The 263,238-nt window shown below is 37.4% G+C and overlaps 1 protein-coding gene and 1 long non-coding RNA gene across 4 annotated transcripts; one reads left to right on the top strand and one right to left on the bottom strand.

Annotated features, from left to right (window-relative positions):
• Positions 1–81,525: 81,525 nt before the first annotated feature.
• On the bottom strand, positions 81,526–219,619 carry TET2 (tet methylcytosine dioxygenase 2). Of its 3 annotated transcripts, XM_036852544.1 has the most exons (11): positions 219,322–219,619; positions 170,470–170,615; positions 118,778–122,235; positions 116,997–117,087; positions 115,498–115,591; positions 114,646–114,854; positions 101,543–101,693; positions 99,153–99,242; positions 90,516–90,653; positions 87,462–87,816; positions 81,526–85,471 (listed from the first exon to the last, which is right to left on the bottom strand). In XM_036852544.1, the coding sequence occupies exons 3-11, from the start codon at positions 122,187–122,189 to the stop codon at positions 84,036–84,038; spliced, it is 5,976 nt and encodes a 1,991-aa protein (XP_036708439.1). In that variant the 5' UTR covers positions 122,190–122,235; positions 170,470–170,615; positions 219,322–219,619; the 3' UTR covers positions 81,526–84,035. The 3 variants fall into 3 exon arrangements, with proteins under 3 accessions (XP_036708439.1, XP_036708440.1, XP_036708441.1); XM_036852545.1 differs by lacking the exon at positions 90,516–90,653; XM_036852546.1 differs by lacking the exons at positions 81,526–85,471; positions 87,462–87,816; positions 90,516–90,653; positions 99,153–99,242; positions 101,543–101,693 and adding an exon at positions 104,004–104,591.
• Positions 218,508–236,919, top strand: LOC118895457. Its single transcript, XR_005019952.1, has 2 exons — positions 218,508–219,055; positions 236,734–236,919. It is a non-coding gene; the product is annotated as an uncharacterized LOC118895457 (long non-coding RNA).
• The last annotated feature ends 26,319 nt before the right edge of the window (positions 236,920–263,238 follow it).

Genomic DNA, 263,238 nt, shown 5'->3' with positions numbered 1-263,238 from the left:
TCTGTTTGAGGTTATCTTCCCCCTAAAAAGAGAAGAAAGAAAGCCAGATGTCTGCCTTCGTAGTGAACTTGTATATAATATTATCACTACTTCCTGTTAGAAAAAAAATGAAAGGCAATAAAAGTTATATGAAGTTTAGTGTTAAATATTAAAAGTGTTCTTCTGCATTTCAAATCAGAAAAATTTACACCTGATGAGAATCACTTGTGATTTCTAAGTTATCAAACTTCCTAGATAAAGTGAGCCCATAATAATTGGTCACCCCCGCAGACCCACCCCTGGCTTCTGTCTTCCTAAGGCACCTTGAGAGAGAAGTGGCTGCTTCTCATGCGACAGCCTCGAGGTGTCGAAACAATGAAGAGATGGCTCTACTCCGACAGAGTGGGGAAGACAGCAGTGGCAGCAGGCGATGGAAGAGCTCTGAGGAACGTGTGAGCGCTTGTCACACACGGGCCAGGGTCTCTGTGGCTGACCTGACATTTACCCTACTTAGATCACCTGTTGGGAACAAACTCCACTTCTCAGATCATTCCCCACCTTAAAAGGAGCCAGGAACCCAGTGCAGCCAGGACAGAGGCAGAAGCTCTTCTTTCCTTCAGTCAAAAAATATTTATTGAGCTCTCTTACGTCAGGCCGAACAATGCAGCTGTCAGTCCTTTCCTGAAGACCAAGACTCTCGAGGTATCCTGGTACCCCAAGAGGGAAGCTGCCGGTGCTTCATCTTCTCTGTTCAGGTTCCCCAATACAGAAAGGGCTCTTTCCCCTTTTTAAAGTACCTGGTTGCAAAGGGTTGAATCACACAGAAAGATTAAGAGGTTTGATTACATCAGTCTAGAATGCATTCCATTACCATGATTTTAATCAGCCAACCCTCTGTTTTTAGACATGCTTCCTCCTTTTTGCTATTTTAAACTTCATTCATTCAACAGTTATTTACTGACTGCCTATGTGTTAAGTGCCAGGTACTAGTCCAAGTTTTTAGGATACATCAGTGCAAAACTGACAAAAATCCCTGCCCTTGTGGACCTTGTATTTTGTGTGGGGAAGACAGATCATAGACATTGTAAGTAATTTCTACAGTATGTAGGAGAGAAAGAGCAGGGAGAGGGGAAATCAGCAATCCCGCTTTTATTCAGGGGTAGGAATGTGAATTGGAGTTTTAAACTGAGTAGGTCAAGACAGGCCTCTTGGGAAGACGACAGCCGGGCAAAAGGTTGAGAGAAGCAGAGTGGGACCTCGTGGGTCTCTGGGGGAAGAGAACTGAGGCAAAGGAAGTACTCAGAACAGAGGCCCTAAGGTAGGAGTATGACCAGTTTGGAGGAACAGCAAGGAGCCTGTGTGGCTGGAGGGGAAAGAGCAAAAGAAGAGTGACAGAGATGAGGTCCCAGAGGCAGAAGGGAGGGCGTAGGCGGCCTTGTCAGCCAACATAAGGCTTGGCCTTATACCTTGATCAAGTGAGGGTATAAGGGAGGGTCCTGAGCAGAGGACTGCAGTGATGAAAATAGATTGTGCTGGGGCTGAGTGTGCGGGGGGACAGAGTAGGGCAAGGATGGAAACGGGAAGATTCCTTATGAGGTTTCTACAGTAATCAGGTAAACTGTCAGAGTTTTTCCTTCTTTGAGATCATTTTCTCGGTATAAATTCCATAAGAGGGCATCACAGAATAAGAACATTTTATGGCCAAATACATTTTCATAAAGGTTATTCCAGTTATATTGCCACCCGTGATATGTGAGACTTTTAGTTTCTTCTTTCCTATCCTTCCTAGGATGGATATTTTGTTGTTGTTATTACTATAATAGTTAATTATATATATATACATAACAGTTAATTGTATTATTAACTGTTTCCCTACATTTTTACTAGTTATAGTATCTTTTATGAATGTTCTGTTTATTTTCGTTGCCTATTTATCTACTGGATCTTGATGTTTTTATCAATTTGTATAATATCCTTATTTTCAGGTGCAAAATTTGGATCCTGAAGGCTGGATCCAAGTTTAAAGAGATTAGCCCACATTCAAAAATCTAAACCTGGGCCCTAAAAATATTTATGCAGAGCTAACCAGGGATGCATGGGGTAGTTCTACTAATTTTCCTGGTTTGAGGCAGGACTATCTATAGGACTGTCCTTGTTATGCTCCCTTATTACTGCTTCCTGTTCTCTGTTAAAAGGAAAAAATGAAAGATAAATTTTTTAAAGTTAACACCTTAAATGAAAAATGGATAAAATAGTACAACCAGTACAGTTTTAAAAGAAATCATGGAAGAATGCCAAACAATGAGTTTATCCAATTAAAGCAGCTAAAACTGGATGGCAGACGTGCATCTGTGGTCCTTGACTAGGAGAATTTAGCAGTTGGCAAGATCAGGGATTACCATCCTAAAGCAAGGGTTCTCGCCATCCGGGGAGTAGAACATGAATACTAGGATTCAGGCCAGAACCTCATGCATCAAGAGCACCGCTATGCACAGGTGGACAAAACCAGCTCAGCCCCCAGTGAAATCTGCAAGTAGACTTTGCTCTTCTTTCCTGTCTAAACCAACAGCAAGGCAGGCAGAGCCCCGTGCTCAGGGCCCTCTGTGTGCCGGAGATGCCTGCAGGCTTGCAGTGAGTGATGCAGGCAGGTGTGGAGCAGAACTCGGGCTGTCGACTCCAAGACTGATGCCCTTTCCGCTGTATCTCATTGCTTCTTGCACTCTTTCTTATCCTCCAAGTTCAGCTCAAATGCTACCTTGCCTGTGAAAACTTTCCCACTCTTCACGTTGAAATCAATCATTTTCTCCTCGGGGAGAGGGTATAGCACTATTGATTTATTCCTCCATTACAGGATTTCGGTCACTATAGCTTATATTAGAATTGTTCATATTGCCTCTACTACTGGATTATAAACTCACTGAGAGCGGAGACTTTGTCATGACAATTTTAGCATTATTGTTTTACACATTAACAATTCATGTTGGTTGTATTAAATTGATACTGCATCCTGTGAGGAAGACAGATATTCTTTCTATTTTACTTATTACATTAACTGAAGTTTAGAGGTTCCTGCAAATCACAGGACTTCTGCATCTGAAGACAGTGTCCTATCACTGCATGGAAAGCATTTTGAGGGTATCTCTGCTCTATTCCAAAGCCATTTAAGATCTTTGAAATATAAGAATCTATTCCTTTTAGGGATATCCAAAAGAGGAGATTTAACATATCTAGCCTACATACCAGTGCTTTTAATTTAACTTACTTTATTTTTAATGTGTATGGACCTGATCACTGTACTCAGAAAGCTCCTCATAAATCTTAAGGAATAAAATTAAGTATTAAATGTCTTTTTTTTTTTGCAAGCTGCGTAATTCTTGCTTCCTAAAATTCTACTTATCATTGATATTTTTCTTGAAAACTCTTCTATTTTACTGGGTTGTTTTTTGTTTGTTTGCTATGGAGCCCTCAAATGAGTAAGTAAACATCTCTCTAGTGTAAAAAAAACAACAACAACAACAAAATGGATACTTCACTTGTTATGAATTCCATATACTTTTTAATGCAGCCTAGAATATTTTGTGCTTTCCAAAAAAATGATTAGTGTTACCCATCTTTATGTTCCCAAGTGAATCTAAAGGATATCCAGAAAGTAAGATTCTCTGGGAAGGATTTTATCTATTATTTGTATTTAAGGCATTTTGAGAGTTCTTACATGAGATTCCTCTAATGCCCCAGGGGATAAAAGTTCAACTTATATAAAAAACAATACCTTAATTGTGAAAATACTAAGGCTGATCATCACATGTTTACTGCTGCTCTTTTATGGGGTATGAGGCAAAAATAAACATGGAATACTTCAAAATAAAAATAGGCTCAGTGCTCAAAGGCCAAAATTCTTGTCCCAGAGTGGCTTCTTCATGGGTTTTTGGTTTAATTATCGATAATAACTTCCATGTTTGAAACTTGACCTTCTGAACTTGAAAGTAGAAGTAACATATTTTGGTTTTCAGATTAGGAACACTACAAGAAGCACCATGATAGAAAACCTGAATAATCTCAAGAGTGGTAGGACAAATAAGATTAATACGCAGTAGAAATGAGAAAAATGTAATCCATGTTGATCTAATGTAAATAGTTCAGTTGATAAACTCATTAAAAAAAAAAAAACCCTAAAACTCCACTTACTCTAAACTACTGTATTTCAGGGAATATTTTCTCACAGAAAAGTTAGCTTTTCCTACTCTTCCCACAATATCAAATGTCACTCCTCTGATTTCTCCTTTTATTTCATCTTGAAGAACAATTTGAAGATTTTAGAAGTTCTTGGTAGGCTTTCAAACCATAATTTGATTTTTACCAGTATCCTCCCTAGCCTCGATCCTTCTGACCCTCAAAAGTCCTATGAACATAATTTACAGTAGTATTCGTATTATCTGTAGAATATAGCTAAGCACTTACGAATAGATTTTCTGTAATTCAGAAATCAACCAAAAGCACAGTAGGTATAGACTGTAGGTTGCTTTTCTGAATCTGAAGGGGGATTTAGAATATAGAACGTTTTGAACTGGAAAGAACCTTGCATGTAAGTTGAGGCAGGGAGGGCCCAGAGAGGTTAATTGCTAAAGCCACGCAGCTACCGAGTAAGGGAGACTGACCTGAAACTAGATCTTCTGAATCCAAGCAGATTTTGTTTTTGCTTTTGTTTTTTGTCATGCTTTCCTGTGTACTTTGTGGTCTTTAGAGTAGAAAGGTAATTTTTGCCCCCTTTCTGTGGTATGCATTGAAAAATAATTGTGTGACTGTGGAAATGAAGATACTGTCAACTGAAAAAAAAAAAAAAAACACAATGTGAGAGTTGTGAGTTAAGTTTTATCTGGAGCAAAATGAGGACTATAGCCCGGGAGACAGCATTTCAGATAGTTCTGGGAAATTGCTCCAAAGAGGCAGGGGGGAAGGTCAGCATTATCTGTGATTTTAGTGAAGGGGAGGGCACAGTCAAGCACACACGTTGACAGAGGCTTGCTGCTAGCCATGAGGAGCAGATGTCACCATTAACGATTTTGGTGCTTTTCTAGATGCGAGGAGATGCAAGAAATTGGGCTCATGAAATCTTCTCCTGAAAATACCTAACTATCTGAAGACCTGTTCTGCCAGTTCTTCCCAGAGCACAGAGGGCCTCATTCCTGATCTCCACCCTGAACTCCTCTCAGGGGGTGTTGAAGGTCAGCGGCTGCAGCGGCTCATGATTTGATCCTTGTAGAGGTAGATGGCAGGTGCCAATTTGTAGTTGGCAATATGCATCATTTTGCAATTCTTTGGCATAAATTTTTCCCCAACTATTAGCTCTTTAAAATATTTATGGTTATAATAGAAAACAGTATTCTTTATATGGAAGTTTCCTTTTTGTAATAGAACTTCTTGGCAGTCTCTCCAACCACAATTTGATTTTTACCACTGCCCAACCTGGTAATATTTCTTGTAAATATAACTATGAATTAAAGATCAAATGTAAGTCCTAGAATACAATGTATGGCTTAACATTTTACTTGTGATTGACTTACAACAACTTTTTTGGGCAAAATTGTGTTTAATTTTTGTGTGTGAGTCTGACAATATACTTTTTGCTCATCTTTGGCGTGTTTCCATTCTGTGGCTCTCAGCATCCCATGCTGGGAACAGGAAGGAGATGAATGCAAATCTGTGGCTGTCTTCCCCTTAATGCTTATGTTAGACAATGAAAATGTGGATCAATCTTAAGTTTTTCATGACGTGTTATTATGTTGAGCAAGTGGGAAGAACACAAACCAACTATGCTATTAAAAATACTGTCTTTGTATTTGCTAGCATCTGTTTGGGTGGATGTTTTTCCCGTGGTGGAAAACAAAAAGTGCAACAAATTAGGTTTGCCACTCCTTAGTGCTTTTTTCCAATGTGCACTGAATGAAAGATTTAAAACACAGACCGAATTCCAGAGAAAACAGGTGGTGTGAGAGCTGGACTTGATGTTGGCCAAATCCTCTGTGGCAGGGATTCACCCTCTCTAAGCAATTGTCCATCCCATGAAAGCTTTTTGAAATTGATTACAAGGAACATATTATGTGAGGAGTGTTGAGAGTTGGCCTCAGGGTTGGACACTTGGGAGGACTGTGACAAAGGATTATGTGCTGATACCTATGTGTACATGAAAAATTATCCATTTTATAATGTAATTTCAAGTTAGATTAGTACTTATTTCTTGGAAAAAGGAGGTACTGTTTATACTCAGATGGCATTTGGCTTTCTACCTTCTTTTCTCCCCTTGGAGGGACGATCTAACTGGCAAACATGATTATACTTGACTGTGTGTGTGCATCCATGAGTATGGTTTAGGCAGTGCCTCTTGGAGAAAAAAGGGAGAAATAATGAGTCTTTGTTGATGGTCTCCACAAACGGAAATTTGGCAATTTCTTTACATAGGACATAAATCTTTGATGATAGGATCAGTGTAAAACTTCTGTTCCCAAGAAAATAGTTCACAAAAACAATTATCTTCCTGTAATTTGTGAAAATAGGAGTACAACAACTTCACATACAAGGAAATAAGGTTATCATCAGGTGATGGGTGCTCCTTTGGCTTTGTACTGTCACAGAGAATATGGTCAGTTTCTTGCTGGCTATTGGCATGGGGTCTCTCCAACATGGCAGCTTGCTTCATCAAGGTGCCCAAGCCAAGAAGGAAATAGAGTCTCCCAGCAAGATGGCAATCACAATCCTCCATGAGCTAATCATGGGAGTGGCATTGCATCATCACGCTGTATTCTGTTGGTTAGAAGTAAGTCACCAGATTTAGCCTACACATGAGGGAAGGGACTAAGCATAAGAGTGGATACCAGGAGGCAAGGATTATTAGGTACCATTTTAAAGTCTGCCTACCATAAGTAGTGGAAATTCAACATTGGACAATAGAAGGTTGTGTGTGAAGGGAGATCAATACTGCCTGTTCCAAGGGAAATGGACTTGCACAAGATTTGTGAGGTTTACCTGAGTCAGATTTCCAGAAAAGTGGTGTTCTAGAAAATTGAGGCACAGTATGGGGAAAACTTTCCCCTAGAAATAGTAACAGAAGTCTTAAGGTGAGGGACATCCAGTCAAGGAGACGGTGACATCCAGAGCTTAGGCCAACAATCAGTAGTTAGTTATGTCCATCAAAAGCATTTTATGCTTTGGAATCTTTGTAGGTGTCTTAGTGAGTCATGAAAAACACAGAAGATACAAAGGAATGCATGATTTAAAGGGAAAATAAAACAAGCTAATACATTTAACTGCTAAAAAACAAAACAAAACAAACTTTGAACAACTACAGAGATTTTAACATACAACTGTCAAGGAACATAACCCTGGAAGCACTGATAGTGTGGGTTTCTCACACGTGACTCCAGATTCCCAGGGGAGTTTCAGAGCCCTGAGCAGCTGAAGGGGAAGGGAAGTGCCAGGGCTGTTTGTGTGGATGTACAAAGTGATTGGAGAGGAATTTGCAGGATATGAGATATCAGGGATATTAAGTAACAAACATGCTTCAGGAGCAATCAGATAGTATGGCCTGCTTGTTAAAAGCTCGGAAATCAAACAGAAACTTGCTTCCTAGGGCCATTACTTGGTTTGCTGTGTGATCTTGGGCAAGTTACTTAATTTTTTTGAGCCTCTGTCTCCTTTTTCTATAAAATGGTTTTATCAATAGCATCTACCTCATGGGTTTGAGAATTAAATGCAATAATGTAGATGCCATTTAGTGGTACACAGTAAATGTCCACTAAATATTAACTATTACTATTATATAAATTGATGACTGCACACAGAGGAGAGAGAAAGAGTTGAGAAAGGATGATACAAGGTTTCGGCTAAGGATGCTGAGAGAATGCTGGTACCATGCACTCACCCAGAGTAAAGGTTGAGGTGAGGGTGTCATATCGTTTGGGTTGGGGTATGATGAGTTTTGGGCTTGTTAAATTTGAGATGGCAGCATGTGACGATATTGAGCAAATCTTTATGTGCTCAGGTAAGAGGTTAAGTCTGGAGGTGACGATTAGAGCTAACATGTTCTTATGACCACTTAGTCATAGTCGATCAACCCTAGGTGAGAACTTGACCCTTTCCCTTGACTGGACCCACAGTCAAAATTGATTTATTCAAGACCCAAGCCTAAGCTGAGCCAATCAAGATCCTTTCTTAGAGATTTGGGACTGAGACCAAGATATTACAGCCCAGTCTTCCTGGTCTCTGCAATGAAAGAGATGTAAATTCAGTCTGCACAAAGGAAAATGAAATAGACAGAAAGAAAAAGAAAACAAAATAGGCAAAAGAAACAAAAAAAGCCACATGTTTTGAGTCCCTAATACCAGGTGTTCCTGAGGCTCGGCTTCATTATTGCCTGGGATCCTTAAATATGTTTTATATTTTTATGCGGGTTCAAGTTAGGTTTCTAATATTTGCTACTCCCAACCAATCCCAAGAAGCCACATGTAGGTGATAATTGCAGGTACTTATAGTGAATGAACTCCCTGAGGAAATGGGAAGAAACCATGAAGGGAACAGTAAAGGTGCAGTGCAAGAAATGAGTGCAAAGCTAACCTAGTATGGTGGTAGCCACGGGAACCAGGGCAGGGATGGGGAGGGGTAGATGGACTGCCTCATCAGTGCTATAGAGTGGTCAAGGAGAATGAGATTGGAGGAATGGTCACTGACCTTAGTTTTTAATTTTAATTAAAATTTAATTTTTTTGAGTTACCACTGGTAACTTTAAAGATGTCTACCATTCTCAACAGATTATCTATAATGAAATCTCTAAGTTCAAACCTTTTTGAAGCTCGGCAAATAGTGTTTCCTCCTTTATAAATCTTCTTAGCACACATGTTGAGTATGCCCGTATTTTATTTAGAATTGTTGGGTAAATGGATTGACTGAATTAAATCTACGTTGGTTATGGTTCAAAATGATCTGATCTTTAATGGTAAGGTTACTGATTAGGGCTGAGTTACTTAGTCTTGAGCTTAGGAATCAGCTCAGAAACAGCTGAGGGTGACATCACTGTGGCCACTATAAAAGGCAGGAGAAGAGGGGTATTTCAGCCTGCTTCAGGATGCAGAGCTTCACGGAAGGGAGCAGTCCCCAGGTGGAAGAAATTATGACCCAGAAGAATGGAGCTGATCAGAGACAGGCTTCTCTGAGAATCAAGAAAGACTCAGCACAGGTGCATTGAGTACACTGGAGCTTTTGGCAACTGAGTAACCGAGTAGCAAATTTTCTACCTTTTTAAACACTGAGACTTGACTTAAAATAAGAGTGAATCCCCTTATAAACGTAAGGCCAAGGGACGATCAACATAAGCACATTGAGAAACATAGGAAACCTCTTTTTTTCCTCCTTTTGTTTTTCGTGCTATTATGTGGTTCCATGTCTGTGTGTTTGACAAGGAAGTTAACTGATTTGTTTTGAAAAGTGTGTGTGTGTGTGTGTGTGTGTGTGTGTGTGAGGATAATTAGTAGGGCTTTGCTTGCCCATATTTACATTTCTACAGGCCTAAATCACTGTGTTTTTTCCACTAGCCGAAAGAGGCACACAAGCCTTCTAGCAACACTGAGTGATGGTCTAGATGAGAAAAATTCAAGGATGTCCACTAATAGTTCCAGAGGTACCTCAAATCTCTCTGAGTCTTAGCTGTGGTCAGAAGGGAGAAAACTCCATCTTAGATTTCTCTGTAACACCTGGGACCTATCTGGACAGAAGATAGGGGCACACAACTTTAAGTGCTCATGGAAATTATAAGTTACCATTGGAACTGCATGTCTCCTACTGACCTGCATTGCCCTCAGGACAAAAGGCCTCATTGCCTTCATCCCCAGCTTCTTTATCTGTTGCTTTGGGACCCTAAATTAAGTATGAAGAAAACTCCCAAAATCTTTTGCCAAGGAAGTGATGGGTGCATATTTACCCCCTACCAGGCAGATGAAAAGCTGATGATATCCTGGAATCGGCTCTCCTGCTTTCAGCTGGGTTTTTGCTTGCATATGGCCAATGCTTGTCAGCACTCATGGTAAGGGGGATGACCGTGAGCTTGTCACCTAAAAGGTAAGTAGTTACCAGATTGAGAATTGTTTAAAGAAGTAACTGAAAAAACTGAAAGTTTTTACCATCTAACACAGGTGATGTGGCCTCTCAAATGATAGTTTTAAAAATTAGCAGTACAGAAAAGTGCTTCCTGACAAGTTAGGTGAAGGGAAACTAAATACAAAGTAGCATCTGTTATGATTAAAACTAGGTAAAAAGTATACATGTGTACAAACAGAACACATTTTTTGTACTTTTTTTTTTTTTTTTTACGTAGACAAACTGAGGAGGGTGATTTATTAGAGTGATGGGCATCTGGATGATTTTTTAAAATTCTTGTTGACGTTATAATATTATGAGTGTAACAAATTTAGAGTAACCAAATTTGATGGATTTGTAGCAAGTGATGGTTTTCTGCTTGAACAACAATAAAAACGTCTTAACCTAAACCATGCACGTAATCACTGAATCAAAGAGTGGCAGAAATCCAGATTCTTGCGAGCCAAGCAGTTATATGGGGTGATAGAGTGGGGAGGCCTCTCATCCCAGGAAGGGAGCCGAGGGAGCTCAGAAAGGGTAATAGGATCACTTAAGTGAGCTTTCTTTCTCCATAAAGGAGGCCTAATAGCTAAACTCTGAAGCTGGGCTGTGCAGAAGTTACACAAGTAACTCTGGGTTCATGGCTAGTTAAGAAGAGAGAAAATATATGTCAATTTCTTCTGGGAAATAGTCCACGAAGCTAAACAATAAGGATGGTCTAGTGGTGACAAACTGTGCATAGAAAATTGACCAGAGGAAAACGAAACCTTTTCTTGAGAGGAGATGGGTCTAACTTACTGGAGATATATGTGTTCTGCAAAAGTAATTAGAATTAGAGTCCTTGAGAGATGGCCGATTCAGCTAGAAAGCAGGAAGTTTCACTTCCCTTGACTTAATGATGTAGATGAAAATATGGGCCCTCTATGCCTGTCTGTCTCCAATGAGCATTTGTTTTTGCATATTAAACTTTAAGAAGACACAGCAATAACTCCTGAAATCACAAAGATTCTAGCTTAGTAGATTCAGACGGCTTTAGCAGTCCACAATGTATGCTGAAATGGTTAGATCTAAATTAATCTAGTGGTGAAAAGCACAAACTTTGGAGTCACATGGACTTAGGCTTGAATTCCACTTTTTACTCTCTGCATCATCCTGGGCAACATCTTGCTTAAACTCTCTGAGTCTCAACAAAATGGGGATAAGAATACTCTCTTAGAGACCACTGTGTTGCATGGAATGAAATCTACTCAAGGTAATTTAAGAAACGAGAAATAATGGTAAGGATCCAGGCTGTCTCATGAACCAAGGACAGGACCGGAAGTGTGGTGGACCTCATAAGCAAGTGAATCCAGGAACTGAAACATAGCCAGGCACCAGTGGGAGTTCTGAGTCAGTCAGTCTCTCTTAAGACCAAACAGTCTTCATCTGCATCATTCTTCATTCTCCCCAAAGACTTGCAAATGGATCCAACATGGCCTCTCCATCAGACATTTATCTGTTCCAATGTTCAACAGAGACCAACCTGGTTTACCTATATCCAACCGCAAATTTCTAACAGTATGAATTAGTTTGGCACAGTCTACCTACCGTCAGGTGTTTGGTCTAGTTCAGTGTGACCTAGTGGATCAGGATCTTGTCATACGAAAACCAACCCCTTCCTGAAATGTGATGATAAGTGTGTAGGAGTAAAGAGAAAATGATAGACATCTCTAGAAATGAAACTTGAGGATCAAGTGAGATAATGTATGTGAAGGATATAGAACAGTGCCTGACAAGTAGCTCAATAAATGGAGTCTGTGAAATAAACACAGCTGATAGGCAAGGGCTGCAAAATCTCCTCCACTTAATCTTTGAAATCATATTTTGCTGCACCTGTCATCAGAGAAGGAAGCTCACAGAATAATTAATTATGTGAGATCTATGAAAAGTTTCTTTCTTGACCAAAGTGGCCACTATGAGAAAGAGCTGCCCAAGCGGCTGGTGTTATTGTGATCAAGTTCTTCCAGCCTGGTGAATGTTCACATCCCACCTCCCATCTCTGTGGTCTCATCTGAGTTTCCCATATATGTTTACTATAAGTATATGGCTACTTAAAGAGCTACCTGGCAGAATGACTAAATTATTTGGATACTTTCCCTGAGTTTATGTAAAAGACATGTAGCCACTGACTAAATATTTTGTTAAATTGTTTTCTCCTCCTGCATTGATTTTGATGAAATTATAGAGCATCTGAGGCAAGACATTGGGCCCAAATGAAAGCTCCTTGCTTTAACACTGAAATGGTATTTACCTTTCACAAGCACCTCTTCTCTGACTCTGAGAAAAGTATCCCCCATGCAGAAAGAAGCATTCAGTCTCCCAAATAGCCAAGCTCAGCTGAAACACAAGCTCCTACCTGAGATGTGCTATTTCATTCCTGCTTAAATCAGGTTGCCTATTTTTAGAATTTAAATATCCCCTTCAATTAAAGAAACATTATGAAATGGGTATGAATGCACTTTTTCTTCTGCACCTGCAGCAGTTGTCTTGTCCAGAGGTGGTGCTATTTATAAAAGAAAAATTATCCCAATAAACTTGAGTTCTGTACTTGATATTGTATATAAGGGAACTTTTTGAAAAATTCAAAAACCCAAACACACTGAATAGTTTCTCTTTGAGATGATTGGAATTTATTATTGTACCAAATTAAAGCAATGCCTTTCCTTGCAGGTTTTAGAAACCAAAAAATATAATTAAATGCAGAAAAAAGTTAACTTCTCTCTGAAAGATATTTTAATGATTTCATACTCGTGGAAGACATTACTTAATACATTTCCTCCTTTTCTCCCTTGCAGCTTTCATACTTTACCTTTCAGGGCTGAATTCTACTTTAGTCTAAGGTCAGTATTTATTTCAGAAACAAGGGTACCAGTGCAGTTGTCAGGAAATGTCTCAAAGAAAACCATGATGCACAAGTTATGAGAAATGCACATCTTGCACGTGTCAGTGAAGTGGCTGTGGCCACCTCTGGTTTTAGGCTGAAGAGTCTGGGGGAGAAGTCCTGTCTTCAACCTGGTTTAGGATCACATCAGGAACCTGTATTTGTCCTGCCTGGATCCAGTCCACTCTGGTGCAGACTTCCTAAAATTGCCCCAGATAGCCTTCATAAGATGGACTTAGAGGTCCCTCCACTGCTGGGGAGTAAAGATAATATGGTTTCATGGTGGATACATCACATCTCACTGACATGTTCAGGATTACACAAACATTGTGTAGGATATCAGAGGGCACCCTGGTTATTAAATGGATAGCATTGGATAGAGATAGAGTGAAGGTACCAGACCTTAATCCTGATGCTGGAGGACACTGCCCTGGGCCTTGCCTAAGTGGCCCACTACCTTATCAACTCAAACTTTTTTCCTGAGCCTGACCTGTGTATCCAGCTGCCTCTTAGACATCTCCAACTGGAAAAAGCACAAAGCCCAGCATGTCCAGAAATTGAACACATGGTTTTTTTCTTCCAAAACTATACATCTTCCATTGGTGAACAGGTTCCAGCCTCCATCCACTTGCCCAAGGTAGAAATCCAGGGGCTACTCTTTGAAATTCCTCTCCACTCACCTCCATATCCAGTTTCACTCAGTCATGTCAATTCTGCCTCCCAGTAAATCTTTGACTTTGTGGTTTGTACCACTCTTGGGTTCCTTTTAAAGTCCATCAATTACAGTATTTTCTTCTCTCAATTGAAGTGATGATTACTTTCCTAAAAGTGGGTCATTAAAAAAAATACAAATGAATTTTTTGTAAGAAAAACAACAGCATCAGAATTATATATTCAAGTCATTAAGATAGAATAGTTATGCTGGAGTAATATGAATAATAAAAACAGTTTATAGAAAAATGAATATATAAAGTGTTTTTTCATAAAAAAGAATGTTAATGACGATGACCAAACAAAATTAACTGATTTAAGCTCAGTCCTCCTCAAAGGCTAATGGTGCTTACGAATCACCTGGTGATCTTGTTGAAATGCAGATTCTGATTCAGTTGGTCTGGGGTAGGGCCTGAGGTTCTGTGTCTTACAAGCTCCAAAATGATGCTGGTGCTGCTGTTGAGAAGCCCATATTTTCAGTAGCAGGACCTTAGCTGTGCCACTCTCAGTTATGTTCATTTGTATCTTAAGGACTTCTTGCCCCAAATCATCTCCGTCTTATGAGGGATGTTTCAAACTTGGCTCTTAAATATTAACAACATCGTTCTGATGCTTTTCCTCTGGTGAAGCAACTCCTCAGAGAGATGACCTGTTCACATTTTTTCATTGTATGTGATAACCTCTATTTCTATACCAGGTGTAAAGGCTTCAATTGGCATGAATCCCAGTGACATTGAATGTCATTTGACAGACACATAAACTCTTAAAAGATTAAAAAATAAGAAACAAGACCAGCATTCCATAAATACCTGTGTTTATAGAGCATGGACCTAAAAACACCTCAAGAGCAACTGAGAAATCACTTCGCATCATCCTTAGCCACTCTCAGCATGAGAAATTGTATTGCCAGCAGAAGTCTCCAAAAATGTTGTAGGGCAATATAAACCATGTCATCTTGAAAATAACACATGAGTATTTCCCCTAAAACAATTTTGAATTTTTTCATCACTTTATTCTGAAAATGTAAGGAGATATTTTAGGAGTTGCAAAATTTGATATTTTCTGGAGACAAAATTTCTATATTTTTTTACACAAATAAGATCATGCTATATATTCAATTCACTTTCTCCACTTAACAATGATCTTGGGCATCCTTATTTACTGGTACACTATATTATTTTTAACATATGCTTTTTGATGCCGGTGTATCAAAGCCCTTATTTTTGTACATTTGTATGTATTCTGAAATTGAATTTAAAAACTGTCTGGCCTGAGGTAGAGGTTCATACCCATTAACTGAAAAAAATTAATTAGTTGCATGACTTTAGATTAAATTGTTTTGCTAAACACTTTCTGAATGCTTCCTCTGTCCCAGATACTGTACCAACTGCTTTACAAGCATTATTTCATTACAGCCTGGGGCAAAATTTAATGTAAGGTGTTGTGAACCTAATATGTAGATGTGAGTCACTGCTTCTATCCCCAAACCCATTCTGCTTTCATCCTCAGCTTTGTGATTTCTTATTTGTCCTAGCAGATGCAATAACAAAAACAAAACTTTATTTCTTATGAAATATGATTCTGTAAGAACTTTATACTTACTAGTTATTGCTAATGAGTAGATAGAGGTGAAGAAAAAGAGAAAAGAGTCTAAGAAAATCATTTGGATAAAGAGTAGAATGTCCTATTTGGCAGTGGTTCAGATTAACTTTATCATTGTAAAAGGATTGCTATGGGCATTCCAGTTTGAGTGCAAAAACTGCTCAACTGGAAGGGAAAGATTCAATAAAAAATTTAAAGTCATTATGGTATTTAGACTGGCACAGGACAAGAATCTTGAAATGGAAATGGAAAGTTATTTGGGAGAAAGCCAGGCACTTCTGTAGACACTGTCATATTCATTCATTGGGAATTTGCAGGGACAATTTCCTTGTGAATGTCAAAGACCTGCTGTAGTGAATCTTTTGAATTGGCCTATTTCTCTCTGTCCCCTTGAGCGCTAACCTAGTTCAAAGCCTTTGTGACTCCTCATCTGGACTATTGCAGTAGACTCCGATCTGGTCTCACTGCCTCCAATCTTGCTGCTCACCCCTGCCCCAGCCCAAATAGTTTTCCACACTGGCAACAGAATCACCTTTGTAAAATGCAGATCTGACTCTGTCATTCCTCTCCAAACCCTTCAGTGATCCTCCATCAAGTACAGGGTAAAGTCTCCGCAGCCTATTTGGTGTACAAGTTCCCCACAGCCTGGCCTTTCTTTTCTCTTCACTCCCTCTACTCTAGTCCTTGACTCTATGCTCCTGAAATACCATGCTACACTTAGGTCCCCAAATATATGTGGCTACTTCATCCTTTGTGGACCATTGCCTACACCACCCCTTTCACCTGGAATCACTAGGCACCATGGAAACAGTAAGCATCATGAGTACAGGGACCATCTGTCTTACTCTCAGAACCTGGCACCGACTTCCAATTTGTATGAAATAAATGCCCCTTTATTTCTTCTATCTCCTCTGTGTTACTACCACAGCCAGCACACATCACAGGCAATGTGTCTTCCCCCACTAGGAGTGAAGGGGTTGAACCTTGTAACTGAAGACAGTTATTCATCTCTGTGGGATAACTATTTAGCACAGGGCCTAACAGGGCTCAGTAATTTTTTTTTTTATTTTTCCAAATTATTTTTTTTATTCTGAATTGAGTCGGTGGTTTGTTATATATGAGATGAACCTGGAGGAAATTTACCCTTAATTAGGATGAACAATTGAGGCAAAATCTCTTCTCAGCTTTTCCCGATCTCATCAAGTGGCTTCTCCATGTTTTCTCATGTTCACGGATGATTTCTGACTTTAAGACATTTTAGTTTGCTTAACTGATGCTTTTTTAGTAATATTTAAGTCTTCTGGGTCTATTTTCCTCATTGTCATCTACTTTGTGAGCCGCTGGGGTAGGAAATATGTCTGAGTGACTTAATCTTACACACACACTGAAAACACACCTTTTGAGTAATGGATTGAGGTGGGAGTCTTTATGAACAGAGCCTCTCGCTGTTTATTTCCACACAAATCCTGTGATGGTAATAAAGTGTATAGGAGGCGGGTGGGAAGAAAGACGCACCGGGAAGGGGCAAAGGAAGCGTGTGTCAGCTATTCCAGTCCTCATCATACTTTCTGTGTGGACAGCACATCACATTTGGCTGGGGCTGAAAAGCAAAATCCTATATTTAATGAGCCAATAAAATGCCTGGAGCACCATTGGGCTTGGGGAGGCTTGACTTTTCACTAAGCTAAAAGCCGGTAATTGAGCCTGTGTGCCAGCTGAGACATGGAGGTTTCTGCTGAAAGAGCTGTGGCTTTCACAATTTTTTTCTTTTTCCCCTCTCATGTGCAGCCAGCTTCTGATGAGGACTCCAATTCTCCCGGGAGTCCTATCACGTATATTATTTTGATTAACCCTTACTCTGAGAGTCTCAATTAACTGACATGCCACATTAACGGCAATGCTCCTGTGTAAATGCCTGAGGGGGGAAGTGATAAACCAGGTCTAATGCCAGGGGATGAGGTTGAGCCTTCTTTGTTGTTTTTTGTTTGTTTTGTTTTTTTTTTAAGCTTGAAATAGAATTGTAACAGTTTCTCCTTCACGAATGCACAAGGGAGAGGAAAAGTGTAGCACCAAAGACCATTTTATATAATTTTAGGCTAATCTTCCCCCTTCAAGTAGTAAATTTAGCTGTGAGATTGCCTTAGTGGGGATATTTTTTAAAACATCAAAGGGACCCCACTGCTTGATCATGTCTTTAAACAATTTTCATAATATATCTGGACCCTCATTCCCGTAGTCCTCACTGTGTGCGTCCTGAGTTAGAGTTGATTCTTCTGGGAGTTATACAGGAAGGCTTTCTTGAGCTTTTGAGGCTGGTGGTAGAGAGATGTTTTGGGCATTTAAGAAACTTAAAACCCAACAAAACAAACAATATTGTCTTAGTCCATTCAGACTGCTATGAAAGTATACCACAGGCTGGTGGCTTATAAAAAACAGAAATTTATTTCTGAGTTCTGGAGTCTTGGGTAGTCGAAGATCAAGATGCCTGCAGGTTCAGTGACTATTGAGAGCTTGATTCCTGGTTCGTAGATGACTGTCTTCTTAATGTCCTCATATTTGGGGTCTCTTTTATCCCATTCATGAGGGCTCCACCCTCTTGACCTAATCACATCCCAAAGGCCCCACCTCCAAAACCCATCACATTGGACATTAGGGATTAATATATGAACTTGAGGGGACAAAAACCTCCAGTCTCTAGCAATTATGATAGATTACTTCCACAAGTCACTAGCCATTATGAAAAGCTAGTTCAACTACATTTGTGGACATAGAAGGCTAGTAATGTGATGACTTTTGAGCTTGATCCAGAACCTGGATCCTATGTTGTGAGATATGATAAAAGAAATCAAATGGGTGTGGGGGGGGGTGTTGGTGGTGGGATGAATTGGGAGATTGGGATTGACATGTATACACTAATATGTATAAAATAGATAACTAATAAGAACCTGCTGTTTAAAAAAATAAAATAAAATTCAAAAATATATATATAACCTGACATTCTACATTCAGTGAGATTCATCTTTTGAAATATCCAATAATATAATGGCTTGACATAGAAGTGGAAAGTGGATACTTAATGTAGTGTAAATGAATATAATTATAACTTAGTCAAACAGCCAATGAAATAACAACAACAACAAAAAAGAAACAAGAAATCAATTATATGACCAAAGTCCCCTGAGATTCTGGTAGATTTTTTTTTTTTTCAAGGTGTATAAAATGAAGTTCAAGGAAACATTCTTTAATGAGTCATCTGTCAAGTTTAATATATAACTGTGATTGCACACCCCCAAATTTTATGGACAGTAGACAAATTTAAGTGAAAATGGGCCATTACAACTTAGGTAAGTGTATTATATTATAGGCTAGAGCAGCTATGTCAATCTTTTGCCATTTCATTTGCAAAGAGGCTTTATGCCACATTCTTCTTTCACTTAAAAACGTCTGTAGAGCATTTAATATAGTTATATAAGATAAAAGGGTTTGTTTAGCATATTTTCGTCAGGAAATAATTCCCCTCTGGCCTACATTTTCAGACTGTATGTACACACTATCTGGCCAATTGGGAAACCAACTTAAAAACTCATTTTCTAGAGCCAGCTTTTGTTTTCTCTCCTTCTCTTGCCCCCGGTACCCCATTTCTCCTGCATAAATTTCACTTGAAAGTTAGAATTGAGATTTCAGGAGAGTTAGAAGAAATGAAAAAATTGCAGATCAAGGAGGCAAATAATGATTAAGAGATGAGTGGAGCCTGCAAAATTTTTGTCAGATCCTCCTAACTATCCAGCATTAAAGGAGTTTCTGGGCTCCTGTATGGAGTTCCACATGTGTTCTAAATTACAAATTATCCTCTGTGATTAAGAACTTTTCCCTTTAAACTAGACTCTTTTTCAGGAAGATACATACAAAAAAACTTTTGTTTAGGGAAACAAAAATTTCATTCGTATCCATTAAAGATTAAATTGATACATATGTATAACTGAATCACTTTGCTGTACACCTAAAACTAACACAACATTGTAAATCAACTATACTTCAATTTAAAAATAAAAACTAAAAGAAGAGGTTAAAAAAATAGTCTTATCACCATTGAATATAGCTGGAATCAGTAATAGTTGATGTAATTAACACAATCATTTATTATAAAAAAATTTATTAATTTCCTCCCAGAGATTCACTTTAAAACTGAGAACAGATTTCATTGGCTTAACTTTAAGTTTTGAAATCAAAACATGTGCTTGCTTTATTTATTTATTTATTTTCATAAATTAAAAAACAATCTTTTTTGGAGTATAATTGCTTTACATTGTTGTGTTAGTTACTGCTGTATAACAAAGTGAATCAGCTATACATATACATATATCCCCATATCTCCTCCCTCTTGCATCTTCCTCCCACCCTCCCTATCTCACCCCTCTAGGTGGTCACAGGCACCAAGCTGATCTCCCCATGTGATGCAGCTGCTTCCCACTAGCTATCTATTTTACATTGGTAGTGTATATATGTCAATGCTTCTCTCTTACTTCGTCCCAGCTTACCCTTCCCCCTCCCCGTGTCCTCAAGTCCATTCTCTATATCTGCATCTTTATTCTTGTCCTGGCCCTAGGTTCTTCAGAACCTTTTTTTTTTTTTTTTAAGATTTTTTTAGATTTTTTTTTTTAGATTCTTTTTTTTTTTTTTAGATGTGTTAGCATACGGTATCTGTTTTTCTCTTTCTGACTTACTTCACTCTGTATGACAGACTCTAGGTCCACCCACCTCACTACAAATAACTCAATTTCGTTTCTTTTTATGGCTGAGTAATATTCCATTGTATATATGTGCCACATCTTCTTTATCCATTCATCTGTCAATGGACACTTAGATTGCTTCCGTGTCCTGGCTATTGTAAATAGTGCTGCAATGAACATTGTGGTACATGACTCTTTTTGAATTATGGTTTTTTCGGGGTATATGCCCAGTAGAGGGATTGCTGGGTCATATGGTAGTTCTATTTTTAGCTTTTTAAGGAAACTCCATACTGTTCTCCATAGTGGCTGTAACAATTTACATTCCCACCAACAGTGCAAGAGTATTCCCTTTTCTCCACACCCTCTCCAGCATTTATTGTTTGTAGATTTTTTGATGATGGCCATTCTGACTGGTGTGAGGTGATATGAAATTAGAACACTCCCTAACACCATACACAAAAATAAACTCAAAATGGATTAAAGACCTAAATGTAAGGCCAGACACTATAAAACTCCTAGAGGAAAATATAAGCAGAACACTATGACATAAATCACAGCAAGATCCTTTTTGACCCACCTCCTAGAGAAATGGAAATAAAAACAAAAATAAACAAATGGGACCTAATGAAACTTCAAAGCTTTTGCACAGCAAAGGAAACCATAAACAAGATGAAAAGACAACCCTCAGGATGGAAGAAAATATTTGCAAACGAAGCAACTGACAAAGGATTAATCTCCAAAATATACAAGCAGCTCATGCAGCTCAATATCAAAAAAACAAACAACCCAATCCAAAAATGGGCAGAAGATCTAAACAGACATTTCTCCAAAGAAGATATACAGATTGCCAACAAACACATGAAAGGATGCTCAACATCACTAATCATTAGAGAAATGCAAATGAAAACCATGTGCTTTAAACCTAACACTTGTCACAATTGTTCTCGAACGTTAAGTGTGTATGAATCAGAATCAGCTGACGGGCTTGCTAAAACACAGATTGCTGGGCCCCATTCTGAGAGTTCCTGATTCAGCAAATCTGGGGTGAGGCCAGAGAATTTGAATTTCTAAAAGTTTCCAGGTATAATAGGCAGAATTCTAAAGCTGTCTCACCAGTAATCCCATGCCCTGGTTACTCAATCAAACACCAATCTAGAAACCCCTGTGAAGGGACTTTGCTGATGGAATTCAGGTTACTAATCAACTGACTATAAGATAGGAGATTATCCTGGAGTATCTGGGTGGGCCCAATGTAATCACATGAGCTCTTAAAAGTAGAAGGAGAGGTCAGATCAGAAAGAGTTGAAGCGTAAGAAACACTCACTCCACCCTTCCTAGCTTTGAAGATGGAGGAAGGAGCCTGCAAGTCAAGGTTGTGGTTGGCCTCTAGAAACTGAGAACAGCCCCAAACAGCTCAAGGAAACAGGGGCTTTGGTCCGACAAGGAACTGAATTCTGACAGCAACCTGAATAAGCTTGAAAGTGGATTCATCCCCAGAGCTTCTAGAAAAAGCGCAGCCTTCGTGACACCTTGATTTTGGCCTTGTGAGACTCTAAGCGGAGAACCACTTGAGCCACGCTGAGTCCAGACATCTGACCTACAAAAACTGTGAGCTAATACATTTGTGTTATTTTAATTATTAAATTTGTGGTAACTAATTACAGTGGCAATAGAAAATTAATACACATGGTAATACTGATGCTGCTGGTCCCAGGAACACGATTTGAGAATCATTGGTTCATCTTTTGTATTAACAATTTAGAGACTTCTGAAAAAGTTAAATCACTTTCCTTGTTTTCCTTATTTCAGAGAACAGATACAAAGCGGAAGGCTGCTATTTTATTATTTAAACTGAAAATAACATTTAAAATGTTTAGGAGAGTGCTTAGCCTTTGCTGAGTGTTCAAAAAAGAATAGCTATAATAATAACTTTTATTAGTGTGTAGCATTTATTAAAATGCTCTATGCCAGGCACTGTGCTAATTATTTACTACAAATTTACTGGATTTATCCTCATATTAACTCTGAGGTAGCATCATTGTTCTCATTTTATAGATGTGCAAACTGAGGCTAAGAGGAAACTTGCCCAGAATCAGGCAGTCAGTAAAAAATGGGGGTGAGATGTGAACGCAGATGGTATGACTCTAGAACCTAAACTCTTAATTGCTATTGAGTTCTTATATGTTATTTCACACCTGCTTATGTCTTCATGTCTTGTTTGCCACTTGAACTAAACATCCTTACATAGTTTTACAAAACAATAAAACTTAAGCTATACGCTTTTGTCTTTATTAAACTTGGCTAACTAACATAATAAAGTATCTATATCATTTATTCAGTTAGTATCTATTAAACACATACTATATACCAGGTACTGGGCTGGGCTTGAGTTTACAAATTTGTGAGTGGTTTCTACCCCTGTTGAACTTACAATATTAAAATCAGCAGTCATTAAAGTACTTAGAGAAACACTATAGCACCATTCTTAGTAAAATCAGAAATAATACAGTGATGCTATCATCAATATTATTTGGCATGATTCATGTAGTGCTAGCAATGCAACTAGCCTTGCCAGGTTGAGCAAATAAAAATATAGGATATCCAGTTACTTGTGAGTTTCAGAAAAACAAAAATATTTTTTTAGGATTGGTATGTCTTAAATATTGCATGGGAAATACTTAAAGAGTTATCTGTTATTTAAATGAACAAAAAATTTTTGATCTTTTATTCTATCTGGTTACATTAAATACAGTTTTGGTGCCAGAACATCACGGACAAGACTGATGTCAAGGGGTTTACTGCCTATGTTTTCTTCTAGAAGTTCTATGGATTTAGGTCTTATGTTGAAGTTTTAACCCATTTTCAGTTGATTTTTGTGTACGGTGTAAGGTAGTAGTCCAGTTTCATTCTTTTGCCTGTGGCTGTCCAGTTTTCCCAACACCATATTTTGAAGAGACTAACATTTCCCCATTGTGTATTCTGGACTCCTTTGTTTGTAAGTTTATTGACCATATATGTGTGAGTTTATTTCTGGGCTTTCTATTCTTTTCCATTGATCTATGTGTCTGTTTTTATGCCAATACCATACTATTTCGATTACTATAGCTTTGTAACATAGATAGATTGAAATCAGGAAGTGTAATGCCTCCAGCTTTATTCTTCTCTCTCAAGATTGCTTTGGCTATTTGTGTCTTTTGTGGTTTCATACAAATTTAAGGATTATTTATTCTATTTCTGTGAAAAATGCCATTGGAATTTTGATAGGGTTTGAGTGAATCTGTATATTGTTTTGAGTTGTATGGACATTTTAATATTCTTCTGGTCTATGAGCATGGAATATCTTTCCATTTATTTGTGTTTTCTTTAATTTCTTTCATCATGTCTTATAGTTTTTGTGTACAGGTCTATCATCTCCTATCTCCATGGTTAAATTTATTCCTAGGTATTTTATTATCTTTGATGCAATTATAAATTTTTTTTTCTTGATTTTGTTTTTGGTAATTTGTTATTGGTGTATAGAAATGCAACAGATTGTGTATGTTGATTTTTGTATCCTGCAACTTTACTGAATTTATATATTATTTCCAACAGTTTTTTGGTGGAGTCTTCAGGGTTTTCTATATATAATATCATGTTATGTGCAAATAATGACAGTTTTATGTCTCCTTTCCAATTTGGATGCCTTTTATGTACTTTTCTTGCCTAATTGCTCTGGCTTGAACTTCCAATACTATGTTAAATAAAAGTGGCTAGTGGGCATCCTTGTCTTATTCCTGATTTTAGAAGAAAAGCTTTCAGTTTTTCACTGTTGAGTATGATGTTAGCTGTGGGTTTGTCATGTATGACCTTTACTGTGTCAAGTTATGTTCCCTCTAAACCCACTTTGTTGAGAGAAGTTTTTGTCATATATGGATGTTGAATTTTATCAAATGCTTTTTCTGGATTTATTGAGATGATCATATAATTTTTTCCCTTCATTTTGTTAATGTGTTGTATCACATTGATTTTGCAGATGCTGAACCATCCTTCCATCCCTGGAATAAATCTCACCTGATCATAGTTATGATCTTTCTAATGTAGTGTTGAGTTAGGTTTGCTAATATTTTGTTGAGGATTTTTGTGTCTATATTCATACAGGATGTTGGCCTGTAATTTTCTTGTGGTGTCCTTGTCTGGTTTTAGTATCAGGTAACACTTGTAAAATGAGTTTTGGAGGGAAGATTTTGAGAAAAATTATCATTACTTCTTTAACTGTTTGGTAGTATTCACTCATGAAGCTGTTTGGTCCTAGAATTTTGTTTCTTTTTTTTTTTTTTTTAAACATCTTTATTGAAGTATAATTGCCTTACAATGGTGTGTTAGCTTCTGCTTTATAACAAAGTGAATCAGTTATACATATACAATATGTTCCCATTTCTCTTCCCTCTTGCATCTCCCTCCCTCCCACCCTCCCCATCCCATCCCTCTAGGTGGTCACAAAGCACCGAGCTGATCTCCCTGTGCTATGCGGCTGCTTCCCACTAGCTATCTATTTTACATTTGGTAGTGTATATATGTCCATGACACTCTCTTACCCTGTCACATCTCACCCCACCCCCTCCCCATATCCTCAAGTCCATTCTCTAGTAGGTCTGTGTCTTTATTCCCGTCTTGCCATTAGGTTCTTCATGGCCTTTTTTTTTTTTTCCCTTAGATTCCGTATATATGTGTTAGCATACTGTATTTGTTTTTCTCTTTCTGACTTACTTCACTCTGTATGACAGACTCTAACTCCATCCACCTCATTACAAATACCTCCATTTCATTTCTTTTTATGGCTGAGTAATATTCCATTGTATATATGTGCCACATCTTCTTTATCCATTCATCTGTCGATGGACATTTAGGTTGCTTCCATGTCCTGGCTATTGTAAATAGAGCTGCAATGAACATTTTGGTACAGGACTCTTTTTGACCTATGGTTTTCTCAGGGTATATGCCCAGTAGTGGGATTGCTGGGTTGTATGGTAGTTCTATTTGTAGTTTTTTAAGGAACCTCCATACTGTTCTCCATAGTGGCTGTATCAATTTACATTCCCACCAACAGTGCAAGAGTGTTCCCTTTCCTCCACACCCTCTCCAGCATTTATTGTTTCTAGATTTTTTGATGATGGCCATTCTGACCGGTGTGAGATGATATCTCATTGTAGTTTTGATTTGCATTTCTCTAATGATTAATGATGTTGAGCATTCTTTCATGTGTCTGTAGGCCATCTGTATATCTTCTTTGGAGAAATGTCTATTTAGGTCTTCTGCCCATTTTTGGATTGGGTTGTTCGTTTTTTTGTTATTGAGCTGCATGAGCTGCTTGTAAATCTTGGAGATTAATCCTTTGTCAGTTGCTTCATTTGCCAATATTTTCTCCCATTCTGATGGTTGTCTTTTGGTCTTGTTTATGGTTTCCTTTGCTGTGCAAAAGCTTTTAAGTTTCATTAGGTCCCATTTGTTTATTTGTGTTCTTATTTCCATTTCTCTGGGAGCTGGGTCAAAAAGAATTTTGCTGTGATGTATGTCATAGAGTGTTCTGCCTATGTTTTCCTCTAAGAGTTTGATAGTGTCTGCCCTTACACTTAGGTCTTTAATCCATTTTGAGTTTATTTTTGTGCATGGTGTCAGGGAGTGTTCTAATTTCATACTTTTACATGTACCTGTCCAATTTTCCCAGCACCACTTATTGAAGAGGCTGTCTTTTCTCCACTGTAGACTTTTGTTTCTTGAGAAGTCTTTTATTACTGATTCAATCTCCTTCATTCTTACTCATTAGTTTTTTCTTGTTGCTCCTCTGATTGGATGAATTCCACTGTCTTTTCTTTGAGTTCACTGATCCTTTGTTTCACTTCATCTAGTGTGTTGCTCAACCCCTCTATTGAATTTTTCAGTATCATTTTTGTATTCGTCAGATCTGTGATTTTGTTCGGTACTATCTTGTGTTTTCTATCTCTTTGTTGAAATTCTCACTTTGTTCATGTATTGCTCTCCTGACCTTAGTGAGTATCTTTATGAACATTATTTTAAGTTTCTTATCAGGTCATTCACTTACCTCTGTTTCACTGAGGTCTTTTTCTGGGGTTTTATCTTGTACTTTTGTTTGGAACATATTCTTCTGTTTCTTCATTTTCCTTGACTCTATGTGTTGGTTTCTATGCATTTGATAAACAGCTACCTCTCCCAGTCTTGAAGTTGTTTCATGTAGGGGATGAAATTTATTGTTCAACCTTGCACTAGCTCTTGGTTGTCTCTCAAATCTTTTGATTGTCGAAGCAGGCTTCTTTGTTCTTAGTGGCTCCCAGTAGTTGAGGGTGTGCCAAGACCTGACAGTGTCCCAGAAGGAGCTCTGTCAGCATCTAGATGCAGGCTGATTGGAAGCTGGACCCTCAGGCCAGACTGAGGCCTGCTGATTGGAGGCCAGACCCTCAGCTTTTAGAGTATGCAAATATACCTCTTTCAGGGGTGACTGGGAGATGGGTGTTTGTCTGCTCCTTCTGCGCTGAGCCCTGGGAGGGAGGCAGGGGGAGATAGCCAGTTAATAACTCTTGTTTTTGTTTGCTACTGTTCTGTTGAAACTGTGAAACCAAGCCCCACTGGCAATCATCCAGGTGATCAGGAGTTCATCCCCTGGGTGGCAGCCATAAAAACCAGGTTGCCAGTCATGTGCACAAGCTTCTTTCCAGTAGATGCTGGCAATCTTAAGTGAGGTAGTGGGAGAGCATGAATATGGTGACTGCCAGCATTGGCAGTCTTTGGAGAGTATTACAGTCACCCCTAGATGTGTGTTAAATTAGAAGCCTGCCCCTAGGGGCTTCTAAAGCTTTTAAGATGAGCAAATAGGCCTGTTTCAGAGAAAGACTTGGCCTATTTCATTCTGCTGCTTCTATGCTGGCCCTAGGGAGATAACTACAGTAGGTTCATGAAAGCCTTTTAAGGTCCGTTTTGCAGATAACTATAGCCTTGTGGACCTTGTGGACTCAGACCCCATTGGCTTTCAAGGGTTGATGTTTTGGGACCCCATCTCTCAGGGTGAAGTCTTAAAAGTCGGGTCACCAAATATGGGGTCCAAACCCTTCACTCCATGGGGAGAAGCTGAGAATTGTGAGTTCCCTCCTGGTTGTGTGTTGCCATGTTGGATGTGAGGTTTACAGATTGTGTCTTAGCCTCTCCTTCCTATTTTGATATGGGTTTTTTCTTGTTCACCCAATGTGTAGGAGTCAGTTAGTTTCTGGATCTCTTTTGGAGGATTTTGTTCTGTGCATAGCTGTAGATTTGGTGTGTCCATTGGAGGAGGTGAGTTCAGGAGCCTCCTAAATCACCCTCTTGAACCAGAACCAGTAATACTACTTAAATTAACACTCAACAATGAAAAGTAAAGATCAAAGTTACCAAGAAAAGTATGGAATAATATGAAGGAAACTGTAAAATGTAAGGGGTATAAACTCTTGAAAAAAATGTATAGCCATGTGTAATATGTTCAGATGTCATTTCTCCTTAAATAGTATATTTAATGCAATTGTAATTAAAATACTAGTGACATGAGGGGTAGGAAGTGAGATGGGGAACTTTGAGAAGTGAATCTAAGGTTTTCTTGACAGCTAAAAGTGTAACAATAGCTTAATTCTGCAAAAAGGAATTAAAAGTTATGAAGGTGTGGCCAAAAATTTTGGTGTAAGAGAGCTGGTTTAGTAAATATTCTCTTAAATAGAATTAAGCCCAGGAATTGTTTGCGTAACTTCCCCTGAATAAGGATGTAAGTTCCAAGTATAAAAGGATTGTGGTATAGCATGGTGAAGCCCCAGCATGGACAGGAGACTGTCACTGGGCTATATGCCCCCTGCCACTGGCATATTGGGGTGTGGGCAAAGGAAGCCACATTAAGATACGAAACATTTGCCTCAGCTTTGTGCAGCTACCTCACTTTCACCAAATTGGGTAAATAAATCAGGAAGTGTGTGTGTATGTGTATGTGTGTATATCATGTACTCTTCCTGTTAACCTGTGGCCCACCTGACTTTCTACAAGGGCACAAGTCAATATTCACTTATTTTGAAGAGGAGAAGTCATGACACCAAGACAAAAACCCATAAGCCAAAAGATTTTTAGATTTGACTTTACAAAAAATAAAACTTACACTTAGATATTTATAAAAGAGTTTCTTTGAACCTAACAGACAAAAAGCCAATATTCTTACAATGCCAAATAACTCTTTCAATTTTATACAAATAACATGACACATATTAGAAAAATAGGTATTAAAAAATAAATAAATAAATAAATAAATAAATAAATAAATGTTAAAGAAAAATAGGTATTTACAAAAAAGCAATAGAAATGGCCAATAAGCCTATAAAAAATTACAAACAGTTTTTAAGATTCTATGTTTTAAAACCTATGAGCCTGATGAGGTTTGAGGTAGATAATTGGCAAGAGGTAATCAACATTATCATAAATTGTGGTGAAAATGTGTCAAGAGTTGGGAAGCATCTGAGATTTTACCTTATGGGCAAAACCAACAGGTTAGGCTGTCACAGTTCATGGATACCTAGGTCAGAGACAAAAGACTTTATTACTCACAGCACTAACAATAGCTAGAATAGCAGCATCTTTGATGCCAGTTCCCTAAGCCTCATTTCCCACAAGGTGACTCTTACCTGGAACTTATTCTAAGGAGATTATTGGAAAAGGGTGCAAACATACATGCACAGACACATACCTGTGTTTTCACTGCAGCATTTTTTTAGAGTATCAAAAAAAATTGGAAACAATATAAATGTGTGATTGTTTAAATGATAGTACAGCCGTAAAAGGGAATATTAGGAAAACCATTAAAATGATCATATAGATCTATATTTATAAATATGAATTTAAATATCCTTAACTTTTATGGGGGATGTTATGGACCCAAAATTCATTGTTAAAGCCCTAACTTCCATTGTGACTGTATTTGTAGACAGAGCCCTCAAGGAGGTCATTAAGGTTTAATGAGATAATTAGGGTGGGCCCTAATCTGATAGAATTGATGTCCTTATAAGAAGAAGAAGAGATACCAGACTGCTCTCTTTGCATGCATAGAGGAAAGGCCATGTGAGGGCATAGCTAGAAGGCAGCTGTCTGCAAGCCAGGAAGAGAGCTCCTACCAGAGCCCAGCCCTGCTCTCCCCTTGATCTTGGGCTTCTACTAGCCTCCATAATGGTGAGAATATAAATTTCTGTTGTTTAAGTCACCCCATCTGTGGTATTTTGTTACAGCAACCTGGTAGGTTTTGGGTGACATTTAACCTTCTCACTTATTCTCTTCTACATTGTTTAACTTTCTACAGTAAACATGTGTCATCTTTTATATTCAAGGAAAAAAATGTTTCTATTTTTGGGAAAAGGAGTGCCTTTCAAAGCTAACCTCAGCATAACTCCATTTTTCTTTAATTTTCTGGCTTGTCATCTTCCAGCCACTTACATGATTGTTCCCTTTCAAGTAATGATTTCACTGATTACTCATCTCAGGATGTACCTGACTTATCTTAGGTGTTGTGATAAGTGGCTCCTGATGAAGAGTGTCTGGAGGCTTAGGAGATAGGGCTAATACCACCTGGGATATGTTAGATAGATGTCATTTTGAATGTGAACTTGAGCAGGTAGAAGACTGTCCCATATAGAAGGGTGAACATCTTTTGCATAATCTCTTTGCTCCTAAAAATAATGCTGTCCTATTTTAGGTGTTTCTTTTATGGTTTCCTCTTATTGACAGTTTTGATTTAGATGTTATTGATATAGTAAATTTTTAGTTTTAGTTTTTTAATTTTTATTTTACATTGGAGTAGAGTTGATTAACAATGTTTTGTTAGTTTCAGGTGTACAGCAAAGTGATTCAGTTATATAAATACATGTGTCTATTCTTTTTCAAATTCTTTTCCCATTTAGGTTATTTGAAAGAGTATTAAGCAGAGTTCCTTGTGCTATATGTCCTTGTTGGTTATCTGTTTTAAATATAGCAGTGTGTACATGTCAATCCCAAACTCCCAATCTATCCTTCACCCCCACCCTTCCCCCCGAGTAACCATAAGTTCGTTTTCTAAGTCTGTTAATCTGTTTCTGTTTTGTAAATAAGTTGGTTTGTATCATTTTTTTTTAAGATTCCACATATAAGTGATATCACATGATATTTGTCTTTGTCTGACTTACTTCACTTAGTATCATAATCTCTAGGTCCATCCATGTTGTTGCAAATGGCATTATTTCATTCTTTTTAATGGCTGAGTAATATTCCATTGTGTGTATGTACTACATCTTCTTTATCCATTCATCTGTTGATGGACATTTAGGTTACTTCCATGTCTTGGCTATTGTAAACAGTGCTGCAATGAAAATTGGGGTGCATGTATGCTTTCAAACCATGTTTTTCTCTGTATATGTGCCCAGGAGTGGGATTGCTGGATCATACAGTAGCTTTATTTTTAGTTTTTAAGAAAGCTCCATACTGTTCTGCCTAGTGGCTGTATCAGTTTATAATCTCATCAACAGTGTAGGACGATTCCCTTTTCTCCACACCCTCTCCAGCATTTATTTTTTGTAGACTTTTCGATTATGGCCATTCTGACTGATGTGAGGTGATACCTCATTGTAGTTTTGACTTGCGTTTCTGTAATAATTAGTGATGTTGAATATCTTTTCATGTGCCTCTTGGCCATCTGTATGTCTTTGGAGAAATGTCTGTTTGAGTCTTCTGCCCATTTTTTGAATGGGTTGTTTGTTTTTTTGATATTGAGCCACATAAGCTGTTTGTAAATTTTGGAGAGTAATCCCTTGTCGGTTGCATCATTTGCAAATATTTTGTCCCATTCTGTGGGTTGTCTTTTCATTTTGTTTATGGTTTCCTTTGCTGTGACAAAGCTTTTAAGTTTAATTAGGTCCTATTTGTTTATTTTTGTTTTTATTTCCGTTACTCTAGGAGACGGATTGAAAAAGATATGGCTACTGTTTATATCAAAGTGTGTCCTGCCTATGTTTTCCTCTAAGAGTTTTACAATGTCCAGTCTTACATTTAGGTCTTTAATTCATTTTGAGTTTACTTTTGTGTATGGTGTTAAAGAATGTTCTAATTTCATTTTTTTGCATGTAGCTATCCAGTTTTCCCAGCACCATTTATTGAAAAGACTATCTTTTCTCCATTGTATAGTCTTGCCTCCTTTGTCATAGGTTAATTGACCATAGGTGTGTGGGTTTATTTCTGGGGTCTCTATCCTGTTCCATTGCTCTATCTGTGTGTTTTTTTGCCAGTACCATACTGTTTTGATGACTGTAGCTTTGTATGGTATAGTCTGAAGTAGGGAGCCTGATTCCTCCAGCTCCATTTTTCTTAAGATTGCTCTGGCTAGTCAGGATGATATGGTAAACTTTAAAAGGCAGAGATAATTTTTTAAATTTTTAGTTTGTATTTTGGGATAGGTATAAAAGCAAATGCAGTCTCACTTATCAAGTTAAGGCAAGTTATTTTTTAGTCATTGTATAGAAGAGGCTTGTTTTCATGAGTTGTATCATTAGGAATTGTGCCTTATTCAAAGAAGTATTTCCATTATAATTGGTGTTGGCTTACTTTTGACACCCTATCTTTTGTATATCATTTTGATATAATAACCCCTTATAATTCATCACATTTATTTTATAGCAGACCAGTGATGCATTTGTGGCCCATTATTGACAAGGAAACAAATGTGTAACCCAGACGTCATCTGGGACTTCTATTTCCTAAAGGTCTAGGTAAATTTTGTTCAAACCCTCAATATCCTAGTTTTTCTGCCCACTGAATTCTCCACAGAATTTCTGTGACTTGCCACATTTATCTTATAATGGTCATTCTTACACATCATCAATCCTAGCATATTCATACCATTATAATCCAGCCTCAACCAGCCAGTTGAAGACCTTTGCCATTTCATTTTATTTTCCATGAAAAAAATCCCATCAGTGATGATTTTGCAGGTTCAGTAACATGATTGAAGATTTGGGATGTTGTATGGAGAGATCACATCACACAGCCTTCAGCCAGTTTGCTTGCCCCACTTGTCAGATCTTGCCACCTTCTAAATGCCTGTGTCGTTAATAAAATGCCCTTCTCATGATTTGCAGACCCCTGGAAAGTATAATCTAGTCCTATTCGTTTGAATCCTTCTTTTACAGGGAACATTCTTTTCAGGTTTTTCTGCCTACCTCTGACACCTGGAATTATGCAGAATAGACATTTTTCCATTCACTGTATTGATGACATGGAAATGTAATGTTACTGACACTCATGCAACAAATCAGTGGCAGAGATGATAAGCTCACTCAACAAACGGGTTTATTAGGTACCCTCCAAGTACCCAATACTGTGCTAAGTACTGGGGATACAGAGACATAGTAATTAGGTAAATGTTTTTAAAAGTCTTTTCCAATTGTGGAGACATGGATGGACCTAGAGAGTGTCATACAGAGTGAAGTAAGTCAGAAAGAGAAAAACAAATATCGTATTTTAATGCATATATGTGGAATTTAGAAAAATGGTACAGATGAACCAATTTGCAAAGCAGAAATAGAGACACAGATGTAGAGAACAAACGTATGGACACTAAGGGGGGCTGGGGGTAGGATGGATTGGGAGATTGGGATTGACATATGTACACTACTATGTATGAAGTAGATGGCTGGTGAGGGCCTACTGTATAGCACAGGGGGAAAAAAAAGAAGATACAATCTATTTGCAGGACATAGATTAACCTTAAAAGTGAATTTCAATATACATTCGGTGCAGACAAATACTGTTTGATTCCACTTATACGAGGTACCTAAAATAGTCAAATTCATAGCGTCAGAAACTACATTGGTAGATGCCAGGGGCCGGTGGGTGGGGAGGGGGAATGGGGAGTTAGTGTTCAATGGGGACAGAGTTTCAGTTTAGGAAGGTGAAAAATTTGGGAGATGGATGACGGTTAGTGTTGCACAACAATGTAAATGCACTTAGTGTCACTCAACTGTACAGTGAAGTATGGTTAAAATAGTATGTTTTATATTATGTGACTTTTACCACAGTGAAAAAAAACATTAAAAAAAGTCTTTTCCATATGAAGAAAAAAACATTATAAAGTTAAAGAACTTGACAACTAGGAAGGCTCTTGGAGGTTAGCTGTTTGAACTCTTCATCATTATACAGATGAAAAACTAAGGAATACAATTGCCCAACTGATTGATGGCAGAGCTGGGAATGGTACCTGTGTCTTCAGTCTCTTTTCTAGTTCTTTTTCCTGGATATCTTGGATATGGAGGATGTTGACTGAGTGAGGGACAGGTGAGACATGTTACAAAAACATGGGGGGTGGGGGGAATGTAAGAAATGTACAGGGAAGGAAAAAATGAAACAAGCAGGGCATCCTGATGAGAAAAAGTACAAGAGGACATACCAAGCCCCAGGACAGCAGTGGGCTCATGCAGATAGGAGTGGTTCACGAGCAGACTGAGGTGTGTAGCAAAGGGAATGACACAGGTGTATATGCATTACTAGGTGGGAAAAGGAGAGAAAAATGTAAAACCAGTGCTTCTTTTTTCTTTTTTTAACTTCTTTATTGGAGTATAATTGCTTTACAATGTTGTGTTAGTTTTTCCTGTATAACAAAGTGAATCAGCTATATGTGTACATATATCCCCATATCCCCTCCCTCTTGCGCCTCCCTCCCACACTCCCTATCCCACCCTTCTAGATGGTCACAAAGCACCGAGCTGATCTCCCTGTGCTATGCAGCTGCTTCCCACTAGCTAGTTTACATTTGGTAGTGTATATATGGCAACGCTACTCTCTCACTTCGTCCCAGCTTACCCTTCCCCCCACCCCCGTGCCCTCAAGTCCATTCTCTACATCTGTGTCCTTATTCCTATCCTGCCCCTAGGTTCATCAGAACCATTTTTCTTTTTTAGATTCTATATATATGTGTTAGCATACAGTATTTGTTTTTCTCTTTCTGACTTACATCACTCTGTATGACAGACACTGGGTCCATCTACCTCACTACAAATAACTCAATTTCGTTTCTTTTTATGGCTGAATAATATTCCATTGTATATATGTGCCACATCTTCTTTATCAATCATCCGTCGATGGACACTTAGATTGCTTCTATATCCTGGCTATTGTAAATAGTGCTGCAATGAACATTTTGGTACATGACTCTTTTTGAATTATGGTTTTCTCTGGCTATATGCCCAGTAGTGGGATTGCTGGGTCGTATGGTAGTTCTATTTTTAGTCTTTTAAGGAACCTCCATACTGTTCTCCATAGTGGCTGTATCAATTTACATTCCCACCAACAGTGTAAGAGGGCTCCCTTTTCTCCACACACTCTCCAGCATTTATTGTTTGTAGATTTTTTGATGATGGCCATTCTGACCAGTGTGAGGTGATACCTCATTGTGGTTTTGATTTGCATTTCTCAAATGATTAGTGATGTTGAGCATCCTTTCATGTGTTTGTTGGCAATCTGTGTATCTTCTTTGGAGAAATGTCTATTTAGGTCTTCTGCCCATTTTTGGATTGGGTTGTTTGTTTTTTTGATACTAAGCTGCATGAGCTGCTTGTATATTTTGGAGATTAATCCTTTGTCAGTTGCTTTGTTTGCAAACACTTTCTCCCATTCTGAGGGTTGTCCTTTTGTCTTGTTTATGGTTTCCTTTGCTGTGCAAAAGCTTTTAAATTTCATTAGGTCCCATTCATTTATTTTTGTTTTTATTTCCATTTCTCTAGGAGATGGGTCAAAAAGGGTCTTGCTGTGATTGATGTCATAGAGTGTTCTGCCTATGTTTTCCTCTAAGAGTTTTATAGTGTCTGGCCTTACATTTATGTCTTTAATCCATTTTGAGTTTATTTTTGTGTATGGTGTTAGGAAGTGTTCTAATTTCATTCTTTTACATGTAGCTGTCCAGTTTACCCAGCACCACTTGTTGAAGAGGCTGTCTTTTCTCCATTGTATGTTCTTGCCTCCTTTATCAAAGATAAGGTGACCATATGTGTGGGGGTTTACCTCTGGGCTTTCTATCCTGTTCCATTGATCTATATTTCTGTTTTTGTGCCAGTACCATACTGTCTTGATTACTGTAGCTTTGTAGTATAGTCTGAAGTCAGGGAGCCTGATTCCTCCAGGTCCGTTTTTCTTTCTCAAGATTGCTTTGGCTATTTGGGGTCTTTTGTGTTTCCATACAAATTATAAAGTTTTGTTCTAGTTCTGTGAAAAATGCTATTGGTAGTTTGATAGGGATTGCATTGAATCCGTAGATTGCTTTGGGTAGTATAGTCATTTCACAATGTTGATTCTTCCAATCCAATAACATGGTATATCTCTCCATCTGTTTGTGTCATCTTTGATTTCTTTCATCAGTGTCTTATAATTTTCTCAGTACTGGCCTTTTACCTCCTTAGGTAGGTTTATTCCTAGGTATTTTATTCTTTTTGTTGCAGTGGTAAATGTGAGTGTTTCCTTAATTTCTCTTTCATATTTTTCGTCATTAGTGTATAGCAGTTCAAGAGATTTCTGTGCATTAATTTTGTATCCTGATACTTTACCAAATTCATTGATTAGCTCTAGTAGTTTTCTTTAGGATTAGTAGCATCTTTAGGATTCTCTATGTATAGTATCATGTCATCTGCTAACAATGACAGTTTTACTTCTTCTTTTCTGATTTGGATTCTTTTTATTTCTTTTCTTCTCTGATTGCCATGGCTAAAACTTCCAAAACTATGTTAAATAATAGTGGTGAGAGTGGGCACCCTTGTTTTGTTCCTGATCTTAGAGGAAATGGTTTCAGTTTTTCACCATTGAGAATGATGTTGGCTGTGGTTTGTCATATATGTCCTTTATTATGTTGAGGTAGCTTCCCTCTATGCCCACTTTCTGGAGAGTTTTTTATCATAAATGGGTGTTGAATTTTGTCAAAAGCTTTTTCTGCATCTATTGAGATGATCATATGGTTTTTATCATTCAATTTGTTAATATGGTATATCACATTGATTGATTTGTGTATATGAAGAATCCTTGCATTCCTGGGATAAACTCCACTTGATCACGCTGTATGACCCTTTAATTATGCTGTTGGATTCTGTTTGCTAGTATTTTGTTGAGGATTTTCACATCTATGTTCATCAGTGATATTGGCCTGTAGTTTTATTTTTTTGTGACATCTTTGTCTGGTTTTGGTATCAGGGTGATGGTGGCCTTGAAGAATGAGTTTAGGAGTGTTCCTCCCTCTGCTATATTTTGGAAGAGTTTGAGAAGGATAGGTATTAGCTCTTCTCTAAGTGTTTGATAGAAGTTGCCTGTGAAGCCATCTGGTCCTGGGCTTTTGTTTGTTGGAAGATTTTTAATCACAGTCTCAATTTCAGTGATTGTGATTGGTCTGTTCATATTTTCTCTTTTCTTCCTGGTTCAGTCTTGGAAGGTTGTACTTTTTTAAGAATTTGTTCATTTCTTCCAGGTTGTCCATTTTATTGGCATATAGTTGCTTGTAGTAGTCTCTCATGATCCTTTGCATTTTCTGCAGTGTCAGTTGTTACTTCTCCTTTTTCATTTCTAATTCTGTTGATTTGAGTCTTCTCCATTTTTCTTGATGAGTCTGGCTAATGGTTTATCAATTTTGTTTATCTTCTCAAAGAACCAGCTTTTAGTTTTATTGATCTTTGCTATTATTTCCTTCATTTCTTTTTCATTTATTTTTAATCTGATTTTTACTATTTCTTTCCTTCCACTAACTTCGGGGGTTTTTTTTTTTTGTTCTTTTTTCTCAAATTGCTTTAGGTGTAAGGTTAGGTTGTTTATTTGTGATTTTTCTTGTTTCTTGAGGTAGTATTGTATTGCTATAAACTTCCCTCTTAGAACTGCTTTTGCTGCATCCCATAGGTTTTGGGTTGTCATGTTTTCATTGTCATTTGTTTCTAGGTATTTTTTGATTTCCTCTTTGATTTCTTCAGCGATTTCTTGGTTGTTTAGTAGCATATTGTTTAGCCTCCATGTGTTTGTATTTTTTACAGTTTTTTTCCCTATAATTGATATCTAGTCTCATAGCATTGTGTTTTGAAAAGATACTTGGTACGATTTCAATTTTCTTAATTTTATCGAGGCTTGATTTGTGACCCAAGATATGATCTATCCTGGAGAATGGTCCATGTGTACTTGAGAAGAAAGTGTATTCTGTTGTTTTTGGATGGAATGTACTGTAAATATCAATTAAGTCCATCTGGTCTAATGTGTCATTTAAAGCTTGTGTTTCCTTATTTATTTTCATTAAAGCCAGTGCTTCTTGAAGGTTGATAATGTTTCATCTTGTTTTTTCAGACTGTCTGTTTGAGCCCCAAATTTCCTCTGATGTAACTTTTCGTAATATGGGTTATGACAGTAGGAGCTGGTAAATTTTTGAGAAATCATGTTATTTTTGTGGGATTCTGAAGGGTTGAGAAAATGAACTGAATAAAGCTTTTTTAAAAATTATTTTTCTCAAAAAAATTAATTACATGGGACTGAGTGAACTGATGAGGATGAGTATAATTTTTGTGACTCTCTGTCTGAATTAAAAAAAAAAAAAAATCCCACAAGGACTCAGAGGCAAAGAATATACAAATCAATTTTCACTGCAAAGTAAAGGAGCTGTTACAGTGGAGGATTACTGGACTGAATGTCAATATTATGACATAGTATGAGTGTGTTTCATGTTTGGTAATTGCAATCAGTGTTGCTTTTGTTGTGGTCATCCATGTACAATGCTTGGTGTCAGTCTATTTATGTCTTGTAAAAATAAAATACAGTGTGTGTGTGTGTGAATAAAAAAAAAAAAAAAGTTCACAAAAAAAAAAAAAAAAAAAGAATGTATTGTACAACCCGGGGGAATATAGCCAATATTTTGTAATAACTGTAAAGGGAATGTAACATTTAAAAATTGTATTAAAAAATCTCTACACAGAAGTCTAAAAAAAAAAAAAATTATTTTTCTCAAAAGCTTTGTTGGAATCACTGGAGTAGACTGAATAGCTCCAAATAGTAAAATTAACTATGACAATGTTGATCAAAGGACCTTAGATACAGACACAAATACGTGATTTGTACGGTCCAAAAGCTACACAACATTAGAATGCTTGGAAGTGATGATGGAGAGATGGTTGGAAATACTACTGAAGACTTTTGTATGTTCTCTAGTGCATTGAAAATGGAAGTACTCATTATGCTAAGGAACGCTTTTCCTTACCTCTCTGTTGTATAGTATTTTCTTTCTCAATCGGTATACAATCTGTCCTTACATGTGAATTGGTGACCTCAGCCAGGTAATGAATATAACCCTATTTTTTTAAGTTTATTGCTTATAAGAGATAAAAACCCATTTAAGCTAGAGTAGAACATGAACATTTAAGAATAGAAAATGATGTAGAGCAAGGTAATACAGAAACTAGAACTGGAAATTCAAGACGTGAGGTTCTTCCTCTGTGAATTAAGTCTGCAAGTTCTTTTTATACCTGCTTCTGAACATCTCTTGCCAAACCTAAATGATTTTTATCAACATATGTCCCAATATGGTGGTCCCAACCCAATTCTACATGATCTTTCTTATTATTCTTATACCCATTATCATTATTGCAGCCCTGTGTCTCACAACTCAAATTCTTGAGAGGGAATCTGGTTTACTGTGCTCAGCTTACATCTTGGGTCCCTTTTTAAATTTTTTTAATTTATTTTTTATCTTTTGGCCACGCTGTGAGGCATGTGCGATCTTAGTTCCCCAACCAGGGATTAAACCCGTGACCCCAGCAGTGGAAACACAGAGTATTAACCACTGGACAACTAGGGAAATCCCTTGGTTCCCTTTTAAAAGGTATCCACTGTTGGTCAACTTAGCTGTGGCTAGAGAGGAAGGGAGGAGTGATGAAAACCCCTTTCTCTAGCAAGGGACTATGGTTTGCTGTTTCTCGGGAAAGTCCATTTGCTTGACTCTGTGTCGTATTATTTTTTTCACACTCATAGTTTTGAAGAGCAAACAAATCACACTTCCCAACTCGTTAAGCATTTCTCAGTAGTCTTTTGGTCTGGGATTAAGATTTTCTTAGTGAGCACTTCAGAAATTTAGAATTAGGATTTAAGATCTCATCAGAGGAGGTGAGAAAAAGTTAAAAGCATGGGAATTGTGGGACTTAGTTTCCTTAAGCTGTAAGTGGCAAGAGCCACAATGCAGTACAATTGTCTTTATGTCCCTGATTCTTTCACATGGCCTAAATTTAAAACAAAATCACGGTAGGTTTTTAAAGAAATATGTTTTTGATATGGTGAGAAACTACCCCTCCAAAATTAAAGCCAGTCTGAGAGAGTAAATAAAGTTGGGCTGCAGTGGAAGGATGTGCCAATTGGGGAGTGGGGGTGAGGTTTTTTTTTCTGGTCTGTAGGTTTTGAGAAGTGGTGAAATCATAGAATTCCACTTGCTCTTTTGTGGCGATCTGAGAGCCTAATGCAAAGCATGAGTCATATCTCCTAGTAATATCTGCAGAATTTGGTGGATTATAAAGGTGCATTTTATTGATTACATTATGAGAAATAGATTCAAAAGTCACCCAGACCTTTAGCTCCAGAGTGCCTTCTGTAAATGCAATGCAGGCTGGCTGTTCATCATTAAGGCTAAAACTGAGTAGCATGGAGTGCCCATTTATAGCCCTGGTGAGAGGATCTTCAGAGAAGTAATTGTGGCCTCCTTCACTACCTTCATGTGGCCTCAGAGTGAGGAGTCTCATCATTCTTTCCCAGGCTGTGACAGCAAGAGCACTAGTGCAGCTCTCTGTAATTTTGACTTCCCTGGTTCTTTAGATTGAATCAACGCTTCCCCCGTTCATTAAATAAAACCATTTCCCACAGATGCTGAGCAGCTGTCCTCATCGGAAGATGCTCTGAGAAAAAGCAGAGGCTAGAAACCCTTCATTTCCTTTGTTCATAATAATCAGACTTGTTCATTGAAAACAAAACTCACCCCTAAGAAGGAGGAGAGCAGGAACCATGGGTTAAGGAGTGAACCAGAGAGGGTACAGGAGTGTAATGGAAGAGATTTTCAGAAGCCCTCCTATGAAGGCAATATTCTTAAGGGCATCTGGTTCCCTTGTGCATGCTACAATTGAAAATGGCTAATAAAGTGCTTTGGATCAAATAGATTTCTTAAAGAGATAGAACATAGGCATTATGGTTGTTAGAATTTAACCTATCTGCCAAAAAGAAAAAAATTATCAGAGCTGTCTGGGCAGTTTCTAATGTGTCTTCACTACTACCTATTGACTTATTTTGATCCGTTAATATTTTTATGGGTAGAAATAGCATGAGAATATAATAAAAGAGAAACATGTTATTCTTTCTATCAGGAAAGGCTTTAGTTTTGCCCTATGTTTCCTCAATCTTCTCCTTTAGTCTGGAAATAAAACACAGCAAGAGGAAAACAATGGGCAATGATGTCAATGTGTGCTTGGGTGGGGAAGATACAACCCGTCTGAATCAAAGATGAGCTGCTCAGAGATCCAATCTCCTGAACTACAGTGAACTGGTAGGTCTGTTACTTTGGGAATTTGATAGGCAAAATATAATAGTATATATGATTCGATTTTCCATTAAAAAATTTCAGCTGTAGCTGATCTAGATTTTAGGTTTTCATGGTCAAAGAAATATCTTCAGTGCCTAAGTCCTGGATGTTTTTATTACACTCAAAAGAAAGAGATTAGGCTTTCCTGGTGATTCTGCAATAATATATGAGAATCATTCCTGTAATGTGATCAACACATCTTTTACATTAAAATAAACCATCATCCAATTTCCTAACAATGGAAATAGAGAACAGCTGATGAAAACAAGGTGGCCTGTGCAAGCAAGCTATGAGGAATTATTTGTTTCTGTTGTCAAAAGCAAACTTTTCTGGACTCTTTTTTTTTTTTAATTGAAATATAGCAAAAATAAAGTTTGGTGGAAAGGTTGCTATCTTAAAAGTAGGAAAATAGCTAAGCTACATTATCTTAGCTGTGATGAGTTTTGGTAGTGACTGATGGGTACAAAACTGTCAGCTTCGTTTCTTCATGAACAAATTGTCAGTCTAAACTGTGGAAGACAAAATTGTCAGCTACGTCTCTGGATGAGCAAAATTATGGGTGGCGTCCCTGGAAGGTGAAAATCCTTGGGAGTAAGAGAAAATTGTCAGATGCGTATTTTCAAGACAGAATTGTTGGCCCTGTCAGTTAAATAACAGGTTACTATTATTTTACTGCTGAACTCTGAAATTTAACATTTTTATCCCCTTTGCCATTCGAATTGACATAGTGAACGCCATCCAAATTGTCATGTGCCTTGGTACTTAGCAAGGACAGATGTGCCACATGTGCTTTGGTGTTATGGCTGGAAAGACAGATACATATGGACCACCAACCAGGTAGTATATGATAAAATGTTGCTTGTGTTAATGGAGAAGGAGTCATTCTGGATTCCTTTAATGGGTGCTTCAATTCAAAATGAAAGGCAGCTATGTCAGAATGAGGTAGGACAAAGGCACAGGGAGTGGGACAGTCATTACTAGAGCACTATACTTAATGACATGGCTGGTGAAAGCCATTTTTTGTGCTAAGTCAATAATTCCCTTCTGAGTCATGTTGTTTGGCTCTGCAGTGTGTGTGTGTGTGTGACAGACAGAGAGACAGACTATATTTCTACACTGACTCTCATTCAACTGGTAAGAGATGATTCTGACAGAGGAAGTTAGCCTTAAGGGTAAAGAGCAAATGGATGAGAAAGTCTTGTGTAAACCTATATAACAAGAGCTTTCCATTCATATTTGAGAAACTAGCCTGATAACACTGCCAAAATGAGGTAGATTAAACTCCATTACTGGAAGGATTTGAATTCCCTTCCCAATTACTGAAATGCTAACACTGGGTGCATTTTATTTTTTGAGACTAGATGGTATGCTTCAACTCTCCAGGAATCTCTGAGATAACCTCAGAAATTAGTCATCAATTTTATTTTCATTCTGTGGGCTTGTGATTGTGGTTATAAAAGGCAGGTCCAACTTTGGGTCTAAATTAAGGAAGTTGAAAATGGATTCAGGATTCCCAAAGTTTTTTCTTTAGCAAAACTAATCCATTTATATGTATTGTGATACACTCTGGCTCACAAATTTTCAATGGCTTTCCAATGCCTACAAGATAAAGTAAATATGCCCTAGACTGGAATCCAACACCTAGGATTAACTTAATTTTTAGTTCTGATCTTGATTCTTCCTATTTGAGTGTCTTGGGATCTAGAACAAGGATATCTTTATGTCTGATGTTATCAAAAGGCACTTACTCCTTTGTACTCTGAGCAGTTATTGACACTCTATATTACCAATTTGGCTCTGATTATATATTGCCTTTTATTGTTATTTATGTATTTCAATAATATTTTAAGGGCAAACTAAGTGTACTATATCTGATATTTGTAATACGATGGTAAATAAGACATGTGCCTTGTTTCTTGGCCATTGTAGTTCAATAAGGGAATCAGAGAAGAAACCAGGTGATTATAACAGGGGGCAGAAAGTGTTATGAGTGGGAAGCACAGGGCACAATGAGAGCAGACAGGAAGAACTCCTTATCCAGACTTAGGGTTCAGAAGGAGAAGTCTTCCCTGTGGAAGTGACATTTAGGCTGACACTTGAAGGAAGGGAAGGGTCAGCCAGGCCCACAGGTGAGAGATCTTAGTTCTTGCAAGGAAACTATGGCAGGGTCCTTTACTGAACAAGTAAACTGAGTTAGTGCTCCCTATACCTCTATGTTTCTCTTTATTCAAAGCAGGTTGGACTCTACTATGTGAGAAGGGGATGTGAGAGGTGGTTGGGGGTACATATCATGAAGGGTGTTGTAAGCCACCCCAAGGTGTTTGAACCTTGTTTTATAAGGAGCCATTAAAGAGAGGGACATAAGGTGAGGAATAAGATCAAATTTGCATTTCAGAAACATCACTGTGGTTTCAGGGGAAAAAGATTGTAAGTTGGATAACCAAATAGTGTGGTTTGCTTGTTGTATTGTCCTGTCCATTTTAGCGTTTGTCTTAGATTTCTCATCTTTTAACACATTAGGAACTTCACTTTATTACTTCTAGCTTCTACCATGGGCTCTTCTTATAGTGTTTGAGATGTATGTCAGTGAACAGAATTCTCACCTTAACATGTGGGTGAGTATGAAAGGCACCTCCCTTTCAAGGACACTATGCAAGACATTCATGATAATAACAGCTCAATAGACAACTACATCTAAGTTCTTCAGATCTCAAGTAGTTGTGGGAGAAGTGTATAAAACTGCTGATGTACCAACCAGTTGTGCCAGCTTGTGAGATGCAGGAAACCATCATGGTCAGTGGAAAACAAGGGACAGTAGAAGTTAAATGTACATGAAATAATGAGCAGAAAATAGAATTTGGGTGGTCTCACTGTAGCACATAGAGAAGTCCCACTACAGTGGTTTTGCCATTTATTGTATGTCATAAATCTATAATTATTTATTTGATTTTATTATTTAATGACCTTTTATTTATCAATAAACTCTTTCAGCAGCCATGAGTTCAAAAAAATCAAAAGCATATGTTCAATGAAAAATTAAATACTGAATATTGTCTCTTGAGAAAGTTGATGTTAATTGATCAACAGAATGATCAAACAAAATGATAGCACTAACCAAATAAAAACTAGAAGACAGAAATCCTTGAAAAATCATCTATTTCAAAACTTAGTATTTATAAGAAAACTGTGTTTAATTACAACAATTTAATGTGTGTGGATACAGAAAGTGCATTTCCTTATCACTCTGAGAATATAATTTTTCATTCGATCAATTGACTGCTCTGTTCATCTTCAATTCCAAGTTTTCTTTTTTTTAATTGAAGTATAGTTGATTTACAATGTTGTGTTTCAAGTGTACAGCAAAGTGATTCAGTTATACATATACATATATATATTCTTCTTTATATTCTTTTCCATTATGGTTTATTACAGGATATTGAATATAGTTCCCTGTGCTATACAGTAGGAACTTGTTTAGCAGATACAAACTACTATATGTAAAATAGATAATCTCAAACACCTAATTCATCCCTCCCTCTCCTTCCCTTCCCTTTTGGTAACCATAAGTTTGTTTTCTATGTCTGTGAGTCTGTTTCTGATTTCCAAGTTTTGTAATACACATACAAATAAAAGTGATAACTATTTGCTCCATTAGCAGAAGAGAATTCCACAATCAGTGGAATGATGACGGTTTTGTATAATATTATCAGATGCCTGAAATAGAAAATCAGTTAATTCTAATAATTGTCCTTAAAAAATATAATTCATGGAATCAAAGCAAACCTTTTGGATATTCATTTGGTTGGCATGATTGTGACTGTTATTTTGCAAGTTTAGTTTAAAAAGAAGTTCAACTTTGCATAATAAATACAAGTTTTGGTGAAACACAGACATGAGGTATAATTATTGTTTTCATACTCAATTAAGAAACTTATGGAGCTGAATTCTACTTGGATTACTTCTAATGCATATATACTTTATAGCTGTAGCTAACTAAACAAGCTGTATTATTCTACTAATTAGATACATTTTTATATATTCAAAGTTACTATAAATTTTTATGATGTTGGATACAGAAAACTTTTTTTTCATGGCAGAACTTACGTTTCTTCTCTTTGTTACTCATTACCAACTGGATTTTAGAAATGCCTGAGTTTTTGAAGGACTCTTTGTAAATCAACCTAATTGATTTACAGTGGTTCTAAACTTTTGGAGACAATTTATTTAACTTTTGATTGTATTTTGTTTAAAATAAATTGGGAATTTTAAATGCAAGTATTTAAAAAATGGAGCAACCAAAATATAAGGTTTCAGCAAATCACAATTATTGGGGGGTGGGTAGAACTTAGAAACAGGAAGACATTTATTTTATCCCTGAAAAAGCAAAAGAAGCATGGACATAATGAGGACTCAACTGGTACATGATATTTCATTCTGAAGTTTCAAAAATTTTTTGCAATATTTCTATTTGTGGGAAGAATCTTTTAATGCAGCTCCTGTTTTAAAATGACTAAATTTATATTCCATATATCAAGATGGAAGGAAATGGAGGTTTATGATTTTCAGCATCTAAATTTGGTAAAACATTCAAAAGGATCATAGAGGCAACTTTTTGTCCAAACTTATTTATTTTTTGCAAAAATATGTATCAAAGAAAGGCACTTTTCAGCGTGGCAAAAATATAGTATCTGTGAAAATATTTAAGCTGAAATATCTACAACTTCCATATGCAAAATTTAACATTGGTCTGGGCTTATCAAGCACTGTAAAGTATTTTCTCAATGAAAATATTAAGGACTACAGGGAATAGTCAATTAAATGTGTAAAAATCAAATTTGTTAACCACGACATGCAACTTTAAAGAAGATTTCAGATAATTTTATAACAAAAATTTTAATAAATTAGAAAAATAACATTCAGTATTAAAATAGATACAGCTAAGAAAGTGTATTCACTTTGTTGTACAACAGAAACTAACACAGTATTGTGAAACAATTACACTCCAATAAAGATCTATTAAAAAAAAAAGAGTAAAAAAAAAGAAAGTGAATACAGCACATAAATATGTATAAGAATAATTATTCTACTAATATGATTTTTAGTTTCAAATAACCCATGTAAAGAATTTTTTTCTCTAATATACATGAATATGTTATTTTTTTAGAATTGTATTTATTTTGGTAAAGAATTAACAAAATTTGCCATTTTAACCATTGTCAATTCAGTGGCATTAATTACATTAACAGTGTTATGTAACCATTGCCACTATCTGTTTCCAAAACTTGTCATCAACCCAAACAGAAACTATGTACCCGCTATTCCCTGTCGCTCCAGCCTCTGGTAACCTCTAATCTACTTTCTGTGTCTATGGATTTTGTCTGTTTATTTTATGCAAGTGGAATCATACAGTACTTGTCCTTTTGTATCCCGCTACTATCACTTAGCATAATGTTTTCAACTTTCATCAGTGTTGTAGCATGTATCAGAACTTCATTCCTTTCATACGTCTGAAGAATATTCCATTTTATGTATATACTATATTTTGTTTATCGTGCATCTGTTGATGGACCCTTGCATTTTTCCCACCTTTTGGCTACTATGAGTAATGGTGCAATGAGCATTGGTGTACAAGTATCTGTTTGAGTTCCTGTTTTCATTTCTTCTAGATATACACCTAAGAGTAACATTGTTAGGCCACATGATCATCCTATGTTTAGTGTTTTGAGGAACTGTCAAGCTGTTTTCCACAGTGGCTGTGCCATTTTACATTCTTAAAAGGAACATAAATACACACAAGGGCTTCAATTTCTCCAAATTCTCACCAGCACTTATTTTCTGTTTCTTAAATTTATTGTTTTTTATTATTATCACCATCCTAGTAGGTATGAAGGAAGACCTCATTGCAGTTTTGAGGAATTTTACTTATAAAGAGTTTTTGAAAAAATCTATTTTATCAGTTCACCAATATAATGACATATATTGAAATCAACTTGCCAACCAAATAAATATTTCAAGATACCATATATCAATTAAATAGGGGAGGGGCAAAACATAAAAGTAGGCAGACTGCAGGGCATTTGTAGTCCAGGCAGTAGGTGATGAGTTACTTAACTGGGATAGTGGCAATATGAAGGAAATGAAGAGATTTAAGAAGTAGATATCAAAAGATATTAAGCAGGTAAGGTGAATGGACTTGAAAGTGAATTTGATTTGAGGGATAGAAAGAGGAAAGAGTTAAGCACGATGCTCAGATTTCTCACTTGGATAACAGGGTGGACGGTGGAGCCATTTTCTAAGATATAAACCCCAGGAGGAGGAAGAGCAGGTGTTGAGGTGAAGGTGGATAAAGATGATAAGCTGGATATGTTGAGTCTGAGATGTCCATGGAGCATCCGAATAGAGATACTTATCCAGCAAGCGGTTGGAGCTACGGGCCTGAAGTTCAGGAGAGAAACCTGGGCTGGTTGGGGAAAGTTTGGAATTACCTTTTTTTCTGTATTCTTATTTCTGTAACAAGATGATAAGATCCTTGAGGACATTTCAAATATTTCCCTGTTTTTCAGTCATACAGCAATTTTTAAAATGTAATTACTTTTTCTTTTTAAAAATTGCTCTATGACTGAAAAAAAGAAATAAGAAGTTTAAGGTATACAGCATAACGATTTGACTTACATGTATCATGAAATGATTACAGTAAATTAGAGAACATCCATGATCTCATACAGATACAAAATAAAAGAAAAAGGAAAAAAATTTCCATGTGATGAGAACTCTAAGGATTTATTCTCTTAACAACTTTCATATACAACATGCAGCAGTATTGATTATATTAATCATGTACATCCTATTCCTAGTACTTATTTGTCTTATAACTGGAAGTTTGTACCTTTTGACCACCTTTATTCAATCCCCCTCCCTCCACACCCTACCTCTGGTAAACACAAATCTGATCTCTCTTCCTGTGAGTTTGTTTGTCGAGTATAACTGACTTACTACACAATGTTAGTTAGTGATTCAGTATTTCCATACATTACACAATGATCACCACAATTAGTCTAGTTATCATCTGTCACCATACAAAGATATTACAATATTATTGACTACATTCCCCACCGTACATTTCATACCAGTGACTCATTTATTTTGCAACTGGAACTTTGTATAATCTCCCTTACCTATTTTTTTCTTCCCTACACCCTCTCCCCTTTGGCAACACTTGTTTGTTCTTTGTATCTATTTCTGTTTTGTTATGTTTTTGCTTGTTTATTTTGTTTTATAGATTCCACATATAAGTGAAATCATACAGTGTTTATCTTTCTCTGTCTGACTTATTTCACTTAGCATAACACTAGCTAGGTCCATCCATGTTGTCACAATGGCAAGATTTCATGTCTTTTATGGCTGAGTAATATTCCATTGTATACATCATTTTTATCCATTCATCCGTTGATGGGCACTTGGTTGCTTCCATATCTTGGCTGCTGTAAATAATGCTGCAATGAACATAGGGATGCATATATCTTTTCCAATTAGTATTTTTATTTTCTTTGGATAAATACCCAGGAGTGGAATTGCTGGATCATATGGTAGTTCTCTTAATTTTTTCAGGAATCTCCATACTGTTTTCCAAAGTGGCTGCACCAATTTACATTCCCACCAACAGTGCATAAGTGTTTCCTTTTCTCCACATCGTCACAACACTTGTTATTTATTGTCTTTTTTGAGGTTAGCCATTCTGCTGACAGGTGGCAAAGAACACACTACCTATGTTTTCTTCTAGAATTGTTGTGGCTTTAGGTCTTACATTTAAATCTTTAATCCATTTGATTATATATATATATTATATATATATATATAATATATATATGGTGTGAGAAAGTAGAAAGTTTGGGTTTTTTTGCATATAGCTATCCAGTTTTCCCAATACCATATATTGAAGAGGCTGTCTTTTCCCCATTCCATATTCTTCCTTCCTTTGTCATAGATTATTGACCATATAAATGTGTGTTCATTTCTGGGCTATCTCTTCTGTTCCATTGATCTTTCTGTCTGTTTTTGTACCATACTATTTTGATCACTGTAACTTTGTAGTATAGTTGAAAATCAGGGACCATGATACCTTCAGCTTTGTTCTTCTTAAGGTTTTTTGTCTATTCAGGGTCTTTTATGTTTCCATAAAAATTTCAGAATTATTTGTTTTAGCTTTGTGAAAAATACCATTGGTATTTTGATAGGGATTGCATTGAATCTGTAGATTTCCTTTGGTAGTATGGTCATTTTAACAACATTGACTCTTCCAATCAGTGAGCACAGTATATCCTTCCATTTGCTTGTGTCATTTTCAGTTTTTCTTTAATGTCTTACAGTTTTCCTAGTACAGGTCTTTTCCCTCTTTAGTTAGATTTATTCCTAGGAATTTTATTTTTTGGATGCAATTGTAAATAGGATTATTTTCTTAATTTCTCTTTCTGATAGTTTGTTAGTGTATAGAGACACAACAGATATCCACATTATTAATTTTGCATCCTGCAACTATACTGAATTCATTGATGGGTTCTAGTAACTTTTTGGTAATGTCTTTAGGATTTTCTATATATAGTATCATGTCATCTGCAAATAATGACAGTTTTACTTCTTTCAAATTTGGATTCATTTTTTCTTTTTCTTGTCTGATTGCTGTTACTAGAACTTCCAAAACTATGTTGAAAAAAAGTGGTGAGAGCGGGCATCATTGACTTGGTACTGACTTAGAAGAAATGCTTTCAGCTTTTCAATATTGAGTATGATGTTGGCTGTAGGTTTGTCATATATGACCTTTATTATGTTGAGGTACATTCCCTGTATACCACTTTGTTGAAAGTTTTTTTTCATAAATGGATGTTGAATATTATCAAGAGATTTTTTCTGCATCTGTTGAGGTGATTATATGATTTTTAATCTTCAGTTTAAAGATTAATGTGGTGGATCACATTGATTGATCTGTGGATATTGAACCATCCTTGCATCCTTGGGATAAATCTCCCTTGATTATGGTGTATGATCCATTCTAAGTAATAATGAATTTGGTTTGTTAATATTTTGTTGAAGATTTTTGTATCTATGTTCATCAGTGATATTGGCTTGTAATTTTCTTTTTTTGTCCTATATTTGTCTGGTTTTGGTATCAGAGTGATGCTCGCCTTGTAGAATGAGTTCAGAAGCACCCCTTCATCTTCAATTTTTTGGGAATAGTTTGAGAGGCTAGGCATTTATTTCCTTTAAATGTTTGGTAGAATTTACCTTTGAAGCCATTTGTTCCTGGACTTTTGTTTGATGGCAGTTTTTAAAATTATTGATTCAACTTCATTACTGATAATTGGTCTGATCATATTTTGTATTTCTACCTGATTCAGTCTTGGGGGATTGTATGTTTCTAGGAATTAATCTATTTCTTCTAGATTTGTCCATTTTATTGGCATATAATTGTTCATAGTAATCTCTTATGATCCTTTATATTTCTGTGGTGTTGGTAGTAACTACTTCTTTTTCATTTCTGATTTTATTTATTTGGGCCTTCTCTTTTTCTTTGAGTCTAGCTACAGTTTTATCAATTTTGTTTATCTTATCAAAGAACCAGCTTAGTTTTAATGATATTTGTTTTTCTTTTTCAGTCTATTTCATTTATTTCTGTTCTGCTCTTTGGGGGTCCTGGGGCTGGTGCCAGCATGTTGGTGGGTAGGGCTGGGGTCTTGGGAGACCTGGGGCTGGTTCTGTCTTGCTGGTAGGAGGGGCTGAGTCCTAGAGTGACTAGCTGTGAACCCATGGGGGTCCCAGGGCAGCTGGCTATGGGGCCTGGATGATCCTGGGGCTGGTGCTGACCAGTTTGGGGGCAGGTAAGCCCCCAGTGCTAATAGGCTAGAGGGAGGAATCCAAAATGGCACTTGCCAGCAACAGTGTCCTCATGGTAGAATAATGCTCCCCAAAATGGGTGCAACCAGTGTCTATGTCCCCAGCGGAAGTCCCAGTTGCCTCCTGCCTCTCTGGGAGGCTCTCCAAGATCAAGTGGGTCTGACCCAGGCTCCTTTAAAATTACTGCCTCTGGGACTTCCCTGGTGGTCCAGTGATAAAGAATCTACCTTACAATGCAGGTGACATGGGTTCACTCCCTGGTCAGGGAACTAAGATCCCACTGCCATGAGGCAGCTAAGCCCATGCTCCTTAACTACTGAGCTCACGTGTCTAAACTAGAGAGCCTGCGTGCGGCAAACTACAGAGCCCATGCGCTCTGGAACCCACGTGTCACAACTACAGAGCCCACGCACCCTGGAGCCTGCACACCACAACTAGAGAAGAGAAAACCCGCACGCCACAACTAGGGAGGAACCTGCGTGCTGTAACTAAGATGTGATGCAGACAAAAATAAATAAATAATAAATAAATCTTTTTAAAAAATTACCGCCTCTGATCTGGGTCTTGGAGTGTTGGAGATTTTGCATGCATCCTTTAAGAGTGGAGTCTCTTTCCTACAGCCCTCCAGCTCCCCTGTGTGCAAACCCACTGACCTTCAGAGTCAGATGTGCTGGGGACTCACCTTACCAGTGCAGGCCCCCCTGGGTTGGGGAACCTGATGTGGGGCTTAGTCCCCTCACTCCTTGGGGAGAACTTCTGCAATTGTGATTATCCTCCCATTTGTGGGTCACCTACCTGGGGGTGTGGGTCTCAACTACTCTGTGTCTCTGCCCCTCCTACCCTTCTTTATATCTTTAGTTGTGGAAAATCTTTCCTGCTAGTTTTTAGGTTGTTCTTGTCAATAGTTTCTCTGTAAATATTTGCAGTTTTGCCGTGCCCATGGGAGACGGTAAGTTCAGGGTCTTCCTACTCTGCCATCTTGGCTACTCTCCAGTCATACGGCAAAGTTTAATGGAGAATCTTTTATACTTGAAGCATGGTACTAGGCTTAAGACAAATTAGTTAAAAGATGAATAGGGTATAGTCCTTGTTCTCAGAGAATTTATAATCTAGTAAGGGCAAAGTAAAATGTAAAAATAAATAAATATAGAGATTAAGTGAAGTGATTTAAGGCATAGAGAAAAGTATTTATTCTAAGGATATCTTAGAATAAACTGTACTTAAAAAGACTTCAGTACATCTTTATTAATTGTATGATCTAATCAGGGTGGCTACATAATTTGTTGGACCCCGTGTAACATGAAAATCTGAGGCCCCTTGTTCAAAAATCAGGAAAAAAAATTGCCCATTCAAGGTTCACATAAATTTCCAGGACTCAGCAGGTTGTTTTCTATTTGCTATTTAATGTTGTTCTAAGTTAAGAAAAATTAAAATTTTGAATTATTAGCATGAATTTACCATTTAACTTTATGTTGCACAATGCTAGGTTAAAATGCAAATAGCAGAGCATCTTACTCATGCAGAATCACTGAAATTATACAATTTGAATTTCGTGGCTCGTTCCCTCAAAGAGTTCTTAAAACTGGCCAGGTGAGGTAAACACAACCCAGACTCAGGAAGGTTGGAATGAGGGAGAGAGGATTCCCCGCAGGACACCGGGATGTTGAAGGGGCAAGTGCAGATCCTCTCAGGTACCTGAGGCCCATGCTCTGCCACGCAGGCCCGTTTCACTTCCTACCAGCAGCCAGACCTCTGAGCTGTGCCTTGGCTGAGGGCCGGGTCTGGGGAAGTTGAGCCAGGAACATCTCCTTTCTGCAGTGACACACAGGAGAGCACACAAGAACCTTGAGGCCTCCACTCTGGGAGGAATATGGTACCTGGATCAGAACGGAATGGGTGAGGAGCTTCCCCTGCTGAGATGGGCCCTGGCCAGCTGCTCACGACACACACCACGGTGCCTCCAGCCTCAGTCATGTTCTGCCCTGAGATGCCACCTGGCGTGCTTGCCTGACCCCAGTTCCCATCCACACCCTGCCTAGGATGGAGGGCAGCTGGGATCACAGAGTGGAGGGCAGGCAGGAGGCTGGGCGGGGCCAGGGCACCAGGGCTCCGGTGGTGGCATGAGCCAGGCTGTAAACGCCCAACACATTTTCCATTGTCCCATCAGACTTCATTTACAAAAAATATTCAAGGAAAAATTTTAAGACTTTCAAGAGAGTGACAGCAAGAGGATTAAACCCTAAGTATGGGGCCATCTGAACTTGGGGCCCTATGTGACTGCGCTGATTGAGTGCCCGTGAAACCGGACTAAGATGACATCAGCTCATAGAAAATGCAGCAGGTTGTTAGGTTTATGGCTCTGTGTGCCCTTGACTCCACGCTACCTTTTTCAGAGAACCAGGACTAGGATCTCCATCACCCTGAAGGTGAGCATAAACATGCCCAGGTCCATATGGGGAAAAGTAAAAGTGGGAGGGGGTTACTCGAAAAGGAAAATGAATGCCCCACGTCAGTCAATTTTTTCCAGACCACTTACTGAGAGGAGAATTCCTGGAAACATGTGAGGTTACGTGCAAAACACCCCAGAACTGAACCTACGTGTTGGAATAGATGTGTGTTCACCTCCACCTCTCTTCTCTCCTTTAAGACATTTAATTTTTCCTAGTGGGGAAAAAATATAAACAAACCAGAAACACACATAAAATGTGAATGTATTAAGTCTAGACTAAACATTTTATTTGGAGGGAGGGAGAGAGGGAGGGAGGGAGAGAGGGAGAGCGGGAGAAGGAATTAGGAATAGCTCCCTTTCCCTACTAGGAAGTTTTTAACTTCCTGGCTTCCTTGTGGGTAAAAGGAGCTATTTCTCTCTCTCCCTCTTTTTCTCTCTCTTTCTCTCCTTCTCTTCCCCCCACTACTTCCTCCCTCCCCAGTTCCCTCATTAATCCTGGCAGCTGTAATTGGTATATTGAATCCATGTACACGCTTTAAAAGAGAAAATAGGTGGAGGAGTTTTCTGGCCCAGCCCAGTTCATTATTCCTCTCTCTGATTATCAAATATAGATGCTATACACACTCAATTGTAAGGTCAAGTTCTTTGATTTCTGGGCTCAGCCTCTCTGAAACTCTGAGGTACAAGAACCTCTGCTGCTCTGAGTCTCGGGCCTTCTGGGAGTACTGCTGTCATCAAAAATACTTGAGAAGAACATCAACTTTGAGGAAACATGATTCTCCTGTCTCGTCTCCTCCCCCCTTCAGCCTCACCCACAGCCCTTCCCCACCCGCCGCCTCTGTGACCCCATTTCCAGGATAGGTAGTGCTCTCTTGAGTCATTCTTTCTGTTTCCAGATGGCTCACATTAATAGTGACTCAGAAAAGCTGAACAGCCCTCTTTTCTCTGAAAGAGCTCATGGTTAAATTCAGTGAGTGGCTTCCGGGCATCTTTCTATCCTTCCGTTGCAGAGTGTCATTCTCTGCAGCCCTGGGGGTTTTCCCTCTTCTGAAATTCTGGTTGTGAATGGTTACAATGAGAGCGAGTGATTCACCGCTGTTTAATATACCAAGGGGTAGGCGAGGCTCTGTGACATCAGGTGCCGGAGTGTGCTTGGAATCAGACACACGCCCACCTACACCCACACTGTTTTGCCTTTGTCATTTAGAGCTGGAAGCGCTGAATGGAGCAGGATCCCAGGTATTGTTAACACCACATCACTGTGTAATGTTTTCCACTGACTCTTTTCAGAGTCAGAGAAATGCGTGGCCCATCTGGGGGTTATAATGTGGATGTGATGCATGCATACTCAGCATTCTAAGCTGTGTCATTGGATCTGAGGGCATTTTTGTTTTTCCGTTCCCCTCACCCCTTCTCACTGACCCAGATCCCTTTGCCAGGGAACAAAGAAATAGTGGACAGTGTTTCTTAGCCAGTTCATTAATGGAGCCCAGACAACATCCACAGGATTCCTCTCACAGTCCTAGTTGAGGCTAATTATACATGTGGCCACCTGAGAGCTCTATTAAAAATTGGACACCAGGGCAAAGGGCTGACCTACTGGGACTCTGTTTTGATTGGTCAGCCAGAGAGCCTATTGCCCAGATAAGACAATTCTTCACATCGCCTTACTTTCAACCAGGCTCTGGAGCCGCTTATTAGCTCTGTGATCTTGAAAACATTATTTCAATTCTGTGTCTCAGTTTTCTCAACTATAAAATGGGGATAATAAGAGGGACTTCCTTTAAATGGTGATTAGTCAGTATTGAAAAAGTTAATCCATGTAAGGCACTTATATCAATCTTTGGCCCATAGTAAAATTCTCTATAAATGCTAGTGATTATTAATATCCTTACTATGCTTATAACTTCCTAAGCTGCAAACATGTAAGTAACATCACAGCCTACTTGGGAGATGAAAGCATAGCCTTTGGAAAGTTCTGTACCTTGACCTGAAAATAGAATGACTGCCCATCCGAGTCATTCCCATCCATAAGCACCTGAGCGCCCCATGAACATATGCTCTTTACCTGCAGTTGGACTTAAAAAGACACCTGTAGGGGCTAGGACTGAGTCATACTTAACCTTACTTCCAGCTCTCTTCCACAATGCCTGGCATGTTATAGACTCTCAGCTGAGTTGGCACTGAGGGCCATTATTTGGAATCTTTGCTGTGAAAATGCTTGGCTGTGCAGTGCTGACTGCTTTGTCACAAGTGGAGGTTGATTTCAGGCACTAGTAGCTCCAGAATTCCTGACTAATATGACGTACGTGTCCCAGAGCACAGAGGGTTTTATTTTTATTTTTAAACTGTTGGATCTCCAGTGTCTAGAACAGTACCTGGCACAAGATCAATGTTCAATAAGTACTTGTCGAAGGTGTAAATACATGAAAACATTGGAAGGGCTTCAGGAGGTAACGTGTTTAGAAGGCGGCACAAAGGGACCGACTTTAAGTCACATTTGTTAAAGTCCACATTTTCAACTTAGGTTTTATTTTGTAATTTTTATTGTGATTAAATATGCATAACAAAAAATTTACCATTTTAAGTTTTTAGGTATATAGTTCAGTGGCATTAAGTACATTCACATTGTTGTACAACCATCCCCGTTATCCATCTTCAAAAATGTTTCAGCTTCCCAGACTGAAATTCCCTACCCATTAAACACTAACTTCCCATTTCCCCCTACTCCCCAACTCTGGCAACAACTATTCAATTTTCTGTCTCTCTAAATCTGACTACTCTAGGTACCTCATATAAGTGAAATCATATAATATTTGTCATTCCGTGTCTGGCTTATTTCACTTAGCACAATGTCGTCAAGGTTTATCCATGTTGTAGCATGTATCAAAATTTCATTCCCTTTTGTGGCTTCATGATATTCCATTGTATGTATATATACCATATATACATATTTTTCCATTTGTCTTAGTCAGTTTGGGCTGCTGTAACAAGTTACCGTAGACTAGGTAGCTAAAACAGTAAACATATATTTCTCATACTTCTTGAGTCTGGGAACCAAAGATCAAGGTGCCAGCAGATCCTGTGTCTGGCTGAAGTCCACCTCCTGGTTTGCAGATGGCTGTCTTCTCATTGTATCCCCACATGGCAGAAAGCAGAGAGAGGGAGCAAGCTCTAGTGTCTCTTCCAATAAGGACACTAATCTCATTCACGAGGGTTCCGTCCTCATGACTTAATTACCTTCTGAAGACGTACCTACCTACTGATACCATCGCACTGGGGGTTAGGATTTCAACATGTGAATTTGGGAAAAGGGCACAAATATTTAATCCATAATACCATTCAACTGTCAGTGGATATTTGGGCTGTGTCCACCTACTGTGAATAATGCTGCCTATGAACATGGGTGTACATATATTTGTTTGTGTCCCAACTTTCAATTATTTTGGGTATTCACCCAGAAATGAAATTGCTAGATGACATGGCAATTCTATATTTGATTTTTTTAAAGAAACCACCATACTGCTTTCCACAGCGACTGAAGCATTTTACATCCCTATCAGCAAAGCATAAGAGTTCCAATTTCTTCACATCCTCACCTATATTTGTTATGGAAATCCTGATGTGTGTGAAGTGTTATCACCTCATGTGGTTGATTTGCATTTCTGTGATCATTACTGATGTTGAGCATCTTTTCATGTATATTGATCATTTGTATATCTTCTTGGGAGAAATGTCTATTCAAGTCCTTCACCCATTTTTTTTTTATAGTCGTTTATTGGAGTATAATTGCTTCACAATACTGTGTTAGTTTCTGTTGCACAACAAAGTGAATCAGCCATATGCATACACATGTCCCCATATCCCCTCCCTCTTGAGCCTCCCTCTCGAGCCTCCCTCTCATCCTCCCTATCCCACCCCGCTAGGTCATCGCAAAGCACCAAGCCGATCTCCCTGTGCTATGCTGCTGCTTCCCACCATCCAACTATTTTACATTTGGTAGTGTATATATGTCGATGCTACTCTCACTTCGCCCCAGCTTCCCCCTCCCACCCCATGTCCTCAAGTCCATTCTTTATGTCTACCTCTTTATTCCTGCCCTGCAACTAGGTTCATCAGTACCATTTTCTTTTTAGATTCCATATATATGTGTTAGCATACGGTATTTATTTTTCTCTTTCTGACTTACTTCGCTCTGTATGACAGACTCTAGGTCCATTCACCTCACTACAAATAACTCAGTTTCGTTCCCTTTTATGGGTAAGTAATATTCCATTGTATATATGTGCCACATCTTCTTTATCCATTCATCTGTCAATGGACACTTAGGTTGCTTCCATGTCCTGGCTATTGTAAATAGTACTGCAATGAACATTGTGGTACATGACTCTTTTTGAATTATGGTTTTCTCAGGGTATATGCCCAGTAGAGGGATTGCTGGGTCATATGGTAGTTCTATTTTTAGTTATTTAAGGAACCTCCATACTGTTCTCCACAGTGGTTGTATCAATTTACATCCCCACCAACAGTGCAAATGAAATTAGAACACTACTTAACACCATACACAAAAATAAGCTCCAAATGGATTAAAGAATTAAATGTAAGACCAGACACTATAAAACTCTTAGAGGAAAAACCCTCTTTGACATAAACCACAGCAAGATCCTTTTTGAACTACCTCCTAGAGTAACGGAAATAAAAACAAAAATAAACAAATGGGACTTAATTAAACTTAAAAGCTTTTGCACAGCAAAGGAAACCATAAACAAGACAAAAAGACAACCCTCAGAATGGGAGAAAATATTTGCAAATGAAACAATAGACAGAGGATTAATCTCCAAAATATACAAACAGCTCATGGAGCTCAATATCAAAATAATCACCCATTTTTTAATTGGGTTTTGTGTTTTGTTGTTGAGAAAGATAGTTGTTTTGCATTTTTTGTCTAGTAAATTTGATGCCTGTAATTTTTAAGGGATGTATTCTGCCAGTTTATTTTCTTCTTTGGAATGGGCCATATTTTCCTGTTTCTTTGTGTACCTTGTGTGATTTTTTACTTGTTGAAAATTAAGCATTTGGAAAAACAGCAATCTCTCCCAGTCATTGTAGACTGGCTCTGTGCTGGGGTAGTCCTTCACTAATTAGCCAGGTGTGCTCTGGGCCTTGGGATAAGCCTGAGTTGATAACTAAAGGTCTTTTCTGAGCATGAGTTTTGTCTGGGCCCATGTGTAACTTTAAAAATCACCCCCCCACTCCCCCACCCCTACACACACAAGGTTGCTTTTGAATGTTTTACTTCTCCAAAGTGTCTCACCCAGCATCTGTGCAGGGCCTTTGAGGGTCTATTACATGTCTCCACCAGTAATCTCTGGCCCTGCGCACCTACTAATCTTGGTCTCCTTGTAACTTTCATGAGCAGCTCTCATTCTTTCTCCCCAGCTGAGCTTTAAGTTAGATGAAACAGGTGTTCAGGTAGACCCCAGACAGGTTAGAATGTTGCAGGTAAGGTCTGCTCTGACCCTCTGGTTCATGGAAGAGAATTGGAAACTTTGAGGCTGCCTCTTCCAGACCAAGACTCTGTCTCTTCCAGGGACTCTGCATCGCCCAGGAGACGGTAGGGCAAAGGCAAGTAAAACAGTGCAAAATTTCCTACCATTCTAAATGTGGCTTTTTCTTGATTGGGTATTCTCTTGGTTGCTGGTAGACCTTTGACTTTTTTTCCAGCACTCTTATAAGGTTATTTTAGTGCGTGTGTGTATGTTTCTGTGGGGAAGTGACGGCTTGGAGATACCTAGTCCACCATTTGTTGACATCACTCTTCATCTTAGGTTTTTAGACTTCATTTCGAGTAGCTTTGGGGGGAGTATTGATGGAAATTGATATTTTTTGAGTTGCCTCCTCACTGAAGTTACCCTTAGGCACTATGCCAGATTTCAGGATTTTGAAGCCATGAATGAAACTAGAAGGCAAAGTGAAGAGTGTATAGAGAGCCATATTTGGAGTTGGGAGAAAGCCTTTCTAACGTCTGCTATGAGGACATCACTGAGGGCATTACTCACATGATCAACACATATTCTTTATGAGATCCCAGGGGAGAAGTTTCTCTCTTTACCTGATAAGGTTGAAAATACACAAATATTCTCTGAAAAGGAGGCAAGACATTTCTCACATTCATTTGCCTCATGAGGAAACTGAAAATTAATAGAAGTTTTAGCCAGGATTCTTCTTCCCACTCTACCATGCTGCCCTCCTGCCCTCCCTGGAAAAGGAAGATTCCTTTGTAGCTGAAAGCAGACCCTGTCTTATTTGCTCATGTATCTCATGCATCCCGAATTGTGCCTGGCACACAGTAGATGTTCAATAAATATTTGTGGAATGACAATTGGGATTATCATATATGTTGTATGTTGGGGTTAACATACACACACTACTATATATAAAATAGATACCCAACAAGGACCTACTGTATAGCACAGGGAACTATACTCAATATTTTGTAATAACCTATAAGGGAAGAGACTCTGAAGAAAAAATATATATAACTGAATCCCTGTGCTGTACACCTGAAACTAACACGATATTGTAAATCAACTACATTTCAGTAAAAAAAAAATTTTGTGGAATGAATGAGTGAATGTGAGGAGTCAGTATTCTGTAGTATGAGAAAAAAGAGGACTTTAAAAATCTTTTAAAAATTTTGTTTAGTGAACTTTATAATGAAGTATACATGTAGAAAAGGGCACCTATCCTAAGTATATAGATCAGCGAGTTTTCCCATGAACACATACAGGTAACCAGCTTCCAGATACAGAAACAAAATGCCCTCTGATAGTCAAAACCCACCACTAACCCCTATCTTCTCTCTGAAGGGTAACAAGTACCCTGATTTCCTAACCCCATGTATTTAGTTTTGCCTGTTCTTGAACTTCCTATGGATTAAATAATACAATAAGTACCTTTTTGTTGTTGTTCAGCATTTTGTGAGATTCCTCTATATTGTTGAGTGAAGTTGTAGTCAAACTTTGTTAACTTTTGAAACTCTAAAAACATTTTAGTTTACAGTTAATCAATGCAAGGTGAAAGCCCAGATTTATGGAATAATAACCTTCACTAACCTCCATTTACTGAGTACATAGTGACAGACACTGTGCTGAGAGTTGACATTCATGAATGATCTTACTTAACCCTTTCAACAGTTTCCTGAGGTGTAGGTATCATTCTCCCAGTTTCTTGATAAACATAGAGAAGTTAACTAGCTTGCTAGTTAATTAAGGCTCATAATTGATGGAACCCTCATTTGAACCCAGGCCCTGCAGTCAACCGTGCCCATGTTTACATTGACCGCTACTCTCATTTGCCTCTTCCATATAGGATTCCTTTAAGAAACTGTTTTTAAATGAATATGCATTTAGGTCAAACCAGGGGAAAAAGTGGGGCTGGTACTGATTTAGAGATGACTGTCTTTTAGCCATCTGTACCGTGTGATTGGACAGCTTCCCAGAACCTCTTTGCTATCTTGAACTGTATATATGTGACCCTTTGGGTCTTTGCCCTTCCATTGCCAAGGCTGATTCAGGGACCCAGAAACCAGGAGAAGAGGAAGAGTGGAACTGGCCCCCGGCCTGTGTGTTACAGATTTTGGCCTCAGGATAGAGTCAGGAAGAACTGTCTCCAGCCATGTCCTGTGTCTTTGGGTCCCAACAGTCACGGATCACAGACCCAGTTAGAGGTCAGCTCCACACCAGCTGTTCTCAATATCTGTGTAGGAGGTGGTGACCTTGGTTTGAATCAGCCCCAGTTGAGAACTGGATTCCTCTGTTGAGTGGTAAGCTGCATCTGTGGAACTTTTCTCCAGAGGCAAACTTTCCCAGCCTGGGATTTACTGTGCTTACTTCCCAGCTGTTATTAACACACCATTCAGAATGATGCAGATTTTTTTTTCTTGTTAGATTTTCCTTGGGTCAACATTTGGCCGTCTCCATTTTCATAGGCCTTAAATACACCAGCCTCGCTTTGACTCCTGCTTTTGCATTCCTTTGTAGAAGATATTGGCAAGGAAGGGCAGAGACATCTATTTGGCACCAGCAAAGGCTGTACTCATCCCCCTTCCTTGCTACTCACAAAGACCTGTCCTTTTGTGAGGCTGGATGCTCCTCAAATGTCCATTCTCCTTTTCCTTACAATATATTTTTTTTTTTGGCTGCGTTGGGTCTTCGTTGCTGTGTGCGTGCTTTCTCTAGTTGTGGTGAGCAGGGGCTATTCTTCATTGCAGTGCGTGGACTTCTCATTGTGGTGGTTTATCTTGTTGCAGAGCTACTGAAGCTCTGCTCTAGGCACCCGGGCTTCAGTAGCTGCAGCATGTGGGCTTCAGTAGTTGCGGTGCATGGGCTCAGTAGTTGCGACGTGCGGGCTCTAGGGGGTGCGGGCTTCAGTAGTTTTGACTTAGTTGCTCCATGGCATGCGGGATCTTCCCGGGCCAGGGATGTAACCCATGTCTCCTGCATTGGCAGGCGGATTCTTAACCACTGCACCACCAGGGAAGTCCCTCCCTTCAATTTTTTATTAAAAAAAAAGTTTTCTTTGCTGATTTTACAGATTTTGCCAGCATTTAACTCTTAGTTTAGATCTTCCACTTCCCCAGTTTTGGGGAAAAATGCATGCCCTCTGTCTTAGGTCCCTTTCCTAATTCTTATTCAAGCCTTCAGCCTTTGGGGAGTTCTCTCAGTGTCATCAGCGTCCTCTGTCAGTTCAATACTTTCCTTTATCTCTCTGTTGCTTTTAAACATATATACTGTCAGCCACACAGCACAGGGAGATCAGCTCGGTGCTTTGTGTCCACCTAGAGGGGTGGGATAGGGAGGGTGGGAGGGAGACACAAGAGGGAGGGGATATGGGGATATATGTATATGTGTAGCTGATTCACTTTGTTATAAAGCAGAAACTAACACACCATTGTAAAGCAATTATACTCCAATAAAGATGTTAAAAAAAAAAAAAGATATATACTGTCCAGGGTTTTATGATTGTGGCCTTTGCTTATTTCCTCTGCTGATCTTACGCTTTAAAAAGTGTCTTTCTCCAGCCTCTCCCCTTTTCTGTTCCACTTCCTCTTGTCTCAGAGAATGATTTTAAACCAGTAAGCACAAATTCATATTTCCCGCAGCCTCCCTGAGTTGTCTGGAAGAGCCAAGCTTCTTTTGCACCAGGCATCTTGCTGGACACATTCCCATGCTTCGCCCATGGGAATCCTCACGGCTGCCTTTGCGAGAGACCCGCTACTACTGCGGTTTGAGAGAGATGAGGAAATTGTGCCAAGAGGCATAGAGCTAGGAATCAAACTCAGGTTTATTTAGAGCCAATATTTGGTCTGCTCTACCCAGTTGCCTCCAAGTCCTTTTATGTTTGGTAATTGTAAAAGAAAACTGTTCAGAGGAGAAGGGTCCCATTCTGTAGTTTGTGGAGGGAGCTTCCTAAAATAGAGGGCCTGTCGGACAGTATTTCTCTATCCATTCACCTAACCAGATGCCTCCATCTTTCAAAGCCCAGCTCAGATCTGACCTCTTCTGTGCAGCCTCTACTCGGAACGGCCGCTCCTAGTGTCCCCTTGTTCCTTTGAATAATCGAGAGGCCTGTTTGAGCACATATTTGGCACCTACTTATTTCACATTTTTATTTCATTGTTCATACTAAGGCACATCCCCCCTCCCATCCTCAACCACTTAAGGGTGGCGGTTCTTTCATGTGCTTTCATTTATCTTCCAAGTTGCCCCGAACATAGTTTGCACCTAGGAAATATATTTTGATAAACTGGATTATTATTTAGATTCTGGCTATTCTTTCATTTTGTGTTTTGTCCTTTTTTCCCCCTTTCAAGTCCAAGGCTTTACTCTTGAGTTTCCCACCTTCCTTGTTACTCACAAAAGCCCTTGTATGTTTCCAGGTAGCTTAAGTGTCTTCTATCCAGGCTGCTCAGTTCTCTGCATCTCCCTCCTTATTCATATCTCTTAATAGCAACAGCCTTCATGGGGCTCCAAGCCTATGCAACCTTGCATTAATACACCTTCATAATAAATTCTTTCAGGGAATTGTTATTCAGTATCATTTGAATTCCTCTTACACGCCAGGCACTAGATTAGGTGGGGAGTAAAACCAGGGCCCCTAGAGACCACTGACCCTGTTTTTGAGGAGCTAAGCAAGCCATTGTAGCCTGATGAATGGTGTGAGAGGGGAGACAGGGCTGCAGGGGAGGGACACAAACCCGGATTGGGCACTGGGGAACATTCCATGAAGTATTTCCACAGTGGGGAACTAAAAAGAGTTGGATATGACTAGAGCATAAAATGGGACTGAAGATAGGGGGCAGAGGAGGGGCAGGAGATGCAGGAAATGTGACCAGAACCCACAGCAGGGACCCATCACCGAGGACCCTATAACCCTGGCCAGGAGGTTGAACTTGATCCCAGGAGCAGTGAGAAGCCCCTGAAGGGATTTGGTCAGGGATAGGGGCCGCTCTCAAAGCCTGCCACCCTGACCGTGCACTAAGGTCTTTGAAGGCAGATGCTTGTGTAGCTTTTCTGTAACTCAAAAGACCTTGGCAGTAACTGCTCAGCCGTTGATGATGAGGAAGAGGCAGAGCTGGGATTCTGGCTTTCCTCCTACCGGCCCCACTGCCTGAAATGGAATTGAAGAAGGAGGGAAGTGGGCTACACAAGATACACTTAAGTGCTTACTCTGTTCTGGGCACTCTGCTACACACTAGTTTATGTAAATAATTTTATTTAATCTCCACAACAACTTTGCAGCAAATATGTTATCCCTCATTTACCAGATATGTAAACAAACTCAAAGAGATTAGATAATTTAATCAATAACAATATCTGATAATAATTGTTAGATAAACTGAATTACTGCAGCTGGAGTGGCCAAGAAACAACCAACCAACCACAGCACAGTTTACACTTAACTTCCAGTTGAACCTAATTTCATAGACAACTTTATTAAAAATGCACTTAAGGTTATTTTCTCCCTCAAATGTCTATCTTCCTAAGGTTTACAATGGCATTATATTAAAAGGAAGGAAGGAAGGAAGAGAGGAAGAGAAACAGGAATAAACCTCTGCAAAGCTTCCTCTTATCCAAGTTCTACACTAACTTGAACTAGACTGTCTGTGACTTTGTAGTGTATATGACAATGATGATTCCTGGTTAAGAAATTACATGTACACATTTGGGGTAGGAGGGATATTTGCCTACTTGTGATTTACAAATGAGCTTTTTAGCATTTGAGGCATGAACTGTCATTATACAAAATTTTTATCGTAATTATGAATGAGCTTTCTATATGAAAGACCTACCAGCACCTCTGCTTAAGAAGAAAGCCCCACTTTAGTTAGAAATGGGACATATATGGTCATAAAATGGCGTTTATTTAATAAAGCAGTGGAATCTGTCAAGTCAGTGGGCTTTTATGTCCCTGTCTCTTCTGCCTTTAGTTACAGGGCCTGCAGCTGTGATTGGGTGGGAAACTTCTTGCAAGAAATAGCAGAAGGCCTGGGCCCATCCCTTGCTGCCTTGTCACCTCAGCCAAGTTGCTTTACTGCCCTAGGCCTCCGTTTCTTCAGCATTTTTTTTTTTTTTTAATTTAAAGAAGTCTCTTGCCTCCTCAAGTATATCACGCCAGAATTCTCCCCTCTATCTTTCTGGTGCATTATCAATTTTCTGTCTCTACGGGATCATTCCCATCCGTGCACAGAGATCTCTATGGTATCCCAGCTTCAAAAGCCTTTTCCCTTCTTCCACTTACCCTCCAGACACTGCCTCATTTCTCTTCTCTATTCACAGCAAAGCTCCTTGAAAGAACCTCTGTCTGAAACCCCTCTTCTCCACTTCTTTTCGTTTTATTTTATTTTGTTTTTATTGAAGTATAGTTGATTTACAATGTTGTACCAATCTCTGCTGTACAGCAAAATGACTCAGTTATACATATATATACATTCTTTTTTTATCTTCTTTTCCATTATGGCTTATCCCAGTATATTGACTATAGTTCCCTGTGCTATGCAACAGGACCTTGTTGTTTACTCCATTCTAAATGTAATAGTTTGCAGCTATTAACCCCGAACTCCCAGTCCCTCCCTCTCCCTCCCCTCCTCTTCTCCACTTACTGAACTCTGTCCAGTCAGGCTTTGGCCTTTGCCATTCCCTCAAAACAACTCCTTTGAATGTAGACCATGATCTCCCCGTTTCTAAATCCAGTGGTCCACTCTCAGGCCTCATCTTTCCGACCTGTCAGCAGGATTGAACACAGATGATCATCTTTCTTCTTAAAGCGCTTTCTTCACTTGGATTCTAGAAAACCTCTCCATCTCACCCCCACTGCCACCTATATCATTAACAGCTCTTTTTCAGTCTTCTTTGCAGGTTTCTTTTCTACATCTTCATTTCTGAGTATTAGCATGGCCCATGGCTCAGTCCTTCGGTATCTTTTCTTTCTACACTCCTCCTCAGGTGATTTTATCTATTCTAATGGGTTTAATACAATCTTATGCTGAGACTCCTACATCTGAATCTCCAGTCACACTTCTTCCTGGACTCCAGCGTTTGTTTCCAATTGACTTTTCAGTACCTCCACTTGAATATCTGGTAAGCATCTCAAACTCAACATCTTTGAAACTGAACTCTTAACTCTTCCCACCTCAGCCCCCAACCTTTTCTTTCTACAGTCCTCCCGTCTGAATTTCATTCTTTCCTCCTGAGTAAATGACAATTTCAATCTTCCAGTTGCCCAAGCCAAAAACTTTGAGGTCTTTCTTCTTTCTTTCTTCCTTCCTCTCTCTCTCTTTCTTTCTTTCTTCCTCTCTCTCTCCCATTCTTTCTTTCTTTCCCTTCCTTCCTTCCTCTCTTTCTTCCTTTCTTTCTCTCTCTTTCTTTCTTTCTTTCTTTCTTTCTTCCTCCCTCCCTCCCTCCCTCCCTCCCTCCCTCCCTTCCTTCCTTCCTTCCTTCCTTCCTTCCTTCCTTCCTTTCCTTCTCTCTCTTTCTCTCCCCCTCCCTCTCCCTCTCCCTCCCTCCCTCCCTCCCTCCCTTCCTTCCTTCCTTCTTTCCTTCCTTCCTTCCTTCCTTCCTTCCTTCCTTCCTTCCTTCCTTCCTTCCTTCCTTCCTTCCCTCCTTCCTTCCATACCCACATCCTTGATTCAACCACTTTTCATTACCTCTATCACCCTGGTCTCTTACTTGGCTTATTACAGTGGGCTTCTTCTATCTGACCTCCTTGTTTCCATCTTTGCCTTTTTTCCTCAGCTTTATTGAGATCTAATTGACACAAAACATTGTGTAAGTTTAAGGTGTGCAATGTGTTGATTTGATACATTTATATATTGCAAAATGATTACCACCACAGGCTTAGCTAACACCTCCAAACTGTCATATTTCTTTATGTGTGTGTGTGTGTGTGTGTTGAGAACACTTAAGATCTATCCTCTTAGCAACATTCAAGTATGTAATACAGCATTATTAGCTAAAATCACCATGCTGTACATTAGATGCCCAAACATGTTAATCTTATAACTGAAAGTTTGTACCCTTTGACCAGTGACCACCACTTTACTTTCTGTTACTGAGTTTGACTTTTTTAGATTCCACATGTAAGTGAGATCATGCAGTATTTGTCTTTCTCTGTCTGACTTACTTCACTTAGCATTATACCCTCGAGGTTCATCCAAGTTGTTGCAAATGGCAGGATTTCCTTCTTTCTTCTGACTGAATAATATTCATTGTGTATCTATACCACATCTTCTTTATCCATTCATCCACTGACAGACACTTAGGTTGTTTCCATATCTTGGCTATTGTGAGTAATGCTGCAATGAACACGGGAGTGCAGACATCTATACGAGATCCCAATTTCAATCTCTTTGGATACGTACCCAGAAGTGGATTTCTGGGTCATATGGTAGTTCTATTTTTAACTTTTTGAGGAACCTCTATGCTGTTTTGCATAATGGCTGCACCAATTTACATCCCCACCAAAGTGCACAAGGGTTCCCCTCTCTACACCTTTACCAACACTTGTTCTCTTGTCTTTTTGCTGATAGCTATTCTAACAGGTGTGAGGTGATATCTTATTGTGGTTTTGATTTGCGTTTCCTGATGACTAGTGATGTCAAGTACTTTTGCATGTGCCTGTTGGTCCTCTGTGTCTTCTTTGGAAAACTGTTTATTCAGTGTGTCTGCCTATTTTTCAATCAGGTTGTTCAGTTTTTTGGTTTTTTTGCTATTGAGTTGTGTGAGTTCTTTATATACAGTAGTCCCCCCTTATCTATAGTTTCACTTTCTGTGGTTTCAGTTACCCACAGTCAACCATGGTCTAAAAATATTGATTGAAAATTCCAGAAATAAACAATTCATAAGTTTTAAATTGTGTACCATTCTGAGTAGTATGATGAAATCTCACACAGACCTGCTCTGTCCTGCCCAGGATCCCCAGCCATTGACATTGTCATGGCTCAGTGATCCAGGATCACCTAGAGCAGATGATCTTCTTCTAATGTATTGTCAAAAGGCCAATAGTAGCCTAACACTAGGTTGCAATGCCTATGTCCTTCATCTCACTTCATCTCATCATGTAGGCTTTTTATCATCTCACATCATTATAAGAAGAAGAAGGCTGAGTATGGTACAATAAGATATTTTGAGAAAGGGAGAGAAAGAGAGACCACATTTGCATTACAGTATATTGTTATAATTTATTACAGTATGTTGTTACTATACTATTTATTACAGTATATTGTTATAATTCTATTCTATTATTAGTTGTTGTTGTTAATCTCTTACTGTGCCTAATTTATAAGTTAAACTTTATCATAGATATGTATGTATAGGAAAAAAACATAGTATATATAGTGTTTGGTACTATATACAGTTTTAGGCATTCACTGGAGGTCTTGGAACCCCATAGATAAGGAGGAACTACTGTACTTTGGATATTAACTGCTTATCAGATACATAATTTGCCAATATTTTCTTTCATTCCATACATTGTCTTTTCATTTTGTTGATTGTTTCTTCTGCTGTGCAGAAGCTTTTTAATTTGTTGTCACACTTGTTTTTGCTTTTGTTGCTTGTGTTTTGCTGTCTTATCCAGGAAATCACTGCCAAGACCAATGTCAGAGAGCTTTCTTCCTATGTTTCCTTCTGCATGTATAATGTTTTCAGTTCTTAAATTTAAGTCTCTAATTCATTTGAGCTATTTTTTTCTGAATGGTCTAAGATAGGGGTCCTATTTTATTCTTCTGCATGTGGTTATCCAGTTTTCCCAACACCATTTATTGAAGAGACTATCTTTTCCACATCAAGTATTCTTGGCTCCCTTCTCAAATATTAGTTTTCCTTATATGTGGGGGGTTCGTTTCTGGGCTTTTGATTCTGTTCCATTGGTCCTTGTGTATATGTTAATGCCAGTACAATACTATTTTAATTTCTATAGCTTTGTTATATAGTTTGATAACAGGATGTGTGCTGTCTCTGGCTTTGTTCTTTCTCAGGATTGTGTTGGCTATTTGGAGTCTTTTGTGGTTCCCTACAAATTGTAGGATTGGTTTTTCTATTTCTGCTAAAAATGCCATTGGAATTTTGATGGGGACTTCATTGATGGCTTTGGGTAATATGGACATTTTAACAATATTAATTCTTCTGATCCACAAACATGAGATAACACTCCAAACATTTTTGGTTTACCTAGTCTTGTTAACTTTTGCATTTGTTGGTGTCAAATCCAAATAATCATTGCCAAGACTGACTTCAAGGAGTTTACCACCTATATTTTCTTCTGGGAGTTTTATTGTTTCAGGTCTTACATTCAAGTCTTTAATCCATTTTGAGTTAGTTTTTGTGTATGGTGTAAGATGGTGGTTCAGTTTCTTTCTTTTGCAAGTGGATAACCAGTTTTCTCAACATCATTTATTGAAGAGATTGTCCTTTCCTCATTGTATATTCTTATCTCCTTCATCATAAATTAATTGACCATATATGCATGGTTTTACTTCTGGGCTCTCTGTTCTGTTCCATTAATCTATGTATCTAGATTTTTTTGCCAATACCATCTGGTTTTGATTACTATAGTTTTGTAATATCGTGTGAAGTCAGAAATTTTGATGCCTCCAGCTTTGTTCATCTTTCTCAAGATTGCTTTGGCTATTCATGCTCTTTTGTGGTTCCATACTAATTTTAGGGTAATTTATTTCTACACCTGTGAAAAATGCCATTGGAATTTTGACAGGAATTGCATTGAATCTGTAGTTTGCTTTGAGTAACATAAACATTTTAACAATATTTTTTCAATCCATCAGCACAGAATATCTTTCCATTTATTTGTATATTCAATTTCTTTCATCAGTGTCTTAGTTAAATTTATTGGTTAAATCTTGGTTAAATTTATTCCTAGGTATTTTATTCTTTTTGATGCAGATGTAAATAGGAATGTAAATGGGATGGTTTTCGTATTTTCTCTTTCCAATAGCTTAGTATGTAGCAATGCAACTGATTTTTCTATGTTGATTTTTGTATCCCACAACTTACTGAATTCCTTTATTCTAACATTTTTTGGTGGTGTCTTTATGGTTTTCTACATAAAATATACTGTATCTGCAAATGGTGACTGTTTAACTTCTTTATGATTTGGATACCTTTTTATTCTTTTTCTTGCCTAATTGCTCTGGCTTGGGTTTCCAATACTATGTTGAAAAAAGGTAGTGAGTGGACATCCTTGTTTTGTTTCTGATCTTAGAAGAAAAGTTTCCAACTTTTCATCATTGAGTATGTGTGAGTTTGTCATATATTGCCTTTATTATGCTGAGGTACATTTCCTCTCTACCCACTTCGTTGAGAGTTTTTATCAGAATGGATGTTGAATGCCTTTCTGACATCTGTTGAGATGACCATATGATTTTTATCCTTCATTTTGTTAATGTGGTATATCATATTCATTGATTTTGCAGATGTTGAACCATCCTTGCATCACTGGAATAAATCCAACCTAATCATTGTGTATGATTATTTTAATTTATTGTTGAATTTGGTTTGTTAATATTTTGCTGAGTGTTTTTACATCTATGTACATCAGGATATTGGCCAGTAATATTATTTTCTTGTAGCATCCTTGTCTTGTTTGGTATCAAGGTAATGCTGGCCTTTTAAAATAAATTTAGAAGTGTTCTGTCTACATCAATTTTTTGGAAGTGCTTGAGAAGGATTGTTGTTAATTCTTCATTTTTATTTTTAAAAATTTTATTGAATTGTGTTTGACTTATTAGTTTCAGGTAATTCAATATTTTTATATATTTTATGCAAGAGGAAGTTATTAAAATATTTACCACATTCCCTGTGATTTACATTACATCCTTGTAACTTATATATTTTAACCTACTATTTTGTACCTCTTAATCCCTTTTATCTATTTTGCCCCTTCCCCCACTCTCTCTCCTCTAGTAACCACTAATTTGTTCTCTGTATCTGTGAGTCTGTTTCTGTTTCATTATAGTTGTTTGTTTTATTTTTTTCAGATTCTACATGTAAGTGAAATCATACAGTATTTTCTTCTGTCTTATTTCACTGAACATTATACCCTCCAGGTCCATCCATGTTGTCACAAATTTTCATTTTTTTGTGGCTGAGTATTATTAGTGTGTGTGTGTGTGTGTGTGTGTGTGTGTGTGTGTGTGTGTGTGTATCCATTCATCTATCAATGGGCACTTAAGTTGCGTCCATAGTTTGGCTATTGTAAATAATGTTGCAATGAACATAAGAGTGTGTATTTCTTTTTGAATTAGTGTTTTTGTTTTCTTCAGATAAATACCCAGGAATGTAATGCTGGATCACATGATAGTTTTATTTTTAAGTTTTTGAAGAACCTCCATACTTTTTCCATAGTGGCTGCACCAAGTTACATTCCTACCAACAATGCATGAGGGTTCCCTTTTCTTCACAGCCTTGTCAACACTTGTTATTTGTTGTCTTTTTGTTAATAACCATTCTGACAGGTGTGACGTGATACCATATTGCAATTTTGATTTGCATTTCCCTGATGATTAGTGATGGTGATCATCTTTTCATGTGCCTGTCTTCTTTGGGAAAAATGCCTATTCAGGTCTGGTTCTCTGCCCATTTTTTAATTGAGTTGCTTTTATTTTTGATATTAAATTTTATGAGTTGTTTAAATGTTTTGGATATTAACCCCTTACCAAACATACTGTTTGCAAATATCTGCTCCCAAGATATTGGGGAAAGTAGGTTGACTTTTCTTTTTGTTGATGATTTCCTTTGCTTTGCAAAAGCTTTTAAGTTTGATTAGGTCCCATTTGCATATTTTTTGCTTTTGTTTCCCTTCCCTGAGGAAATAGGTCCAAAAAAATATTGCTAAGACCAAAGTCAAAGAGCTTATTTCTTGTTTTCTTCTAGGAGTTTTATGGTTTAAGGTCTCACATTTAGGTCTATAATTCATTTTGAATTTATTATTGTATATGGTATGAGAAAATGTTCTAGTTTCATTCTTTTACATGTAGCTGTCTGGTTTTCTCAGAACCACTTATTGAAGACACTGCCTTTTCCACATTGTACCTTTTTGCCTCCTTTTTCATAGATTAGTTGACCATATAAGTGTGGATTCGTTTCTGGGTTCTTTATTCTGTTCCATTGATCTATATTTCTTTTTGTGCCAGTATCATACTGTTTTGATTTCTGTAGCTTTGTAGTGTAGTCTGAAGTTGGCGAGTATGATGCCTCTAGCTTTGTTCTTTTTTCTCAAGATTGTTTTGGCTATTCAGGGTCTTTTGTTGTTCCATACAAATCTTAGGATTATTTGTTCTAGTTCTGTGAATAATATCATGAGTATTTGATAGTTATTGCATTAAATTTGTAGATTGCTTTGGATAGTATGGACATTTTAACAGTTCTTCCAGTCCATGAACACAGATTATCTTTCCACTTATTTGTATTGTCTTCAATTTTCTTCATCAATGTCTTACAGTTTTCACATCCTTGGTTGAATTTATTCCTAGGTATTTTATTCTTTTTGACTTGATTATAAGTGGGATGGTTTTCTTGACTTCTCTTTCTGATAGTTCATTATTAATGTAAGAAGTGCAACAGATTTCTCTAAATCTTGTATATTACAACTTCACTGAATTCACGTATTAGCTCTAATAGTTTTTTGGTGGAATCTTCAGGGTTTTCTATATATCATATCATGTCATCTGCAAATAGTGACAGTTTTACCTCTTCCTTTCCAATTTGGATCCTTTTTCTTTTCTTTTCCCTTGTCTGATTGCTGTGGCTAGGACTAGCAACACTATGATGGATAAAAGTGACAAGAGTGGGCATCCTTGTCTTGTTCCTGATCTTAGAGGAAAAGCTTTCAGCTTCTCACCAGTAAGAATGATGTTAGCTGTGGGTCTGTCATAAATCTCCTTTATTATATTGAGATATGTTCCCTCTATACCAACTTTGATAAGAGTTTTTATCTTAAATGGATGTTGAATTTTGTCAAATGATTTTTTTTGCATCTATTGAGATTATCATGTAATTTTTATACTTTGTTTTGTTAATGTGTGTATCACATTGACTGATTTGTGGGTATTAAATCATCCTTGCATCCCTGAAATAAATCTCAGTCAATCATGATGTATGATCCTTTTTATGTATTGTTGAATTTGATTTGCTAATATTTTGTTGAGGATTTTTGCATCTCTGCTCATCAAGGATTTTGGCCTGTAATTTTTTTTTTTTTTTTTTTTTTTTTTACTGTCTTTGTCTGGTTTTCATATCAGGGTAAAGCTGGCCTTGTAGAATGAGTTTGGAAGTATTCCCTCCTCTTCAATTTTTTGGAATAGTCTGAGAAAAATAGATATTAACTCTTCTTTAAATGTTTGGTAGAATTCCCCTGTGAAGCGGTCTGTCCTGTTTGCTGGGAATTTTTTATTACTGATTCAATTTTATTACTAGTGAATGATCATTCAGATTTTCTATTTCTTTCTGATTCAGTCTTGGAAGATTATATGTTTCTAGGACTGTATCCATTTCTTCTAGGTTGTTCAGTTTAGTGGCATATAACTGTTCATAGTATTCTCTTATGATTATATTTCTGTGAAATTGGTTGTAACTTCTCCCCTTTCATTTCTAATTTTATTTTATTTGGGCCCTCTCTTTTTTCTTGATGAGTCTGGATAAATGCTCATCTTTTTTTTTTTTTTTAATTTTTAAAAAGCAGCTCTTAATTTTAGAGATCTTTTCTACTGGGGTTTTTTTTGTTGTTGCTCTTTATTTATTTCCTCTCTGATCTTTATTATTTCCTTCCTTCTGTTGACTTTGGGCATGATTTGTTCTTCTTTTTCTAATCCCTTTAGATGGAAAGTTAGGTTGTTTGAGCTTTACTTGTTTCTTAAGGTAGGCCTTTATGGCTATAAACGTCCCTCTTAGAACTGCTTTTGCTGTGTCCCATAGATTTATAAAGTTGTGTTCCTATTTTCATTTGTCTCAAGGTATTTTTTCATTTCTTTTTTGATTTCTTCATTGATCCATTGTTTTTGTAGTAGCACATTGCTTAGTCTCCATGTTTGTGCTTTTTCCAGTTTTCTTCCTCTAACTGATTTCTAGTTACATACTATTGTGGTCGGAAAAGAAGCTTGATATAACTTCAGTCATCTTAAATTTTTTGACAGTTGTTTTGTGGCCAGTGTGTGATCAATCATGGAGGAGGTTCTGTGTGCATTTAAGAAGAAGGTATATTCTGCTGTTTCTGGATGGAATGTTCTATAGATATTAAGTCCTGGTGGAATATGTCATTTAAGGCTATTGTTTCCTTATTGATTTTCTGCCTAGATGATCTATCCATTGATGTTAGTGGGTGTTTGTTCTTTTAATATTTGGTAGAATTCACCAGTGAAGCAGTCTGGTCCTGGAGTATTGTTTGTTGAGAGGTTCGATTACTGATTCCATCTCCTTACTCATTACTGGTCTGTTCATATTTTGTTTTTTTATGATTCACTCTTTCTAGGAATTTTTCTGTTTCTGGGAATTTATCCACTTCTTCTAGGTTATTCAGTTTTGGACATATAATTGTTTTTAGTAGTCTCTTATGATACTTTGTATTTCTGAGGTATCAGTTGTAATGTCTCCTCTTTCATTTCTAATTTTGAATCCTCGGCCTCTTTCAGTTTTTCTAAGTTTGTCTAACTAAAAGTTCATGAATTTTCTTTATCTTTTCAGAAAAACAGCTTTTAATTTCAATGATATTTTCTATTGTTTTTGTGGTCTCTATTTCATTAATTTCTGCTCTGATTTTGGAACTGACCTCCTTCTGCTAACTGTGGGCTTAATTTGTTCTTTTTTCTAGTTCCTTGAGATGTAAATTTATGTTGTTTATTTGACATTTTTCTTTTTTATTAATATGCACATTAATATATGCATATATAAAATTCCCTTTTAGAACAGTTCTTGGAGCATCCCATCATTTTTGATATGTTGTACCTTCATTTTATAAATTTGTTTCTAAGCTATTTGATTTCTCTTTCTTGTTTTGATCCATGGGATTTTCATGAGTATATTGATTAATCTGCACATATTTGTGAATTTTCCAGCTTTTCTCTTGTTGCTGATTTCTAGTTTCATACCATTGTGACTGGAAAAGATACTTTTATGATTTCAGTCTTCTTATATTTGCTAGGACTTGTTTTGTCACATATTATGTGATCTATTCTGAAGAAAGTTTCGTTTGAGCTTGACACGAATATGTATTCTTTTGCTGTTAGATCATTCTTCTGTATATGTCCGGTGGGTTTATTTGGTCTGAAGTTTGGTTCAAGTCTAACATTTCCTTGTTTTTCTGTCTTGGTAACTCTCCATTGTTGAAAATGGAGTATTGAAGTCCCCTACTATTAATGCATTATTGTCTATTTCTCCCTTCAGACCTATTAGTATTTGCTTAATATGTTTAAGGTGCTCTAATGTTGAATGTGTATATACTCATGATTGTTTTATCTTCTTAATAAACTGACACCCTTATCATTATAATGTCCATGTTTTCCTCTTGATATTGTTATTTGCTTAAAGTCTATTTTTTTCTGATATAAATATAGCTCTCCCTGCCCTCTTGGTTTCCATGTGCATGGAATATGTCTACTCTTCATTTGATCCATGTGTGTCCTTAAATCTAAAGTGAGTCTTTTGTAGGCAGCATATAGTTGGATCTTGTTTTTTTAATCCATATAGCCACTCTATGCCTTTTCATTTGAGAATTCAGTCCATTAATATTTAGAGTAATTATTTGAAGTTCCGGTTTTCTTTTCTTTTCTTCTCTTTCCTGCCTTTCTTTGTAAGTTGATGACTTTCTGTAGTGGAATGCTTTGATTCCCTTCTCTTTATCTTGTGTATCTGTTGTAGATTTTGGCTTTGTATTTCCCATGAGGTTTACATAAAACATCTGGGGTTTTTTTGTTTTTGTTTTTGTTTTACTTATTTGTTTTTGTTTTTGGTCACGCCATGCAGCTTGTGGGATTTTAGTTCCCTCACCAGGGATTGAACCCAGAGCCACAGCAGTGAAAGCACTGAGTCCTAACCACTGGACTGCCAGAGAAGTCCCAAAACATCTTGTATATATAACAGTCTAATTTGCACTGATAACTTTGACTGCATATAAAAACTATATTTTTACTCTCCCCCCCTTTTATGTTTCTGCTGTCATCTTTAACCATTTTTTAAAAAATTGTGTATCCATTAACAACTTGTTGAAGCTAGAGCTATTTTTATGCTTTTGTGCCTTAACCTTTGTTCTAGAATTAAGTAGTTAGCACATCACCATATTATAGTATTAGAGTATTCTGAATCTATTTGCTAATCTTTACCAATGTGTGGTATATTTTTATGTTTTCATTTTACTAGTAAGCATTCTTTTCTTTTTTTTTTTATTTAATAAATTTATTTTATTTATTTTTGGCTGTGTTGGGACTAGTAAGCATTCTTTTGTTTCAAATCAAATAACTCATTTCAGCACTTCTTGTAAGGCTGGTTTAATGGTCATCAATTCCCTTTTGTTTATTAGGGAACGTCTTTATTTCACCTTCAGTTCTGAAGAACAACTTTGCTTGGTAAAATAGTGTTGGCTAGCAGTTTCTTTCTTTAACACTTTGCCTATGTCATTCCATTCTCTCCTGACCTGTGAGGTCTCTGTTGAGAAATCCACTGATAGCCTTATGTGGGTTCCTTTGTATGAGAGAATTTTTTTCTCTTGCCTCTTTTCAATTCTTTTCTTTCTTTGGCTTTAGACAGTTTAGTTATTATATGTCTTGGAAAAGAACGTTTTGGATTAAGATTTTGACATGACCTATTAACTTCATGAGCTTGGATCTGTCTTGCCTTTTAAAATCCATTCTTAACATAGAGTTATCCTTTAAAACACTAATTAGGTCATGTTCCTCCTCTTCTGAGAACGCTCTAATATCATCATCTTAGAGTAAAGGCCGAAGGACTTACAATGCTCTATAACAGGGACCCCCTCCACCATCTAACCTTACCCCCACCACTCTCTTCATTGCTCATTCTGCTCCAGCTACAACCTTCCTATATTTGCTAGCCCACTTTAGGGCTTTTCTCTTGCTGTTTCTCTCTGCTTGATATACTCTCTCTCAAATATCCACATGGCTTGCATCTTCACTGCCTTCAACTATTACCTTATCAGTAAAACTTCCTTGACAAATTGATATTTAAAAAATCCAGCATCCCTCCCAATAGTCACTGCTCCCTTTTCCCTTACCCTGCCTTACTTTTCCTCTGTGCACTTAGCTACTTTATTCTGTGTCTCTCTCTCCTAACTAGAATATAAGCTCCAAGAGGATAGGGACTTATTGGTTTTGCTCATTGCTGGATGCCTAACTCCCAGAAATGCACGTGACACCATTTTTAAGAGTGAGTGTTTAAAACTATTTCTTAATGAATGGATGAATGAGTGAATGAATGAATAATTATATAAAACCAGGTGTTGGGAAAGGTGATCTCTAAGGTCTCATTCAAATCTGCTTATCCATGACTTTGTACAGTTAAAATGTACTTCCTTTTTCTCACTAATGACTTGAAAATGCATAAAATAAAACCACTATGGTAGGAAATTACAGCTTCAGCTCAACTAATTAACATAATTATAATATCTGGCTTTTAATTTTTTCTTTTTTAGTTCTTTTGATGTGCTTTGAACTCATGTATTCCTCACAACAACCTTGTGACATAGTTATTATTATTTTCATTCTTCAGATGCGGAAATTGAGGAAAATACAGGACAGATTAGCACATAGCCCAAGGTCACACAGCTAGTAACGCAGAGCCAGGATTTGAACACAGAGCTATAGTTCTTGATTGTAGGTCATCTCCTAGGGGATATAAAAATGAAAATTTAAATCAATGATGCATAATATTTGAAATATAACTCCCTTCCATTTTAATATACTCTGCCTTAAAAATATTTTATTCAAATACACGTATTTGAAACATGGATATTATAAACACTAATTCCACAAAATACACATGTTAGTAGATGACATTGTAAGGAAAGGAAATGAAAATATAATTTCCTCAATCATTTATTTTTTTCCTTTGGTTAATTTTTTTTTTCCTTCTGCTTTTAACTCAAATTGTTTGAGCTTCTTGTTGGTCTTTGATGTGTATTTGGTATCTTAGAAACTGTGATGTCATTCCAACTACTGGAATTTTCACAGAGTCACTAGGGGATTATTACCTCATCTGAAAACCAATTTGAGGGTTAATAAGATTACAGGACAGAGGATTATTTCCTTGTTTTGTCACTGTCTTCTCTCTAGCTTGGAGGTCCTAGTGCTGCTTCATAATCAAGAGCTCTTACACTGTTATGCAAACCTGTTTGGTCAGGTGAGGGAATTCGGGGTCGTGTTGTGGGAAGTCAGCTGGGTGGGCACTAAAGTGTGGTCAGTGGGATGCACCTTCTAGCAGGAAGCAAAGGGGAGGGAGGGAGGGAGAGGAAAAACTTTGTAAGAATAACCATGTATTTGATTTTGTACTTAAAAGTTTTACATTCCTTACCACGTCCCTGTGAGGAATGTACTATTTTACAGACTTTTACAGATGAAGCTTAACTAGTAAAACTACTGCATCCAAAGCCAGGTGCTTTCTGCTGCACTTCTGCTGGTACTTCATCATGTTTCTTAAAGCTCAGTCAAGAGCTACCCATGAGAGAGGGGTTAGGGCACCAGGGGCATCTCAAGTTTCAAGCTACACCACCCAGATTTCTATTAATGTGACTATGCTGTGCAAGGAATATAAAGCAAGTGCTTGGTGAATATGCCTAGAAATCCTTCATTCTGTGAATTTAAATGACCTGAATTCCTTCTTGTGGGGGTAGGGAAGAAGTGGAGTATTTCTCTGTAACTACTATTTTACTCATCACTTAAGGAGAAATCTCATTTCAGTTTGAATGAAGAATTGATTAGAGAGTAAAATGTCAATTTGAGTCGAGAAATTCCTTTTGAAACAGCATAAAAGGAAGCCCCCAAAGAAAGCATACTCGTGCAGCGTGTGTGCAAGGAAAAGAGTGGCTCCTTTCAAGAGGGAATGTTGTACCAGACAAGCAAAGACATTTGTGAGAAATTGCCTGGTAAGAGAGAGGGAAATGCAGGCACGTGGCCTCGAAAATATGGGAATAAAAGTATCTTTGTTCTTCGAAAACTTTAGAGTGCTGGTAAAACTGAAATAATCTATAATTACTGTTAATTCTCTTCTAGGCTTTTTTGCGAACGTTTTCTCACCACTCTAACAACTAGAGAGTGTTTCTCAGCGGAGGGAGGGAAGAAGGCGGGGAGGAAGTAACCCCGCCCCTTACCGCAAAGCCCAGTGACTGAAGTTAGTTAGCAAGTGTTTCATGTGGCCCGCCCTCTCCCCCCGCATTGATTTGAAAGAAAAGCTGCTCCCCCAGCTTTCTTTCTCTTTTTTTTTTTTCTGGACCCTCACCCTCCACCTCCCTTCTGGGCCCTCTCCCCCCGCATTGATTTGAAAGAAAAGATGCTCCCCCAGCTTTCTTTCTCTTTTTTTTTTTTCTGGACCCTCACCTCCAGGTGTCCTTTAAACCAACAAAACCAAATAAAAATTCTCTGCAGCTTGAGGAGAAGATTCCTTGATGAATAAGGTCTTTTCTCACTGAATCTGGTTCTTACATAGCTGATTTGGTACAGAGCAGGAGAATCAGGCAGGAGTCGAAGAGAAGCTCGAATTACCCAAAGCAGGAGGGAGGGTTTTTAGGATAGACCAACTGAAGAGACCAAGGAAAGGAGCAAGTGGTACTGTGTGACAGGGCAGCTGTGTGCATGCCTGCTTGCATGAAAGGGTTCATTCTTGGCAATTATTTCCAGAGGAGGCAAGGGGTCAATAAAGCTTTGTGATGCTGGCTCATCTGTTATTGCCAGCTGTCTCCCCTCTCCACCTGCGGGCTTAGAAGCAGCAGGGCTGCCTGCACCTTCATTTACAGGGCGCTGGCATCACCAGCCTCCACTAGTGGCATCAGGATGGGCCCTGGCAGGAAAAGTTTCTGTGCTCACAGAATCTTAAATTCCCCTGGCCCTGGGCAGTGGAGACTAGCAAATGTGAAGAGTGGGAGGCTCCCAAGGTTCAACCAGAGGATGGATCATGAAATGAGTGTTGACAGCACCCCCAGAGGGTTGAAATTAATAAAAAATAAAATTGGTGAATCACGGCTTTTTAATGGTGATGTTGTTTCTCCTGTTAACATCCTGGCTTTGAGTAGAGTGCTGGAGGCATCACCCAGGCTATGAGTTCAAAGATCATTACATGGCAGTCATTTCCTGGGCTCAGGCATGACTATTTGACCCAGGCTGAACAGAGAGAAAAGTATGGGAAAGGGAATTCCCTTACTTCATGCATGATGTAAATGATTTCCCTACCAGTTTCGGAAGGGGTCAGGGTGAGGGTTGGAAGACTCAATCTAAGTAGAACTAGTAACTGTGTTTGATATCTGGTGTTTCTAGAAAGTGTTTCAGCAGGAGTGCACTGGGGCTGTGTGAGGGGTGATTCACATGACAGGGGAAGGGGGAGAGAGGAGGACAATCTAGCCTCCAGCTCCCTGAAGCCATGCGGGGTGGGTGAGGACATGCACATGTGTCTGGTGCCTCCCAGGCCACCTCTTCCCACTCCTCTTGCCTAACATTGCCTGCCTTTCCGATAGGCAGGAAGAGGAATTTTCCTTGAAGAGTGGACATGAAGAGGAAAATGAGAATCTGAGAGCAGGGCTGGCCTTAGACCTAAGCAGTATGAACTCAACCCTGGTGTCCCTGCTGTCACCGATAGCCCTCAGACTCTACACCAGGAGGGATGGTGAGCCTGAGGTCAGCAGAAGTGCTGTTACACCACTCCTGACTTACACTGGCTACACGTGCAAAGTGAACAGGCTAACAAGTAAGCTTGAAAACAAAGTTGAACAACTAGAGAAATATTTTTGCCTTAACTATTTGGATGTTACCTTAGATATAGTTTGCTATTAAGAATAACCATCTAAAAAGTATCTTTAAAAAGCAATTTCTTTTCATTCACTTTTGCCTCACCAAGGTGGCAGTAATTCAGGCAGTAAACAGAAACTTCAACAAGACAATACTTAGAGTGCATTAAATAAATATAAATTTTATTAAAAACACTCACATAGCGTTATCAGGAATGATATAATAATAAACGCTTTCAAATAACCTGCATTCATAACATTACAATACTTACAGTATTTATAACCATCCTCAGATTTTTATAGACAACCAAACATCTCATGAAAATGAAATGAAACTAAGTTTTTTAAAAAAGCGTAGAAAAATGCACACAGAATTCATTATATTAGTGTCAAACTGCAAAAGTTTCCTACACAAGTTAACCACTAGCTTTAGAAGTGAACTGTACACCACTGTGCGTCAATCAAGATGAAAAATTCATTCAAGTAAAGTTGACACCACTCAGAAGCATTTTCAAGTATGGCTATATAGTCAACCTGATATTCCTATATAAGCAAATTGGAGATCTGCTTTCCATTCATTCTGAGGCAGGTTTGATATTTACAATTATAGATCTGATATTTACAATATGCCACTCAATTTCCTCTCTTCCTCCCTACCTAACCTCTCCTCAACCCCCCAAACTATACTTCCTGCTCTTGTTGGCCAGCAGTTTGACAAATGACAGTGGATGATACAGAAACCAAATAGTCACTCATATTGGGATGGCTGACTCAAAACCAACAAATGTGCATGAAGTAATCAAATATTTGGGGTTAGATATATGGTATATGCAAAATATTAAAATCATGCAGTTTGACAAATACAAAACAAATGTTCTTGAAATGCCTGTAAATTGGTCACAGCCAAAAACTGGAGAAATTTTTTTAAAAGACAAAAGCCATGTTATAAAGATTTGACCAATAAAACTCAAAGGCCTCCGTTGATTAAGAATTTATTTGAAACGTTAGTAAGCAAAAATGTACACAGACTAAGACATAATTGTACAGTTGATTGCACACCATCCCCCTAAGTGTTTTGTTTGTGTAGAGAAGTCCTCATGGATCTGTGCCTGTATTGGTTACAGGATCAAAACATCTTTATTTAGAGAGTTAAGGACTCTAGCCAACAGTCACTTGCCAAACTCCTGCCTTACAATTTTCCCTTTATCAGCTCAGTGCATTCTATTTTCATGTAATTTTTTTCTGCTTGAAACAGTCAAAGGATTCTCCAAACTCTTAAAATGCTTTTCTTTACAATAAAAAGAGCCAACAGATTTACAAAATTAGTTTTAGTTACATCAGGACATATACAAGTAAAATAGGAGGGATTCAAAATAAAAGGGTTAAATCCCTGAAAAAGAATATATTTATTAACCTACAACAATTTTACATAAACACAGGTGACATGTTGGCATAAGGAGAACATGAGCTGAAATATCCCTGAATTTTTAGAACAAAAAGGTTGAAGTTCAAGTTATACTTGCTAAGAAATCAAGTATTGAAAAAAGGTATGCTTTTTTTTTTTTTAATAAAAAAAAGACTTGGAAAAAAATGATGGTACACAATGCTATAAGCTTTCACTCTCAGTTCAATATCCTATTGCCAAACTAGTGTTGAGGTATATGACAAGTAGGAACATCACTCAAACCTTTAATGAATTTTTAGCTCACATTATGATATATTTATAGCAGGCTGAGTAGCACCATCATGACGTGAATTCTGCTTCAAATCCATATTATATATATATATATATATATATATATATATATATATATTTAATTTCTTTTTACAGTACTAAAATACTAAAGCATTGCATTAAAAAAGTTTTGTTTACAATTTAATTTACTTACTATACATCTCTTTCACTTCTTTATACAAATTAACGATTTAAAACCACCACAGCAAACCAGCTGCCTGTTTTTTTTTTTTTTTTTCTTTTAATTAATAGATTCACATGGAACTAACCCTGTTTATTAATCTTATGCAGGCATCAGTCTGCTCAATCTTCCCGGTAAAGAGGACACTTAAGCTAAGAAATGAGAACATCACAATGTACAATTATCAACACAAAGGCAGACGGCCACTGGGTTCGCTGAAGAGCAAACACAGCCATACGATAGCATTGCTTAAGTGAACTAGCTTTGTTGAGTCTGTTGCATGCGGTTCATCACTACCTGCAGTTAACAGAAAATTCTTAAAACTCTACATATTTGAGCAATGAACTTGTCATACAATTTTGTATAAAACTTTTACAGTATAGCATGTGAGATGAGCACCAGAAAACATGTGTTTTGTGGACTAATGTATTCCCTTGAATCCAAAAAGTCCCGTTTTGGATTTAACTGGCTGTAATAAAAATGGACACATTGCTCATCAGCAGATGCATGGCTAAAAGCAAAAATATTTTAAAAGCTTTCTTTGTTTCCTTAAAAAAATCAACTTTGCATTCTAAAATGAAAGTAAACTTTTCTTTTTTTTTAAACGTCTCAGTACCTTAGCATTGTTCAAGTTGTCAAAGCTTAGGTAGACAAAGTGCTTCTAAAACACCATTTAAAATATTTATAGATATACATGTTTGTGCACATATACATATTTGTGTGTATATATATGTACATATATATGTTTATTGTCCTACAAGGACTTCACTGGATGAGCAAAATCCAGAGGCCTTTAAAATGTCCACATTTTAAAAACTAAGCTTGTGTAAGAATAGGTAATTATGATTAAAAACTTGAATGAAAAGGTACCCCCATTATTCAAGGGCATTGCAGTACACTGATAGCATCTTGATGATATAAAGGCATTAGTTTTCAACTGTTAAAGACACCATTTTCTTAGCACCATTTCTTAGAACATCCAAACAAATTCAGTGTTTTGCTGTCTATTCATTTATGCTTCTTGTAGCTATTTTGATAAATAAAAGTTAATATTAAGATTACAGTAAAAACTGCATGTTAAAAAGCCATAATTCCAGTATTTCAGTACATTGTATATTCAGCACCAGATGGTATTTTAAGATTCCTGCCCCTGTAATACTACAGTACTTGTTTGATTTGTGTTCCACGACTATGCAAACTTGGTATTATTAAAAGTGGTCACAGATGTGTAGAGTTGTAAGGGGGAAAAATATCACATTTAAATATCATCTCATCCAATAATAGAACCAGTGTTTAAAAATGTAAATTGTGGAACACTTTCTTCTCCACCTTCTTTTTGCATAGAATGCTTTGGTCTTTTGCCTAGATTCCATCTGTGACCACTTAGGAGTCAGTGGAAATTAAGTGCTATGGTAAGATGACCTCTTTCTTTGCTGGTGAGCTGAGGTTCCTCTCACCACATCTGTCAGGAATACTGTGTCCTTTCCCCACTGCCCACATCATGAGAACTACACTAAGGACAGATTGGTTGTGGTCTTTTCAAATGAGGTAACCAACACAAGGGGCGACATCATATATATCTGTTGTAAGGCCCCGTGACCCTAGTGAAGGCATATGGAGATGTAGTTACTGTGGAGTCTGTGGTCACGGACATGGTCCTTTCGGCAAGGGACTTGATGAAGCGCAGGTAAGTGGGCTCGGCAGGTTCATGCGGCTCAGTGGGCTCCCGTTTCACTTTTTTGCCGTGGGTTTTCTGAGGCACGTAGTCTGGGCCGTACTTTTCACACTCTTCCTCTTTCTCGCGGGCTTTCTCGGCCATTTTGGCTTCCCAGAGCGCCAAGCCATGTTTTGGCTCATTCATGCTCTTGTGCTGGTAAAAGACGAGTGAGATCCTGGTGGGGTGATTCCTGTTGGGATTCTTTAAAGGGGTTGTGGCGTGCAGCTCGCGCTTTGCACACTCGATGAGAATGGATCCATGAGTCGGAGCCACGGCCACTCCCCCAATGTCAGGATCCAGGAAGCTCTGCTCGCTATCAGACCAGACCTCGTCATTGTCCTCGGCAGCACAAGGCTGCTTTTCCTGACTGCCAGCGTCGTGTACTTTGTGGAAGCCTTCCTGGACAGAAGCAGTTCCATCATGGTTAAGACCTGGAAGCGTCTTAGATAACCCATTCGCTGTGTGGGAGAGCACGTCATTCTCCTTGTTTGGGAGATGCAGGGCATGAAGAGAGCTGTTGAACACGCTCGGAGCTGCACTGTAGTTATGGATTAAATGAGAAGATGGGTGATGCTCACCATTTTTATAGTCTGTGTTTGGATTGCTCAGATTGGGTGGTAATCGAGAGGCAGCCCCCATGAAGTGGCCATCCATCTCATGAGCGGAATAAGGGGGAAATGTACCTACATGGTGTACATTTGGTCTAAGAGTACAACTGCTGAAGGCATCTCCTTGCATATTTTGGTTTCCGTAACCTAAGTACTTAGAAGTAAAACTCTGGCTATTTCCGAACCTCGGCTGGTAAAGCGTATGGATGGGTGGTAGATTTAGCTTAGACAGAGGATCTTGGTTTGGATACCTGTATAGATCCATGGGCTGAGACTGGGGAGAATAGGAACCCAGATATTGGGAGCACTTGTCCATTGATATGCTTCCATTGCATTGATATGATGATGGATATTGGTTATTCTGATTCAAAAGCCCAGGGTAGGGGTTCATGGGATTAGAAGAATTCAAATATGAACCTGCAGCTTGGGATGAGGCGGAATAGAGGTTCATAGGGTCGGCGCCTCCATAAATCTCTGAAGGGCGTGAAGAGCTTGGATAAGGACTAACTGGATTGGGCCTCCTCGTGTATAGACTGGTGGATCCAGCAGAAGTGTAAGAGCTGACAGACTCTGACTGAGGGTTATCAGTGAAGGGGTGATATGGCTGCTGTGGCTGTGGAAGCTGCTTCTGCAGCTGGGGCTGGGGCTGCTGCATGACTGGTCCTGAAAGTCGCAGAAGTTCTGTGGACCGGAAAAGAGAGAGCAAGGACAAACATAAAGTCAGCACTTTATGAGAACTAGTGAGGCTGTCTACACGTACGTGAGGACCATCACTAGAATCACGCAACACCCATCACACGAGGACAAGAGCAACGTCAGAGCTCTCTAATCACTGTCTGGCATAATTTTTTGTGTCTAAAGCATTAGAAACCAAATGGCAGAGCACACAGCAGTACATTTTGGTAAATGGTGAAAAATGTAATGAAACATCCAAAAGCCATTCCATTGAGGGCATCGTGTTCTCTGGAGCTTCTGCGTGTTTGAGCAAGCGACACTCTCTACTTGAAGTGCCCTGCCCCTCCTCCCCATCTCCCTGCCCTTCCTTGACATAGTCATCCCTTCCTCAAGGAAAACGTCTATAAACCCAGCTTCTAGTGCTTTTGTAATACTTTGTCATAGCCACTGCAAACATCAGTCAGATAAAGCAACAGTCATAATGTACTGGAATTATCCATTTTTAGTCCCCTCCTCACCTCACTGCAAAGTAGTCCCTTGAGGGAAAGGACCATGTCTTATTTTACTTTATTTCTCCATTGCCTGGCATGCAATCAAATATGTTAAATAGGTAATGTAGCAAAAAATTTGTTATGGAAGATTCAGTAATGCTATGAGAAAAAGAATGACATTCATTTAAATACCCAAAGCACCTTATACAACTGGCAAACCCTATTTCATTAGCGTGCTTTCCAGGAAGGAAATCTACACAGTTGTAGATACAACTTTAAAGGAACTTTCAGCTTTGTAAATGAAACTTTTAAAAGTCATACTTCTGTTTCATGACCGCACTTAAAAGAAAGAGTAATATGAGATGAGAACAGATAAACGGAGCCGCAATGGCAGTCCTGAGAACTGAAACAATCACTGCGGAGGCCAGTTAGAAGGAACTAGACACAAAGTTCTAACTGATTGTACTTTATAGCTAACTTACAAGAGATACCAGGGAGTGGATAGGATTTACTTCTCTTAGTGTAAGTCAACCAATCAATAAATATTTTTTAAACATCTTTGACATATTATTCTAAATTACTTAGTTTTATCCCCGAGCTTCAAAATCAATCAGTAGGGAGACTTGACTTTGTGAAGCAAAGACGGTTGGTCCTAAGCAGAGCCTTATACTAATGCAAAAGATATGCATTTTTCTCTTGTTAATGGCTAGGCCGATACCATCTCTGAAATTTGGATATGGACATCACATTGTATGATTTCTCTTTTTAGAGTATTAACTATAGACAAAGCAAGAAAGAGAATATCCACTAGCATTGATAAATAATGCTCTATTGCTACTACTACAGATGTGATCTATTTTGATGGGTAAAAGCTTTATAAGAGCTATACGTGGATTCCCCTCGTAAACCTCAGACTCAACATGGCTAAAGAAAGGTATCTTATTCTCCTGCCCTTCCCTCATAAATCTTATTTTCAAACTTACCTCAATAAATAGTACTGTTTTAATTATCTAGGCTTATAACTTTGGAGTCATCCTTAAATATTTTTTCTCCTTCATTCTAATGGTTTGTCACCAACGTACTGATAATCATTTTGGAAGAATCCGCTTCTGTCATCTTTTGCTATATCTTCATTGCTACCACCAAAATTCAAGCTCTTATTACCTCACTCTTGGTTTACTGCATCAATCTCCAAACTATTAGTTCCTCTGCCTCTAATTTGGCTTGTCTGTCGTCGATGGATTAACACTAATTTCACCATATCACTTACCATAAAACTTTGCCATTTATTATAGAATAAAATCCAAACTTCTCCCTCACACTGGGGCTGATGCAACACCTCACTACCATCTCCAAGAACAAAGCCTGGGCCTTGCTACTTTAGAGAAAATTCTAGTACAGAACTAAGCCCATGATTGAACATAACCTTCCAAAGTTAACAGTGTTCATGTTTAAAAGAAGTGTCACGTAACACATATATCTACAATACTTCACATTAAATTTACCTGCCAACTGTTTCACCTGGCTTGCATTTTCAATCTGTTTTGTACGAGAGGAGGCTGACTTTTCCTTTTCATTCTTATTTGTGCCGTTCTCCAAAGAGGAAAGCTTTTCAGCTGCAGCTTTCTTGGCTTCTAGTTTCCTTTGTCGGCATGTCTTGACTGGCTCTGCTAACATCCTGACTTTCCGTCGAAAAGAACTCAGTACCTGAATGGCACCATTTCGTTTTTTCTCCTCCTGAACTTCTGCACTCCCAAACTCATCCACATCCGAGACTTTGTAGAGAGGCAGAACATGGAGCTGCTCGTCCTCAGGTTTCCCTCCAATTTCTCGATTGTCTTCTCTAGTGAGGGTGCATACCTGGCAGGGAAGTAAGACAGCACAGCCTCAGTTTCAGTCCAGATGACAGCTGGTGTGTGTGTGTGTGTGTGTGTGTTTTCCCTTCTCAGTATTTAGATTTGTGGTGCTGGCCTACTGGACCAGATTGGTTTGTTACCATAAAACCATGATTGTCTGTTATTAATGAAAATTGCATCAAAATGTACATCAAGATAAACAAGTTCATGTTGACTTTTTTTTTTTTTTTGGAATCTATCAGGAACTGTTACCTGCAGTGACCCTGTTCTTCACATACATTTCTGACTAAGGGAAGAAGCTTCAAAAAGAAGCTACAAGTTTCCTCTACCAAATGGCTTCCTCTGCTTTTGGTAACATCACATTCGCCTCATCTCATACTTTGTACACAAAGAGATTTCACATCTTTCCTCACACCTAACTCTCCTTAACTGTGTTTAAGAAATTTCCACAGGATACCAAAGTGAAATCTAAATAATGTAAAATTGAAGATTTGATTGATACAGGTAATATGTAAGTTAACACTGCTTCTACCTTTCTTTTCCCTCCTCTGAACTTTATGAAATCTAACTTATTGTTTCTCTTCTCACTCATTTCTCTTCTGAAAAGAAAAAAAAAAGCTACTTCTGCTGCTTTGATAATTTGATGGTACTTTTTTTCTTTTGTTGGCCACAATCACATTGGCTTTGATGAAAGATTGTTTGTTGGTTTTAAAATACTAGCTTTTAGTATTTAGTGTTTTTAATTAACGGAGAAAATGTGACCACAGTTATTTAAAACCCAAGGTAATACAAAAGCATTGAAAGATACTCTTGAAAGGAATGTGATGATTATATTAGATTTACCTTTATAAATAAGTTTAACACGCAATGGCATTAAAATGAGCGTTTCACTTCGTACACATAAGTCTTCCCAAATCCTTGCCTCTGAGCACTTGTCACCTTTTCCCACAATTTATCCCTACTCGCTTCTACCTCGCTAGTGCTGCTTTCCATTTCACCTCACAGAAGCTGTTACCTATCAGAGGCAAATTCCCCTTCATTCAAAAACTTTCTCATCCTCTGCCCACTCTCCATCACCTTGCTGGAGAGAAACCTGGTTATCTTCAAGACCTACTATAGCTCCAGCGCTCATTTATTTCTTCTGCTTCCCAGAATCTAGCAGAGCCTCCAAATGATGAGCAGGTGTTCAATACCTGATGCGTGATGGTGTTAGATACTGAGGATAAGTCTCATGTTCGTTCTCCTGGATCAGAAATCAGCAAACAAGGGCCTGTGGCCAAACTGCCTTGCAGCCTGTTTTTGTATGGCCAGTGAACTAAGAATGTTTTTTTTGCATTTTTCAAGAACTTTTTATTGAAAAAATCCCAAACAAAGAATATGACAGAGATCCTATGTGGCCTGCAAAGCTTTTAACAGAAAACTTTTCCAACCCCTGCTCTAGACCATTAAACCAATACCTTCTTTGCTTCTCAACAAAAATTTCACACCAGATTCCTCGAATTAATTCCACTACTGCCTACTATCTCTCTGAATTCTTTTCTACACTATAATTTAACTATAGTGCCTGCCTCCTATTTTCCATATTAGGTCTCATTGGTCATCTTCCTCAATTACACCTGTATCCATGTTGATAACTCATTAGGTTGATTAATTTATAGTTTCTGTACTTGAGCTTTTTCATTCTTTTTTTTTTTTAAGTCCTGAAAATTACATATTTAAGACATATCATATTAAGTTTTTGTGGTATATACCATGATGTTTTCATAAGGACTTTTTTTTAAATTAATTAATCAATTAATTTATTTTTGGCTGTGTTGGGTCTTCGTTTCTGTGCGAGGGCTTTCTCTAGTTGTGGCGAGTGGGGGCCACTCTTCATCGCGGTGCGCGGGCCTCTCACTGTCGCGGCCTCTCTTGTTGCAGAGCACAGGCTCCAGACGCGCAGGCTCAGTAGTTGTGGCTCACGGGCCTAGTTGCTCCGCGGCATGTGGGATCCTCCCAGACCAGGGCTCGAACCCGTGTCTCCTGCATTAGCAGGCAGATTCTCAACCACTGCGCCACCAGGGAAGCCCCTTTCATTCTTTATCTCCACTCTGAGTCACCTCTTTAGGTGCAAGGCCACACCCCGGGTTTTGATGGTATGCAACATTGCTCCCCCCTAAGATGGATCCATTTTCTCCCCTTACCAAAGCCTTCAAATACAAGGACCAATCCGTTTTACCCACTGTAATATGTAGTTACAATGGGTTCTTTTACACTTTGAACCTTCTGTAGTAGTTGGTGTGACATCGACGATGCTTTTTTCATTTATACTTTTCTCTGCAAGCTGGACTGGTACCTTAGCTTGTATATGGCTTTTTGCTTAACTGATTATAACCTACTAGATATCTGACAGTGAATTTTGAAAGAATTTTTTGGGGCATCTAATTGTAGCTGGCGAGGCTTAGTCACTGGTTTAGATTAGCACCAAGAATTTCCATGATTTTCACATGCTTGTCAATACAGTTTTCCACTAATGTGACATGCCAACCTGTTAGAAGAGTACTAGTTATGTGAAACAAGGTCACCTTGAAATAGCAATCATTCATGAAAACACTCTTCTCTGCAGGGACACTGGCAGAAAACATATTACTCTAAATGCAGCTAACTTCCAGTCCTCTACTCTTCAACAGGACATGCTGCTAACCTCTCCTCAGCACCACTTACCAATGTGCTGCCATTCTGCATGTTGTGCAAGTCTCTATGGGCATGAGCACAGAAGTCCAAACATGCAGTGACCCCTGAGAATGGACGGCCTTCCTTCAGACCCAGACGACACTCTGGTGCTCTGTGTTCATATTCAATCTGAAAAATAGAAGCGAGTGTGTGACTGGGGAAGTACTTAGGCATTTCAAATTTTTAGGCACACATTTGAGAAAAAAGTACAAGACCTGTGTACTGAGCAGGTCAAAAAGGTTCCTTAGTATTATATTTTATATCCCCAAATACAATGGAATGACACAAAATAGAGCAAATGCCTTGACACAGTAAAGTTATTTAATAGTGTTACTGAGCTATAATTGACTTACACTTTAAATATATGCTGTTTATTGTACTATTTGATTATATATATACACACACACACACACATATACATACATGAAACCACTACCACAATCAAAATAATGTACATATCTATCATTCCCAAAAGTTTCCTCACACCTCTTTATAATTCATGCCTCCCACTTTGTTCCCAGGCAACTACTGATCTGCTTCCTGTCACTAGAGATTATTGTAGTTTGCATTTTCTAGAATTTTACATAAATAAATCCATTTTGAGTTGATTTTTACATAGGGTATGAGATTAAGAGTCAAAGAATTTTTTTCCATATGGATATCCAACTGTTCAAAGACTGCTGGGTAAAAAGTTTACACTTATCCCATTGAATTGCCTTTGTTGAAAATCAATTGACCATACATGTTGAATCTATTTCCAGACTCTCTATTCTGATCTTTTGTTATGCAGTGGTGTGCTGGTGTGTGTGTGTATGTATGTGTGTATATGCCAATAATCAACTGTCTTGATTACTAGTAAATGTGGATTTGTAGTAAATCTTGAAATCAGGGAGTAAAGGTATTCAAATTCTGTTCTTTAAAAAAAAAGTTTGACTATTACAGGTTCTTTACATTTCTATTTATTTTAGAATCACCTTGTCAATTCCTTCAGAACACCTGGTGAGATTTTGATAGGTCATATACTGAATCCATTGATTAATTTGGGGAAAACTGACATCTTAATAATACTTAGTCTTGTGATCCATGAACATGGTATTATCATTCCAGTTATTTAGGTCTTTTATAATTTCTCTCAGAAATGTTTTGTAGTTTTCAGTGCACAGGTCTTGTACATTTTTGTCAAATATATATTAAGAATTTCATATTTTTGATGCTATTTTAATTGTTATTGGTTTTCATTTCAATTTTTAATGGTTTATTGCTAGTATACAGAAATACAGTCGATTTTTGTATTTTGCAACTGTGCTAAACCATTTTTTAGTTCTAGGAGGATTTTTGGTAGACTCTTTGGGACTTTCCACACACATGTTGTCTGCAAATAAGGATAGTTTCATTTCTTCATATTCAATCTGTATCCTTTTTATTTTCTTTTTCTTGCCTATTGCACTAAAATTTCCAGTTAGATGTTAAATAGAATAAGATACAAGTATACATTATACAGCACAAGGAATATAGTCAACATTTTATAATAATTATAAATGGAGTATAATCTTTAACAATTGTGAATCACTATGTTGTACATGCGAAACATATAATATTGTAAATCAACTATACCTCAATTAAAAAAATTAGGTTGCCACAAAAAGCTTGCTGGCAAGATGAGAACTATTCTTGAAAACATCCCTTGAATTTTCTTAAGCAAACAGTCATTTGATAAAGAGTAAAAATTATTTATTTTTATACGACAATTGTTTATTAAATTTATGTTTATAAATATGGCACAGAGAACATCTTCAACAAATAGTAAAACCTACTTGAGAAGTTAAAAAAAAAAGATGTTAACTAGAAGTGGTGAGAATGGACATGCTTTTCTTGTTCCCAATGTATAATGTGTTTTTAAAAAATTTTAGCTTTCCATTTACTGAGTTTTCACAGACGGCAAAGCCTACCTTAGGTAATAGGCGTGATCCCATTACAATAAAATAGCATTAAAAAGTTTCATGTCACAAAACGGAGCAAAGAAATTACAGTTCCACCTAGCTGAGCAAGTTAAGGAATGAAATGCTTCTTTAACTTGCTGCTTTACCATAAAAACGCTAAGCACTTTAGTTCTTTCACCATTATGTGTGACGTTAGTTTTAGGTTTTTCATCTATGCCCTTTATCAGGCTGAGGAAGTTTCCTTCTATAGATGTTAAATTTTGTCAAATGCTTTTTCCCTATCTCTTTTTTTTTTTTTTAAATTTTGCTTGTGGCCTTTTTTCAAGTTTATTTATTTTTGCTGTATTGGGTCTTCGTTTCTGTGCGAGGGCTTTCTCTAGTTGCGGCAAGCGGGGGCCACTCTTCATCGCGGTGCGCAGGCCTTTCACTGTCGCGGCCTCTCTTGTTGCGGAGCACAGGCTCCAGACGCGCAGGCTCAGTAGTTGTGGCTCACGGGCCTAGTTGCTCCGCGGCATGTGGGATCTTCCCAGAGCAGGGCTCGAACCCGTGTCCCCTGCATTGGCAGGCGGATTCTCAACCACTGCGCCACCAGGGAAGCCCTACCCTATCTCTTGAGATAGTTCTCCCCATTATGTTGGTTAATATGGTGAATCACATTGATTGATCTTTGAGTGTTAAATGAACAAGCTGCTCCTGAAATAAACTCCATTTGATCATAATATATTATCCCTTTTACACATCGTTGGATGTATTTAGATGAAATTTTGTTAAGAATTTTCACATCAATATTCATGAAGATCATTGGACTTTATTTTTTCTTTAATGCCCCTGTCTGATTTTAGTACCAGGATATTTCCAGCCTCATAGAATGAGTTGGGAAGTACTTACTCCTCTGCTACCATCTAGAAGAGTTTCCATTGAACTATTCTTTCTTTCTTAAATAATGAGTGAAATTTGGAAGGGAAATCATCTGGGCCTGGAGTTTTCTTTTTGGGAAAGTTTTTAATTACAAATTCAATTTTTTAATAGATATAGGACTACTCATGGTATTTTTTCTTTAGTAAGCTTCTGTAATTTGTGCCTTTCAAGGACTTTGCCCATTTCATCTAAGTCATTAAATTTATTTTCATAAAGTTTTAATAATGTTTTCATTATTATTCTTTTACTGTCTGTAGGATATGTAATGGTGTCTCATCTCTAATTCTTGATATTGACAATTTGTACCTTCTCTTTTTTTCTTGAACAAATTGACTCAAAGTACAAGCTTTTGGTTTCACTGATATATTCTGTTTTCTGTATTCTATTTCATTGATTTCTGTTCTTACCTTTAGTTTTTCCTTCCTTCTGCCTTTTATATGGCTAAAATTGCTCTTTTTCCAAGCTTCATAGGATATAAGCATAGATCATTGATTTGAGACTTTATATAACATTTCTGATATAAATGTTCAATGTTATAAATCTTTACCTAAGTAAGCGTCATAGCTGCATCCCACAAATTTCAATGTCACATCTTCATTTTCATTCAGTTTGAAATACTTTCTCCCTTGTGATTTATTCTTTGGCCCAAAGGTCATTTAGAAATAAGTTGCTAAGTTTCCAGATATTTAGGGATTTTGTAGGTATCCTTCTGGTACAGATTTTCAATTTAATTTCATTGTGATCAGAGAACATATTTAGTGGCTTTTAAATTTATCAATACTTGTTTCATGACCCAGAATATAAACTATCTTGGTAAATCATCCTTGTATATTTGAAAATAATGTTAATTCTGTCATTGCATGGGGAGTTCTATACATAACATCAATTTCGTTAAGTGTTGTTCAAGTCTTCTGTCCTCTTACTAATCTTCTGTCTACTTGTTCTAATGGTTTGAGAGAGAGATATTGAAAACTGACTGTAACTGTAGCTTTGTTTTTAGTTGTATCAGTTTTTGTTTAATAAAATTTAAAGCTATTATTAGATGCATAGTTAGGATTATCATATTCTCTTGCTAAACTGACTTTTTTTTATTATAAAATGATCCTCTTTATGATATTCTTTGCTATGAAATCTACTTTGCTATTAATATCATTCCAGCTTTCTTTTGATTGACATTAGCACGGTATTTCTTGGTTCTTGCTTTTTTAAATATCACAATTGTTCTGTATTAATGTGATTATTCAATATCACAAGCTCTGCCTTTTAATTGGGAGTGTTAAAAAAATTTACATTTAATGTGGTTTTTGATATGGCTGGGATTAAATATACCATTTGCTATTTGTTTTGTATTTGTTTTAGCTTTCTTTTAGTTCCATATTTTAAAATATGTTTTGGGATTAATTCCATTCTCATCTCTTTACTGGGGGATTAGTTATACACTTTTTGTTAGTGGCTGCCTGCTTTAAGGTTTACAGTGTAGTGTACAGTCTATATTCAAGTAATATACCATTCCATCCATATATAATATAAGAATCTTACAACAGTATATTTCCAATCCCCAAGCCTCTGTGCTACTTTTACATGTTATAAACCTTAAATTACATTTTTAATATATTTTAAAATAACAAACTATCTTGTAAAGAAATTTTTTAAATAAGGGGAAAAAGTCTTTTTACTCGCATATCTACTATTTATGATGTTTCCATTCCTTTTTGCCAATCCAGATTCTATCTGGTATCATTTTTCTTTCTATCAGAGGGCTTCCTTTAACACTTTTGAAGTTTTAGTCTGCTGGTGGTGGTAAATTATTTATTTCAGCTTTTGTATGCCTGAAAAAAAAAAAATCTTTATTTTGCCTTCACTTTTGGAGCTGTTTTTACTGGTTATAGATTTCTAGATTGAGTCTTTTTTTTTTTCTTTCTGTACTTTAAGGATGTTTTTCCTCTTTTTTCTTGCATCTTTCTCAGACTTTAAGTCTTGTGTGTCTATTATCCATTTTTTCCCTATAAGTAATGTCTTTTTTCCCCCATCTACTTTTCACATTTTCTCTTAATCACTGTAAGCAAATTGATTTTAATGTGATTTTATACAGTTTCTTCTATCCGCCCCCCCCCCCCACCATTTGGGGCTTGCTGAGCTTCTGGGATCAATGGGTTTATCGTTTTGAACAAATTTGAAAAATAATTGGCCATTATATTTAAAAATATTTTTCTGTCCTCCTTTTGGGACTCTAATTACACATATATTACTGTAATAATATTGTGCGATGCTGTGATCTAGTTAGCTTTATTCTGTTCCTTGAATAAAAATGTATACAAAATCTAGCTGGTCCTTAGACACATGCCATCTCATAAGAAATACCATGCAGGGGTCTGTGAATGGATTACTGGAAATTTATCTCTATGTCTGGAGATAGTTCTAAGTGCATGGCTTTCTGATGGTGTAAATCTGTGCTGTTCAATATGGCAGCTACTAGCCACATGTAGCAATTTACATTTAAGTTAATTAAAATGAAAAGTTCATTAACTCAATTGCACTAACCACATATCAAGTGTTCAGTAACCACATGTGGCTAGTAACTACCGTTCTGAACAGTGTAGACAGAAAATATTTCCATTGTCATAGAAAGTTTTCTTGGTTTAAAATGTCATCTCCACACATGACGAAAGCACATGATTTTGAGATTTGAGCCTGCTAATTCAATCCTAAAGTTTAATGGTAAGATAACCATAGAAAAGATAGAGAAATATAACTCTACTGGATAGATATAAAGGATATTTAAGTTAAGAAAACCTATATTCTAATTCCATGGAGCTGACAGAAGAAATGCTGTGAAGACCCAGTGAAGCTTAACTTCAGCAATAAGACTTTATGAAATCAAGGAACAAAGCAAAGAAGAACATTCATATATGAGAAATAAAGGTACTATATTCAGTTGGGGGAAGGAGGCAAATACCAAATAGTAGACTTTCACAGCACCTATAACCTTGATGTGTTATGTATACTGTAGGAAAAGATCACATGGCTGTTTTCTGGGGTCTCTAAACCATGTTAAGACATATGGATAAACTTTCCAGTAGTACCTACCATGCAATATAAAACACACCTTATTCGTTCTTAGCCATTAGTTGATTTAGTTTATATAGACATTACATTTATTTTTTAATGTATGAGTGTATGTATGTATTTAAATTTTATTTTATTGTGGTAAGAACACTTAACATAAGAGCTACACTTTTAACAAATTTTTAAATGTACATTATCGTTGACTATAGGTACGATTGTACAGCAGATCTGTAGACCTTATTCATCTTGCTTAACTGAAACTTCATGCCAATTGTTTAGTATATCTATCTACACATTTACTCATATACAAATATTAAAACACATCTAAGGAATTATACCTAATAATCTTGTTATAACTTAAAAACTTGGGATACCTTCATATTTTAGATATTCCAGGTTCAGGAAATGCATAAAATACTCCAAACAAAAAGTAATAGTGTAGAATATAAATGCTTAGATAATCAAGTTTGTATGAGACAGTCTATAATAGGAATCAAAGGAGTAAGAACATCAATGCTTGTTGTTCTGTCCCTTTCCCCAGTTAAAGCCATTTGATTAATATCCCCTATAAAAAATTCACTCAACAGAAAATGGCCAAACTTGAAATCTAGCAACATAGACTCAATTTATTTTCTTTTTATAGCTTGATTTATTATTTTGCTCACCAGAATTATTTTACAACAGTAGCAAACCATTCCTTATACTTTTCTGTGACACTGATTGAAATAGGTAAGGTTGTAAAAATAACAGTATTAATCCCACTATTATTAATAGCATTTAAAATAATTTTCATAGACATTAACATATATCTCTAAATATCTAGGTTGTGACATAAAACAACTTATAAAGAGACAGTCATTATTAAAGTTGCCTCCTTTGCTTCCACTTAAAAAAAAAAAAAAAAGATGAATTGAGGTTTGGGGAAAATGTTAAAGTCCACAACGGAAACAAGAATAGCTAAATTGTTGACTAGAATTGGTGCCCTGTCTATCTCTGCTACGTAGACTAATCTAGTCCCCTTAGAGTCTTTAACATTATTAAGTAAATGACAATGTTTGCAAAATGTGTCACACTTCACGCTTTCCCGTATCCATGCTGCTGTGTACTCTGCTCTGAATACCTTCTCATCACCTCAAGCTTTCCTCAATCTATCAACCTTCCTCTTCCTCTTAAATCTTTAACCTCTTCTATTCCATTGCTCCTACCCCCAGTCCTTCCTTCACTGGTTTCTCTTCCCCTACTCACCCTTAAAATGTTAAATATTAAAATCATTAGCCCCTTCTCCTCTTTGTAATCTTCACTCTGAAAAATTATATTTACTACTAACTACTTCCTGCATTTTGATAACTCCCAAATCACAGTGCTAACCTGGATTTTTCTCCCGATTTTTCTTTTAATTATCCTAGAAGTATGTCAAACCTAGCATGTCCAAAATGAAATTTGTCATCTTCTCCTTATCTCTTCCAGACTTACTTTTCCTCACTGATTCCTAATACTAATAGAACCACCTGTCCAAGCCAGAAATTTGGTGGACCCTCAAATTCTCTCTTTTGCTCATTCTCAAATCTGATTGGTCACTAAGTTTATAAGTTCCACCAAATATTTCACATACTTATTTCATTTTCTCTATCACTACTGCTATTTCGTTAAATTAGGACCTTAACGTCTCTTGCCCAGTGATTGCAGTAGCTTACTTCTCTAATTTAATCTTCTATAATCTAAGCTGTATTTCATTTATTTGGCTTGAGTGACCTTTTCAAGTTAAATCACTTCACCCTCACCGTCCCCAATATACACTTAGAACACCCCAGTGGTAGGCCTCTTACCTATAAGATAAAGTTCAAAGATCTTTGTATGGCCTGCAAGGCCATCTGTGACCTTAACATCTCTACTTTCAGGGAGAACCTTTTTGTTCCTTCAGAAATGTGTGCATACTTCTGTCCCAGCTGTTATCATTTTTTTCTATAGCTGGCATTTTACATATCTCTGTCTCCTCTAAGGAAGGAGTTTTGTAAAGACAGAGAATCTGCATTGCTCATCTTAATGTCCACAGTGACTAAACAAAGCATCTGGTTCATAACAGGCTTTCATTTAGTGCTTTTGCTGTTGATGTTATTGAAACAGTGTAGACTTCACAGTCTTTTGCCTCCTTCACGAGCATTTCTGAACAAATCACCTGGCCTTCCATATAGGTACAACCCAGCACACACTTAGAAAATAGGAAAGGAAAAAGAAAAAGGAAAAATCTAGCAAAATCTGACGTATCTCGACACATGTATACACACTTACAAAGTAGTACACCCATAGCTTTACATGTATAGATTTGCTGTGGAAACAGTTAACAGGTGGTTAGAACCTATAGTATGAGCCATATAATTGCAATTAATCACTAAAGTCTGCTTACAGAGATAAAATTATCCATATGAGAACAAGATTAGTAGGTAAAACAGCTTGTGAGCCTTAAAAGCTCATTATCTTTACAGATTAAAAGACCAAAAATACACTCTTTTGGATGGTGTAATTTTCATATATCAAATTTTCATATATCAAAAACAGAACACTGCAGTGGTTTCAACAATTAGGAAGAGAAAAAGTTAGAAAAATAAAGGAAAATCGTTGCTTCAAAAATATTTTTGGAAAGATAGGCCATCAGTAATGAGTAAGTAAAGTGTTCTAATCATTGTCAATAACTGTTTAAACTTACCTGATTATTATATGCATCAGGTGCAAGTTTCTTGTATGTTGGTGCCATAAGAGTGGACAGGTTTTGTAAATGAGACTCCAGTTTCTCTTCCTGTATAAAATGAATAATTCTACATATTAAATTCTAAATCCAATCTATCCATATATGAGAGAGGCTATCAATTAGATCTTTTCCCCTACATCTTAGATCCAAATCACAAATATATATCGTCTCATTAAATATCGGCTTGGCCAAAAAGTTTGTTCGGGGTTTTTCCCATAACATCTTTGGCCAACCCAATAACTAAATATCATCTTAACGTGACTATTTCTAAGTGAAAAGCACAGACCATATATCACCTATTTTTGTATGTGCTGTTAAATGTCTAGCTCTTTGGTATTTACATGAGATTAATCAATTTTCTACTTTGCATGCAGATATTTGGCATTTTATTAATATAAGTCTATGCTGGTAGGAGTAGGAGAATGAAGCCATACGGTCTTTGAAAGGTCACATTGTCTATTCTTCTCCAATTAGTGGCCGAGGAAGATGAGCTATTGAAAGGATTTGTTTGGTTTAATCTATTTCTAATCTTTATATTTTAAATGTTTATAAAAAATAGCATTACAAAATTTGAAATGATCACTCCATAGAACTAAAAATTACTGTGATTCAAATATGAATAAAACTCTAAGAACTATAATGTGGTATATATAAAAAACTTTGTAAAGTTTACTTGAGAGGAAAAATGTTCAGGTATATTTCCCCCCCACCCCCAAGCAAAGAATGCTTTTTTAAATGGTAGGGGACAATACTCAGTTGTTCTATTCATACTTAGAAGTTCTCATTTCACATTGATATTTCTCTAAAAACCTTGGGAGATGTAAGCAGCTGGCAGCAATATACTTGTTTGCATTTTAGAAGGTAAGGAGGTTTCTGACTGGAGTCCTCCTACCTAACAGAGGGAGGATGTCACTAGCCATCCCCTGCATTTGTTTACATGAAACACAGAGTGATAAACATTTATGAAGTAGTGGTGAAAATGCTCTCCAGTGTGAAAATTAAAAGTGTAAGACAGCAGGCAAAATTGCTATTCATTAGGTTTATTAAATATTTGTGTGTTTTCTTTTTTTTTTTTTTAAGGAACCATTTTGAGATATGTCAGGGCACACGTTTTTTTTTTTGTTTTTTTTTTTTTTAATTTTATTTATTTATGGCTGTGTTGGGTCTTCGTTTCTGTGTGAGGGCTTTCTCTAGTTGTGGCAAGCGGGGGCCACTCTTCATCGCGGTGCGTGGGCCTCTCATTGCGGGGCACAGTCTCCAGACGCGCAGGCTCAGTAATTGTGGCTCACGGGCCCAGTTGCTCCGCGGCATGTGGGATCTTCCCAGACCAGGGCTCGAACCCGTGTCCCCTGCATTGGCAGGCAGATTCTCAAACACTGCGCCACCAGGGAAGCCCCTTGTGTGTTTTCTTACGCAAAGAGGATATCTAGCACATTCATACAGCTTATTAAAATGTTATGATTCTATGAAAAATTTATATCATGACTTGAAGAGCTTTTGCACTTTATTAAACTTCCACTTACTATTAATTATAGTCACAAATAAACTTTTCAAAGGGACATATAAAAATTATTACATCAATAGTATAATTGCATATTTCAATTGCATTGAAAATTTGAAAGAAAATTATAACATGTATAGATTTACTAAAAATTTGATCATATATGAATGCTAAATATACTGAGGTTTTCTGATTATTCAATTAGCATACTCTAGAATACATGCTACCCAAAAGTTGTTAAATGTGATACCAGTCTACAAGTTATATTTTGAGAAATATATATTCTAGAGAAGGACAAAAACCAGTGATGGCAATGAGAAATCAATGTTCATTTATTTCAACTACACCTTTATATTAAAATCTAAATATGTTTTAGTTACTTGAATGCATTTATTATAGTAACATTAAGCCATCAAATCTCATGGGTTGAAAATGTGACTAGAAATGGACTTTTATGAATGTGGCAGTCACGAACATGATTTCTATAATTCAGGTTCAAAAGATGAAAAGTTCTAACACTGAAGTAGTAATATTTAGTTTTAATATGTAAATGACAGCTGTGTAAAACTCTGGAGTTTACATAAAAGACAAAGAATAAATGTAAAAGGCCATAAGTATAGTTTATGTTGATCAAACTTTATTACTTTAGTAGCACATGGTTGTTATTATGCTAATTTTATAAAATATTATTATGTGTGTCTACAGTTTAGCCAAAATTTTACTGATCTATCTCTGAGATGAAATTCTCTGTTAATGAGAGTTTGAGTATATTATATTGTTCACTTCATCTGTGCTCATCAATTCTCCATGAAAAATAAACAGATTATACATCAGGAAGTAAACAAACCTCTTTTGGGTCATCCCCAAGCAGCTTAAATTTTCTTGGGATCTTGCTTCTGGCAAACTTACATCCATTGTAGTACATGCTCCATGAACAACCAAAAGAAAAGGAGGCACCGCAGGTCTCTGGGTCCAGCCCCTGACAGGCACACGTTCTCCTGAGAAATCAAAGAACCAATTCATGACTATGGATAGCACTGTCCAGGCTACCAATCTCATATTCTGGGTGTCTACATTCCAAAATGAATGCAAATTAGTTTTGAAAGAAGTCTAACTCTATATTAAGCTGTGCCACAATCACATTAGAAAAGCACTATTTTGATTGACTTTAAAAGACAACTTAAACATTTTATTGTAGTATAATACACACAGAGAAAGTACACATAATTTTATAGCTTCTAATCACTCACAAATGAAACATACACAAGTGAGTGCCACTCAAACTAAGAAACAAAACATATACTTGCACCCCGAAATCCCATCTTATATTTCCTTCCAAGCATTGTCCTCCTAACAGTAACTTCTATCAGAAGAGATTAGCTCTGCCTACTTTTATCCTATATAAAATATACTATATTCCTACTGAATATAGTGTGTATGTATGTATTGTGTGTATATATATGCCTATTTTTATACTATATATACTATAAACCTACTGAATTTAGTGTGTGTGTATATAAATGTGTGTGTGTATATATATATAGTTTTGCTCATTTTTATACAACGTATAGTATAGTACACACACATATGTATAGTTTTGACTATTTTTATACTACATATAGTATGCCATATATTTCTATACTATAGTATAAAAATAGGCAAAACTGTATGTGTATATGTGTATGTACACATATACATACACACATACGTACATAACATACACATGTATATGCAATTATCTAGTATAAGCTTATTTGTGTCTTGCTTCTTCAACATTGTTTGGAATATCCATCCACATTGTTGCATGTAGTTATACTTTATATTGATGTATTTATTCACCGAGTACAGTTTCTATTATATGGATATGTCACAAATTAATCGTTCCACCATTGATGGGCATTTGAGTGCTTTCTAGTTTTTGGCTAAAATACAGTATTGTGACTTCACATCCCAAGTCAGTTATATACTAAGGGCAATAAACAGACAAACAAGCAAAGAAACCAAAAATTAAAAACAGGATAAAACAACCCCCTAGGAAAACTATATTCAGTAGGTATTTTTTCACAGCTGTATTGAGGTATAATTGACAAATAAAATTGTAAGATATTCAAAGTATACAACGTGATGATTTGATATAAGCATATATTATGAAAGGATTTTCCCATCAAGTTAATTAACACATCTATCACCTCACATATTTTTTTTCTTGCAATGAACATTTAAGTTCAACTCTTTTAGCAAATTTCAGTTATATAGTAAGGTGTTATCAACTATAGTCATTAGATCCTCAGACCTTACTCATTTTATAACTGAAAGATTATATATACCCTTTTACCAACCTCTCCCTATTTCCCTCATCCCCCAGCCTCTCACAACTTTTCTACTCTGTTTCTGTGAGTTTGACTTTTGTTTTTTGTTTTTGATTCCACATATAAGTAATATCAGGTATCTGTCTTTCTCTGTCTGGCTTATTTCACTTAGCATAATCCCCTCCAGATTCCTCCATGTTGTCGAAAATGGCAGGATTTCCTTTTTTAAAAGCTGAATAATATTCCTGTGTGTGTGTTCACAAACCACACCTTTATCCATTTATCCATTGATGGACACTTAGGTTGTCTCCACACCTTGGTTACTGTGAATAATGCTGCAATTGGAATGCAGATATCCCTTTGAGATAATGATTTCACTTCCTTTGGATACATGTTAAGAAGTGGATCGTTTGTTTATGTATGGCTCTCCTGACCTCATTGGACAACAGTAGTCTTATTTGTAGTAATGATATTATTTTGAAATTACTTATGTATGTTGTGACATGAAAAAATCATTGTTAATGTCAAGAAATAAGAATTTCAGTGTAAGATGAAATAAGTCTAAAGATAAGTAAATACCCTGTAAAATCCTATGAATAGGAAATAGTATGAACTCACGATATGAATTAAAAAGCTCAAATTTTCTCTTTCAAAAAAAAATTACTTCTTATATCAGCCCACTGAAAATGCCTAAAGTAACAATATCTTTGTAGCAATGGGCATATCTGGACACATACTGTGATCTCTAAATATCATTTCTCATTGAAATGAATATAGGTTAAAATCCATGAGGGTTTTTTTTTTTTTTTTTTTTCCAAATGAGTTAATAATGATACCAAGAAGAAAGAACAAACTAACTGATCATTTTTGGATGGTTACTAAAGCACCAAATCACTATTTTGAAATTTCACAACTAAGGATACTTACCATGCATTATTCTGTCATTTGTTTACAAACTATATTTAATGGTAACCAAACAGTTGATAATGAAAAGTTCTTTAAAGAATTCCGTCTAATAAATGCAGAAGGAATGTTATAATTAGAAGTTACAATTTTACAGATGTCAGCAAAAACGGCAGAATAAGGATCTCTGAAAATACCCTCCTCCACAAAAGCAAAAAGAAACCTGGTAAATATTGTCAGAATCAACTCTTCAGAAATATGGAAATTAACAAAAGACTTGCAGCAGTCCAGGAAGCATTTCTTCAAGAAAGGCAATGAAATTTTGGTAGGAAGCTAAGCCTTGCAGTGTTTTAACTTGCCCTATTTCCACTGTCCCCAGAACTCCACGACAGCCTTGAAAACCAACAGCCCACATTTATGGTGAAAATCAGCAGGCTGGCAACCACTGGAGAGGGTAGAATTAGGCTGGATATCCTCCAAAGCCCCATTCCTAGAGAAATGTCATTATTTTACCTATTTGGTAGTTCTCTAGAAGACACCACTGGCAAAGCTTTCTTCATTTGATCTGACTTGGAGTTCACCTATTGTATATAGCCTTTTCCCCACTGGAGATATTTGTTGAAAATAGAGGCAATTGTTGAACATTGCAGCTGCCTGAGGTCTTGGTAGACAAAACTAGCTAGACTGACCAAGAAAAAGAAAGAAGACCCAAATTACTAAAAAATTAGAAATGAAACAGTGGATACTACCAATGACCTTATAAAAAGCATTATAAGGGAATACTATAAAAATGATCTATCAACAGGTTAGATAACTTAGATGAAATGGACAAATTCCCAGAAAGCACAAACTACTGAAACTGACTCAAGAAGAAATAGAAAATATGAATAGACCTGTAACAAAAAGACTGAATTAGTAATCAAAAAACTTCCCACAAGGATAAGCCCAAGAATATATGATTTTGCTGGTGAATTCCACTGAACATTTAAAAAGTTAGCCCCAATCCTTTACAAATTCTTCCAAATAATATAAGAGGGAACCCTTTTCAATGTATTCTATGAATCCAGTATTACCCTGAAACCAAAAACAAAGACATCACAAGAAAACTATAGACCAATATCCCTTATCAATATAGATGAAAAAATCCTCAATAAAATACTAGCAAATGGAATCCAGCAACATATACAAAAAGTATACATTATGGCCAAGTAATATCTATCCCAGAAATGCAATGTTGGTCCAATGTATAAAAATCAATCAATATGAAATACCACATTAACAAAGTGAAATGCAGAAAAAGCATTTGAGAAAAGTACAACAACCTTTCATGATAAAAATACTCAACCTAGGAATAGAAAAAAATCTTCCTCAACCTGACAAAGAACAGTTACAAAAACCCTACATTTAGCATCATACCTAATGGTGAAAAGCTGAAAGAAATCAGAGACAAGCAATAGCTGCTTGCTGTTGCCAATTCTGTTCAATATCTACTCTAGGTTCTAGCCAGGGAAATTATGCAAAAGGATCAAAAAAAAGAAAAAAGTAGACACCTAGATTGGAAATGAAGAAATTAAACTATCTCTATTTGTAGATGACATGATTTTGTATGTATAAATCCTAAGGAATCCACCAAAAAAATTTAGCACTAATAAACTAGTTAAATAAGTTTGTAGGATATAAGATTAATATATAAAAACCAATTGTGTAAGTGTATCCTGGCAATGAACAATCCAAAAAAAAATCAAAATAATTCTACTTAAAATAAGCATCAAAAAGAATAAAATATTTAGAAATTTGACAAAAGACGTGTAGGACTTGTACACTGAAAACTATAAAACATCATTGAAAGAAATTAAAAACCTAAATAAATGTAAAGACATCCTGTGCTAATAAATAGGAAGACTTAATATTGTTAAGATGTCAACACTTCCCAATTAATTTGCTGATTCAACAGAACCTCTGTCAAAATCCCAGATGGGGAAATTATTAAGTTCATCCTAAAATTCACAGGGACATGAAAAGGACCCAGAGTATCCTGTAGGATACTGTAAGGATCCTGTAAGAGAAAAACAGTTGGAAGATTTATACATTCCAATTTCAAAACTTACTACAGCAACTACAGCAATCAACAACATATAGTATTGGCATAAGGATAGATATGTAAATTAATGGAACAGAAGAATCCTGAAATGACACATACATCTTTGTCAATTAATCTTCAACGAGAATGAGAAAACCATTCAATATGGAAAAAAGTCTCTTCAACAAATGGTGCTGAGACAACTGGATAGTCACATGCAAAAAAATGAAGTTGAACTCTTATCTCACATCATAACACTGATCACAGACCTAAATGTAAGAGCTAAAACTATAATACTCTGGGAAGAAAACACTGGGGTAAATCTTTAATACCCTGGATTAGGCAATGATTTCTTAGATATGACACTGAAAGTACAAGCAGTTAATTTAAAAAAATTGACTTCATCAAAATTAAAAACTTTTGTGCTTCAAGGATATCATCAAATGAAGAGACAACCTACAGAATGAGAAAATATCTGCAAACCATACATCTGATGAGTTCTAGTATCCAGAATATATAAAGAACTCTTATAACTCAGAAAACAATTCATTTAAAAAGGAGTAAAGATTTAAGAAAGGATTTCTTCAAAGAAGATATATGAATAGCCAATAGCAAATGAAATAATGGCTAACATCATTACTCATTAGGGAAATGCAAATCAAAACCATGAGATACACATTATACCCACTGGAAGGGGTATAATAAATAAAATAAATAAAGGCAGCCAATAAGTAGTTTTGGTGAAAATGTGGAAACATCAGAACCTCCATATATTGTTGGTAGGCATGAAGAGTGGTGCAGCTGTTTTGGAAAACAGTTTGGCAGTTCCTCAAAAAGTTAAACGTAGTTACCATACAACCAAAATTGTCACTCCTAGGTATACACCCAAGAGAACTGAAAATATATGTCTATACAGAAACCTGTACAGAGATATTCATAGCAGCATTATTCATAACAGCCAAAAAGTGGAAATAACTAAAGTGTCCATGAACTGATGAACAAAGAAAATGTGGTACACATATATGCAATGGAATATTATTCAGCCATAAAAAGGAATAAAGTACTGATTAATGTTATGACATGGACAAAACTTTAAAACATTATAAAGACCTAGGAATAAAATATGTAGGAATAAATTTACCTAAGGAGGCAAAAGACCTGTACTCTGAAAACTATAAGATGCTGATGAAAGAAATCGAAGATGATACAAACAGATGGAGAGATATACCATGTTCTTGGATTGGAAGAATCAATATTGCAAAAATGACTATACTACCCAAGGCAATCTACAGATTCAATGCAATCCCTATCAAATTATCAATGGCATTTTTCACAGAACTAGAACAAAAATTTTTAAATTTGTATGGAAACACAAAATACCCCGAATAGCCAAAGCAATCCTGAGAAAGAAAAATGAAGCTAGAGGAATCAGACTCCCTGACTTCAGACTATATTACAAAGCTACAGTCATCAAAACAGTTTGGTACTGGCACAAAAACAGAAATATAGATCAATGGAATAGAAATAAACCCATGCACCTATGGCCAATTAATCTATGACAAAGGAGGCAAGAATATACAATGGAGAAAAGACAGTCTCTTCAATAAGTGGTGCTGGGAAAACTGGAAAGCTACATGTAAAAGAAGGAAATTAGAACATTCTCTAACACCATACACAGAAATAAACTCAAAATGGATCAAAGACCTAAATGTAAGGCTGGACACTATAAAACTGTTAGAGGAAAACATAGGCAGAACACTCTTTGACATAAATTGCAGCAACATCTTTTTTGATTCACCTCCTAGAGTAATGAAAATAAAAACAAAAATAGACAAATGGGACCTAATTAAACTTAAAATCTTCTGCACAGCAAAGGAAGCCATAAACAAAACAAAAAGACAACCCACAGAATGGGAGAAAATATTGATATTTGCAAACAAAGCGACCGAGAAGGAATTAACCTCCAAAATATACAAACAACTCATGAAGCTCTATGTCAAAAAAACAAACAATGCAATCAAAAAATGGGCAGAAGATCTAAATAGACATTTCTCCACAGAAGACATACAGATGGCCAAAAAGCACATGAAAAGATGCTCAACATCACTAATTATCAGAGAAATGCAAATCAAAACTACAATGAGGTATCACCTCACACAGGTCGGAATGGCCATCATCAAAAAATCTACAAACAATAAATGCTGGAGAGGGTGGGGAGAAAAGGGAACCCTCATACACTGTTGGTGGGAGTGTAAATTGGTACAGCCACTATGGAGAACAGTATGGAAGTTCCTTAAAAAACTAAAAATAGAACTACCATATGAGCCAGTGATCCCACTCCTTGGCATGTATCCAGAGGAAACCATAATTTGAAAAGATACGTGCACCCCAGTGTTCACTGCAGCACAATTTACAACAGCCAAGACACGGAAGCAACCTAAATGTCCATCGACAGAGGAATGGATAAAGATGTGGTACATATATACAATGGAATATTACTCAGCCATAAAACAGAACAAAATAATGCCATTTGTAGCAACATGGGTGGACCTAGAGATTATCATGCTAAGTGAAGTAAGTCAGATAAATATCATATGATATCACTCATATGTGGAATATTTAAAAAATGATTTACAAAACAGAAACAAACTCACAGATTTTTAAAACAAACTTCTGGAGACCAAAGGGGAAATGTGGTGGGGGGGGGAGGGATAAATTAGGAGCTTGGGATGAACATACACACACTACTATATACAAAATGGATAACCAACATGGATCTACTGTATAGCACAGGAAACTCTACTCAATGTGGGAAAAGAATCTGAAAAAGAATGAATAACCTACAATAACCTATATGGGAAAAGAACCTGAGAAAGAATGAATATATGTATGTGTATAACTGAATCACTATGCTGTACACCTGAAACTAACACAACATTGGAAATCAACTATACTCCAATAAAATTAAAAAAAAAAAAAAAATTTAAAAACACATATTATGCTAAGTGAAAGAGGCCAGACAGATTGAATAGAATATTGTATGATTCTATTAATATGAACAGCCCAGAAAAGGCAAATCTGTAGAGACAGAATGTTGATTAGTAGTTGCCATTTAGTGGGGGAGGAGAATGGGAAGTGATTGCCTAATGGCTTTGAGGTTTCCTTTTGGGAGCAATGAAAATGTTGTACAACTTTGTGAATATACTAATGCACTGTATTGTATACTTTAAAAGGGTGAATTTTATGGTGTGTGAATTATATAGAAATGGAAAAAACTCACACATAACAAAATGACTTCAAGGTGATTTCCTATATGAAGTGGCTTCTGAAAAGGCACCTTTATTTTTATAGCGGCCTTTCAAATATTGTTGGAATTTTTACATTGCAGCCTAATTTTAACATGGCTTAGAACTTGGCTAACGGTTAAATAACAAATCAGAGAAATTGTAATAAAAATATTTACCTATACAACAGATTTTTAAAAACACTCTCAACCTCTTTGGACTTCTAACTGTAAAAAAAAAAAGGGACTTCCCTGGTGGCACAGTGGTTAAGAATCTGCCTGCCAATGTAGGGGACACAGGTTCGATCCCTGGTCCGGGAAGATCCCACATGCCGCGGAGCAACTAAGCCTATGCACCACAACTACTGAGCCTGAGTGCCACAACTACTGAAGCCCGCGTGCCTAGAGCCCGTGCTCTGCAACAAGAGAAGCCACTGCAATAAGAAGCCCACGCACTGCAATGAAGAGTAGCCCCTGCTCACCGCAACTAGAGAAAGCCTGCACGCAGTAACGAAGACCCAATGCAGCCAAAAATAATAAATAAATAAATAAATAAATAAATATTTTAAAAAACAAAATTTAAAAATTATATCAGCCATTTAAACTTATGCAAGAATAGAAAAACTAGCAAAATAAATTAAATGTACATAACAAATTTATACTTTAAAAAATAAGAAAATTATCAATTTGCAAACTAATGGAAACAGGTAATAATCATCGGTGGATGTGCTAAACCATTAGGTAGAAGTTTTCTAGTAAACTTTATGATGGGTGGATCAAGCTAACAACTCCTCAGCTGAACACTCATAACATCATTATAAATGGAACAAAGCAGATATTATGTCCCTCTTGATGGGTATGAAGAACTAAGATTATTTCATCACCACTTATGAAGCATTTTGCTAATATATACATTCATGTATACATACATATTTAAGTCTCTAACTACCAGTGTACGTACGATATTGGTGACAGAGGAACAAGTTAAGCAAGTGTGCACAGCCAAATCCAGAATGTGAGAAATTTTACAAAGCAAGTCATACAGTCTCTTTAACAAATAAATTCATAAAAAAGAGAGGGGAAACTATAATAAAGTAAAAGAGCCTTGTGAATCATATACTTTATCTTACAAACTGGGACACTTTTGAGAGTAAAAGGAAGTTCTATCAATAACTATACTAGACAATAGGCATGAACTGGGACCTACTCAAAACCCTCAATCAAATGTAAGATATGGACTTTCTTTTTGTCAATATTTTTTTACTTTATATATATGTATATCTAATATGTATATGTGTATATGTGTACATTGGAAACAGTATCCAATTAGGGAATTTGAACATGGTCGGAACGTTAAATGATATTAAAGAATCACTCAATTTTGAGATGAATGATAATGACACTGTGACTAGGTTTTGTTTGTAAAAAAAAAAAAAAAAGTCCTTGGGCATATACCCTGAGAAAACCATGATTCAAAAAGACACACGCACCCCAATGTTCATTGCAGCACTGTTTACAATAGCCAGGTCATGGAAGCAACCTAAATGCCCATCAACAGAGAAATGGATGGAGAAGATGTGGTACATATATACAATGGAATATTAGCCATAAGAGGGAACAAAATTGTGCCATTTGCAGCAACATGGATGGACCTAGAGACTGTCATACAGAGTGAAGTAAGTCAGAAAGAGAAAAAGAAATATCGTGTATTAATGCATATATGTGGAATCTAGAAAAATGGTACAGATGAACCTGTTTGCAAGGCGGAAATAGAGACACTGACATAGAGAAAAAAATGTATGGACACCAAGGGGGGGAAAGAATGGGTGGGATGAATTGGGAGATTGGGATTGACTTATATACACTAATATGTATAAAACAGATAACTAATGAGAACCTACTGTATAGCACAGGGAACTCTACTCAGTGGTCTGTGGTGGCCTAAACGGGAAGTAAATCCAAAAAAGAGGGGATATATGTATACATATAGCTGATTCACTTTGCTGTACAGTAGAAACTAACACAACATTGTAAAACACCAAAGTCCTTATCTGTTAATGATACACACTGAAGTGAACATAGCTTAGATGATATGGCCTCTGTTTTGCTTTAAAACACTGGTGGGGATGGGGTTAGGAAGTGGGGGGGGGGGCGCACAGAATATATGGAATAGTATTGGCAAAATGTGATAAATATACTGCATTCCTCCATTTACGTATATTGGAAAATTTTTATAATATAAAGTTTCTTTAAAAGTTTAATATCACCCAGCATGGCAGAGACATTTCTGGCTTTGACTTCCTTATAATGACAGATACACTCCCACAACTCTTACTTGCCAAAAAATTATTGGTTAGGCTTAGTCATAAAATAAAAATCTCAAAGGGAAATCTTTAAAGGAGAAACAGCTGGCTGGGCTCAAAGGAAATGTAAAAATCCGTTTTGACTTTCCCACTGGAAGATGCTCTCGGAGTTCTTTTCTGGACTCACAGTGGGTGGTTATGGTGCCTGCGGGCACTGGGATTTATAAGAACTCAGTGATGAGGGTCCCACAGCTTTGAATATTAAAATGAGTCAGCAGCCCCAATTTGAGATTACACTCCATTCTTCACAAAAAAATCGTAATTTTAACTTTTGCCAGACATAAAATAAAACTTATTTTATAGGGTAGAAGAAACTTCAAAAGCTATATCTGAGTGAAGTCTCTATTGCCATTGGTTAAGTGTCTATTTGAATCATGTACCTCAAGTATATTTTTTGTTTTTGGAAACTCGCTCTAAGTACAGGTAGCCCAAAGCTAGAACATCATCTAAATCACTACTCATCTTTACCTTGAAATGACAGACGAAGTTAAGCAAAAGTATACAGATTGGCCTTTAAAATGTCAATATATATATATATTTTTTAATTTATTTTTGGCTGTGTTAGGTCTTCGTTTCTGTGCGAGGGCTTTCTCCAGTTGCGGCAAGTGGGGGCCACTCTTCATCGCGGTGCGCGGGCCTCTCACTGTCGCGGCCTCTCCCGTTGCGGAGCACAGGCTCCAGACGCGCAAGCTCAGTAGCTGTGGCTCACGGGCTTAGTTGCTCCGTGGCATGTGGGATCTTCCCAGACCAGGGCTTGAACCCGTGTCCGCTGCATTGGCAGGCAAATTCTTAACCACTGCGCCACCAGGGAAGCCCAAAATGTCAATATTTGAAGCACATCTTTTAATAGTTCTTGTCCCTATTTAGACCAGTTAAACAAATTAAGTTTTTCTTAGACCCTGGCCCAATCATCATTCATGGTTTTCAAATGCAAAATAACATAATTTAGGAAAGTTCTTAACATAGAATCTGACATATAGAAAGAAATTCTATTTCAGACAATGGCATTTATAGGAATCAAAGAAAAGCCTTCAGGGGAAAAATAACAGAGATGTATAATATTAATAAAAATTAAATCAATTACAAAGAATGTGAAATGTAGTTTGCAAGAAACTTCAAGAAATTTAAATAAAACAAATGTCATTTTCACAAGAACTTCTTTGGTGGTTTAGAAGTTCCAGCTACCAAGTCTAAGAGGAAGTCTGCTTTACAAAAACAAGGCAGTGTCGCTGAATTCCTGAGAAAAATGCTATCACCAACATCAGCTCAAGATGCCTTAACTTTCATTTTCTTTCTGATCAAAGACACCTAAATACATTTTTTTAAAGGAGAAACAAGGGATGTTAGGGTAAATGGAATATTACTTTATACCTAAAGCAGTCAGTCACAAGTTTGAGTCATGTCTTATGAATCAGCAACTTCTACCTTCCAACCTATCATTTGTAAAAGTGGGTTGATGGCCTTGAGGTACACACCATGACACTTTGGGATCATGACTGTCATAGAAAGCCAAGCCACACTTTCATACAGGAAAAGTAACTTTCCTAAACAGATTATTTATAGTTGATTTGCAACCCTCCCTACCCACCCCCAATGACCCAGAGGGAGAACCTATGTTAACATACAGTAAAACCATACCAGTTAGAGTAATAGCAAAAGGACAAATTTGGTTAGCAATGCATTGTTGCAATGAGCAGCACAATATTTCCATAAGCTCAGTAAACTCTTTTGTAGTTTGGTGGACGCAGAAGAAAGGTGACTAAAGGAAGAAGTGCAGGGACTTCCCTGGTGGTCCAGTGGTAAAGAATCCGCCTTCCAATGTAGGGGATGCGGGTTCGATCCCTGGTCAGGGAACTAAGATCCCACGTGCCGCGGGGTGACTGAGCCCGTGCGCTGCAACTAGAGAAGCCCGTGCGCCGTGACTACTGACCTCGCGCGCCTCAGCGGGAGACCCTGCGTGCCGCGAACTACAGAGCCCACGTGCCCTAGAGCTTGTGCACCACAACCAGAGAAGAGAAAACCTGCACGCCACAACTAGAGGGAAGCCCGCGCCACAACGAAAGATCCTGCATGCCTCAACTAAGACCCGACGCAGCCAAAAAAATTTTAAAAACTAAGAAAAAAGTGCAATATTAAAATTATTTTAGTACTGACTGTGAGTAAAATAGCTACATAAGATTTCAGTGCAGCACTGTGAATTTTCCTGTATTCTTTTAATGACATACAAGAATAGCATAACAGAAGGAAAATAAAAAATTAAGCTTTCTCCAAGTGAAGATGTAAACTTCCTGCAAGTAGATAAGGTTAAAAACCAAAAAACACAAACAAAACCATACCAGCACTTGGATGCATTAAATATATTTAACTGCATACCTTGCTCTCCTATTCCAAATTTTTATATTCCTTGAAAATAATGCCCATCCATAGCCACTAATTTCTTGATTATTTAGTAGCAGTAAAAGTGGAAGTGATTTTGATTATTATTGTGGAAATAATAGACTAGATTGCCATGAAGTCAAAATCAGTTTGTTTCTAGAGAACTTCTATAAATAAGCCTTGTATTTTTATGTTTGCTACATACAAAGTCCTTGACCTGGGAATCCTAAAGTTTCTCACCTAACTGTGTCAGATACTGCGACACAGAAGTGGTGTCAATACTTACTAATGTGGTGGCTAGGCACACAAAACAGTTGTCACTTGCGTAAGCGGACACACAAATATTTTCAGGTTTATGGTACGGTTGAGTTTGTGGGTACAGACACTCAGATTTCCAGCAAGCTGCTTCTAACTCATAGCTATACTGTCCGAAGGTACAAAATATTAGTAAATGAAATTGCTTCGATGTATCCATGTTAGCATTGGCAAATGCAAGTTCCTACTGCATGGCTGTGAAGCAGGCATTTTGATCCCTGTTTTGTAAATGTGAAAACGCAGGTTCAACTCTCTGCCCTCAAACCGACAATTAAGCTCTCCTAGCAGTGGAAAGAGAGGAGAGGCCTGGGATGCACTTACTCTTCATTCAGGGCACACCGACGATTGGTGAGCGTGCCGTATTTCCTCAGTGTCTCAGTGAGCTCGGAGTACAGTTTGTCAGCCAGAGAGAGTGGGATTCCTTCCCACACCAGGATGAGAATCACAATCACCGCAGCCTCGCAGGTGTGGCCAGCTCGCTCCCGCACCAAGCACAGTAGCTTCTCCTCGCTGCAGCTTCTGCGAACCACCTGTTCGGGTCACCATTCCACCCCAACACCCACCACCCCAACCAAAACAAAACAAGGGTCACTTGCAGCAGATGAGAGCATTGATTGACGTCTGTATATTTTCTCAAGTCTGGGTCACAATTTGGGCGACATTTACCGGCACCTGCAACTTGCCTTTTGCTGCCCATTATAACGTCAGGGCCTACCCTGGGGTCAGAACTGGGAGAGATGCAAAAGCACTCGGGGTGTAGCAGACTCGACCCAGTACAGTGGGGACAATGCTCCCTGCACTAAAGCCAGAGCTAGATGGAAGACAATCAAGACCTCAAAGTTCAAGGTCTTCAAAAATGACAAGATAAAGATTAACTGCAGGTACTTAAAGGATTAAGGACCTCTTCCTCACATGCCTGGAAGAATTACACTTCTAGCAGGAACTTGAACAGACCTCTTCCTCACTATTAAATTCTTTCAATTAAATACAGTTTGTACATGATTTTATACTAATCTGCCCTTTTCTTAGGAGATGACACGTGATAAATATAAGCAATATTCCTTTCAACTGGCATAAATGATTCTCTGATCTGATAACCCAATTCCCAGGGTTAGATGAATGAATCAAAATGCCCAAGACTGAAGACCAAAGGCCTTGTCAAGTCACACTTACCCATTTGGCAATAGGACATCCCTGAGAACTTTTGCCTTCTTTACCAGTATAGATGACTCTTTCAATCCTAATAGCTTTACCCTTCTGTCCAAACCTTAAAGAAATCCACAGAAACACACACACACATAAAATTAGCAAATGAATCTAAGAGGCAATCAAAATATTGAACATTTGAGCATAATTTTACTCTATGGCCACATCCTGAGAAATGAATAGTTTATTTTTGAAAAACAGAACTAAGCCAAGCAAACTGGATAATAGACTTTAAGCCTTGTATTTCTTCAGTATCAAAATATACTGATAATTGTAATGAACTATTTTGAAATTATATGATGGGTAAAAATAATGGGAAAGCTTATTTTTATACATAATTTCACCAAGCACAAAACTTTTTAAAGTTTGTTAAATTCAGTCTTCTAAGATACGTACTATTTGTCCTTTACTAAATTTAGTTATTTTAAAACTTGGGGAATCATAAGATTTTAGTTAGAACTGTTTCTCTAAGAATCTCTCATTTTTTAAAAGGCTGGCAAATAACTAGTATCCAGCAATTTTGAAAATATAGGATAGTTCTAGAAATAGATTATATTTTCCCTTATGACCAAAGCACTACTTACTCCTTGCTAATAAAAAAGGGCACTTAGGGAAATTCACTATTTCTGCCAGGCTACTAGACAATTATTTAGTGAATTTCTATGTGCTAATTTAGAAATGAATAATTTGAATTTGGGGCAACAATGATATAGAGTATGTCCTTGCTGCCCAGAATGTCTCCTAATGTATTTTAATGATAAAAACTCCTATCTCTTAAAGAAAAGGCACCCTAGCGTAATAACAGCTCAGAGCTGTAGATACCTATATGAAAGTCTCTCTCTGCATTGGTTATCTTGCTCATAACAGTCTTCAAGTCTGCAAGATGACATGCAGGAGTAACTGTGTAGATTCAGGTAAGTACTTGCATACCTATGACTGACAGTTAAAAAAAATGCAGCTATAAATAGAGTCTGTCTCTATTTCTATTCAGTGTATCACTCTTGCCCTCTGCTCATACTAACGGACAACTTCCTTGGAGATAACTACTCATTTACAACTCCAGGTGAATTTAACTCAGTGGTTCCTTTCTTATACCACCTTTCCCCCCTTTTCCTTTTTTATCATCAAGTGGGAAAACCAGAGTGGGCGCTCTCTTTGCAGCCTGTGCCAGCACCCTTGCGCCTGGCAGCCTGGCTGGCTGGTTGGTTCTTGTTCATGCCTGGGTTTTTCTGGCATCCATCTCAAAGTGGGCAGCCTATGCCAGCTTGCAGACTATTAGTCCTGTCAAATATTGTGACTCTCTGGTGAATAGCACAGTGTGTAGTGCTGGCAACCCTGGAATAGCTAAGCCTACTAATAATTACTCAATTTACAATTGTTGACTGCTTTGTATGTGAAAGCTGGAAAAATTCTGACATATACAAAAGGATAAACGTTAATCTGCCCTGTGCCTTTGCGTTAATTACCTTTCTTCCATGATTTCTCTAATAGCTGCCACATTAGGACCTGCTCCTAGATGGGTATAAAAAGGACCTTCATCTTTTTCAATAATTTGCTCTGTTGAGATAATAGAAGATTATTATTTTAGACCTCAATTATACTAAATATAAAGGCTACATCCACAAAGCTTATCCCCCACCTGTACATTAAAGGTCCTAAATGTGACTTTAAACATTTTTTTCCTTTAAAATGAGTAAACTGATGGACTAATCTATTAGAAAATGTGCCAAGTAATTAAGTATATGTCCATTCTGCCTGTTGGATAAAAATATATTAAATTACATTTCAGATATGGGATAAGGAATTATTTTAAATCAAGTAAGTGGAACTAAATAAACAGTGAGGGAATTAGACTATATTATATGTAATATCAACTACAATCCAATTTTTTAAACTGAAGAAAAAAAAATTACACCTTACTAGAAGCCTGCCTGTTATTTGGATGTTAAAAGATTAAAAATAAAATTTCCTGTCCTATCTCACCCCCAGGATTTTGTTCAGTTTATTGTCAAGATACCTTTTTCTCCTCTCGTTTCCCCACCATATTCGATCACTTTGTTTTGAAAATAAGAACATTCAATCCAGACCCATATTGTATGTACTACTTTAGAACAACTTATGATGCGAGAAAATATTGAAGAGAGGGTCAGATAAAAGGAAGAGGCTCTTGTAAACTATCAAAGATGAAAAGTGGGGAAAAAAGGTTTGTGTGATAGGAGAAGGGTGTGAAGATGAGTATAACTTACCCAATGTTGTCTATGACATGTGTGGCACATTAGGTCAGTGAGGCAATAATATTACCCACACACAAAGGGGCAGTATGGGTCTTCCCTCCATCCTTCTATAAAATGTGGAGTGTCCCATTTTAAGAGGAATAACATGAAGTGGGTGGACCATTAGCCACATTAGTTGAACGCTGGTTTTTACAAATGTCTTCTACTGTATCCAAGCTGAGTAGCTATAATTAAGATCTTCATATATATCTATATATATTTATATATATATATACATATATATCTGCATCAATCAGCAAAAAGTTTCCCTATTCCAACAGACCTATCATGCATCTTGAATTTTAACAAAAAGATGCTTGTTTAAAAAAAGAAAGGGAAATACCATATTTTCTATCAAAAAGATGAAACTTTTAAAGAAAAAATATCAAATATAAATCACACAATGTTTCAAATGTATACACGGAGAAAGGGCAACTTTATGAATATTCAGAACTTTGGCATTAAAATTTCCCCTAAGTCACCAAGACAGAAGATGATAATGTCCCCTTATCGATTATAAAAGTTAATCTTGTAAAACTACTAATACACTCAATCTTGAATTAAAAAATATTAAAAGCTCCTACATTAGTTTGCATATGGCAGTTAGTTTCTCATTTTAACAAGGTGTTTTTACTGCCTGGCTATCTGTCCAGGAGATGATATACAAAGAGTTAACTAGACTGATTAGGCTAAAACAGATACCTTTATATTTTAAACGGTTTGAAGGGAGGGACAAATGAGCATGCACAATTTTTTAATTTTTTTGAAAAACTGAATGTAAGTGAAGTTCGCTCTTGCACAGCACAAGCATCTGTAATTTAAAGATAAGAAATGTAAGCTTCAGGTTTTTATGAGCCTTCACAAATTGCTGCCAGACTCAAAATTTTTAAAAAGAAAGAAAAATCCCATATCTGAAGATAAATTTGCTAATTCTGGATAAACACCATGTGTCTCAGTACATTTTTGGCACTTACCTACACATCTGCATGATGGGAAATCATACTGAGTCTTGACAGGTGTATCCAATAAATTTTTTATAGGAGTATCTAGTAATTTGGAAGGTGACTCTAAAAAATTATTGAGAACAGAACCAGCTGTTCTTTTGGTTGGTGTCTTTTCTGAGGAAGGCATTGCTTGCTGCTCTAAAGCTGGGGTGTGGCTATCAAGTTCTGCAGCAGTGGTTTGTCTAGTTAAAACTGTGACTGGCCCTGACATTTCTATTTTTACTTGCTTCTGTGATTTTAGAGCAAGAGCCTTATGGTCAAATAATGATTTGACCTGAAATTGCTTCAGATGCTGCTCCATGGTCTCAAGGATGCTCCGCTGCTGCATGTTATCACAGCTCGGAGGTGGAATCTCTTGCTTGGGTATCTTTTTCCACATTGTGTTTTCTGGCTGTGCTGACATGAGGCGCATACAGGCGTGGGGCTTGGATCCAGGTTCGACCTTAATTGGCCTTTGCATCTGACTATGGCAAGACTCGGCTTGGAGTTGTTGTGTTTGCTGCTGTTCTTGCTTCTGCAAAAGGTGCCACCTTAGAGCAGCATGCTTTTGGATGTCCTTCTGGGGCAGGGTCTGAATGTGACTTCCTGCCTGATTGGGCAAAGGGAACGCATTTGCTTGGTTTTGCATCAGGTACCTTTGCTGAGCGAGCTGTGCAGCTTGTTGACTAGACATATCTTGGTTTCTATTTTTATATCCCTGTAGAACTGAAGCTTGTTGAGACTTCTGTTCTTGTTCTTGAAAGCACCTGTGAAGAACATCTTGCTTTGGGGTCACATTATTTGGAAAATATTGCATGTGATGCAAGTTTGGGATCTTGTTTCCCGCAAAGAGTTCAGAATTTACAGTCTGTTCTTTATTTTCTGCAACTACGTGTATATTGTTTGAACAAGAAATCTGCACTTTGCTTGCATTTGACTTCAAGATCTGACCATAGGGGGAATTTACACTATTCATATTCTGTACTTGCTCCAGTCCCACTTGGGGATTATGAGTCTGGAACTCACTTGATTTTGAATGTTGATCTTCACCATGAAAGCATTCTTCTACTTTAATCTGGCTAAAGAATGATCCTTCTCTTTGCTGATCACTGTTGCCTTGGGGATGAGAAAAGGTCTGGGGCATTTGTTCTTTATTCTTCATCTGTAATTTTTGCTGCTGTTGCTGGTTTTGAGAGAGATGTGAAGTCTGGGATGGTTGTGTTTGTGCTGCCTGCTTATGAGGCTTATGTTGCGAAAGGTGTGAGTTTGAGAATGGGTCAGTCTCGGAAGCCTGTTGATTCAAGTGCCGTTTTAATGTTGGGGGCATGAGTTTCTCAGTTTGGGGATCTGGTCTTTGCTGGAAATGACACCTCAGGGCACAGACTGACTGTCTGTGAGCTTCGGGTGAAGGGTCTGTCTTGGAGAAGTGCACCTGGAGTGAGGGTTTCTGGAACTGGAGATGCTGGTCCACTGTACCTTGAGACTGCCCTTGATTCATCTCAGCTTGGTACCTTGGTGGCCTCTGCTCCGGCTGCATTATTTTCTGGGTGTAAGCTTGCCCTGGGAGCCCCCCAGGCACGTTGGAATTTCCAGTGTATTGTTTGGAGGTCATTTGATGGGAGGGGTTGGACTGATGATACTGAAGAATTGACCGCAGGGTTGCCTCATTACATTTTAGATGGGATTCTGCCTGACGATAGTGAGGGGCCTTCAATTCAATCCATCCTGGTTTCAGATAGGGCTGTGTTGGGAGCACAGGGTCTCGTGTTTGTTCCTTGTCTTGACTCTTGAAGAGCTCTCGCTCTTTGTGTCCCATCAACTGCTGGCAGTGATCCTGTGCATCTCCACTGCTACCAAGAATTGGTGGGTTATGTTTGAGATGTTCTGAGAGTTGTCTTGTTTTCTCAGAACACAATGGAACCGTCACTGTCCCTGGAGTCCGTATGCCATTCTTGTTAACACAATAATTCTGAGGCCTTTCTGGAAGCATCGGAGAGGGGTTGGATACTTGTGTAGAGGGAGTAGGACTCTGGGATGGCGGTGCCTCGTGTTGACCCTCTATTTTCACTTCCCTTAAAAGAGCTGTGTTACTTTGGTTGGGGTAGTGATGGTGTTCTTCCAAAACTCCATCATTCAGAGTGCTTTTTCCTTCAGAAGGAAGCTGAGGAACCTGCGGAAGAGGAGGAGGGGGAGGAAGAAGCAATTGTGATGGTGGTGGTGTGGTAGTGGCAGAAAAGGAATCCTTAGTGAACACTGAGCTTTGCTTGAAGTAAGCACCATTCATTTCATTTTGCTTTAAATACCGTTCAGAGCTGCCACCAGGAGCCTGCAAATTGCTGCTGGAACCTGAACAGAATTCTTCACCAGATACTAGCTTTGTGGTTCCTTGGATGTTACTGTTTTCTGCCGGAGATGGGCGTATCTCAAAAACTGACTTTCGTTGTTCTGGTTTCTGAAAGGGACAGGTCCCTAGCATTGCAGCTGGTTTACTGGCACTATCGGCATCACAGGCCTCGGTCACCACTGCAGCTGGCTCTGGAGGCAGCTCAGAGTTCGAGGTCTGTGGGAAATTGATCTGCCCTGAGGTATGCGATGGGTGAGTGATCTCACAGGACAACTCATTAGTAGCCTGACTGTTAATGGCATGTATGTGAGATGTGGTTTTCTGCACCGCGATGGAAACACAATCTGGATAATATTGAGACAGTGTTTTTTCCAGGAGTTCACCACGTGTGTTTTCCATGGAAGAGGCAGAAACTGTAGCACCATTAGGCATTAGCACTGCCTTATTTTTAAGAAGTAATACAATGTTCTTGTCGTGGTACTTAGCATTTTTCCCCTCCTGTTGGTTCAGAATCTGAAGCTCTGGATTTTCAGATCCACTGCAGTTATGTGATGAAAAACCAGTGAAATCTTTAACTTCATTTTCTTGGGCTGCAGAGCTAACAGATTCTCTCTTATCACTCACATCGGAGACATTTGGTTGACTGCTGCCTTTGCCTGGATTTCTTTCTTGGCTTTCCCCGAAGTTCTTTCTTTCTCCATTGGCCTTTTGGTCTTGTTTCAGTTTCTTGTTCTGATGGAGCCCAGAGAGAGAAGGTTCACTGACTGTGCGTTTTATCCCTCCGTTTTGCAAACATCTGGAATACCCTCTACTTTCTTGTATAAAGTCCGGACTCACGCGACTATTCTGGCTTCCTTTCATGTGGGGTATTCCATAATAACTCTTGAAAGACTGCCACTTGGTGTCTCCATTTACTTCTGGATAAGGTCTCTTCATTAATGGGCTTCCATTCTGGAGCTTTATAGCCAGAGGTTCTGTCTGGCAAATGGGAGAAGAAGACGGTATCAGGAATGGACTCAGTCTGTTGCCCTCAACATGGTTCGTTCTATCCTGTTCCATCAGGCTTGCTTCGGGGCCATCCACAAGGCTGCCCTCTGAATGAATTCTAAAGCGTATGGAAACAAAAATTAAAGTACATTAATATATATCTAACACTAACAGTACACCTTAGAGAAGAATCGTGGCATTAATAATACTGGAATTCCTAGACATAGTAAACTGTGATACTCTTTTTCATGTCTCGGAGTGACAACCAAGAGCTACTCAGGAAATGATTATTCTTGTCTTACCAGCAACTCTGAAATATTTATGGTCACAGTAAACAAAGATCAAAATCACCAGCTAATGTGGGAAGTTCATACTGTATTAGTAAATAGTATCAACTTCCTTCCCAAATAATTTTTTTGTCAAAACGCTAAAAATAGAGAAAGACGACCTCCTTTCTTTCTTCTCTAGCACCTTCAATATCCAATCATTTGCTAAGTTCTATCAATTCCATTTCCTATGTATTCCTTGAATTATCTTCACTGCCACTTGGTAGCCAGATCTACATTATCTTGCTTCATTATCTACTGTAATAGCTTTTTAAAGATTTCTCCTGAGCCCAGCCTGTCCTCTCCCCAGTCCTTCAAGGATCCTTCAAACTGTTATCAATGTTCTAAAAGGCAAATCTGATGTCATACCCTTCTTAACACACTTTATTGACTCCATATTGCCTGCATTAGTAGTTCTCAAACTCTACCCAAATACACCTGGAAGATAAGGCACAGTCTCTGCAGAGTTGACATTCCAGGGGAGGGGTGCAAGTGTAGTTTATAAAATGCCTTTTCTAAGTGATTCTATATTTTCCTCTACAATATCTGGCTGCCTACTTCTTTTGAGAATTTCTGCCTAATATAAATGGTTTTTCATATGCAGGTGTCTATTTTTCTGTCCTCCTACTTCCTCCCACAGATTATACTCCAACTATAACAACAGCTTATAAATACCCAAACATTGTAAGCTGTTTCAGACCTCCATGCTGTTGTATTATCTGCCTAGAAGGCCTTCTTAGTCCTCTTACTGTGCCCTGTGACTCCTGTGTCTGGCTACAACTGTCTCAGATCACCTCCCCTAGAATTTTTTCCTTGATTTTCCAAAAGAATTACTGATCCCAGTTTTATCCTGTTTTTTGATCTTGTATGTGGTCTACTGCTGAGCATATCACATTCAACTGTATTTTGTTTACTCTCTCTTACTGGACTGTGAATTCCTTAAAAATATCCTACTCTGGGACTTCCCTGGTGGCGCAGTGGTTGAGAATCTGCCTGCCAATGCAGGGGACACGGGTTCGAGCCCTGGTCTGGGAAGATCCCACATGCCGCGGAGCAACTAGGCCCGTGAGCCACAATTACTGAGCCTGCACGTCTGGAACCTGTGCTCCGCAACAGGAGAGGCCGCGATAGTGAGAGGCCCGCGCACCGCGATGAAGAGTGGCCCCCGCTTGCCGCAACTGGAGAAAGCCCTTGCACAGAAACGAAGACTCAACACAGCCAAAAATAAATAAATAAATAAAATAAATAAAAAATAAAAATAAAGGAATTCCTTTAAAAAAAAAAGTAAAATATCCTACTCTGTTTATTTTTGTGCTTAGACTGAGTATCCAATCAGTTTCACCAGATTGATATAAATTTGCTCATCTTGTGATCATTTCTTTATTCAGTCATTCATTCAAACATTTTTGAGATAAATACTGATGGAGATTTCAAAGTCCAAATGATAGGGAAAGCAGGAAGAAATGGGCACTAAAAAAGCAAAAATAATCCATTATATAAAGTGAATGCTGCCCCATTCATTATAGAGTCATGCTTTATTTTCCCACAGTTTTTCTCATTAAATTTATTTTAAGGCTATAAGTAGAAAAAAAAAATCAAGACTATTTTCCCTTTGGGCTATAAAAAAGCTCTATTAAAATAGCCATTGCTTACTAACCAAGACAAATGAAACAGAGGAAGAAACAAACACTGGGAAGCAACACTAAAGTTATCATTTGCAGAGAATAAGATTGTATACTGGCCAACTAAGAGAATCAACTGAAAAACTGTTACAGATGACAGTAAAGTAGCTAGAATAAAAATCAACAGCCAGTCAGAAGCTATGGTGGAATAAAAAACTGTAATAGAAAAAATATTTAAAAAATACTAAGAATAAACTTAAAAAGAAATGTGAAAGACCTATCTGAATAAAACGTTAAAACAATACTGAGGGATACACAAACACGAAAACAAAACAAGTAGAAAGATATAATATGTTCTTGTATAGTTGTCAAATTAATCTATTCATTTAATGTATTTTCATAAAAATACTAAAAGAATGGGTTGAGGAATTAAGAAGCTGACTCTAAAGTTCATGTGGAAAAATAAACAAACTGGATAACCAGGAATAATCTGAAAGAGAATCATAATGGGGCTTGGGCAGGGCGGGAGCCAAATGGAAAGATATTAAAAAGCAACAAAAGCTCTACTGTACTTAAAACAGCTTGTACTTGCACATAAATAGATAATAGAGTGTTTATAAGACCAATGGAATAGAATAGAATGTCCAGAAATAGATTCAAACACACATAGAAATATAGTATGAGGTAATGATGGCATTTCAAATAAATATATTAGAACAATGGAATAGTTTTCTGAAAAAATGATACAGTTGGATCGGTCCCTTACATCTTATACCAAAATGTATTCTAGATGGATTTAAATTCTGAATATGGAAAACAAAACCCTAAAAAAATTAAAAACAGCCTGAGAAAACTTAAAAAAAACAATCTAATGACTGGACAAGTTCTTTGTGACACAAAATCTAGAAGCCATAAAAGATGAGGAAGTTCAATAAAATTTGTGCATGTAAAAATAAACCCATAGCAAAGTTAAAAGTTACATAATACTTAATATATAGGACTCATACAAATTGACAGGGAAAAGACCAACCATCAAACAGGAAAAATGAGCCAAGGACATGGACAGTTCACAGAAAATGAAATGCAAGTGGCTGTTAAATATTTTTAAAATGTCCATCATAACTTATAAAAAGAAATGCAAATTAAGACTGCAACAAGATACAGTTTTTTTTTTCAAATTGGCAACGAACAAAAACTTTAATAATACACTACATTGGCAAGCATATGGGGGAAACAGACATGCTGTCGCATGGTTCTCAGGAGCCAAAACTAATACAAATACCATACAGGAGGATTTAGCAATATCTACAGAATTTCGTAGAAACTTCCTTTGATCCTTCAGTTTTAAACTCTCATCTAACAAATATGCACATATTTGTTAAGCCATGTATGCACAGTGTTTTGCACTAGCAAAGTTTGGAAACAACCTATATTTTCAGATGAAGTATTTCCAAGTAATTAAATGAAATAAAGAAAGCTGCAGAACAGTATGTTTAAGAATGCCACAACCTGTACCTTTACAAAAATAAAAATAAAATCAGCTCTGGGAGAATATACAACAAACTGGTTATAATACTTTGCCTCCAGGAAAAGGAATGGAGAGGCTGGAGAATAGCACTGAGAGGGAGATTGTTTTTAACTGTGTCATTTTGGAACTTTTAGGCATGTATATTAATAAATAAAACTTAAATCAAAAGGTCACAATTCCTAATGACAAATAAAAATAACAGAACAAAGTGATATCTTTATTTCTGCTAGACCTACCTCCTCTCAAATGTTAAGAGATGGGCTAGATGTGCACAGTCACTAGTCACAAATGGCCAGTGAGCCTTTGAAACGTGCTTAGTCCAAACTGAGATGTTCTGTAAGTATATATACATACTGGATTTCAAAGACCTTAGTGTGGACCAAAAAACATAAAATAACTCAATTTTTAAAAATGTTTATTACATGCTGAAACAATGCTATATTGGACATAATAAGTAAAAAATATATCATTAAATTTCATGTGTTTCTTTTTACTTGTTTTAATGTCAGTACTGGAAAATTTTAAATGCGGTATGTGGCTTATGTTGTATTTCTATTGGGTAGCTCTGAGCTAAACTAATACTCTTAATTATCAATAACTTTTCATAAAAAAAACCTTTGGTTTCCAGAATCATGAAAATTGATTTGTAGTCTTTGATGTAAGGAGCTTCTCCAAAATCAGGGGCATTACCACTTTTCAAAAATTAAGAAGCATAGGAGAGTGGCCAAGATGGTGAAACAGAAGGACCCTAACATCACCTCCTCTTAAGAGCACACCAAAATCACAACAATCTGCAGAAAAACCATCCTTGAAAAAGACTGAAACCTACCAGAAAAGATCCTCTACAGCTAAAGACATAAAGACGGAGCCACAAAGAGACTGGTAGAAGAGGCGAACTTCCAATGTAATCAAATCCCATACCTCCCCAAGGTGAATGACCCACAAACTGGAGAATAATTATATTACAGAGGTTCTCCCACAGGAGTGAGAGTTCTGAGCCCCTCAGCCTGGGGGTCCAGCACAGGGAAGAGGAGCCCCCCAGAGCATTTGGTTTTGAAGGCCAGCAGGGCTTGACTGCAGGAGCTCCCCAGGATTGGGGGAAATAGAGGCTTCACTCTTAAAGGGTGCACACAAAATCTCATGTGCACCGGGACCCAGGGCAAAAGCAGCAATTTGATAGGAGCCTGGGACAGACCTATCTGCTGGTCTTGGAGGAACTCCTGGGGACTGGTGGTGGATAGAGAGGGGGGAATTCATCTGCATGAGCTCTCCCAGAGACTGACATTTTGGCACCAAGACCCTGCCCCACTCAATAGCCTGCAGCCTCCAGTGCTGGGACGCCTCAGGCCAAACAACTAACTGGGTGGGGACACAGCCCCACCCATCAGCAGACAGGCTGCCTAAAGACTTCCTTAGCCCACAGCCTAGAGAATGGGGGAAAATATTTGCAAAGGATGCAACAAGGGTTTAATTTCCAAAATGTACAAACAGCTCATATAGCTTAATTAAAAAAAAAAAAAAATCTCAAGCAACCCAATAAAAAAGTGGGCAGAAGACCTAAATAGACATTTCTCCAAAGAGGATATACAAATGGTCAATAGGCACATGAAAAAATGCTCAACATTGCTAATTATTAGAGAAATGCAAATCAAAACTACAATGACGTTTCACCTCACACAGGTCAGAATGGCCATCATCAAAAAGTCTACAAATAATAAATGCTAGAGGGGGTGTGGAGAAAAGGGAACCCTTCTACACTGTTGGTGGGAATGTAAATTGGTATAGCCACTATGGAGAACAGTATGGAGGGTCCTTAAAAAACTAAAAATAGAACTACCACATGATACAGCAGTCCCACTCCTGGGCATATATCCAGAGAAAACTCTAATTCGAAAAGATACGTGCACCCCAATGTTAACAGCAGCACTACTTACAATAGCCAAGACATGGAAGCAACCTAAATGTCCATCGACAGATGAATGGATAAAGAAGATGTGGTACATATATACAATGGAATACTACTCAGGCATTAAAAAAGAATGAAATAATGTCAGCAACATGGATGGGACCTAGAGATTATCATATACTAAGTGAAGTAAGTCAGACAGAGAAAGACAAATATCATATGGTGTTACTTATAAGTGGAATCTTAAAAAATGATACAAATGAACTTATTTACAAAACAGAAATAGGCTCACAAACTTATGGCTACCAAAGGGAATAGCAGGGGGGTGGGGGTGGAAGGGTGGGGTAGGGGAGATTGGGATGTACACACTACTATATATAAAATAGGTAAACAAGGACCTAACATATAGTACGAGGAACTAGACTCACTGTCCTAGAATAACCTATAGCGGAAAAGCATCTGAAAAAGAATATATATATATGTATGTATGTGTATAACTTAATCACTTTGCTGTACATTTGACACTAACACAACACTGTAAAATAACTATACTTCAATTAAAAAAATTAAGTAAGAAGCATAGACATAAGCTTAGATAATTCTTCATAGACTAGGTCAATTAGCTTTCTAAACACTACAGCAAAAAATGCTTCCCTTTGGCAACTGTAAAATTGATTTACACATATACCAAACAAAATGTATTTACTTGTACATTATGTTGTTATATATTATATAAAACTTGTAGTCTCTGTATACAATATATATTGTCCTACTTAATTTTTTAGATAAAAATATTTATATATAAAGTATTTAACATATTACTCTCTATTATGATCCATACCACATAATTTGGACATTCTTCAAAGTGTCAAGGGCAGACTTACAATGGATGGAGTTTGCAAATCTTTTATGAGCATAATAATAGCTTCTAAGAAGAATGAAGGTGACTTAAATGAAAATTTTTTCAATATGGAGTTTTAAACACAATAGCCATTTTTAAACACTAATTTAATTCTATTATTAGAACTATTCTGTCCATGACAGCAATTCCTTTACTGAATACAACCATCAGATGTAAAAAGTTAAATGGTTAACTTTTCAGGGAGGACAGGAAAATTGTATATTATCTTTCCATTTTTGGATGAGGATAACTTGTTATTTGAGGATTATTTGTTATTGGTCTATGAATCTAATTCAGAATATTTAAACCAATAAAGTGCCATTTTAGAGGGAGAAAAAAGAAATATTTTCTTTGACTTCAGTATGGCCAAACCACACTTTTTGTGTATACGCCCCAGAATATTACACAATCCAGTAACCTTCTTGCAACAGCACTCTTATAATCACCTAGTGCTTTTATACTGATATTGGAAGCATTATGTATTTTTAATGAAAAAAAAAAGAAATGAGACCTGTTCATTTTGATCACTGTAGAAATATTGAAAAAGCTTTCATGCTATAAGTTTTACAGTGTCTATAAATAGACAAAGTTTTTTCAAGCTTACAAAAGTCAATAATTTACATATAAGACAAAAAAAATCTTCCAAGATAATTTTTTGTAGATATCTACCTGCTAATCTGTGAAAATAGAGTTAACAGGCTATTTTTACAAATTGAGGGGCATAGGGAAACTTTCTCCATAGTTTAACTACGTTTTTTTTTTTTTGAATGAATGTACATTTTTGCTATAGAGATATTTTTGTGTGGCATTCCTTTTGCTCCTCAGAGACTAAGAACAGAAATAGAGTTTTTATTCATTCATATCTGCTCTTTTACATGACTGATATCAGAAATATTTTGAATTCTCATAATTGATTTGAGATTCAAATGAAATATCCTTCATTTTTTCCTACACTAGAGAACATATAATTAATATGATGTATAGTACTAATCAGGATACTATTCCATTGTGAAACTGTTCAATTTTTTTTTTATTGGAGTATAATTACTTTAGAATGTTGTGTTGGTTTCTGCTGTACCACAAAGTGATACAGCTATATGTGTACATATATCCCCTCCCTCTTGGACCTCCCTCCCCCCCATCCCACCCATCTAGGTTATCACAGAGCACCAAGCTGAGCTCCCTGTGCTACAGAGCAGATTCCCACTAGCTACCTATTTTACACATGGTAGGGTATGTCAATCCTAATCTCCCAGTTCGTCCTACCCTCCCCTTCCCCACCATGTCCACATGTCAGTTCTCTACATCTGCGTCTCTATTCCTGCCTTGCAAACAGGTTCATCTGTAGCATTTTTCTAGATTCCACATATATGCACTGATGTACGATATTTGTTTTTCTCTTTCTGACTTACTTCACTCTGCATGACAGGCTCTAGGCCCATCCACATCTCTACAAATGACCCAATTTCCTTCCTTTTTATGGCTGAGTAATATTGCATTGTATATATGTATCATACCTTCTTTATCCATTCACCTGTCGTTGGACATTTAGGTTGTTTCCAACCTGGCTACTGTAAATAGTGCTGCAATGAACATTGTGGTACATGTGTCTTTTTGAATTATGGTTTTCTCAGGGTATATGCCCAGTAGCATATTGCTCCTACATAGTAGGGATTGCTGGGTCATATGGTAATTATATTTTTAGTGTTTTAAGGAACCTCCATACTGTTAACAGTATTCAAATGTTTTTAAAGTAATGCCAGCTCTTGGAGGTTTGTATATGGTAATTTATACCAAATAAAATTGTAATATAGTTAATGCCAAATAAATTTATATCTCTAAAAATCAGGAGAGAGAATTTTCATTTTAGAACAAGACTCAATTTTTACAATAGGGACAATGACTCACCTACAAGGACACTGGCCAATCAAAACTAAGGCACTAATATTTTCTTAAAACTGTTATGAAGTTTCTATGCAAGGGCATAGGCAGAAGAGCCTTTGGTAAACCTGGAAAGGATGCTTGGTTAAGCTTACCCGGTGATGTTTTTCATGGTGTCAACACTTGATGTTATAGCATTTAGTTACAGTTTTAAAGTGAACAGCGAGCTTTTAACATATTCCTTAAGAGATGTTTTTACAGATGATGGCTGATTTCAAGCTATCAACCGCCAGCTCACAAAATTCCTGAAAACTTCACAATCTGCTCTTGCAAACTGTTAAGAGCTGGTTCTAGGTACACTACTGTTAGGGCTACCAAAATATTAACAAATCATATTTCTTTCTTTTCTTCTTTTTTGGAAATAGAATGAAAGTTCCCCAGGAACAAATACATGCCATATTAGTTGGGTAGTCTTCCTTGTTTCCAGAATAGTAGTGGACAAAGCGCTCTTGCCCATAGAATTACTGAACAGCATTTTAAACTTTTGGGAGGCTAAGAAATTTTAAAATTACTTATTCAAAATGAGTGATAAATGTGAAGTTCATGGTTGTAACAATGTACAAAACATTTCAGAGCATAAGAAAGAATCTAGTTTCACTCTCTCATTTTACAGATGTAAAAACTGAGCAATTTGCTCAAGTTAGGCGTCAAAATAATTGCTCCCACAGGGTCTAGACTGGCAGCTCCACAGAAGCTCTTCCTGCCACATAATATTAAGAAAAATGCATAATTCAAGGAGTAGGTTTTATTTTGTTAATAAATTCACATTTTGCCAACATTTTAGTTTTTTTCCGGCTTAGATAAAAAAATAAAGTATTCTTTTTACATATCTGTAGGATTGTAATTATTAGCATGATTAAAGGCATTGTGCATGTATTTCATCAAGGTATTGTTTCTTTGTGTGAATTGGAATAGAACAAAAAAGAAGATGTAAACATTTAGTACATGGAAGTTGCCACAGAGTTACTCTGATTCCTTCCTTGCTACCTTTCTAGATTACCTTTTTAATTGACGCTGGGATGCTGATGATTTTTCTCTAAAATATCCGAGCACAATTTATAAATTTTCCCTAGTAATGTCATTGAGAGAACTGGAGCTCAACTTGCATTAGTTCATTTGTGTATTCAGTCTAGCATCAGTTGAATCCCCACTCAGTGCAAGTGCTTTGGGGTGGAGCAAAGACAAAGAGGCACAGGTTCTGCGCTGCCCCGGACTGTGGTTACGGTGACACATTGTGACTGTTCAAGTGCCACAGGAGTACAGGAGAGGGGAAAAGCACTTCCAGCTGTCAGGGTCTGCATGACATCAACCCAGATTTCTCTCATGAAATTTAACTTCATTTCCCTCTTACCATAATAAGAGAGAAATACATGTCCCACTAAGTTTTAAAAGAATGACAATGAGTGTTCGCCAAACATATCTATCGACATCAGTGAGGCAGAAGAACTAGTGTCCTAAGTAGAATGCATATATATCAGTAGTTACCAGGTACAGAGGAGACTATGTAAAAAACTCAAAGCGTTTTTAAAAAAACTAGTAATGTTCAATAAATGACTTATGGAAACTTTTCTGGCTATTGAATCCTTAATTTAGGAAAAGACATGGCATATATTCATCTGCTTTAACTGCTCTGTTATCTTCCCTAATCAAAATGTAATAAGTAAAAAAAAAAAAAAATGTAATAAGTAACTCATTACTTAAATTGTATACACACACACATACACGCACTGTTTTTGATTATGTGGTAAAGCATGAAGTTTCTTTATAGGTTTACCTAAAAAGGTTTAAACTTAAACTTTAAGAATGTGACTTAAACTTTAAGAATGGACTAAATATAACACTCAAATTCTAAAACCAGCTTTGGCATTTTGTCAAAGCCTAAAGAGGCAGTTTTAGAAATTATTTACCTAAACGACAGGTGTTAATTAAATCACAGTTCAAAATGTCATAATTTAGATCTTACTAGTCATATTATTTATGTTTATCCCTTTATTCTAACAGTCTAATATACCCCATGAAGTATGGCCTTCTAAGGAACCAAAAAGAGTAGTTTTGTCTGCTATAAATACCACCATTTTTTTTTTTTTCTGGAAATTCTAAAGGTCAAATTATAACCAGGTAATAGAAATGTGCAAGAATATGTTATGGTCACTCTATGATTTCAGCTAATGCTCCTGAATGATTTTTCATAAGCTATTAGGGAGAGGGAGAGAAAGAAATATATTGAGACAGAGCTTGAGAACTTTAAGTAAAAATGCCAAGTATGTCAACCTGCATCCTCAGTGTCAGAGGTACACGTTTATGAAGTCTGTTTATCTCAGTCGAAAATACTAGCCTTTTGACTAGTAGCTAACATTTTGGTTTCCTAAGACCAAAGCAGGTTTTAGCCACAGCAGTTTTCCTTTGGTATTTGATTTTGTTCCTTCTCCCGCCTCTCTGACAATAATTTATTATGAATTCAAGTCACATCGGCAGCATCTGTGAAACAATTACTGCATCTAGGACTGACTCTGCAGTCTAATCCATCATAATTATGACAGGCCTCTTTGAAGATGCTGTGATGCATGACTTAAAAATAGCACATTAGTGTGCAAGTGGATCAGCATCTCATTTCACCAATACGCATGTAGGGTTATAATTTAGCTCAACACCATTTGACTCTGTTTGAATCACTTGAGAATGGTGGCTGCATCTCTCACCGCATAAAGCTGTAGACGATGCTCAGAATTTGTGAAGCGGGCTTTTACTTTTTGGTTTATTGATTTTGTTGGTGGTGCACTAGGAGAAAAAAAAAATACACATCATTTAAATCTCATGTCAGCTTTTTCCAAGGAGACAAAAGAGTCAATTTATAGATCTGTATAGCTGCCATAAGGCAATAATTGTTTTATAAAAAATCTTTGACTTCATGTTCTAATACTGAAAGTATACAAAGTACTCTGCCATCATCAGATGAGTCCTGTTTACTGATACATGCACACTGTTGGGGATAAATTCTTAAGACTAGTTACTTGCGAGGACTGTATCTACTAAAGTACAGGTGTCTCAACGTCAACCTTAGGAGATTACTATATATGTCTCTATCACCTCCATGACAGGCTTTGCCCCTACTGTAATTCTGGTGTTAGGAATTAATTCGTTCCTGACATGGAAAACACTGAGTAGAGATGATATATTTGACTACACTTCCTGCGTAGATGGCACTATTTTCCAAAACTATTATAGATTCTTCCTACCAAAATGGGAGATAATTTGTGTCAACTACACATTTATTTCAAGATATGTGTAGGACAATGGGCCTGTTTTGTCTATTGAATGTCCCTGTGGGTAGTGCTCTAAAATCCCGACAAATTTCAATACTTATCTTCTGCATCTGTCAAATTCCCTCCACTTAGTTTGACTTTCTTTCTTAATATATAATATTAGTATGGTTAAGTCCCACTCTGGAAGTAAGCAAAGTGTTTTTTATAGGGCATAACTTATGAAGTTCAAAATTATTTAATTTAATATTAACATTAGTTTAATATTAGAGCTAAAATTTTTAAGGAAAACAATCTATCCAAAACATATTTTCAACAGCTAACTTTATGTATCCAAACTACATGTTAAGCATGGAACATAATGCATTATGTATGCATTAAATATGGAGACTATAAGGTGAATTAATATTTTTACTGCAAAACTGACTTTTCTATTTCTCATCTTGTAAGAGCTTTCAATTTTATTATTAAGAAATCTCTTAAGATGTACTTATCTTGGAAGAAAAAAAAAAACCAGTGAACACACAAGCCTGTCAAAATCGCAAAGAAAGTTCCTGCATTTCCAGAAGTTCATTAATAAGTAGCTACACACACGACAAGCACTTGCTTTGCTCCTGCTGTGTGTTGCACATGGTTATAGGAGAGACCTTGTCCGGTTTTTCATAATCCTCAGTAGAAACTATATAATTCCAATGCTTGAAGTTTTAAAATTTGTTTCTTATCTTAAAATAACAGTATAGACACAATTTAATAACAAATAGATTATTTAAGGGAGGAAAGTCAGGAGAAATGTCACTGAAGATTAGAGAGGAGACGTACAGACAGAAGTCTGCATGTAAGATGTGGACAACTGACAGTTTAGAAATAAATCTGCTTGCAGTTTGCAACTCTAGTCAACTAGTTTCCCAGCTGGTAAGATGGGCACGCTCTTTTGTCAGTTTTCAATTATCCACGTATCTGTTAATCCTGGGATTGTTTCTAGAACTGGGCTTATTCCTGGTCTCTAACTCTCACCAAACTAATATGTGCTGAGGGAAAAGATCATCAAACATAATCATAAATATCATTTGTCACAAGCGTTATTTGTTTCTCATAAATTATAAAAGTTATTCACACTTTTCAGTTTCAGTCCACTCATAATTAGAATGGTTAATTGTGAGCTGGTTACTCTTACTAGGACACTAGTGTACTCTTATTAGAATACACTCTATACAATGCTTGACATTTTCAATTAAAAAAATGTATTACAGGGCTTCCCTGGTGGCTCAGTGGTTAAGAATCCGCCTGCCAATGCAGAGAACACGGGTTCAAGCCCTGGTTGGGGAAGATCGCACATGCCACGGAGCAACTAAGCCCGTGCGCCACAACTACTGAGCTTGTGCTCTAGAGTCCGTGAGCCACAACTACCAAAGCCCGCGTGCCTAGAGCCCGTGCTCCGCAACAAGAGAAGCCACCGCAATGAGAAGCCCACACACCGCAACAAAAAGTAGCCCCCGCTCGCGGCAACTAGAGAAAGCCTGCGCGCAGCAACGAAGACCCAACGCAGACAAAACTAAATAAATAAAATTTAAAAATAAAATAAAGTAAAATAAAATAGAAAAAAAAATGTATTACAGGGCTTCCCTGGTGGCACAGTGGTTAAGAATCCGCCTGCCAATGCAGGAGACACAGGTTCGAGCCCTGGCCCGGGAAGATCCCACATGCCGTGGAGCAATTAAGCCCATGTGCCACAACTACTGAGCCTGCACTCTAGAGCCCACGAGCCACAACTACTGAGCCCGCGTGCCACAACTACTGAAGCCCGTGTGCCTAGAGCCCGTGCTCCACAACAAGAGAAGCCACTGCAATGAGAAGCCCGCGCACTGCAAGGAAGAGTAGCCCCCACTCGCCGCAACTAGAGAAAGCCCGCATGCAGCAACGAAGACCCAACACAGCCAAAAATAAATAAATAAATAAATAAATTAAAAAAAAAAAAAAAAATGTATTACAGAAACTGTAGTTGTTTGTGTTTGATCCTGCTGGTATCCTATCTGGGAATCTGTCCAGTGGACAAGCATACTCCAGCACAAAGAGGCTGTAGGGTGGACTCTCTGTAGGCAAAGCTGAAGTGGGTGTGGCGATAAAAGACACAAAGAGAAGACAGACTTCCTGGTCAGGGAGCAGTGCAGCAAGAGCCCCTGCAGGCCCCTTTGAAGAACCCATGTGTGCCAAGAGAGAGCCAGTACTTGGATGCCTGCCCCATAGAGGGCATCCAATGGCTAGTCAATGTCAACCACCAAAGTAGCAACATTCAAAGTCCTGCAGCCTTGTTCAGGTGAATAAGGAACCTTAAGCTTTTTTCATCCTTCCTCCTAGTGGCTGGTATTTAAAAGAGAGGGGGCAGGGGCAGAGATATTCAGAGTGAGACTCTCCAAGTGTTGGAGCCAGAGGTTAAGACTGTGTTGGGGGAAGAAGACTACTGAATCAGGCTTCATTGGAGACTTTGAAGATGAATAGGGCTGAGTTTCAAAGACTAGAATAAAACTGTTCTAATTACCAGAAAATGCTGTAAAAAGTACAGAGTCTAGTCAAGATGACACCATAGGGATAGTAGGGCGGGAAGGACAATATCATAGTATGTTTGGGTAAATTACAGGGAAAAATGCTTTCATTTTTATACCCTGGAGTATGACTTTTCCAATAAAACTGTCACATAAATCCAACAAAACAATTTCTAGTAATATAAAAGAACTTTATGTAATTTCTGACAGGGTTCATAATCATGCAATGTTTTTATATAATGACAGAGGCAGAGGCATAAAAATAAAATGTCGATTCTTTCATTTTTCTTTCATTCAAATGTATTCATTCTTTGATTCAACAAATAGTTATTGAACGTATCCTATGCCTATGTGCTAGGCACTGTTGTAGAGAATAGCAGTACACCACTGAGCAAAAGAAACAAACAGCCCTGCCCTCTTGGATCTGATATTCTACTGGGGAGAGAAACAATAATAAGGAATAAACTGTATGGTACAGTAAGAAGATGTTGAGTGCTAAAGGAAAAATAAAGAAATAATAGGGCAGGGGATGGAGGCATCAGGAGTACCAGGGAGGGTCTGCAGTTTGCTGTATTAAATACTACAGTCGGAGCAAGTCTCATTGAGACAGTGAGATCTGAACATAGTCTTGGAGCCAAATTATATAAGAAACATCCAATTCACCAAGATGATCTTAACTAATCATTGTGTGAAACTGTATTATTGGATACACTAGCCCGTGTCTTGAGCCCTAAAATCAAGAATGGAAAAAGAAACAAACCTACCAAGATGTAGAAGATAACTATATTAGAGTCACCTAAGTTGTCACAACCCCAGGGGACTTTAAAGTATTAGTGTGAAACGAATTAATAACATACCTAACATTTATAGAAAAACTTCATACTAGGGATCTTTGCAACACAGGCATTTTGGCATTTGTGCACTGTGTTGTATTCATGAAATCTGCTCCTTCTCAAAGGTGTTTTGTTCCCTAATAGTGCCTCAGAAGGCATGCCATCTGTGTTTCTGAGAAGTTTTATACAACTTTGAACAGCTCCATCCTCATAGCAATCTAGTCCTAATCTGCTACAGTTACTATGACAACCTAGTCATTTGTTTTCTTTCTATTTTGAAACAATCAGTGATTATTTTGGTTCAGTTAACTTGTAGGGGGTTACAAAGTTATACTTGAGGGTAAAATGAATATTCTATGAAAAGATTAATACTGGAGATGCTATTAAACCCATTACCCATCAATGGGCTATCGATTTAAGCTACTTCAATAGTCCTAAAGAAAACCGCCAACATTATTTCATAATATAAGTAAAATAATTTTTGTCCATCCAGGAAAAAAAAGTAAAAGAGATTTTCTAGTGGGTAAAGCATTTGGAAAATGAGAAACATCAACTATTTGATGTTATTTTAAAAGATTATATTTTAAAAGATTATATAACCATGTGTTCACCAGAAACATGTTCCCATATGTTAAGAAGGTTACTCTCCTCTTCTTTGATCTTCTGTGTTCTGTTAGAAGATCTGATGAACACTTTATATTGCCCAAAATTATAGTGTACATTTTAACTGGTATCAGAATAGAAATAAAAAGACTATAAATGTTTTTCCTCAAAAAGGTTCTTACTTCTGGAAACACAATCTAAGGGATCCAAAAGTAGTATTAAATATATTCTCTATCATTAAGAATTTTTAATTACTAAATTGGCTGGAGAAGACCTACACATACAAGACCAGCTATTCAGATCTAGTCCTGGATATAGATTTTTGAGCAAGTCACAACCTCTGTGTATCACAATTAAAGAAAAAACAAAAACAAAACCAAAAACAACCTCAATTATAATCTGAGGAAAATGAACATGATTATGTCTAAGATCTTTCTGAGTGCTAAAATGATACGATTCTCTAAAATTGGCAATGATAAATACCTACTGGGGTCTCACTGAAATAAGTCATCACAAAGACTACTCTTGGCCTGGAAAGTATACTTTTCACCTCATTTTACCAATAAGTAAGTAGAAGCTAAGAGCAAAGAAGCCTGGCATAGCTAACACAGGGCAGATGTAGGTATGAAACACAGACCTGTCAACCTCTGAGCCAAAGTGTGGCTAGATGGGGGTGGTAGTCCAGGGCAGAGGAGCAGGTTTAGCATGCTTATGGTTATATAAGCACTCCATATACTGGGAAGAGAAAGTCTGGATTGGCCAATATGAGTACAGTCACTAGGCGAGCAAATTCTTCTACAGGCGGTGATGGCTAAGCTTTCTTCATTGAGGTCTAGATAAAAAAATATTCCTTAAACTCTCCAAGTCCAAGAAACACTGGGCACCCTGAATGCAAATATCAATACTTTGGACAATGCACGTAAATCATATTTTGATCACTAGAAATGTGAATTTCTGATTATGAATTGAGAAATACATAAATTTGTTTAAACATCAACCTCATGTGCATTTGATTAAAACAAATCACTTTCCCTCAATCCAATCAACTCTGAGAGAAAGATAAAATTGGGTTTCTGGATTTTCAAATTAAGGAGCAGAATCTGGGCAGTGGTGTCCATCCCAAAATGATACCTTCTTCACATCTCTATCAAGTCTTTTTATAAGTGCATTGCTAAATACTCTAGAGATTAGTCTGTACATATAGGTGGAAGAACACAAATAAACAACCACATTATAGCAACCAGGTCACATCATATGTGATATATAAAGCACTAGTTCTATTGGCTATTAATATGTATTTTTTTAAAAGGAAAGACCAGGCTGAGAGAGAATAAGTAAGGAAAACTGGGTTACAAATAAATTTCAAACTTTAATGAAAGCCCTCAAAGCCTTTAATATGATTCTGGGATCCCTAAAAAGGCAATGTGTGTGTATGGCATTTCCCAGACATACCTTGAGTACAGAATCACAGTTTACAGAGTAACCTGCGAAACCAACATCCCATGGAATAGCACACACTGGAAAACCCTAATTCAGATATATATGATGATTTTATGCAGTTTTAATATGTACATGAATCTTGAGGCATTGATGAGAACTTGTGGTCTAGCAGAATATAAATTCATATCCACAACTTAGGTGTAAAGAGCTCTGTGTCCATCTCTGAAAGCCAAAGACATGCACATATGCAAGTCTTGCTTTAACTTCAAATTAAACATGTAAAAACTATTTTCCCTGTATAATTTCTTCCAATAACATTACCATTCTAATATTTAAACTCTTCCTTAGAAAGGGCTCTTGGCTTTAGCTCAAAATCTCTTCTATCCTGATGAAAATATTCAGAAATGGCTACAAAATCTCAAAACAAAATGTTTTGAAACAGTGACTCAAAACTCTGTAACTAATGGCAACAAATCTTTCTTTGTAATTTTAAGACTAGCAGTCATTTAATTAATGCCCAAAGTGATTTACATCATACATACATATTTTAAGAGATGAATACTTGGTTTTAAGATTAAATCTTATAAACATAGCCTTTGTGATGTCTGTGCTCCCACCTGCCACATCAAGAAAGCCACTCCTAATTGTCCATCACATAAAAATGTAGTGGAAGCATGCAGACTGACATAAAGTAAGTTTTTATGTACTAAGTTTAAATAATAGAAATAAAATCAGATTAGAGTTGAGAAACTACAGTAATATAAAGAATCCAATTAAGGGTAATATTGAATAAAATAGGAATAGGAAACTTAGGTTTTCATATTATCTTCTAAACATCAAAAGTGCCAATATGCTCATATATTAAAGAGAAATAATTCTCCTATCAAAGATTTCTTCAGCCTTGAAATGAACAATTAAACTTTTGATAACATGACCACAAAACTCCTGTTTCTTTCTAAATGCTTCCAAATATGCTGTGTATTAGACAGAGTACAGTCTTTAGCACTAGTGTTGAATACAGTATAAAACAATCTTGAAGCATAATTTTAAAAATAAAATAAAGACAAACAGGAAAATTCAGATTCCCGGCAGAAATTTTACTTATATTAAACTATCCTACTTTGCTCTAATACTCAGAAATTGCTAATTGTTTTGTATGTGAGCTAAATAGACCATTTAAGTTATGTCTATAAAGTTAAGAGAAAGGCTACTCTCAGGGTGTAATGTAGCATTGCACTGATGTAAATCTTCATAGGGCATGTGGGAAAGATAAGAAGAAAAAAAAATTAAAAAAAAAAAAAAAAGGATTGTAAACTCACTAAATCTAAACATTGAGAAAAACTAAAAATATACTTCCACTATGTCTGTATCAAAAATGCTATTTGAATTCAAAATAAGACCTAATTACCTACAAAGTAATTTCCATACAACCAGAGCATTATTTAGGGGATATCACAAATTCACATGTCACACCAAAGGATGCATTAAAGGTTGATTTGGCTAATGATGTGCACAATAAACATAGTTATATCTGTTATCATGACTATAACTAAATCTGCTAAAAGATGAATTAGCTTTTTGTTTGAAAATAATTTCAAATTAATAGATCAGTGAATAATCCAAGTTCACGGCATTTTCATAGGAAAAAAATAGAATTTTCTAGAGAAAAAATCTAATAGAAAATATCATACATTTTCTGCCTTAGCTTGTATCAAATTGTCATGTTTATACTTCAATTATATTTGAATATGGTATATGCAATATAAATCTGAAGCAACATACATTTAAAATGTCACCAACCCTCTAAAAGTTGTAGCTTTTCCTTGTTCCCTTTCCATCTTTCAGTGGGAATAAGCACTCTGACTTTGTCATCTTATAAACATGGTACCATAAGATAAGTCTCCAGTTAAAATACACACTGAATTAGGATGAAGAAAAAGAACTTCTCAGATTAATTTATAAAGGTTACAGAATTGTAGTAACCAGAAGTACCAACATTTCCGTGAGAATTATAGAGAAATAAACACATTTGAAACATCCATTTGTTTTAGTCTTTGGTTTTAAAAATACTGATTTCCACTCTACTTATCCTCTTTCATCTCCCCCAGAAACTCTAACCAAACTCCAAGTCCACTAATTCTTATATTCAAAGTGTACAAATGTTTTACACAGTCTTCTAAACCCATGGTTAGCAATAAGATCATAAAATACTCTGAAGCAAAATTAATTTTATTTGAGGGGAGAACAATGAGTAGAAAGAAACAATGGTTAGTCTCCTAATGGGAAAATTACTTTAGTCACATATGGAGAAAACAGAACTCTGAATTGTCAGACTTCTCTATTCAAAGGTATTGACTTATAGTTAAAATGTTCCTCAGGCCACCCATTTATGGCATTGCATAAAAATTCTACACCGTTCTGCTGAAAGAGGTTATGGGTTAGAATCCCAGAACTGAGTTGGCATTCTGGTCCCCTTTCAGTTTCTTACAATTCAAGGCAAACTCTTTCCCATGTTTAAATGTTCTCTTTGTGGCAAGAGGCAGCATGAAGAGATGGTGAAATCATTGCAGCCAAGAAAAAAAGAAAACTGGCTGATCTCATCTTAACTGCTGTTAACGCTTTGAGATGATGCTTAAAATGGCATTATTGAAGCAATGCTGGGAAAATGTTGTATTCCTTTCTGTTTCTTCATTCAGAATACTTTCAAAACTCTAAATCTTTCCTCAGAACCCACTCTGGCATTTCCACCTTTGGAAGACTGCCACAGAGCTACCAATCAAAGATGTTAAGTATCTCCAAGCTAATTTAAGCTTTAAATAATTGAAATTAAAATGTGCTGCATAAGAATTCAGGCTTTTTGGTAATAAATATAAGTCAAGAGTCACAAAGGTTTAAAAGCTCTTTCATTAATTTTCTTGAACATATATTTCATGATCTGGCAAGAGACCACAAGATGTTACTATAGAGAGGAACTGAAATAACCCATTCAGTTTAAATGCTACTTACTTGAAGAATATTAGACTTTATTAAAAGGTCTCAAGTGGCATTTTCTGTAAAAGTAAGCATTATATCTATATTACTATACATGACAAACTTTTATGGTATACTTTTTGACACATACTTTCAAATCTGTACTTCAACTCACCATTTATTGAGCCTGTGAGCTGAGTACGTGCTAGGTGCCATGAGAAACAAAATGATTGGTGATAGTGTTCTCAGGGAGCTTATACCTAATTTAGAGGTGGATCATAGAGTTATAAGAAGATACATGCAGGAATTCCCCAGCAGTCCAATGGTTAGGACTTGGCACTTTCACTGCCAGGGGCCTGGGTTCAATCCCTCGTCAGGGAACTAAGATCCTGCAAGCCACATGGTGTGGCCAAAAAATAAATAAATAAAAAAAGAAGATAAATGTCATCAGGTTCATATGAACATGGAACTATGGAACATAGATCAAAATGGAGATGATTTTCATAGAGGCCCTAAATAATTTTTAGGATTTCTTCAGTTGCAGTGAAAGAAGCGCATCCTAGGTGGAGGGAAATGCTTAAGAAAATTTCTAGAAAGAAGACTTGAAACAGAGGTCTTAAAATAACAAGAAATCTATTTGGTCAAGCAAAAGTATATGCAAAACCTTAAAATGAGAAGGGTATAGATGTGATAGTAATTAGGGTGTCATTTTGAGTAAGGCTACTTGTGATTATCACTACAAGCTTTGATGCATAATCACTCAACTTGATTAAAATTGGCTAAAAAATTTAGTATGCTTCTTCTGACTTTACTTCTTCTGAGTATACCTGAAGGGCTGAGACTCTCCCTGAATTCTACCTTTATAACCTTATGATAACCAAGTAAGTATACTGTCAAATTTCAGCATAGATAATGAATTCTAGTCCTAAAAATAGTCACTGTAGGCTATTTCATACTTCAGCTGTACATTTCCATCTCAGAAGAAAGGTTGAGAAGTTGAGTCAAGAATTAAGCTTGGACTTGATGCAGTTAAAAAGAAAACAGAGAAGCAGATGCATTTGCAAAATAAAACTTCCATGGAGTCTTTTGGTGGGGGAAGGGTGGGGTGGAGAATGAATGCATTTTTTTTAAATAATGGAAAGTTAAAAAATTGAGACTAATAACACGAATTCAATTTTCAATGTATTTAAGCTGAAAAGAACAGCACTAGAAAATATAGACAGACGTCACAATTTCAGTTTCCAAAATTTGTGGTATCTTAACTTTCATTTAGTGTGCACAAGGTGAATAATTTGACTCTAGCTTAAAATATAGGTATGCAAACTAAACTTAAAGCAGAAAGAAGGAAATAATAAGGATTAGAGCAGAAATAAATAAAATAGAGACTGGAAAACAATAGAAAAGATTTACAAAACTAAGAGTTGGTTCTTTGAAAAGATAAAGAAAATTGACACACTTTTAGCTAGACTAACCATGAAAAAAGAGAGAGGACTCAAATTTTAAAAAGAGGAGACATTACAACTGATACTGCAGAAATACAAAGGATCATAAGAGACTACTATGAACAACTATACACCAACAAACTTGGATACCCTAAAATAAATGTATAAATTCCTAGAAACATACAAACTACCAAGATTGCATCATGAAAGAATAGAACATCTGAACAGAACAATAATGAGTAAGGAGATTAAATCAATAATCAAAAACCTCCCAGGACAAGATGGCTTCACTGGTGTATTTTAATAAACATTTAAAGAAAAAGTAATGCCAATCCTTCTCTAACTTTTCCAGAGAATAGAAGAGAAGGGAACACTCCCAAATGAGGTTAGCATTACCCTGATACCAAAACCAGATAAGGGTACTACAAGAAAACTATAGGCCAATATCCCTAATGAATATAGATGCAAAAACTCTCAACAAAATACCAGCAAATTGAATTCACCAACACATTAAAAGAATCACACAGTATGATCAAGTGGATTCATCCCTGAAATGCAAGGACAGTTCAACATACCCAAATCAATAAATGTGACACATCACATTAATAGGATGAAAGATAAAAATCATATTATCATCTCAATAGATGCAGAAATAGCATTTGACAAAATTCAACATTCATGATAAAAAAAAAAAAAAAGACTCTCAACAAACTAAATATAGAGTGAATGTACCTCAACATAATAAAGACCATATATGACAAGCCCACAGCTAATATCACACTCAATGGTAAAAGGTTGAAAACTTTTTCTCTATGATCAGGAACAAGACAAGGGTGCCTACTCTCACCACCCCTATTCAACATAGTACTGGAAGTCCTAGCCAGAAAAGTCAGGCAAGAAAAAGAAATAAAAGGCATCAGAACCAGAAAGAAAGAGGTAAAATTTCTCTATTGGCAGATAACATGATTTTGTATATAGAAAACCTTAAAGCCCTAATCAACAACTTCAGTGAAGCTGCAGGATACAAACTTAACATACAAAAACCAGTAGTGTTTCTACACACTAGCAATGAATTAGCTGAAAAGAAATAAAGAAAATGATTCCATTCACAATAGCATCAAAAACAATAAAATACTCAGGAATAAATTTAACCAAGGAGATGAACAATTGCTACACTGAAAACTACAAAATATTGATGAAAAAAACCAAAGAAGACACAAAAAAATGGAAAGGTATTCCATGTTCATGGATTAGGAGAATTAAATATTGTTAAAATGCCCATACTCCCCGAAGTCATCTATAAATTCAATGCAATCTCTATTAAAATTCCAATGGCATTTTTTTCAGAAGAAAAAAAACATCTAAAATTTATACGGAACCGTAAAAGTCCCCAAATATCCGAAGCAATTCTGAGAAAAAAGAACAAAGTGGGAGGCATCCACAGCCTGATTTCAAGCAATATTATAAAGCTATAGTAATCCATGCCAGTATGGTACTGGCATTAAAAACAAACACATAGACCAATGGAACAGAATCAACAGCCCAGAAGTAAACTGATGCATATGTGGTCAACTAACATTTGACAAGGAAGCCAAGAATACTCAATGGAGAAAAGACAGTTTCTTCAATATATGGTGCTGGGAAACTGAATATTCACATGCAAAGGAATAAAACTAGATTCTTAACTTATAACATTCACAAAAATTAATTCAAAATGGATTAAAGACTTAATGTTTAAGACCTGAAACAATAAAACTCCTAGAAGAAAGCATAGGAAAAGAAGCTCCTTGACACAGGTCTTGCTAATGATTTTTTGGATATAACACCTAAAGCACAAGCAACAAAATAAAAAATAAACAAGTGGGTCTACATTAAACTAAAATGTTTCTGCACAGCAAAAGAAACAATCAACAAAATGTAAAGACAACATATGGAATGTGAAAAAAATATTTGCAAATCAAATATCTGAAACTAGGTTAACATCCAATGTATATAAAGAATTTATACAACTCAGTAGCAAAAACCTCAAATAATCCAATTTAAAAATGGACAAAGGACCTGAACAGACATTTTTCCAAAGAAGATATAGGAATGGCCAATGGGTACATCAAAGGTGCTCAATATCTCTAATCATTAGGGAAATGCAAATTAAAACCACAATGAGATATCACCTCATGACTTTTAGAATAGCTATCATCAACAGGACAAGAGATAACAAATTCTGGTGAGGATGTGGAGAAAAGGGAACACTTGTACACTGTTCTTAGGTTGTAAGTTGGTGCAGCAACTATGGAAAACAGTATGGAGGATCCTCAAAAAATTAAAAATAGAACTACCATGTGATCCAGAAATTCCACTTCTGGGTTTATATCCAAAGAAAATAAAAGCACTAGGTTGAAGAAGAATCTGCACCCCCATGTTCATAGCAGCATTATTTACATTAGCCAAGACATGGAAATAACCTAAGTGTCCCTTAATGAATGAACAGATAAAGAAATGTGAGAATGTGAGAAATGTAAGGTAAAGAAATGTGTGTGTATGTGTGTGTGTGTGTGTATATACACACACACACACACACACATACATATCTATATATGAATATTATTCGGCCATACAGAAGAAGGAAAGCCCACATGTGCAACAACATGGATGGACCTTGAGGGTATTATGCTAAATGACATAAGTCAGACAGAGAAAGACAAATACCATATGATCTCAATTATATGGAATCTTAAACAAACCAAGACAAGCCCTAACCCCTACTTACGGAGAATAGACTGGTGGTTGCCAGAGGCAGGGGTGGGGATGGCAAAATGGGTGAGGGTGGTCAAAAGGTACAAACTTACAGTTATAAAATAAGTAAGCCACAGGAATATAATGTACAGCATGGTGACTATAGTTAACAGTACTGCACTGTATGTTTGAAAGTCGCTAAGAGAATAGATCTTAAAAGTTCTCATCACAAGACAAAAATATTTTTAACTATATGAGGTGATGGATATTAACTGAACTAAGCGTGGTGATCATTTTGCAATAAATACATATATCAAATCATTATGTTGTGTACATTAAATTTATACAATGTTGTGTGCCAGTTATATCTCAAAACTGGAAAAATAAAAAACAAAATACAGAGGGGTGTGTGTGTGTGTGTGTATATAGACCTACAAATACAGGCACACATACATAAACAATCCACTATAAAATTCTAAGTTGCCAATCTTTAGAAGTAATTGATTTTGAATACACAAGAAAAATAATTCAACACTTGAAACTATCATAAGCTTATTCATTTAATAGTGTTTTGTGATTAAATATAACATTTGGAAAGTCTGCTGTTCCTCTCAATCTGAGAGGGGCTTCAAGTGAACTGTACAGGTCATTTTGCAAAACAGAACAGTAGGGAATAAAGAAGAGGTTCTCTTCATTATGAGTAAACTGGACTTGTTAACCCTCTGACAAGACAGAAACTGCATGGTTCAAACATTTAAATTTTCTCCTATTTGGGGGACAGAAAAAGTGCTAAAATGAGAATAGTTAATTTTTTCCTCAGCCTCAATTTCTCTTGAGGCTATAATGGGAATAGTCAAAGTTAAGAGTATCTGTCTTCACTGCCACCTACTTGTTCACACCTTATTCCATCACTGGCATACTGCTATTTGCAGGGTAAATATGAGGTACCTGTAGAGAATCTCAATGACGTAAGTTGGAATAAAAAAGTAGGCTTTGCAGTCAGGTAGATCTACATTTAAATCTTCATTCTTCCACTTACTGTGTGATTCTGATGGAGCCTTTGTTTTTTAATCTAGTGACAACACTAACACTAAAAGGGTTACTAACTATTAAGTGAGATAGATATATGAAAGACTAATGGGATGACTTTCTGTTCCCCACCAAGGCATGTATATCCTGCTTCTCTGTCTTTGTGCCTCCATTACCTCCTTCTTACAAAATTCCCCTACCTATCTGCCAAGGTTCAATAAAAATTCACTTCCTCCATACAGCTTTTCCTGTTCCCTTCCAGCCAGAAGAGCTGCCCTTTTCTGAACTCTCTTTTCCTGAGACCTGTATTAGGATACTCTCACTTCAGTGACATCTTGCCTTATTTACTGTCTATCTCTCATTGTTCCTCCTCACTGTCCTATCAAGTTCTTCTTCCTCTGCTTATTGCTTAAATGCTGGTGTCCTTGGAATTCTAGTCTAGAACTTCTTCAACATTCATTCATATATTTATTCATTCTATTTAACAGGTAGTTATATTCAAGGTATTGCTCTGAGTTCTAGGGATGTAGGGATGAACAAGACAGTCTAGATTCTTCATTAGTGAAGTTTATTTAGACAAGTAAACAAAACAATTGCAGATTGCTAAATACTAGGAAGGAAATAAATCTGAATGATGGGATAGAGAGGCATTAAAATGGAACTATTTAATAGAGAAGTTAGGGAAAGACTCTGAGTTGCTGACATCTATCTGAGCTGAATGAAAAAGCCAGTGGTAGGAAAAGTTGGGGGAAGAATGTTCCAGTCAGAAGGAACAAAGTACAAAAGCACTGAAGCATAAATGAGCTTGGCTTATCTGAGGAACAGAGAATCTGGTCTGGTTGGTTCTAAGTAAGCAAGAGAGAGAGAGAGAGAGAGAGAGGGAGGGAGGGAGGGAAGGAGAGAGGTGGGGGAGGGAGGGAGAGGGAGAGAGAGAGAGAGAGAGAGAGAGAGAGGAGAGAGAGAGAGAGAGAGGTTTTAAGATGAGGTTAGAGGTATGTAAAGGCCAGGTAGGGGTGAGGCACTTAGATTACTATTTAAATCCAATGGGAAGCCATCTGAGCATTATATGAAGAATGGTTGCATACTTTGATTTGGACTTTTAAAAGATCACTCTGGTAGTTTGCGGAGAATGAATTGAAGGCATTAACAGTAGATGCATCAAGCTGGGAGAATGCAGTAATCCGAGAGATAGGATATGATATCCTGGACTAGGGTGACAGCAGTGGAAATACAGAGAAGTGAATGGATTCGGGATGCATTTTGGAGGCAGAAATGAAACTACCTGGTGATGGATTAGATGTGAGGGAATGAATAAAAGGGAAGAAGAAACCAGGATATGCCTAGAGTGTTATTCTGAGCCACAAGGTTGATGATGGTGCCATTTGTTGAGACAGGGGTGAATGGGAGGAACAAGATTGTTGGGAAAATTATGAGTTCGGTCTTGAACAAGCTAAGTTTGAAATGCATATTGTCATTCAAACGGGTATACTAGGCAGGCAGTTAGGTATAAAAGTCAAGAACTAAGTAAGAGGTCTCAGCTGGAGTTAACTCTGAGCTGTGTCAGCCTATCAGTGGTATTTAAAGCCATAGGACTCCATGAGATTATCTTGAGAGTACAGTTAGAGAAGGCGGCCTAAGATGGGGGCCGAGAAATCTTTAGAATTTAGAGATCCCAACGAGAAAGAAAAGACAGCAAGATGACCCAAGAGATGGCCAGAAAGATAGTGACACAACCATTTCCTGAGTGACCTATTTAACTCCCATTCTCTCAAGTTGCAGATCGATCTCAGATCTCTATTTCTAGTCCTCAGCAGAGTTGCTAATTTAAATTTGCAATTGTCTCCTAGTCATCTACATACTCCAAACCGAATTCATTGTCATTTGCTCCAAATTTGTCCTCTCTTTTATGTATTCCCTATCAGAGTGAGTGGTAATATCATCTACCCAGTTATTTAAGAAGAAACCGTGATGTTCAATTCTTTCTTTCCTTTTACAAACATCCCAACAAATACCAAGTATTATTGTCTCTACCTTCTCATTGTCCCTGGAATCCATAAATTATCCACAACCTCATTCTTAATATCATGGTTCTTACTGTCACCATCTCATTCCTGGATTACTACAACAGGCCATTAAATGGCCTTCTTGCCTCTGGTCTTCCCCTTTTGCCTATTGTCTACACTAAAGCCCAGTGCTGAACACCATTGCTTCTCCACTTACTCCCATCCTTCAGTAGATCCTCTTAGCCTTGATACTCCTTAATCCCCTTAATATGACCCTAAAGCTATCAGGATCTGGCTGTGACCTCTCTCTAAACTTTTCTCTCATGGCCATTTGCCCCAGCCTCTTATTGATGTATTTATAATTTATAGTTCCTTTAACCCAGCAGCTTCTCTCTGGCCCCTGTGCCTTTGCACATGTGGTCTTGTCCTTCTCACTGTAACAAATCTTCCCCATCTCCTTCTTCTTCACCCTTCCCATTCTGAACAAATTAATTCTCATTTATTCCATTTAGATATTAGTGTAGACAGTACTTCCTCTAGGAAACTAAATGACTTTCTAGGGGAGTGTTAGATGCTCTCCAGGATGTTCCAAGGACACCTTGTATTTCTCCTCATCATAGCACTTAACACACTATGTATCTGCCTATTTCCTTCTCTGCATTCTCCACCAGGCTTAAGCTTCATGCAGAGAAGAAGCTGTCTACTGGTTTCATAGTCATAATCATAATACTTAACCCAATATCTGGCAGAAAGTAGGCACTCAATATTTGTTGAATGAATGATTGTGTATACATATTCTCTCTCTTACTGTTTTATAGGAATCTTAATATTTTCATTTAGCAATTAGTCCTTTTAACACAGAAATTTATGTTAGTGACTAAATGCATTAAAAACTAGAACACACAGTACTCTATAAAGAGAAAAAGTACAGTCAGGTGTAGATAAGATACTACCTGAAAAAAAAATAACACCTAGTTATTGAATTAGCAATTGAGGAAAAATAAGTTTAAAATCTCTTCCCCTACGTGTTTATTTTCAACCCAGGTCCCAACACACACACACACACACATCCTCAAAAAAACTACTTTGACTACAATATAAATTGTTTAGCTTTTAGCACATTAGATAAAAGTGCAAGGGCCTCAGTAGGGGTTTGGAGTCCTAAATTCCCTTGGTGACTCCTCTGGTTATCACTAACAAGGTTTGTCCTTCTTTGACTCAGTTATTTTGGACTCCCTAGGGGCAAATTCCATGTCTTATCTACGTTCTCTCCCAACCTGAAAGGCTAGCACAGGTATGCAGAAGGCACTCAAAAACTGCGTGTTCACTGAATGAAAATAGAAGAGATATGATTATTCTTGATAGGCTCCACTATAAACAAACCAACCAACCAAACTGAAATATCAGTAAAATATCTATAACTAAATATTTCATGCCACATGGGGAAAATATTAGCATTTTGGTGTTCCCAAATAATTGGAAATAAACTCTTTAGTTTTCTGCATCTGTTTAAAATAGTAATTTTATAGCTACACATTGAAGATTTCTCAATTTTCTTAAAGACATCTTTTATCAATAAAATATCTTCACTGTGGAAGAGTAAAATCACGTATTTAATTCCATTAAGAAATGCAAAAACATATGTGAGACATCTGCTGTCAGATTTCTATTCTGTTCCCATTGTGACAAACCAACCTGGCATGTATTCTATTTTAGTTAAAAGAAAGTTCAGTCATGAACCTGTATCAAAGGGCACAAAGGATTTAGACCTCTAAGTTGAAAAGTCAATTCAGCTGACTATTTAATGTGAAGATCAAAAGGCAATGAGTTCTGTGTCCAGGATCATTCAGAGCATCTCAGGGTAAGGACAGATATTTCAAATTTCCTCCCAGATAAGGCTGAAGGCTTGTTTTGATTCAGAAACCTCTATTACACTTGACTCATCCTAGAGCAAATTCAAACTTCAAATACTGCTACTCAGATTAATTTGGAGTTATATTGGTACAAACAATCACCCTTGTGGGATAACACATACTTGGAATGAATGCCAAAGGTGAATGCATAAACAATATTCACACAGACATTCATCCCAGTGTATTCAGCTCTGCTGAAAGCGGCCTCCGCCCCAACATATACACCATGCATCAGGCATCTATTTGTATTTCTGCTGTGCAAGTTGTAACGTATTAAATACCAAACTTAATTAAACTGGCATGCATTTTAATTGTTTTCCAGTAGATGTTGAAATTTAATAGCTTTGTCCTTATTCTATTTCACCTAGAACACTTATCACTATTTGAATTTGAGATTACATTTGCTGACAGTTCAGTTCTTTGGTGGAAGGAGACTGGTTTTAATTGGTACCAAGTTTCCTGCTGTTTCCTCTTCCTTATGACAGGTCACTATGTCAAAAAAACAGGAAGACACCAAAGAATAGAATTAATGCTAAATTAATCCCAAACACTGAGATTAATTGGAAACACTATCTACTCACCATTGTGCCTTTACACACTCCTGTTTTACTTTTCTTCATCTTATAAGCTAGTAAACAAAGTTGGGCTTGCTCAGCAACTTTTCTATGATTGGAAAAGATGCAAGGAATATAAAAGGGTTAAGTGGTTAAATAAAGATACCCTAATTAGCTTTTTAAAATTGCTGCACATAAAAATAAATCAAGTCTCTCTGTATCCCTTATACTTAATGGCAAGAAAAATAATTAGATGATAAAAATAAATGAGAAAACCAGAGTTTCCCAATTTGGGAAGTTGATTCCTCAGAGGACTCAAAATGTAATTCAGAGGAAGATGCTGGAGAGTCCTGCTCAATGCTGGCCAGTTGGATTGTTCACAAACTGAATGATTTGTTTAATTTTTGCTGAAAATTGTTCTACCAGTTCCCACCATACATTAGAAGGAGGAGCTTTACTCATTCTGCTAATGCCTAACAACATAACGAAGGTTGCCTTCCACAGCAGAAAAAAAAAAAAAAAGCTGGGCTCTTTCGCCCTCAGAAACCATAGACGTGCAGAATTGCTATCTTGACCAGTCACTTCAGTTCCCTCTTATGTTCCCTTTATACAGACACTGAAACTGAAGTGATGGCCAAAACAAACTGAATGTGCTCTCCACTTGTCTTTTAAAACTCCCTCCTCTTTCTTCTTCAGCATACCAAAGAACTATGCAATACAGGATCTTGTTTAAAATCTGTTGGTTATTCTGGATACACTTCAAATGGTAGCAAATCCAGTTTTCTGCACTCCAGTTTCAGCTCTTCACTCTCCTTTTAGGTAGTAAAACTAGAAACTCATAAGATGGTAAATTTTTGCCTTAATTTTCTTATGTATTTAAGAAAATTAGTTCCAACATTAGTTCCTAAGCACTGAGATCCTATTGAGGATCTTAAGAAAGCAACTTGGTCCCCTCTTTCTAGCAAAATTTATGGAAAACTTCCAGTGAGCTTATAGATTCTCATAAGCGAATGCTTAGGATCCTTATCAGTTAGAGTTTAGCTCTTTGGTTTCATCTGAAGAGTTCAACTTGAATTAGAAATGTTAAAAAAAAAAAAATTACTCCAAAAAATTTGGCTTATTTTTATCCTTGTGAGACTGGCTGATAATTTATTCTCTCTTCTTGAAAGCTTGCTTTCTATTTTGAATTTCCTTGAAAGCAGCATCCAATATTAAATTCATTTAAGGAACTAATTTTCATCATGTTCACGAACAAATTAGGCTGGAGGACTTGTAGAAATGGTAACATAAGAGCAGATATCCAAGCCTTCTTCCCATTAAATGACTGAAATAATTTTTTTTAAATTTGGAAAATATCCTATATGAGCACTAAAGTCACTAGGGAATAGTGACAGCTGAGAGGCAGAAGGTTTGAGGAATTTCTGGCTAAAATGCAAACAAATCCACATTAAAGGACATCTCTAAGAGTCTAATCACAGCCCCTCTTCCTAAGCCAGCTGTGGAATGTACAAAACCCCAGCCAACTGCCCCAATGCCCCTTCCTTGGAGGCATGGGTTGTGGTAGTCAGGGCTAACAGGAGACAGGGAGACTTTGCAATGGAAGCCCTCCACCCCTGTACCATAGCTGAGAAGGAACTGGAAACACAAACAGAAACCCAGCAGTGCTGTGGTATCTCTCCCAGTTACGTACTCAAGTGGCCGGCTCACACTGATATAGGGAAGTTTCTTTTCAACCAAAGTTTCCCCCCTAATATATAGCAGGAAGAGCTAAAGGTGAGTGAGGCTTTGGAGAAACAGGTATGTCTTCTTTAAACATAAAGCAGCCAAAGACAGCAGTGTTGAGGAAAGGAAATACATACAAACTCACCAGACAGAGACCACCTATGGGTGGCAGGACTCTTCTCTAACCCAGCCTCTCACTTAGAGTGGGCTTACCTTGGCAAGAGTGTTCAATTTCCTAAACTGGTAGGGTTTACTGGAGGAGGAAGGCCCCAAAGGGACAGAGCTCTTCTCCAAGTTGGCTGAAGTTGCAAAAAAGAAAATCAGACAAACTCAAATTATGAACCTGGACTAGTGGCCATGACAAACGAAAGACAGATACAAAGGGGAGTAGGAGGGAGGGAGCTGATCTCTTAAGCAATATTTTCAACAAATAGAACTTTTACCATGATAATGTTCTAAATGTCCCACTAAAACAGTCTAAGAAGATTCTGTCACACTTTTGTGGTAGTAGATGAATCAGCCCTGCTGATTCAGATGAATCATTCAGATGAATCAGCTAAATAGAGGAAACAAATCCAGAATGGTACCTATAAAAATATACTTCAACTAAAAGAAAAAATAAGCATATTACTCAACAGTAGAAGAAGAGCATGCTTAAAGAAATGATTTGCTAGAATCATTTGTGTTCTAGAAATTAATCTTAGACCTCACGTGCCTTGTGCTGCCAAAGGAAGTTTTCATAGGTACTCTTTGAAACAGATTAATGATTAAATTAGAAAACAGGCTGAAATTAAGTAGGAAATTAAGAAGTTAAGAAAAATAATGCCAGGTAACATAATTCCACGGCAAAATATAAAACAGAATTAAGCTCTGAGACTTCATACTATACTACAAAGCTACAATAATCAAAACAGTATGGTACTGGCACAAAAACAGACACAGATTAATGGAACAGGATACAAAGTCCAGAAACAAACCCACGTATCTATGGTCAATTAATCTATGACAAAAGAGGCAAGAATATACAATGGAGAAAAGACAGTCTCTTCAATAAGTGGTACTGTGGAAACTGGACAGCTACATGTAAAAGAAGGAAATTAGAACATTCTCTAACACCATATACAAAAACAAACTCAAAATGGATTAAAGACCTAAATGTAAGACCGGATACTATAAAACTTCTAGAGGAAAACAAAGGCAGAACACATTTTGTTATAAATCACAGCAATATTATTTTGGATCTGTCTCCTAGAGTAATGGAAACAAAAGCAAAAAGAAACAAATGGGATCAAATTAAACTTAAGAGCTTTTGCACAGCAAAGGAAATCATAAGTGAAATTAAAATACAACTTAGGGAATGGGAGAAAATATTTGCAAATGATGTTACTGACAGGGACTAATTTCCTCCAAAAGATACAAACAGCTCATACAGCTCAGTATTTAAAAAACAAACTGGGAGGAAGACCTAAATAGACATTTCTCCAAAGAAGACATACAGATGGCCAAGAGGCACATGAAAAGATGCTCAACATCACTAATTATCAGAGCAATGCAAATCAAAACTACAATGAGGTATCACCTGACATCAGTTAGAATGGCCATCATTAAAAAGTCTACAAATAATAAATGCTGGAGAGGGTGTGGAAAAAAGGGAACTCTCCTATACACTTGGTGGGAATGTAAATTGGTGTAGCCACTATGGAGAACAGTATGGAGCTTCCTTAAAAAGCTCAAATACGTTACCATATGAACCAGCAATCCCACTCCCGGGCATATATCCAGAGAAAACTAATTTGAAAAGATACATGCACTCCAATATTCATTGCAGCATTATTTACAGTAGCCAAGATGTGGAAGCAACCTAAGTATCCATTGACAGACAAATGGATAAAGAAGATGTGGTACATATATACAATGGAATATTACTCAGCCATAAAAAGGAATGAAATTGGGTCATTTGTAGAGACGTGGATGGATGTAGAGACTGTCATACAGAGTGAAGTAAGTCAGAAAGAGCAAAAGAAATATCGTATATTAACGCATATATGTGCAACCTAGAAAAATGGTACAGATGAACTGGTTTGCAGGGCCGAAATAGAGACACAGATGTAGAGAACAAACGTATGGACACCAAGAGGGGAAAGCGGCGGGTTGAGGGGGGGTGGTGTGATGAATTGGGAGATTGGAATTGACATATATACACTAATATGTATAAAATAGATAACTAATAAGAACCTGCTGTAAAAAAAAATAAATAAAATTCTAAAACTAAAAAAATATAATAAATAAATATATTTATCCCTACTAAAAAAAAAAAAAATTCTTGTCCCTGAGGAAGAGAGTTTCTTTAAACATCTTAAGGAAACAGTGTGATTAGTTTTCTAATAGATTATATGCAACATGCTTTGGAGACAAAGAAAAGAAAGGGGCTAAGTTTACCTCAAGGAGTTGGGATGACTTCACAGAGGTTGTATATTCCTTATTATATTGAAAACTTAACTCTTGCCAAAGACATTTCCTCAACAGCCTTAATCATGGTTCTGACTCTTTTTGGTATTACCTACTGCTCAGCAGCATCAGTACTGTAATTAAGAGCTAACGTATACGTGCTTCCCAAAGCCAGGCACTCCCTTCTGTATGATGAAAAAGGCCTTTCTCGGACACAAGCACATTCAATTCCCAACTGTTCACAGTGTTGTTCAGGATATTTTTAAAAACTGGAAATACAATTATTTTCCAGTAAATCCAAAGCCTAAAACCCTCTCCTACCACTCCTTTCTGGCCAATCATCTCCTAAACAAATCTGATATTTTGTGTATTCTGGTGAAATTATATAAGCCAAATAAGAATGTATATGATCTATGTAAGAATGGAAGTAGTTCTTAACTTAGTATAGCATAATCATATGGCACTATTTTTATCCCATAAACTTATATAAAATGTTTCAAAGTAACTAACTGGATATTGATAGATAGCACTTTTCCAACTCTCCTCGTTTAATAAGTCAATGATAATCATTATTCATCCACAAAACATTTATTACCTAACATGTGCCAAGCACAGTGTTAGGAATCCTAATAGGATAGGAATAAGAGGGAAGTCTAAGTACTTCGTGAGCTCAAACTCCATTAGGTCATTTTCAGTTTACATGGATGACTATGAAATTCAAATGTTTTCACTTACATTTCTTAAGACATTGAAAAATATTTGGCCAGGTATCCCACTGTACTTGATACTTTTACTTACTCATGTTCTGTTTTGTTTCAGAAAATGTTTGTATTTACTATTTTCATTTTGCCTGCTATAGTTAACGGTTCCATGTCTTCACAATAAAATCTTTATGGCGTTAACCTAGTATCTGCTACTTTGTTGACAGCAACCCTATTACAAAACTATGGACCCTAAAGAGAAAGTACTCGTCAATAAATTATAAATGATAATAATAAAAACCCAAGCCTTGTTATAAAAAGTAAGAGAATATCGTTCAAAATAAGGGCTTAATGTGGCCATTCATTAAAGTTATGATGTTACTAAAAATACTAAATGTTATTTAGAAGAGGCCAAAAAACTATTGCCTTTGAGAAAACCAGAATTTCAGAGAAGAAAAATACTCACTAAGGTAACTGAAAACAATGAGTAATTTAAAAATCTATCCTGTAATTTCTTTAAGAATAATATAGTAGTTTATGGAAAATATTAAAAAAAATAAAGTACAAATTACAGATATTTTTATAGAGGTAGTCTGTAGCAGTGGGTAGAGAACCACTATGTGTTCAGAGGACTTGAGAGGCAGCGGTGCCAAGTAATTCATCGCTCCACGCTGAAGCAGTCACCTTGCCTCTCAGAAGACTCAGGCTGCTCAAAGGCAAGGGCTAGGAAAACAGAATTAATCATTTGATTTTCATATTAGTTTCAGCATCAGCTATCCATTAAGTAAGATTAATATATGTTATGTATCCACAGTTTTTGCAAGCTTTCTGTAAAAATGAAGTTTGAAGAGATAGCTATGTAGGGACTTATTCATTTATATTTATGAGTCAGGGAACCAGTTCACTGGACATTTACCTACGTTTACAAAAGGTCAAGGAAGAAAGAAGTTGGGGGTGGATGTTATCTCACAAAATATGCAGTAATTTCTATGGTCACATAAATCTGGAGGGCAGGAGATGGTAATCTATAGATTCTGGATGAAGATGCCCTGTTCATGATACCATATGTAACTATATTGGCAGGAATTCAACTCTAGCCCCAACTTGGAGGTGACCTTCCATTGCTTTATAGTTTGCTTTGTAAAATCCGTAAGTAGCTCTAAAATCCTCACAGTGAAATGAAGTTTTTCTTAAAAAAAGCTCACAAATAAGAAATACCCCCACTTTAAGTGCCTGGTTTAATTATCAACTGATAATTTTATTTACTAAAAGCTACTGAGCACTACAATGGGAACAAAAATAAGCATTGCACCAATGCACCCACAATTTATCATTTAAGAAATACCTTTTTGCCTCACATCTATTGTGTTGTTTACTGTCAATGCATGAAAATATAGTCTTAGACTTTCCATAACATTTTTAGGAAATACTTTACATTAAACAATAGGGCAAATAAGATGTATAAGTGTGACCACTTCAATAGGAAAATATTTCTTCTCAATTACATATTTGAAGGGAAATGGTGCCTTTTTCGAGGAAGAGATAATTTTATTTTCAAGGGTAGTTCATCCAACTTTTAAAAATATATCAAATATAATGTTCTAAATTAAACTCTTGATTTGCAAGTAGTTAAATGATTGAACTAAATAACTGAATTTAAAGAAGAATTTAATTCTTCTCACTCTCCTGGGGTAGAAGGATTCAACAACAAAGGTCTTAATCATAGTATTATCAAGTGTCTCAAGTCATAATTATCTCATTAACATAAAACTTAGAGCCTGAACATAAAACAAAACATAAGCAACTGAGTAAAGTCAAACTTCTTTTTCATTTTGATGAAAAGTATGACCTAGGTATTATATATTTATATTCATATCAGACACATGGTTTCTGACCTACTGACCAGCAGGAAGCAGTGTGTCCAGACAGGGAGGAAAATGGAAAATGGTTAAAGAGTAGGAGGGAGGAAATGAGAATTAAGTGGAAAGGTAATTAGGGGTTGAATGAACATATAACAAGTAGAGACACAGCAGATTTTTTTTATTACTATACCTTTTCCTACATTCACAAAATAAAACTCTTGAAGGAATTTTCAAAATAGAAATAACTGATGAACTGAGGCTCAGAGAAACAACAGTGGAAGTTTAAAGCTTACTTTTTTTTTCCCTGATGTCCTCTAAAAACAAATTCACAGTTTTTCATATCAATGTCCACTGTGCTATCACTCTGACCTTTGTATTCTAATGTGACTTAAACCAAACCACCTTGGGTTTAAATGATCTATTATCAAGAGTATTATCTGCTATACCTGATAAACTAGCTAAATGGAAAATCAGTCTACCAATGGGTCAAAGATGATAAATACATTATCTGCAGAACCAACAGGAAAGTGTTTTCTCTCTCCTTAAGTAAAGGCAAAAGTAACCACAAATTCAGGAGTGAGACAATTGCTTCTACATGTTCAAGCCTACCTTCTAATATGGGGTCCCCAATCCCCGGGCCTCACAGCAGGAGGTGAGCGGCGGGCGAGTGAGCAAAGCTTCATCATCTGCAGCTCCCCATCACTCCCCATTGCTCCCCATCGCTCGCATTACCACCTGAACCACTCCCCCACCACCCCATCAGTGGAAAAACTGTCTTCCACGAAACTGGTCCCTGGTGCCAAAAAGGTTGGGGACTGCTGTTCTAATACACCCTTAAGTTCATGGTTCACCACTGTGTCCAACTCACTTAAAATGATTCCAGTAAGGCCTGCCAGTTCAGAGTTGCCCCCCTTTTGGGGGAGCAGGGTAGAGTGAATCTTAATCTTCTTCGGCTGCCTATCTTGGTCCAGAACCTCCAGTCCATGGGAACCATCTAATTATACCACCAGTTGTAAATATAAAAAGCTAGCTTTCAAAGTTTTAAAAGTATGGTGTTATGTAATGAAAGTAGATTCTTTTCTCCTATCAAGTAAGATGTACAATGCCTCTACTTTCCAGAGGAGAAAGTTAAAAACAGAGAAAATAAAGGACATCACAAATGAGAGTTGTTCTAAGTTTTAGGTAAGACTTAAAAAATATATATAGGGGCTTCCCCGGTGGCGCAGTGGTTAAGAATCTGCCTGCCAATGCAGGGGACACGGGTTCTTTCACTGGTCTGGGAAGATCCCACATGCCATGGAGCAACTAAGCCTGTGCACCACAACTACTGAGCCTGCGTGCCACAACTACTGAAGCCCATGCGCCTAGAGCCCGTGCTCCACAAGAGAAGCCACCGTAATGAGAAGCCCGCGCATCGCAATGAAGAGTAGCCCCCACTTGCCACAACTAGAGAAAGCCCGCACAGAGCAACAAAGACCCAATGTGGCCAAAAATAAAAAAAATAAATAAACTTATAAAAAAATATATATATATACACACACACACATAAATATATATGACTTGTTCTCTCAATGATCATCCAATTTTTAAAAAGAAATTTTATCAACATTATAATCAGTAATATCAAAGAAAACACAGAGGTCATGCTTATAAAAGTTACAGAGAAAATGAAAGAGAGAAGAAAGCATAAACATAAACAGAATAAAAAATAAATAGAATGAAAAAAGATTTTCATAAACTTGCCTAGGTTTAAAGGAGGGACTAAAAATAACAAGACGGAATTTACTAAGTTAAATGTTAAAATTTTCAACATTGATTTAGAAAATCACAGTCCCAAAGTAAGGATGAAAGAGATTTGGTTTATCAGCTGCTTGTGTGAAAAAAAAAGACAAGGAACCTTACACTGCAACTTTAATGTGTGGCCTTGTGGCAAGAAAGCCAAGTGTGCTTTGGGGCCATATTAATGGATGTGCAGTGTCCAGAAAACTAGGAGAGAGATGTATGATGACCTGATCACAACTATTTAAAATACTGAACACCAAACTTTAATATTTAAGGGACCATTACATAACACAGGGATCCGACATTCTTCAATAAATCCTGATTTTACCTTAACAGGATACGAAACAGTTAGAACATTCCAAAAATGTACTCAATCACTGCATTCCCCATTATTAGAAAAATCCAATCTAGAATAGTCTTTTGTAGAAAGGTAGTAAAGAAGATTCCAGCATGACATGAAAAGGGAATAATTTTTTTTTTTTAAGTTTTAAAATATATAATTTTCTTCAGTTATAGCAATTATCTAAACATTTATTTTCTCATAAAATATGGAAACTGCCCCTTTTAACTCCTGGCCACTTTTCTCCCCATTATCTCCACCTTCTACCTTCGTTACAGCCCTCAATAAACGTTTGAAGTAGGCATTTTATGATATATTCCAGTTGTATGACACATATTAATGAAGAGAAGTATGTTCTACAGCATTAACAAAAATTCAACTAAGTTTTAAAAAATATTTTGATATTAAGTTATCTTCCTTTCTATAGGATGACAACCCCTTCACTCAATCAAAACATATTTTTTATTAAATACTTACTATGCACTAGGCATTCAGATGTGCTTTCCTCCCTTGCTACTGCAGGAAAATTACTAACTGAATAATAATTATACTAATTTCTATTTTTAAAATGTCTTAAAAAGACTCATTTTGAGAATGTAGAACTTTTAAAAAAATGGAAAGGGACAACTAAAATACAAACTAAAATACAACTAAAATACAAAAAACATAAAAATAAAACCCCACCAATCTCTTAACCTTAAAAAAGTGTATAACAACAAAACAAAAAGACAACCTACAGATGGGAGAAGATATTTGCAAATGATGCTACCGACAATGGACTAATTTCCAAAATATACAAACAGCTCATACAGCTTAATATATTAAAAGAAAAATCAAAGACAACTTACGGAATGGGAGAAAATATTTGCAAACGATGTTACTGACAGGCATTAATTTCCTCCAAAATATACAAATAGCTTATACAGCTCAGTATCAAAAATAAATAAATAAATAAATAAATAACTGGGCAGAAGACTTAAATAGACATTTCTCCAAAGAAGACATACAGATGGCCAAGAGGCACACGAAAAGATGCTCAAAATCACTAATTATCAGAGCAATGCAAATCAAAACTACAATGAGGTATCACCTGACATCAGTCATAATGACCATCATTAAAAAGTCTACAAATAATAAATGCTGGAGAGGGTGTGGAGAAAAGAGAACCCTCCTACACTGTTCGTGGGAATATAAATTGGTATAGCCACTATGAAGAACAGTATGGAGCTTCCTTAAAGCTAAAAATGGTTACCATATGAACCAGCAATCCCAATCCTGGGCATATATCCAGAGAAAACTCTACTTCCAAAAGATACATGCATCCCAATGTTCATTTTTTTTTTTATGGGAAAACAATCGTTTTTTTTTTTTAACATCTTTATTGGGGTATAATTGCTTTACAATGTAGTGTCAGTTTCTGCTGTATAACAAAGTGAATCAGCTATATGTATACATGTATCCCCCATCTCCTCGCTCCTGCGCCTCCCTCTCATCCCTCTAGGTGGTCAAAAAGCACCGAGCTGATCTCCCTGTGCTATGTACTGCTTCCCACTAGCTATCTATTTTACATTTGGTAGTGTATATATGTCCATGCCACTCTCTCACTTCGTCCCAGCTTACCCTTCCCCTTCCCCGTGTCCTCAAGTCCATTCTCTACCTGTGTCTTTATTTCTGTCCTGCCCCTAGGTTCATCAAAACCATTTTTTTTTTAGATTCCATATATATGAGTAGAGTCTGTCATACAGAGTGAAGTCAGAAAAAGAAAAACAAACACATCCTAATGTTCATTGCAGCACTATTTACAATAGCCAAGATGTGGAAGCAACTTAAGTATTCATCAACAGATGAATGGATAAAGAAAATGTGGTACATATTGGGTTGGCCAAAGAGTTCGTTTGGTTTTACGTAAAAATAAAAGACACGTTTTTCATTTTCACCAAGAATTCTACTGAACACTGTATTCACTAACCCAACAAACTTTTTGGCTAACCCAATATATACAATGGAATACTACTTAGCTATAAAAAAAAGGAATGAAATAATCCTATTTGCAGCAACATGGATGGACCCAGAGATTGAGAAGGACAAATATATAGGATATCTTGTGGAATCTAAAAAAATGACACAAATGAACTTATTTACAAAACAGAAATAGACTCACAGACATAGAAAACAAACTTATGCTTACCAAAGGGGAAGGGGGGGTGATAAATTAGAAATTTGGGATTAACAGATATACACAACTATATATAAAATAAACAACAAGGACCTACTGTACAGCACAGGGGATTATATTCAATATCTTCTAATAACCTATAATGGAAAAGAATTTGAAAAATAATATATATGTGTGTTTGTGTGTGTGTAACTGAATCACTTTGCTGTACACCTGAAACTAACTATACTTCAAATTTTAAAATGGTTTTTTAAATAGTATGAAACTGAATAAAGGAAAAAAATATTTTTGAGACCATCTGGTTTTATACTTTAAAGAAATATATATATCAAAAGGCTAAACATTTTTTTGTTCTACATGAAATACATTTAAAATTCCGAAGTATTCAATCCTGCATTTGATGTGGGAAGTTTATTTACCCTCCTCTGAAGCTATGGATTTTAATAATCACGTCACTGTTTGGTTAGGGAACCTGGAGCTCAGAGGTCTTTCCTGAAATGCTCTCTAGAGATCCAGCATATTGATTTAGCCCTGTAAGCTTGCATACACTCCCAGCTATGTCCTCATAACATCACAAGGCACCTAGACAGCACTGCCAAACACATGGCTTCCCACAAGGGCCTACATTCTAAAGTACACTGACCAATCTTTCTCCTTTCACCTGAGAGTGAAAAACAGAACAAAACAAAAAATTGCTAGGTCAGAAAATCTATCGTCAACTAAACTTTCTGGAATTTTCAAAACATTTCCTGCATTCATGTCTCAACAAACAAGGTCTTGAGTGTGTTTATTCATTAAAATTATCACCCAATAGACACCATATATTATCCATAACAGCTTTCAAATTTCTCTTCCTATAGTGAAGCATTTATGTTCACCAATACTACTGGAATTAGAATATCCCTAAAGTCTCCCAAAACAGCCAACAAAAGCACAAATCCCAATTGTAATCAATTTATTTGGGGCAGGACACTTTAGGGGAAAAAAATATAAGCATCAAATATTACTTTTACAAATGTTAGTTACAACTGAGTATCTCTGAAATTCAAACTCTGAAATAAGGTAATTTTGTATACAAGATTACCGTGTCTAGACACTGTAAGTTCCAACTTCTTACTCTCTCAGTTCCTCCCACACCCCACCCCCACTTAATGGGCAGGTGCTGAATCTATTTTAAGAAGGAGCCAGAGGGGACAAGGAAGAATAGAAGATTTGATCACAAAGTGAATTCCTTCTTTTGAAGAGTGTGATTAAGTGCCTACTATGTAACCAAACACTGTGCAAGATGTTAGGAATGGAAGATAAGATACAGCCTTTGTCCTAGGGATTTCAGAGAAGACAGGCACACAGGACTACAGTAAGTGTGATATTTGAGGGACAATAAATGCCACAAATATGAGGTTTTGCTGATGAGAGACCTGAGCTGGGGCTCTACGGCAAAAGGACATTTAACCAGGAGAGGAACAAGTACAAAGACTTGAATGTGTGAAATATAATGTTATGTTCAAGGCCTATAGGTAGGAATAATTATACCACACAATCTGAGGGACAGTCAATATGGTGACAAGGAGGTTGAAGAGTAATCAAGAGCCAGATCAGGAATATTAAATACAGAGTTTGATCTACTTCCTATAGGCCAATGGTTTTCCAAAGTGAGTTCTTTAGATAGCAAGAGTTCACAGAGCTGTTCAGGGCCACACTGGCTGAAAAGGGGGTAGGTAGGTGGCCCTATGAGTCCCCACATTGTATCCATTTCTGCCCTGACCAGATGAACTTCATTTTAATTGTAAAAACTTTGCAAGGAAGGTGGGGTAGGGGGTGGTGCTTCCACTGCTTTAACAAAGTTCAACAACAGGTATCCATCAAAGGGTATTAAGAAGGGAGTATACACGGTTATATTTGCATTTAAGAATGAGCACACTAGAGCACTTTAAATTGACCAGCAGGTGGAAAAAAGAATAAAAGAACAGAAGCAGAGGGAACAATGAGGAAATGATTAATTCATGGAGAAAGGAAATTAAGAGTGGTAAGAATGAGTAGAGGTGTGGAAAAGCTGGATTTGGGGGTGTGGGTAGAAGTTCCTGCCCAGCAAGTCCAATGTTCTCAATGAAGTAAGAAGCAAGCTGGCTGGAAGAATTTAAGGAAAGACAGGTGTGTACATGTGCAAGTGTGGGGGGGGGGGGCATTCAAGATCTGGAAAAGATGGCCAAGGTTGTTTTTTGTTTGTTTATTTTATTTGTTTATTTTTTTGGCTGCACTGCGTGGCATGTGGGATCTTAGTTCCCCGACCAGGGATTGAACCCATGCCCCCTGCAGTGGAAGCGCAGAATCTTAAGCACTGGACCGCCAGGGAAGTCCCTTGTTTTTGCTTTTTAAAGTCCCTTTAAAACCACCACTGGGACTTCCCTGGTGGCGCAGTGGTTAAGAATCCGCCTGCCAATGCAGGTGACACGGGTTCGAACCCTGGTCCGGGAAGATCCCACATGCCGTGGAGCAACTAAGCCCATGCACCACAAATACTGAGCCCGCAAGCCACAACTACTGAAGCCCGCACACCTAGAGACCATGCTCCGCAACAAGAGAAGCCACCGCAGTGAGAAGCCCGCTCACCGCAACAAAGAGTAGCCCCCGCTCACCGCAACTAGAGAAAGCCCATGCACAGCAACGAAGACCCAATGCAGCCAAAAATAAATAAATTAAATAAATTAATTTAAAAAAAAAACCCACCACTAAGATTCAAGGACTGTACATGTTCTTGGTTGAAAATTACAAAATTGTTATACACATATACAACATTAACTATACGATCATAGATTCTCCCAGAAACCCATTACTTGTTCTCTTAATCTTTTCAACATTAAAAAAGCCAAGAGAACAAATTAATTTCACACTTTGAGGAAAAGGTTTGGTTAGAGTAACATCTGTAAAGATGGGTAAACGTTTCTAGTGCCTGTAGTTGCACTGCAACTTTCTTTCAGAACACAAAGTGTTTTCACCAAGACTCTTTCCTTTATGCTTAAAATATCCTATGAGATCAATAGAGGCAACTGATACTTCACCTTTTGATAGGGAAACTGAAACACAAGAATGGTGAAAATAACTTTCATAGGGTGCAGTCTATTTTAGCTTGGCTGACTCGTTCCAAATTCAAATATGTGTCATATGTGGACAGGCACTGATGCCAAAAGTGTTATAGTGCTATTTGTGAATTTAGGGACTGCCGAAGTTCTCAGCAGAATCCCATGAGAATGTCAATAGTCTTCTATAATTCACTCTCTTGGGACATAGAGACTATGAGACCCATCTGGGCCTTCTATGCATATAAGACAAGATACCACAGGTAACAAAGATTTTGCTTTCATATGGTTCAGTCATGACTTGTATTATAATGAGGCATGTATAATGGCGAGAGTAAAGAAATGTATAAAGAAAGAATTGTAGCACTGTTGTTAATAGAAAAATAAAATTTTCTCTTTTAAGTATACTTCTAATAATTTAGAAAATTACATTTTATTAAAAATAAGAAAATATTTAATAACAAATAGATGGGTAGCAAAAATAATAGTTTGAAGAGTGCAGTTTGAAGAGCACTGCCTTGGATGATTTCTAGGGTCTTTTTTTGTTTAAAGCCTTATGACTCAAAGGATAAACTGATCAGGCTTGTTAGAACAATGACGATGGATTTCAGTTTATAAGACTGGCCTATAAGGAAGGGATGATTGAAGTCTTAATTTTAAAATGTAGGTGGTGATTTAAATTTGAGATGACAAAAGGCATTTTTCTTCTGAAAAATAAACAGAAAATAGGTACAATGATAGAAATAACTGTTCCATCTCAAACTACTGAAGAGACAGAAAGATGACATTTAAAATCAGGAAACATCAATAATCACTATAGGTGGGAGAATCTAAGCGTATAGAATGACCCTCTTCCAGTTTTACCAATGCTTCTTTGACCCTTTCTAAACAACTTAGATCTGTTTCATGAGAGAGGGTAAAAATGTCCACATTAATTAGAAAAATGGCTACAAGACAGTGGGAATGGGCAAATCCAAACTTCTAACTGTATTCTCCCCAAGCAATCTGGCAAAATACAAATCAGTAATATTTCCTACAGATGGCATGGGGAGCGGGGGATGGGGAGCTGTCAATATGGAGACGTGGAGCTAGTCCAGGTTCTGCCAATAACTAATGACATGAACTTAGGGAAGTCATGCATCATCTCTGGGTACCCTATTTCCTATAATTTCTTATAATGCCAACACTTCATTGGTCAATTTAAAACTTGAAAACTTTGACATTTCTTCTTAATCTCCTATGTGCAATTAGCAGTTAAATCATCATTTTTCTTTAAAATATATGAAATCTCTCTTCCCTTTTCTGCCTTATCTTTATTATCATAATCCATGTTCTCAACCTCACTCTGAAATTACTCCAACCACTTCCACCATCTCCCTACTCTTCTCAACTTGTCAAAATAATAATATCGCTAGAGACCTGAATTTACCTTGTTACTTACCTGCTCCAGTTGTTCCTCAATATGTATACAATAGCATGTAATAATCTTTAGACTGGCCTTAGGGTTTTATAAAAATTGACCTCACCTATTTTTCCATCTCCTTTCCCACTACTTGCCAACTCTGTACAAGGTTGCCTGCCCTTGCCCTTTTCCTAGTGCACCCCCTGCACTTAAAGCCAACATCCTTATTTTATTCCATCTCATGCTGTTTCTCCTCCACTTCTGTCACTGGGATGTCATTCCTTATTGTTTATTTGTTTTATGGCTGATGGTGTGAGGCTACGTGATTGTGAACTATATAAAAATAACTTTAGAACTTTTTCTTTGGAGCTTTTTTTTTTTCCTTTCAGCTTCATTGAGGTATAATGACAAATAAAACTAAAATATATAAAGTATACAATATGATGATTTGATATATACACTGTGAAAGAATTCCCCCCATCAAGTTAATTACCACATCCATCACTTGACACATTTAGGGTTGTTTTTGTTTTGTTTTGTTTTTGTTTTTTGGTGAGAACATTTAAGTTGTGCTCTCTTAGCAAATTTTAATTATACAACACAGTATTATCAACTATAGTCATCATGTTATTTATTAGATTTTCAGACTTTATTCATCTTGTAACTGAAGGTTTGTACCCTTTTACCAACTATCCAAATTCTTCCTCTCCTTCAAGATCCAGACCACAAGCTGCAACCTTCCTTCATGAAGTCTTCTCTACCTGTTTTAGTCTAGATGGGCCTTGCCATTCTTTGAACTTCCAAAGTTCTTATCTGTATCACTCACTTGGGTACCTGGGTAAATGTTTATTCGTGATACGTGATCAAGCCGTACACGATGTTCTGATTCTCTCTGAATCACTCTGAAAAAACTACTCTAGGGCTTTGTGGTATTTCTCATCTACCTGAAATGCTCTTCCCCCCATGTAACTTTATGGTATGTGTGTATTCCTTTTTCATATTTTTACTTAAAAAATAATTTTACCCTGAGGTCTTTTCTGACTACTCTATCTTCAATTACTAACTCACCATGCCTCTAATTTCCTTTTTCTGCCAAAAGTTTTATGCTTAGCATTTCTTGGTATTCTACATACTATGCATTTTTATTTATGTCTGTCTCCCACTCTATAAATAAGAGAGATTTTGTTTTCCTCATTAATGCAGCCCAGTTCCTAAAGAGTGCCTGGTATTTGACAGGTGGTCAAGAAATACTTTTGGAATGAATTCATTATTAAAAAACTAAAAGCAAGATTAGTAACAGTGATTAATAATAATAAACAAATGCTAAAATTGAGAACTTATTATGTGCTAGGCCCTGCACGTATTATCCATATAACATTACATAATTCCATTATTATTTAACTCTGACATATTTTCCTCCTTGCCAAATAAAACAAGGTTTAAAGAGGTTAAATAATTTTCCCAAGAACACACAGCTAATAGACATTATTAAAAATGAGCCCCCAGCTTATTTAGTACTGAAAATAAGTCCTAGGCTGAGCTTATCCAACTGTAAAAAACTAAATACAAAATTAGATTCTTTTTTGGATATGAAGGAAGGACTCCTTCAGTAGTTACTTGAAAAAAAAATTTTTTTAATAACAGCTAATATTTTAATTTCCTGTCCTCTTTTCTTGTTAGTAATTTATCTTATACTTTTCCCTAAACTTTTACTCTTCCTTACTTACGCACCCTTCACCACCAAGAAGAGAAAATCTTCTGACTAATGTTATGACTTCACTAAAGAGATAACAATTCTATCTTAAAAATGTGTCTCAGTTCTCATGTTAAGGCCAAGTACAGAATGAGTAGCCACAGTCCCCACAGTGAGAGGTAAAGCAACCACTAAGGCAGGAGGGGAAAAGCAAAGAATGCTTTATTCATAATTACCTAAGATTTTCCAGCATGAGAGGGGAAAGAGGAAGTCTATTTTCAGTGACAATGATTACTCTAAAAACATTAACATGTAAGGGGAAAATTTTCATTCTGAGAGTTACTACTGTGCTGAGATCTCTTTCCCTTACACAGTGACTTAAAATTCCCAGGGCAGAGAGGTAATCTAGGCAGATACACTTGCCCTATGTCTTGAAAATGGCAACATCCAGGGATCATGGGAGTTTAACTGAGGACACACTGGAAAGGATTTCTCAGCACCAGGTCAGTCTCTAAGAAGTATCAAGTGGCAGAGTGGATACTTATATCCTCAGGCATCTGGAATGAGGGCAGAGATTACAGCTACACAGGCTTTTTAGAAGAGTTGCTATGCTGAATGTATAAACAAGATTCAGTGAAACTAAAGCTAAATTACCTGCTAAAGAGTTATAGATGGAAAAAAAAAAACCTCATTCTTCCTTTTCTCTAGCTAACCTGCATTTTCTTTTCTACAATGCATCCACAATTTAAACTGGTTTACAGTACAGGCAAAGGTATACATAGTAGAATTCATTCTAGTGTTCATCTTAAATATCTTGGGGAAAAAAAATACATCAGTTCTCTACTTCTATATGTCTATATAAATGATAGTGATCTGATAAAAAAACAAAAACAAAAAAAACCCTTAAAAAAAACCAAAGAAACCCTTTAGGTTGGGACACTAATTAGCAAAACAAATTGATCTTTATTAAGATCAACTATAAGAACATAATGAAAAAAGTGTCTTTCTGTTGGTACCTCTATTTGTATTTTCAGAAAAATCACGTGAAAAAAATCACATAGGCTCTCCTGAGATCTGTCGTTCTAAACTTTAGTTCTCTGTTAGTTCTATGAAGCCAAACTGTCATGAAACCCAGCTGCCTAGGTTCAAGAGGTACTCACTTTCAGACCAGCAAATAAACACAAAATAGCATTTTTTTTTGGTCCTCAACAAGATTGAGACAAAGTGGCCATAGGTGATGTAAGAATGGAGAAGAGAAATGCTGTGACAAGTGGTTAGAGATAGCACCTTCCTCCGTGCTTATTATTATATTTGAATGGCTCTTATCTCTCTTTTATTAAAATAGCAAACATTAAGAATCTGATGAAAATCTACCTTTTCTTCAGAGGAAAAAAAAAATGTATGTATCAATACTTAAAAGTCAGCACACAACTTTAGGGGATTCATAGACCTTAAAATCTAAGCCATGCATCCTAAGCATAGATAATAGAGGTATTTGAGACAGTACAGAGTAACTTAGCGTTGGAGGTTGGAAGAGAGATTGACCATTAAATTGAGAATAAACTTATACTCGCAAACAAGAACCAACTGTCCCCAGTGTCTTACCAGCAGCTCTATCCCTCACTGCGCCTCCTGGGTCATGGCCTGTTGGCTGCTGCTGAGCCCATCTCCTGCTTCCACCCGTGGTAACTCAACAGGAGCAAGGGCAAGTAGACAATCTTGAGAGGGTCTGCTGCTGAATGGTGGCCAGCCTGGAAAAGATACAGTTTGAATATTTTTAAGTTAGCAAAAAGGAACACAGCATGTACATCTGGTATGAAAGCTATTGCATAGCATTTAAAGGTTTTAGATGCCTATAATTGGATATTTCCACTATGCCATTGGCTGTGAAAAATACGGGGTTGGAGGATCTTTCTCAAAGCAATGATAGTCCCAACTGCACCATAATATTTGTCTAATATTTGTAGAGCAGTTTGTAATATCCAAAGCATCTCTGCTCACATCAGTTTGTGATCACATCTTGATTGTGATAATCAATTAGGTTTGAGACCCACTGGCTTGTCTTACTTCATCTGTTGAATACAATAGTTCTCAGCCTTGGTTATAGTTATCACCTTGGGTGTAAAGCTGAGGCCTCACGCTCAGAGGTTCTGATTTGTTGGCCTAAAATGAAGCCTTGCTCCCCAGGTGTTTCTAAGGTGCAGCCAGGATAGAGACTCATTAGCATAACTCCTTCTACTTGATAGCAAATGTCTATTCCAAATATACCACATCAAGACAATGTGCTAAGTGCTGTGAAAAAGGTAAAGCATTATAACATGTGACCCTGTGCTCAGGGGCTTTAATTTAGCTGGACACATACTTTCAAAAGATCACATAATAAGGTAAATACTTTAAAAATATAACCAAAGTAAGCCTTCACTGGTCAAAGATGTAGTGAAAATCCTGAAATAAGAGAAAAAGTTTAATGCATGAGGAAAGGCTTCTTCTGAGCTTTAAGGGCAGGATGAAATTCAGAGAAAGAGAGAGGCATAGAGAGAGAGCACTGTTTTCAAGAAAAGACACAGCTGCAAGAATATGCAAAGCAAACTGAATGATACAAAACAGCCCATTCTGATGGAAGGGTTACTATAAAGAGCATTAAGAGAATTTGGAGAGGTAGTTTTGACCTGGAATGTAAAGAGTATTGGTAAAATGGCAAAAGAGTAGAGCCATTTTCCAGAATATCTGGAAATAGTATCTGAAATAGTACTGGAAGCTGTTGAAGGCTCATGTCTCAAGAGGCCTTAGTAAATTTACTGGGTTCTTAGTAAATGCCAGACACCATGCTAAAGCACTACATATGTTAGCTCATTTAACACAAACATCTGGAGAGGTAATTATTATTATCCCTATTTTACAGAGTCAGAGGGGGGGTGTCACTTAATTTTCTCAGTTACATAGCTAGAAATAGTAAGCTGAGACTGGGGCATGCCATTTTTTTTAGCAACATGGCATCATAAAAGTCATGTATTAAGATTTAGGGTTTTTAAAAATTGAGATATAATTCACATACCATAGAATTCATCATTCTGAAGCATATAATTCTGTGGGTTCAGTATATTCAAAAAGTTGTGCCATTATTGCCACTATCAAATTCCAGAACAATTTCATCACTCATGAAATAATTCCAGTACCCATTAGGAGTCAGTCCTCATTCATCTCTCCTCTACCTAATTGATCTTCTGTCTCTAGGGATTTGCCTATTCTGGATATTTCAGATATATTAAATCATGAAAAATTTGGCTTTTTGTTTCTGATTTCTTTCACTGAGTATAATGTTTCCAAAGTTCATCTATGTCTTAGTGTGTATCAGTACTTCCTTTTTATGTCTAATATCACACTGTATAGATGCACCACACTCTATTCATGATAAATATTTGGGTTATTTCTACATTTTGGGTATTATAAATAATGCTACTATGAACATTCATTTACAAGTCTTTTTCTATTGTGGTAAAATATATGTAACATAAAATTTACTAATTTAACCATATTTTAAATGTATAACTGTGGCATTAAGCACATTCACATTGTTGTGCAAACATCACCACCAACTATCTCTAGAACTTTTTCATTTTCTGAAACAAAACTCCATACCCATTAAACAACTCCCAATTCTCCCCTCTCCCAAGCCCCTGGGCAAACACAATTCTACTTTTGTTCTCTATGAATTTGACATTCGAGGTACCTCATACAGAATCATATTTGTTCTTTTGTGACTGGTTTATTTCACCTAGCATAACGTCTTCAAGATTCACCCATGTTGTAACATGTGTCAGAATTTCCTTCCTTTTTAAGGAAGAATAGTATTCCATTATATGTATATACCATATTTTGGTTTTCCATTTATCTGTTGATAGACGTGGGTTGCTTCCACCTTAAGGCTACTGTGAATAATGCTGCTTTGAACATGTGTGTTCATTGTTTATACGTTTTTGTATGGACATATATTTTCAATTCTCTTAGGAGGAAAATTCCTGGGAGTAGAATTGCAAGGTCATATGATAATTCTATGTTTAACCTTTTGAAGACTGCCAAACTGTTTTTACAAAGTCTCTGTGCCATTTTACATTCCCATCAGCAACTGTGTAGAGAGTTCCAATTTTTCCACACCCTCATGAACACTTGTTATTGTCTCTTTTTTTAAAGCCATCCTAGTGGGTGTGACGTAGGAGAAGATTTAGGGGTTCTAAATCATTACATATAAGATATTGGCTTGGGACGTCCCTGGTGGTCCAGCAGTAAAGAATCCACCTTACAGGAGATTGGTTCAAGATGGTGGAGTAGAAGGATGTGCGCTCACTTCCTCTTGAGAGAACACTGGAATCACAACTAACTGCTGAACAATCATCGACAGGAAGACACTGGAACTCACCAAAAAATATACCCTACATCCAAAGACAAAGGAACAGCCGCAATGAGATGGTAGGGGGGTGCAATCACAATAAAATCAAATCCCATAACCACTGAGTGGGTGAATCACAAACTGGAGAACAATTATACCAAAGAAGTCCACCCACTGCAGTGAAGGTTCTGAGCCCCACGTCAGGCTTCCCAACCTGAGGGTCCAGCAACGGGAGGAGGAATTCCCAGAGAATCAGACTTTGAAACCTAGCGGGATTTGATTGCAGGACTTTGGCAGGACTGGGGGAAACAGATACTCTACTCTTGGAGGGCACAAACAATGTAGTGTGTGCATCAGGACACAGGGGGAAGGAGCAATGACCCCATGAGACTGAAAAAGGCCTACCTGCCAGTGTTAGAGGGTCTCCTGCACAGGTGGGGGCTGGCTGTGGCTCACCGCAGGGACAAGGACACTGGCAGCAGAAGTTCTGGGAAGTACTCCTTGGCATGAGCCCTCCCAGAGTCACCATTAGCCCCACCAAAGAGCCTGTAGCCTCCAGTGCTGCATTGCCTCAGGCCAAACAACCAACAGGGAGGGAACTCAGCCCCACCCATCAGCAGACAAGCAGATTAAAGTTTTACTGAGCTCTGCCCATTAGAGCAACACCCAGCTCTACCCACCACCACTCCTCCCATCAAGAAGCTTGCACAAGTCTCTTAGATAGCCTCATCCACCAGAGGGCAGATAGCAGAAGCAAGAAGAACTACAATCCTGCAGCCTGTGGGATGTAAACCACATTCATGGAAGGATAGACAAAATGAAAAGACAGAGGACTATGTACCAGATGAGGGAACAAGATAAAACCCCAGAAAATCAATTACATCAAGTGGAGACAGGCAACCTTTCAGAAAAAGTATTCAGAATAATGAGAGCGAAGATGATCCAGGCCCTCAGAAGAAGAATGGAGGCAAAGATTGAGAAGATGCAAGAAATGTTTAAGAAAGACCTAGAAGAATTAAAGAACAAACAAAGAGATGAACAATTCAATAACTGAAATGAAAAATACACTAGAAGGAATCAATAGCAGAATAACTGAGGCAGAAGAACAGATAAGTGACCTGGAAGACAGAATGGTGGAATTCACTGCTGTGGAACAAAATGAACAAAAAAGAATGAAAAGAAACGAAGACAGCCTAAGAGACCTCTGGGACAACATTAAACACACCAACATTTGCATTATAGGGGTCCCAGAAGGAGATGAGAGAGAGAAAGGACCCGAGAAAATATCTGAAGAGATTATAGTCAAAAACTTCCCCCAAATGGGAAAGGAAATAGCGACCCAAGTCGAGGAAGCACAGAGAGTCCCAGGAAGGATAAACCAAAGGAGAAACATGCCAAGGCACATAGTAATCAAGCTGACAAAAATTAAAGACAAAGAAAAATTATTAAAAGCAACAAGGGAAAAATGACAACATACAAGGGAATTCCTACAAGGTTAACAGCTGATTTCTCAGCAGCAACTCTACAAGCCACAAGGGAGTGGCATGACATATTTAAAGGGAAGATTCTACAACCAACATTACTCTACTCGGCAAGGATCTCATTCAGATTCAACAAAAAATCAAAAGCTTTACAGACAAACAAAAGCTAAGAGAATTCAGCACCACCAAACCAGCTTTACAACAAATGCTAAAGGAACTTCTCTAAGTGAGAAACACAAGAGAAGAAAAGGACCTACAAAAACAAACCCAAAACAATTAAGAAAATGGTAATAGGAACATACATATAAATGATCACTTTAAATGGGAATGGATTAAACGCTCCAACCAAAAGACACAGACTGGCTGAATTGACACAAAAAGAAGACTCATATATACGCTGTCTACAAAAGACCCACTTCAGACCTAGGGACACAAACAGAGTGAAAGTGAGGGGATGGAAAAAGATATTCCATGTAAATGATAATCAAAAGAAAGCTGGAGTAGCAATACTCATATCAGATAAAATAGACTTTAAAATAAAGAATGTTACAAGAGACAAGGAAGGACACTACATAATGATCAAGGGATCAATCCAAGAAGAAGATATAACAATTATAAATATATATGCACCCAACATAGGAGCACCTCAATACATAAGACAACTGCTAACAGCTATAAAAGAGGAAATCAACAGTAACACAGTAATAGTGGGGGAATTAACACTTCACTTACACCAACAGACAGATCATCCACACAGGAAATTAATAAGGAAACACAAGCTTTAAATGACACAATAGACCAGATAGATTTAATTGATATTTATAGGGCATTCCATCCAAAAACAGCAGATTACACGTTCTTCTCAAGTGCACATGGAACATTCTCCAGGATAGATCACATCTTGGGTCACAAATCAAGCCTCAGTAAATTTAAGAACATTGAAATCATATCAAGCAACTTTTCCGACCACAACGCTATGAGGTTAGAAATCAATTACAGGGGAAAAAACATAAAAAACACAAACACATGGAGGCTAAACAATACGTTACTAAATAACCAAGAGATCACTGAAGAAATCAAAGAGGAAATCAAAAAAATACCTAGAGACAAATGACAATGAAAACACGAAGATCCAAAACCTATAGGATGCAGCAAAAGCAGTTCAAAGAGGGAAGTTTATAGCAGTACAATCCTACCTCAAGAAAGACGAAAAATCTCAAATAAACAATCTAACCTTAAACCTAAAGGAACTAGAGAAAGAAGAATAAAACTCAAAGTTAGTAGAGGGAAAGAAATCATAAAGATCAGAGCCGAAATAAATGAAACAGAAACAAAGAAAACAATAGCAAAGATCAATAAAATTGAAAGCTGGTTCATTGAGAAGATAAACAAAATTGATAAACCTTTAGCCAGACTCATCAAGAAAAAGAGGGAGAGGACTCAAATCAATAAAATTAGAAATGAAAAAGGAGAAGTTACAACAGACACCGCAGAAATACAAAGCATCCTAAGAGACTACTACAAGCAACTCTATGCCAATAAAATGGACAACCTGGAAGAAATGGACAAATTCTTAGAAAGGTATAACCTTCCAAGACTGAATCAGTAAGAAGTAAATTGAAACTGTGATTAAAAATCTTCCAACAAACAAAAGTCCATGGACCAGATGGCATCACAGGTGAATTCTATCAAACATTTAGAGAAGAGCTAACACCCATCATTCTCAAACTCTTCCAAAAAATTGCAGAGGAAGGAACACTCCCAAACTCATTCCACGAGGCCACCATCACTCTGATACCAAAACCAGACAAATATACTACAAAAAAAGAAAATTACAGACCAGTATCACTGATGAATATAGATGCAAAAATCCTCAACAAAATACTAGCAAACAGAATCCAACAACACATTAAAGGATCATACACCATGATCAAGTGGGATTTATCCCAGGGATGCAAGGATTCTTCAGTAAATGCAAGTCAATCAATGTGATACACATATTAACAAACTGAAGAAAAAAACAATGTGGTCATCTCAATAGATGCAGCAAAGGCTTTAGACAAAATTCAACACCCATTTATGATAAAAACTCTCCAGAAAGTGGGCATAGAGGGAACCTACCTCAACATAATACAGGCCTTATATGACAAACCTACAGCAAACATCATTCTCAATGGTGAAAAACTGAAACCATTTCCTCTAAAATCACGAACAAGACAAGGATGTCCATTCTCACCACTATTATTCAACATAGTTTTGGAAGTCGTAGGCACAGCAATCAGAGAAGAAAAAGAAATAATAGTAATACAAATTGGAAAAGAAGAGGTAAAACTGTCACTGTTTGCAGATGACATGACACTATATGTAGAAAATCCTAAAGATGCTACTAGAGCTCATCAATGAATTTGGTAAAGTAGCAGGATACAAAACTAATGCACAGAAATCTCTTGCATTCCTATACACTAACAACAAAAGATAAGAAAGAGAAATTAAGGAAACAATCCCATTCACCATTGCAACAAAAAGAATAAAATACCGGGCTTCCCTGGTGGCGCAGTGGTTGAGAATCTGCCTGCTAATGCAGGGGACACGGGTTCGAGCCCTGGTCTGGGAAGATCCCACATGCCGCGGAGCAACTGGGCCCGTGAGCCACAACTACTGAGCCTGCGCGTCTGGAGCCTGTGCCCCGCAACGGGAGGGGCTGCGATAGTGAAAGGCCCGCGCACCGCGATGAAGAGCGGTCCCTGCACCGCGATGAAGAGTGGCCCCCGCTTGCCGCAACTGGAGAAAGCCCTTGCACGAACCGAAGACCCAACACAGCCAAAAATAAATAAATAAATAAATAAAGTAGCTATAAAACGCAGCTTAAAAAAAAAAAAAAAAAAAGAATAAAATACCTAGGAATAAACGTACCTAAGGTGGTAAAACACCTGTATTCAGAAAACTGTAAGACACTGATGAAAGAAATAAAGATGTCATAAACAGATGGAGAGATATACCATGTTCTTGGAGTGGAAGAATCAATATTGTGAAAATGACTATACTACCCAAGGCAATCTACAGATTCAATGCAATCCCTATCAAACTACCAATGGCATTTTTTACAGAACTAGAACAAAAAAATCTTAAAATTTGTATGGAGACACAAAAGACCCCAAATAGCCAAAGCAATGTTGAGGGAAAAAAACAGAGCTGGAGGAACCGGACTCCCTGACTTCAGACTATACTACAAAGCTACAGTAATCAAGACAGTATGGTACTGGTACAAAAACAGAAATATAGATCAATGGAACTGGATAGAAAGCCCAGAGATAAACCCACACACCTATGGTCAACTAATCTATGACAAAGGAGGCAAGGAGATACAATGGAGAAAAGACAGTCTCTTCAATAAGTGGTGCTGGGAAAACTGGACAGCTACATGTAAAAGAATGAAATTAGAACACTCCCTAACACCATACACAAAAATAAACTCAAAATGGATTAAAGACCTAAATGTAAGGCCAAACACTATAAAACCCTTAGAGGAAAACATAGGAAGAACACTCTTTGACATAAATCACAGCAAGATACTTTTTGACCCACCTCCTAGAGTAATGGAATTAAAAACAAAAATAAACAAATGGGACCTAATGAAACTTAAAAGCTTTTGCACAGCAAAGGAAACTATAAACAAGATGAAAAGACAACCCTCAGAATGGGAGAAAATATTTGCAAACGAATCAACAGACAAAGGATTAATCTCCAAAATATATAAACACCTGATGCAGCTCAATATTAAAACAAACAAACAACCCAATCACAAAATGGGCAGAAGACCTAAATAGACATTTCTCCAAAGAAGACATACAGATGGCCAAGAGGCACATGAAAAGCTGCTCAACGTCACTAATTATTAGAGAGATGTAAATCAAAACTACAATGAGGTATCACCTCACACCAGTTAGAATGGGCATCATCAGAAAAGTCTACAAACAACAAATGCTGGAGAGGGTGTGGAGAAAAGGGAACCCTCTTGCACTGTTGGTGGGAATGTAAATTGATACAGCCACTATGGAGAACAGTATGGAGGTTCCTTAAAAAACTAAAAATAGAATTACCATATGACCCAGCAATCCCACTACTGGGCATATACCCTGAGAAAACCATAGTTTAAAAAGACACATGCAGCCCAATGTTCACTGCAGCACTATTTACCATAGCCAGGTCATGGAAGCAACCTAAATGCCCATTGACAGACGAATGGATAAAGAAGATGTGGTACATATATACAACGGAATATTACTCAGCAATAAAAAGGAACGAAATTGGATCATTTGTAGAAACGTGGATGGACCTAGAGACTGTCATACAGAGTGAAGTAAGAAAGAGAAAAACAAATATTGTATATTAACGCATATGTGTGGAATCTAGAAAAATGGTACAGATGAACCGGTTTGCATGGCATAAATAGAGACACAGATGTAGAGAACAAACATATGGACACCAAGGGGGGAAAGCGGGTGGTGGGGTGCGTGTGTCGTGCTGCGATGAATTGGGAGATTGGGATTGACATATATAGACTAATATGTATAAAATAGATAACTAATAACCTGCTGTATAAAAAAAATTAAAAGAGAAGATCTAAAAACTTAAAAAAAAATGCAAAGAATCTGCCTTACAATGCAATGGACGTGGGGTCAATCTCTGGTCAGGGATCTAAGATCCCATGTGCCGCGGGGTAACTAAGCCCTTGCCCCACAACCACTGAGCTCGAGCGCCTCAACTAGAGCCCACATGTCGTGAACTAGAGCCCATGCTCCACAACTAGAGAAGAGAAAACCCACACACCAGAACTAGAGAGAAGCCCACGCGCTGCAACAAAAGATCCTGCATACCTCAATGAAGATCCCGTGTGCAGCAACCAAGCCCTGACTCAGCCAAAAATAAATTAAATAATAATAAATCTTAAAAAAAAAAGATATTGGCTTGTTGCCGCAGTTCAGATGTTAAGTGATAAATCTGAACAAGACGGTGGCAGAGGAAATGAAATAAATTGATCAAGCACGGAAATATTACTGATTGAGAAATGGGTGGATATTAGTAACACTCTAGATGTAGGGAGAAAAAGAAAGACTCAATTATAGTAATAAAGCTTTGAGCTTGGTTGCCTGGAAGAATGATGGTATTAATCAGAGAAAATTCTATAAAGGAATTTGAAATGACAAAATAAATTTTTGACATCATGTATTTGAGGAATCCATGCATTCCAAATAAATAATTATCAGACAGGTAAAGTTCAGGAGGTTAGGGTTGGAGACAAAAAAAACCCTCACAAGATATTTCATTAACATCTTTATTGGAGTATAATTGCTTTTACCTTGTGATTTTACAAAAGGTCAAAGAAGCATTGGTAAGACTAGAAGAGGGTCATTGTATATCCTTAGATTCCTAAGGCTGGGTTTAGCAACTTAAGTACCAAACACTGAGGAAGGAAGGAAGCACTCGCCTTCCTGTTTTCTGTTTAAAATAGTAATATAAAACCTAAATGGTTAATGTATTCTTTACACTCAGAGTTTTATCAGAACTTGGTTGGTATGGGATTTTTATCTATACTGTGGGGCATTCAGGACAGCAGTGCCCTTGGCTCAGACTGGCGTGAGCGGGCTTAGTGCAACCACCCTCTAAAGAAAGACACAAGATGGGGAGTCCTAGAGAAATGCGTGTCACTGCAAGCAGTTATCTGATTGGCTGGGAACCAAGCTGGCAAATTATCAAGGAGAACATGAAGTTCCAGTTTTCTATGCCCCAAAGAGCCCCCTTATAAAAAGAGGCCATCCCAACAAATAGAATGTACACCTGTAAGAGACCACAAGACTCTTGTTAGAACACAGTTCTTCAATGGCCAGTGATGTTGGCTTTGTTCAGTTTTGGAAAGTCTCCAACATGATAACATTCAGGAGTCACTACAGTGATGACTCATATGCTTGGGTACCTGTTTTGAAAGAGAACCTTAATAATACTATTTAGGATGCTATGGTAAGTAGTCTCAAAGAAAATGTAAAACAATATCAGTCAGCTGATACACTGAGTTTTCCCTCTGACCTGATATACTGAGATTATAAAGGAAAAAACAAATCATTTAGAAGGCAAAACAGAATAACCATAAAGGGTAACTGCTGCCAAAGACAGAAGTTAAGGTAAGAGCCAGAGAAACAGACAAAAAAAAGCAAAAACAAAAACAAAAAGAGAGAAATTTAAGAATGAAAGCCTATGAGCACATTGAAAAGTTTTCACTCCCACACACATATCTACATTTTTAATTGAACGAAATAAACCTCACGGTTAATATCACCATCTTTCTGAAGATAATGTGGTTCGAAGACAGATTTTTCTTTTGTTTCCCTAAATTGAAGCTTATTCTGGTATTTTATCTTCATCAACTATTCACTGTTTAAAAAGGATAATATCTTTCTGCAATATTTTCCAGAATGTAGATGAAAAACTAACAGTGACAATAAAAATAGCTAAGATTTATTGAATGCATTCTTAGTCATTTAATCTTCAAAATACTTTCAGTCTGTTCCTTAGCACACACTTTGTAGGTGGCAGGTCTTCAGAGCCTGTGCTCTTAACTGCCATGCTTCATGGCCTCCAACAGCTTGTAGGAGATTCAATGAAGAATACATTTCATTTTGGTGATAGGTAAATTATTCTGTATTTCAAATCCTAGTAGCAGACACTTTCCTTCAAAAATGGAACAAAACTTTTCTTTACAAACCAGTCACTCTACCTATAAACATGTATACATCAATGCACACTATGTATCATGTATAGAAATCTTTTTGGGGGGTCTTAAATACATTCTCCTTTCAATAAATGGATATTTCCCTGATGAAGACATTAAATAAATACTTCCATCGTGAACAGTGCACTACGTTTATCCTGCTGGATCTAGGCTGTCCTTTCCCCTTTGTGCTAATCATCCACCATCACTGCACCTCTCTTCAAAGCTTCCCAGCAATAGGTGTTTCCTTCCTGTTGTCATGCCCCCTCAGCTGCTCCCCTGCTTGATGTGATCCTCCTCCAGGTCTAAATGGGGTCAGACTGGAAGTTCACTGAACAGCAGGTTACTGGCCTCAGCAGGATATACCCACAACTCAGTTCTCCTCCCTCTTTCCTCTCCCCACCCTACCACACCCCAACAAGCGTGCACTCATGCTTACTCTCTCTCTGCAAGTAAATGATCCCAACTGTAAGGTGCCCAAAGGGAAATGCTATTTCAGAATGTCAGCTACTTGGCAGCAATGGCTGTTCTATTAATGCTTAAAAAAAAACCCAAAAAACAAAAAACAGGGACTTCCTTGGTGGCACAGTGGTTAAGAATCCACCTGCCAATGCAGGGGACACTGGTTCGAGCCCTGGTCTGGGGAGATCCCACATGCCGCAGAGCAACTAAGCCCATGCGCCACAATTACCGAGCCCGTGTGCCACAACTACTGAAGCCCGTGAGCCTAGAGCCTGTGCTCTGCAACAAGAGAAGCCACTGAAATGAGAAGTCCACGCACTGCGACGAAGTGTAGCCCCCGCTCGCCACAACTAGAGAAAGCCTGCGCACAGCAAAGAAGACCCAACACAGCCAAAAATAAAATAAATAAATAAAATAAATTAATTAAAAAGAAAAAAGCAAAACAAAAAAAGAAAACCAAAAACGATACAGAAGTTAAAGTTCTAAGAAGAAAACTAAAGCAAATCCTCATGCATATTTACTCCCTGCTCTTCCTAACATAGAGAAAGTGGTGACTCCAAGGAAAAATTCAGTGAGCGTTTACAGAACAAATTCCACTAAGATAAAAATATATACACCAAACAAGATTGTTTCTAATGAAGTCTTTATAGAACTAAAATTGCCAAACAAAGCTGAAATATTAGACAGTTATAAACTGTTTGACATAGTATTTCTATTGCACAAAGAAATTAAGAACCAAACAGAAATGTAGAGGTACAGGTATAAATTCACTTGGCATTGTGTATAGATTATCAACTTATATACCTTCCAGAAACAAACAAGCAAACAAAAGTTATGAGGGAATAGATATTTTGAAAAAACGAGATGGAAATTCCACATTAAAAGAAAATATTGAGTAAAAATCAAGCAGAACAAGCATATATAATTTCTTGCATCTGAAATGCAAACATTTCTATGACACTCTGACACTTGCTAATACTTGACCTCTTTGGTCAGAAACTGGGCTATAATTAACCAATGGAGGTGTACCCAATGTCTTAACTCTGAAAAGCCAATAGAGGATATAGTTTATCTTTTATCCACTAAAATAGGAAACATAATTCTTTATAATGGAACTGCCATTCCCAATGTTCAAGCATTTTAGGGATCCCTTCTAGAAATTCTGTGTAGTGGAGGAAAGAAAAGGGGCAGAGAAGAAGAAAGAGGTGAAGAAAAATGTGTACACTGATTCTATGGTTCATCTGTTCCTTTTTCTCCACACAAGGAACTTTAAGTTTTGGCGACGGAGTTTCTATAGTTGACTGCAGGACAATATTTCTATTAGGAGCTAGGCTTTGAGCTGAATCTCAGAAGAAACTTCTCACCCATCACTCTCATAAACCCACAAGCAAACTAAGGAAGTCAGAAGGTAGAAGAGATAACCAACGTACAAATCCATCTCAGGTTCTAATTCTGCCACTAATCCTCCATAACTTCATGATCTTGAGCCAACCAATCACTTAAGGAAACAGGTTTGAGAAGTCTATAAAATGTTGAATTGTATTATCTCTGTTTCAAACCAGGTTTAAGGCGTTATGATTCTATGACTTAGATCTATCATCTAGTTTGATACAGACAGAACAAATACATGTATAAAAAAAGTGGTATTACACAATGAATAAGGTATAAAAACATGAGCAAAATTACATCGGTAGGATTATCCCAATTTAAATACCCTCATATAGTATTAAAACTTTATAATGGGGACTTCCCTGCTGGCGCACTGGTTAAGACTCCAAGTTCCCGATGCAGAGAGCCCGGGTTCGATCCCTGGTCAGGGAACTAGATCCCACATGCATGCCACAACTAAGGAGCCCGAGAGCCACAACTAAGGAGGCTGCCTGCCGTAATTCAGACCCAGCACAACCAAATAAATAAGATAAATTTTAAAAAAAGCAACTTTATAATGAATAATCCTCAAATTGTAATAGGCAACTGTAAACTCATAATCACAATGCTTACTGATCCCCCCCAAAATTATTTTACAATGTATATTCTATTCCTTTAGATTTGGGAATTTCATATTATAAACTGATGTAACAGATTTTTCAGAGTAATGAGGCTACTACCATGGTTCATTTAGACTGAATTGCTAATTATATCCATTTATAATAGCCATAGATTGAGGATCGATAACTTGGTAGACTGTGAAAGCTTTATTTTAAAAAAAAAAAAAAACTGCTTCAAATCTATAACATTAACCCAGATATTTAAAAAGTGAGTTCATTTTCTTTACATTTTAGGAAAATTATTAGGTGTATATTAAACCCACCTTCCCATTTCTTTAAGACAGATGGGAAGTAAAAGAACGAATTTTTAATCATTAATTATTATATAAATTATTCATAGCCCAAAGAACATCTTCATGCACGGATGCTATAGTCATATGAGCAAAGGCTTAATGCCATTACGTTAATAACATTAATACAAACACCAAAGGATCAGTGAGAAAATTTCTAATGCTTGATGAGACAGCAAACTGTATAAAATGAAATTTTATACTACATTATAAAACTGCCAGCATTTGCTATATCACTATTTTTAAAAAGCAACACTACTTCACTTATAATACTGTCATTTTTCATTCTAAAAATGTTAACAAGGAAATTTCATTAAACCTTATTTCCAATAAAAAGGCAAAGGAAAGTGACTAGAAAACTCCACAAATTTCCCAAAGTTTCTAATTTTATTGTTTTCCTTAAAATAGAAAAGTATATGAAAAAGATTTCAGAATACGTAGGAAAACTCCAGTTCTATTTACCTGGATTGTTAAAAGCAAGTTATGCATTTTACAAAATTGTAAGTGTCATTAACACGACATAAAATACTTCTATCTAAGGTACTCTTAAAAACAGTTTAGTAAACATCGTTAAGACAAATAAATGATGACTCTCTGGCTATACACACGAATGATCATCAAAATATTTAACAGCTGGCATGTCAAAGCATGGGTAATCGTGCTGGAGGAGGGTCTAAGAGGCCACCTGTTTTAGCTGCAGGACTGTGGGCGGTTCAGGGAGTCATGGCAAGGGGGCCAGGGAGTCTTAGGGCAGCAGAATTCCCCCGCTAACTTGGAAATATTTCAGTAAACTTCAGCAGAGCCACACTCATGTACACCTCCTGTGTATAAGCTCTGGCTATTCGCATGATTCTTAAATAAGGGATTTTTTTTTTTTTAAGGCTTTAAGCAATTGTTAAAAGTCTGCAAATCACAACAGTGTAAATCAACTATACTTCAATAAAATAAATTAAAAAAAAAATCTTTGCTAATCTGTTACTTGCTACTGAAGAAAATGTAACTATTAACTTTGGCAGTAGCTAGAAAGAAACACCATGGGGGAAATTTGATGGAAGAAATGAAAAGTGAAAGATGAAAGAGTCTCTTTTTAGTTTTCAAAACTTTATGTGAAAATTATATAAAATATTTTTGTGACATTGAAGTTATTTAAAAATTAAAGTATGAGGTTAAACTTTCAAGCAATGACCAGGATGACAATGTAAATACATTTCTACCCTAAATAAATAAAACATTTAGTATAAACAGCTGTATATCCAATCACACTTAAGACTGGAGAGTCATATAAATGAGAAATCCAAATAGATATTTTAATAACAAAATTTTGATATAATATTTTCATAAAATTATCATTTTCAAATTAAACTGGATTTTCAAATATTTCCTGGAGATAGCAAACACCTATTGCTGCTTATAAGTTAATTTCTTAAGAACAAGCATATCATAATGTTGAAGAAATGGCTGCATTATTAAAAAATATTTGATGCCATGTTCCAGAGATGTAAAAGGTGGTCTAGTCTACATAGAACTGCACATTTAAAAAAAAATGTTTTAAATCATTTTTTATTTGCTAGATCTTCTAGATGGAATATACAAATCTAAGGAGAGCAGGAATTTGTTGTTGTTGACTGTCCTCTTGTTGAAGGGATTAAAGTTACCTAGCAACCCCTGTGTTGCAGAAACCAAAATAAAAAAAGTCAGTTGTCAACTACCAGTTCTTCTAAAACAGAAGAGTGCAAGCAGGTAAGCATTATTTTGCTATAATGTTTGGTCATACATTTTAAATCACATGACAAAGTAAAAATCATCAAAAAACTCCCAAGGAAAAAAACTCCTCTATAAAAGCATATTAATTGTGACTAAATTGAGAGTTTATAAAATCACCATTATCACCATTTTAAAATCATCACTGAGCAAAGTGGAGTTTGGAAAAAAAGGAGCCACTGACCCTGCCTTTAGAGAAGAATGTTTGAGAAAAGCCCTTCGTGCCAAGTTGACTCAGCTTCATAGGCCATGGAAATCAACACTGAATGTCTTGATTCTTCATTGACTCTGAGTGGATGAAAAGCTAAATGAAAACTGGAGCATTAACTTCTTATACTTGGAGACGTGAAAGTGTCATTTCTAAGAAAGCTCAATTGTCAGCTGACCAGAAAGGCATAACTACTCTAACCTCCAAGAATGAGTCAGTAAACGAAGAAAAGGGAAACAAACAAATGAGCAGCCATTAGTATATGCATATTATTTCAGCTCAGTAGCCATTACAAGCCAGATACTCTACATGCTAGAAAAACCTCTTTCCTTTTGAGAAAGATGAGTAATACTGAAGAAACTAATAGTGGGATAAACTTAACCAGGCCTCACTAGGAATGCAGCTGCTTTACACAACCTCACTGTAGACAGACTTATAGTGGGAGGCCAATCTTCTCTCCAACAACTGTCACTAAAATGACTTAACACTCCAGGTTTATGTCAGGTCAGTGTACACAGGTCATCTCCAGAGCCATGAATGAAGTCATGCTTTATCAGAAAGCAGGTCAGAGGTGACTTAAATCATCTAACTGTAACAGCTGACTAAAAATAACTTTCTATTATAAGCACTCATTTCCTAAATGAGAGGATAGATATCCTTCATTTTCTGAGGAGTGATGAGGGGGGAAATCCTCACATAAAACCAAACAAGACTTTTTCATCTTCAGTACTCACAGAAAAGGCATGGAGTCTGTAGGTACCTGAATTTGGCTTGTAGCCTTTGATCTATCATGGGCACTGAATGAAGGCAAATGAATCTCGCCCACTGATCGCCTTCTGAACAACTCCTATCCCCTCCCTCACCTTTTTTATGAAGGACTGGTGCTACCTGTTCATTGCAAATAAGGTTGTGATTCAATTAAGAAGGAGATTAGGTTATTTTCTCAACCTCAGGTTGGAAAACCCAGTGTCAGTAGAGGACTTGAATAGAAACACTGTAGGTACCCGTAAGAAAAACAAAAAATATTTTTACTGCCTAGTTTATTTTCTTTTTATAAATTTAAGGTTTTTTTTTTTTAGGTTGCTTTTCATTTTTTAAATTAAACTTTTTTTTTTTAGAGCAGAGTTTGGCTCACTCTAAAATTTAGCAGAAAGAACAGTGAGTTGTCATATACTTCTGTCCACACACATGTATAACTTCTCCCACTATGAACATCCCTTTCTCCGGTGGTGCATTTGTTACAGCTGATGAACCTATACTGACTGACACATCGTTATCACCAAGTCCATAGCTGACATTAGGGTTCACTCTTGATGTTGTACATTCTATGAGTTTTGGCAGATGTACTACAATGACATGTATCCACCATTGTAGTATATTAGAGAATAGTTTCACTACCCTAAAAACCCTCTGTATTCTGCCTATTCATCCTTGCTAACCCCTAATCCCTGGAAAAACTAATCTTTTTACTGTCTGCATAGTTTCACCTTTTCCAGAATGTCATACAATTGGAATCAAAGAGTACGGACCCTTACAGGATAGATTATTTCTCTTAGCAATACGCATTTAAGGTTCCTTCATGTCTTTTCATGGCTTGATACCTTATTTCTTTTTAGTGTTAAATAATATTCCATCGCATGCCACAGTTTATTTACCCATTTACCTACTGAAGGGCATCTTGGTTGCTACCAATTTTTGGCAATTATGAAGAAAGCTACTATAAACATCGTGGGCAGGTTTTTGTGTGGACATAAGTTTTCAACTCCTTTGGGTAAATACCCAAGAGTGCAATCACTGGATTGTATGGTAAGAGTACATTTAGTTTTGTAACTGCCAAACTATCTTCCAAAGTGGCTGTACCTTTTTGCATTCCACCATCAATGAATGAAGAATTTCTGTTGCTCCACAACCTCAGCAGCATTTGATGTTGTCAGCATTCGAGATTTTGGCCATTCTAATAGGTGTGTAGGGTAATCTCATTAATTAATTTGCAATTCCCTAATGACATATGATTTTGAACATCTTTTCATATGCTACTCACCATCTGTGTATCTTCTTTGATGATGTGTCAGTTCAGGTCTTTTGCCCAATTTTTAAACAGGTTGTTCATTTTTTTTTATTGTTTTAACAGTTTGAAGAGTTCTTTGCATATTTTGCATAATAGTCCTTTATTAAGTGTGTCCTTTGCAAATATTTTTCCCAGTTTGTGGCTTGTATTCTCATTCTCTTGACATAGACTTTAGCAGAACAGAAGTTTTTAATTTTTTTTTAATTAATTAATTAATTTTTTTTTTTTGGCTGTGTGTTGGGTCTTCGTTTCTGTGCGAGGGCTTTCTCTAGTTGCGGCAAGTGGGGGCCACTCTTCATCGCGGTGCGCAGGCCTCTCACTGTCGCAGCCTCTCTTGTTGTGGAGCACAGGCTCCAGATGCGCAGGCTCAGTAGTTGTGGCTCACGGGCCTAGTTGCTCCGCGGCATGTGGGATCTTCCCAGACCAGGGCTCGAACCCATGTCCCCTGCATTGGCAGGCAGATTCTCAACCACTGCGCCACCAGGGTGGCGCCTTTTTTTTTTTTTTTTTTTTTTTTTTTTTTTGGCCACGCTGCTCAGCTTGTGGAATCTTAGTTCCCCAACCAGGGATCAAACCCAGGCCTTCGGCAGTGAAAGCACAGAGTCCTAACCACCAGACTGTCAGGGAATTCTCAGGAATTTTTAATTTTAATGAAGTATAGCTTAAAAATTATTTCTTTCATGAATCATGTCTTTGGTGTTATATCTAAAGAGTCATCATAAATAAATAAATAAATAGTCACCACCATACCCAATGTCATCTAGGTTTTCTTCTATGTTAACTTTCAGGAGTTTTATAGTTTTGCATTTTACATTTAGGTCTATGATCCATTTTCAGTTAATTTTTGTAAAGAATGTAAGGTCTATGTCTTGATCTATTTTGTTGCATATAGATGTCCAGTTGTTTCAGCACCATCTGTTGGAAAGATTGTCTTTGCTCCATTGTATTGCCTTTAGCCTTTGTCAATTGACTATATTTGTGTGGGTCTATTTCTGGGCTCTCTATTCTGTTCTATTGATCTATCTGTCTAACCTTTCAACAATCCCACATTGTTATAGCTTTACAGTAAGATTTGAAGTCAGGTGTGTCAATCCTCCAACTCTGTTCTTCTCCAAATATTGTTTGAATATTGTGTCTTCTGTCTCTCCATATAAATTTTAGAATCCATTTGTTGATATTCACAAAATCACTTGCTCAGATTTTGACTTTGTGTTGGATCTATAGATCGAATTGGGAAGAACTGATTTGACAATACTGAGTCCTCCTATCCATGAACATGAGCTATCGCTCCATTTACTTAAGTTATATTTTGATGTCCTTCATCAGAGTTTTATAGTTTTCCTCATATATCTTTTACATACTTACATAGTTTGTAAACTTTTTTTGTATACTGTACGTACTTTATTAGATTTATACCCAAGTATCTCATTTTGAGGGGTACTAACGTAAATGGTGATGTGTTTTCAATTTCAGATTCCACTTGTTAATTGCTGTTATATAGGAAAGTGACTGACTTTTTTTCTACCACTTTTATTGAGATATAACTGACATACAGTACTGTGTAAATTTAAGGTGTACAGCATGATTTGATTTACATACATCATGAAGTGGTAATCACAATAAATTTAGTGAACATCAATCATCTCATATAGATACAAAATTAAAGAAATAGAAAAAATAATTAGCAATACTCAACATTACTAATTATTAGAGAAATGCAAATCAAAACCACAATGAGGTATCACCTCACCCTGGTCAAAATGGCTATCATCTAAAAGTCTACAAAAAAAAAAAAAAGTCTACTAATAATAAATCCTGGTGTGAGTGTGGGGAAAAGGGAACCCTCCTACACTCTTGGTAGGAATGTAAATTGGTGCAGCCACTATGGAAAACAGTATGGAGTTTCCTTAAGAAACTAAAAATAGAGCTACCATATGATCCAGCAACCCCACTCCTGAGCATATATCCTGAAAACATGAAAACTCTAATTCGAAAAGACACATGCACCCCAATGTTCATAGCAGCACTATTTACAATAGCCAAGACATAGAAACTATCCAAGTGCCCATCAACAGACGTTTGGTTTAAGAAGATGTTGTATGAGTGGGTGTGTGTCTGTGTGTGTGTGTATATTCCACACATAATGGAATATTACTCTGTCATAAAGGGGAAAGAAAGAGAGGGATAAATTAGTAGTATGGGATTAACAGATATAAACTACTATACATAAAATAGATAAGCAACAAGAATTTACTGTATAGCACAGGGAACAATACTCAATATCTTATAATAACCTACAATGGAAAATAATCTAAAAAAAAAAAATATATATATATATGGCTTCCCTGGTGGTGCAGTGGTTGGGAATCTGCCTGCCAATGCAGGGGACACAGGTTCGAGCCCTGGTCTGGGAAGATCCCACATGCCACAGAGCAACTAAGCCTGTGCACCACAACTACTGAGCCTGTGCTCTAGAGCCCGTGAGCCACAACTACTGAGCCCGCATGCCACAACTACTGAAGCCTGTGCGCCTAGAGCCCATGCTCCGTGAAAAGAGAAGCCACTGCAACAAGAAGCCCACACACTGCAACGAAGAGTAGCCCCCGCTCACCGCAACAAAGAGTAGCCCCTGTTCACCGCAACTAGAGAAAGCCCATGTGCAGCAACGAAGGCCCAACACAGCCAAAAATAAATAAATAAAATAAATATAAAAAATAGAATGTTAAAAAAATAGAGAGAGATATATATATAGATAGATGAATCACTTAGCTATATACCTGAAACTAACACATTATTGCAAATCAACTACATTTCAATTTAAAAAATTTTTTTCTTGTGATGAGAATCCTTAGGATTTGCTCTCCTAACAACTTTCATATATATCATACGGCAGTGTTAATTATAGTTACCACATTGTACATTACATCCCTAGTACTTATTTATTTTATAACTGGAAGTTTGTACCTTTTGACTGCTTCATCCAACTTCCCTCCCCCCATCTCCCACCACTGGTAACCACAAATCTGATTTTTTTCTGTGAGTTTGTTGTTTGTTTGTTTGTTTTTGAAGTATAACTGACCTACAACACTATGTTAGTTCCTATTCCACAACACAGTGATTTGATATTTCTGTGCCTTTCAAACTGATCACCACAATAAGTCTAGTTATAATATATCACCATACAATGACATTACATAGTTATTGACTATATTCCCCACACTGTACATTTCATACCCATGATTCATTTTGTAACTGAAGTTTGTACCTCTTAATCTCCCTCAGGTATTTCAGAAGGTGATTGACCTTTGTACATTAACCTTGTACCCTGCAACCTTGCTACAACTGCTTATTCGTTGCAGGAGTTTTTTTTTTTTTTTTTTTGGTCAATTATTTCAGATTTTCTGAAGAAGATCATGGAATTTCATGCCTTCTGAGAACAAAGTTTTATTTCTTCCTTTTCAATCAGGATACCTTTTATTTCCTTTCCCTGACTTATTGCATTAGCTAGAACTTCCAGTACTATCTTGTAAAGCAGTAGAGACGACATCCTTGCCTTATTCCTGATCTGAGTGAGAAAACTTTGTGTCTCTCACCATTACATGTTGATATTAGCTGTAAGGTTTTTTTACATGTTCTCTAGCAAGTTGAATAAGTTCCCCTCCATTCCTAGTTTGCTAAATTTTTATCACAAATGGATGTTGGATTTTGTCAAATGCTTTTCTCCATCTATTGATATGATGATGTGGTGTTTCTTCTTTAGCCTGTTAATGTGATCAATTACATTAATTGATTTTTGAATGTTGAACCAGCCTTGCATACCTGGCATAAACCCCATTTGGTTGTGATGTATAATTCTTTTTAGACATTGTGGGATATGATTTGCTAATATTTTGTTGAGGATTTCTGGATCAATATTCATGAGATATCTTGGTCTATGGTTTTCATTTCTTGTTATATCTTTGTCTAGTTTTGGTACTAGAGTAATGTTGACCTCAAAGAATGAGTTGGAAAGTATTCTCTCTGCTTCTGTTCTCTGAAAGAGATTGTAGAGAATTGATATAATTTCTTCCTTAAATGTTTGGTAGAATTCATCAGTGAACCCATAAGAAGGCCTGGTGTTTTCTGTTTGGAAAATTATTAATTATTGATTCAATTTATTTAAACGAATTACGCCTATTCCGATTATTAATACTTATTGTGTGAATTTTGGCAGATTGTGTCTTTCAAGGAATTGGTTGTTTTCATCTAGGTTACCAAATTTGTGGGCACAGAATTGTTTACAGTATTCTTTTGTTATCTTTTTAATGTCCATGACATCTGTAGTGCTGTCTCCTCTACTGATTTCCTGTTTTCAATTTCATTGATTTCTCCTCTAATTTTTATTTATTTTCTTCTGCTTACTTTGGATTTAATTTGCTCTTCACTGCCTAGTTTCCTGAGATGAAAGCTTAGCTTATTGATTTTAGATTTTTCATTTCCAATTTATGTATTCAATGCTATAAATTTCCCTCTAAGCATTGTATTCACTGACTTTCCACACATTTTTATAAGTTGTACTTTCATTTACTTCAAAATATTTTTATATTTCCCTTGAGATTCCTTCCTTGACCTATGTGTCATTTAGAAGTATGTTAAATCTCCAAGTGTTTGGGGGATTTTTCAATGGTCTTTCTGTTATTGATTTCTAGTTTAATTCCCTTGTGTTCTGAGAGCAGATATTGTATGACTTCTACTATTTTAAACTTGCTAAGGTATTTTTTATGGTCCAGAATATGGTCTATCTTGGTGAATGTTCCATGAGAGCTTGAAAAGAACATGTAATCTGCTATTGTGGGAAGAAACAGTCTATAGATGTCAATTATATCCAGTTGATTGATGGTGCTGTTGAGTTCAACTATGTTCTTACTGATTTTCTGCCTGCTGGAGCTGTCCATTTTTGATAGAGGATTGTTAAATTCTCCAACTATAATAGTAGATTCATCTTTTTTTTTTTTTTTTTTTTGCAGTTCTACTAGTCTTTGCCTCACTTATTTTGACACTGTTGTTAGATGCGTGCACATTAAAGATTATATATCCTCTTGGAGTGTTGACCTCTTTACCATTTTGCAATGCCCTTTTTAAGTCTGATAGATTTCTTTGCTCTGCAGTCAGCTCTGTTTGAAATTATTATAGTTACTACAACTTTTTCTTTTTTTAACAAGTATATTTTATTTTATTTTTTATTTTTTTTATTTCTTTTTTTTATTTTTGGCTCCATCCATTAGTTGCGGCACGTGGAATCTTTGTTGCAGCATGTGGGATCTTTGTTCCAGCAGGCAGGATCTTTCGTTGAGGTGTGTGAGCTCTTCATTGCAGTGCGCAACCTCTCTCTAGTTGTGGCGCATGGGCCCCAGGCGCGTGACTTTGTATTTTGTGGCACGTGGGCTCTCCAGTTGAGGCGTGTGGGCTCAGTAGTTGTGGTGTGTGGGCATAGTCACCCCGCAGCATGTGGATCTTCACCAACCAGGGATCGAACCCGCATCCCCTCTGTTGGAGGTGGACTCTTAACACTGGACAACTAAGGAAGTCCCTCCAGCTTTTCTTTGATTAGTGTTAGAATAACATATCTTTTTCTATCCCTTTACTTTTAATCACTATGAGTCTTTATATATATTTAAAGTGGGTGTCTTGTAGACAATATAGAGTTGGATCTTGTTTTTTGATCCACTCTGATGATCTCTGTTTTTTAATTGGTGAATTTAGACCATTGGTATTTAAGGTGATTATTGATAGAGTTGAATTAATATCTGCCATATTTATTATTGTTTTCTAATTGTAGACTTTGCTTTTTCTTCCTATTTTTGTCTTCCACACTTTTTCTTTCTTTTGTGGTTTTCATTGAGCTTTTTATGTTTCCTTTTTCTCTCCTTTCTTAACATATGAGTTATACTTCTTTTTAAACATTTTTTAGTGGTTGCCCTAGAGTTTACAATATACATTTACAACTAATTCAAATCCACTTTCAAATAAAACTATACTGCTTCATGGGTAATGCAAGTACCTTATAATAAAATATTCCTAATTTCACTCTCCTGTCCCTGTATCATTGCTGTCACTTATTTCACTTATACATGAGACTATACATTATATATTTATATATGTAATTACAACATATATACACTATATATATGCACATATTATGTATATCCATATATACGTGTATATATATATATCTATATATCTATATATCTATATATATATCGTCTTGTTATTATTTTGAACTGTTATATGTTAGACCAACTAAGAATAATAAAAATAAAAGCTTTTATTTATTTATTTTTTAAACATCTTTATTGAAGTATAATTGCCTTACAATGGTGTGTTAGCTTCTGCTTTATAACAAAGTGAATCAGTTATACATATACAATATGTTCCCATATCTCTTCCCTCTTGCATCTCCCTCCCTCCCACCCTCCCCATCCCACCCCTCTAGGTGGTCACAAAGCACTGAGCTGATCTCCCTGTGCTATGCGGCTGCTTCCCACTAGCTATCTATTTTACATTTGGTAGTGTATATATGTCCATGACACTCTCTCACCCTGTCACATCTCACCCCACCCCCTCCCCATATCCTCAAGTCCATTCTTTAGTAGGTCTGTGTCTTTATTCCCGTCTTGCCACTAGGTTCTTCATGGCCTTTTTTTTTTTTTTTTTCCTTAGATTCCGTATATATGTGTTAGCATACTGTATTTGTTTTTCTCTTTCTGACTTACTTCACTCTGTATGACAGACTCTAACTCCATCCACCTCATTACAAATACCTCCATTTCATTTCTTTTTATGGCTGAGTAATATTCCACTGTATATATGTGCCACATCTTCTTTATCCATTCATCTGTCGATGGACATTTAGGTTGCTTCCATGTCCTGGCTATTGTAAATAGAGCTGCAATGAACATTTTGGTACAGGACTCTTTTTGACCTATGGTTTTCTCAGGGTATATGCCCAGTAGTGGGATTGCTGGGTCGTATGGTAGTTCTATTTGTAGTTTTTTAAGGAACCTCCATACTGTTCTCCATAGTGGCTGTATCAATTTACATTCCCACCAACAGTGCAAGAGTGTTCCCTTTCCTCCACACCCTCTCCAGCATTTATTGTTTCTAGATTTTTTGATGATGGCCATTCTGACTGGTGTGAGATGATATCTCATTGTAGTTTTGATTTGCATTTCTCTAATGATTAATGATGTTGAGCATTCTTTCATGTGTCTGTTGGCAATCTGTATATCTTCTTTGGAGAAATGTCTATTTAGGTCTTCTGCCCATTTTTGGATTGGGTTGTTCGTTTTTTTGTTATTGAGCTGCATGAGCTGCTTGTAAATCTTGGAGATTAATCCTTTGTCAGTTGCTTCATTTGCCAATATTTTCTCCCATTCTGATGGTTGTCTTTTGGTCTTGTTTATGGTTTCCTTTGCTGTGCAAAAGCTTTTAAGTTTCATTAGGTCCCATTTGTTTATTTGTGTTCTTATTTCCATTTCTCTGGGAGCTGGGTCAAAAAGAATCTTGCTGTGATTTATGTCATAGAGTGTTCTGCCTATGTTTTCCTCTAAGAGTTTGATAGTGTCTGGCCTTACACTTAGGTCTTTAATCCATTTTGAGTTTATTTTTGTGCATGGTGTCAGGGAGTGTTCTAATTTCATACTTTGTATCTGTCCAATTTTCCCAGCACCACTTATTGAAGAGGCTGTCTTTTCTCCACTGTATATGCTTGCCTCCTTTATCAAAGATAAGGTGACCATATGTGCGTGGGTTTATCTCTGGGCTTTCTATCCTGTTCCATTGATCTATATTTCTGTTTTTGTGCCAGTACCAAACTGTCTTGATTACTGTAGCTTTGTAATATAGCCTGAAGTCAGGGAGCCTGATTCCCCCAGCTCCATTTTCGTTCTCAAGATTGAAAAGCTTTTATTTTATCTTCAATTATTTTATTCTCCAATGCTCTTCCTTTTTTTATGTAGATCCTGGTTTCTTATCTATGTCATTTTCCTTCTCTGTGAAGAACTTCTTTTATATGGAAGACTACTCGCAACATATTCCTTCAATTTTTGTTCATCTGAGAAAGGCTTTATTTCTCCTTCACTTTTGCAGGATAATTTCACAGGGTACAGAATTCTAGGTTGGTGGGTTTTTTCTCTCAATATTTAAAATATCTCCCTCCACTTTATTCTTGCTTGCATGGTGTCTCAGGAGAAGTTGCATGTAATTTTTATCTTTGCTTCTTAATAGGAAACATATTATTTTCTTCTGGTTTCTTTCAAGAGTTTTTCTTTTTGTTTGATTTTCTGAAGTTTGAATACGATATGTCTATGTGTAGTTTTTTGTTTTTGTTTTGTTTGTTTTTTGGCATTTATCCTGCTTGGTGTCCCTGAACTTCCTAGATATGAGGTTTGGTGTCTGACAGTAACTTGGGGAAATTCTCAGTCACTGCTGCTTCAAATACTGCTTTTGTTTCTCTCTCTCTCTTCCTCCTAGTATTCCCATTTTGCCTACATTACATCATTTATAATTGTTCCACAGTTCTTGGATATTCTGTGTTTTTGTTGTTGTTTTGTTTTTTTGTTTTATTCTCCTGTGTTTTCTTCTCTTTACTTTTCCATTTTGGAAGTTTCTAATGTCATATTCTCAAGTTCTGAGATTCTTTCTTCAGTCATATGCAGCCTACTCAGGAGTCTCTCAAAGGTACTCTTCATTTCTGTTAGTGTTTTTGACCTGTAGCATTTATTTTTCTTTCTAAAAATTTCCATCTAGGACTTCCCTGTGGCACAGTGGTTAGGAGTCCACCTGCCAATGCAGGGGACACAGGTTCGAGACCTGGTCCGGGAAGATCCCACATGCCGCGGAGCAACTAAGCCTGTTGCTTAGTTGAGCCACAACTACTAAGCCTGCGCTCTAGAGCCTGCGAGCCACAACTACTAAGCCCGTGTGCCACAACTACTGAAGCCTGCGTGCCTAGAGTCTGTGCCCCACAACGAGAAGCCACCGCAATGAGAAGCCCACACACCACAATGAAAAAGTAGCCCCCACTCGCCGCAACTAGAGAAAGTGTGTGCACAGCAACGAAGACCCAACACAGCCAAAAAGTAAATTAATTAATTAATTAGAACCTTGAGGATATTTTAAAAATAAAAAATTAAAAATAAATTAAAATTTCCATATTTTTTGCTAACATTATTTATCTGTTCTTACATGTTGTGTACTTTTTCCATTAAAAACCCTTAGGTATTAGTTTTAAAAAAATTCCTGGTCTGGTAACTCCAACATTCCTGCCATATCTGACTCTGGTTCTGATGCTTGTTTGGTTTCTTCAAATTGTGTTATGCCTTTTAGTATGCCTGGTAATTTTTTGTTGTAAGGTGGACATGATGTACTGAGGAAAAGGAACTGCAGTCAATAGGCCTTTAGTTAGTAATATAGTGGCACAGTGTGGAGGAGTGGGAAGCATTCTATAATCCTATGATTAGGTCTCATCTCAGTCTTTTGGTGAGTTTGTGCCCCTGGACTGTGAATTTCACTAGTGCTTATCAGCCCCTTCTTCCCCCTCTTAAGTAGGATAGAATAGCTGGAGGAGTCTGGAGATGCATATATCCCTTCCCCCACGTGGGAGGTTGGCGGGATCTGGAGTTGGGCATTTCTCTTACCTAGATATTCTGGGCTCTGGTAAAATAGTTTCCCCTGAGGGCAGGCCTTGTCAAGAAGAACAGAATCCTCTGGCATATTAAAATTGTTCCTTTTTCCCTGCTCCTGCCAGAAGCACAAGGGAATTTTCCTCTAATATTTACTTTGTGGACCTGGTAGAGCTCCTGGAGGTAAAACTCACAAAAGTGTACAGGCCCCCCTATAGCTGGGTTCCCCTGGAGTTTTCTACTCTATGACTTTTATCTACATTGAAGCTCCAGCAATTTGTTACTTACAGTTCAGGTTTTTCCACCATGTACTGTTTCCTGTGGACATTACTACTCACAGGTTTCTGCTCCAACAAGCTGATGATTCTCTGGATCTGCCTGTTTCTCCCTCCAATTCTGGGAGCAGTAGTTTGCCCTGTGACCTCACTTCTCGGATGGAACTAAGAACAGTTGTTGATTTTTCAGTTTGTTCAGTTTTTTACTTAGTTGGATGGCAAGCTCCTTACATGCTGGACTAGAAATTGAGACTCTCAGTATTTTTCTTTTCGGATTTTTAAAAAACTTTTTACCATATGTCATTCTAGTAATATATCAAGTCTTCCCTTCCAAATATGTATTAGAAAATACTTGTGACTAAAAATTCTGTGATCACAGTGAGTTGCTTCTCAAAAAGGGTTTTTACAATGTACAAATAAAGCTTTTAGAAGAAGACACTGGTGAAATATCTTTTAAGACCTATCAAATAAGGTGTAGGCTTACTAAGGTTATATATATATATATAAACACTTGCTTTTTTCTAACTCTCTTTGATACCCCTAAGATTTTATCCACGTATGTAATATAGCTATAAAACAAATTGAGGTTCTGGATGAAAATAGAATTCGCATATTAAGTTCATGTTTATAATAATTTTGTCAATGTGTATGTTTACAGAATGACCTATGGTCTTTTGAAGTCACTGCTACCTACTATTAAGTAATGACTTACATTATTTTTATTGGCATGGTACAATGTTTTATATTATTATATTTTCATGTATACATCTACCCTCAGTCAGTATTTTATAAATTGAAATCCTGAAGAAGTTTCAAGATTGTTCCTAACCAGTACTAATCTCTGTTAAATTATATCCTGTCCATACATCAGTGTGTTAAGAGGAGTTCTCCTAAGGATATTAGCCTGATTTCAAAGATGTTTTAATTTACCATGTAATTAATATCTGAGTAAATGGACTTTTGTATTCACTGAGTAGAGAAAATAAATTAGCAAATTTCTTTGAATTTCCTAGACTCATCAACTTTGCATTCTTGCAGCCAATCTGTCATTTTCAAAACTAGACTTTATTTTCTTTGCTTACTAAAATGACGCACTGCTATCTCAAGTTTTTCAATAAGCTTGAAATTTTCTTAAAAGAGTAATCCAGGAACTTATCACTTTAGTAAATTATACACAGTAAATAGCAATTTTATGAACATTTTCCTTCAGGGATTAAAGATAGGTAAACTTTTTATCCTTTGTATTGGTGTGCAGAAGTGAACTTCATCTTAAGAACAAAATCTACATTCTTAAGAGGTCTGAAAAGCAGAATTCTTTTTTACAACATCTATTCCCTAAAGGAATATTTAAAGTTTGGTTTATGGAATTAAGACCAAAGTAACTTTGCTCTCTGCTGTTTCACTTTATGATAAATATTGCAGAAAGTAGAAAAACAATCTGTAAGAAACCCTGAATTCAACCTTCAGAGTTCTGAAATGTTTCTCATAAACATACAGGCATCTGAATGCAATACTATTGTTTTTTCCTTGAAAGGAAATAACAAGGTCGCTTACAAAATGCAATGAAACAAATCTTTATTTAATATCTGTGATACGCTGCAAGTAGTCTCACACACACACACACACACACACACACACACAAAGTTCAGTGAAATTTCAGAAAATGCTATCTTGTCCAAGGTTTTCATGTTACAGATAAGGAAACAGTAATAAACTTCCGCCCAGCATCACAGGAAAAGCTGAAGAACTCATTTAAAGTCAATAATGCATTTTTGCAATACCAAATATGTACTAATCCTGTTTGGCCTGTCTGAGAAATGCATGCTATGAACATATGAAGATGATAAGCCTTGGAAGAAGATTAGAAAACAGGCTTCCAAAACAGGTTAAGACATGCATATGAAAATGAATAATGCAATCCAAAAGAAAGAAGCTAACCTACTTCTGTAGGTCATTGTAAATGGGCAAATGTAACATTGGCAGCAAGGACTAGCATCCTTTATCAAGAAACAGTTGTAGCTCAAGAGTTGTACCTTGGTGGCACCAGTATAGAATTTAAGGATTTCAGAAGATGCCTCAGTAAGTTACACTGTGAGGGATTACTGGTTTCTGTTACCTGGCTATATGGTCACATATCATTATGTCAAAAAAAGATATTAAGTCTTAAATCAACTCTTCTCTGATTTCAGAAAGTCCTCTATTTGGTAGAAAAGTAAAGAAAGAACTACTCTATCAATTTGTATCTCATTTCACTAGCATCAAGTAGAATATTAATCATTATGGGATTTTATGCTACTAAATCTTTGGAATTAGAATTCTCTAAAAGTATTGGTCTACATTCAACAAATAGCTATTGTGGGCTTACAATGTTCCAGGTATTGTGCTAGACAAAGGCAGTAACCCTTTAAACAAAACAAAAATAGAACTCCCACCATGAAACTTACAAATCACACTCAAATTCTACTGGATTTTGAGCCTTTAGTAATAAAAACAATAATGAAAGAAAAATGCACTCAAAACACTATGGATTTACATAAGTTTCCCACCCCCTTTAAAGAAAAAAGAAGGTATTTCAAAACCTTTGGAAAACTTGAGTTGGAGAATCATCGATCTATAACTATTTTCCACTATGAAATAAATGTCAAGGACACTTGAACTCAGAAGTAATATTCTGAAGGATATTATCTCATCATGATAGTAGAAGTTAAGAGATATTGAAAACAGTGCCATTTCTCCTAGCTAGAAGGAAGTTGGTAACCACACAACTGAGAGAAAGGAAGCAGAAAGAAGAACATAAGCATTGCTCATCTTTTAGGAGGTTTGAGCTCCAAAAATCTATTTATAAATTAGTTGTTTAAAACTTAAGGTAGCTTTTCAAATCATGTTTATATTTTAAAGTAGCCTTTTAAACACCTAATGTAACTTAAATACTATCCAATTATAATAACATCAGAAAAGAGTACAGTTGCTGATATGCATGATATTTTAGCTCCAAATGTTTCCTTGGTCCTAGAAACTCCAGGGAGATTGTCTCGGCTATGCTGTGTGGATCCAAAAGCCTAATTTCACCTATGTGTGCTAAATATATACTTTTATCTATCTTAATTTCTGACGGGGAGAAAAACACAACACTGGTAGCCTTAAAGGGAAAAGTAGTAAAAAATAAAATTATATCATGGCCCCCCTTTTTTTTTTTCACCATTTCATTCACTCATACATTCACCAAATATTTATTCAATGCCTACCATGTGCCAGCCACTGTTCTAGGTGCTGAGGCTATATGTGACCCAAACAATGCCTTTGTTCTCAGAACTCACGTCTACTGGAGTGAACAGAAAACAAATTTTTTTTTTGGCCATGCCTCACAGTATGTGGGACCTTAGTTCCTGGACCAGGGATGGAACCTGTGTCCACTGCAGTGGAAGCTCGGAGTCCTAACCACTGGACCACCAGGGAATTCCCACAAATTGTTTTTTTTTTTAAAAAGCAGCAACAAATACTCTAGTAAGTGATGATAAACCTAATGAAAGAAAATGAGGCAAGGTAAAGTGTGGCAGTTCTGTTAAATGGTTATGGATTTTATTTCTGAAAAACTAACACTCAAAGAGAGATTAGAAGGAAGGGAAGAAGCAACACACTGGATATCTAAACAAAGGCTTTTCCCGGAAGAGGAAACAGCAAGTGCAAAAACCTGGAGGAAAGAGGACGCTCATCTTGTTGTCTGGACAGAAAGAAAGCCATGGAGACTGGAGTGAGGGAAGAGAACTGGCAAGAAATGGAATCAGAAATGTAAACATTGGCCTGAGACCTTGTAGGCCACAAAAAGAACTTTGACTTTTATTACTGAGTTAAATGGGGATTCATCGATGGCTTTAAGCAGAGGAGAGGCACGATCTGACTTAATTTTTAAATGATCACTTGAATTTCTGGGTTTGGGTAGAAGACCTCGGTGAGGTGAGGAAGGGAGGGCAAAGCCAGAAGCAGGGAGACCCATTAGGATGACACTGCAATGTTCAAAGTTAGACATGCTAGTGGCTTGGAAGAGTGTGGAAATGGTGAAATGATGGGAAATGGTCAGATTCTGGATATATATCAAAGCTAGAGTCAACAGACTTTGTTGAGGGATTGAATATTTTTACCTGTCTCTTCTTTCCCTAAAGTTAGGGAAGTGGGGCTCTTAGGAAAAGATTATGCCCTTATGGATATTGCACTTATTTTTAAAGATTACTAAACAGTGTAAGATAGTGAAATTTGTTTCACCTCCTTTTCTTACTTACCTGTTACTGAGCAGCAAAATAGGGAAAATATATGAAGATGAGCAAAGTATCTTCAAGGGCCCAGAAATTATTCAGTCACACCTTAGATCTGCACTGGATGAATCTCTACTGTTAGGAATAATAAGCACAATCACTCACTATGCCTGGGGATTATAATACTGAAGCATGAGGGGGATACTGAGGGCTTACTAAGCAGTCACACACACCAAGTTTTGAAAATTAGTCAGTAATGGACTCTAGCACTATTATTATTTTTAAAAGGAGTGTAAATAAAGTACCAGTAAAACTATAAATATATGTATATATTATCTATGTACATATAATATATAGTATATACACATACATTTTTAAAAGTTGGTTGCACTGTTTCATAGAGATAGAATACAATGTAATTCTTTCTTTATTTCTCTAATTTGTCTACAAAATTTAACTCATTCCATAGAATTTGATCCACAAAGAGACTGCCATTAAAAAGAATCAATCAGAGGGTATAAGACCTTTTGGAAATTAAAATTCAATTAACATTAAAAAAATCAAAAGTGTTGGGAAAATAAAATATACAGAGAAAACAGGTAGAAAATATGAAAAGAAATACAATAAACAAGAAAAATAAATTGAGGAGGTCCAATGTACAATTTGTGTGAGTTCCATAAAGATAGAGAAGAAAGAAATAAAGGGGAAGAAATAATCAGAGGTATAATAGAAGAAAAGTTCCTAAAGCTGAACAAAGGGACTTTTTTCCCAGATTGTACAGGATAATATAGTGCTGAGAAGGATGAATTTTAAAAGAGTCATTCCTAGATATATTTGGATTTAGATATTCCTGTGACCTTTTAATTTTCTGGTGGGATTTCAGAGCTGAAAAGATAAAGATCAAAATAAGCACTTAAATTTTTTAAAAAGTTATCTAAGAAAGATGAATCACATTTATTTCAGATATCTCATAACCAACACTGGATGAAAGACAGCAATGCACCAATGTCTCCCAAGTTCTGAGGAAAAATTACTTTGAACCTGGAATCCTATCGTTATTTTATCAATTAACTCTGAGGAAAAATTCAAGGCATTTTGGACATGCAAAGACTCAGTTTTCCTCCTACATACCATTTCTGGGGAAAAAAATTGGGGGATGTACATCAGAGAAAAGAAAAGAAAAAAAAGAATCAAATACCGAGAAAGACATGGGACTAAGGCAATAGAGGACCTAACCAGGAGAATAATGAACAGAAACTAAATCAGAATAGAATAATCAGATAGCACAGAGAAGAATGACTTTAAGAAGAAGGTATATTTCATTCACTAAGTGGTATAATTAAGAAATTTGAAAAATCATTGTGATATATATTGTGAGATAAGAATTTTTAGCTGTTCCCATTTTACAGATGGGGAAGCTGATTCAGAGAGGCTAAAGCTGCTGTGTTGAGTAAGAACATACACAGTTTATAAGAAGGCAAGTCAGGATTCAAAACTAGATCTTCTTAACTCCAAAAACCAGATTGTTTGATGGCATCCAGCTGTTTAGAGTTGATTGATTCATTAGAAATAATGAGGCAGGGACTTCCCTGGTGGCACAGTGGTTAAGAATCCGCCTGCCAATGCAGGGGACATAGGTTCAAGCCCTGGTCTGGGAAGATCCCATATGCCACGGAGTAACTAAGCCCATGAGCCAAAACTACTGAGCCCGTGAGCCACAACTACTGAAGCCTGCGTGTCTAGAGCCCATGCTCCATAACATGAGAAGCCACTGCAGTGAGAAGCCCTCGTACAGCCACAAAGAGTAGCCCACGCTCACCGAACTAGAGAAAGCCCGTGCACAGCAATGAAGACCCCATGCAGCCGTAAATTAATTAATTAATTAATTAAAAAAAAAAAAAAAGAAAGAATGAGGCAATGTAGATTCCAGGGAAAACAATATGGGAAAAGCAGAAAAAGCTGGAAGAGGGTGGGAGAGAAAGCTCATACAGGCAAGAACACCAAGGAGGAAGAAATTAGTCACAAAGGAACAGAGTGAAAAAAAGAATAGGGTGAGGGAAACAGAAATGGAAAGGGGCACGACAAATGGCCATAGTAAAATATTCTATAGGGTTTAGTGATAAATTTGCAAACGGGGAGATGTTAAAGATAATTCAAAATGTATAGGGACTTCCCTGGTGGTCAAGTGGTTAACAATCCGCCTTCCAATGCAGGGGATGCCAGTTCGATCCTGGTGGGGAACTAAGATCCCACATGCTGCAGGGCAACTATGCCTGCACCACAACTACTAAACCCTAGAGAGCCCACGAGCCACAACCAGAGAGCCCATGCTGCAACGAAAGATCCTACATGCCACAACTAAGACCCAACGCAGCCAAAAATAAATAAATATTTAAAAAAAGAAAGAACAGTGTAGCTAAGGACACATTTTTAAAAAATAATTCAAAATGTATAGGGAAATTATTTAATCCTATGTCCTGGTTTCTTCCTTAGTAAAATGGGGATAATAAAAGCACCAACAAACATAGAGGTGATGGGGGGATTTCCCTGGTGGTCCAGTGGGTCAGATTCCGAGCTCCCAAAGCAGGGAGCCCGGGTTCAATCCCTGGTCGGGGAACTAGATCCCGCATGCATGCCGCAACTAAGAGTTCAAATGTCGCAACCAAGAAGTCTGCATGCCGCAACTGAAGATTTCGCATGCCGCAACTGGGACCCGGCGCAGCCAAAATAAATAAATAAATAAATATTTTAAAAATTAGAGGTGATGTGAGAATTGAATAAGATAATCTCTAGAAATGCCTAGTATGGTGCTAGACACAATGTGAATAATTAGTCAGCATTGGCTATTATTAGAATGATAAATATCCTGTTATTCAATTTGAGGCAACTGACTTTACCTTCCCATGCCTCCATTTTTTTCTTATTTGTTAATGCAACAGAGCGTCTCTAAAGTTTTTGTTTTTTGCCAATAACAGTCTATGATTCTGTTTGAAAATGAACTACATTTTTGCAAATCTGACAAATGCTTTATTGAAATGTTGAAGCAAAGGTGGTGGAAATCCAGGTGGCAATATCTTACAAGTAGCTGGAGATGTCTCTAGTTTACATAGCTAGATCTAAAATATAAAAACATACTCAAAAACACACATACATGCACACAGAATCTCTAACCCACAGTCCAGAAAAATCTGTTAAAAGTTCAAAGAGAGATGGATAAAAAAAAGTCCTGGATAATTTGTTACAAGTAGGAAAGAGTTTGAAACAAATCTTTTAAATGTTCATAGTTTGTAATAGAGCACTTATTCACTGAAAACTCTATATTCTCCTTATTTATAACATGTTTTCCCCTCACCCTTTTAGGCACTTTTCCATGTTTAAATATACTAGCTTGGTATTTAGTTGTATGGATACCACCACCTTACCATTATTACATATTTTCCAAAATTACCGCTCACATTTTTCCCCCCTTTATCATGATTCTACCAGATAAGAAGGGGGTTTTCCCCTGTATTGTTGTAGATATAAAGCTCTTAAACAAAGTCATGCTATACAAACATATTCAGTGATTTTGAAAAGCATTTTTATATGTGGTAGGATTGGCATATTTTCACAAATAAAACAGAAATAATGGGTGAGAAACAATTTTAAAACCAGAGAAAATGCCAGCTCTAGCTCCAATTGTCTGTTCCCATGCAGGTATGTAGTAATACTATTAGAGCTGGTTAAGTTGCCATAAAAGCTTCCAAAAGAGTCTGAGTCAGCTTGGTTACCAAAGAGAGTGACACTCTTAAGAGCTTTGTCACCTCCAGTCCTTGGGTACTAAAGCACTTACTCACTTGTCCGAGTTAAAAGCTACTATTTTAAGTTCAAAGTAGAAAGCTCCCTTTGGGTGGTAATGACAGTTTAAAATAAACAGTTTGGGGGTTGGAGGGAAAGCCTGCTTTAAGCATCTACTCTATTTCCCCTCCAGGCAAGTTTTACTACAATCGGGGCTTTCTTATTCTCTATCAGTATTCATGACCTAGGTCATCAAACAGTTTGTAAGATACAGACCACCCCTTCCCCCACTGTTACATCACTGGTGTTCAGAATTCTGGAACTGTGTGTGTAAACATTAAAGCCATGTGCGCTTGACCACATGGGAAGGCATCAGGATGACCTAGGACTCCTACGCAAGAGGGAACACCCGGGCGCCAATCTTAACATCACCAAGCCAGCTGTTTGTTTTTATGTGTGAGCGCCTATGCGACTCCTCAACAGTCTTTTAAAGGGACCATATAAAAACAGTTTACATAAAAGACCCTGGGGATTTTGTGCACCCTCATGATATTTGGAAAAATGCATGGCATCAGTATTTTTAAATTTTATATTCATAGACAGAGAGTTTTATTATGGTTTGTTTAATTAACCATTTCCAGCAATGAGGACTTAACTCATATATCAAAAGTCCAAAACTTTTTGAGTGAGGGCACACACACATGCTCTCAATAGTAGCTGGAAAGAGAAAACAACCTAAAATTCCCACATTGCATCTTGATACATATCTTTCACATTCAGTCTACCATTTGGGTATTTTACAATACAGAGACAATTGTCAGTCAGTCTCATCTTTATGGAGGAAGCCCATTTTTGAACAAATCAATGTTTATTGAATGCTTGCCACTTCAGGTGAAACAAAAACACAGTCAAATAAAGTTATATTTAATCCCTTTCCTAGCAAAAATGCATTAACTTACAGCCTTTATCAAATTCTGAGCACTTTCAGCTTATAACCATATATAATTTACTGTCCAATAAAGGCATAAGAAGAGGGGAAAATATTAATGTTCTAATACAGGGTAAGATCACCCTTGTGAAAGCTCAAGAGTGTTCAGACATGGTACTGCTCTTAGTAAGAAAGTAATTTCACACAAACTTTCACTGTTTGGGCCAAGGGTAATTAAGATAAATACACCATCTTCAGGCCAAAACAATGAAAGCATGCAAATAAAACAATTTTTAATGCCCATAATCTAAATTCACTGTATCTTAATTCAACGTATTAGAAAAGTACAATAACTTATAACGTATTTAGTGGTTATAAGTTATATATCTTTCAAATCCAGAAGGAACCCTGTACTCAGTAAGAAAAGATGAAAAATGTCTATCCTCAGATTTCATTGTGTTGGTTAAATGAGTCACTCTTTGATAAAATTTCTTCTAAAGTGAGCAGATACAGATGTAAACATCTGAAACTTAAATTTCTAATCTCATATGTAAATAATAGATTTGGAGAGATAACCTCTAAATTATTCCAGATCTAACCTTCTCTTATACCAAACATTACTTGGTACTTCATTTATCTCTTGGAGAAAAAAAAAAAATCCTTTATTTTTAAAAGTTAAGCAAATTCCTTCCATTTACAGTACCACATTTCAAAGATTCTGATCTTTCCTCTTTTTAGAAAGATAGTGTAATTAGAAAAAAATATATTCTATGAAAGAAGAGTTCAAAGAGCCCAACTTTTAAAGTAACTATAAGTTCATTTTTTGATTTAATTTCAATTCTTCATTAGGCTAGAAGGTTTCTATTTTTGGATAATCAATGATGACATCCATCTAAAATGATCCTAAGATGCAATACAAAAAGAACTCAAAATTTACTCATATTTTAAATATTCCAACCAGTCAATTTGCAATTTACAATGAAAAAAAGCATCAGGAAACATATACCAGACACATAGGAGTAGACATAAACTCTTGGTGCTTTAATTTATTAACTTGAGACATTTTAAAAAATTGATAAATATATATGAAAAATTCTTAAAGTCAATATGGAAAAGGAAGAACAGTTCCCTAAATATAGAAATCTAATTTTTTTTTTAAACACCATGTCTTGATATGTAATTTAAAATGGAGAAGGGCTGAGGGAGGTGTGGGGGTGAGGAGGTGAAAAGGGAGCTGAGGAGGGATGGGGATGGTAATGCGAGACTGGATATGGAGGACAATTAAACTATCGTTTTCTTGAGTCTTCTGTGGCCAGAGTGTCTAGTTGGGCAAGTCAGTTTATGAATTCTCTTGCATCTGAAGGTGCTTACACATGAGAAAATAAACTTAAAAAAAAAAAAAAAGCATTTGTCAGACTGGGTGGCAGGCATGTGCACTTCAGTCACAAGTGGCACTGTAAATTACAACCAAAACCAAGGCACAATTTGCCCACATTTTGCAAATATCACAAAAAAAGTTTGTCATAACTGGTTCTGTTTGTTGCAGGAGGAAAAAAAAAAGAGTAATTCTATATTAAGGCACAGCCTTTGAGGCTTTGGTAGGAAAACTGCATATTGGGTGGATCCTGACCTAGACACCTTGATCTTTGATTCATGACCCCATCAGAGCCAGACAAGGGCTCCCTGACTATGAATTAAACTGTTTGATTCCTCTGCGCGCAGGGACACACAAAGCCTGTACTCTCAGCTGTTACATAAGAGGCTCTGGAATCCCTGGATGGTGTTTGTAAATAGCGCTGCCATGCGCATGGAACCCACGTGTCAAATGTTGACGTGACTGTGTGAAGTGTCAACAAGCTCCGAAGAGAAACCTCCTATTTCTTTTGGCCTAAAAAAAGAGCATGTGGGTGTCAAGGAATTATTTCCAGGGGAGATTTTTTTTCTCTTCCCCCATCTCCCGCAAAAAAAAAAAAAAAAAAAAAAAAAAAGTGGGAAGAAGAACTGGAGGAAATGACCAATCTCCATCACTTTTCTTCTTATGTAACTCCTGACCAGAGGACATGACCAGAATTAACTGCTTGTCTAATTAAATTTAGGGTAAGTTTTGTAATCTCAACAATGCATTCTGAATGCACTTTCTACCTCCTCTCATCCGACTTCTTGTTTTTCTTATTATGAGAGAGAGTATTACAACCACTAGAAGGACACTAAGCAGGCAAATAGTTTGCAAAGTAACAAATCTCCATCCAAATAAAATTACAACATGACCCTTTCAGAGGAAAGTATCCAATAGCTTTGTTTGGGTGAACAGAAACACAATTTAGTATTCTACCGTCTTATTTTAAATTTCACCCTCATGGACCCTAATTGTATCTTTTATCATGGGTTTGTGAACAGAAAACAAACTCCATTCCTTAAGGAGGCTAAATTCTTACCAATATTAGAGAAAACTGACAATGTCAACAACTAAGTTTTTTATCCCTAAATATGAAAAGTTGCCCATAATCTTCAGGATTACATAAAGCACAGCAAATTATAACAATGTAAAAAAGCTGATGCAAACTGTCAGTAGTAAATTAAACTGTGTTTTAAAAAATACACTGCCTTCAAAAAAAAATCTCAAGCATTTTTTTAGTCATTTTAAAATGCCATGTTCTATATCTTTTATATACTTGATACAAAATGTTTTTAAATTACATATTAAATGAGTTGCTGTCTATAAAATGTCCTACTTAAAAAGTATCACATTTAAGAGTAAACAGGTTAAGTTTCAAAACATTGAAAATTTAGTTCCCAAAGTTAACCAAATGTCCTTTCTAATTTTGATTTCCAGTAGACACACATCATTCATAGTCATTTAAAAAGGTAAGTTATTAGCAAAATGTCTACTAGCTTCATTTTCTGCCAATGTTTTACTCCAAGCTATAATGTGGTAGACAATTCCAAAATTAAAAACCATTTAGGTGACTGGATTGGAATAAAGATAGATGAAATCTAGAATGAAAAGTTTAAAATATGTGCTTTCTTGCTGAAATGTACCTGCTTCTCTTTTTACAAAAACAAATAATGTATGTGTTGAGTATTTTTAGATTGGAAGATTGTTCTTCCCTCATTTTTAAAATAGTTTTCCAGTTTTACTGAGAAATAATTGACATACATCACTGTATGTTCTTCCTTCATGTTTGAAAAGTACCCATTTATGGTATTTTTTCCTCTTATCAATTATGTTTGATACATGAAAATATGAATATAAAGTGAATTAATGTTTTAATAACTGAATTCACTTTTTGAGATGCTCACTCCAATTTTATGAACTATCAGACACTTTATTTGCACAAATGATTTCTTGTTCTGTTATGATGTATGCAGTAAGGCAAACAAAAAGCTAATAATCATCCAAACTAATTAGTGGGTGTCCAAAAGTAATCCTTTTAATGCAAAAATCATGAAAGGTTATAAAAGAGCTGACAGAACTTTATAGCCAATGGCAAATGTGAAAAGTTCTATAACTGCAAACAAAAATGGAAAAAGTACTGAAAGAACAAACAGATTAAAAAATAAATTAATAGGAACAAGACAGTAGGTTACAGATGGAATCTGGGTATAGTATCATTGTATTATTTTTAGATTCTGGTGCTTTACTTTAGAATCAGCACAACTAATAACTAAGGTATTTTTTAATGGGTGTCTTTGTTTCTCAATGCAGGCAGGAAAGAAAAACAGGAGAAATAACTCAGAGATAGACCATGTTATATCCTCTGGACTTCACTATCATTATTTAAGCCTTTCTTCCTTTTACACTGCAAGACAAAAAAAAATCAATTCGAGGAGAAATATATAATAAAAACCCACCTTGAGAGTTTGGTGAATAGTTTCCATTAAAGTATAATCTGAACATAGAAACCAGATTTAATACTCTATCAAGAAAAAGACATGACTTGGTAAGGCAGGTTTTAGTAATGGCTAATAAAGCATGACAATAGTAATTAAAATTATCATTACTTTGTGACATCCACAAATTGTGACAAATCTCAAAATAGCAAAAGTAGCAAATGAAAAACATCAATACTATGTATGGCATATGTTCATGGGAGACCTACTGTCTATGCCTGACATGGGCAAGTCTGCTCTCTCTGAAGAGAGAAGTCCATCAGCAAAAATCCAGAGCCCACTGTTTTTCTTTTGAATACAGTGTATCTTTCAATAATAATTATTTATTAAAAGGTAAGCTAAAAATATTTTTTAAAAAATCAAAATATCCCTAATTTGAAAAGGTTTACAATTTTTGGAACCACATTAAATAAAGCAAAGATGGAGTACTACACTCAAATTCAGTGAGCAGCTTTTTGAATATTATAGAGATACTAGTATGAAAATCTATTATCAGCTGAGGTGGTTCAAAAAGTGTTGCAAGAAACAAGAGATAGTAAAAGCAAATAAACTACTCATTTCTCCCATAAGGAAGACCAGACCTATACTCTACCTTATTGCTTTCCATAATAATCACTACATCAACTTCCTGATGGGTCAAAGGTTCTAACATGAGCATCTAACTTGGGCCTGTCACAAATACACAACAAACATACAAGTAAATGCTATAATCATACTCTTAAAAGGTTATCTGGGTCATTTCTACAGCTATTCCTTGAAAAAGTAATGATTACGGCAATTACAAAAAGCCAAGACATGTCCTCATTGAGTACAATAACATGTGTACATTATTAAAGCTGAATGCTTCAAGATCATTGGCTTTCCCCCACATTGTTATCAGTCATGGCACCAAGCTATGGGATCCAATTGGCAGCATTCTAATCAGAATAAAAGGGAAAGGAATATTGCTTAACAAGAAGAATGTTTGGTATCTAGAATTACATAAAGTTAGAAATTCAAATAACGCCAACCCCAAGTAATTCACTGTGTGTGTTCAAAATTATGTCCTAATTTCATAGGGTCTAGACCTAAAAATCTGCGCTCATTTTACCATTAACAGTCTGTAAAATTCTGTTGGTGTTTGTAAAGACTGTGGCTATATGTGGCGAAACATGGAGAGCCATCAACATTCTGATTCTAACTCTTTCCCACTTTGTCTTGGCATCACAAAGACGGCTGCAGACCAGTTTCTTTTCTTAACCCTGTTTTATGTGTATATTGTTAATAATGCTGCTATGAATATTCAGGTACAAGTTTTTGTGTAGACAGGTGCATGCATTGTAAGTCTCCTTTTATGACTTTCCCTATATAGCCCACATTATAGCTACATTTTCATCATTAGTGGTAATGAGGTGGTACAGCATAATGGTCAAAAGACTGGCTCTAGAAACTGACTGGTTAAATTCATATCCTAGCTAAGCCACGTACTGGCTGTAGGAACTTGGGCAAGTTATTTAATCTCACCGTGTATTAGTTTCTTCTCCAGAGATAGGGATAACAACACCACCTACCTCTCGAGTTGTGATGAGAATTAAATGATATAACTTGCAGCGTCATAAAACATTAAAACACAAAATATTTTTAATGCAAAAGTATTTTAAGCAAAAAAAACACCTTTTGAGTAAACAAAAACCTATATTCTGATGCACATTTTGATAAGACATGGTAGTACAATCACATGATTGATGAAATAGAACTGTGTTAAACTTTTTTGTTTTTGGGGAAAAAAAGGTTTAAAATTATCTGATCATGTGATAAAATGGTATAGAACTAAATATATACATACACAAGTATACAAGTCAAATGGGAAATCTGAGTAAGATTGGTAGACTGTATCAATGTCAGTCTCCTGACTGTGATATTATACTATAGTCTTCCAAAATGTTACCACTGGGGAAAATTGGGCAGAATGTTCATGTCCAATTATTATTATTTCATACAACTGCATATGAATCTACAATTAGCTCAATAAAAATTTCAATTAAAAATATGTGATCCCTTGGACTTCCCTGGTGGCGCAGTGGTTAAGAATCCCTCTGCCAATGCAGGGGACATGGGTTGGAGCCCTGGTCTGGGAAGATCCCACATGCCGTGAAGCAACTAAGCCCATGAGCCACAACTACTGAGCCTGCGCTCTAGAGCCTGTGAGCCACACTACTGAAGCCCGCGCGCCTAGAGCCCGTGCTCCGCAACAAGAAAAGCCACCGCAATGAGAAGCCTGAGCACCACAACGAAGAGCAGCCCCGCTCACCGCAACTAGAGGAAGCCCAGGCGCAGCAACGAAAACCCAACACAGCCAAAAATAAATAAATAAACTAATTAATTAATCAATTAATTTTTTTAAAAATAAAAATATGTGATCCCAGTATAAATTTACTAAACATCAATCAACTGTATGCTTATAATGACTGGCTTTTATAGGACAACTGCCATAACCTGTAGAAGTTACATTTAAGGAAAAAGCACCATCGTCACTACAATCATCAGCAACACCAAGGCCTTTTACATTATTTTTCTTACGCATTTAGAATAGATTACACATTTTCTAATTAAATGACATTTTTTTGCTACTTCTACATCATTTATTAAACCTTTTTCCCCCTCAGCTTTTATTGAGAGTAACTGACATATGACATCATGTAAATTTAAAGTATACAATGCAATGATTTGTAATAGGTATATACTGGGAAATGATTACCACAATAAGGTTACTTAACACATCCATGACCTCATATCGTTATGATTTTTTGTGTGTGTGATGAAAACTTTTAAGATATACTCTCTTAGCAACTTTCAGGTATACAATACAGTAATGCTAAGTACAGTCACCATACTATGTGTTACAACCCAGAACTTATTCATTTTATAACTGGAAATTGGTACCCTTTGACCACCTTCACCCCCTATCCCCGACCCCCAACTCATTAAATCTTGATTTAGTAGTATACCACTAGATTCTATTATGGAATAAAAAGACATAGAAATCAGTCCTCCCTTCCAACAGACATAAATCTAACTTAAAAAAAACATTTACAGTATTTTTAGTGAAGTAACCAGTTAATTTTATGTCCCAAATTGTCCTTCAAAAATGCTTCATTCCAATTCATTCATCTTTTTATGTAATCCTCAGATTATTTGGAGCTTGATTTCAAGTCAGTTTGAGGAACAACCCTTAGAGAGTATAAGATATCGATCTCAACATTCTTAAAACTGCAGGTAGGTTAACATTATCACTGAATTTAATTTTACACAAAATATTAAAAATCCACCTACCATCAATTTATACTTCTTGAAGCCTGGCACATTTAACTGCATTTCATGACAAGTGGAGAAAGCATAAATCGAAGCTGATAGAATTTACTATTTTGGAATGGGCAAGCAAAATCCATTTTATTGAGAAAAGATTTCATATCTATCTTAGGTATTTTCTGCAATGTACAACCTAGAATAAGAATAATGCTGGAAATAAGCAGATACATACAATCCTTTTTGGCTTGCAGTCAATAATTCAAGGTGTCTTGCTTTGCACTCTTCCCTCCAGGAACTCTTCTCTCCCACTACACGTACCAAACCAACAGATGAGCTATATAACCTCCTTAAATAATGGCACAGCATTTACAAAGTTTTGGCAGTGAGTCAAAATAGAAATTGGAGATCTAGACCAAGTAAATACTGTATATTTGGCAAAATCATTTGTGGTTGTGTTCTTCAGCACAGTTTCCAAGATAACCACCAACTCTACTTGGCAACCTGACTCTCCCACAGTTAAGGCTCCAACTGTAAAGCTGGCTGGAGAGATATTTTCCTGCTACTGGCTTTGGTGCCATTACTACTCTTAAGAACTACTGTGCAATGATGGCATAATAGTTGAGAAAATGTTATTTTGATGAACCAAAACTGACAGCTAGCTGGTCCAAAGTTTTAACCTGTCCGCATGACAGGAAACAGAGTAAAACAGTCTACATGGTTGTTTACAAAACAAAGAAGACTCCCTCTAGTAATTGAAGATTGCTAAGACTATTAAAGTCTATTAAGCAATGATAACATCAACAACAAAGACAACAATTAAACTTGTAGAGGCAATTAGGGCATTAAAAAAAGCAGATTTAACATTTTGTAAGTATTAAACATTCTAAAATGTCAAACATCCATAGCTTTTGAGAACATTTTATTTCAAACTAATTTCTTAAGACTTCATATGAATTTACTAACTTGGATTTGGTGCAGTATGAAAAATAGAGTTTCTGCCAGGTGTGTCTGTGAATCATAAGAACTTCTTAATGAGATAAACAAATAAGGAAAGATTGGGCTGGCCAAAAAGTTCATTCAGGTTTTCCAGTAACATCTTATAAAAACTCAAACGAACTTTTTGGCCAACCCAATACATTTCAGTAGTGACATCTGGCTTACAACACTGTGTATGGGTGCAGCCTTGGAGAAATTGATAGAGAAATTCTAACTGCAACAAGCGAAACCAAAACATTAACTCCATTCTGTTACCTAATACAAGTCTAGTGCCCAAACAGAACTTTGGAAGTCTGTCATAACAACTCCCAGGCAGGTGCATTTCACTTGTTCTGGAAGTGATGTTGACCTGCCAATGTCTAGGTCCATGCGCCATTGAATCAGAATCCTATCAATCCCTCTGGCTCCTGGCATGGACCAACACAATACCAGATCTAATTAGAGCCATAAGAAGAGTTTGGTAAATGTGTGAATTTAAACAAGGCAAGAGACTTCCCTCATTCCAAGTTAATTTCTCATTAACCATTAGTTCAATTTAAAAAATAAGCAGGGGACTTCCCTGGTGGCGCAGTGGTTAAGAATCCGTCTGCCAGCACAGGGGACAGGGGTTCGAGCCCTGGTTTGGGAAGATCCCGCAAGCCGTGGAGCAACTAAGCTCGTGACCCGCAGCTACTGAGCCTGTGCTCTAGAGCCCACGAACCACAACTACTAAGCCTGCATGCCACAGCTACTGAAGCCCGCGCGCCTAGAGCCCGTGCTCCGCAACAAAAGAAGCCATCGCAAGAAGCCTGCGCACTGCAACAAAGAGTAGCCCCCGCTCACCGCAACTAGAGAAAAGCCCGCGTGCAGCAACAAAGACCCAATGCAGCCAAAAATAAATAAATAAATGAATAAATTTATAACAAATAAGCAGGGCTTCCCTGGTGGCACAGTGGTTAAGAATCCGCCTGCCAATGCAGTGGACAGGGGTTCGATCCCTCGTCCAGGAAGATCCCATATGCCGTGGAGCAACTAAGCCCCTGAGCCACAACTACTGAGCCTGCACTCTAGAGCCCGTGAGCCACAACTACTGAAGCCCGTGTGCCACAACTACTGAAGCCTGTGCGCCTAGAGCCTGTGCTCTGCAACAAGAGAAACCACTGCACTGAGAAGCGTGCGCACCACAAGGAAGAGTAGCCCCCACTCGCCGCAACTACAGAAAGCCCGCGCGAAGCAACCAAGACCTATCGCAGACATACATACATACATACATAAAGAAATAAATGAATGAATGAAATTTTTGGAGAATCCAGGTAGCATTGACTCTCACAAATATGGTAAATGAAAAGCTGAGGTTATGTCTTTCATTGTAAAGTATCCCATGCTAATTAAAATAATTTTTCTAGTAAAGGAAAAAGTAATATTTTCTTGTTTTGGTGAATAATATGCACATCTCCTCCTTATAATCATTGAAGCCCCTCATACAATATTAATTAGCAGCTATTTTCAGAAAAGAGTCTAAATTGGATGCTGGGAAAGAACAAGCTTTCATGGTCACAATCAAAATTATTAATCAATGTAGATATCCTTATTTATCAATGTGATATATCTATTATTAGTTGAATAGCCTTAAGACAGTATATACAACATCTGAAAAGTCCCCCAAAAGTAGTTATATACCACTGTTAGCAAAAGAAATTACTTATTTTAAATTCTGAATTGCTGGAATAATTAACCACAGTTTTCTCAACAAATAGTAAGCATTTATGCTAAATTCCTAAGTGTTTTCTTTATTATTTAGGACAAATAAGAACTAACCAAATGAGCTGTTTGTATTCCACAGAGATGAGTAATATGTCTCCCTTGTAATCATGCCTCCAATATCAATGATTAAACTTAACTGCTTTTCCAGAGATCAAAATACAAGGAGTTACAAAGTGAACTACTGAGGACAAATAGTTTTGGAAATCCGATTTATGGAGTAATGTCCATTACTGTGCTTTTCCCTCTGTCCATCTTTTAATCATGTCCATGCCTTCTAAACTTGTTTGACTTCCCAGTCTTTCACTAACACTTTTCTGCTTGACAACATTTAAAATATCAGTATTTATTGTGTTGAAATTTATATTCTGCTTCAAACCTATTATTACAAAACACACATGCAAACATGGAAAAGAATATAACTCCCCTCCAGTATTTCAACTTTTCATTAAAATGCAAATATAATGATTTTCATTAGCCAGGCAACAATACCCACAGTCTTAAATCAAACCCAACCCAACCCAACCCAATTACCTTTTCTATGTACATTCCAACTGTCCCTAAGATATACTCTTCCTCTTATGTTGGATCATTTGTTGATGAATATTTTTAGATTTGTATTTGCCATTATTTTCCCTGATTGGAGAGGGAAAAGCACAATGTGTGACTCGAGATTTTAAATTTGGATATATCCTACTCCCTAGACAGACAAATATAAAAATACTTCACTAAATTTTAAACAACTGGAAAATGATCCTTCTGCAATTCCTAAACACTACAAGAAGAAGAAAACTCACTCAATGCAATTAAAAGTATGTCATGAGGGTAACAGCCAGTAAATTTCACTTATATTTCACATTCGACCTTCTCAGCAGTCTATCCAGCCCACACTTTATTTGCCATAGGTAGAAAACTCTCCATAGAAACTTAGCTTAATATCGCTAGACGAGCAGCCCCAATGAAAGAGATTCAGCAAGATTCATGTGTGTAAGAAGGAGGAGGAGGAGAAAGAGGAGAAAAAGAAGAGGAAGAAGGGGAAGAAAAGGGAAGAGGAAGAAGAAGAAGGAGTAGAAGAGGAAAGAGGATGAGGAGGAAAGAGACACAGAGAAAAGCAGAGAGATAAAAGACCAAAGAAAAGAGAGCAGCCAAGAGGGAAAGAGAAATTTGGATGGGACTGTTAGAAATCTGCTCTCTACGTCTCTGTTTCTTTACTGGGATTGGGTTTCATTTCTTTCGGCGCCCCTGACCTTGCAGTCTTCCAACTCTCCACACTCACCCCCCCCCCCACCAATCCTGCCCGCCCGCCCCCTCCCCCGGCCTGCGCCTGCCTTTGTGTCTGCCTGTCACTTACCGGGGAACCCGACGAAGCTGATTCGGGAGAAGCACAAAGCCAGGACACAGATTTGCCCACAAATTCTCTCACACACATTCCCCAGGCTGGAAGGTACAGCCCATCGCAGAGCTGATGTACCTCGAGAAAAGTGGGTTCGGGTCTTATTGGGGGAACCAGAGAAACTATTCTTTCCTCTCTCGCTCGGCACCGCTAACAAAACGCGCGGACTTCAGGAAAAAACAAAACCCCACTGAGTGGACTCCTGTTCCACTCGCCTGACACTCGCTGAGCGCAGCCCCCGAAACGGGGGGACACGGGGCAGAAGGGGGCGGACGCAAACGCACACCCAGACCCAGAGCCCCAGCGGAGAAAAGGGTCGAAGACCACTCCGTCTGTGTTCTCCCCAGGGCGGGCGCGGATAAACCCGAGGCTCGTCTGCCTTCCACGAAGGGAGGGGGTGGGGAAGCTTCAAGGGGAAGGTCGTGCCCCCCACAGCTGAACTATTTTAGAAAGGAAAGCAGAGAAAAATCACTTTCCGGAGGATAAAAGGCCGGGAAAGCAGCCGGCCGGACTCCCAAAGGTAAGTTTTCTGGGCGAGGAGGACACGAGCCCTAGCAGGGGAGAGAGGAGGACACAGAACTACAGGTTTAAAGGGGGGTGGGGGGGAATTAAAACTATATTTGTCAGCCATGTTGAAGAGGCTCCAGTAATTTGTGAAGCTTCCCTCTTCCCTCTTGGTATTTGTGGGTGACACTGCAGGCTTTGCTCCCCAGTCCCCACAAGCCCGAGAGAAAGCGCAGGGGAGAGGAAAGGGAGAGTTTCGCGGCACAAGAGAAGCGCTCTGACCTCGTTCTCGTCTCTCAGCCTTGCAGCAATCCAGCAGTGGCAGTCGGGTCTCCTTTCTAACAAATCCTAAAGGGCAGCCATCTTGCTTCCTTCTGCTTCTCTACGAAAGCAGCCTAGCCTCCGCATCAATATTCATAAGGCAGTTTGACGTCTGTTCTCATCACTCGGCGGGGCCGGCGTCTCGGGGCGGCCGCGGCGAGGGGGCGGACGTGACTCGCATGCGAGCCGGGCCTGGGCGCGCGGCGCTCGCGAGGAGGCGGCGGGGCCGCCCGAGCTCTCGCCGCAGCCGCCGCTCTCCTCCTCCTCCGCCTTCTCCGCCCCGCTTCCTCCTCCTCCTCCTCCTCCTCCTCCTGGCCGCCTCCTCCCCCTCCACCCGGCCGCCGCCTCCTCCGTCCCCGTCTCCGCCGCCGCCCCGGGGCCCTCGGCCCCGGCTCCCCCGGAATCGGCTCCCCGCCCCGGGGCTCCCCGCACAAAAGCCGGCGGCCCCTGGGGCCGAACGAGGGGGCGCGCGGTCGAGGCCGGGGCTGGGGAGCCAGCGGGGGGAGCCGTGGGCCCGGAGGAGCGCGGGGCGGGGGCGCGCGGGGGAAGGTCCGGCCCCCGGGACCCTCGGATGGGTCTCCACTCCGGTGAAGGCGCGGGGCGGGCGCGAAGGGGGAGGTGGCGTGCGTCCCTGGCAGGAGGCTGCGAGACCCCAGCTTAACCTTTTAAACTTTTTGCTGGTACCGCACCCCACCGCCTGCTTAGAGTAGGTGGGCACCCCCCGCCGTCCCCGCCCCGACTCCCACCTCCTGGCAGGTATCCCCGCACACGCCCCCTCGCGCACCCACCCCCTGGTAGGTCCACCCGCCCCGCCTGGTCTCCGCTTTGGCATCCTCTCCACACAGTCGCTTTCATCTCGCTCAGCAGAAGCACTCCCCAGTTTCGCGGAGGGCATGCCCTTAGTGCTTTAGGGGCCTGTAGTTTTAAAGACTCGACAAATTAGGAAATTGACCCAGGCCCGCGTCTCCCCGCCCCGGCCCACCTTCTGTTTACTTTGGCCACGTGGGCTGGGAAGAAGGATTCACGCAGATCCGAGAGGGCTTTCGCACCAGTGACTCTCTACTTCGCGCTGGATTCGGTTGTAAGAAATAAATCTGCACTTTCAAATGCTTAAATTTACTCCCATAAGAGCCTCTATTTTGAAAAAATGTCCAGCCTTATAATTAAGCAACGAAGAAATCGACCCATAAAGAACTAAACGCCGAATGACGGACGCTCGATTTTCCCTGAAGTTCGGAATTCTATAACCACTCGCATCCACTGACAGATTTTCTTTTCCATTGCCGAGTAGTTTTACTTCTCTTTTTAATGCTTTTTTTTCCTAATCATAAATTTTTTATGTGAAGATGAGATAAAGAACAAAGCCCATGTGAATTGGTATATCAGATGGTTTTTGAGATTTGCCCTCTATTAGAAGTTCTCACGTTACTGGCATTCAAATTTTAGATAGACCTTTTGGGCACATCTTTTACGGGATCACTACATTGTGATCACGATACTCTTAAGTAAACACAAGTTATTTTGTGTAGCTCACGGTTTTTTGTCCGCAAATTTCTTTTGAAGTCTTTACCTAATTTTATGAAATCGGAATATTTTCTCTTTGAAAAGGGTTAAAAAAGGAACTCTTCGTATGTGTCACGTTGTTACTAAGAAGAACGTTTGAAGTGAAACACTGTTTATTCCACTTTGAGACAAAGTTGACTTCGATTTCTGGTTTTGCACTAGACTAAGTAAAATCGTTCGTTTCCCTAAGCATTCACGTAAAATGAATTTCCATCTTTTCTAATCGTACACTCTAATGTGTCATTGAAGTCTTGGCAATTGCTAATGGACTTTAAGCTGTTTAAAAGGTGCCTTGTAATTTGTTTCTCAAGTCCAAAAAGTAAAGTTTTCCGAAGGCTGTGACGTACCGTTGTGCAGAGCACAGAACAGCAGAATTGTGGAAAGCGTGAGCTTTGGAGTCCACAGAGGCAGATGAATCTTGACTCCACCCTTACTAAATGTGTGACCTTGAGCATGGTACTTAACCCTTTATGTATATCAGTTTCCTCACCTGTCAGACACCATCTAAAACAGTGTGGTTGTGAGGATTAAATATGACACTAAGTGCTCAGGTGGTTATTACTACTGGTTATTACTATTACCAATCATAAGCCATCTACTTTCAAGAGTTTTTCTTGTTTAACTAGAAGTATAGAAGTAATTATATGTCTTCCTACATTGAATAACATGGCAAATATTGTATTAGCATGTGTCTGATATAAACACCCATATATTCCCTTATTTATATGATAATTGGGGAAATGGTCTGTAGGGTCACCTCCTTCTCATCTTTTAAACCTCTCTCTCTTTGTTGTAGCAGGTGGTTCTCGTCTACCTGGAATCATACTTGGCTTGCAGTTGGTTTTGCAACAGGCCCTGAACCTTTTCTTGCCAACTTCTTCCTTTGCACCTCCACCCCACCCTTAACCACCATGACATTTGTTAATTGAAAAGAACATGCCTTACTCCCCTTGGCTGTTATGACTTTTCAACAGCAAAAGGAAGTAAAATTTTAAAGGTCTCCAGGTGTAAAATATCTTAGTGAAATTTTGTATTGTTGATTTTTTCAAAACCTCTTTCTTACTTGCTATTTCTGGGAAAGATAAGCTATAGTGAACATAATCAGTTGTTGACTGGATATTAGTGCACATTTCTATGGGTAATTCAGAGCAAGCTTTTATTAACTGTGTGCATTCTTAAGATTTCTCCTCTAACAGATGTGGATAATCTATTTTTAAAAGATAATTTGCTGTTTTAACAGCAGTCAATTGCTATCAAACTCCTTACCATTTTCTTTTTTTTCTCCAACTAGAAAGACCAGCACTACTTCCACACAGAAAAATCCTTACTTCCTTACCAGAGGAAAAAAACTAATAGAACAAGTCCCACGACATGCTATTCTGTGTTAGAAAATTGACTTGATTGGGCTGGGCACCTGCTGTCTAACTCAATTGCTCGGTCTCTAAGCCTCGTAGGGTGGAGGCAGCTTCCTGTCTGCTCTGTCCTTTAAAGAGCTGACAACAGGGCTTTCCTGGTGACGCAGTGGTTAAGAATCCGCCTGCTGGGGACACGGGTTCGAGTCCTGGTCCAGGAAGATCCCACATGCCGCGGAGCAACTAAGCCCATGCGCCACAACTACTGAGCCTGCGCTCTAGAGCCTGTGAGCCATAACTACTGAAACCCGTGCGCCTACAGACCGTGCTCCGCAACAAGAGAAGCCACCGCAATGAGAAGCCCGCGCACCGCAACGAAGAGTAGCCCCCGCTCGCTGCAACTAGAGAAACCCTGCGCGCGGCAACAAAGACCCAACGCAGCCAAAAATAAATAAATAAATAAATTTAGATTAAAAAGAAAAAGAGCTGACAATAGCAGCTTGCTTTACACTGCAAATTTCTTGTACTAACAAAAAAATAATAGGTGATTCTTAATTTCCTCCCCACCTGCAGAATAGGAAATTTTCTTTAAGGACTTGATTTTCTCTTTAACTGAGAGACAGTTGTGGTGCATACTCCTTTGAAAGAATTACAGTGGTTTAACAAAAACATTAAATCATGGCCTGTTGTTTCCCATCTCCAAAAACATATTTCTGAAGTATGACATGATAAAGATTCTCTCCATGCTTAAAAGACAATTGACCTTCAAACAGCACAGCAGTCATTGCTGTGAAGGGACTTTCTTGTTTCTTTTGTCTAGTGACATTACTGCACACCATACAAAGGTACATATTTAATATAAGTAGAATGCCAAGTTAAAAAAATCCCCAAGAGATGAAACATTTATACAGAACACTTTAAATTATTGATATACATTATTATTATTATTATTAATACAAACCATTATTGTCTAAAGCCGAGGATCATAATATTATGAGATTCTTGATAGAGTCTCTTTTGTTAATATGATTTCTACTTACTTTTTTACTGACCTTGTTTCATATGGTTAATTTCTCTTTCTATCATTTGGAAATTTTAAAGAAATAGACACAAATGATATAATCCTAACACTCAAATCAGGAGCTTTCCAATGTGTGATTTAATGGGGGTTAAAATGAAGTGTCAGATGAAACTCAAAAGTTTAATCCTGTTAAAATATTGTCAAAGACGTTATAAGAAGAATATCAGGGGGACTTCCCTGGCGGACCACTGGTTAAGACTCCGAGCTTCCACTGCAGGGAGCATGGGTTCAATCCCTGGTCAGGGAACTAAGATCCCACATGCCACGAGGTGTGGACAAAGAATATTAGGCTCATTAGTGAGACAAATCTCATGGAAGTGCCTCCAGAAGTATTGCAAATGTGTTGCTAATATCAGTCTCTTTTCTTCTCATAAATTCTGAATTCACAATCCAGTAACTACTCTTCTTATTCTCATCCAACTTTGGTAACGCATTTAATATCCCACTTTCTTCTTTTTTTTTAAAAATTAATTAATTTATTTATATTTTGTTTTTGGCTCCGTTGGGTCTTTGTTGCTGCGCGTGGGCTTTCTCTAGTTGCGGTGAGCGGGGACTACTCTTCGTTGCGGTGCGCGGGCTTCTCATTGCGGTGGCTTCTCTTGTTGTGGAGCACGGGCTCTAGGCACGCAGGCTTCAGTAGTTGTGGCACGCGGCTCAGTAGTTGTGGCTTGCAGGCTCTAGAGCGCAGGCTCAGTAGTTGTGGCTCACGGGCTTAGTTGTTCCACGACATGTGGGATCTTCCTGGACCAGGGCTCGAACCCGTGTCCCCTGCATTGGCAGGTGGTTTTTTAACCATTGTGCCACCAGGGAAGTCCCCCACTTTCTTCTGAGAGGATAATTTTTCAGTTTCAGTGATAAACTTCAATAATGAAGTTTATTATATAGGATTTTATAGTTTAAAAGCATTTTTGTACACTAATATTTTTGTGGTAAGGTGTACACTAACAGTTTAATATTCAAAATCATATGCCACATTAAAATGGCATTTAATTCCTGTCTTATAAAAATGAAAAGTGAGGCTAAGTGACTTTTACTGCAATAGAGGATCACCTCTCAAACCCAAGTTTTGTGAATCCAAAATCAGGCCTTTTTCATTATGCCCAAACTATCCTCATATCTTTTCCTGCTCATCTTCCTCTAAGTTTTTCTCACCATTATTAGTACTAACTAGTATAAGAATCTTCCCTTCAAAACTCAAAATAATTTTCCATTATTCTGTTACTTAAAAAAAACAACTCAACATCTGCATTTACATATACTACATTTACTTGTTAAATACTGGCTATGTACCAAGCATTGCAATAATTCTTGTACATTTATTATCTTTTAATTTAATGCTTAGCATAACCAAATAAGGTAGGTAAAAGCTTACTGAGAATTAACAGTTGAGTGATTCGGTTGGGATTAAAGAGCTGGAACCAAGGTCTAAATCTAAATCTAGGTTTGTCTGATTCTAAAGCTCATGTCCTTGCAAGCTACACTGTTCTGTCTCCCCAGTTTAGCAGATACAGATATCTATGTTTAATGCCATGATAAGTTTTTCACACAATTAGTGTGTGTGTGTGGGGGGGGGGTTGTTTTTTGGGGTTTTGTTTTTGTTTTCTTTTACAATAACATTAGTGTTCCCTATCTCTTCCTCATAAAACAAAAGCAGAAACAAAAACTCTTCTGTCTAAACTTTTACTTGGTTTTTGTTTGTTTGTTTGTTTGTTTTTGTTTTTTAATCATTTGCTTTCTACCCTGTTTCTTTTGTTTCCAATTGTATGCTAGAAGTTGGCATGCTTGAACTTTTGGGAATAATGATTACATTTGTGTAATAAACAAATGTGGTATCACACTCCTGCCCACTCCCCCATCCCTATAACATATGTCTTACCCCCACTAACAAATTGTTTACGGATAAGTTCTGCTACCTGTTTTCAATATTAGTGTGGTGAAAGGACGTTGCACCCTTGATCTGCTCCTGATTTCCTTGAATGACTTAGGGTTCATTCCCGCCAAACAAGGAAGCTGACAGGTGGAAAGAGTGCCACCTACTGAAATTGTTCATAGGACATGGATCTTTGGGGATAAAATACTCAGAATGGGAGGGCACCAAATCTTTCCATTGGGAAAATGAATGAGACTCACCTCTGGAGCTTTTGAAAAATACAAATAACTAGCTTGCACTTCTCTACCCCCAGCAGTGTCTTGGTTTGATTAATGAGGTCTGGGATGGGGCTAGAGTAACAATATTTTTCAAAAGATTCACGGATAATCAGATGTACAGCTCTGCTGAAAAATCACGGGTATAGCTTAATGTGTAAAAATACGATGAAAACAATTAATGCTTACACATAATATTAATAGTTAATGGGCACAAAATGTTGTCATTCATGGAGCATCCCATGACAAAAAGCAAACAGTGGGTATCTCGCTACAGTCTGGTGAAGCCCTCACACCTTTGCAAAGATGGAGCAAATTTGCCTGTGACTTCCTTTCTGTATTTCAGGTTGGTTAAATCCTTCTAAGTTCTCTTGTGGCAGGTTAAAAACAAACAAACAAACAACTCTCCTTTGAGGAAGAGATAAATAATTAGCAGCCAAAGAATGACCCAGATTATTACTAGTGAAAAGGAAAGAGCAGGGGAAAATGCAAGTGATAGGACTGATAGCCTGATGCAGTGGGGAGAAAGAAGTGTTGAAAGTTGCCTGAGTTCAACTTGTGAAGAATACTTAGGGATTTTTGTTCTAATAAAAAAAAAATCTATCGGTTGAGTTTGTCACATTTTTCTAAAAACATTTAAACCATTCTTTAATCCAGACAGTTAGACAAATTGATTCTGATTTCTTTCTTTTTCCAAAATAATGGTCATGAAATAGTTTATGAATGTATTACAAAGCAGCTAACTATTAGTGCAGTTCTTTCTGGAAGAAAGAGCTTTACAGATTAAACTAATTTTAGGTCCCCATGAGTTAAATTCTTCCCTTTCTTATGATATTCTATATGGAAAAGAAGGAAAAATAAAAAAGGAAGTAGGGTAGTCACTATTTGACATCCCATTTTCTTCAAATATTCTAAAGTGTGTTTTCATACTTTCCAGAGATGTGTGAGAAAAATCTAATGAGATCTGAATCAGTGCCAACTCAGAGCCTGTGGGAAGGCGGGGTAGTTTCCTGCAAAGATCTACACCACCAACCTCTGTTTAATTTGTTTTCTTATTTTATATCTTAGAGTACAATACTATTACTATTTGGCAGAAAATCTCCTTGATCTGTCAGTAATTAGGCACGCCTCTAAGTTGAACATGGGTTGATTGCCAAGCAATTGTTCTGCATTTCACAATGACTTTAATCCCCAAGAGAATAAAGTACATTTAAGCAGTGAGTGACCACAAAATAGGGGTTCCTGAAAGAGAAGTTGGAGTAGAAGGTGAAAAGAAACACACACACACACACATTAAATCAGAACATCAAAAACACATGCTAAAGAAGCATTTCTTTGGGGGTCCCTAACATTTATTTCTCTGAAATCTTATGATCACTGACCCTAGTTAGACTGGGTAGAGAGAGAGAAGGAAGAGAGAACTATTGAAGAATGGTGTGCTCAGCACAGGGTTGGGAGATGTCAGGTGGGTGTGATCCTAGTGGTGATACTGATACACTTTAATAAAGGAGACTTTCCTGATTCTCCTTAAATCTTAAAACATTGATAGCTATTGTCTACTAGTGAACAAGAACCAAAAGAGTCCCTCTCTAAATTTAAAATCCAAAAAAGGCTAAAGTCATAATTTTGGTGGGTGAGGGCCACTGTTAAAGGTAAAAGTAGTATCAACTCACAAAACAGATATTCAAAAAAATTTAGAAAGAGAAACTAGTAAAAGCATACTTATTGGAATGTTAAACTCAGTCTGATATGAGTAAATGACATGGTTTAGGATTGTAGTCTAGACTCTGCTACTAAAAAACCTACCCAAAATCTTTAACATGCATGATCTCATTTAGTATTTACAATAATCTTTAAAATAGGTGAGACAGTTATGAATCCCATTTTATTTTATCTTATTTTTTAACACTAGGGAACATGTATTTAACACATGAGGGGACATGTCAGAGAGATTGAGTAACTTGCCCAGGGTTACACAGCAGGTGATACATTCTCAGACTTAAGTCTTCTTCAGTATTCTTTCCACAAACCAAACGGAAACAAATAAACCAACTTTAATTCCTTCCTGGGGGCAGAAAAGAAGCTCTGATCAACCTGTGACATTGTATCTTAGGCTGATACATTTGTATTCCTTGCCTATGCTCACACAGGCAGAGCAGAATGCTACAGTAATGGAAACATTTAGGAAAAATGTGTTTACTGTTTTTTGTTTATTTACTTGTTTATGTTTTAATGTAGGCCATCCACTGTGGTAGGAATTCTGTTCATTCCAAATGTGAGGGGAAAGATAATCTATTCCCTAAAAAACGTTTCTAAGGGGAAGAATAACAAGTCAAGACACTTTCTCAGAAATTTAAAAAAAAACAAAAAACTTTAGAAATGAAGTCTTGTTAGTCTCATTTTCCATTGCAAAATGGTTCATCTGAAGTTTCTAAACTGTCACAGGTTATGGTGATGCTTGAGATACTGATGTGTCATTTGTGTTTCAATTTCACATTCTTGAGAGGCAGCTTAATCAGCACATGACCATAACCAGAGTCAAATGACATCGTTACGAGGGTTTGCTCAGGAAATCCTCAAATCACAGAAGGATCAGAAACGGATGGAAATACCATCGCAGAAACATCCCTTAAAAGGTGTAATAATAACGACATATCTGGCCATTCTTGTTTCACATTAGTGGTAGCATTTCCCAGGCTCTGCTTTCTCAGCCTTTAAGAAAGGCTATATTTAAAGTTAAATTTAAATTAATTCTATATTTAAAATTAAACTTACATGGTGATGGCTCATTGCATTATTCTCACTTCAATATACTTCTTATTTTTTCTCTCATTCAGTGATATAACAGTGAACAAGATGTGTTCCCTGCCCTCCAAGAACTTATAGTCAAGTGGGAAAACAGACATGTAAACGGGCTATGATGAAACACTCTGTGTTGTGTGCTGGGGTGCAGTCAGAAGGGTGCTTACCTCATGCTTGCAAGCTCAGAGCAAACCTCCCATGAAAGTAATATTTAAGCTAAGATCTTAAGGATGAATAGGAATTATTCAGGCCAAGTAGAAAGTCAGAAAAGCGTGCTCGGTGGAGATAAAAGAGTAAAAAGAGTATATGAAGAATGGGGGCAGGAGAGAGCACGACATGTTTGAGGGGGAAAAAAAAAAAAAAGACACATTCCAAATGACTTGTATAGGAAGTGAAGAGGGAGAGGGTGACCACTCAGGCTGTGGCCATGTGCAGGGACCAGATCATGGGGGTTAGTGACAGTCATGGTAAGGGGTTTGGGTTGTGGCCTAAGTGCAGTAGAAAGTCAATCACGGGTTTTCAGAGAGAAGAAAATGATCAGATTTGGATGTTGGAAATCTCTCTCTAGTAGCACTAGGGAGAGTGGATTGAGAGAACACAGTAGCGGGGGCTAGAACACCAGTGGGGAGACAGGGGTAGTGACTTAGGAAAAATTAGAGTGGTCTTGGATTAGAGATTAGGCAATAGGAAGGAGAGAAATGGACAGGTACATGGGCGTCACAGAGGTAGAAGAAATGGAGCCTAGTAAGTGCTTGGAAGCACGGTGAAGCAGAGGCGGGGCTCCAGAATGTCACCCAGGTTTCTGACCTGGCTGGGGCAGTTGGTGGTGACTTTCACTGGAGATAGAAATGACAGGAAGAGAAGAGGACCTGAAAGTGGGACTTTGAGAGCTGTGGGAGAAAAAAATAAATCAGTGATCAAAACATTAATTTCGAGGCACCTGAGGGACATACATGGGGAGACGTGCAGTAAGCAGTTGGATGGCTGAGCCTGAAACCTAGGAAAAAGATTCAGACTGGAGTTAGAAATTTGTGAATCATCTGCAGACAGATGGCAGTTGAGGGAGATAACCTTACACTCTGAGTGAGAAGAAAAGTGGAGCTCTAGGACAGGACCCTCAGAGGGACACCCCCTGTGAGGTTTGAGAGAAAGAAGAGGAGCCCCCAAAGGAGGAAACCAGAGGTGTGTGCTGTTGTGGGAACCAAGTTAAGGACTAGCCTCACGAACGAGGTCTGACCTGGTGAGCAGGGCCACATACTAATGAGCCGTCACCTGAGATGAGTAACGAGAAGTGCCTTGAGTATAGCAGTGGGACATTCCTTGCAATCCTTGGCCAAGTGAGCTTCAGGAGAAGAATCCTGGTGACAGAAGCCAGACTGCCTGAGGTTGAAGGATAAACAGGAAGTGAGGATGTGGAGATAGGGAGAGCCGATGTTTAAAGAAGGTTGGCTACAGAGAGAAGGAAGCAGATAGCAAAGAAGCTCCAGGGCGTTGTCGGATGGAGGAAAGAATGTCTTAAGATGGGAAAGACTCCAGCACGTTTACTGATGGGAGAGAGCAGATTGAGGTGGGTGGTTAAAGATACAGGAAAGAAAAGAAAACTTACTGAACGAGGGCCCTGAAAGGTAGGGTCTTTTAAAAGAGTATTCTGCTGACAAGCTGAGGAGCATAGGCCTTACAAAGGAGGGGAGGACAATTGGTTTGGTGAGTTCATTTCATCGTGCTCCCTCCATCTCTCTCCCTCCCTAGTGGGCTCTGTAGATTTCCTTCACAAGTTTCATCATTGCTTTGGAGAGAAAGAGGAATGGGGTCTGTGAAATGTATTATGAATTAAATGCTGGTGGTTGGACAAGGCTGAGGTGGTGTCTATAATATAACATACATTTATGTATGTATAATATATGTATAATATAACATACATTTCTAGAAATCAGAGCTTCCTTCAAAACACAAGGGTGTATTATAAAACACTGCAGGTAATAAATAAATACTAAAGGGATCCTACATTGGCGGGAGAATCTCCATCTGGGTGATGTGCAGTGATGGCTAAGATTTCTAATCCATGCTTCGCACTATAATGACAGCTCTGTGATCCAAGAATAATCATAAGAATATATACCAAATATTGATGGTCTACTGAGTGCTGAGCACAAAGTACATATTATTTTTATACTACAAGGATCCTGCAAGGTAGATATTTATTTTCAGTTTACAGGTAAGTAAAGGCTCAGAGAGAATAAATAAGTTTCTACAATCAAAGAGCTGGTTAATGGCTCAACTAGCACCAGAACGATGTTTATCTATTTCAGATTGTGAGCACTTTGCACTAAGTAACATGATGTACCTTTCAGAAATATCTTATTGAAAATTATTTTTGCTCCCGTTTTCCCTCATAGTTATGTATTATTATGCAACTAAAATATCTTCTCTTTTAGATAATTGCGACCAACCAACCTAGGAAAAAATTGGTATTGGTGTGCAAGGGAGAGAGAGTTGGGGAAAAACTAGATCCAGACATATAGAGATTAATGAGAGAAAAAGAATTACCTCCAGCATCACATATTCCTTCAGCTTGCCTATTTCCTGCATGCCACAACTAAAGATCCCACGTGCGGCAACTAAGACCCAGTGCAGCTAAATAAATAAATAAATATTTTAAAGGTACAGAGATATTTTGTCTGCCTAGAGCTGAAAGTAATTACACAACTAAACACTTAAGTTGCAGTTATGACAGGCACTACAAAGGAAAGGTTCGGAGGCTGTGAGGGAAGATACAAGGAAGGATGCAACCCAGTTTAGAAGTCAACTTAAGCTTTCCTTGAGGAAGTGATAATTGGGCTGACTTTTGAAAAATAACTAGAAATGAACCAATCAAATGGGGTGTGGGGAGAGGAGTCTTGTTTCGGTCAGAGGGAATTGCACACGGGAAAGGCCAAAAGCAGAAATGGATGTGTCGTAAGGCCAGTGTGGCTGCAACCCAATGAGTAAGTAGGAGAGTACAATCAATGAGGCTGAAGATAGGCAGGGACCAGGACATACAAGGCCTTGTAGGTCACATTGAATCTGTTTTTGTCATTATATATTGATTTAACCTGCTCAGGATCCATCCTCACTTCTGTCAGAGAATGATACTATGATTTATCCTTGGGAAACTATAAGCAGATAAGGTAGGGGAAAAAAAGAACCAGGCATGGCTTTCTTGACAGTAGAGAGGCCATCTTCAGCCTAATCCATTTTGTGAGCTAAGCCTGGTCACAATGCTTGCCCTTGAATAGGTCTCAGTAATAATTATCTTAAGAGAACAGAAGGACAAACTTCTCAGGCAAAAGAAGTGACGATAGCAAAGAGAATATATCAGTTGTAAAGACTCCCAGTTCTATCTCAATGGTAAAGATTAGCCTGAAGCTCTCAACCACCAGATCACCCTGAACCTAAGGGATGATGATGTTGACCTTTTCAGACCCTCATGACTTCAATCAACTAAAGCTTGGACTCTGTCAACTGCCCAAGTCTCTTGTCAACTGCCAATGGTACATGAATATGCATGTACCATTAGCTTAAAAACTTCCCCAGTTTTGCTGTCTGGGGAGACACTGCTTTGGAAAGATCCCCAGTGTTCTCCTTACTTGCTGCAAGAGATAATAAATCCTTCCTTCTCCCAATCTTTGGCTTGGTTGTGTCTTTTGGCTCAATATCCATCAAGAGGCGAACTCAGTTTTTTGGGTAACAGAGCCAATCTTCAAACCATGAGGTTTAGGAAGAGTCAGTCTACCTTCAGCTTCAAATGTGGGCCCGTGTTGAAGCAGCCATGGCCAATCAGAGCATAACCTCCTGCTCTCCCCACAGGAATGGTTAAGAGAGGGAAACATGCAACCCAAGCCAGGCCAATCAGAACCAATAGGGCCAACTCTGGGCCTTTTGCTGGTGGTGTTGGCTATTGCAACCAGAGGGAAAAGCTCAGTTCTCTCAAAGGAAATGTCTCTCTGTAGCCAACACAGAGGAGAGTAGTGCTGAGAGATTATGTCCAGCTAACATCGCTGAATAGATCTGCTCCATAACTTTTCGGGACCGGTAAATTCCTCTTACCAGGCAAGCCTGTTTGAGATATATTTTAGTAACTTAGATCTGGAGGAGTCTTGATTTCTTATTATTTTTTTTTTTTAAGTGGTACAAGGATCAAAGTGTGGTGGCAGCTAAAGTGTAGAATTAGCTGGGTGTAGGTAGGAAAGAGGCAATGAGGACCTCTTTCTGTTACCTGAAAACTGCGTTCACCTTGTTATCGAACCAAACTTGGGTCCCCTCACCCATGCACAATAAAGCCAATCTACTGACACTGGATTGTGGTGAAGGAAAGTGCAGCTTTATTGTAAAGGCACCAATACAAGGAGGATGGGTGGCTTGTGCTCTAAAACCCCAAACTCCTTGGTGGTTTTCAGGGAGAAGTTTTTATAGGGAAAATTTGGGGTGTGGGCTGCAGGGTGTGTGGCTTTCTTCTGATTGGTTGGTACAGGGCTGTGTTCCAGGAATCTTGTGCTCAGCCTGCAGTTACCATCCTCCACCTGAGTGGGGGCCTTAGTTCCTGCAGAAGATATTGTTATTATACTCCTTGAGGAGGAACCAGGACCCTGCCCCAAGACTGCACTATTGTTTCTTGACTGTTCCTCCCTTGTTTCTGCATTCCCTCCCTTCTGTGATTAGTAACAGTTTGACTCTACACTTTGGAACTCAGGGAAGGTGAGGAGGCTGAATGAAGCCTATTTCCTACAAATAAGAAACGGGAGACACGGAAAGGACTTGTACCTGGGAGGACCCCACAGGGTCCTGCTCCATTTCAGCCTCTTGGTGGATGTCAAGCCAAAAGCCACAACCAAGCAAAAGATCGGGAGAAGGGAAGATTTATTACCTGCAGCCAGTAAGGAGAACACCGGGGATCTTTTCCAAAGCAGTCTCTCCCCAAACAGCAACATTGGGACAGAATCCAAACTTCAGTTAATCAAAGTCATGAGGGTCAGAAAAGGTCAACATCATCACCCCTTAGATTCCAATTGATCTGGCGGTTGAGCACCTGAGTTGGGGGGGGGGGTGGATTTAAATCCTGTAAAACAGCTCTAGACAGTGCTTGACGATAGTCTTTACCATCAAAATAGAACCTGGAGTCTTTACAACTGATTTGTTATCTTTGTTATTGTTACTTCTCTTGCCTGATAAGTTTGTCCTTCTGTTCTCTTAAGATCGTTATTACTGAGACCCGTTCAAGGGCAAGCATTGTGGCCAGGCTTAGATCAAAAAAATGGCATAGGCCAAAACGGCTTCTCTTCTGTCAAGAAAGCCATGCCTGGTTCTCTTTCTCCAAGGATCCCCTACCCTATCTGCTTACATTTCTTTAGCTGAGAAGTGAAACACAACAGTTGATTAACTTGTTATCTGTGGTATCTTGGGACTCAGAGTATGGGCCTACTGAGACTGGAGATTAGAAGATGTGTTCTTTTTTTTTTCTTTAAATAGTAATGTACTGGTTCTTTATTTATTTTTAAACTTTTAATTTTATATTGGAGTATAGCCAATTAACAATGTTGTAATAATTTCAGATGCACAGCAAAGGGGCTCTGCCACACATATGCCTGTATCCATTCTCCCCCAAACTCCCCTCCCATCCAGGCTGCCACATAACATTGAGCAGAGTTCCCTGTGCTATACAGTAGGTCCTTGTTGGTTATCCATTTTAAATATAGCAGTGTTGTACTGGTTCTTTTTTTGTGAGGTTTAGTGAGCTCCTTTAAGAAAGGGACAAGCTGCAGTTAAAGCTGGTTTGTCTGGAAGCAGTGAAAACACTAAGAGCAGCCCTTTAGCCCTTGTCCTGAAATCCCAAACAACTAGGGGTCAGAAACTTTATAACTGTTTGGAGTTTGAAAAAGTAAAGGCCTCTGTTCCAGCCTAAATTTAGTGCTAGCAAAAGTGGGGAGGGTAGAATGAAATCAGAAGATAAGATTGAAATCAGGAGCTCCACCCACCTCTGTTGACAAAACCTCAAGGTTAATTGTTAGAAGACAGAAACCACCCCTTTGGGATCTAGAATCAAGATTAGGCCTCAGTACCAATGCTGGCTTTTGTTGCTAACTCCCTGAATTTATAGGAAACAAATAGATTGTAGAGTTTACTAAACTTTTAAGGAACTTGGGTTTCCAGAGTAACTCAAACACCCATAAACTCAGGGCTGTGATTGCTCAACCCCCAAGGCAGTACTCAGGATCCTAAACCCACACTAACGGAAATAGCACCAGTAGTAGAGTGTGATGACCAGAAAGTAAAAACTCCCCAGTGCCTTTCTCACCCATGGCCATAGAAGACATAATTACACGGGAGATCATCCCCGAAGACAGATTCCAGAGTAGACAAAAGGGGTCCTCAACAAATTCACTCCAAAGCCAAGGCAAAGGATCCCTCTACTCCTGTCCTGCAAATAGTCCATTGCATGCCACCCCTCCTCCCATTTCCCCTTTTTCAAATAGAAGTTTTCATGGTAGTTATTTTGTTTCCTCCTCACAAATATACATTGTTTGTTGGAGATGATTAAATGTATCATTTTACAATAGGTTTCTGAACCGGGAGGAATGCACATTAACAAGAGAGTCTAGACTCAGTCTGGTTGCAGTAACTGGGTAACACTTGAATGGTGCTGGTACATATGCTTTTGATTCCATATGATATTATTGCTTAATGTAGGCTTGGGGAATTTTGAATTTTTAGGTATAAGAAAAAGATGTGTGGGTGTTGAACAGCCCGGAGGTGAACTATAGTAAACATCTGTGTTTTGACCTATCAGGAATCCATTTCTTCTAGGTCCACTTCCTAATTTTCCCAGAGGAACTACAACTTTCATTACATGTGACCAGGTGAATCTGACTTCACTTTCAGTTTCAGACATGGCCGATCAGAACATTGTGAACTTCTGACTTTAGTGATTGGTTCTGGACATCCTAACCACATGTTGGTATCTAGGCCAGTTAAATCAAAAGCAACAAAACAGTTCTGGGGCTGGGGAAGAGGCTTTTTTTTTTTTCTGTTGGGATTGTTGTGAATGTAGAACATAGGCCTGGGTTTTCTATCACCTATTGTAAATGAAGAACCTGCCTGACAATAAAGCTAAAATAGACCAAATAAGAGCATTTGACTCATTTGAGTCACCTCATTTAGCTGAACCTAAAAATAATCTATCCTTGATTTTTTCATTACGTGAGTCAATCCCCCCCACCCCACTTCCCACTTTCTTGGGGGTAATCTAGTTTATGTTGGGTTTATTTCCTTACTAATTGAATGAACATTTAACCCAAGAGCAATGGGAAGTCATGACTGGATTTAATCAGGGATGTGATCATATTTGAGATTTTCAAAGAGCAAGTTTTGTTTGAGTAACTCTTCTTGAAGGAACACCAATAAAATGTTTCCCATTTCATTCCCAAAAAGTAATAAGGAGAAAGAATCAGTTGGCTAACTGTTGTACCTATATTTGTACCCAGTGTGTGTAGCGAGACCAAATCTAACTGTGGTTAGGGGTCACTGGGGACAAGGTAGATGAATATTGTATACACATTGTTACATTCACTCTTCTTTAGTGTCTACTATTTGATCTCCCTTCATTTGGCATAGAATTGTATCCATGTATACTTTTGTACATTCACCAAGCCAGTTAGCATTTCATAGATGAAATGACTAAGGTTCTGGCTCATTCACTGTTTGTGAACTGAAAATTTGAAAAGATAGTTGGTAGGACTCCTATTTCTTTTCCAAGATAGAAGTATAGTAAGCATTTATCATGAAAAGATGGAAGAAAATAGGCCCACCAATTGCTATAATTACCTATAGCAAGATGAAGAATGATTTATTAGCATTAATTATGTCACATGTACATATATTAATTAAGACTAAGAAGAAATGCTGGAAATTGTCTAATGAAGTTAGAAGTGTTCTGGCTGGGCTTCCCTGGTGGCGCAGTGGTTGAGAATCTGCCTGCTAATGCAGGGGACACGGGTTCGTGCCCTGGTCTGGGAAGATCGCACATGCCGCGGAGCAATTAGGCCCGTGAGCCACAACTACTGAGCCTGCGCGTCTGGAGCCTGTACTCTGCAACAAGAGAGGTCACGATAGTGAGAGGCCCGCGCACCGCGATGAAGAGTGGCCCCCGCTTGCCGCAACTAGAGAAAGCCCTAGCGCAGAAACGAAGACCCAACATAGCAATCAATCAATCAATCAATCAATAAATCTTTAAAAAAAAAAAAGTGTTCTGGCTGTCTTCCATCACTTAAACTAATCTGTTTTTTGGGTTTTTTAAATTCTTTTAATCTTAGCCCATGGGTAAAAGTAAAGTATACAACTTGTAGATCACATTTTAAATGTTACTGCTCTCCACTTCATCTCCTTTCCCTACTGTAGGCTGGATTGTGGACATGATGGTAAGAGCCAGTGTTGACCATGGGCCATGCAGAAGAGGACAACCCTCTAGAAGAGGCAGAGCAACAAGGCAGAAGTAACCTGGATCCCTTAATGACCACCTGGATTGGAGCCACCTACCTACCCAAGACCACCCATGAGAAATAAATAAATTCTGTTGTATCTAAAGCATTGTATTTTGGTGGCTCTTTATTTCATCAATTTAGCATGTACACCCATAAAATACAATGGATTATTTCCAAATAATGTGTGTGTGTGTGTGTATGTGTGTGTGTGTTTGTAGAAGATTAGGTGACCAAAAACTAAACAAAAATCCAACTTTTCCTTTATTCTCATGATATATTGGGAGTGTCCTCTATGGCAATGGTTGTCAAACTTTAGAATGCATAAAGATTTCCTGGGAAGCTTCTTTAAAAAGATGATTCTGGATTCTATCCCCAGAGATTCTCATCTACTAGGGCTGGAGTATGGTCCAGGAGTCTGCATTTTTAAACAAGCTTCCCAGATAACTCTGATACAAGTGGTCTGAGAACTTTATGTGTAGAAGATCTGTCAACACTATCCATGATAAACTGTGTGTGCTTTATGAAAAGTAGGGATATGTAACAGAATAACAAGGGTATTTCTAAATTCATAATTTTGGGGGCACAAAAATTTAATTTGATTAATCAGTTTATGTAAAAGTAATGATCTTATAAACTGTTACTCTTTTAAAATTAGTTTGAATTTAATTCTATCTAAGATATAGACAGAACTTGAAACATTTAATTCTGCATGTTCTAAAAATGGACTTGAACTATGCTAAAATTATAAATAATGATTCAATTATAGGAAGTGACTGAAAATCTGAAATTTATATCAGAAAGATATAAAGAGATAGACTTTTTGCTGCAATATTCAGTTCTGTAGGGATGAAATAGAAGTTCTAAACCCTCACTTAAACAAATTTAAGGATAGAATGACAAGCTTAGTATTCAATTCTTAGATGTTTCTATAACTTTCTGAAGCAGAAAGGTATAAGAAAACAGGTGAGAAAAATGAAAGGAAAGACTAAACTAGGCCCCTCTCACTTCAAATCCTCAAGTCTAAAAAAAGGTTTAAGAAAAATTTTTAATCTAATTATGCCTTGGTAGATAACAAGAGCCAGCCAGGGGGGATGGGGGTAGGGTGGGGGAAGGCCCCAGACTCTACACTTGTAAACTCTTTCCTTCATTTTTGTTGAATTATGTATCTTTTACCTCTAATATATATTTGTTGTGAAGAAAAGAGGGCCTATTTTTCAGCTGAGGACTTATTCCACTTCCTCAGAATGCAAGGAACATACAAAAAGAGGAAAATTATGACCTAATGCAAAATTTCCTTCAAGGCATCTATGTTCATTTCATAGTGGGAAGGAGCTGACACAAGGAGACCTGAGCTGCAGGAGAGAAACATATTTCTCTTCCAGCCACGTGGCTTTAAATGCCTCTCCTCAAAGGAGGAACCAGTTGGACCTTACATCTATGCAACTTAAAGAGGTGAAACTTCTCACACATTCAGTTTTTTCAGTGGCTTTTTCTCATGATTAAGTAGTTTGCCTTTAATGAACATTTTAACATGCTCTTGTTAACTGTTTTCATTCCAGAGGAAAGAATGTACTTTACACTCTGATATTAACATTATTCCTGAGTATACACCCTTCTCCGCAAGAGATTCAAGCATTACTTCGTATAAACAGATTTCTAGAACATGAAGTCTTATTTAGTATAAAAATAAATTTTAAAAGTAACTACCAATCAATATGAAATTTCTTGACAACCTGTTGTGTATCTGAATTTGGGCAAAATACTATTATCTACTTTTTATTGCAAAATAAAAAATTTAAATTATTTTTATTAATATTTTAGATATTTACACAAAGATACTCAGTGTGTCACACCACTATGAAGAATAATTGTGTAACATCATGCCAGTAATACGCTCCTTGGTGAAGACTTTTAGGAAAGACAATTTTGAGAAAAGTGAGTCAGCTTTTTAAAATGGCTTTCTGTATGATTTTAAATTCTATTGGTATATTTTTAAAAGTTTAACAGTAAGTAGCATTTTTCCTCATTTCATGTTACCACCACCCTACCATCTTCTAGTTGTGAAATCTCGTGATTCATTATCATTAGAAAAGTTTAGAAAGTTCTGATGGTATAATGCCTGAATTGGCTTCCCATTGGAATATTCCAGTGGCAAGATACCAACCTATACATATATTTTACACAATGCTTCCGAGCCACAAGATTTCCTTCTTTATAACAGTGTTCTTTTCCCTCTATAATTCTCAACATATTTTACTGAGGAAGAGTGACCTAAAAATCCAGGTCACTGAATTTTGTTGGTGAATTTTGCTTAGTGATTGGCTAAGAGATATTTGCATTAATAAGTTTGAGAGTATTGGGGTAATTCACTGGACCCATTCCCAGAAAAGAAAATACTCTTTTTGAGACTTTTATTCAACAAGTTAACCTGTTAACATTCTAAACTAATGTTTCCTTTTGAACAGAAGCACAAGATGGTAAGCATGAAGTCTAATTTACTGTTTGACAGAGTTTGTTATTCAAAACTAGGCTTCTGTGGCCAACTCTAAGTGGTGGAGGTTTGGGGTAAACCCTCTTGTGGTTTTACAAGTGATTGTCCTTAAAATCTGAGTTTCTTCAGATGAATCCACTTATGCATCATTGAAGCCCACAGCTTAAGAGTAACCTCCTCACTCCCCATTCTATTTTAACCAATAGCTAAGAGTAGGTTTAGCCACAAGAAAATTGGTTGCACCCATAATGTCATGGTGTTAGGGACATCTGCCAACTATTTCAAAACCTCGAGGGCATTGGCTGGCATCAGTGAAACAAATGGAGTTTAGCTGTGAAAACTGATTTTGTAAGTGCTTCTGTTTCTACTATGCCTCCTGGAATCTCATTCAAATACGTTTTGCAATAATGTGGTTACTGCCTTATTGATCTCTGAAAAAAGACAAGCACTTTACTTTTTAGAGGAGAAAATGTTCTCATCATATTAGGTTAAGGTCCATTTATGAACCCCAAGTACTTTTCATTTCAGCATAGATTTTTTCCATCTGTCCCTCGAGCAAGTTCTTTGGCCAAGAAGCACATCTACAAAAGCAGATATTTCGTCTGGATTTCCCTAGAGGATAATAAATAATTGAAATTTCTATGTTTCAAAAGTATTTGAAATTATGATCATAGTTTGTGATAAAAGAGACATGCCTTTCCATAGGTCCAAAAGTGTTTAGAAAATATTCTCAAACAGCTTACGTGAGGGATTACACTAGTACTCAATTGGATAGACTTCTTTTCTTCCATGAAGGGGCACAGAGTGAGTTTTCTTATTAAAAACATGTGTCAAAGATTTTTTTTTCTACACTCTATATATTATTTACCACTTAGAAAGAAATTTATGTATAATTTCCTTCTTGGAACTGGTTAACAGTCCTTGTCAATCAAGATAAATCTTAGGATTCAATAATATAAAGCTAATAAAATCAAAATCTGTGTTAAAGTGGATTTTTTATTTCATTTGTTTCTCACATTCTTTTTGAAAGAGGATATTTTGATCCATAAAATGTAAGACTTGTCAGGACTTCCAGAATTTTTATTCTTGCTAGAATACTGTGTAACAGAAGTCCTGGAACATGGGAAAATACTGACATTTAAAGTTGCTAGATTGTTTCAACTTTTACAAACCCAGCAACTTATCTATGATGCTAATTTTTTATTGAAAAATAGTTATTGAATCTAGAAGGTATACTCCTGTTGGGCACCTTTATAATTACATTAATCAAATTTTAGTTTATCAGTTTCCAATGAATTCTACTTATTAGTGTAGTTTTTAGGTACCCCACCCTATCATTTGACAGGTACATACTTAGAATTGATCATTCCTAAAATAATACCTTCAGGGACATAACCCTTAAACCTTTTAGAAAAATGCCGGTAAGAGCTGAGTCATAAAGGGTCCCAGCAGGAAACAGAGTGCATACTCAAACAAGAATACTTTGAGAAGGGTTTAATAAAGAGATATTACAGATGTTTGGAGAAGGTTTATGAAAAACACAAAGGAGAGCACTGCTATCATCTCTAAGCCTGGAGGGGCAAGTTGAGGAAATGGTTACCAGCACCTGGAAGAGAAGCTATGTGTGGAGTAAGCCAACTTGAGAGGAGCTATGAAGGACAAAGCCAGTCTGAGGTGACCCCACAGGGAAGGAGTCAGGGAAGAAATATCTCAAATTTACTCTTTCCCACTCTGTGATCCATTACCATGTCTTCCATGGGCTAAACTGCACTGCTTAATATGGTAGCTTAGTCACAGATGGCTGCTGAGTAATTGAAATGTCGTAAGTGTAAAACATAGACCAAATTTTGAAAACATAGTATAAAAACAGATTGTAAAATACATTACTAATTTTACATTAATCAAAAATAGGAAGGATAATATTTTGGACATCTCACTCCTGGGCATATATCTGGAGAAAACCATAATTCAAAAAGATACATGCACCCCAGTGTTCATTGCAGCACTATTTACAATAGCCAAGACATGGAAGCAACCTAACTGTCCATCGACAGAGGAATGGATAAAGAAGATGTGCTACATATATACAATGGAATATTACTCAGCCATAAAAAAGAATGAAATAATGCCATTTGCAGCCATATGGATGGACCTAGAGATTATCATACTAAATGAAGTAAGTCAGACAGAGAAAGACTAATATATATGACATCACTCATATGTGGAATCTAATTTTTTAAAAATGATATAAATGAACTTATTTATAAAACAGAAACAGACAGATTTCAAAAACAAACTTACAGTTACCAAAGGGGAAACGTGGCAGGGGGAGGGATAAATCAGGAGCTTGGGATGAACATACACACACTACTATATATAAGATAGATAACCAACAAGGACCTACTGTGTAGCACAGGAAACTCTACTCAATATTCTGTGATAACCTATATGAGAAGAGGATCTGAAAAAGAATGAATGTATGTATGTGTATAACTGAATCACTTTGCTGTACACCTGAAACTAACACAACATTGTAAATCAACTATACTCCAATAAAATTTAAAAAAAAAGTGAGAGACTGTAAAATATCACATTACTAATTTTACATTAATCAAAAATAAGAAGGATCATATTTTGGACATATATATTAAATGTGTGTATGATTAAATATTAACATATATTATTAAATATATATTTATCAATATATGTAATGTTTACTATAAGTAATATATAGGATGTATTGTTAAAACCGATTTCACCTGTTTCTTGCTATTTTAAAAAATGTGCTACTAGAAAATTTTAAATGTTTGGAAAATTATTAAATTTAAAATATATTTATATCATATCATATATCACTTCTCTTGGAGATCGGCAGGATAAACCCACCAGCAGTTAGAGAATGTAGGAGTCTGCTGATTCAGTTAGTGACAGGCCAGCTTTCTATAGTAGAAAGTAGGATGGAGAAGGATGGAGAGTGGACCTGGAGGGGCCAACAGAGATATCTGGCTGAGGCTGTAAATAAAGAAAATTAACAGCAAAAGATGTACCATAAGTGAGAGGCTGTATGTGTGTGTATGTGTGTGTTGTGTGTGTGTGCGTGTGCATGAGATTTCTATTGTTGACCAGTGGAATAATTTGTTAGCAAACTTGTTAGGACATTTCACATCATTGAAGACTAGCATTTTTTTTAAAAAAAACAGCATTGGGAGTGGGCCAAATAATAGCTGTGCCGTTTAGAATTGTTCTGAACTTATGCACGTTCCATCTTGCTAAAGTGTAAATACAAACTGAAATTCATATTATGGAAATACCTTTAGCACCTGGCAAGTGGAAGACATAATTTAAAATGGTTTTCTGGTATGGTGTTTTGATAAAAATATTTGATGAAAAATTGGATTAAAATTTTTTGATAAAAAAGATTTGTTAAAAAAAATCTTCTGTTGAAAAACTTTTGCTTAATTTGAGACAATTATCTACTTATTCAACAGATATTAAGTTGGAGCACCTTCTCTAGTCACCCATTGAGCTTTTCAGTCTAATATTAGGAGATATTTAGCAAGTAAGCAAGCAAACAAATAAATAATATTAATTTCATAGAGTTTTCTATATCAAGAAGGAAGAAAAGCAGGCTAATGTATAATGACTGAAGATTATTTTTTTAGATTAGGGTGGTGCATTTGTTTTCTACTGCTGTTTAACAGATTAGTATAAGCATAGCAGTTTAAACATTATCGTATGGCTAGGTAGGTCAGAAGTCTGGCACAGTGTGATTGGGTTCTCTGCTCAGGATCTCCCAGGCTAAATCAAGGTGCTGGCTGGGATTCATTCTCATCTGGAGGCTCTGTGAGAAAATATGCTTCCAAACTCATTGCTGTTATTGGCAGAATTCGGTTCCTTGCAGTTGTGGGACTGAGGCACTTGTTTCCTTGCAGGCTGTCCTCCAGGGGCTATTCTTCCCTCCCATAGTTTGCCCACATTCTTTGACTTCCTCCAACCTCAAGTCAGCAATGGCATGTGAAATCCTTCTCATGCTTTGAATCTCCAACTTCTACTAATGGCCAGAGAAAATTACCTATTTTTAAAAGGCTCATATGATGAAGTCAGGTCCACCCTGCTAAGCTCCCTATTTTAAGGTCAACAGATTTGGGACCTTGATTCCCTCTCCAAAATCCCTTCACAGCGAGAGCTAGATTAGAGTTTGATTGAATAACTGGGAGAAGGCATGTGTGTACACCAGGGCTGGGAATCTTGAGGGGCCATCTTTGCATTCTGCCTACCACAGGTGGTTAGGGGAAAAAAGCCTCTCTGAGGAGTTTCCATTTGAATTAAGGCCTGGATGATGAGACAGAACCAGTCATAGGAAGATCTAGGGGGAAAGCATTAGAGCCAGAGAGAATAGCAAAAATCAAGACTCTGAGGCAAGGCAGAGATTTACTTAGTCAAGGAACAGAAAAAAGCCACCAGGATGAAACTGTGCTGTGGGAAAGTGAAAAGAGATGAAGTCAGAAAAGCAGACTTCAGGGCTTCCCTGGTGGCACAGTGGTTAAGAATCCGCCTGCCAATGCAGGGGACACGGGACATGGGTTCGATCCCTGGTCCGGGAAGAACCCACATGCCGCGGAGTAACTAAGCCCGTGCACCACAACTACTGAGCCTGTGCTCTAGAGCTCACGAGCCACAACTACAGAGCTCACGTGCCACAACTACTGAAGCCTGTGCGCCTAGAGCCCATGCTCCACAACAAGAGAAGCCCGCACACCACAACGAAGAGTAGCCCCCGCTTGCCACAACTAGAGAAAGCCCGCGTGCAGCATCGAATACCCAACACAGCCAAAAAAACCCCAAAACAAACAAACAAATAAATAAATAAAAAGGAAAGCAGACTTCGGGTCAAGGGAAGGAATTTCGAATTTACCCTAATTGCAATGGTTTAACCTATTGAAGGGTTTGAGGGAGGGATGTTTTCAAATGACTAAAGAAGATCTCTTTTCTGGAGTACCCTCACCAAAATGCACACTTGGTAAAAAAGAATGAAATAATGCCATTTGCAGCAACATGGATGGACCTAGAGATTATCATACTAAGTGAAATAAGTCAGACAGAAAAAGACAAATACCATATGATATCATTTATATGTGGAATCTAAAAGAAACGATACAGGGACTTCCCTGGGGGTCCAGTGGTTAAGACTGCACCCTTCCACTGCAGGGGGTGAGGCTTTGATCCCTGGTTGGAAAACTAAGATCCCGATCAAAAAACGATACAAATGAACTTATTTACAAAACAGAAACAGACTCATAGACTTAGAAACCACACTTATGGTTACCAAAGGGGAAACGTGAGGAGGAGGGATAAATTAAGAGTTTGGGATTAGCATATATGCACTACTATATATAAAATAGTTGACAAGGACCTACTGTATAGCACAGGGAACTCTACTCAGTACTCTGTAATAACCTATATGGGAAAAGAATCTGAAAAAGAATAGATATATGTATGTGTATAACTAAATCACTTTGCTGTACACCTGAAACTAACACAACATTGTAAATTAACTATATTCCAGTATAAAATAAAAATTTTTTTAAATGCACACTTGGCCAAATTCTGGTGTACAGATTCTTTCCTCATGTTCCATACTTTTTCTGGTGATTTATCATACAAATATCAGATTCTTGTGTTCTTGTCTTAATGAGTACAAGACTTACATTTGAAATCCATTTCACTGAATTTGTTTTTATAGTTTTGAGTGCTATGATACACTATTGATTATAGTTTTATAAGGTGGATACAAATAAACAAATATTGTAGAGAGAACTTTAAAAATTAAAGTCTTTAATTTCCTCTTTGTGACCGCCTAGAGGGGTGGGATAGGAAGGGTGGGAGGGAGGGAGACGCAAGAGGGAAGGGATATGGGAACATGTGTATATGTATAACTGATTCACTTTTTTATAAAGCAGAAACTAACACACCATCGTAAAGCAATTATACTCCAATAAAGATGTTAAAAAAAAAAGTCTTTAATTTCCTGACTGCATAGTCTTTGACTAAAATGGAGAGGTTCAGTCCAATTAATACTAGAAAGATTATTCTTTAAAATCTTATAAGTTTGAGGGAACAATTGAGATTTTCTTTTGCATGAGAAATGCATACGCTTCATCTAGATTTTGAAATCTGTTGATGTGAGAGGCTACTTTTTTTACTTTTGCCACTTGGGTAATTTTGTCTTTTCTGCACCCAATGTGCTGGATCATCCACATAGTATACCAACAGCCCAGATTTTGAGATGATGTACATTTAAAATTGGGGATTCCTCAAAAAATTATAAAGGGAATATCATTTTAAAAACTCTGAAAGCCTCTGTAAGCATACAGACCATCAAATTCTAGGAGTCAATAAGGGCTGTATTCATATGTCTATTGTGCAAATGCTGATTTCAAGTATTAGCATTTACCAGAGAAGGATAGACAGTGAACAACCTCTTTAGGGTGTTACATTTTCTATACTTCCCAAAATTTCTATTCTCTTCCTCTTTTTCTAGTCTCCAACCTCTTGTTTATATTCCTCAAGTATCTTCTTGTTCCATCTTCTTCTTCCTTTACTGTCACATAGTCTTAATCACCATATTATGCCTTTGCATTACCTTTTAAGTGATCCCAAATATCTAGAAAAATCCTATCTTTTGTCAACAGTCTACCATTAAGCCAAAGGCCTGCTCTAGGCAAAGCTAGAAAAAATTATACTTCACAATTTTTTAATCTTTCCTTTAAGTTCTTTTTGACTTTTTAGCACCTCTACTCTACCAAGTATCCACAGATATCAGGCCTTCTCTTCCTTTTCCAACATTAAAGCTCAGGCTCAGCTAGATCATATTGGAAAACTCTCATATATTTATTGAAGTTTAAACAATTGATGAGTAGTTTCATGTGTGCAAGGAGTGTCTGCATTTTAGCATGGGATAATCGGTTAATTCAAAGCACTGAAGATTTAATCATGAAATGTTTAGAACAATCAGATTAGGTGCCAGTCATCCCCAATGCCCTTATGAACTACCCTGCTCAGGAAAGCAGCACCAGGCTCTATGTGCCAAGTCAGAACTAATTTGACCCAAGTGGGCCCCTGGCCAACTAAGGCCTAAACATAAAAATGCCAATAACCTATAAGAATGACTGGTACAAAAAGTTCTGTCCAATAAGGGTGAGATAATTCACTAAGCCAATCATTCTATCTCCTTTGGAGTTTTGTATGAAGATTTAGGGAAGAATTTCCCAGTAAGGGTAAAAGAGTAGAATGAGCAGTCCAGTCAGGAAAAAGAGAGATGAAAACAGGAGAAAAACCATATGGTAATAAAAGAGAAAATAATTGACCCCCAAGTCTTTTGGCTATCTATTGCTGTATAACAAATTACCCCCAAACTTAGTGCTTTCAACAGTTTTGTTTGCTCATCTTTCTTTCCCTCCCTCCCTTCCCTCCTTCCTTCCTTCCTTCCTTCCTTCCTTCCTTGCTGTGTTGGCTCTTCATTGCTGCATGCAGGCTTTCTCTAGTTGCGGTGAGCGGGGGCTACTCATTGTTGTGGTGCGCGGGCTCTCATTATGGTGGCTTCTCTTGTTGCAGAGCACAGGCTCTAGGCATGCGGGCTTCAGTAGTTGTAGCACACAGGCTCAGTAGTTGTAGCTTACGGGCTCTAGAGCACAGGCTCAGTAGTTGTGGCGCACGGGCTTAGTTGTTCCGCGGCATGTGGGATCTTCCTGGACCAGGGCTCGAACCTGTGTTCCCTGCATTGGCAGGCGGATTCTTAACCACTGTGCCACCAGGGAAGTCTTGCTCATGATTCTTTGGGTCAGGAATTGAGGCAGAGTTTGGTTGGGCAGTTTTTCTGCTCCACTTGGTACGCGCTGTCTCATTCACTCATTTGCACTCACCTGGTGGTTGAGTTGGACTGGAAGTTCCAAGCAAGCTTTACTCACATGTATTGCACTTCGGTGCTTCTCCACACGGGCTCTCACCCTACACAGGGTTAACTTCAGCTTCCTCACATGGTGGTCTCTGGCTAGTTGTACTTCTTACATGGTGGCTGGTTTCTAAGGAGCATTTCAGGAGGGGCAAAAGGAGAATACACAGATCTTTGAAGACCAGCCTTGAAAGTTACACATCCACTTCTGCCACATTCTGTTTGTCAAAGTGTGTGATAGGGCTAGTTTAGATTCAAGGGGAGTGAGAATAAACCTCACCTCTTGATGAGAGGTGTAAGAATTTGATGATATCTTTAAGTTACCATATCAGGGTTACTTAAGAGCTAGATGGTTTTCCAGTTCTGAGTCTTTGTACTATGCAAATGGAAGGTCCCAAAAGACAGCTCATTTGGGGTGGTGGTGGTGAGAATGGGGTGTGTTCAGGGCCACTTGTCATAACTTGCTGATAATCACTATGCTTATTAGTAATGTTTTGTTTAAATCATGCCACATATACAATATCTCTCCAGTCTAGGGATATAAATAAGAACTTTTAACTTACTTGAATGCTCTGCAGGCAATTATTTTCTTTGGGATCCCCTTTAAATGTACTAAAAAGCTTTTTTTAAGTTAATAGAACAATACAAATATAAAACTAAAAAATACAAAACAGATCTTTATGGAAGATTTCTTTTTCTTTTTTCTTTTCTTTTCTTTTTTTTTTGGCCACACTGCGTGGCTTGCAGGAACCCAGACCACTGCAGTGAAAGCACGGAATCCTAATCACTAGGCCACCAGGGAACTCCCTGGAAGATTTCTTTTAAAATTTGTGCAGAGGAGCAAAAAAAGGCATCTGGCCTCAGAGTATGAGGTATAATAGGAGTGAATCTGTGTGGAAGAGGGGCTATTACAAGGATTAGACATTTATTTTAGTGTGTCCCATTAATCAAGTGAGTGTACATGTAACACATATGAGTAAATTCCTTTCTGATCTATGAAATGACAAGGGCTTTTCAGAATAAATGTTTTTTTTACATTTCATGGGATAGAAGTGTATTCAGAATGCATATAGCATGTGTCTTAGGCTCCTGGCAGAGTGGCGGAGGGGGCAGGCGGTGGGCAGGAGACACATGCAGTGGCTAAACTAGAGTGACCTAGGGTGAAAGAGATACCCCTGTTAATTTCTGGGAAATAAAACCCAAGGCACTTGAGGACAAGAGAAAAGTTACATTAGGGCTAGAAGACTTCTACTTTGGCCTTTTCTTTTTTTTACAAATAATTCTAAGAGAGGTTAAGAAACTTTCCCGAAGTTTCCTAATTCCTTGGATACAGCCATTTGACTTCACGTATCTACCACACCATAGCTTCAAGTAACATTTTCCACTTTCCAAAGATCACCTCTGGTCCTGTCACCGTTTATGAGATCTACTTCCCTTGTGTTTCCTTTTAAGGCAGGCCTTGATGTTGATTTTAGAACTATTGCACCTGTTTTAAATCAGATTTTCTCAACCTTTCATGTGAAGATGGTGATTCATTAGGTCTGAGATAGTGTAGGTCTCACAGGCTCCCAAGTGATGTTGATGATGCTTGTCTATGGGCCAAACTTTTAATCTCAAGGAGTTAGGTCATTAGGGCGTCAAAACTTGTCCCTAAAATACCAGTGGAAATTACCAGGAAATTAATAGCAGGTAAAAATGCCAAATGAATTTTACTTTCCTAGGCTAGTCAAAGATTTATTCATTTATTCAAGAGATATCTATCAAGAGCTTAAAACAGGTTAGACATTGTTCTAGGAAGAAAAAAGATAAAATTTTTACTGTCATTCCTATTATCATAATAAAGTGCCAAGTTTGTGCTTACTTAGAAGTCACTTTTGACATGTCCAAGCAGAGTTGCTTTCTAATGCACTTTGGCCATAGATTATACATATATATTATACATACATATATACATATATTTTCCAGAAATAGACTCTCTTACTCTACCAGTATATTGTTCAAGTTCCTAGAATTTAGAAATACTTTTGGAGACTACTTTCAATGAAATTTTGCTCCAAAATAAAATATTTTACCAATCAAATAAGTGGAAAAACATTTTCACTTTTAGTCCATAGAGGAAAGCCAGCTTATATTGTATGGTACTTGAACTTGTTAAATGTGCACAGGGACTTCCCTGGTAGTGCAGTGGTTAAGAATCTGCCTGCCAATACAGGGGACATGGGTTCGAGCCCTGGTCCGGGAAGATCCCACATGCCACGGAGCAACTAAGCCCGTGTGCCACAATTACTGAGCTACTGATCCTGCGCTCTAGACCCCCGCGAGCCACAACTACTGAGCCCATGTGCCGCAACTACTGAAGCCCACATGCCTAGAGCCCATGCTCCGCACAAGAGAAGCCACCGCAATGAGAAGCCTGCACAGCGAAGAGTAGCCCCCACTCACCGCAACTAGAGCAAGCCCACGTGGAGCAAAGGAGACCCAACGCAGCCAAAAAAAAAAAAAAAAAAAAAAAAGTGCACAGAATGCTTTTTGTGACACTTATGCTAGGATCGCTTGATTTGCTTCCGCAGCTGCTCCATGTGGTCTTTTGTGACATAACCCAGGTCAGGCTGACCTGCCAAATAACTAACATTGCCAAGTGCCAACCAGAAAGAGTGAACTGAATTATTTGGTACTGCCTTCTCTCATCGTACGGGCAACAACCTCAGCATTTATTAATCCAATGAGATGCTCACTTTATAATTAACCTGGGAGCTCCATCAAATGCCTAATTGTACCTCTGACAGCAAGAGAGTGAGCTTTGCTGAGCCTTGAAACTCTCTCAACACATCCTTAGGAGGTGCAGCTTTGTAGCTACCAGTTGGTGGCTGCAAGATTTAAAAAAAAAAAAAAAATTGCAGTCACGCTATTGCAACAGTGATTGCCCCAGCCTCTCCTTTCAGTTAATGATGTGTTGAAAGTTCAAGACCTAAGTTATTTGTGGAACTAACAAGAACCAAAAGAATACTACTTGCTGAAATGAAGACTTTAGGATTTAAAGCTTATTCACAATCATTCTATCAGGACTGTATTTTGGATGCATTTACCAGATCACTATGATTTATTTATTTGTGCATATCTTTTGATCACATAAAGTATAAGCTACTTGTGAGCAAAAACAGTGCCACCTGTTTCTATACAGTCTCACTGTGTGTTTCAGCACAGTGCCACTGTGCTGATATACAGCCTTGTTCATTTTAAGTGCCCAGAACTGCTTGGTGAGTAATAACAGGATGCAATCTGCGTACTTATCTTCTTCTATTATTTACATATTTTATTAGCATCAAATTTTCTGCTGATTCCAAAGAGAAATTCTTGGCCCACTTCTCGCCTTCTTGATTATGGCTGAATTAGACAATTAGAGCAGTCTCTCAAAGAACTTTGGATGAATTCCCATGGTTCCATAATTGACTTTTCTAGAGAAACAAAGGGATGCAGATTATCTAAAATGTCTCAGTGTCTTCTGGGGGATTTCAACCCTGAATGTTGGTATTGTGAATACAGCAAGAGGCATTAGGGATGTGACCTCTTCCAGCATTGGTTCCAGGAGGACCAAAATTTACTCTTCAGTTTCCCCTCAATCACATATATTCTGCAGGACTCAAGAAGTAACATGTCTGGATATAACTTTGTAAAGTTTTTCCTGTAAAATCTCCCACAGCTCTATTATTATATTATTGAATATTATATCTTAGATGGTGACAGAATTAGGACATTAAAGATGTCTTCAAGGAACATTACCCATTAATATTCTGGCTATGTTATAAATGAGTCCAAATACAGAACCAAGACCTATAATGTTAAAAGATGTTCCTTATTCTGACCACCCCTAGACCCAACAGCTTGTTGTGTAAAAGTGGCGGATTAAAGAGAACAACAGCAATCCCTGATGTTCACCTAGCATTGCTATATGCCAGGCACTGTGCTAACAACCTTATATGCAGCAACTCATTTAATCTTCATGATAACCCTATAAAGTAGGTACAATTTTTACCCACTTTACAGATGGGGAAACAAAGGTGCAAAAAGATATTAACAAATATTCCCAAGGATTTTCAACTAGTACACACAAAACAGATTCAAGCCCAGATTTACCTCACTCTAGAGCCCTTATTCTAACCTCTGGTATTCTATGTGGCCCTTCTAAACTGAGCTTCCTCTAAACGACAAATAGAAGTTTACCCGTACCAGAATCACATTGTAAAGTTGAAAACCTAAAATAAATGCTCTCATCAAATTGGCATATTAGTTTTTCTAATCTCGTAAATATTGTTTTCATGTCTTGAGATGTTTTTATATCAGAATAGGCTGAGGAGTAATGGGGATTTCATATAATTTCATATGGAGAGTCTGCAGCAGAAGTGGAGGGAGAATTTATATTTATTGATATCCCCAAAGTTATATTCCATTTAGTAGGCTTTGCTGCATGCGTGCCCTAAACTATTCAAACTATTCAGAGCGTGATTAAACTTAAGTCTACTCTCATAACAAGAGCAACAGGGTTTTGAAAGGATAAACCCTACACTCATCCTGATTATTATCCAACAGATCAGCGTCTCCTTGTGCTTCATGACTTTACATAGTTGAATCAAAATGTAGATGCAATTGTTTATTCTATGTACCTGGCACTGCAAGCATTTTTCCTTCTTTCTGTATAGTCTTAGGATTTGCAAAATATTTTAATGTACTTAATGTTGATGTGCATCATGCAAACATGTCATAATTGTTGAGCATTTTCTTTCTTTTTCCTCTTCCTATCCCTCTCCTTCTTTCTCCCTCTCTCTCTCTTTTTGTTAGTGTAAGTATCTGCAATGACAATCTTGTTATACATAGCTCACCTTTCCTTCCTTCCTCCCTTCTTTCTTTCCCTCTCTCCTTTCCTTCTTTCTTCCCTCACCTCCTTTTCCCATACTTCTCTCTCTCTTTCATTAAGATACATTGTGAAAAGTGATCACAGGAAAAGAATACTTTTGCAACTCTTGAAACCTCTTGCCAAATTATTTACCAAAAATGCTGTACCAGTTTATGCTGAAGTCAGCAATTTATGGGAGCACCATTTCTTCTTCTCTTTGCCAGAATTGTTCATTATAATTTTAAAGTTAAAGTAGTGATAGAATGCTTCATCATTAAGAAAAATTCCAACTTTTTGGAGGGTTCCCTTTAAAGTTTTTCACCTTTTATATTGTTGGAGAGGTTAATTTTTTGATAATTGAAAAGTGCTCAATAGGGACTTCCCTGGTTATCCAGTGGTTAAGACTCCATGCTCCCAATGCAGGGGGCCCAGGTTTGAACCCTGTTCAGGGAACTACATCCCACATGCCACAACTAAAAGAGCCCGCGTGCCACAGCTAAAGATCCAACGTGCTGCAACTAAGCCGGTGCAGCCAAATAAATAAAATAAATAAATAAATAAATATTTTTTCAAAATGCTCAATAAACAGCCAAAATCAGTTTATTCTCCACCATCCATACCTTCCCAAGAGATATGAGCTATATGGCTCTATATGTCAAATTATCCCTCCTGGTTTGTCCACTCAAGACTTTAACTGCTACCTCAGTCCAGGAGAAGAAATTCCCCTGGCTAGCTTTATTCTCACCACAGGCTGAATTTGCATTTAGAGGTTCCCATTTTCTTTCTCTCGATGTTACCCAATAGATACCACAAAATAACTGGCGGTAGAGAACACTTGTGGCTCTAATTACAAGGAGAGCACTAACCTCCAAAGAACCTGGTGTTCTGATGTGTGATCTAATCAGTAACTACCGATTCAGTTTCACACATTCCTCCTTTGATAAAGTTCTAGGGGAGGAGGAGGAGGATGGACAAGGGTCAAACATGGCTGAAAACTCCTTTTTTGGTAAGCAATATTACAACTTATTCAAACGTTATGTGTAAATAATGGCTTTTTAAAATTTTGAGAATCTTTTTTTATTTTGAAAAATGTCAAACCTACAGTCAAATTACAAGAATAATACAATGAACATTTGAAGACTCTTCACCTACATTCACGGATTGCCAACATTTTGCCGCTTTTATTCTGCCTCCTTTTCGTTATATAACATATCCCCCCTGAACCAGTTGAGAGTAAGCTGCATCTTATCATTTTACTTACCCCTAAATACTTGAGGATATATCTCCTAACAATAAGACATTCTCCTACATAACCACAATCTTATCACCATTCAGCTAATTTATCATTGACACAATACTGTTGTCCAACATACAGTCTATACCCAAATTTCCCCTATTGTGCCAATTGCTTTATAACTTAAAAAAAAATAGGATTTTATTAATAATCATATATTTTCTTTAGTCTCCTTTAATCTAGAACAGTTTCTCAGTCTTTTTTTTTTTAATCTTTCATGACATTGACATTTTTGACGATTCTAGGCCTCTCTCCACCCTATTTTTTATGTTTTGAAATATGGAAGCTGTCTTTCTGACTGTCATATCAATCTGCTTTCGACATCACTTCTCTGTTTTCTTTTCTTTTTTTTTTTCTGGCTGAGCCATGCAGCCTGTGGGATCTTAGTTCCCCAACCAGGGATCGAACTGAACCCCAGGAATGAAAGCACAGTGTCCTAACCACTGGACCACCAGGGAATCCCCATCTGTGTGTCTTTCTTTTACGTCTTCCTCCTGACCACCATGTCTCTGTATTATCCCTTTATTTATATAGAAAGTCCCTTTCTTCTCTTCCATCAGTTTTTTTTTTCTTAACCAACTTTTCCCCTTCCCTGTAGGCACTCATCTGTTTCCTTGAGATAATACTATTTTTAAAAATTTAATTGGTTTGGTATTATTTGTCTTCTTTCTGACTCTTTAGCACCTCCCTTCAAGATTATGTGCTCCCTTCAAAGACAACTCTTTGTTTTACAAATATTTTCTAAAAGTGTCATTTAAATTCTCCTTTAAGAGTTACACTTGCTTTCTCTTGTCTCTCCAGCTGTCTTTCCTTTATGTAGCTCTTAACTGAAGTCCTTATTTTCCAAGTTGCCCTAAACTAGAAGTTTATGTTTATTAAAATTATGCTCATTTAGATAGAGTATAATATGCTATCCTTGATTCTTTCGTAGAAAAACGCATTTTGTTGTATTTCTGGTTCGAAACTCACGAAATTCTATGTTAGTTAACACAAACCTTGATTTAAATTTTAAAAGAAGGAAAATCAGCTTAACATACCTAAGCAAACATACCTATCGAAAAATGGCTGTTAAAAAATTGCATCCTGATTGTTTCAAGATAATCAAATACAGACTCATTTGTAAGACCTGGAGGGACCTTAGAGATTAAGAATTTACTCCCCTCAGTCTTCAGATAAGGAAACTGAGAGCCTAAATCTTTTAAGGTCATGATCAATTGGTGGCAGAGACAAACATCATAACCTGATTCTCAGTTCAGAATGATTTCTTTTGCTCTCATTGTGTTCAGTTTAATGTTTTCCTAGAACTAGGATTCAGATGTACAACAGAATCACGGTAAAACACTTGGAAACGGGTGACAGTGAAATGTTAAGAGGGCCAGTCCCAACCTCATTAGCTGTAGCCACTAATTGCTTTAAAAATATAGTCTTTTTTTGTTTTTGGTGGAAAGGAAAGTTTGCTTTATTTTTGGTGGTGGGTGGGATGGGAGTGGGGGGAGGGCGGACTCCTGTCCAAAGGCCAACTCTCCCCCCGCAACTGACAATCAGGGGGCAAGAGCTTTTATAGACAGAGGGAGGGGGCTACGTGCAGAAATGGCACAGTCAGCTCTGACAGTCATCTTGAAATTGGTCACGCGGTGGTCTGATCGGCGTCATCTTGATTATTTTAAGTACAGTTAATCTTCAGTTCCAGGGTCAGTTTGTTCCCATTTCCTTGAGGCCAATTCTTGGAATTGTGACAGCTTATGTCATGGCTACAGGCTGGTCATCATGTAGTTAACTTCTTCCACCTGGTGGGGGTTTCAGTATCTACAAGACAGCTCCCAGGATAAGGCTCAGAATATGATCTATAGCCCTTGAGACGGAACTAGAGGTCCTTAACTATGCTTAATGACTAAACTATTATTATTTAGTCTTGTTGGACTGTTTTCCTTTTTCTCTGTATTTTCTCACTTCTCTGATTAAACTTATTCTTTGGCTAAAGTTTTTTTTTTTTCACAGACAAAAGGCAGGCAGAGGACATGAGGAGAAAGGACCATAGGGTCCTGTTCCATTTCATTTGTATATATCTTCTTAAAGGATAGCACATTTTCATATTATTTTATTTTAATTTTAAATATTTATTTATTTATTTGGCTGTGCCACGTGTCTTGCAGGATCTTAGTTCCCCAACCAGGGATCAAACCCGGGCCCTCGGCAGTGAGAGTGTGGAGTCCTAACCACAGGACTGCCAGGGAAATCCCTTCATATTATTTTATATGTTGCCTTTTAAATATGTCTTGGGAAGTGTCCCATATTGGTACACCTAGAGCTTCCTCATCTTTTTGGATAGCTGTATACTATTTCATTATATAGATGTACCATGTTTCTTTTTTTAAAAAATATTTATTTATTTAGGCTGTGTCAGGTCTTAGCTGCAGCATGCAGGATCTGTGTTGTTGCATGTCTAGTTGTAGCATGTGGATCTTTAGTTGCGGCATGCAGACTGATTGCTTTAAAAATATAGTCTTGCTTTCACGGCTATAGCTACAGACTTAACATTTATTGAATTATTGCTTTGTACCAGGCACTGGTCTAGGTATTTACACGCATTCATTCATTTAATCTTTAAATATCCGTAAAAGTTGGCTTATTATCCCCATTTTACAAATGCAAAAACTGAGGCACAGAGAGCTTGAGTAACTTGTCTAAGGTTATTTGTTGATTATGTAGAATGGGCTGCAAACTCATTCAGTATGTTTTTGGGGTTATGCACCTAACCATTATGATACCGCCTCTCTTAGTCTTAAGAGTTTCAAACACAAATGCCAGTCGTATTCTTCCACTGAAATGGAAACTGAGGCATACATATGTTTAAATGCTTTGTTATTTTTATCCAGTCAATGAAATGCCAAACTAACTTTACCTCAAACAGATTTCCCCGATATCACAAATGTGCCGTATTCTTCATTCTAAGAAGATTGCGGGTGAAATCCTGGTAAAAAACAGGAATTTTATCTACAGTTCCATTGATTTGTTTTATTGTTTCTTCTTGCCAATGTGAATTAGCAGGATTGCTGTCTGTAGTTTGTGTTCTATCATTCCTGATGATGGAATTGTTTTTTGTCCTTATGCAGAACCAAGTCACTTGAATCTGCTAGAGACCAGCTATTTATAACTAATTAACACTCTCCTTTTAAAAGTAGAAAATAACACTAAGCTAAACTCTGCATTTATGATTAATTTAATCATCTTCATTAAAGTGGTAACAACGTCAGTATGACTATTACTATAAAAGAATATTTAAAAAGGTTATTAAGACTAGAAATAAAGTCAATGACTAAGTAGAAAATACGAAATTGCATTTTTGGCTAAGAGTATGATATATGAACTAAATTATCAATTGGAGTTGACCTAACAACAGAATAAATTTTGAGCTGATGACTTAAGTCTTGAATGTTTCAGACACCTCTGGAAAGACGAACTGTAGTATATCATCCTTGCTGAATAATGTGTGACACCATAGTGACCCTCTGTTAAATTTAAGGCAAACAGGAAATGATACTTAAAAAGTTGGAAGAACTGGGCTAAATTTCATGAGGTTGTGCTTCTGTCTGCCTCCTTCTCAGCTACGTGTTGGCTAACAGATGAAGAATACCTCAAGAGAGAAGAGGCATAGGGCCTCCTGAGACTGGCTAGGGACTTGAAGGCTTACCTTGAGCTAGGTTTGACACTAACACATAATTTTTCCTGGCAATCTGGGGAATGAGAATGGTCACTAACAACTTAGAATGACTACTGATACAAAACCCACTGGCATCTCTAATAAAATTCCCTCTACTGTTTTGGGGGATAGACTACACAGCACTTAATTACAGCTGCTGGGCCAGAATGTAAGTCAGCCAAGACCTTATCTCAATAGCGTGTCTTGCTTGAAAAATGAAGTGTAAGAGTCAAGCTCAGGAAGAGTGCATGGCTGAGCAAGTTTCTGGAAAAAAGACTTGAATAGAGACAGGAAAAGAGAGTAATAGGAGAGGAGAATGCCAAATATAACCTTCTTTTATGGTCTAGACATTATTAAAATTCCAGAAGCATACCTCATGTCCATCATAAATTCAATAGGGAAACTTACATGTGATTCTAAACATGTAAGGTAGGACCACATTTGGTTGAGAAGATTTATTGTTGAAGAGCATCGAATTGTGAGTTTGTTGTCCGTGGCAAAGGCCGGGGATATACCCTAACACAAGCATTAAGCAGTTCACTAAATTCAAATGAGCAGTGGTTTCAAGTTGGCAGGAACTGTTTCTCAAGGGACAGGTGATAAAGAAGACAGCAATAAAAACCTCTGTGAGGAAGTGGTAGACAAAGCCTAATGGTTTCTTTTGTTTAAAGGGTGACAGGTGTTATATGAGGGGTCTTATCAGGTGGTCCCTGGAACATGGAAGAAAACTACTGCCAGAATAAAAGCTCCATATTTTAGTTTTAGAAAGGAAAATACAGATCGAGATAGAAAAAGTGAATGAAAACTCTGAATGTGAAGCAGTTTTATTTAAAATAGGATGAAAAACATTTTTTTATTTGTAAATGAAATTGAAAAAACTTAGATTGATATATGTTAACTTGGGATTTGGATAGCATGAATACTCTGCTATACATCTTGATGATTCTTGACTTATGAATGGCACATATATAAATATGTTTGTTGCCATGGGAACTATCTTCCTGGGCTACTATGGAAGCTGTTCTTCCTCTGGTCCCCAACTTTGGTGTTCACTGCAGCTTAAGACTCAAAGAACTTGGGTCATTGTACTCATCATTTGAATGGTCCCGATTTTCAACTGCATGGTTTTAAGTAGAATTTTTCAGATTCTTCTGAGAACCTGAACTATGGATTTAGTGTGAAAAATATGCTTTAACTTCAACTGATTTACAAATGCATTTTGGAACACATTTTGTTTCTGATCTGAGTATTTGTAAAATTCTCCTCTGTGTGTTTATGGAAGACAGGTAACATGTTGTTCTCTGTCAAACATCTCATCTCTATAGATGTTTTGGGGACTCAGTTGCTGTGTCTGTTTGAGCCTGTGGGGGGGGTGTTTATTTGAAAGCACAAGGCTTGTTCTCCTTACTCTTGGTTCACGGCTAAGGAATTATATATCTCACTCCTGGCATTTGACTTAGTATCTTCCTTTGGATCAAGTGAGACAATTTTCATATTTATGGATTTGCTTAAAGTAGATTTTCCAACTACTTGTAATTTAATGAAGAGATTTATGACTTTAATTTTTTTTAAATTCCCAGAGAAAGTTCCAAAAGCTCTCTTAGCCCTTCAGAACTCCCTAGACACTTCTTAACCTGTTACTACTGTCCAGCCATGCTGGAGCCAGCACTGATTTTCTCACTGTGCTTCCAGGAATAGGAATCAACCCTCTGCTGGCATCCTGATGGTAAGATGGCATAGGATTTATTCCCTAACATTGGTGACTTCATTTCCTGGTGTACCTCAATTTTTTTTTTAGATCTAGCAATTTTATATCCTTGTCCCTTCTTTCCTTTTATTCATTAGTTAGTTAGCACCAGGTACTGTATCATTTTTCCAGTGGCCAGCCCGTGAAGAGAAGGAGATGGAGTTAGCCTCTGGTGAGGTTTCAGGCAGCATCAAGAAGTCCATACTCAACATCAACCATTATTATGTTATTTGGTGTCTCAAGCGGGAGTAAAGATTAGGAAACACAAATTACATGTAACACCCTGTAGAACAGGCCTACAACAGAAGATAACTCCTTGTTCCTTACATTTTACAAGATGTTTTCTTTCTTTTTTCTTTTTTTTATAAATTTATTTATTTTATTTATTTATTTTTGGTTGTGTTGGGTCTTCGTTGCTGCCGGCTTTCTCTAGTTGCAGAGAGCGGGGTCTATTCTTCATTGCAGTGCACAGGCTTCTCATTGCGGTGGCTTCTCTTGTTGCGGAACAGGGGCTCTAGGTACGTGGGCTTCAGTAGTTGTGGCACGCGGGATTCAGTAGTTGTGGCACGTGGGCTTCAGTAGTTGTGGCACGTGGGCTCAGTAGTTGTGGCACGCGGGCTGTAGAGCGCAGGCTCAGTAGTTGTGGCGCACGGGCTTAGTTGCTCCGTGGCATGTGGGATCTTCCTGGACCAGGGCTCGAACCCGTGTCCCCTGCATTGGCAGGTGGATTCTTAACCACTGTACCACCAGGGAAGCCCAAGATGTTTTCGTAAAATTTCTAAAACAGAGAACTAGTATGATTTCCCTGATTACATAAGCTCACCTACTAGGACAAATGAAGGACAGATGTGTCATTTTGGGTATTCAGAAAATAACTTCTAGGGCTTCCCTGGTGGCGCAGTGGTTGAGAGTCTGCCTGCCAATGCAGGGGACATGGGTTCGAGCCCTGGTCTAAGAAGATCCCACATGCTGCGGAGCAGCTGGGCCCGTGAGCCACAACTACTGAGCCTGCGTGTCGGGAGCCTGCTCCACAGCAAGAGAGTCCGCGATAGCGAGAGGCCCGCACACCGCGATGAGGAGTGGCCCCCGCTTGCCACAACTAGAGAAAGCCCTCGCACAGAAACAAAGACCCAACACAGCCATAAATAAATATAAAAATAAATAAATAAATAAATGTGTAAAAAAAAAAAAAAGAAAAGATATTCCAGCTTACACTTGAAACATGCTTTCTGGATGACTACACATGATACACAGACAGCTGCTGTCATGAGAACCATCTTCCTGGGCTACTATAAAAGGTGTTCTTCCTCTGGTTTCCCACCTTCAGAGTTCTCAGTAACTTAAGATTCAAATATACCTGGGACTTAAAATTCAACTATTGGATAGTAGGTTTTTAGCTACATCATGGGTTGGTTAGAATTTCTGTGATGCACAGAACCTAACCATAGATATTGTGAAAATGTATATGCCAAGATCCAAATAGCTGTATCCACAGATTTAGCCCTAGGAATTGTGCCTGGTTTGGTGGTTCCAGGGCAAGTGATGGTGCATATAGTTGCTAATGTTTCTGATTCAAGAATTTGTTTTGCTGCCGGTTTGGTGGTTCCAGGGCAAGTGATGGTGCATATAGTTGCTAATGTTTCTGATTCAAGAATTTGTTTTGCTGCTTAGGGCTTGGATTATGAGGCAAACTAAAAGAAACAAAAGGAATGGAAGGACCAAAGTAGAAGCTGGTGTGGGTAGACACTATGGCAAAAACTCAAGTGGGGCAATTTATAAAGATATACAGCCAACAAGATATGATGTGGTCTTGGAACACTCAAGTCAAAATAGAGGTTAGATCAAACTCTGATAAGTAAGAGAAGAAAGGGAAGTAAGAGGAACTGTACCGAAAAGGACAAACCATAGAGATGTGTCCTCAGGAAATGACTAACTGAACCAAAAGCCCTGTGACTGTGGCCGTCTGGTCTTAAAAGAAGCTCATTGGATAGAAGGGACTTGTGGGGACTTTAGCAATGTTCACGTAGCCTCTAACATTGAGTATTTTCACAGTATCTGTTTTATTATTGTACATGAAAAAATATAATGTCGATCTATGCTGAGTAGTCTTTTCTACATTCTTCATGGAGTTTTGTAGCATAGACTTGGATGCAGGGTAACAAACCCCGCTTCCTTATTATTAAAGATTCAAGAATCTGGCACAAGCCAAATTATCATCTTCTCACATTTATTAAATATTATTGGACTGTGTATTATATAATGTGATTAAACTTAGACATAGTCCTTAAAACTCAGGAATTTAAAATTTGAGTCAGAATATTAAAGCATTCTAGGTCTGTTGAAGATACAGAGTCAGCAAATACACACACACACACACACACACACACACACAATACATTCCTGAGACACAGGCTTAAAAGAGGTTTTTTTTTTCCACCAAGAGAATATTAGAGAAAAATTATATGAACCGACCTAAATCCTGATCTTATGAGCTGAAAATTTTAGAAGCTCTTATCAAAAGAAAATATGAGTATTCCAACAAGAGTATTGTGCCACCATAAAACCTTAAATACAAAGGTGGTGGAATGAGATGAGTGACAGGAATAAAGGGTGACAATATTATATTAATTCATTTTCTCATTCATGCATTTAGAGATTATTAAATGCTGCAGTGGATTGTTTTATTTTTTTTTCAGAGATGGCTGCAACAATATTCGCCACCTTAAATGCTCTTTTGCAATATAATCTTGCTACTTATCCATCAAGAGATGGAATCTGTTTCTCTTCCCCTTGAATCTTGGTTGGCCTGTGACAATTTTGTTCAATGATATTGACAGAAGTGATGCTGTATAACTTGTGAAGCTGAGCTTTAAAATATCTTCAGCTGCTACTATTTACAATAGCCAAGACATGGAAGCAACCTAAATGTCCACCAACAGATGAATGGATAAAGATGATGTGGTATGTATGTGTGTATATACATATAGTGTGTGCGTATATACACACACAATAAAAAAAAGAATGAAACATTGCCATTTGCAGCAACATGGATGGACCTAGAGATTATCATACTAAGTAAAGTAAATCAGGCAGAGAAAGACAAATATTATGTGATATCACTTATATGTGGAATCTAAAAAAATACGAATCAACTTATTTACAAAACAGAAACAGACTCACAGACATAGAAAACAAACTTATGGTTACCAAGGGGGAAAGGGAAGGGGGAGAGATAAATTAGAAGTATGGAATTAATAGATACATACCACTATATATAAAACAGATAAACAACAAGGATTTACTGTATAGCATATGATATTCAATATCTTATAACAATCTATAAGGGAAAAGAATCTGAAGCTGTACACCTGAAACTAACAGAATATTATAAATCAACTATAGCTTAATAAATAAATTTTAAAAAGTATCTTCAGCTGCTGCTTTTGTTACTTGGAACCCAGCCACCATGCTGTGAGGAAGCCCAAGTAGCCCCATGGAGAGGACCCTGTGAAGGAGAACCAAGTGCTCTGGCTGACAACCCCAGATGAGTTCCTGGTTGTAAACTGACAATCATGTGAAAGAAGCCATTTGGTATCTTCCACTTGTCCTTGTGTCCCACTTAACACTACATGAAACAGAAGAACTATCTGGTAAAACCACAGAATGAAGAGAAAATATAAATCTTTGTTGCTTTAAGCCACTGAGTTTGGGGAAGTTTTGCTATGCAGCAATATATAAATGCAAGTGTTTGCTATGTGCCTGTCATTGGGCTAGTTGAAAAAAAAATTCTCTTTCAAGAAACAAATAGAATTAATAGTCTAGTGGGAGAGACCTACACATTAACTATGCATATAATATATGGGGACAAATTCAATAGTAGCATATTCATGTACAGAGAGAGCATAGTGAACGAGGTGAAGAACACATTCTGGATAATTAGGAAAAACTGCCAAGAGAAGATAACATTTAACCAAGGTATTTAAATAAGGCATTTTAGGTTGAGGAAATTACATGCACAAGTGTACAGACACGTGAAACAGTATATATGTATCAGTTAGGACACATTTAATGGTCCAAAACAGAAAATCTGAATCTTAAGCTAAAAATGGAAGGCCCTGGTTCATACACATGAACAACCTAGAGTAGATCTGGCTTCTGTTTGGGCTGTACACAGGGTCTCAGATGAGGTAATCAGTATCCAATTATTTTGTCTCCATCATTCACTTTGCTTCCTCTGTGTTGGCTTTATTCTTATGGCTATCCCCTGTGGTGTCCAGATGGCTGCCAGTAGATCCAGAGGTTACATAATTCCTGGGTTTGTGTCTAATAGGAAAGCTTTCTTTCCCAG

This window comes from Balaenoptera musculus, chromosome 5, assembly GCF_009873245.2.
Source record: "Balaenoptera musculus isolate JJ_BM4_2016_0621 chromosome 5, mBalMus1.pri.v3, whole genome shotgun sequence".
Taxonomy (NCBI): Eukaryota; Metazoa; Chordata; class Mammalia; order Artiodactyla; family Balaenopteridae; genus Balaenoptera; species Balaenoptera musculus.
Note: the sequence above shows the minus strand (reverse complement) of the source record. Positions and strands in the feature narration are given on the sequence as shown.

What these genes read in the sequence shown, in the direction of transcription:
- TET2 (XM_036852544.1), bottom strand. Translation starts at nt 122,189, where the DNA reads ATGGAACAGGATAGAACGAACCATGTTGAGGGCAACAGACTGAGTCCA. An exon ending in AGAGAAATCATGGAAGAAAG is followed by an intron (nt 115,592 to 116,996) that starts GTAATTAACGCA and finishes GATTTCTTTAAG; the next exon opens with GTTTGGACAGAAGGGTAAAG. An exon ending in GATGTCCTATTGCCAAATGG is followed by an intron (nt 114,855 to 115,497) that starts GTAAGTGTGACT and finishes TGACCCGAACAG; the next exon opens with GTGGTTCGCAGAAGCTGCAG.